Source organism: Lithobates pipiens, unplaced genomic scaffold, assembly GCF_037356315.1.
Source record: "Lithobates pipiens isolate NorthernLeopardFrog02 unplaced genomic scaffold, aLitPip1_a1.2 Scaffold_23, whole genome shotgun sequence".
NCBI classification, from domain to species: domain Eukaryota; kingdom Metazoa; phylum Chordata; class Amphibia; order Anura; family Ranidae; genus Lithobates; species Lithobates pipiens.
The window spans coordinates 167,653,363-167,941,720 of NW_027507785.1; the positions used below are offsets into that span (position 1 = coordinate 167,653,363).

The 288,358-nt window shown below is 45.8% G+C and overlaps 1 protein-coding gene across 2 annotated transcripts; it reads right to left on the reverse strand.

Annotated features, from left to right (window-relative positions):
- Window positions 1-112,287: 112,287 nt before the first annotated feature.
- Window positions 112,288-231,735, reverse strand: UCHL5 (ubiquitin C-terminal hydrolase L5). Of its 2 annotated transcripts, XM_077452571.1 has the most exons (12): window positions 231,542-231,735; window positions 229,761-229,824; window positions 193,210-193,315; window positions 180,343-180,468; window positions 177,289-177,350; window positions 174,391-174,521; window positions 171,887-171,950; window positions 167,856-167,958; window positions 149,392-149,502; window positions 134,489-134,587; window positions 125,500-125,565; window positions 112,288-113,073 (listed from the first exon to the last, which is right to left on the reverse strand). In XM_077452571.1, the coding sequence occupies exons 1-11, from the start codon at window positions 231,615-231,617 to the stop codon at window positions 125,533-125,535; spliced, it is 975 nt and encodes a 324-aa protein (XP_077308697.1). In that variant the 5' UTR covers window positions 231,618-231,735; the 3' UTR covers window positions 112,288-113,073; window positions 125,500-125,532. The 2 variants fall into 2 exon arrangements, with proteins under 2 accessions (XP_077308697.1, XP_077308696.1); XM_077452570.1 differs by lacking the exon at window positions 125,500-125,565 and having other exon boundaries at window positions 231,542-231,734.
- Between the last annotated feature and the right edge of the window lie 56,623 nt (window positions 231,736-288,358).

Here is a 288,358-nt window from a genome sequence, read left to right on the forward strand (position 1 = left end):
AAAGAGTTAAGTGTGTTCCCTGGGAGTGTAGGGGATAGACTAACAGGAAGAACACAAAGATCTGTGTTCCTGCTTACAAGTAACAGAAGATCTCTGTGTATCTCGCTGTCAGAACGTGGATCTGCCTTGTTTACATAGGCAGATCCTCGCTCTGCCTCTCTGTGGAGCGATCGCAGGTGGTCCACCAGATCCGCTGATTGGCTCCCTCTCTGTGCAGCGGGGCGCATGCGCACCCACAGTATCTATTGCACAAATTAGGTATAGGTACGTTGTTTCGCACAATAGAGTAACCCTGCCACATTATATGTGCAGTAGGTGGTCTTTAAGTGTTCAAAGTGTTCAAAGAGCACACCACCCATACACACGCACCATAAAACTGCCAATAATTTGTAAATGGGAGAATAAACAAGTATTCTTAAGTCCATGTGATTTTGTTCTTAATTATTTTTAGGCTTCACGTACACTAGTTTAAAAAAAACACTCCTAGCAGCAGCTTTTGAGCAATATTTTAGTCTAGAAGCATTTTTGAAGCTTCAGCTTATAGGAACAGAAAAATAACACTTTTTTTGCATTTTTTGGAACAAGCTTCTAAACGAGACTAACTGCTGCTAAGCACCGGTTTCCAGCGTTATTTTTTCTTTTCTTAGCGGGCAGCTGCCGGTGTCTTTAACAGCCAGTGAAAAACTGGTTATTAAGGAGTGGGCTGGCAAGCCAGCCGCCGTGTCCCTAACAACAGATGACTTATTAGTAGTCAGGGGTATCCCCCCCAACATCTGAATGTAAACAAAAATATTGCCAGCAATGAAAGCTTGAGAAAAGAAATAGCTTGGGGGTCTCCCCAAATCCATACCAGGCTCTTCAGGTCTGGTATGGATATTAAGGGAAACCCCACACCAAAAAAAAAAAAAAAAGACAGTATGGGATGCCTTTAACAAGGAAGGCCCCCAGATCCTGCCCCCTCCCATGTAAATGAGAATAGGGTACATAGCACCCCTACTTATTCACCAAAAAAGTGTAAATAAAGACAGGAGCAAAAATAATTTTTTTTTAAAATTGTCCCCTGGTATAGATTCAGTGTCAATTACAATGAACACTGGTCGCCGACCCGAAGAAAAAAATAAAAGGTCTGCACGCAACGCTGGCTTCTGCTGAATGAAAGCTTTGCCACCTCCCGACGCTAAATAAACTAAGGGGCGGTGGTCCGCCCCACATTAAATGATCAGCCCAGCATGCCTCGGTCAATGACGTTACAAGGAGTGGGGTCACCCAGTGACGTCATCGGGGGGCCCCACCAATTAGTTTATTTAGCGGTGGGAGGCAGCAGAGCTGTCATTCAACAGGAGCCAGCGCTGGGTGCAGACGCCCTTTTTTTTTCAGGTTGGTGGCCATTTATCGTGATTGACATTGACACTGGGGGATCATTTTTATTTATTTTTTTAATAATTGAATTGTCAAAAACTGGCTCCTGTCTTTATTTACACTACTCTCTTTTTTTTTTTGTGAATGAGTAAACATACTATGTAGACCCTACTCATTCACCTAGGGGGAGTGTGGTAGGGTTTTTAGGGGGGACCCCACACTGTTTTTTTAATTATTATTTTGGTGTGGGGTTACACTTAAAATCCGTACCAGACCCGAAGGGCTTGGTATAGATTTGCAGTTTAAAACATTTTTAAAACAGTTTAAAACATTTTTTTTTTAATGCCGGTGTCTTGTAAAATAGTGTCCCCCATCAGAAGCTGTCCCCTGCGTACTGCGCATGCGCAGTACACAGGAACACAGATTCCGAAAATTGCCGAGGACGAACGGCGCCTGCGCCGTGAGTCCAGGTTCTATCCCCACTATCCAAGTGGACATAGAGTTAGAATAAAAAAGAGCCGAGCGGAGCGAGGCCGAGCCCGAAGCGTGGCGAGCGAAGCTTGCCCGCGAGGGGCCCTCTAAAATTCTTAACCCTATGTCCGCTTGGATAGTGGGGCTACCTCCTCCACTCACGGCGCAGGCGCCGTTCAACTTCGGAGTTTTTCCGAACCTTCGGCTGCTCCGTACTGCGCATGCGCAGTACGGAGTGGACAGCATATGATGGGCGGACTGTATTAGGCAGAACACCGGCATTCTTTTTTACAATCAACTGTCAGCAGGGAATTTTTCCTGAACCATGGCCACTGTCCCATTTAAAATCTACTCTCACAAAATGTATGGCTTCAACTTACCCCTCTCATATGGTCCAAAGTTTTCATCACCTTAAATTCCAGTTTTTGTCTTCAGAAGACCAGGTTTGCTAAGTTTCTTTCTACACCAAAACAAGTTCTGATCACCTTTCAGTGTAATCTCCCGTTTACCTGTGCCCTGGAAATTGTTGAACCCATTGGTAGAAACCTGCGTCTGCAGGGCACCATTTGGGATCAAGAGGTTACCTTTGTCACTTACTACACCTCCAATAGGTTTCAACATCATTTTTCTTCCTCACCTCTGTACAGTGTTCTCGCAACATCAAAAGGCCTCCTTCTTTTTATGGGAGACAGACGATACGCATAAGGTGTGACCCTTGCTCATGATTCCTTGCAAGAAACCCTCACGTGCTCCTGGAGGAAACTCCAGTTTTTGTAAAATCGATCATGTATGCATGCACTTTCATCATCTCCCTCTGGTGGAGAAAATAACCATCCCTGCCCTCCCCCCCGGTTTGATCATAACCCCTTGGACCTACTGGTCTCCCTCACTGGTGCATTAATACATCCTTGCCAACTACTCAGGCCACGTACCAACACAGTCAATCCTCAATCCAAACTTATTTTGTAGATAATGTTGGCTCTGTCTCTTTGGCGGTATCCTTGTGGGAGGCCCATAAAGCCACTGCATGTGGCCAAATCATTCAGCTGGCCTCCCTGCGGAAGTGGGCTCGGGAGCATCACCTTTCAGAGCTATGTTTCCTCTTAGCCAACACTGAGGCGCGCTGGAAAGCAAACCCCACTACAGCCCACAAGAAGGCTCGTGAGGCCCTGGCCATGGAACTGGACTTGCTTTCCACTTCAGTGGCCAAAAAGGCCTTGCACTGGACCAAACACAAATACTATACCTGCACAGACAAACCTGGCCTGATGCTAGCTAGGAAGCTTAATTTGGTTAGGAAACCATATAGGCAGGTTCAGCTATGGTTGCCTGTAGGAGGCTACACCTCCAACTCCCAGCAGATCACGTCAACCTTTGTGGACTTTTTATTGAAGCTTTATGCTAAGCCCAACCCATTCCCCTTTGACCAAGCAAAAGCATTTTTCCTTGATCGGAGCCTCCTTGCATTATCTGACGTAGTGCATGACACCCTTAATGCCAGCATCACTGAGGCCGAGATTCTCCGGGTTATCAAGCACGTTCAGACATGTCAGATGACGTGTTTCAAAGCTTCAGCTTCTTCCCCAGATCTAATTGGTGATTCGAGATGTCCATCTTTTATGTAAGCAACAGGTGACGTTGTCCGTGATTGTAATCAAGTTTAAGGGGCCAGAAGCATAACAAATACCAGGAGATACCAGAAAGTTAATATACAGCAATAAAGATACACCATTAAATGAATAACACTAGATAAAATAAAAAGTGTGTGTGTGTGTGTATATATATATATATATATATATATATATATATATATATATATATATATATATATGAACAGAATGAAGAATCAATAAAATATGTAGTTAATATATTAAAAAAAATATATATAATAGTCATAAAAGCTAAGGAGAAACACTTATGTTACCCATTATTATATATTGTTATATAGACAAGTAAGGAGGTGTTTTTTTCAAAAATTAAAATAATTGAAGATAATTAATTTTAAAAAATCTATCATCAAAAAAATAAAAATAATAGTACAGATAATTAAGCCAAAAATGAGAGTTAATTTGTGATTAAATAAAAATTAATAAAGAAAAATTAATTGTTAATTTACCATATGTAAAGAATGGAATAAAAATGTTTATTATTAATAAATGTCCTCATTTTCAAAAATACATATGTACATTATATATATATATATATATATATATATATATATATATATATATATATATATATATATATATATATAGTCCCATATGTTGCTAGCATCCCACTTTAGACAAAATTATACCCCCCAAGGAAATACTGAGGAACTTTGTGGGCAACTAATAGACAAATAGGTAGAAAAAAAATGTATTCAAATTTATTAATATAAAATATGTGATGCATAAAACACCAACAATAGTATGCATATAGAAAATGAACAAAATCACATGACAAGTATATAAAACAATGCAAATCCTTCAATATTGAGCCCAATGCGTTTCTAGACCTGTGTACAGTCCTTTCTTCAGGGGCATTTCATATGAGGTAGTGCAGCTGTATTGACATTCTGTAATGAAACAAAGTCATACATCAGAATCAGAATTACAATCAGAATCACCCTGAATGTGATTCTGATGTATGACTTTGTTTCATTATAGAATGTCAATATAGCTGGACTACCTTGTATGAAATGCCCCTGTAGAAAGGACTCTACACGGGTCCAGAAATGTATTGGGCTCAATATTGAAGCATTTGCATTGTTTTACAAACTTGCCATGTGATTTTGTTCATTTTCTATATGCATACTATTGGTGGTCTCTAATGAAACATTCTGTTCATATATATAGCGTGCAATAGCATGAACCCAGCCTAAAACAAAATTAAAATGTCTCAACACACAGGAGCATCCTTTATATAACAGTGTTATACAGTTAGGTTAAAAAAAAAAGACACAACTCCATCTAGTTCAAACAAAAATAAATAAATAAATAGGATAAATACATAGAAAACCTTCACATACAGAATCCTTTATCGACAGTTGATCTAGAGAGGAAGGCAAAAAACCTTAGCATATTCCAGCTTGCTCCAGCAGGGGTAAACAACATTTTTCCTGATCCTCCAAAAGGCAATTCTCTGGATCAACAATCTCTGATGTTATTATCTATAAGCAGGGGTTAGAGCCAATAGCATTTATGCAGGCCCACCGGTGGTAAGCAATTTCTTGTGGGCGATGGCTGGTGTTGGCACTTCAATCATCATGGCACCATGGTTGATATGGTGTCAGGGTGATTGAAGCTTGAAGCGCATTGCTTCTGTTGTTACATTCTAATATATAGTGAAGTGGTTCAACTCACCATAATGCAGAATCAGTGGGATCCTGGGTGTGTCACTTGACACATTTCCTGCCACCACATGCAGTGTGTCACTTGCTAGCATCGCCTGTCACCAGATGCAGCATGTTACTTGTCACCGTCACCTGCCACTAGATGTGGATTGTCACTTGTCATGTTGCCTGCCACCAGATGTGGATTGTCACCTGCCACCATTTGCAGATTGCCACGTCACCTGCCACTATTTGCAGATTGCCACGTCACCTGCCACTATTTGCAGATTGCCACGTCACCTGCCACTATTTGCAGATTGTCACTTGCCACGTCTCCTGCCACCATTTGCAGATTGTCACTTGCCACATCACCTGCCACCAGATGTGGATTGACACTTGCCATGCCAGCGCCAGCAAATGTGCATTGTCGCTGCAATGGTGGAACCTGGCAGCACTGGTCATTTCGCTGCTCCCCACCGCACCTTCCGACATTGAAGCAAGAGAGTCTGGCCAAAGAGTGGATCTCCACCGATGACAGGAAGCACGTGACCTCCACTCTACCACGCTGTGAGGGTGGAAGAGCACTGATGTGTGACGGGCAGTGAGAGATGATGTTATCTCTCTGCTCCCAGCTGCACCTCACTCCCACATTGAAGAGGCCCGGCTGTGAAGAGCACTGGTGTGGAGCGAGCAGAGAGAGAGGATGTCATCTCTGCTTGTACGCCCGCTCACTTCTCTTTTCTTCTCCGCCTCTCTCATGCAGCCAGCCCGCCTGCTGTGGCCACCTGGTTGGGCTAGGACCCTGCAGCAAGAGACTCAAGACTATGTAGGGTAGGAAGCCCCTAAGGTATATTAGAGGAGCAAAGAAATATATAAATCGTTATTGTGTTTTTTTATATATCCACTGTATTCCATGGTTAATACCATGGTGCAGGGGTATATACAGTGCCTTGCGAAAGTATTCGGCCCCCTTGAACTTTTCAACCTTTTGTCACATTTCAGGCTTCAAACATAAAGATATAACATTTTTATTTTTTGTGAAGAATCACCAACAAGTGGGACACAATTGTGAAGTGGAACGAAATCTATTGGATTTTTGAAACTTTTTTTAACTAATAAAAAAATGAAAAGTGGGGCGTGCAAAATTATTTGGCCCCCTTGCGTTAATACTTTGTAGAGCCACCTTTTGCTGCGATTACAGCTGCAAGTCGCTTGGGGTATGTCTCTATCAGTTTTGCACATCGAGAGACTGAAATTCTTGCCCATTCTTCCTTGCAAAACAGCTCGAGCTCAGTGAGGTTGGATGGAGAGCGTTTGTGAACAGCAGTTTTCAGCTCTTTCCACAGATTCTCGATTGGATTCAGGTCTGGACTTTGACTTGGCCATTCTAACACCTGGATACGTTTATTTGTGAACCATTCCTTTGTAGATTTTGCTGTATGTTTGGGATCATTGTCTTGTTGGAAGATAAATCTCCGTCCCAGTTTCAGGTCTTTTGCAGACTCCAACAGGCTTTCATCCAGAATGGTCCTGTATTTGGCTGCATCCATCTTCCCCTCAATTTTAACCATCTTCCCTGTCCCTGCTGAAGAAAAGCAGGCCCAAACCATGATGCAGCCACCACCATGTTTGACAGTGGGGATGGTGTGTTGAGGGTGAGGAGCTGTGTTGCTTTTACACCAAACATATCATTTTGCATTGTGGGCAAAAAGTTCGATTTTGGTTTCATATGACCAGAGCACCTTCTTCCACATGTTTGGTGTGTCTCCCAGGTGGCTTGTGGCAAACTTTAGACAAGACTTTTTATGGATATCTTTGAGAAATGGCTTTCTTCTTGCCACTCTTCCATAAAGGCCAGATTTGTGCAGTGTACGACTGATTGTTGTCCTATGGACAGACTCTCCCACCTTAGCTGTAGTTCTCTGCAGTTCATCCAGAGTGATCATGGGCCTCTTGGCTGCATCTCTGATCGGTCTTCTCCTTGTCTGTGCTGAAAGTTTAGAGGGACGGCCAGGTCTTGGTAGATTTGCAGTGGTCTGATACTCCTTTCATTTCAAAATGATCGCTTGTACAGTGCTCCTTGGGATGTTTAAAGCTTGGGAAATCTATTTGTATCCAAATCCAGCTTTAAACTTCTCCACAACAGTATTATGGACCTGCCTGGTGTGTTCCTTGGTCTTCATGATGCTCTCTGCGCTTTCAACAGAACCCTGAGACTATCACAGAGCAGGTACATTTATACAGAGACTTGATTACACACAGGTGGATTCTATTTATCACCATCAGTCATTTAGGATAACATTGGATCATTCAGAGATCCTCGCTGAACTTCTGGAGTGAGTTTGCTGCACTGAAAGTAAAGGGGCCGAATAATTTTGCACGCACCACTTTTCAGTTTTTTATTTGCTAGAAAAGTTTAAAATATCCAATAGATTTCGTTCCACTTCACAATTGTGTCCCACTTGTTGGTGATTCTTCACAAAAAACTAAAATTTTATATCTTTATGTTTGAAGCCTGAAATGTGGCAAAAGGTTGAAAAGTTCAAGGGGGCCAAATACTTTCGCAAGGCACTGTAAGAGACCCGAGGATTTAGAGATGTAATTTGTATTGCAAGCATCTTACCTGTAAGGGCTAGTAATGTGGCTATCCTTGCCGGCTCAAAAAAAAGGAGCCATGGCGGCTTCCTTATATGTGGCTGGAAGGCGCCACATAGCAAACAAGGGGCAGGGAATCACAGCATTAGTGACATCAGGGTGTCACATCCACGTGATCCTGCTCAGCCCGACATTCTCGCATGCCCAGATGTGCGCAAGGAGAGGAAAGAATCCACAGACATTGGCAGCATAACGGCAGGCAGAGGAACGTTCTATAAGTGACGTGATACCATCACATGGATATAAACTCCTGCATCACGTCTCCCACGCATGCCCAGACCTAATAAACGGAAACATCAACAGACATCACCCCAGACTGTACATTGAAAGTTCAGTGGAGAGAGAGAGAGGAAGCTCTTGGAGGGGATGATAAGCGACTATATATAGTAATGAAAACGGTATCATTAGCAGTTATCAGCATGGATTCATGAAGAATCGTTCTTGCCAAACCAACCTATTAACCTTCTATGAAGAGGTAAGCTGCCATCTAGATAAAGGAAGGCCTGTAGACGTGGTGTATCTGGATTTTTCAAAGGCATTTTATACAGTTCCCCATAAACATTTACTGTACAAACTAAGGTCTGTCGGCATGGACCAAAGGGTGAGTACATGGATTGAAAACTGGCTACAGGGGGAGTTCAGAGGGTAGTGATAAATGGGGAGTATTCAGAATGGTGCGGTGTGGAAAGCGAGGTCCCCCAGGGTTCTGTCCTGGGACCAATCCTATTTAATTTATTCATAAACGACCTGAATGAAGAGATAAACAGCTCAATCTCAATATTTGCGGATGATACTAAGCAGGACAATAATTTCTCTGCAGGATGTGGAAACTAGGGATGAGCCGAACACCCCCCGGTTCGGTTCGCACCAGAACTTTCGAACGGACCCCAAATTCGTACGAACTTTAGAACCCCATTGAAGTCTATGGGACTCGAACGTTCGAAATTAAAAATGCTAATTTTACCGGCTAATATGCAAGATACTGTCCTACAAAGGGTTTGGGGACCTGGCTCCTGCCCCAGGGGACATGGGTCAATGCCTAAAATGTTTTTAAAAATGTCCGTTTTGGCGGGAGCACTGATTTTAATGACGATTAAAGTGAAAAAAAAAGTGAAATATTCCTTTAAATATGGTACCTGGGGGGTGTCTGTAGTATGCCTGTGAAGTGCCACGTGTTTCCCGTGTTTAGAACAGTCCCTGCACAAAATGACATTAAACGGAAATAACATCATTTAAAACTGCTTGCGGTTTTAATGTTATATCTGGTTCCAGCAATATGGTTGAAAATCATTGAGAAAAATGGCATGGGTAGCCCTCCCTGCCCATTACCAGCCCCTTTGGGTCTTGTATGCATATTAAGGGGAACCCAGTACCCATATTAAAAAAAAGAAATGCGTGTGGCCCCCAGGCCTTATATACTCAGAACAGCAGTATACAGGCGGTGCAAACAAGACAGGGACTGTGTAGGTTTGTTGTGTTAAGTTGAATCTGTTTGTAATTTTCAACTGGTACATTTTTAAAGTGTAGCTCCAGTCAAAAAAACTATTTTTAAGCTTTTTGGAAAACATAGGGAAGGGTTATCACCCCTGTATAATTTGTTTTGTCGTACATCTTTTTTCATCTCACTTGCTGTTGTCTCCTTCCGTTTGCAAGTAGGAGATGTTTGTAAGTTGGATGTTTGAAAGTAGGGGCCTGCCCTATATGCTCTGCAGAAATGGCGGAACAAGATGTTGGTTTTGCCACAACATTGTAAGCCCTCAAAGTGACTCTTGGTGGGCGCTGGAGCGCCCTGCTGTGAACGATTATATCAAGAATTGTAATTACATGCCATTGTTGAACAGTGGTAGAAAAATTGACCTTTGGTGGTTGTGGTGCTGGTGCCACAACACTATAAGTCCTCACAGTTACTCTGGGTGGGCACAGGAACGGGCCCTCCTGTGAAATATTATATCAAGAATTGTAATCACATGTCCCTGTTAAACAGGGGCATTAAAATTGGGCCTTAGGCACTGGTGCTGGTGTCACGACACTGCAACCTCTCCCATATACTCTAGTTGTAGTGCAGGAATGAGCCCTGCTGCAAAGCATTGCATCAAAAATTGTAATTAAACGCCCCTGTTAAACAGGGGCAGAAAAATTGGGCCTTAGGCACTGGTGCTGGTGTCACGACACTGCAACCTCTCCCATATACTCTATTTTTATTGCAGGAATTAGCCCTGCTGCAAAGCATTGCATCAAAAATTGTACTTAAATGCCCCTGTTAAACAGGGGCAGAAAAATTGGGCTGATGGCACTGGTGCTGGTGCCACCACACTGCAACCTCTCCCATATACTCTATTTTTATTGCAGGAATTAGCCCTGCTGCAAAGCATTGCATCAAAAAATGTAATTAAACGCCCCTGTTAAACAGGGGCAGAAAAATTGGGCTGATGGCACTGGTGCTGGTGCCAGGACACTGCAACCTCTCCCATATACTCTAGTTTTATTGCAGGAATTAGCCCTGCTGCAAAGCATTGCATCAAAAATTGTACTTAAACGCCCCTGTTAAACAGGGGCAGAAAAATTGGGCTGATGGCACTGGTGCTGGTGCCACGACACTGCAACCTCTCCCATATACTCTAGTTTTATTGCAGGAATTAGCCCTGCTGCAAAGCATTGCATCAAAAATTGTACTTACACGCCCCTGTTAAACAGGGGCAGAAAAATTGGGCTGATGGCATCACCCAGAACCAGAAATGCTCTTCCAACATATCAGTGGAGGAGGAAGAGGATAGACAATCAACATAACAGGACAGTCACTCAGCATCAGCATAGACAGTCTTGAAGGGATGTGATATTTCAAAAAAAATTATTCGGTTACATCAGCTTCAAGTGCTTGGTAGCTGTGGGTGATCCAAGACTGATTCATCTTGATGAAGGTCAGTCGATCAACTGATTCGGTGGACAGGCGCACCCTGTGATCGGTAACAAAGACAGCAGCACTGAAGGTGCGTTCCGAAAGAACGCTGGATGCAGGACAGGCCAGTAGCTCAATTATGCAATTATACTGTGCAAGCTCTGGCCAGTGATCCATCCTCAAGACCCAGTAAGCCAGAGGATTTTCGGTGGGAAAGGTGTCCAAGTCTGACCTTGCCCCTAGGTATTCCTGCACCATGTAAATCCGACGCTGGCGATGGTTGCTGGAACCGATCATACCTTGGGGCTGTGGACTAAAAAATTGTCTGAAAGCATTGGTCAGACAGCCACCTTCTCCACTGCTCCTTCTGACCGATGCCTCAGCAACACGTTGTCCAGGACCAGGAGTTTGTAACCTCCCAGTCTCTGGGAACGCGTTCCACAGACCTTTCTGCAAGGCCTCCTGGAGATGTCTCATCCTCTGCTCCCTCTGCGATGGCAAGATAAGGTCGGCAACCTTACCCTTGTACCGTGGATCAAGGAGAGTGGCCAGCCGGTAATGGTCCCTCTCCTTGATCCGAAGAATACGAGGATCCTTCCGCAGGCTTTGCAGGATCAGGGAGGCCATGCAGCGTAGGTTAGCTGAGGCATTCGGTCGGGAGTCCTCTGGGTCACTAAGGACAACATGATCCGCAGCTACCTCCTCCCAGCCACGTACAAGTCCACGTGTTTCTTGGGACTGTAAATCATCCCTACAAGACTGCTGCTGCTGAGTGCCAGCCTCCACCTCCATGCTGACACAATCATCCTCCTTCTCCTCTTCCTCCTCCTCATCCTCTTCCTGTGTGATGGGTGGCACAGCAGGAACACTGTCTGGATAAAGGGGGCCTTGAGAGGCAAGGAAGTCCTCCTCTTCCTGCCTCTGTTCTGCCTCAAGTGCCCTGTCCATTATTCCACGCAGCGTATGCTCCAAGAGGTGGACAAGAGGTACAATGTCACTGATGCATGCACTGTCACTGCTCACAATCCTTGTGGCCTCCTCAAACGGTGACAGGACAGTGCATGCATCCCTGATCATGCCCCACTGGCGTGGTGAGAAAAAACCGAGCTCCCCTGACCCTGTCCTGGTGCCATAGTCGCACAGGTACTCATTGATGGCCCTCTGCTGTGTGTGCAGCCGCTGCAGCATGGCCAACGTTGAGTTCCACCTGGTGGGGATGTCACAAATAAGGCAGTTCTTGGGCAGGTTCAACTCCTTTTGGAGCTCAGCCAGCCGAGCACAGGCATTAAATGATCGGCGAAAATGCACACAGACTTTCCTGGCCTGCTTCAGGACATCCTGTAAGCCGGGGTACCTGCCCAAGAACCACTGCACCACCAGGTTAAGGACGTGAGCTACACAGGGCACATGGGTCAGTTGTCCCTGTCGGAGGGCGGAGAGGAGGTTGGTGCCATTGTCGCAAACCACCATTCCTGGCTTAAGCTGGCGTGGCGTCAACCACCTCTCGGCCTGCCCCTGCAGAGCTGACAAAACATCTGCTCCAGTGTGGCTCCTGTCCCCCAAACAAACCAACGCAAGCACGGCATGGCATCACTTTGCCTGCGTACTTGTGTAGCCCCTGGGACGCCTACGGAGCACCGCTGGTTCTGAGGACAGAGCACTGGAAGAGGCCATGAAGGAAGAAGAAGAGGAGGGGGTGGAGGAGAGAGGTGTGTCACAACCAATAGTAGCATTTTGGAGGCATGGTGGCGGAACAACCTCCAACACTACTGCACCTTGTCCTGCATCCTTCCCAGCTGCCAGAAGAGTGACCCAATGGGCCGTGAAAGACAGGTAACGTCCCTGTCCATGCCTGCTGGACCATGAGTCAGCGGTAATATGCACCTTACCGCTGACCGCCCTGTCCAGCGAGGCAAGGACATTGCCTTCCACATGCCGGTAGAGAGCCGGAATCGCCTTCCGTGAGAAAAAGTGGCGTTTGGGGACCTGCCACTGAGGAACCGCACATTGTACAAACTCACGGAAGGGGGCCGAGTCTACCAACTGAAAAGGCCGCAGTTGAAGTGCTAGCAATTTAGCCAAGCTAGCATTCAACCGCTGGGCATGTGGATGGCTGGGAGTGAACTTCTTTCGCCGGTCCAGCAGCTGGGGCAGGGACATTTTCCTGCTATAATCGGACGTGGGTGTACTGCTAGCAGAGTGCCCGGAAGCACTTGGCTGTGACACACCTAATTCTACACCTTCATTCCTCTCAGAGCAGGTTTCGGAGAGGACTGAAGGTCTAGTGGGGTTGGAGATGCCAGCTGATGAGGAGCAAGGAGAGGTCCGCTTTGTTCTTTGGTGTGGGTCTTTGAGGTACGCTTGCCAACGAGCTGCATGGCAGGTCAACATATGTCTGGTCAAGCATGTGGTGCCCAAGCAGCTGATGTTTTGGCCACGCGAGATACGCTTGAGACATATGTTGCAAATAGCAGCGGTGCGATCTGATGCACTCGTCTCAAAAAAGGCCCACATCAAAGAACTTTTAGAATAACGCGCAGAGGCAGCGCCCTGCACAGGCGGAGCTCTGCGGTGTGATTCAGTCGGTGTGCTGCCCCTAAGTTGGCCCCCGGAGGGCATCCTGCCTCGTTGGACATGTGCCTCCTCCTCCTCCTCCTCCTCCTCTCTCCTACCAGGCACCCACGTGGAGTCAGGGCCCTCATCATCCCCTCCCTCTTCATCGCTGTAGCAAACCTGGCAATATGCTGCAGCTTGTGGAACATGACTGCCAGATTGCTGTCCTTCTTGAGCATCCCCTCTCTCTGCATTCACGCTACTGCCTTCCTCTAGCTGAGTGTCATCATCAGAGCCTACAAAACACTGGGCATCCTCCTGGAGCATGTACCCAACACTGTGCTCAAAGAGTTCAGGAGACTCCTCAGGAGGACGTGGTGGGTCTAGGGAAGGAGTCACTGATGATGACATTGAGACGAGGGAAGACGATGCGTTGGCAGCTGCTTTGCTAGTACCCTGAGACTGGGTGAGAGAGGATGAGGAAGATGAAGAGGGCTTGGTCATCCACTCTACCAAGTCGTTGGCATGTTGCGGTTCAACATGTCCAGCTGCCGAAAAGAAGGACAAGCGTGTCCCATGGCCACGTGCTGATGACAATGCACCGCGTCCACGACCAGCACTGTTGTCTCTAGACACAGAGCCTGCTTGCCCTCTTTTATCGGCTCGCGATCTGTCTGCCTCTCCTTGCTGGCCTTCCAGACATGGTAATGGCCTGAAGGGAGTTGGGTAAAACAGCAGTTGGGTAGTGTATATTGTGCTGGAGGCACACAACACCCACTAACTCCTGCAGATGCCTTTATTATAGAACACCAGAGATAAAGGGGTATACTGTAATGGAGTCACACAACACCCACTAAGCCCTGCAGGTGGCTCTATTAGAGAACAGCAATAAAGGCTAGATACAGGTGTATATTGTGCTGGAGGCACAAAACACCCACTAACTCCTGCAGATGCCTTTATTATAGAACACCAGAGATAAAGGGGTATATACAGATGTATACTGTGCTGTGCTGGAGGCACACACAACTTCCAATAACTCCTGCAGATGGCAGATGGCTCAAATAGAGAAGAGCTATGTAGGTGGTGTGACAGAGCGAGGCTCTGTCCCTATGAAATTGGAGGAAAACGAGACGCAGACACAGAGTTTGCATATCTCCAGCCCTGTGTCTGGGTCTTGATGTTAACGAGCAGGGTGTGTGCCCAGCTGCATATAAGCCATATAAATGAAGGGCTGTTGGTGTAGGTGTGGTGGAGTGTGAGCAGCTTGATGCTGGCTGAAGAGTGGTTTGCCCTGTGGGAGACTGTAGTCCGTGTAAGGGACTGGGAAAGGCTGACAACCTTGAGAGTCAGGAAGACTAAAGAAGTCGGTGAGTCCAGGGGGCTGGAAAGAGTTGACAAATCTGTTGGGAGCAAGCAGAGGAACTGTTGACAATTGAGAGCCAGGTGGCTTGGTATGTTCATTTGTGTGCTGAATGAATTTAAACCCCTGCGTGGGATTACTGGATGAACTAAATATTTTGTTTTCTTATAATAAACGTGGGCTACCAGGCCCTTAACCATAAAACGCCTGCCTGATGTAGACTGAAACGCGCATCTACCAATTGAGCTTAATCACCCCAATATTACAAGTGGTGTTCGAATGCGGGCATGTAGACGGTGGAATCCGGGTCCTTGCTCCATGGTGAGTCGCATCAGGAACTACTGCTAGCTGTGTGTGGCAGCCAGGCGAACAGCATTGCGTATACGTTTATTTGATGGACTGTGTTGCATGCAGGTTGTGTACCTGTGAAGGAAGAATTAAACATCAGATTTTTTTTTTTCCTTTCTCTGCTGAGAACTGTTACAAGCTGCTGTGTGCATGTGATTGCAAGGATGGGACGGTCAAAGCAAAAAAAGGAAGCAATCCTTGCTAAAGCCAGGGAGCGGCTATTGTGGCTAGAGGGTATTTCACCACATGCCCCAGCCACACCAGAGAATTTGTCTGAGTCTGACATCGCTGTGATCTGGGGTAAATTGATCATGTCACCCCGAGTTAAAGGAGAAGTGAAAGAGGATGTTGTTCCTGGCAGCCTGAGCCCAAAGGTGCCACAGCATGACGCAAGGAGGCCTCTGCGCTGCATTAGTTGTAGTGAGTGGGGGCATGCTGTTGCCCATTGCCCCTTGTCACAGGAATGTTTGTGGAATAACCAAGCTGGATGGGAGGTTGATGAATTCTGGAGCTCATCTACTAATGATTGTGATCAGCTGTGTCCTCAGAAGTGGTATCCAATGGCAACGAGTGAGAGCCAGTCATGGAGGAGATGCCAAGAAGTGAGCTCAGCATGGTCTGAGAAGATGTCTCCACCTTGTAGGACCAGTAAAAAAGGGCCAGTGACATGTGAGACAGCGAATGAATGGTTCAAGCGGAATCGCAAAGAGTCGGGTGCACGGCAAGGGGCTGAGATCTTGGCCTCTGACTATGTGCAACCCATGCTACCTACAGAGGAGGTGGGAGACTTCCTTGTAAGATTTGAAAAAGTTGCTGTAAAGAGAAAATGGCCTAGGGACCGGTGGCCAAAACTGCTGCAAACCTTATTGCGGATAGAGTTCCGGTCGGTTTACCATTTGATGGATGGGGACCAGGATGACTATCGCAAGTTTAAAGAGGAAATCCTTCTTAGAGGAGAGTTCCATCGTATCATGGGCCGCCAGCAATGCTCCAGGATGGGAGAAGTGTCGCCGGAAGTCCTAGGAATTGGAAATCCAGAGAAACGTAAGGTTTTCTGTCATGGCCGCTTAGGCAAAGGGGTCAGTCCCGAAAGGAGAGTACATCAGCCTGAATCCTGCATGAGGTATAGCCAACCAACTTTGGAGTGCAAGTCTGCAGTTACCCCTAGCAACAAGGATCTTGTGTTACCTACAGGGGGCGTCAGTGGGTCCAGAAAGGCTGCAGTTTTGCTCCCTGGCCACATGGGGGAGTCAGCCTGTGGAGACACCACACCAGTGAGACAACGCACTCAAGTGAAGGCTATGACATCAGCTGCAGGAACTGGTAAGACTGTTTCAGTTTATGATGCTGAATCCAGTGAAGTGGGAGTATGTCCAGTGGGGAGATCCGCAGTACAAATGGACATAGACTTTCTGCATTGTGCTACCCAGAGCAGTGGGGAGGCGCAGTGTAAAGCCCAACTAGACGCAGGGCTAAAGACTGAAAAGGACATGGGGACTCTGCATATGCCTGCTATGATCCAGCAGATGGCTGGGAAAATTGAGCTAGGCGTGACCAAAACAGTGCTGGTACCATGTTCCCTAGTGACAGCTGCTGCAGGGTTGCCCAGGGAAACTTCCAAGGAGCTTGCAGTGTTAGAGCAGAGAGTTTCCCAGGTCAGCTATGGAGCTGCCCAAATAGGCAAAAGTGCCCCTTTACAGAGAGCGGGTGCTGTGAAGAGTCGCTCAGAGGTTATGGTGGCTCATAAACAAACCACAAAAACAGCAGTTGTGTCTACATGTAATGAGAATGCTAATGATCGTACTAACAAAAGTGATACTATTGCTAAACGTGATGAGTGTAATGACATTGAAACATGTATTTCTTGTAATGTCATATCTGAGAGTGAGGTTGGTAATGTGTTCACTACCAGTGATGAGAGTAGGAGATCTCCCATGATAGGCAGAGGCACAGGATTGTCCATGGAAGTCTCATGGGGTCTCCATGTGTTGGAGTCAGAGGCTGCCCAGGATGGCTCTGGTGCTATGCTGGTGGAACAAGGGGGGACTAATTCACACAGTGAGAGCGTGTGGGCGCAGCCCCACAACCCTACATATAGCCCAGTGGGCAAGGGGTTAATTCAGCCTGCAAAAGTTGAGTGTACAAAGCTGAATGTGTCTGTAATGCCACCAGGAAAAGGTGTTCAAAATGGTGTGCTGCACCAAGCTTTAGGTGATGAAGCATCACCCCAATGCAACGTTGATAAAAGTGTGGTGTTACAAAATGATGTATATAGAAGTGAGGAATGTGCAGTTAAAGCTAATGAATCCCAGGTTTCTGTGCGGCTTTCTACAGCAGGTGATGCAACGCTGTGGAACACCCATGGTGGAACCACAATGGACTGGGACAGCTGGGCCAAACAATTGTTAGCCATGCTGGATAAGGCTAGCTTAAGTAACCAGGGTGTGGACACAACTGCTATGCCAGACAGGGGGATCGCAGAGCCGCTGGTGGTTGAGGGCGTCCTGGTCCCTGCAAAGGTTGCTGCCCTCCCCTCTGAAGAAACAGTTCAGGGCACTGGCATCGCAGATGTGTTGTCCACAGCCCCACAGCTAAATGATATTGAGTATCAAAGTGATAGTGTGACTTATAATGACCTGCAGAGGCTCACCAACACTGGTGCAGAAGGGATAAGTGTGAGACATGTGTCTGACAGCTCTCCAGGGGAGAAACAAGCTGTGATGATGAGTACCTCCAAGGAGGATGAGGTCTCTTCAAATGTCTCACACTCTCAACCTGCAGTCGCTGAGCCCCTCCATGTCTTGGACAGGGTAAAGGACCCTAGAAAGTTCTGGTGTTTAGACATGGGATGTTTAGAGATGACAGAAACTTTACTAGAAATGCTAGAGTTGGTAAAGATGAACTTACTGTATACTTGGGTATCTCCGCCGCAGTTGGACCAGGTGGTGCTGCGTAGCACCAATGGGTGGAGCCAGGTGGTACAGGCAGTGCTGGGAAACCATGACAAACAGTGGAATTGGTGGGACCAATGGTTAACCATTTGGCACAGGATCTCCAGATTCTCTGTGAGCGTACTTCTAGTTATTGATTGGTATGGAAGGCACGCGAGAGAACTGCTTGAGATATCAGAGGTCTCTCCGTCTGATGCGATGACTAGAAACATCTCTGCTGGTGTGGTCCGAGGTGCGGCGGAGCAGTTGTCAGTAGAGGGCGCAGATACTGCCTTACCCGCTAGGCCTCATGAGAAGGAACGGCCCAGAATGGACTCAGCAGTAGCAGAGATGCTTTCTGTCACTGGCCCAGAGGTACAAGTTAAGGTGCCCGGAGACACTATGGGAGAAAGTGTTAATATTGGTTGCCATAACAATGTAATGTGTTCACATGGAAAAAATGGTTTATGCTTGGGTCAGGGTAGGTTGTTAGAACAAGTACCCATGGAGTGTTGGACAACGGGTGAGGTGGAGCTGTGCTATGGTCCCGTCGGATGTAGTCCCTCCTCGGGTCTTCTTCTAACAAGCACTGATGATACGGAAAGCTGTGATCTGTTAAGAGTTCGTTCTGCAAACAATGATTTGGTTGCCATGGGTAACAAGAGAAACTGTTTTGAACCTGAAATACAGATGGTGAAGGGTAAAATGGGTATTTGTAAGTTGAAAGGAGGGCTCAAGGAAGGCAGAGTTCCCCCAAGAAAAGTGAATAAGCCCAGGGACCCCAAAAGAAGAGGAAGGCTGAGTATAGGACAATATAGGAACCTGTTAAGATCCAGGGGGGAATGTTCCTGGAAGCGCACCCGGAAAAAGGGTTGGGCCTACGTGGCTGACAGCCAGCACAGAGGTGTCCCAACCATCGTGATGGGTGCTGGTGTTCCTCCCTCCGGATCGAAACAAAGGGGGGGGATATGTGACAGAGCGAGGCTCTGTCCCTATGAAATTGGAGGAAAACGAGACGCAGACACAGAGTTTGCATATCTCCAGCCCTGTGTCTGGGTCTTGATGTTAACGAGCAGGGTGTGTGCCCAGCTGCATATAAGCCATATAAATGAAGGGCTGTTGGTGTAGGTGTGGTGGAGTGTGAGCAGCTTGATGCTGGCTGAAGAGTGGTTTGCCCTGTGGGAGACTGTAGTCCGTGTAAGGGACTGGGAAAGGCTGACAACCTTGAGAGTCAGGAAGACTAAAGAAGTCGGTGAGTCCAGGGGGCTGGAAAGAGTTGACAAATCTGTTGGGAGCAAGCAGAGGAACTGTTGACAATTGAGAGCCAGGTGGCTTGGTATGTTCATTTGTGTGCTGAATGAATTTAAACCCCTGCGTGGGATTACTGGATGAACTAAATATTTTGTTTTCTTATAATAAACGTGGGCTACCAGGCCCTTAACCATAAAACGCCTGCCTGATGTAGACTAAAACGCGCATCTACCAATTGAGCTTAATCACCCCAATATTACAGTGGATATAGCGGTGTGTACTGGGTACAGAGCACGCAGACAGCACGCACAAGCTCCTAACACTACTGACTGCAAGCTCTATTATAAAAGATAGATCACTAGCTATATAGGTGAGTTGAATATAGCGGTGTATACTGCGGTCAGGGCATGCAGACAACAACCACTACAGAAGAGCAAGATCGAAAATTGGCCGATAACGATCGGTGTATACTGTGTTGAAGGTACACAGAACACCCACTAACTGCTTCAGACGCCAACACACTACACAAGGCCGCCGCGCTGGCAGCCTTATATAGTGTGGGGCATGTACTACACAGCCTGAGCTATGATTGGCCACAGGCATCCTGCCTGTGGCCAATCATGGCTCTCCTCGCTGCTGGCGCTGTGATTGGCCAAGCATGCCGGGTCACAGTGCATGCTTGGCCAATCATGAGCCAGCAATGCACTGCAATGGCGCAGTGCATTGTGGGCCATGAGTGCCACACGAATTTGGCGCGAACGGCCATAACGTTCGGAATTCGCCGAACGGGCGAACAGCCGATGTTCGAGTCGAACGTATGTTCGACTCGAACACGAAGCTCATCCCTAGTGGAAACCTTGCAAGAAGAGCTGAACAAATGAATGTGGTGGGCAATTACATGGGGGAGAACCTTTGGGGGAATCTAGGATGGAAAAGAACCTGGGGGTCTTAGTAGATGACAGGCTCAGCAATGTCATGCAATGCCAAGCTGCTGCAAGCAAAGTCAACAGAATATTGGCATGCATTAAACGATAATTCTCCCACTCTACAAGACTCTGGTCCGGGCGCAAACGGAGTATGCTCTCCAGTTCTGTTTTCAATTATTTTTATTAACCACTTAAGGACCGCCTCACGCCGATATATGTCGGCAGAATGGTGGGCCACGCACCGCTGCCGACACACTCGCGTTCCGGTCCTGAGCTCCGTGACCATGGCCGCGGGACCCGCAGACCCGATCGCCGCCGGTGTCCCACGATCGGGTCACAGAGCTGAAGAACAGGGAGAGGTAAGTGTAAACAAACCTCTCCCCGTGCTTCCTAGTGACCTTGTCACTGATCGTCTGTTCCCTGTCATAGGGAAAGACGAATAGTGATGTCACACGCCAAGCCACGCCCCCTACAGTAAGAAACACAAATTAGGTCATACTTAACCCCTACACTGCCCCCTAGTGTTAACCCCTTCACTAGCAGTGACATTTTTACAGTAATCAGTGCATTTTTAATCTCACTGATCGCTGTATTAATGCCAATGGTCCCAAAAATGTGTCAAAATTGTCCGACGTGTCCGCCATAATGTCACAGTCACAATAAAAATTGCTGATTGCCGCCATTACTAGTAAAAAAAAATAGTAATAAAAATGCCAAAAAACGATCCACTTTTTTGTAGACGTTATAACTTTTTCGCAAACCAATCAATAAACGCTTATTGTGATTTTTTTTACCAAAAAATATGTAGAAGAATACATATCGGCCTAAACTGAGGAAAAAAAATGTTTTTTTATATATTTTTTGGGGATATTTATTATAACAAAAAGTAAAAAATATAGCATTTTTTTCAAAAATGGCGCTCTATTTTTGTTTATAGCGCAAAAAAATAAAAAAAACGCAGAGGTAATCAAATACCACCAAAAGAAAGCTCTATTTGTGAGGAAAAAAAGGATGGCAATTTTGTTTGGGAGCCACATCGCATGACCGCGCAATTGTCAGTTAAAGTGGCGCAGTATCGAATCGCAAAAAGGGGCCTGGTCCTTTAGCTGCAAAATGGTCCAGGGCTTAAGTGGTTAAGATATTTTTCACATAAAAACATTCCATAACATTTTGTTTCAAAACCTTATATATAAACATGCTTATCATACAAGGATCAAAACATTTTTTTTCCTTTCTCTTACTCTTAAATATCTTCCACTGTCTCCCCCCTCTCCCCTAAAAAATAAATAAATAAATAAATATATCATATATATATATATATATATATATATATATATAAATAATCTAAACTCAATAGAGAAGCGTATCCCTTTACCCTTTCCCTTTACTTTAGTAACCCCCCCCCCTCTTTTATTACTTATTCCCGATCGCATTTAGCTTTTATAAGCCTAATATTCTTTACAGACCTATTATGTTTATTTTGAAGAGGAGAGAGTCGCAAGTCTCTACCAACATTATATTATACCTTGGTGAAAAAAAAACAAGAAAGTAATTAAAAAGTTAATGTGACAACCTAACAAACTTTATAATGTAATCTAACCCATATCCTTTCCCTAAATTGTTGTGATCCTCTTTTCCAAACTACTTATTCCCAATCATAAAATATCCTTCATCCCATGTTTGTATCCTTAATTTATATATATATATATATATATATATATATATATATATATATATATATATATATATATATATGGTGCTATATCTTTCCCAAACCTATTATGTTTATTTAAAAAAGGAAAATGTCCAAAAAAAAAAAACAGGGAAAGGGGGAATGAGAAAAAAAACACCACATCTCTACAGTTCTGGGCACCAATCCTCAGGAAGGATATGCTGGAACTGGAGAGGGTCCAGAGAAGGGCAACAAAGCTAATAAAGGGACTGGAGGACCTTAGTTATGAGGACAGATTACGATCGCTGTACTTATTCTCTCTGGAGAAGAGCCACTTGAGAGCAGATATGATTTCAATGTACAAATACCGTACTGGTGACCCCGCAGTAGGGATAAAACGTATCTGCAAAAGGGAATTTAAAAAGACATGCGGCCGAGTCTAGATGCCGCGAAGGCGTTTGACTCCGTTGAATGGAGTTATTTATGGGAATGCCTGACTAACTTTGGCTTTGGCCCTAACTTTATTAAGTGGATTCAGCTTTTATATAGCGCTCCCACTGCCCGGATCCAGGTTAATGGCAGGATCTCGGATCCCTTTCCTCTGTCTAGGGGTACTCGCCAGAGTTGCCCGTTATCCCCCCTCCTGTATGCCCTCGCGGTTGAGCCGCTGGCCATTGCCATTCGTGCTCACCCGCAAATTAAGGGCCTGCGTTCGGGCCTTTTGACGGAAACCCTCAGCTTATACGCTGACGATATGTTATTATACCTCGAAGACTCGGGTCCCTCTTTGCAAGCGGCCCTGCGACTGATAGAGCAGTTTGGGGAATACTCTGGACTACGTATTAACTGGTCCAAGTCCCAGATCCTCCCTCTAGACTTGGGTGCCCCGTCCGCTGATCAGGCGGCAATGCCCTTGGTCAGGGCGAGTCAGTTGAAATATTTGGGAGTGCAATGTTCACGAATGCTGACTGACTACACCCTTTTAAATGTGGAACCCTTATTCACCCTGCTCAAGCAAAAAACCCAGACTTGGTCCCGTCTCCCCCTTGGGGTGATGGGCCGTGTAAACTTGGTCAAAATGATCCTCCTCCCCAAGCTGCTCTATGTGTTTTGGCACGCTCCCCTACGCATCCCTCTCAGAACCTTCAAATCCTTGGAGGCCATCTTAAACACGTTTGTTTGGGGTTCGTCTCGACACAAGCTCTCATGGAGTGTTCTGAAATGCCCTACCCACCTGGGCGGCACCGCCGTACCAGACCTGTACTATTATTATCTGGCCTCTCAACTGTCCCATTTCTACTATTTGAATCAGATTGACAAAGATCGCTATGCCTCACTGGTATGCTCCCCACACTACACTCTGGTCGTACACCCACTCCGTCTCCTTATGCGTGGCTCCGGGGGACCCTCCGTCCCGACGAGAGACATGCTGTCCCACCATTGTTTGATTTGGCAGCAGGCCGCGTCCATTACTGGGGCCCCTAGGTTTCACTCCCACACCCCCCTTTGGGACAATCCCCTACTTCCCGAGCTCTCTACGATCCCCGACCGCTCTGTGTGGCTGGCCGGGGGCGTTATCTTTCTGTCCCAGGTTATTGCCAATGGCACAGTCAGACCCTTCCAGGCCCTCAAAGCTGACTTCAACCTCCCTAATAGAATGTTTTTTAGGTATCTTCAACTCCGCCATGCCCTTAGCTCTCAGTTTGGCTCCCATATCCCCAGGCTCGAAACACTTCCGATAGCAACAGCCGTGCTAGGTGACGACCCAAAGAAACTGATTTCTTTTTTTTACATCAACCTGCTCACGCCTGGGGCGACCGCCCGCGCCTACCGACTTAAGGCTAGATGGGAGGCCGACGTGGGGGTTATCGAGGACGCGGACTGGGAAACTGCACTTGACGCCCCTAAGCTGGTCTCCCCTAAACTCTCTGACAGACTTACACACCTGTACATGCTACATAGGTCGTACCTGACCCCTGGGCGGCTGTCCAAGTTTAGACCTGGCTATGATCCAACATGTCCTAAATGTGGCGATCCCCAGGCCACGTTCTACCATCTCCTTTGGTCCTGTCCTGAGTTGCAGGTTTACTGGAAGCAAATTGTTGACTTCCTCCACAACCAAATGGGCTCCCCTCTGACGCTATGCCCCCGCCAATGTTTGCTGGGGATTCTCCTCGTATCCGAGGAGGCAAGGATTCCGACTGTTTTCCTACAGGAGACCTTATACCTAGCCAGACTGCAGATAGCCCGCACCTGGTTGCGCTCAGCGCCCCCCACCGCCCGACAATGGAAGTCGGCTGTCAATGCCACTCTCCCCTATAAAAAACTGCTGTATATGCATAGAGGCTGCCCGGGTAAGTTTGCCAAGATATGGGATAAATGGATGGGGGATTCAGATACATGTACCGACTAGTGTAGTTTGTGGTCTGTACGCCTCTTTACACCTACTCGGGTTCGGCCCGGCGAGTCTAGCTGTCTCCGTGGTTGTAGGTGGGCTCTTCGCCCTCATAATAAGGGCTTCCTGCTTCTCCCTGCGAATTACTTTGCGTAGGATGTACTATGGCTCGGCATATGACTCCCAACCTCTGAGATCCTCTTTCCCCCCCATTTCTGAACACACCGCAATGCCCCTTGCTTTTTATGTAATGTGCAACCTGTAAACAAAGAACCCCCCCCCGCCTCGTTTTTTTCAGCCTGTGGTATTGTTAGCAGCTGTTTTCTATCCGTATATTTGGTGCATGTTGCACCCCATATGTGTTACTGCTATCCTATGTATTTTGTATGCTCAATAAACGTTCCTTTTTCAAAAAAAAAAAAAAGACATGCGGCCATTCACTAAAATTAGAAGAGAAGCGGTTTAACATTAAACTGTGTAGAGGGTTCTTTACTGTAAGAGCAGTAAGGATATGGAATTCTCTTCAACAGACAGACGGACAGGGAGCATCAAAAATTAAAAAAACTATTAGGTAGGCACCTGAATGACCACAACATACAGGGATATACAATGTAATACTGACATAAAGCACACACACAGTTTGGACTTGTGCCTTTTTTCAACCTTGCAAACTATATAACCATGTAACACATATAGAGAAGTTTATTAACAATATATGGATCAGTTTACCATAAGGGGGTACCCCATCTCTCTCTCCTTTGTATCCCCAGACATTCATATTTGAACCTTTGTGGTTCTCTAACTACTCTATGCACTGAGTTCTAATTTACCTACAATATTTCAATGTGACTAGGTAAGAGGCTACACCATATACAAGCTAAGCTATACATTTATAGATTATTAAACCTACTTATAGAACAATGTTTATTCCATTATAGAACTACCATCCTGTCTTTGCCACCTTGAAGGGTGGATATTTGCCGGTCTAGGTGTCCCAAATGGGATTAAAACACCGTCAATTGGTGTATTTCACTTTCTGGAAGGATTGAATTGGATCTCCATTTGTTTTTATATTTTGTGTTGTGTGTGTGTTTTGCTCCAAGATACATATACACAGTTGAGAAAAAAAAACTTGCTTCTTATGGCACAAGGAAGTTTTCAATAAATATGCAGAAAACCAAGTTTTACCTTGAAGTTACGCATTTAAATATTCCCTAACATCAAGAGGGTAGAACCTAATGTGAAAAAAGCATGGTAATCTAACTCTATCTCTCAAAACGATGTAGATTCTTTGTGACCAATATGACTCAGATATTAATGAGCTGGACAAAGGAATATTGGGATGTCAGGAAGACCATGGTAACATGGCTTCTTATACAGGGTATATGGATAAGGATAAAAAAATTTAAGGAACACCTCACTAAATATGCTACTAATCTTATTAAAACAAAAGATAATAAATTTGCTAGGGACAAAAAAGCCTATGTTAATGAACAAGTGTATAAGTGGACCCAACAAGGGACATTCCGTCTCAGGGGTTTCTATAACTCGGTACCCTCTGCAACCTATCTTGATTTAATTTAATCTGACACTTCCTCTCTTTCTTCAGCGTCATATGTTCCAATAGGCATGGGACTTGCAATGCATCCAAGAGAAAAAAAATGAGGCTGAAACTGGATCACATGGGCACCCCAGAGCAGCACATGCTTCAAACAAAGATAAATGGTCATGCTCACACTTTGATGTCACTCACTTCACCTACAGTAAGTATCAACTCCATGTCACTGCCAGTTGGGCCTTTGTCCCAGCAGGCCAGTGAATATTTAATTCCAACACTTCCACTGAATTTAAGAAAGTACCACCACTTGCACCTATGTGTATATCCAATCAGCCCCCAAATTAGGTTGTCCTGATTCCACATTAATTGGGATCGGGAAACGTATGATATTATCAATAGTGATGGCCGAACGGTTCGCCCGGCGGTCGTTTCGCGGCGAATTTCCGACTTTCGCCGTCCGCGGGTTCGAACGCCTTTTTCCGTCGTTCGCCCCGGCGGACTTACGTGTTTAATGTATACAAGAACTTTAACCTTTCGTGACACGTTTATCATGTGTTACAGGACAACCAATTGAGACATGACAGCTCATGGACACTTGGACATTCCCCCTAACCTATAAATACACCCGATCCGGTGGCCATTTTACATTCTTTCTTCTGTCACTGTAGGGAAAGGATCCTGTGTGGAGTAGGGACAGAGAAAACGCTAGCTATTTGGTACACAAAAGTTCTTTTCAGGACTGGTATAGGTGTTAGGTCAGCAGCCTGAGTTTCTTTTGTCAGTTTAGATAAAGGGACAGAGCGCTGTATGCTGCTATTTTAGGGACAGCTCAGCCAGATTAGTCTTTCTTCATCATCATCATCATCATCATCATTAGCTGTTACTATCAGGTCCACAAAAGAGCTGTTCCAGCTAATCGTTCCAGCCTACTCTTTTTTGCCAATTTGTATAGGGACAGGCAGGAAGCAGTGTGTCAGGCAGTGAGGATAATTTTAAAGACTTGCTGTTACTATTAGTTCCACAAAGGTTCTTTTCAGGACTGGTATCAGTGGTACGGTAATAGGCTTGTACACGTATAATATTCTTTCTTCCAAATATAGAAAGAATATTATACTTGACTGCTGCCCTTCTGCTGCAGTCTGCTAATCATTCACAACTCACTTGTTCCACAAAGCTCTTTATCAGGACTGGTAACTTGGTCTGTCTAGGGTGCTACGGTACATAGGCTTGGGTGCGGTACAGTCTGCTGTTCTGTAAGGACCGCTATCGGTCCACAATACATAGGGTTGCCGTGCACTACTGCTGACCGCTGCCCTATACTGCAGCAGTCCTTCATTGGTATAGGGACTGACGTACAGTCTGCTAATCACTAACACACAACCTGCTTGGTCCACAAAAGTTCTTATAAGGACTGGTAACTTGGTATAGGGTGCTACGGTACATAGGCCTGAGTGCGTTACAGTCTGCTGTTCTGTAAGGACCGCTATCGGTCCACAATACATAGGGTTGCCGTGCACTACTGCTGACCGCTGCCCTATACTGCAGCAGTCCTTCAGCGGTATAGGGACTGACGCACAGTCTGCTAAACACTAACACACAACCTGCTTGGTCCACAAAAGTTTTTATAAGGACTGGTAACTTGGTATAGGGTGCTACGGTACATAGGCCTGAGTGCAGTACAGTCTGCTGTTCTGTAAGGACCGCTATCGGTCCACAATACATAGGGTTGCCGTGCACTACTGCTGACCGCTGCCCTATACTGCAGCAGTCCTTCATTGGTATAGGGACTGACGTACAGTCTGCTAATCACTAACACACAACCTGCTTGGTCCACAAAAGTTCTTATAAGGACTGGTAACTTGGTATAGGGTGCTACGGTACATAGGCCTGAGTGCGTTACAGTCTGCTGTTCTGTAAGGACCGCTATCGGTCCACAATACATAGGGTTGACGTGCACCACTGCTGACCGCTGCCCTATACTGCAGCAGTCCTTCAGCGGTATAGGGACTGACGTACAGTCTGCTAAACACTAATACACAACCTGCTTGGTCCACAAAAGTTCTTATAAGGACTGGTAACTTGGTATAGGGTGCTACGGTACATAGGCTTGAGTGCGGTACAGTCTGCTGTTCTGTAAGGACCGCTATCGGTCCACAATAGATAGGGTTGACGTGCACCACTGCTGACCGCTGCCCTATACTGCAGCAGTCCTTCAGCGGTATAGGGACTGACGCACAGTCTGCTAAACACTAACACACAACCTGCTTGGTCCACAAAAGTTTTTATAAGGACTGGTAACTTGGTATAGGGTGCTACGGTACATAGGCCTGAGTGCGTTACAGTCTGCTGTTCTGTAAGGACCGCTATCGGTCCACAATACATAGGGTTGCCGTGCACTACTGCTGACCGCTGCCCTATACTGCAGCAGTCCTTCATTGGTATAGGGACTGACGTACAGTCTGCTAATCACTAACACACAACCTGCTTGGTCCACAAAAGTTCTTATAAGGACTGGTAACTTGGTATAGGGTGCTACGGTACATAGGCCTGAGTGCGTTACAGTCTGCTGTTCTGTAAGGACCGCTATCGGTCCACAATACATAGGGTTGACGTGCACCACTGCTGACCGCTGCCCTATACTGCAGCAGTCCTTCAGCGGTATAGGGACTGACGTACAGTCTGCTAAACACTAATACACAACCTGCTTGGTCCACAAAAGTTCTTATAAGGACTGGTAACTTGGTATAGGGTGCTACGGTACATAGGCTTGAGTGCGGTACAGTCTGCTGTTCTGTAAGGACCGCTATCGGTCCACAATACATAGGGTTGCCGTGCACTACTGCTGACCGCTGCCCTATACTGCAGCAGTCCTTCATTGGTATAGGGACTGACGTACAGTCTGCTAATCACTAACACACAACCTGCTTGTTCCACAAAAGTTCTTATAAGGACTGGTAACTTGGTATAGGGTGCTACGGTACATAGGCTTGAGTGCGGTACAGTCTGCTGTTCTGTAAGGACCGCTATCGGTCCACAATAGATAGGGTTGACGTGCACCACTGCTGACCGCTGCCCTATACTGCAGCAGTCCTTCAGCGGTATAGGGACTGACGTACAGTCTGCTAAACACTAATACACAACCTGCTTGGTCCACAAAAGTTCTTATAAGGACTGGTAACTTGGTATAGGGTGCTACGGTACATAGGCTTGAGTGCGGTACAGTCTGCTGTTCTGTAAGGACCGCTATCGGTCCACAATAGATAGGGTTGACGTGCACCACTGCTGACCGCTGCCCTATACTGCAGCAGTCCTTCAGCGGTATAGGGACTGACGTACAGTCTGCTAAACACTAATACACAACCTGCTTGGTCCACAAAAGTTCTTATAAGGACTGGTAACTTGGTATAGGGTGCTACGGTACATAGGCTTGAGTGCGGTACAGTCTGCTGTTCTGTAAGGACCGCTATCGGTCCACAATACATAGGGTTGCCGTGCACTACTGCTGACCGCTGCCCTATACTGCAGCAGTCCTTCATTGGTATAGGGACTGACGTACAGTCTGCTAATCACTAACACACAACCTGCTTGTTCCACAAAAGTTCTTATAAGGACTGGTAACTTGGTATAGGGTGCTACGGTACATAGGCTTGAGTGCGGTACAGTCTGCTGTTCTGTAAGGACCGCTATCGGTCCACAATAGATAGGGTTGACGTGCACCACTGCTGACCGCTGCCCTATACTGCAGCAGTCCTTCAGCGGTATAGGGACTGACGTACAGTCTGCTAAACACTAATACACAACCTGCTTGGTCCACAAAAGTTCTTATAAGGACTGGTAACTTGGTATAGGGTGCTACGGTACATAGGCTTGAGTGCGGTACAGTCTGCTGTTCTGTAAGGACCGCTATCGGTCCACAATAGATAGGGTTGACGTGCACCACTGCTGACCGCTGCCCTATACTGCAGCAGTCCTTCAGCGGTATAGGGACTGACGTACAGTCTGCTAAACACTAATACACAACCTGCTTGGTCCACAAAAGTTCTTATAAGGACTGGTAACTTGGTATAGGGTGCTACGGTACATAGGCTTGAGTGCGGTACAGTCTGCTGTTCTGTAAGGACCGCTATAGGTCCACAATAGATAGGGTTGACGTGCACCACTGCTGACCGCTCACCTATACTGCAGCAGTCCTTCAGCGGTATAGGGACTAAGAGTTTTGTCACAGGGTCATTTAAAAAATGACATGCAGAGGAAGAGGCAGGCCCTTCCGCAGGGGTGGTAGGGGTAGGGCAGGAGCAACAGGCTTGAGCCAAAGTGGGAAGTTGCAGAAGGTGCGTTCAATTACTTTAAAGGATGCACCAGACTTGGTTGAGTGGCTCGCTCAGCCTTACTCTTCTGCACCCTCCTCATCCTCTCGATCTGCACCCTCTTCTTCACTCTCTGCTATGTGCACCCCCAAAGACACTACCACCAACAACACGACCACCACCACCACCACCACATACCTTCCGCTTGAGTCACTGGAATTATTTTCCGATCCATATCAAGAGGACATTTCTGATGCGCAGCCACTCTTGGTATTGGATCAGGAAGAGGAGGTAGCAACAAGCGCTACTCAGCAGTCTGACGCCAGTACCCAGATCAGCCCAAGGAGGAGGTTGGTCCCCGGTGTTGCTGCCTACTCTACTTATAGCGGTGGGGAAGGTGACGTTGATGATGACGTGTCTAGTGATGTCACGTGGGTGCCCACAAGAGAGGAAGAGGAGGGGAGTTCAGAGGGAGATATGGACCAGCAGATAGGGAGGAGAAGCAGCAATGACTTACATTGCACAGCAGGGACAAAGCAGACTGCAAATGTATCAGGAGCGAGTCATCGACCATGTACGGTCACATCTGGCGCTCCCAGGACACCGGCACATGGCTCCGCAGTGTGGGCTTTTTTTAACGTGTCCGCTGCTGACAATAGCGTTGCCATCTGCAATCTTTGCAGTCAACGCGTTAGTCGCGGTAAGCCCAATACTCACCTAGGGACGACCGCCTTAAGAAGGCACATGAGCAGCCATCACCGAGCCCAGTGGGAGCAACGGAACACACAAAGCCACACTGCAGGCTCTCACCGTCCAGCCTCGTCTTCTACTTCTCCTTCTCCTCTCTCCTCACAATTGTCCTCCACTCCACCTTCCATCACGCCAAGCTCACATTTTTCTGCAAAAAGGCAGGCTTCCGTGGGCCTAATGTTTGAGCGTAAAAAAATGATGACGCCGGATAACCCTCTTGCCCAACGGTTGGCGGCTGGCTTGTCAGAACTCATAGCCCGCCAACTACTGCCATATAAACTGGTGGACTCGGAGGCCTTTCGCAAATTTGTGGCCATTGGAACACCACAATGGAAGGTCCCAGGAAGGAAGTATTTCTCAGAGAAGGGCATCCCAGAGCTATATGGCCATGTTCAGCGGCAAGTGAATGTATCTCTGGCACACAGTGTCGGTGCCAAGATACATCTGACCACAGACACGTGGTCTAGCAAACACGGGCAGGGAAGGTATATCAGTTTTACTGCCCACTGGGTGAACCTTCTGACGGCCGTCAAGCATGTAACCCGTGGCACCCGTGTAGATTTGGTTTTACCGCCACGGATTGCATGCAGGCCTGACTCTTCTTCTCCTCCTCCTACTCCATCCTCCTCCCTCTCCTCCTCAGCTGCCTCCTCCTTTTCCGCTGCTAGCGTCTCTTCCACTGCACCGCCCAAGCTCCCCAGAACCTATTCCACATGCCAGGTGAGACGTTGCCATGCCGTGCTGCGTCTGTTGTGCCTGGAAGCAAAGAGCCACACTGGCCCGGCACTCCTTTCAGCTTTGCGTTCACAGGCAGATGAGTGGCTAACACCGCTCAATTTGACAGTTGGTAAAGTGGTGTGTGACAACGGTGCCAATCTGCTTAGCGCATTGAAACAGGGCAAAATCACGCACGTGCCGTGCATGGCACACGTCTTAAACTTGGTCGTGCAGCGATTCCTTGTCAAATACCCTGGGGTCCAGGACATCTTGCGGCAGGCAAGGAAAATCTCGGCCCATTTCAGAAGATCTTACACGGCCATGGCTCGCCTTGCTGACATTCAGCGGCGACACCATCTGCCGGTCAGACGTCTTATTTGCGATTGCCCGACGCGATGGAACTCAACCTTCTATATGCTTGATAGGCTGCTCCAGCAGAAACGTGCAGTTAACGTCTACCTGTATGAACTCTGCGAAAGAAACGGTTCTGGGGAGCTGGGTTTTTTTTCACCGCGCCAGTGGCTGCTCATGCGCGACACATGCAGACTTCTGCGGCCATTTGAGGAGATCACCAAACTGGTCAGTCGCAGCCATGGCGCCATCAGTGACATGGTACCTTATGCCTTCTTTCTGGAGCGTGCATTGCGTCGTGTCATTGATCAGGCTGTGGAGGAGCAGGAGCGGGAAGATGAGGAAGTCGCAATGCTGGATGAATTCCCAGGGGGGGCTACTCTATCTGAGACAAGTCAACAACAGGAGTCTGATGAGGAGTCAGAGGAGGATGGTGCCGGGGCGGATGAGCAGGAGCAAGAAGAGCATGCTTTAAACCTTTCTGGGATCCCTGTTGTGCGAGGATGGGGAGAGGAGAATGAAGAGGACGACATTATCCTGGATGATGAGCAGGAGCCAGGCCACCACACCGCTTCCACTTTAGTGCAAATGGGGGCCTTCATGCTCCAGTGTTTTAATAGGGACCCCCGTATAAAAAGCATGAGGGTCAAGGACCAGTACTGGGTGGCAACGTACTTAGACCCCCGGTACAAACACAAAATGGCGGAAATGTTACCGCCGTCGCAGAGGGCTGTCAGAATGCAGCACTTCCAGGCCTTGCTTCGAGAAATGCTGCATTCTGCTTTTGCGTGCGCTGGCAGAGGAGCAATTCCCACTCCCAGAGAAGGATTTGCGGGTACCAATCCAACAGCGCCTGCAAGAAGAGGCCGGTTTGAAGATGTGTTGGTGACTTCGGATATGAGGTCATTCTTTCAGCCGACCCATCGACAGGTGTCATCCGGATCCAGCATCAGGGAACGCCTAGACCGTCAGGTGTCCGACTACATTGGGTTAACGGCCGATGTGGACGCTCTGAGGAGTGATGAACCCCTAGACTACTGGGTGGGCAGGCTTGACCTCTGGCCAGAGCTTGCCCAATTTGCAATCGAACTGTTGGCTTGCCCCTCATCCAGTGTCCTGTCCGAAAGGACGTTCAGCGCAGCAGGGGGGATTGTGACCGATAAGCGTACTCGCCTAGCTCACCACAGTGTTAACTACCTCACATTTCTAAAAATGAATGAGGCATGGATCTCGGAGGAATTCAACACATGTGATCAGTAGACCATGTATATGTCTATAAACAATTTTTGGAATCAAGCACACAGACCTTCTTAATTCATTTGGCTCACTTCCCTGACCCAAAAAAGCACACCGTACTATATGCCCCTACCCTCCTCTTTGAAGAGGTTGAGCGGTGTCATATTTCTACTGGGGCTGCTTATTATGAGGGGTTCCCACCATCCCTGTGCTGTGCTGACTTCCTCCTGGGTGTTCTTATTATGAGGGGCTCCCACCATCCCTGTGCTGTGCTGACTTCCTCCTGGGGGTTCTTATTATGAGGGGATCACACCATCCCTGTGCTGTGCTGACTTCCTCCTGGGGCTGCTTACGGTGCTGCTGTCAGCGCTGTATGTCACGGAGCTGCTGTCAGCGCTGTATGTCACGGAGCTGCTGTCAGCGCTGTATGTCACGGAGCTGCTGTCAGCGCTGTATGTCACGGAGCTGCTGTCAGCGCTGTATGTCACGGAGCTGCTGTCAGCGCTGTATGTCACGGAGCTGCTGTCAGCGCTGTATGTCACGGAGCTGCTGTCAGCGCTGTATGTCACGGAGCTGCTGTCAGCGCTGTATGTCACGGAGCTGCTGTCAGCGCTGTATGTCACGGAGCTGCTGTCAGCGCTGTATGTCACGGAGCTGCTGTCAGCGCTGTATGTCACGGAGCTGCTGTCAGCGCTGTATGTCACGGTGCTGCTGTCAGCGCTGTATGTCACGGAGCTGCTGTCAGCGCTGTATGTCACGGAGCTGCTGTCAGTGCTGTATGTCACGGAGCTGCTGTCAGCGCTGTATGTCACGGAGCTGCTGTCAGCGCTGTATGTCACGGAGCTGCTGTCAGCGCTGTATGTCACGGTGCTGCTGTCAGCGCTGTATGTCACGGAGCTGCTGTCAGCGCTGTATGTCACGGAGCTGCTGTCAGCGCTGTATGTCACGGAGCTGCTGTCAGCGCTGTATGTCACGGAGCTGCTGTCAGCGCTGTATGTCACGGAGCTGCTGTCAGCGCTGTATGTCACGGTGCTGCTGTCAGCGCTGTATGTCACGGAGCTGCTGTCAGCGCTGTATGTCACGGAGCTGCTGTCAGTGCTGTATGTCACGGAGCTGCTGTCAGCGCTGTATGTCACGGAGCTGCTGTCAGCGCTGTATGTCACGGAGCTGCTGTCAGCGCTGTATGTCACGGTGCTGCTGTCAGCGCTGTATGTCACGGAGCTGCTGTCAGCGCTGTATGTCACGGAGCTGCTGTCAGCGCTGTATGTCACGGAGCTGCTGTCAGCGCTGTATGTCACGGAGCTGCTGTCAGCGCTGTATGTCACGGAGCTGCTGTCAGCGCTGTATGTCACGGTGCTGATGTCAGTGCTCTGTATTACGGTGCTGCTGTCAGTGCTCTGTATCTCCTGCACCCTCTTGTTTGCCTACCCTGGTCCCTGACCTTCCCTCTCCTCCATTGCCTTCATTAGCTCCATAGTCCTGAATTGTCAGAACAATTTCCCAAATAAAAAAAAAATGCTTGTAGTTATCGATCCCAAATTCACCTCATACATGTATTATGCTATTGTCCAGGTGGTGGGACTACGTGCTACCCCCTAATAATTACCCCGTGGCCGCAAATTCGACCTAAAGGTTTGCGAAATTCGCCTCCCATTGAAGTCAATGGAGCCCGCGGCGAACGGTCGTTTTCGCGAACGTTTGTGTCCGTTCGCGTTTCGCGTTCGCGAAACGTCCCGTCGGAAGTTCGTCCATCACTAATTATCAATCTGTCCTCCTATCCCTTATCAGAAGAAGAGTCCAAAGTATTGCGACTTAGCCTCACCTTCTGCCCGGATGAGGAGGCAGATCAATTTAAGCTAATAAAAGGATTTACATTTTTTTCGCTAGGCAACTGATATTTAAAGTTCTCTATGATAAAGATCATAAAGATACCCAAATCCCTGTCCAGGATAACTCAGTATTGCAAAATGTAACCATTGAAGATCTCAAGGCCCTTCAAGACTTGATGGAACTTTGGTATGAGAGTAAACCAGAGGAGGAGGATTGGACGTTCAATACACCTGGAATGGGTTGCAGTGCATCCTCCCAGTCCTCCCATATATCAGTATTTGACTTACCTAAATCAAAATCTTTCCCATCCTACAAGGTAATCCCAATATATGAATCTTTGTCATCCAGGTCACTAAAGAGATAGAGATTACATACTGGAGATCGGGACCTCGGGCTTTGAAATCCATTAAGACCAACAAAAATATCATAGTCTAACCTTCATATAAGTGGAGGAAACTTGTTATCATGGATACAGAGAGCTATGAGAGGATGTGCTATGATATCATCTGCAATACCAAATGGTACAGACCAGTACCTATGTCCCATATTGAACATTACATCAAACAATATAGGGACATTTTGATTAGGGCACAATACAAAGGAACCATTAACTCAAATACATTGAAATTTTTGGACAATAAGAACCCTACAGCTCCAACATTTTACGCACTGCCCAAAGTGCACAAAAGTCTACTTTCCACACCTGGGTGGCCAATTATATCAGGTTGTGGTTCACTTACCAAAAATGCCAGTCAGCTTTTAGATGAGTATCTATATCCACGTTAAGGGTCTTTTCTCTCATGTTAAGGATACAATTAAGCTACTTAAAATCATAGATGGATTACAGGTCCGGAATGAAGCTTGGTTGGTTGCCATAGACATTGAGGCCCTATACAATTCCATTGCACACACACGAGGTGTCCAGGTGGTATGAGAATTTCTTGACGAGCGTGATTTGGATTCTTGGAAATAAGGCCTTCCTTGTGGAAATGTTGACTTTCACCCTTACACATAATATTTTTGTCTTTAAAGGTTCCCACTACCTCCAGGTACAGGGAGTTGCTATGGGGCAAGATGTGCTCCCTCATATGCTAACCTTTACCTGGGGGGATGAAAACGAGACCTTTTTGCGGAAGTATCCAGAGCTATAGAAATTAGTAAAATGTTATCCTGGCACTGCTATATTGACGATGTCTTTATGGTATGGGCAGGATCAAAGGATTAACTAATCTTTATCAATGAGACACGAGTCCTTTGTTCTACATTGTATTGGATACCTTCAGCTGGAAATAGTATGTTGCATGCGAGTAGTTCGCATCCAGAACAACTTATTAAAAGTATATATAGTCAATTTCTTAGATTGAAACGAAATTGTACATTGTACGAGGACTTCCAGAGGGAAGTCAATATATTGTGAGAACTTCTGACAGAGGATGTCATACACAGACATCCAATACAGGTGATCAGATCGTTGGGCTGTACCAAGGAATTAGGAACCGACAAGTAAGTGAAAAAAAGTAAGTCTATTTAAGATAAAGACACATATGCAAACCAAACAGTAAACCATAAACAAGTAATAAGTGCAAGACACAGCAAACCCCAAAACACTTAACTAACTAATAATTATATATTCATAAGCACAGGAAACAAACATAAATAACCCAGGCAGGGACAAAAGCTAAGGGGAACAGAAGCCAAGTATGGGGAAACAGACCGTAATGGGATCAGGGAGCAGGCACAGGTCTTGAGGACAGGGTACATGGAACGTAATCCAGGACAAAGGCAGGAACAAAAAGGGTTTGAAATATATCAAACCCTATCCTGAAATCACATATAAGAGATCAAGATCCCTTTGGGTCACCCTGGTGACCAGTCACCATAAAACTGGGGACTCAGGAAGAAATAAAATCCTAGGTACATACCCTTGTGCAAAATGGAACTATTGTTCCTTTATTCTGAGAGGTACAAGTGTCACTCTTCCCAACAACACCACATGGACCCCTAGATACAAAACCACCTGCCAATCAATTCATGCTGTAAATATAATGGAATGTTGTTGGACATTCTACATATGTAAGACAAAGCAAACAGTCTTTTGAAGAATTAGGGACCATGTTTCCCTGATTTCCAAACGTAAAATGGAAACGCCAATTAGCAGGCATGTAGCATTGTATCCTAACTTCAATCTCAATTCCATTGGCTTTTTTACTCTTGAACATATCCCTCCTCATGAAGGAGGTGGTGATATTGACAAACAACTTTTACAACTTAAACTAGATGGATCTACTTGCTACACATGACTAGACACCCAGGTTTGAACAAGAGAATCAGTTACAAACCATACCTGTAATCACTCGTTCATCCAACACATGATCTCTATCATACTGGACTCTGACAGGAGTCCTGTAAGTGCCCCCTATACACCATTCCTCTCCCCCTGTTTGGTTGCATTTTTGGAGTGTGTTTGTCAATTTCCAGTCTGTGTAACTGCTACCGTGTTCTCTTCCTGTGTTATTACTTTTTGATCAGAGGGAATTATAAATGCTTTATATAACATTTGTTATGTTATATATTTCCACGTTATAGTACTTTGGGGTATTGTTTAAGGATGTGTAACTGTTCTTGGCTGCACTTATGCACTTGGCGAGGCCTTGGCAGCACAGTGGTGTAGTGGTTAGCACTTTCACCGAGCAGCAATATGGTTGCTGGTTCAAATCCCGACCACGACACTATCTGCCTGGAGTTTGCATGTTCTCCCTGTGCCTGCGTGGGTTTCCTCCGGGTACTCTGGTTTCCTCCCACACTCCAAAGACATGCAGGTAGGTTAATTAGACCCCGTCCAAAAGAATTGGCCATAATATGTGTACGTGTATGTCAATGTTGTAAGTGCGTCGGGACTCTACAGGTTAAAGGACTGCATAAATAGCTGAAGATGGACACCAGTGGCAAGAAAAGCGCCCTGAGGCGATTCAGTTCGTATAGGTAGCGCTATATAAGTCATTCATTCATTCATTCATTCATTCATTATTCAATTTCATAAATCAGTTTTTGACTGCATATACTGACTTTTAGTGTTTAGACATATTTTTTTAGCTTTTTTTTTTACTTCTTTCTTCATATAGAGTGACACCTGTGGAGCTCCGCCCCATTTGGCCCCATTTGGCCCCTTTGCTCATCCACCTTGTGGGTCCCCGTCCATGGTGCCACCCCACAATGTGATGATAGGTGCACAGGCCTCCCAAACTTTGGGGGATCCGGCTTCCTGCCATTTTGTGCTCTGTGCTGACTTGACCATTGGGCATGAGGGTATTGTTCTGTGGATCCCACCCCTAGGGGTGTGGCCATGATTGACTCCCTCTTTGACAGTGCTTGCCGTGGTCCGTGGCACTGCTTGGGATCTTATCATCCTCGTCACGCGGCCCCTCCCCTTTACGTCCGTGTTTTGCATCATCACGGCGCAACGTTCAGTGTCGCTCCTGAGGCAATGGGGAGTGGTATATAAGGACCCACGTGGAGGGAGCCATGTTGTTGGGATCCCTGGGAGCTACACACCATCAGGACAGGGCATCAGGTATATTGGCTTATATCAGTGACTCTGGAAACCACATAGCCATCACAGTAAATACAATCTCGGTAAATCTTTTGCTCTAACTCTTGTAGGCAGCTTGTTTTAAACCTGTTAACGGTTGAAAGGGCCTCTTTCCCTTCCTTTGAAGTCATTTTGACCCATGGATGGGTTTTATTTTAAAATGGAGGCAAGTGTATTTAGTATGAAATTTCAGCAAAATTATAGTATTGTGCTCCACTATGAATGGAAAATGATAGGGCTTTTTGTATGTATTTTTAGAACTGTGAAGAAGCAGTCTCCTATATAGTTAGATCACTGATGTCGTCTGATGGATTTTAAGGCGCAAAGTTTTTCTAAATATAAGGAAAGCTCAGATTGAGTAAGTTTAATCAGTGAAGATGATTTCATCATTTCTCCATTCTTTCTTCTTTGTATCAACCATCAATGTTGGGATGAGTTAAAGAGAGTTCATAAGGATATCTTATGTTAGGATTGACAAGTTATATTCTGAGCTGTACTCAACTCTATCCACCCATACCCCTTCCTACGGGAGACCCGGCATATTTGGGTGACTGTGGCTGATCGGATGCATAGCATCGCTGGATCTAACTCCTTATTAATTTTTTAAATTTCAATCAGGCTCCCACGCTCAGTCAATGAGGTAGGAACCAACATTTGGGGATGCTCCCCATGTGTCTGACTGCTTGTATATATATATATATATATATATATATATATATATATATATATTATTTTTTTTTTTGTTCTCTTTTTCATGATAAAGTTGATTGATGTGTTAGTAGATGAAACTCCATATGGCGAAAAAATTTAACATTTTGAACGTGGATACAGTGAATCAATATTACCAACAAGGTTTTCATACACCTATGGATATGGTTGTATTGTATGCATTGGTTTTATAATATTATTAAAATAAAACATTATATATTTTTAGAATTACTGTCTATGTATTCATACTTTAGTGCATCTATAAAGTCCCATATCTCCCAATTTTTTGTTTCTTGTATAACATATAAGGGATGTTGGTGCCATATTTAATGAAATCAAACAATATATGGATCAGTTTACCATAAGGGGGTACTCCCCTCTCTCTCCTTTGTATCCAAAGACATTCATATTTGAACCTTTGTGGTTTTCTACCTACTCTATTTTAATTTACCTACAATATTTCACTGTGAGTGGGGAAGAGGATACACAGTATACAGCTACAGCTAAGCTATACATTTATAGATTATTAAACCTACTTATAGAACTATGTCTATTCCATTATAGAACTACCATCCTGTCTTGGTGTATTTCACTTCCTGGAAGGATTGAATTGCTCTCCGTTTGTTTTTATTTTTTTGGGGTTACTCAATACTTGATGTTCAAGGCCAATCAGGCAAGCATACATGTTGCCCTTGTGATGTTTGTTTGTGATGTGTTGTTTCCTTTTTTTGTTTGTGAGGCTGTTTGTGTTGTGTTGTGTGTTTTGTTCCAAGATACATATACACTGTTATATTTGTTGAATACTCATGTATATATAATTCTAACAGTATTGTTATTTAGGTATATTTTTGTTTGTAAAATTGTTTAATATCAGCACCTACCCATCTTTGTCCTGAGGAAGCAATTATATGTGAAACACGTTGACAGACAAACATGGAGGAGTTTATGGACCCAACCTTTTGATATACAGTGGGGGAAATAATTATTTGATCCCCTGCCGATTTTGTAAGTTTGCCCACTTACAAAAAAATGAAGGGGCTATAATATTTATCATAGGTATATTTTCAATGATGGAGACAGAATATCAACCAAAAATCCAGAAAAAAACTAATTAAACTAATGCTATAAGTTTAGTTTCAGTTCAGTGAGTAAAATAAGTATTTGATCCCCAAGCAAAACATTACATAGTACTTGGTGGAGAAACACTTATTGACAAGCACAGAGGTAAGAGGTTTCTTGTAGTTGGTTACCAGGTTTGCACACATCTCAGGAGGGATTTTGGTCCACTCTTCTTTACAGATCTTCTCTAAATCCTTAAGGCTAGGTTCACATTGCTGCGATGCGGGAACGCCGCGAATCCGCGGCGTTTTCCCGCATCGCATACCTCCCGCCGGCAGTTCACACTGCCCTATGCGGACGGCTGGGGGTGTCAATGTTATGTTAATGACACCCCCAGATCCGTCGGCATATCACAGTGCGATCTGCCGACTCGCACAGGAATCGGATCGCATGGTGTGAACCCCCATGCGATCCGATTCCGTTGCGGACCCAAAAAAGGGTCCCGTGCGAGTTTGCTGCGGGACCGCTGCGAGTTCAGCCATACTATCTGTATGGCTGAACTCGCAGCGCTACGGAGATCGGATGTGATTTGCTGTGCGAATCACATCCGGTTCTCCCCCCGCAGCGGTGTGAACCCAGCCTAAAGGTTTCTTGGCGGTCTCTTGGCAACTCAAAGTTTCAGCCCCTTCCATACATTTTCTGTAGGATTAAGATCTGGAGACTGACTAGGCCACTCCATGACCTTAATGTGCTTCTTTTTGAGTCACTCCTTTATTGCCTTGGCAGCATGTTTTGAGTCATTGTCATGCTGGAAAACCCATCCATGACCCATCTTCAGTGTTCTGGGGAAGAAGGTTCTCCTCCAAGATTTTACAATACATGGCCCCATTTATTGGCTCCTCAATGCTGCAAAGTCGGCTTGTACCTATAGCAGAGAAACATGTTTACAACTCTGTGCTCAACTACTGTCAGGATGGTGTTATTAGAGTCAGCATTTTTATTTCTCCAAACAGCGCGCGTCCCCCTCCTCAAGAAGGCACATGTACAGTCATGCCAATAAACAACTAAATGATTCAGAGAAAGATTGAGAGATTGGAAGAAACTGCTGTGGTCAGATGAGACCAATATTACCCTCCTTTTTCAGTAACACGACTCGCCTTGTTTGAAATACTAACTATGACCCTAACACATCCCTACAGACACAGAGGTGGAAACATGATGATTTGGGGCTGTTTTCCTGCTAAAGGTATAGGTTGACTTTGCCTCATTGAGGGACCAATAGACGGGGACATGTATTGTAAAATCTTAGATGAGAACCTTCTTCCCTCAGCCATAACACTGAAGATGGGTCGTGAATGGGCCTTTCAGCATGACAATGACCCAAAAACATACCACCAAGGCAATAAAGGAGTGGCTCAAGAAGAAACACATTATGGTCATGGAGTGGCCTAGCCAGTCTCCATACCTTAATCCTATAGAAAATGTATGGAGGGAGCTGAAACTTTGAGTTTCCAAGAGATAGCCAAGAAACCTTAAGGGTTTAGAGAAGATCTGTAAAGAAGAGTGGACCAAAATCGCTCCTGAGATGTGTACAAACCTGGCCGTCAACCAAAAGAAACATCTCACCTCTGTGCTTGCCAACAAGGGTTTCTCCACCAAGCACGAAGTCATGTTTTGCTTGGGGATTAAATACTTATTTTGCTCAATGAACGGCAACTCAATTTATAACATTTGTTTTATGTGTTTTTTTCAGAATTTTTGGTTAATATTCTGTCTCTATCATTTAAAATACACCCATGATAAAAATTATAGACCCTTCATTTCTTTGTAAGTGGGCAAACTTACAAAATCAGCAGGGGATCTGTGTATTTTTTATATTTTGTAAGTATTACTCTTTCAATTTTTTTTTCTATAATTATTGGATGTTGGCATAGTGGGGGTCTTCCCTTATAATGATTTAATACAGGAGCAAAATTATCTCCCTCTCTCTGCAGTCCATACCTCTTTTAATACAAGAAAGAATTTTGCTAGCTTTAGAAACTACAGTTTGGCATCACATGCTATTAATAAATCTATGATCTACCAGAATACCTCGATTCTTCTAGACTATTAACTCCTGCAGACAGAATGGGGATCTGTCATAGTAAACAAGGCACATCTCCGTTCTGACGGGATGACACACAGATCCTGTCTTTCTGCTATGCAGGAAGAAAGATCTGTGGGGGTTATTTACGAAAGGCAAATCCACTTTGCACTGAAAGTGCACTTGGAAGTGCAGCCACTCTTAATCTAAGGGGTAAATCTGAAATGAGTGGAAGCTCTGCTGATTTTATCATCCAAGCTAAAATGCTGTTTTTTATTTTCCTTGCATGCCCCCCTAGGATCTATAGGGACTTTACTTCCAAGTGCACTTGCAGTGCAAAGTGGATTTTCCTTTAGTAAGTAAACCCCTGTGTGTTGTTACAGGCAGCCCATCCCCAATACAGTTAGAAAACACAGTGAATATTTTTAGCACTGATCACTGTAATAATGTCATTGGTTCCCAAAAAAGTGTCAAAAATGTCAGTTAGGTGTCCAATCTGTCTGCCGCAATGTCGCAGTCCCACTAAAAATTACAGATCACTGCCATTACTAGTAAAAAAAAATAATAATAATAAAAATGCCATAAATCTATCCCCTATATTGTAGACACTATAACTTTTGTACAAACCAATCAACATATGCTTATTGGCTTTTGTTTTTTTACCAAAAATATGTAGCAGAATACATATTAGCCTAAATTGATGAAGAAATTAGATTTTTTTTTTTTTATTGAATATGTTTTATAGCAGAAAAAAAAAGTTTTTTTTTTTTTTTTAAATTGTTGGCCTTTGTTTCGTTTATAGCGCAAAAAAACACAGAGGTGATCAAATATCACCAAAAGAAAGCTCTATTTGTGGGAAAGATAGGACATCAATTTTGCTTGGGTACAGCGTTGCACAACCGCGTAAGTGTCAGTTAAAGCAACGCAGCGCCATATCGCAAAAAATGGCCTGTTCAGGAAGTTGGTAAATCCTTCCCAGGCTGAAGAGGTTAAAAAATGCATTGAAGTGTGCTTGAAAATTGGGGATACCCTTTAAGGACATTAATTATTCCATTATTTCGCATAGTGTCATCTGCAAAGACTGAAATGGTACTTTTAATCCCAGACCTTATATCATGTATAAATATGTTAAAAAGTAAGGGTCCCAACACTGAACCTTTGGGTACACCACTAATAATCTTAGACCATTCAGAGTATGAATCATTAACCACTACTCCTGAATATGGTCTTTTAGCCAGTTTTTGATCCATTCACAAACTGAATTTTCTAAGCCTGTCGACTTTAACCCTTTCGCTGCCAGGTCTGTACAACGTACAGACCTACAGCACTGATTTCAGCTGGCCAGGTTTGTTGACTGTAGGTACCTGAATTTCTCCTTCTGCTATAAACTCGAACCTGACTGTTTTACATACAACAGTGGTGCAAAAGTGGGTTCAACTTTGCACAGGGACAACAAGTCACATCCAAGTTACACCCATCCAAAGTTGTGTCAAAACTGCATCAAGGTTGCACCAAAGTTGCACTGTAAAGTTATGTGACTTTGGAGTTGTACAAATGTGAATGGAGCCTGAGCCAGTGTTTCTCAACCAATGTGCCATCTGGGCTCCACAAGCAGGGGACACAGTTTGCCCTGGATCAGCATCATGAGTTCACATGATGGGGCAGGCCAGCCACCAGCACCATAACAACGAAAAATGTTTGGGAGTCAGGATGTACAGCATTATTTGTTGCTATAAAGATGGTAGCTGGCTAGCCTGCACCATGGCAATGCATGACTGATCTAAGGCAGGCCACCCCCATTGAAATCCACCTCCTGCAGACTTCCTTGACCTCCCACCCTCTGCTGCACTATTGGAGCCAAAAGGTAGGGCTATGATGTGAAGAAAATGTATAGTTAGACTTACCAGTGACGGTATTTCTAAGAGCCTTTCAGGACAACCTTGGAGAGAGCGCAGCTCCGCCCATTTTCCAGGAAACACATGCAGCCTTTAAATCCCTCCTCTTCCATTGTGGCTTCAGTTATTGTGGTCTCCGATATACTGGAAAACAAAGAACAGAAAACCACAAACAACCATGATAAACACTTAAACCACTTCTAAGATACAAAGGGAGGGAAATAGCGGTTGTCCTGAAAAGCTCTTAGAAATACCGTCACTGCTAACTATGCCTTTCTCAAATCACTTTTCAGGACAACCTTGGAGAGGATAACCGAGAAACTTACTCTAGGGTGGGACTACTGCCTGCAGTACTTTCCTGGCTTGATCTGCAGCGGACAGTAATTCCAACCTATAATGTCAGAGAAATGTTGAGTAGTTAGACGAAGTAGCAGCCTTGCAAATTTGATCAGGCGTAGCACCAACCCTCTCGGCCCAGGAAACTGCTGTTGATCTGTTGACCTAAGAGAGAAATTTCTCCTTTAGCTTCATAGGCCTCTGCAATTGCCCATCTAAGCCATCTGCCCAGTGTGCTTTTGGAAGCTTTCTCCCCTTTACAAGCACCTGAGAAAATCACAAAGAGGGCATGTGATTTTCTAAATTCCTTAGTGATTGATAAAAAATGAAGCAGGCATCTTCTTACGTCTAAAGTATGAAAAGCTTCTTCTCCTGTATTGGCAGGAGTCGAGGAGAAAGTGGGCAACACTATTTCCTGAGAACAATGAAAGTTTGAAGAAACTTTGGGCAGGAAAACTGGGTCTGTCTGAAGAACCACAGGGTCTGGGAAAACTTTAAGAAAAGGTTCTGTGACTGCCAGGGCCTGAAGCTCACTGACTCTTCTTGCCGAGGTAATGGCAAATTAAGAAACATTTTTCAGAACTAAACTTTCTTGATCATACATCACGGGACACAGGAGCTTCATTACATAGTGGGTTATATAGGCACCTCTGGTGATTGGACACGGGTTGACCCTAATTAAAGAGAATTCCTCCCCTATATAACCCCTCCCATCCGGGAGGCACCTCAGTTTTTTCGCCAGTGTCTGGTTGATGGTCACGTAAAACTTAGCTCTATGCAGGTCCCTGCGAGGGCCGAAGGGCTACAACAAACCGGATCCATACCTCGGGCCGATATTTGACTCCCATGATGGTATGGTACCCGGGCCTCGTCTGCCGAAGAAACGAGGTTTTGCCTGTAAGTCCTCTCCATTGGAAGACTGGGCTCTGGGAAAACCAGACTTGGGGTACTGTTTACTCAGAGCGCCCGTAAGTTTCTGGCAGAGCTTTCTACATGGCCCAGGTGGGGGGATCTTTTCGTAAGAGCCCCAGATATACCTGAAGGTTGGCTAACAATACCCGCCGTGATGGGTGAAGGCTGGAATTGGTCTGATATCAGCAATTCCTGCGGCGGGGACTAGTGATGGCCGAACGGTTCGCCCGGCGGTCGTTTCGCGGCGAATTTCCGACTTTCGCCGTCCGCGGGTTCGAACGCCTTTTTCCGTCGTTCGCCCCGGCGGACTTACGTGTTTAATGTATACAAGAACTTTAACCTTTCGTGACACGTTTATCATGTGTTACAGGACAACCAATTGAGACATGACAGCTCATGGACACTTGGACATTCCCCCTAACCTATAAATACACCCGATCCGGTGGCCATTTTACATTCTTTCTTCTGTCACTGTAGGGAAAGGATCCTGTGTGGAGTAGGGACAGAGAAAACGCTAGCTATTTGGTACACAAAAGTTCTTTTCAGGACTGGTATAGGTGTTAGGTCAGCAGCCTGAGTTTCTTTTGTCAGTTTAGATAAAGGGACAGAGCGCTGTATGCTGCTATTTTAGGGACAGCTCAGCCAGATTAGTCTTTCTTCATCATCATCATCATCATCATCATTAGCTGTTACTATCAGGTCCACAAAAGAGCTGTTCCAGCTAATCGTTCCAGCCTACTCTTTTTTGCCAATTTGTATAGGGACAGGCAGGAAGCAGTGTGTCAGGCAGTGAGGATAATTTTAAAGACTTGCTGTTACTATTAGTTCCACAAAGGTTCTTTTCAGGACTGGTATCAGTGGTACGGTAATAGGCTTGTACACGTATAATATTCTTTCTTCCAAATATAGAAAGAATATTATACTTGACTGCTGCCCTTCTGCTGCAGTCTGCTAATCATTCACAACTCACTTGTTCCACAAAGCTCTTTATCAGGACTGGTAACTTGGTCTGTCTAGGGTGCTACGGTACATAGGCTTGGGTGCGGTACAGTCTGCTGTTCTGTAAGGACCGCTATCGGTCCACAATAGATAGGGTTGCCGTGCACTACTGCTGACCGCTGCCCTATACTGCAGCAGTCCTTCAGCGGTATAGGGACTGACGCACAGTCTGCTAAACACTAATACACAACCTGCTTGGTCCACAAAAGTTCTTATAAGGACTGGTAACTTGGTATAGGGTGCTACGGTACATAGGCCTGAGTGCGTTACAGTCTGCTGTTCTGTAAGGACCGCTATCGGTCCACAATACATAGGGTTGACGTGCACTACTGCTGACCGCTGCCCTATACTGCAGCAGTCCTTCAGCGGTATAGGGACTGACGCACAGTCTGCTAAACACTAACACACAACCTGCTTGGTCCACAAAAGTTCTTATAAGGACTGGTAACTTGGTATAGGGTGCTACGGTACATAGGCCTGAGTGCAGTACAGTCTGCTGTTCTGTAAGGACTGCTATCGGTCCACAATACATAGGGTTGCCGTGCACTACTGCTGACCGCTGCCCTATACTGCAGCAGTCCTTCATTGGTATAGGGACTGACGTACAGTCTGCTAATCACTAACACACAACCTGCTTGGTCCACAAAAGTTCTTATAAGGACTGGTAACTTGGTATAGGGTGCTACGGTACATAGGCCTGAGTGCGTTACAGTCTGCTGTTCTGTAAGGACCGCTATCGGTCCACAATACATAGGGTTGCCGTGCACTACTGCTGACCGCTGCCCTATACTGCAGCAGTCCTTCAGCGGTATAGGGACTGACGCACAGTCTGCTAAACACTAACACACAACCTGCTTGGTCCACAAAAGTTCTTATAAGGACTGGTAACTTGGTATAGGGTGCTACGGTACATAGGCCTGAGTGCGTTACAGTCTGCTGTTCTGTAAGGACCGCTATCGGTCCACAATACATAGGGTTGCCGTGCACTACTGCTGACCGCTGCCCTATACTGCAGCAGTCCTTCATTGGTATAGGGACTGACGTACAGTCTGCTAATCACTAACACACAACCTGCTTGGTCCACAAAAGTTCTTATAAGGACTGGTAACTTGGTATAGGGTGCTACGGTACATAGGCCTGAGTGCGTTACAGTCTGCTGTTCTGTAAGGACCGCTATCGGTCCACAATACATAGGGTTGCCGTGCACTACTGCTGACCGCTGCCCTATACTGCAGCAGTCCTTCATTGGTATAGGGACTGACGTACAGTCTGCTAATCACTAACACACAACCTGCTTGGTCCACAAAAGTTCTTATAAGGACTGGTAACTTGGTATAGGGTGCTACGGTACATAGGCCTGAGTGCGTTACAGTCTGCTGTTCTGTAAGGACCGCTATCGGTCCACAATACATAGGGTTGCCGTGCACTACTGCTGACCGCTGCCCTATACTGCAGCAGTCCTTCAGCGGTATAGGGACTGACGTACAGTCTGCTAATCACTAACACACAACCTGCTTGGTCCACAAAAGTTCTTATAAGGACTGGTAACTTGGTATAGGGTGCTACGGTACATAGGCCTGAGTGCGTTACAGTCTGCTGTTCTGTAAGGACCGCTATCGGTCCACAATACATAGGGTTGCCGTGCACTACTGCTGACCGCTGCCCTATACTGCAGCAGTCCTTCAGCGGTATAGGGACTGACGCACAGTCTGCTAAACACTAACACACAACCTGCTTGGTCCACAAAAGTTCTTATAAGGACTGGTAACTTGGTATAGGGTGCTACGGTACATAGGCCTGAGTGCGTTACAGTCTGCTGTTCTGTAAGGACCGCTATCGGTCCACAATACATAGGGTTGCCGTGCACTACTGCTGACCGCTGCCCTATACTGCAGCAGTCCTTCATTGGTATAGGGACTGACGTGCAGTCTGCTAATCACTAACACACAACCTGCTTGGTCCACAAAAGTTCTTATAAGGACTGGTAACTTGGTATAGGGTGCTACGGTACATAGGCCTGAGTGCGTTACAGTCTGCTGTTCTGTAAGGACCGCTATCGGTCCACAATACATAGGGTTGCCGTGCACTACTGCTGACCGCTGCCCTATACTGCAGCAGTCCTTCAGCGGTATAGGGACTGACGCACAGTCTGCTAAACACTAACACACAACCTGCTTGGTCCACAAAAGTTCTTATAAGGACTGGTAACTTGGTATAGGGTGCTACGGTACATAGGCCTGAGTGCGTTACAGTCTGCTGTTCTGTAAGGACCGCTATCGGTCCACAATACATAGGGTTGCCGTGCACTACTGCTGACCGCTGCCCTATACTGCAGCAGTCCTTCATTGGTATAGGGACTGACGTGCAGTCTGCTAATCACTAACACACAACCTGCTTGGTCCACAAAAGTTCTTATAAGGACTGGTAACTTGGTATAGGGTGCTACGGTACATAGGCCTGAGTGCGTTACAGTCTGCTGTTCTGTAAGGACCGCTATCGGTCCACAATACATAGGGTTGACGTGCACTACTGCTGACCGCTGCCCTATACTGCAGCAGTCCTTCAGCGGTATAGGGACTGACGCACAGTCTGCTAAACACTAACACACAACCTGCTTGGTCCACAAAAGTTCTTATAAGGACTGGTAACTTGGTATAGGGTGCTACGGTACATAGGCCTGAGTGCAGTACAGTCTGCTGTTCTGTAAGGACTGCTATCGGTCCACAATACATAGGGTTGCCGTGCACTACTGCTGACCGCTGCCCTATACTGCAGCAGTCCTTCATTGGTATAGGGACTGACGTACAGTCTGCTAATCACTAACACACAACCTGCTTGGTCCACAAAAGTTCTTATAAGGACTGGTAACTTGGTATAGGGTGCTACGGTACATAGGCCTGAGTGCAGTACAGTCTGCTGTTCTGTAAGGACCGCTATCGGTCCACAATACATAGGGTTGCCGTGCACTACTGCTGACCGCTGCCCTATACTGCAGCAGTCCTTCATTGGTATAGGGACTGACGTACAGTCTGCTAATCACTAACACACAACCTGCTTGGTCCACAAAAGTTCTTATAAGGACTGGTAACTTGGTATAGGGTGCTACGGTACATAGGCCTGAGTGCGTTACAGTCTGCTGTTCTGTAAGGACCGCTATCGGTCCACAATACATAGGGTTGCCGTGCACTACTGCTGACCGCTGCCCTATACTGCAGCAGTCCTTCAGCGGTATAGGGACTGACGCACAGTCTGCTAAACACTAACACACAACCTGCTTGGTCCACAAAAGTTTTTATAAGGACTGGTAACTTGGTATAGGGTGCTACGGTACATAGGCCTGAGTGCAGTACAGTCTGCTGTTCTGTAAGGACCGCTATCGGTCCACAATACATAGGGTTGCCGTGCACTACTGCTGACCGCTGCCCTATACTGCAGCAGTCCTTCATTGGTATAGGGACTGACGTACAGTCTGCTAATCACTAACACACAACCTGCTTGGTCCACAAAAGTTCTTATAAGGACTGGTAACTTGGTATAGGGTGCTACGGTACATAGGCCTGAGTGCGTTACAGTCTGCTGTTCTGTAAGGACCGCTATCGGTCCACAATACATAGGGTTGCCGTGCACTACTGCTGACCGCTGCCCTATACTGCAGCAGTCCTTCATTGGTATAGGGACTGACGTACAGTCTGCTAATCACTAACACACAACCTGCTTGGTCCACAAAAGTTCTTATAAGGACTGGTAACTTGGTATAGGGTGCTACGGTACATAGGCCTGAGTGCGTTACAGTCTGCTGTTCTGTAAGGACCGCTATCGGTCCACAATACATAGGGTTGCCGTGCACTACTGCTGACCGCTGCCCTATACTGCAGCAGTCCTTCATTGGTATAGGGACTGACGTACAGTCTGCTAATCACTAACACACAACCTGCTTGGTCCACAAAAGTTCTTATAAGGACTGGTAACTTGGTATAGGGTGCTACGGTACATAGGCCTGAGTGCGTTACAGTCTGCTGTTCTGTAAGGACCGCTATCGGTCCACAATACATAGGGTTGCCGTGCACTACTGCTGACCGCTGCCCTATACTGCAGCAGTCCTTCAGCGGTATAGGGACTGACGCACAGTCTGCTAAACACTAACACACAACCTGCTTGGTCCACAAAAGTTTTTATAAGGACTGGTAACTTGGTATAGGGTGCTACGGTACATAGGCCTGAGTGCAGTACAGTCTGCTGTTCTGTAAGGACCGCTATCGGTCCACAATACATAGGGTTGCCGTGCACTACTGCTGACCGCTGCCCTATACTGCAGCAGTCCTTCATTGGTATAGGGACTGACGTACAGTCTGCTAATCACTAACACACAACCTGCTTGGTCCACAAAAGTTCTTATAAGGACTGGTAACTTGGTATAGGGTGCTACGGTACATAGGCCTGAGTGCGTTACAGTCTGCTGTTCTGTAAGGACCGCTATCGGTCCACAATACATAGGGTTGCCGTGCACTACTGCTGACCGCTGCCCTATACTGCAGCAGTCCTTCATTGGTATAGGGACTGACGTACAGTCTGCTAATCACTAACACACAACCTGCTTGTTCCACAAAAGTTCTTATAAGGACTGGTAACTTGGTATAGGGTGCTACGGTACATAGGCTTGAGTGCGGTACAGTCTGCTGTTCTGTAAGGACCGCTATCGGTCCACAATAGATAGGGTTGACGTGCACCACTGCTGACCGCTGCCCTATACTGCAGCAGTCCTTCAGCGGTATAGGGACTGACGTACAGTCTGCTAAACACTAATACACAACCTGCTTGGTCCACAAAAGTTCTTATAAGGACTGGTAACTTGGTATAGGGTGCTACGGTACATAGGCTTGAGTGCGGTACAGTCTGCTGTTCTGTAAGGACCGCTATCGGTCCACAATAGATAGGGTTGACGTGCACCACTGCTGACCGCTGCCCTATACTGCAGCAGTCCTTCAGCGGTATAGGGACTGACGTACAGTCTGCTAAACACTAATACACAACCTGCTTGGTCCACAAAAGTTCTTATAAGGACTGGTAACTTGGTATAGGGTGCTACGGTACATAGGCTTGAGTGCGGTACAGTCTGCTGTTCTGTAAGGACCGCTATCGGTCCACAATAGATAGGGTTGACGTGCACCACTGCTGACCGCTGCCCTATACTGCAGCAGTCCTTCAGCGGTATAGGGACTGACGTACAGTCTGCTAAACACTAATACACAACCTGCTTGGTCCACAAAAGTTCTTATAAGGACTGGTAACTTGGTATAGGGTGCTACGGTACATAGGCTTGAGTGCGGTACAGTCTGCTGTTCTGTAAGGACCGCTATCGGTCCACAATAGATAGGGTTGACGTGCACCACTGCTGACCGCTCACCTATACTGCAGCAGTCCTTCAGCGGTATAGGGACTGACGTACAGTCTGCTAATCACTAACACACAACCTGCTTGTTCCACAAAAGTTCTTATAAGGACTGGTAACTTGGTATAGGGTGCTACGGTACATAGGCTTGAGTGCGGTACAGTCTGCTGTTCTGTAAGGACCGCTATCGGTCCACAATAGATAGGGTTGACGTGCACCACTGCTGACCGCTGCCCTATACTGCAGCAGTCCTTCAGCGGTATAGGGACTGACGTACAGTCTGCTAAACACTAATACACAACCTGCTTGGTCCACAAAAGTTCTTATAAGGACTGGTAACTTGGTATAGGGTGCTACGGTACATAGGCTTGAGTGCGGTACAGTCTGCTGTTCTGTAAGGACCGCTATCGGTCCACAATAGATAGGGTTGACGTGCACCACTGCTGACCGCTGCCCTATACTGCAGCAGTCCTTCAGCGGTATAGGGACTGACGTACAGTCTGCTAAACACTAATACACAACCTGCTTGGTCCACAAAAGTTCTTATAAGGACTGGTAACTTGGTATAGGGTGCTACGGTACATAGGCTTGAGTGCGGTACAGTCTGCTGTTCTGTAAGGACCGCTATAGGTCCACAATAGATAGGGTTGACGTGCACCACTGCTGACCGCTCACCTATACTGCAGCAGTCCTTCAGCGGTATAGGGACTGACGTACAGTCTGCTAATCACTAACACACAACCTGCTTGTTCCACAAAAGTTCTTATAAGGACTGGTAACTTGGTATAGGGTGCTACGGTACATAGGCTTGAGTGCGGTACAGTCTGCTGTTCTGTAAGGACCGCTATCGGTCCACAATAGATAGGGTTGACGTGCACCACTGCTGACCGCTGCCCTATACTGCAGCAGTCCTTCATCGGTATAGGGACTAAGAGTTTTGTCACAGGGTCATTTAAAAAATGACAGGCAGAGGAAGAGGCAGGCCCTTCCGCAGGGGTGGTAGGGGTAGGGCAGGAGCAACAGGCTTGAGCCAAAGTGGGAAGTTGCAGAAGGTGCGTTCAATTACTTTAAAGGATGCACCAGACTTGGTTGAGTGGCTCGCTCAGCCTTACTCTTCTGCACCCTCCTCATCCTCTCGATCTGCACCCTCTTCTTCACTCTCTGCTATGTGCACCCCCAAAGACACTACCACCAACAACACGACCACCACCACCACCACCACATACCTTCCGCTTGAGTCACTGGAATTATTTTCCGATCCATATCAAGAGGACATTTCTGATGCGCAGCCACTCTTGGTATTGGATCAGGAAGAGGAGGTAGCAACAAGCGCTACTCAGCAGTCTGACGCCAGTACCCAGATCAGCCCAAGGAGGAGGTTGGTCCCCGGTGTTGCTGCCTACTCTACTTATAGCGGTGGGGAAGGTGACGTTGATGATGACGTGTCTAGTGATGTCACGTGGGTGCCCACAAGAGAGGAAGAGGAGGGGAGTTCAGAGGGAGATATGGACCAGCAGATAGGGAGGAGAAGCAGCAATGACTTACATTGCACAGCAGGGACAAAGCAGACTGCAAATGTATCAGGAGCGAGTCATCGACCATGTACGGTCACATCTGGCGCTCCCAGGACACCGGCACATGGCTCCGCAGTGTGGGCTTTTTTTAACGTGTCCGCTGCTGACAATAGCGTTGCCATCTGCAATCTTTGCAGTCAACGCGTTAGTCGCGGTAAGCCCAATACTCACCTAGGGACGACCGCCTTAAGAAGGCACATGAGCAGCCATCACCGAGCCCAGTGGGAGCAACGGAACACACAAAGCCACACTGCAGGCTCTCACCGTCCAGCCTCGTCTTCTACTTCTCCTTCTCCTCTCTCCTCACAATTGTCCTCCACTCCACCTTCCATCACGCCAAGCTCACATTTTTCTGCAAAAAGGCAGGCTTCCGTGGGCCTAATGTTTGAGCGTAAAAAAATGATGACGCCGGATAACCCTCTTGCCCAACGGTTGGCGGCTGGCTTGTCAGAACTCATAGCCCGCCAACTACTGCCATATAAACTGGTGGACTCGGAGGCCTTTCGCAAATTTGTGGCCATTGGAACACCACAATGGAAGGTCCCAGGAAGGAAGTATTTCTCAGAGAAGGGCATCCCAGAGCTATATGGCCATGTTCAGCGGCAAGTGAATGTATCTCTGGCACACAGTGTCGGTGCCAAGATACATCTGACCACAGACACGTGGTCTAGCAAACACGGGCAGGGAAGGTATATCAGTTTTACTGCCCACTGGGTGAACCTTCTGACGGCCGTCAAGCATGTAACCCGTGGCACCCGTGTAGATTTGGTTTTACCGCCACGGATTGCATGCAGGCCTGACTCTTCTTCTCCTCCTCCTACTCCATCCTCCTCCCTCTCCTCCTCAGCTGCCTCCTCCTTTTCCGCTGCTAGCGTCTCTTCCACTGCACCGCCCAAGCTCCCCAGAACCTATTCCACATGCCAGGTGAGACGTTGCCATGCCGTGCTGCGTCTGTTGTGCCTGGAAGCAAAGAGCCACACTGGCCCGGCACTCCTTTCAGCTTTGCGTTCACAGGCAGATGAGTGGCTAACACCGCTCAATTTGACAGTTGGTAAAGTGGTGTGTGACAACGGTGCCAATCTGCTTAGCGCATTGAAACAGGGCAAAATCACGCACGTGCCGTGCATGGCACACGTCTTAAACTTGGTCGTGCAGCGATTCCTTGTCAAATACCCTGGGGTCCAGGACATCTTGCGGCAGGCAAGGAAAATCTCGGCCCATTTCAGAAGATCTTACACGGCCATGGCTCGCCTTGCTGACATTCAGCGGCGACACCATCTGCCGGTCAGACGTCTTATTTGCGATTGCCCGACGCGATGGAACTCAACCTTCTATATGCTTGATAGGCTGCTCCAGCAGAAACGTGCAGTTAACGTCTACCTGTATGAACTCTGCGAAAGAAACGGTTCTGGGGAGCTGGGTTTTTTTTCACCGCGCCAGTGGCTGCTCATGCGCGACACATGCAGACTTCTGCGGCCATTTGAGGAGATCACCAAACTGGTCAGTCGCAGCCATGGCGCCATCAGTGACATGGTACCTTATGCCTTCTTTCTGGAGCGTGCATTGCGTCGTGTCATTGATCAGGCTGTGGAGGAGCAGGAGCGGGAAGATGAGGAAGTCGCAATGCTGGATGAATTCCCAGGGGGGGCTACTCTATCTGAGACAAGTCAACAACAGGAGTCTGATGAGGAGTCAGAGGAGGATGGTGCCGGGGCGGATGAGCAGGAGCAAGAAGAGCATGCTTTAAACCTTTCTGGGATCCCTGTTGTGCGAGGATGGGGAGAGGAGAATGAAGAGGACGACATTATCCTGGATGATGAGCAGGAGCCAGGCCACCACACCGCTTCCACTTTAGTGCAAATGGGGGCCTTCATGCTCCAGTGTTTTAATAGGGACCCCCGTATAAAAAGCATGAGGGTCAAGGACCAGTACTGGGTGGCAACGTACTTAGACCCCCGGTACAAACACAAAATGGCGGAAATGTTACCGCCGTCGCAGAGGGCTGTCAGAATGCAGCACTTCCAGGCCTTGCTTCGAGAAATGCTGCATTCTGCTTTTGCGTGCGCTGGCAGAGGAGCAATTCCCACTCCCAGAGAAGGATTTGCGGGTACCAATCCAACAGCGCCTGCAAGAAGAGGCCGGTTTGAAGATGTGTTGGTGACTTCGGATATGAGGTCATTCTTTCAGCCGACCCATCGACAGGTGTCATCCGGATCCAGCATCAGGGAACGCCTAGACCGTCAGGTGTCCGACTACATTGGGTTAACGGCCGATGTGGACGCTCTGAGGAGTGATGAACCCCTAGACTACTGGGTGGGCAGGCTTGACCTCTGGCCAGAGCTTGCCCAATTTGCAATCGAACTGTTGGCTTGCCCCTCATCCAGTGTCCTGTCCGAAAGGACGTTCAGCGCAGCAGGGGGGATTGTGACCGATAAGCGTACTCGCCTAGCTCACCACAGTGTTAACTACCTCACATTTCTAAAAATGAATGAGGCATGGATCTCGGAGGAATTCAACACATGTGATCAGTAGACCATGTATATGTCTATAAACAATTTTTGGAATCAAGCACACAGACCTTCTTAATTCATTTGGCTCACTTCCCTGACCCAAAAAAGCACACCGTACTATATGCCCCTACCCTCCTCTTTGAAGAGGTTGAGCGGTGTCATATTTCTACTGGGGCTGCTTATTATGAGGGGTTCCCACCATCCCTGTGCTGTGCTGACTTCCTCCTGGGTGTTCTTATTATGAGGGGCTCCCACCATCCCTGTGCTGTGCTGACTTCCTCCTGGGGGTTCTTATTATGAGGGGATCACACCATCCCTGTGCTGTGCTGACTTCCTCCTGGGGCTGCTTACGGTGCTGCTGTCAGCGCTGTATGTCACGGAGCTGCTGTCAGCGCTGTATGTCACGGAGCTGCTGTCAGCGCTGTATGTCACGGAGCTGCTGTCAGCGCTGTATGTCACGGAGCTGCTGTCAGCGCTGTATGTCACGGAGCTGCTGTCAGCGCTGTATGTCACGGAGCTGCTGTCAGCGCTGTATGTCACGGAGCTGCTGTCAGCGCTGTATGTCACGGAGCTGCTGTCAGCGCTGTATGTCACGGAGCTGCTGTCAGCGCTGTATGTCACGGAGCTGCTGTCAGCGCTGTATGTCACGGTGCTGCTGTCAGCGCTGTATGTCACGGAGCTGCTGTCAGCGCTGTATGTCACGGAGCTGCTGTCAGCGCTGTATGTCACGGAGCTGCTGTCAGCGCTGTATGTCACGGAGCTGCTGTCAGCGCTGTATGTCACGGAGCTGCTGTCAGCGCTGTATGTCACGGTGCTGCTGTCAGCGCTGTATGTCACGGAGCTGCTGTCAGCGCTGTATGTCACGGAGCTGCTGTCAGCGCTGTATGTCACGGAGCTGCTGTCAGCGCTGTATGTCACGGAGCTGCTGTCAGCGCTGTATGTCACGGAGCTGCTGTCAGCGCTGTATGTCACGGTGCTGATGTCAGTGCTCTGTAAAACGGTGCTGCTGTCAGTGCTCTGTATCTCCTGCACCCTCTTGTTTGCCTACCCTGGTCCCTGACCTTCCCTCTCCTCCATTGCCTTCATTAGCTCCATAGTCCTGAATTGTCAGAACAATTTCCCAAATAAAAAAAAAATGCTTGTAGTTATCGATCCCAAATTCACCTCATACATGTATTATGCTATTGTCCAGGTGGTGGGACTACGTGCTACCCCCTAATAATTACCCCGTGGCCGCAAATTCGACCTAAAGGTTTGCGAAATTCGCCTCCCATTGAAGTCAATGGAGCCCGCGGCGAACGGTCGTTTTCGCGAACGTTTGTGCCCGTTCGCGTTTCGCGTTCGCGAAACGTCCCGTCGGAAGTTCGTCCATCACTAGCGGGGACAGGTAAGGGAAGTCATCCTATATATTTAAATATATGAATGGATTTCTTCATTGTGAGTAGTTGTATGTCTTACCTGGTTTCCACCACTAGAGGGAGTAAGAGCAGCCTGATGCATACTTACATGCCTTTCAATACAAACACGCTCAGTGAAAGCCTGGTTCTCCAGCTACTCACGTCTCCTTACAGTTCCTGCCACAGTTAAAGGTAAAAAGGGGTCCCACGCAGGTCAGGGGTCCCACGTTGCTCCCTTTGGGTTCTCCTTCCCCCCCCGGATTCCGCGGTCCTCGTGCACGCGCGCGGGCACGCTCCCGGCCTAATGGAGGAGGGGGGGTGGTTGCGAGCCGTGCACGTTAGTGTGCACGGCGCTGTACTGCGCAGGCGCCAGGCGGCAGTTTTAAAAAGCCCAGAGCGTCAGGGGACTGTAACTGGAGACACAGGAGCTGTGGGCTGTAAGCATCCATGGGGATTGGATCCAGGCAAACTTTAAGACACCTACTCAGCATCAGGTTGTGCAGTTTAAGCATATATTGATTTATTGTGAGACTTTAAGCGCAACAGTGATCGCATTTGTACTAGTACCTCTGCTTTGTAGCTTAGTACTATGTCTCCTCGTAAGAGGGTCTCAGGGGGAGGTAATTAGAGCACTGGCAAGTCACCGCCTAGGTCCAGGGGTTACAAGAGTGCCTGTAAATTACCATCCCCCTCTGCAAGACTGGAGCCAGCCTCTCATAACGAGTCAGTGCACCTGTCAGGTTTTGCAGCCTCTCCTAATGTCGCAGCCCCGGTTTATGTCACTGAGGACTCCCTTAGGGCTACATTGGAGGGTTTTGAAGGGAGGATCATGAATTTTATTTCTGCTTCCCTAAAAGATAGCAGGAAAAGGGGTAGATCCCCTCCCTCTGCTGAAATCCCTCTCTCAGATAGTTGTTCTGAAAATGAGGAGGGATCCCTATCTTTGGATAGGGATCATGAGCAGTCGGATGAGTCAGAGGAAGAGGAGATAGTCCCCTCCTCCCAGGCACTCAGAAAGCAGGTGCAGTATTATTCTGAATTGGTGCGTACCACATTCAGAATGCCGGCTGCTGAAGTCGCTACATCCTCTGTCTCTTCCCTGGGAGTCAGGAAAGCCCCACAGACTGCTTGTTCCTTCCCAATTCATCCTTTAATGGATAAATTGATGTATGAGGATTGGGGACATCCCGATAAACTGTTTACTCCTCCCAAAAGGTTTTCTATGCATTATCCTGTGGAGGAAAGTTTCACCAAGGAATGGGGGGTCCCATCTGTCGATGCGGCTGTTTCTTGTGTGAATAAAAACCTAACTTGTCCTTTGGATAATGCGCAGGTATTTAAGGATCCAGCTGACAAAAGGCTGGAAACCTTATTAAAAGCCTCCTTTTCCATGGCTGGCGCTGTGGTGCAACCTACAGTCGCAGCCGTGGGGTTGTGTCAGTTCCTCAAGGAACAGGTTAAACAGATGTTTGGACTCCTTCCCAGTGAGGAAGTAGAGAATTATGCAGAATTGCCTCACATCTTGTGTTTCATAATTGATGCGATTTTGGATTCTGTCCAACAAGCATCGCGTTTGTCCCTCATGTTGGTTCACATGCGAAGGACCCTATGGCTAAAAAAAAATAAAAAAAAAATTGGGCTGCTGAGATGTCATGCAAAAAGCATTTGACTGGGTTCCCGTTTAAAGGGGAGCGTTTGTTTGGGGAAGAATTAGATAAATTCGTCCAAAATATTTCAGGAGGTAAGTCTACTCTCCTTCCAGTCAAAAAGAGCAAACGTCCTTCATTCAGGCGTACTCTCTCTCCCGAAGCATCAAGCTCTAAACAGTGGCGACGGCCTTCCCAGCCCTCCTCTGCTAGAAAGCCTCAGGGCCGAGCCCAGGGACAGAAAAAGACTTGGGGGCGAAAGCCTGCCAAGCAGACCCCAAGACCTCCTTGTGAAGGGGCGCCCCCGCTCGGCAGAGTGGGGGGAAGGCTCCTGCAGTTTGCAGGCGCCTGGCGGGAAGAGATTCAGGACAAGTGGGTGATCTCTTCGGTATCTCTGGGCTACAGGCTAGAGTTTCAGGAGATTCCACCTTATCGTTTCCTAAGGTCAAGGATCCCCAAGGATCCAGTAAAGCAGAAGCCGCTATTCCTGGCCTTAGATCAGTTACTATCCCAGGGTGTGATAGTAGAAGTGAGCCCGAAAGAGCAGGGTTCAGGTTTTTATTCAAATCTCTTCACCGTTCCAAAGCCAAACGGAAGTGTCAGATCTATCCTGGATCTGAGAGACCTAAACCGGTTTTTACATATCCAGACCTTCCGGGTGCAGTCAATGCGCACTGTGGTCTCCTCCCTGCAAGGGGGAGAATTCATGGCATCAATAGATATCAAAGACGCATATCTCCATGTGCCAATATTTCCCGCACTCCAGAAGTTTCTAAGGTTCGCGGTAGAGCGGCGCCATTTTCAATTTGTGGCCTTGCCGTTCGGGCTGGCTACGGCCCCTCGAGTCTTCACGAAGATTCTGGACCCTCTCTTAGCAATCTTAAGAGTTCAGGGCATAGCCGTCAGGGCTTACCTAGACGACTTGCTTCTCGTAGAGAGAACTACAGCGTGCCTAAGTCGCAGCGTCACCAAGACGCTAGAACATCTAGAGCGCCTAGGTTGGATTATAAACCTAGAAAAGTCATCCTTGCAACCGACCACCAGGTTGGATTACCTGGGTTTGATTATCGACACCGCTCAGGGCAGGGTGTTTCTTCCAAGGCCAAAGGCCTTGGCCATTGGAGATCTGGTGCGCCTGATTCTGGGCAGAAGATCTTCCTCCATTCGGTTATGTATGAGACTATTGGGAAGGATGGTCGCCTCATTCGAGGCCGTCCCGTTCGCCCAGTTCCACTCAAGGCCTCTGCAAAGATGCATCCTTGCGGTTTGGAACAGGAAGCCCCAATCCCTGGATCTTCCTATGCGTTTATCCCTCGGGACAAAAGTCTTGTCTGGTGGTTACAAACCAGGAATTTGCTGAAAGGCAAAACTTTTCTTCCCCTCTCATGGAAGATTGTCACAACGGATGCCAGCCTGACAGGCTGGGGAGCCGTATTAGAGGGAACGTGCTCGCAGGGGAAATGGTCTGCGACCGAAAGTCTGCTGCCCATAAATATCTTGGAGATTCGGGCAGTTTACATGGCACTCATAGAGTGGTCTTACAGACTGCGAGGTTTCCCAGTTCGGATTCAGTCCGACAATGCCACCGCAGTGGCTTACATCAATCACCAGGGCGGTACCAGAAGTCTGGTGGCCCAAAAGGAGGTGAATCGCATACTTGTCTGGGCAGAAGAGCATGTTCCGTGCCTTTCTGCAGTCTTCATCCCAGGAGTGGAGAATTGGCAGGCGGATTTTCTCAGCCGCCAGCAGTTATGCCCAGGAGAATGGGCTCTGCACCCCGACGTGTTTCAGAACATATGTCACAAGTGGGGCACTCCAGACGTGGATCTGTTTGCGTCCAGATTCAACAGGAAACTGGACAGGTTTGTGTCAAGGACAAGAGATGCGCTTTCCCAGGGGTCAGATGCTCTGACGGTTCCCTGGGATCAGTACAATCTGATCTATGCCTTCCCCCCGAGCCCGCTGCTATCGCGGTTCCTGGGAAGGGTCAAGAGGGAGTCGAAGTCGGTCCTTTTGGTGGCCTCAGCTTGGCCCAGGCGACCATGGTTTGCAGAAATCATGAAGTTGGCAGTGGGCAGGCCATGGACCCTCCCTCTCCGGCCAGATCTGCTCTCACAGGGTCCAATCTACCATCCTGCTTTACGCAGTCTGAATTTGACGGTCTGGCTGCTGAGACCCACATTCTGAGAGACCGTGGCCTTTCGGGGGCCAGTCCTTTCTACTCTGGTCAATGCCAGAAAGCCGGCCTCCAGGCGTATCTATTACAAGATCTGGAGGACATATGTTTCCTGGTGTGAACTCAGGAGATGGCATCCTAGAAAGTATGTCATTAACAGAATCTTGGCCTTTCTCCAGTCAGGCCTAGAAATGAATTTGGCCATAAGCACCATCAAGGTGCAGATTTCGGCCCTGTCGGTATTTTTTTTTTCAAAAACCTCTTGCATCACACTCCCTAGTACGGGCTTTTATCCAGGGGGCTATGCGGATAAAACCGCCAGTTAAACCTCCGGTATGCCCATGGGATCTGAATTTGGTTCTCTCGGCTTTACAGGGCCAACCATTTGAACCTTTGCATCTGGCTTCTTTAGCCCTCTTGACTAAAAAGCTGGTCTTCTTAGTAGCCATATCCACGGCTAGAAGAGTATCAGAATTGGCAGCTCTTTCCAGTAAAGAGCCGTATTTAATTATCCACAAGGACCGGGTGGTTATGCGTCCCAGCGGGTCCTTTCTACCTAAGGTGGTTTCGGGTTTCCATCTGAATCAGGATATAATCCTACCATCCTTTTTTCCGAATCCTCAGTCCATAGAGGAAGAATCTTTACACACTTTAGATGTGGTTAGAGCAATCAGTCTTTATCTTCAAGCAACTGCTCAGATAAGGAAAACTGACTGTTTATTTATTCTGCCGGAAGGCCCTAGAAGGGGTCAGGCAGCGTCAAAGTCCACTCTCTCAAGGTGGATCAGACAAGTTATTTCTCAGGCCTATAGCTAAAAGGGGAAGATTCCTCCTTTTCAGGTGAAAGCGCACTCTACTAGGGCTGTCAGTGCCTCTTGGGCAGTGCATCACCAGGCCTCCCTGGCTCAGATCTGTAAGGCTGCGACTTGGTCATCAGTCCACACATTCACCAGATTCTATCAGGTGGATGTCATAGGGCAAGAGGATATCGCCTTCGGGCGCAGTGTACTGCAGGCTGCAGTTTGGGTCCTCAGGTCCCTGGCGGTCTATTTTTATGATCTGTGTCTCCCTCCCCTCAACCTGAGCATTGCTATGGGACATCCCACTATGTAATGAAGCTCCTGTGTCCCGTGATGTATGATCAAGAAAATGGGATTTTTATATACAGCTTACCTGTAAAATCCTTTTCTTGAGAGTACATCACGGGACACAGGGCTTCCGCCCCTCTTGGGTTTTACGTGGTTTCTTATTGCTTTGCTACAAAACTGAGGTGCCTCCCGGATGGGAGGGGTTATATAGGGGAGGAATTCTCTTTAATTAGGGTCAACCAGTGTCCAATCACCAGAGGTGCCTATATAACCCACTATGTAATGAAGCTCCTGTGTCCCGTGATGTACTCTCAAGAAAAGGATTTTACAGGTAAGCTGTATATAAAAATCCCATTTTTTAAGGAAGCTTCATGTAAGGGTTCGAACGGAGCCCCTATGAAACCAACTGGGAAAATTTTTGAGGGCCACTGGCCTATTTTGTGCTAGTGCCCTAAAGAATCTTGAAATAAAAACTTCTCTGGATAGAGTTTTTTCAAAATAAACTGAAAGAGTCGCCACCTGTGTTTTTAGGGTGCTGTCTCCTAAACCTTTTTCCATTCCATCATGGAGAAATTCAAGGACTGAAACAACGCTTTTTACCTGAAGGCCTTTAGCAGTACAACAGGAATTAAACTTCTTCCAGACCTTCAGGTATATGGCCTGAGTTACCTCCTTTCTGCTGGAAAGTAGGGTCGTTACTAGTTTATCGGATAAACCCTTGGATTTTAGGAGATCTTCCTCAGAAGCCAAGCAGTTAGATGTAACCGGTCTACTTCCGGATGAGTCACAGAGCCCTGTGTTAGAAGGTCCTCCCTGAGCAGCAGCCTCCAAGGAGGTTCTGTGGCCAAGTTTAGCAGTGTTGTGAACCACAGTCTTTTTGGCCAAAAGGGGTGACCAGGATCAGATTGGTCCTTTTGTCTCTGAATTTCCTTAAGACCACCGGTATCAGAGGGAAGGGGGGAAAGGCATAGCACAGCTGGTAATGCCATGGATGTGCGAGAGCATCTATGCCTACGGCTTGGTCTTCTTGGTGAAGAGAAAATAAGTTCTGAACTTTTGAGTTCTGTTGGCTGGCAAACAGGTCTACTTGAGGTTGCCCCCATGATCTGCAGATCACCAAGAAGACTTCTTGATTTAAGCTCCACTCTGCTTCCAGTACCCTCCTTCTGCTGAGTAGGTCTGCTAGCAGATTCTGAGAACCCTTTGGGTGAATCACTGACAGAGAGGCCACATTCTGTTCTGCCCAAGCAAGTAGTTGACTGGCTAGTTCCATAAGTCCTCTGCTCCTGGTTCCTCCCTGCTTGAGCACATATGCTGCAGCGGTCATATCATCCGAAACCTGAACATGATGTCCCTTCACTGTTTGTTGAAATGCAAGGAGACTGAGAAAGATGGCTTTTAGTTTCCCCCAGTTTGTCAATCTTCGGGCTTCTGTCTTGGACCAAGTCCCCTGAAACGTTTGACCGTCCAGGTGGGCTCCCCAACCCCAGGAACTTGTGTCTGTTGTTAGACGCTTGTCTAGTGGAAAGACCCAGAAGAGACCTTTCGTCAGGTTGGTTGAGTCCCTCCACCACCAGAGTGCCCGTCTTACCTTTGAGGTAAGTCTGATCTGCTTTTCCAGTGAAACCTGATGCGACCATGTCTGTAGGATGTTCAACTGGAGTGATCTAGAATGAAATTTGGCCCACTGCACGGCTGGGATCAATGCCGTTAAAAGTCCTAGAACTGCCATGCGATCGGACTGAGACTGAGGTATTCGTTTGAATTTGTTTTACTGCAGAAAGGATTTTCTCCAACTTCGCCTGTGGTAAGAAACAACATTTCTTCACTTGTTTCTAGATTTGACTTCTCCAGGTTGAGGAGCCACCCTAGGTCCCTGAGGTGTATCTGTGATATCTGAAGATTTGTCACCACCTGTTCCCTGGAGTTCACAAAGAATAACAGGTCGTCCAGATATGGAATAACTGATATTCCTCTCAACATCAGAGGCTCCAGGGCTTCCACCATTATCTTTGTAAAAATTCTGGGGGAAGCTGAGAGACCAAAGGTAGCGCTTTGAACTGAAGATGCCAAATCGATGACCGTAGGTTGATGGCCAATTGGAGGAAACATTGGGAAGCCTGAGCATTGGGGACATGAAGGTAAGCATCCCTCAAATCTAGGAATGCCATGAAGCAGCCTGGAGTCAGCAGTTTTGTTATTGAATGGATTGTGTCCATGCGGAAATATTTGTAACAAATTGACCTGTTTAGGATTTTCAGGTTCAGGATCAATCGAAACTTCCCTGAAGGCTTTTTCACCAGAAAGATGTGGGAATAAAAGCCTTGGCCCTCCTGATGTTTTGGGACCTGGACAATTACTTCATGTTGGATCAGATCCTGCAATAGGTTCATCATTTCTGAAGCTTTATCTTGATCCCTTGGAAGGGCTGTAACATAAAACCTGCTTGGGGGAGGTTCCAAAAACTCCAGACTGTATCCCTGTGCGATAACACTCTTTACGAATGGGCTTGAAGATGTTCTGTTCCATTGTAGGAGGAAGGCAGACAATCTTCCCCCCTACTGGAACAATGCTGTCACTTGTTTTTGGGTGGTTGATCTGAGGGAGATCTAAAGAGAACTCCTCCTCTACAATTACCCTTTTGGGAGGTTCAGCGGTTCTTGTTGTCTTCCCTACCTTTACGGGGCTGTTGAACAGCACGAAAATTATTTTTAACTGTTTGTTTCTTTTTGACAGGGAAAGCCTTTTTCTTCTCAGCTGTCCTGTCCAAGATTTTTTCCAGGTCTGGACCAAAAAGAAGATCCCCAGAGAAGGGAATGCCACACAATTTAATCTTTGAGGCCTTGTTGCCTGATCAGGTTTTTAACCAGACAGCACCTCTGGCTGAATTCACCAGGGCCGATGACCTTGCTGCCATCTTAATTGACTCGGCCGATGCGTCGGCCATGTACTTCCCAGCTTTCATAATTAGCGGAACGGATTCCAAAAGATCTTTACGTGGTGTCCCCGCTTCCACATGACTCTTCAGCCTTCTCCACCCAGCATTCTAGGTTTCTTGCCACTACTGTGGAAGCCATAGCCGGTTTGAGACTGGCCGACGCAGAATCTCACACCTTTTTCAAGAGGGAGTCTGCCCTTTTATCCATCGCATCCTTGAGTACCCCCATGTCCTCAAAAGCCAGGTCTGTGCGATGGGACACTTGCGAAAAAGTAGCATCTACCTGCGTTTTTTTATTCCACACCTCAGACTCTTTGTCTTCAAAGGAAAACCATCTCTTAAGGGTTTGGAAAGAAAAGGGCCTCTTTCAGAGTCCTTCCAATCCATCTTGATTGTATCAGATAGAACTCTATGGACTGAAAACACCCTGTGCTTGGTGTCACCCAAACCTTGGTACATTCTATCGTGAACCGATAATTGTACTTTCTCCTCCTGAATGTCGAGGGTCATGTAAATCGCCTTCAAAAGGTCATCCACTTCCTCTAGGGACAATTTGTACCTAGACCCCCCGGCTATCATCTTCCTTTTCTTCCTCATCGTCTGAATCCCTGAGGGAGGGAAGAGTACTTGCCCCTTTGTCCTCTGAGTCTACAACCTCTACAGGTCTAGAGAAAGATGCCCTAGGACTAGATGGTAGTTGCTGAGTTTCAACTTGGCCTTCTGGACTCTGGAACAGCAATGATTTGACTCAGTGAAGTTGTGAGTTCATGTACTGAGGAAAACAAGTCTCTATATTGCTGGGATGTCTCCTCTTTGACAAGATCCTTAATGCAGGATCTTGCCAGAGTCTCTGAGAGGATTCTTGCATGAAGGCCGTTTTCTTTGACTTGGTGGGTTCAAATGTTTTGTTTTTACTAAGACTTTTTCCTGATACGAGAGCAATAGCTTCTCAAAACCCAAAACTGAACACTTTCCCGTTCTTTAAGTGCTTCAAAGTAAGCACAGACCACCACCAGTAAGCGATAGAGAGAAAAAAAACCTCTGTGTTGAAACCAGCATATAGCCAAAGACATCCACCATCAAACTGCAGGGTCTGAGAGATATAAACTCTGACCCTGCAGAGGGTACCATAATGCGTAAATCGCCGACGACCAATGGCGGCGAAACCGCCCAGCCACCTGAGCCATCCCCGGATTCCGGGCACCCGACACTGCACCTCCTGCTGGCCGTTGCTCCCCTGAGCTTGGAGAGGCTCGGGACTCCAGAACACACCCCGCACGTACCGGGAGGGTGCTGGGATGGTCTTTGCACTCCAAGCAGCCCAAACACTGCAGGCCCTTCACCCTGGAGAGAGCGCAGCCCCTGGTTCCAGCATGCACTTCCACCATAGTAGAGGAAACACAATAACTGAGGCCATGGTGGAAGAGGAGGGATTTAAAGGCTGCATGTGTTTCCTGGAAAATGGGCAGAGCTGTGCTCCCTCCAAGGTTGTCCAGAAAGGCGATTTGAGAAAGACTGTATAATTGGGGGGCTCTGTGATGGGGGGGCTGTATATAAGGTGGTTGTGTGCATTGTCCCAGGCTCAGTTTTCCCATTGTCATGCACCTGTGCCCCCTTGCAGTGTCTGCAGCAATCTCTTTGGAACTTGTCAGGTCTTTCACAGGGCACACGGTCTTCCCAGAGCTTGCAACTTTCCACAATGATCATTGCCAGCAATCCCTCTGTGCCTGCTAGCTCCATCAAGGCTCATATCCAGCATTTGCACCTTTCCCTCCTGATATCTGTCACTGCTCCCTTTCAAGCCTGTCAGCTACAATCCATAGATACACAAGGAACACAGGCACATAGACCAGGAGATGTGAGCAAGGAACTTGATTCCTTTTGGATTTACCAAATCCTTTACTGGTCTTATTCTAAGCACCAGTTGTTTTTCATTATAACTATAAGTAACATTTATAGTTTTTTATATTTTAGACTGAGTGCTATAAGCTTTTGTATACTTTTATAGGGTGTTGTGATTAAAAAATATTGAGAAATGCTGTCTTAAGTACTGTATATAAGGTCAAATGCACTTGTTTCCATCAAAGGGTTAATGCTCTTCCTTAAACTGTTTACAGAACCTTTATTAGGCCCCATTTACACTTCAGAATCAGAGGAAGAGCCCGACCATGGGTACAATGCTTTGCAGGCTCCTGCGGAAAAAAAAATAGTAAATGCACATACAGTATACATACATGTAGCACTGACCCCCAAAGGAGCTGCTGATTTAAATTGGGCCTGCACTCTACTGAGAAACCCCCCTTCTGAATGACTCTGTCCCCTTAGCACAGCTGTGGTGCAATAATAATACAATACAGTGTAAACAATATAATGTACCTCTGTCTATCCCTCAGGATCCTCTGGCTCCACCTGGTGGGGAAAGAGAGTAAACCACATACTTGTACTCTTAAACAGGAATACCTTTACTGAAAATATAGTGAATAGGTGGATACAGAGTTTGCACTGTCGTTCCAACGTAGAACGTCAGCACAGCATAAATCAACAGTCAAATACAATAACAGCATGCAGGTATGTTACTATCTAGACCTGGGAGCTCCCCTTATTTAAAGTCTAACGTGGAGCCTCACTTAATGTATTTTATCCTTTATCTTCTTTCTTCGCTAGCTTAAATAGTTTCTCAAATAATTGTAATCCAAAGGGGTAAGTAGAGAAAGTCAACTTAGAACACTCCAGGTATAACTCTAGAAACTTGTAGTCACATTTAGGTACTAAAGTGAAACAGGCCTTGGGCCTACTAAGTGTCAGTTGCTCAGTTGCACTTCCGTGGAACAACAGGTTCCAGCAAGGCCCATTAGTAAGTCTAACTACATGTAATAGATTAAACGGTGGGCCGCAACCCGCTCACCAATCGGATCAGAGTTCTGAGTGATGGCTTGGGTCCTACAGCTGCAGCTTGCTTCCGCTGACTAGGCCAGATGCTCCGTGTCACTCCACCGACTGGATCCGTCTCTCCGCTGCGCCAACAAGTGTCTCCGATCCCCGTCGGTCTGATTACCAGCTCTTGACTCTGTCCAGTCACCCAGCAAACAATCCGGTTTGCACTCCGCGGTGACTATCTACCAATGCGTCTGAGAAAATCACAAGCAGTTCTGCACAGGCAGGCAACGTGGTTCCAAGAGACCTAAAATGGCCGATGCAGTCCCTTTTATTTTTTTTTTTTTTAACTTTATCTCTTTATAAATTTTTTTTTTTTTTTCCAATTTAAACATAACATACAACCTTATCATATAAAACCAGAATATCATACAGATTACATATAACCGTTTTACATCCTACCATTCCCCGCATTCATCTCGTTTCCCCATTCAGTCAAACCCGCTCCTTACACTATTTCTTAACTACCAACTCCCCCACTCACTCAAGCACACTTCTCCCACTATTCCTTAACAAGCAACTCTTCCTCTTTTTAAATATAAGCCCCTCCATTCATTTTCTCATACCACATCTTCCAAATCCTATCAAATTTTTTGATACCACCCTGTCTTATATAGGCAACCCTTTCCTTAAGAATAACCCTGTTCATATTCTGTACCCACTCTCCACTAGTAGGGGGTGTTGGAGACTGCCACTTCTGAGCTATCAATTTCCTAGCTTGAAAAAGGGAACTTATTTTCACCAGTTTACTATCTTTGGGATCACCACCCCCATCAGTCCACCCCAGCACACACCCCATTGGTTCCATTTCTACTTCTATCTCAAACACTTGATTAATTATCGTCACTACCTCTCTCCAATAGCGGTATAGCTTGGGGCATCTCCAAAACATGTGTATCATATCTGCCTCGTTCCTTCCACACCTAGGGCAAACGGCATCACGTCTTCTACCAAACAGAAAGAGCCTCTTGGGGGTGTAATATGCTCTATACAACAGAAATAGATGAGACAGCTTTTGAGGGGGCGAAATGGATACCCAGGGTACCAGCTCAAGAATCCTCTCCCATTGGTCTTCCGAGATGCTTCCCACATCTTCCTCCCATTTTCCCCTATTCGTTTGCTCCTGCCCTCTTACCTGGGTCTTCCTACACAAGTTTACATAGGCTTTAGATATTAACCCTTTCCCTGATTTTGCTCGTAGTATGTCTTTAATTACTGGTATCTCACACCATTTTATTGCCTCTTCCCCAAACTGTTTTCCCAATGCATGTCTAATCTGTAAATATCTAAAAAAAGACTTCCTCGGAATAGCGAACTGGTCTCTTAACTCTTGAAATTGTTTCAGATTACCATTCTGGTAAATCTGATGAATACATTTTATACCGTTCCTTTCCCATTCCCTTATTTGTCCTATTTTCTGTATTTCATCTAAGTTATTGTTATCCCAAAGGGGGAATACTCCGTAAATCCCTTATATTCCAATACTTTTTTAGTTACCTCCCATACCTTTGTCATAAGGCCCAGGGTAGGAACATCTCGCAGATGAGTCCCTGCCTCTAGTGTCGCTATCAATGATCTGCCTAGGCATTGTTCAAGAGGAGTTTTCTTTTTCCATCCTCCCTCCTCTAGGTCCTCTCCCACCAGATGTTGTAGCTGGGCCGCTAAAAAATAATTAAATGGATGTGGGAGAGCAACTCCCCCTCCATCACTGGGAAGTTGCAACGTTTTTAAACCAATGCGTGCTTGACCCCCTTTCCAAATCAATTCTCTAAATATGGAATCCACCTTATAAAACCATTTTTTCTAGATCCATATTGGAGAGTTGTGTAGAACATATAGGAGTTGTGGTAGAACTATCATTTTAATTAGGTTACATCGGCCTGCCGCTGATAGAGGTAATCTCTTCCAGATATTGATTTTATGTTGAAGTTTAGATAGCAAAGGGGCCAGATTGTCCACTATATATTGTTTGGAGTCTTTAGTAATATATATACCTAGATATTTCATTTGTGTCACTATCTGGATATGTGCAGCTTCACAAGGTAAAAGACTATTTAGGGGGTCAATAGGCAATATACAGGATTTCTCCCAATTTATCTTTAATCCTGCAAGATGTCCAAAATCTTTAATTCTACACATTACCTCCCCAATAGAATGCTGGACATCTCCAAGAAGCAGGAGAAGGTCGTCTGCAAATAGCACTATTTTTTCTTCCTTATCCCCTCTCCTAAATCCCTTTATCCCCATATTTGATCTAAGGGAGATGGGGACAGGGGACACCCCTGTCTCATTCCTCTCTTCAACTGGATCCCTGCCGAACTGCCATTGTTTATTCTTATCCGTGCTTTCGGGGACGCATATAGCATTTTCACCCACTTTATAAATACAGGGCCCACCTGAAATTCCCTCCACAAATAGCTCCACTCTATGGTATCAAAGGCCTTGGCAGAATCTAGAGATAGGACAGCTCTCTGGCCCTCGCCATCCACTGGTATTTGAAGATTTAAGAAAACCCTCCTTATATTTATGCTTGTAGATCTACCAGGAATAAAACCTGATTGGTCAGGATGGATAAGGTTTTCTATCACTTTATTTAATCTAGCTGCCAAGACCTTTGCTAAAATCTTTACGTCCAAGTTCAATAAGGAGATGGGTCTATATGACGAGGGGTTGAGGGGATCTTTATTTTCTTTCGGTATCACTATTATGGTTGATTCCATCATTGAAGTCGGGAGCTCTCCTGTTTTTAGTGCCCATTTTAAAAACTTTTAACAATTCAGGCAGTAACACCTCGCCAAGGTGGCGATAGACCTCTGCCGGGAGGCCATCTGGGCCTGGGGCTTTTTGACCTGCCATTTCCTGCACGATGCGCCGGATCTCTTCTATCGTTATCGGGTCGTCAAGTGTATCCCTGTCTTCCTTAGAGAGGTGAGGTATTGTCAGCCCACTAAAAAATTTATCCATTTCTTCCCCCTTCTCATCCTGGTTCGAGTGGTATAAATCCTCATAATAGGTTCTAAATCTCTCCAATATTTCTAGCCTATTTGTAGATATCCCACCCTCTACCAATCTGATTCTTGTTACCATGGAAGGTGACGAGTTCGTTTTTACTAGTTGCGCTAGCATCCGACCAACCCTTTCACCTTCTCCAAATACTTGTTGTTTTTGAAATATGTATTTATTTTTGGCTTTCTCCAATATTATATGACGGTATTCCTGCTGGGCTCTCAACCATTGTCTCTGATTCTCAATTGTTGGCGCATTTATATACTGGATTTCTAACTTCGCCACTCTCCTTGAGGCCCCTTCCTCCCTTTCCCCTGACTGTTTTTTAATTTTAGAGATCTGCTGTATCAGGAGACCTCGAAGATAGGCTTTTAATGTATCCCACACCATCCCCTGCGAAGCCGTATCTGTGTTCCAATCGACATATTCCTTTAATGAATCAAGTAAGTCTTTTGGTTCTCCCATAAGCTCCAACCATAGGGGGCTAAATCTCCACCCTCGTTGCTGATTTCCCCTCTCCATCTCCAGGGAGGCCATCATTGCCGAATGATCAGAAAGGCTCCTTGGCATATATTTTATTTTACTTACTAATCTCACTGCCTCATCGTTCCCTAGGATCATATCTATCCTTGACAGGGTTGAGTGTGAAGCGGAAAGACATGAAAATGACCGGGCTAGTGTGTTCTGGATTCTCCAGAGGTCTTTCAATCCCATTTCTCCCATAAACTGTAAGAAACGACTTTCTAATGTCCTTCCTTGTTGTATCCTCCCCTGGGGGAATCTGTCTATTGCTTTATCAATAACCATATTAAAATCCCCTACTATCATCAGTGGGACCCCCGGTTTATCCAACACAAACTCGACCAGTGCATATAGAATATCCATGGAAGAGGGCGGCGGTATATAAATATTAGCCAAAATCAAAGCCTTTTCCCCTATCTTACCATATAAGAAAACATACCTCCCCTGTTCATCAACCTTAACCTGAAAACAATTAAAAGGTGTCCCTACTTTAATCAGAGTGCTAACCCCCCTAGAAAAAGAGGTATGTATCGAGTGGTATTGATTCGGGTATTCACCCCAATTTAACTGTGAGCTAGAAACATTTGTGAAGTGTGTCTCCTGTAAACAAAGAAATGTTACCCCTTGTGACCTTGCTATTGACCTGACCGTCATCCTCTTCCCTGGATCTCCCATACCTCTTACATTCCAAGAATACACAATAAAACTTTCCCCCTTTAACACTGTGGGTTCACTCATTACAAATTCTAATGATCATCCTTATTACAAAATACATATACCCCATCTTTGACACTCAATTTTGTGTGGTTATCTCTTACACCTTGTTTCCTTATAGTTAAATATTCATTATACAGTGCTCTTAAAGTGTGCTTCCCCCACCCTTTTCTACATCCTATATACCTTACCTCCCTTATACCCTTCCCCCCCGCCTCTCTCCCATCACACCCACCATTCAATACACACACTTCTCCCATTGCCTCTCTAGGCACCCCCTGGGGCCTTCTAATGTGACCTTCCCATACAATAGCTTCCCTCACCATTCTGCCATGAAATCCCTCCTTCCTTCGCCCCCTCCCCTCTACCTCCCCCCAAACTCTCCAAACAAAAAATATACCCCATACAACACATGTATGGGGAGAGCAACCCACTAGCCCCCCCATATAAAGGAGCAAAATACTTGCCGCTCCTCCTCTTCTCTATCTCGCCCTCCCATTCCCCCCCCATCATTAGTAATAGAAATACCTTCTTTAACAATCACCTCCCCCCTCCCTCCACCCCCCCCCCACAGCCGAGAACGACCCAACATTCTCCCCCCTCTCCCCCCCCCCCCCCCCCGAAACAGGGGGAGGCAAGGGAGAGGGGGAAGAATCAAGAAAGAGGCCAGCAGTCCACCAGCATTATAACCCCTGAGGGTGGGATTCCAGCCATTCCTCAACCCCTCCAGGGCTTTCAAATATCATAGTCCCTCCAGGTGCATTTAGTCGCAATCTTGCTGGATATAGCAAGGCGTAAGTCACATTCCTTTGTCTGAGTTTATGTTTTACTTCCCCAAATTTAGCTCTCCTCCTTTGCAAATCTGGCGAGAAGTCTGGAAAAATTGATACTCGGGAGCCATTGTATACGATCATGCCCATCTCTCTGGCTTTACGTGCAATAGTTTCTTTGTCTTTATAAGACAGTAGTTTAGCCAGAATTGGCCTTGGGGGGGCACCAGAGTGTGGGGGCCTTGCAGGGACTCTATGCACCCTTTCAATAGCAAACAATGGTGAAAATGTCTCTTGACCAAACACATCTCCAAACCATTTCACTAAAAAAGCTATAGGGTCTGGTCCCTCACAGTATTCTGGCAAGCCTACTATCCGAATATTTTTCCTCCTCATCCTGTTTTCCATTTCATCCAATTTGCTTTCCTGTCTGGTTAGCTGTTCTTGCATAGTCTTGACTACCCGTATCAAAGGCTCTAGATCGTCTTCAACCTGGCCAATCCGGCCCTCTAAAGCTGTAGTCCTTTCCTGAATTTTTTGAATATCTTGTCTAGCATAAGATAGTTCCTCCTGAATGGAAATAAGTTGAGCACCCAGTGACTCTCTACATGAGTTAACTGCCATCAGGACTTCTTTTAACGTTGGTTCAGATTCAGATTCGGCCCCTCCCCGAGCCCCTTCCTCAACCGGAGCAGGCACACCCCCCAAGACTGCAACACTAGCCTGGCCTTGGGTATTTTCCGTGTCTTCGCCTCCCTCCAATACCATCCCAGGATAATTTAGCCCATGGCTTTTCCTAGTGCCCTTGGCACCTGACAGTCTATTAGTTTGGTTTTGCTGTCCTTGTTGGATACCTTTCGGCGGGGTCTGGCCCGGACCCTGACCAGGGTTGTGAGCATATTTTTCAAGTTTCGCAGCCGCTGCCGCTTGGCTTGCTTTAGTCGCACAATGCGATGGCATGATATCTTTGGTTTTATACCGAGTCAGTAAAATAATATAAATGGAAACGGTTTTTCTACCGTAGGTTAATAGCTCCTCCAGTGAATACAGTAGAGTACTTTATATTGCTCTTAAAAAGGAGACCTTAGTTGTCAGGGCTGAGGTGGGGGAGAAAACACCAAGCAAACAAGTGTGTAAAGCAGTGTTTTAAAGAGCTGGCAGTCTTTAAGCTACTAGATCACATCCACAGCTATTATGCTACCCCAGCATCATTCAGAGCCTTGAAGAAGGGCAGTGACCCATCAAATCCAAGGGAATCCAACCGCAACAGCTCCGCTCAGGCTTTTTATGTCCCGACAAATTCTTGGGGATTAAAATAGAATAACAGCTCCTCCAGAAAACCAGAAGACAAAACTCCACTTCTTTGAGTTATTTCTTAAGCATGCTGTTTAATTTTCCGGGCTAAGACAGGGGGAGAAGAGAGAAAAAGAAGCAGGTATGCAGGGTGGGAGTTACAGAAACTATTCAACGTCCTTCCAGAGCATATACAGAATTATTCACTATCCGCATTGCAAAATTCATTGAACAGTATTCACTCACCACCCCGTTATGCAGAAAGCATTTTTCTCCGCTCAGCTGTTTCTCACCCCTTCTTCAATATCATCTGCACGTTGGTCCGGTCTTATCTTTTTTATTGGCGGTGGATGTACAGTGAACCTGATGTCACCTTGAGTACCTTTCAGCCTCTCTGCTCACAGTCCTCCGGTCCCGGGATAATTTCAGGTACAGCTACTCCACGGGGGGGGCGGAAAGGAAGTTGTCCCTTCTCCAGCTTTGCGCCGACTACCCGGATTACAAGTTCCGCCGCACAGCGGAACAACCAACGAAGGAGGGGGAAGGTGTCCGCTCGGCGTGGGATCCGTGAATCAGACCGCCATCCAACCGCGGGCGGGTAGGGCCAGCGGGGGGAGACGCCGCTCAGTGTAAAGGCATGGGGAGGAGAGCGAGACGCCGCTCACTCACACGCGCACAACCTCCTCCCTCAGCATCCGTCTCTTTTATACCCTACCCAGCATGCACTGCATATCAAAGTGTTCATACAACAAGTAAAAAAGGTGCATTGTGACAATACCTCAGTATATAGTTCCTAATAGTGCAAGGGGTTAGGGATGAATATCTGTGTAATTTATACACATACAAGGGTCTGTGAGGGCTGCCACCAGCGGGACCAGAAGCAAGGTCCAAAAAAAGCTGAGAAGAAAAACAAGGAGAGGGGCGCCTCTGAGTATGTATCAAATAAACATTTATTATAAAACAAATATCCACTCACATGTAAAACTGCAACAGAGCATTCAGGTCTGTCTGTGGATAGGAAGGAAGGAGGACTACAGGTCACAGCAGGTCTGTATACTGTAAGCAGCAAATCTCGTCCAGTAGAGAATGGAGATGGTGAGGTGCAGCAACAAATCCTTCTTGGAGTTAAGTACACCAAATTTCTCAACAGCGGGATCAACAGAGGGTTTCTACGACCAGATGTGGGTTCCAGGAGGGGGGCTGATGCTCACCTTTGTTGCCAGTAGTCGTGGTGTGCGTTCAGTACCCCCGAAGGGCTCCATTAGGTTGTAAAACACGGCCGTGTATGGGAGTCCAAAACGAGGCATGGAACACACAGTGAAGCGTGTGATGAGATCATAAAAATACGACGCGTTTCCGAGTATTCGCGATATTGATGGCAAATAGCGGCACTCCTTTTTCAAGCATGGGGGATGTAAGCAAAAGGCCATGAATATATAGTCTGTAAAGGGGGGGGGGGGGCCCTGATAAAAAGGCATATATTTAAAAGTGCAAGTGCTGGGTAGATCACACAGACTCCTGGGTAAATGAGGGCAGATAACAAAGTAAACATAGTCACTTCCTGTTATCTTTCAACACCATAGAAAAGAAAATAGCTAAGGTCCAGTTCCAGTTTTTGGTCACTAGATGGCATCCAATACTAGTGAATACATTGTCCATAGATTTACATCGTATTTCTCATTTATTGCATTAATACACCATTATATCCCCGCTACATACATAAATAAAAGCATTTATTATTTTTGTATTAAAGGTGGACTTAGGCTGGGTTCACGCCGCAGCACAGAGCGGCACACAGCAAGAGTCCGGTGCGTCTCCATTCACTGTTTCAGATCCAATTTCAGCACGATTTTTGGCTGAATTCAGACCAGAAGATGTGCGGGACAATTTGCACAGGAGCCGCTCCAGAGATGTGTGAACCGGCTTCATATAGAGCCGGTCACAATCTCCTGACATGTGAATTAGGTGCGGTAAAACCTATATAACAGCTGTCAAAGCAAAGAGACAGCAGTCGCTGGGAAGCCTCCCATCGAGGGGGAGCTTTTTCCAGTTTTCTCATTTCCGGTCTGTCGGGCGGCAATTGATCCTGGATTTACATCGCAGTACTTTTTCTTTTCTTTTTTTAAATAAAGGATTTGTCAAAAACTCTCTCTTTTTTGGTGAATGGGTAGGGGTATAATGTGCCCGATACCCATATACCGGGGGGGCGGGATCTGAGGCTTCCAGATTTTGATAAGCCCCCACCCGCAGACCATGACAAACACTGGTCAGAGTTGTCAGGAAGAGGCCCTTGTTCCCAAAAGTGCTTTTGGGGTGCCTCATGTTGGGGGCAAGTGGCCCGATATGGTTCAGGGGGGTTCGCTCTTCCCCCCCTTTCCTGGTCTGCCCAGCTGCTTTCCCAGATAAGGATCTTGTACAGCTTTTAGGGGGGACCTCACGACAATTTTTATTTTTTTATATTTGCAGTGGAGTTTCCCTTGAAATAGACCCGAAGGTCCTGGTATGGATATTGATCATAGCGCTGATGATTGCCCAAAGCATACCAGTCAGGTGCATGCTCTGGCCAATCAGCAGCGATCTCACAGTGCATTATGGGGCGCATTGTGGCGGGTGAACTTCCCACGAGCGCACCATATGTTCGTTCTACAAACAAAGGAACACCTGATGTTCGAATTGAACATCAGGATCATCCCTAATGCTCACCCTCCTAAACCTCAAAGGTCTTTTCTAAACATTGCGGACAATTTCGGTGATATCTTTGATGCATTAAGGCAATGAAGCAACATTGGGTGTTCCACTTTGCATGAATAGGACCAGGCATGGGACAATGACAGGTTCACAGTCAGTTACATGGATTTGTAATAATTGATAGGTGTATGTGTACATGTGTATGTTAATGATGTACAGTACTGTACAAAAGTTTTAGGGAGGTGTGAAATTTTTTTTGTACTCACCGTAAAATCCTTTTCTCTGAAGTTCACTGACACGACTTCTTTATTCTGGACCATAGGGTTTTTACGCCACCTTCAGGAGAGGACTAGGCAGAACATGTTAACATGTACAAAAATAGAACTTTCTAGTTCCGCCCAAGGGGCAGTCCTTTCAGTAACAACTCCCCAGCCTGCTTCCTGCAGCCTCAGTATGTCAACAAGCAGTATAATGTAATCAATAGGAGGGGAGGGTGCTGTTTCAGTCAGTGAACTTCAGAGAAAAGGATTTTACGGTGAGGACAAAAATACGCCACCTTTAGGAGAGGACTAGGCATGACATGTTAACATGTAATATCTAGTTCCGCCCAAGGGGTGGTCCCTTAGGTAACAAAACCTCAGCTTCAGTACGTCAACAAGCAGTATAACAGAGAAAAATAGGAGGGGAGGATGCTGTGTCAGCCGGTGAATTATAGAGAAAGGGATTTTATGGTGAGTACAAAAAATCCTATTTTCGCTTATATTCACTGACTGACACAGCTCCACACTTTAGACCATTGGGACGTCCCCAAGCAGTGCCAAAACAAGGGGTGGGAAAACAGCATAAAACTTCACCCACCATGGTATGTGGGAACTAGTATAAACTTTACCCAAAAAAACGACAGTGTGTGGGAATAACTAAACTTTTTTACCCACAAAAAAAACAGGGTACTCCTCAACAGAGAGGCACTACCTTCAAACCGCTCCAGAACTGCGGTAACAAATGCAACAGTGCATTTTACTTAAAGTACTGCGTTTTTACCAGAAAAACTGGAAAAAATGTGTATGTGCAATTGCAATTATACAGCCGCCTGCAAAACTCTGCGGCCAAAACAGGCATCAGCCGATGCACTGACATCTACCTTGTAGAATTTTGTAAAAGTGTGAACAGACGACCAAGTTGCTGCTTTACACACTTGAGCCACATCAAGCATGTTGGAAGGCCCAAGATATTTCTTGTGGAGTGGGCCGTGACCGGAAAGGGGAGCACCTGCCCCTTCAAGGCGTAGGCCTGTACTACAATCTGTCTGATCCATCTGGAAATGGTGGCCGACGAGACCGCCATGCCTTTTTTCGGACCAGCCACCGAAACAAACAAGTAGTCTGACTTCCGAAAGGGAACCGTGACAGACAAGTACATGCTTAGAGCCCGAACCACGTCCTGGGAGTGAAGGGCCACCTCCTGAGGATGTGTTGGCTTCAGACACAGAGATGGTAACACAATGACTTCATTGATGTGGAACGCCGAAACCACCTTCAGCAGAAAAGAAGGTTGCGGACGCAACACCGCCTTTTTCTTGTGGATAACCAGATAGGGCGACTTGCAAGACAAGGCCGCCAGTTCCGAAACCCTCCTGGCCAAAGTAATGGCCACTAGAAAGACCACTTTCTGGGAAAGAGTCAACAGAAGGATCTCTCTGATATTTTCAAATGGCGGTTTTTGAAGCGCCGATAACACCAGGTTCAGAACCCACAGGGGTAACGGTGGATGCACCGGAGGAATTACATGTCGGACCCCTTGAACAAAAGTGCTCACTAGAGAGTGAGACGCCAGGGGTCACTGAAAAAAGACAGCCAAAGCTGATATTTGTCCTTTAATGGTACTTAAAGCCAATTTCTGGTCTACTCCTTGCTGTAGAAACAGCAGTATCCAGGATATAGAATAGGAGTGCGGATGCCATCTTTTCTCCTCACACATGGAGATGTAGGCCTTCCAGGTACGATGATATATCTTCTGGGAAGAAGATTTCCGTGCTCTCAGCATAATTGGGATCACCGAGTCCGAAAGACCCCGGTACCTCAACACCTGGCTCTCAATAGCCATGCCGTTAAAACCAGCGATGGTAAAGCAGGATGGAGAATTGGACCTTGAGACAGAAGGTCTTCTCGTGACAGCAGTCGTCAAGGGGCATCTGCCAACAGGCCCAATAGGTCTGTGTACCAGGGAAGCTGGGGCAAATCTGGGGCAATAAGTAATACTGGAATCCTCTCGGCCTCCACTCTGTGAAGCAGACGTGGTAACAGTTTCAGCGGAGGAAAGGCATAGGCCAGCTGATACTGATCCCACAGAGCCACCAGCGCGTCTGACGCGTTTGCCCAAGGATCTCTTGTCCTGGACACAAATCTCGGCACCTTCCGATTGAGACGGGAGGCCAGAAGATCCATGTCTGGTGTGCCCCATCGCAGGCACAGTAGCCTGAACACCTCCGGATGCAACGCCCATTCTCCTGGGTCCAGCATCTGGCGACTCAGATAGTCCGCCTGCCAGTTATCCACTCCGGGGATGTAAATGGCCGACAGGGCCGGTACATGTCGCTCTGCCCACTGAAGGATGTGAGTGACCTCCCATGTGGCGGCCAAGCTTCTTGTTCCTACTTGGTGATTGACATATGCCACGGCTGTGGCGTTGTCTGACTGGATCCTGATCGGATGCCCTCGAAGTCTTATCGACCATGTGGAGAGGCATAGCCTGAACGCTCTTAGCTCGAGCATTTTGATCGGCAACTTGGATTTCTCCACCGACCAGAGGCCTGGGTCGACTGAGCTCCCACTACTCCACCCAGCCGGTTCGGCTGGCGTCCATTGTGATCACTGTCCATTTCAGAGGTAGGAACAACTTCCCAGACCGAAGTGCCGGGGACCTCAGCCACCAAAGCAGGGAATCCCTGACTAACTGGTTCACCTAAATCTGCCGATCCAGGGACAACGGAGATTTGTCCCATTTTGTCAAAATCTCCTACTGCAGTACTCTGATGTGAAACTGGGCATACGGTACTGCCTCAAAGGAGGCCACCATGAGTCCCAGAACTCGCATGCACAAGCGTAGCAACGACCACCTGCGGTTCATCAACAGTTTTACCGGGGCTCTGAGAGTCTGCAGCTTCTCTGAAGGGAGAAACACTCTTGCTTCTATGGAGTCCAGCAGTAAGCCTAGGTACTCTAAGGCCGCGTACACACGGGCGGACTGTTGGCTCAACTTTGTCCGCTGAACAGTGTTTCAGCGGACAGTCCGCTCGTGTGTGGGGCTTCAGCGGACAGTTTCAGCGGACAGTTTGACGAACAAAGTTTTTCGGAAATTCCGAAAAACTGTCCGCTGAAACTTGGTTTGAGCGAACAGTCCGCCCGTGTGTAGGCTACTTTCGAAATGAGCAAACTGTTCCCACTCGGAGGGAAGTCTGCTCATTTCGAGCGCGTGTGCAGGTAGGCGGGGCCCGCGACGGAGACGCCTGGAATGGACTTAAAGGGGAACCCCAACGCCGAAAAAAATCGGCGTGGGGGTCCCCCCAAAGTCCACAACAGACCCTTGTCCGAGCACGCTACCCGGCCGGCCAGGAAAGGGGGGCGAGCGAGCGCGCCCCCCCTCCTGAGCCGTACCAGGCCGCGTGCCCTCAACATGGGGGGTGCCTTGGGGAAGGGGGGGCCGCGCGGCCCCCCCACCCCAAAGCACCTTGTCCCCATGTTGATGAGGACAAGGGCCTCTTCCCGACAACCCTGGCCGTTGGTTGTCGGGGTCTGCGGGCGGGGGGCTTATCGGAATCCGGGAGCCCCCTTTAATAAGGGGGCCCCCGGATAACGGCCCCCCACCCTATGTGAATGAGTATGGGGTACAATGTACCCCTACCCATTCACCTGTAAAATAAAAGTAGCCAAAAAAAAACACAACACATGAGATAAAATATTTTATTGCACAGCTCCGGGGGTCTTCCGTCTTCGGGGGTCTTCTCGCCGGACTCCTCCGCTATCTTCTTGTAGCTCTTTTGCTAGCGGAGGAGTCCGGCTTTCTTCCTCCCCGCCGTCACATGACCAACCCATGTGACATATACCATGTGACACCGCCCCATTGTCACTATATAAGTGGCCGCTCAGCGCGGCTCTGGCATTCCGGCCGGAGAGAGCGACGTGTCAACATCTCCTGGAGAAGAACAAGAAGAACAAGAAGAAGAACAAGAACGGAAGGCGGCGGCGACAGCGGCGACAGAAGACCGGGCCACCGCCTCTAAAAGAGCTATAAGAAGGCGCGGTGGCCCGGCAGAAGAACGGAAGGCGGCGACAGAAGAACGGAAGGCGGCGACAGAAGACCGGGCCACCACCTGCAAAAGAGCTATAAGAAGGCGCGGTGGCCCGGCAGAAGAACCGAAGAGGGGGACAAGACCCCCGAAGACGGAAGACCCCCGGAGCTGTGCAATAAAATATTTTATCTCGTGTGTTGTGTTTTTTTTTTGGGTACTTTTATTTTACAGGTGAATGGGTAGGGGTACATCGTACCCCATACTCATTCACATAGGGTGGGGGGCCGTTATCCGGGGGCCCCCTTATTAAAGGGGGCTCCCGGATTCCGATAAGCCCCCCGCCCGCAGACCCCGACAACCAACGGCCAGGGTTGTCGGGAAGAGGCCCTTGTCCTCATCAACATGGGGACAAGGTGCTTTGGGGTGGGGGGGGCGCGCGGCCCCCCCTTCCCCAAGGCACCCCCCATGTTGAGGGCACACGGCCTGGTACGGCTCAGGAGGGGGGGCGCGCTCGCTCGCCCCCCTTTCCTGGCCGGCCGGGTAGCGTGCTCGGACAAGGGTCTGTTGTGGACTTTGGGGGGACCCCCGCGCCGATTTTTTTCGGCGTTGGGGTTCCCCTTTAAGTCCATTCCAGGCGGCGGAGCCCGCGACGTCTCTGTCGCGGGCCCCGCCTACCTTGACACGCGCTCGAAATGAGCGGACTGTTGCCTCGTGTGTGGGCGAGTCCGCTCATTTCAAAAGTTGCGCGGACTTAGTACGACGAACAAAGTTTGCCGTATTTGTCCGCTCAAAAAGTGCCGTGTGTGGGCGTGTTCGTTCATTCAAAAGTTTGAGCGGACTGTTTGACGAACTTAGTTTCGGCAGACAGTCCCCGCGTGTGTACGCCACCTAAAGGGTGAATCAGGACGATCACTGACTTCTTTAGGTTCAACAGCCACGCAAATTCCTGCAGGGTCTGCATGAGGATTGCCACATCCTCCTCTAACTCTGAGGCGGAAAATGCTCTCAGGAGGAGATCGTCTAGGTATCCCACGATCGCGATCCCGCATTGCCGCAACAACGCCAAAACAGGAGCCAATACCCTGGTAAAGACTCGGGGGGCTGATGCCAAACCAAAAGGGAGAGCCACAAACTGGTAGTGGGCTTCCCCGACTGCAAACCACAGAAACCTCTGATGCCGAAGGCATATAGGTATGTGCAGGTATGCATCCTGGATGTCCAAGGACGGCAGGAAGTCCCCTTAATGGAGTGCAGTGACTACTGAGCGAACTGATTTCATTCTGAACCTCTGTACTTTCACAAAGTAATTGAGGGCTTTCAGGTCCAAGATTGGACATACCCCTTCCTTTTTGGGGACTACAAACAGGTTTGAGTAGAACCCCTGGAAACGTTCTGATTCCGGAACAGGTACTATCACCCCGCGACTCAACAGGTCCCTCACCACCCCCAATAGGACCTGCCGGCGAGCCGGGAGTATGGGTATGCTGGAGGGAAAGAATCTGTTTTGCGGCCAAGAGAGGAACTCTATGCCCTTGTACACACGGTTGGAAATTCCGACCACAAAATCCGTCTGATTTTTTCCGACGGATTTTGTCCGAAACTGGTGTTGCATACACACGGTCGGACAAAGTTGTCGGAAAATCCTATAGTTCGGAATGTGATGACGTTCGTTCGTTATGAAGGGAGTACGTTCAGCCTAGTAGCCAATAGCTTTGCTCTCGTACTTTGATCTGAGCATGCGTGGCACTTTGTCCGATCGGAATTCTCTACAAATGATCAGAAAAAGTCAGATCTGATTTTGTTGTCGGAAAAATTTGAGATCCTGCTCTCAAATTTTTTCCGTCTGAATTTCTGACGGAAAAAGTCAGATAGAGCCCACACACGATCGGATTTTCCGACAATATAATCTGATCGGACCGTTTTTGTCAGAATTTCCAACCGTGTGTACAAGGGCTATCTTGTAGCCTGATGAAATCAGATCACAGACCTATTGGTCGGACAGCCGAGAGGCCCACAGGGCTGCAAACTCCCAAAGGCAACCCCCCCCACTCGAGTTGCGGGCAGGGGCAAACCTTTATGCGGTAGCACTTTTGCACGCAGGCTTGTTAGGCTTGCGGTTCCAGGGATGCTTTGGTCCTTCAGATGTCATCCTGACGGGCTGGGGATGCTTGGTCGGAGCCCCAGGAGGACGAAAAAGCCGTTTGTGAGCGGAGAAAGAGGGCCCTTGCTTACGGCGTGGCTCCTTAGCTTTCCTGGCCTGTGGGAGTAGAGTACTCTTACCACCTGTGTCATTTTTAATATTGTCATCCAATGAGGCTCCAAAGAGCCGGTCGCCAAGGAAGGGAAGATCCGTCAGGGCTTTTTTAGATGCCTGGTCAGCAGACCAGCATTTTAGCCAAATCAGTCACCTCAGCACCACTGCTGACACTGAAGCCCTGGATAAAAGTGGGAGGGTATTCAGGGCCTCGTCACAAACGTACTTAAGGCCTTGCACTAATTGGTTTGCTAGTTCCACGCAGACAGGAGAAGCCTGTTGCTCTCCCAATTCACTGTGCAAAAGTTTTGCCCACTCAGTGAGTGTCTGCGACACTGTTTTGGATCCGAACTGGGAAAGCTCGGGATTGTTTCTGAACCCCTGGCAAAATTAATCCTCAATATAAGTGTGCACACTTGAAGTCAAACACTGACACACACGCAGTTCAGTATTCAGATACTTCTGCTTTTTTTATTTCCTGAGCTTCGACTAATTATGTTTATAGCCGGATATTATACTATCAAATCAAAAACTAGATAAAAAACAGCGTGTACAAACCACAAACCATACATATTCATTATTGTGATGAAGTATAAGCTTTTTAGCTGGGTTATGTCCATAATAGGGGAAGAGCAAGCTTCGGTAGCTAAATTAGTCTTGTTCCCAGCCCCCCGTTTCTCCTTGGGTGTACTATCACGGTGGCCGAGAACAGGCGCGATTCTTCTCTTTGACGTTGCTCTCTTTCTTTTAACTCTTGCAGTTTTCACATATAGGGAGAAGCTGGCAGACATCTTAATTGTGATTATATGTGCATGATTAAAGTGGAAGTAAACTCCCCTATCGTTTTCAGCCAAGGAAGCTGCCATCTTTGCCTCTGTTTAATCTTTAACTGCTACGGTTATGACACCAGCCATTGGATGGTTTGATAGTTTGGCTGAGAGCACAACCAATGTGCAGTTAGCATTCCCGGCATGCCTTTTTTTTTTTAACGGTTTAAATTGATGGGTTTACTTCCACTTTAAGGTTGATAACTGAAAATGAAAGATAAGCACTTATACCTATAAGAGTACCAGAAATAGGCATTTCACTTATAACACTCATGATCACATCCATTACAGTTCCCTCCTTGAAATGCTTATTTCACTAAACTGTCCCTCATACTAAAAAGACCACCTGAAACCACCGGCTTATCATTCCCCTCTGCAACTCTTTTAGGCTGTACATAGGGAAAGGGCAGTGACTAGCTCACCACCCCCCCCGATACAGCTGGTGAAATGTAGCCAGGTGCTGTCTATCCCTATGGCCCTACAGTGTTGCATCTCGGGGGAGGGTGACTGTAACGGAGCGTAACACATAACTGTCATCATAGGCATCGGCAAGTCTAAGGCCGCGTACACACGGGCGGACTGTCCGCCCAACTAGGTTCGTCAAACAGTTTGACAAACAGTCCGTTCAAAATTAGCATGAACGGACTTGACCACACACGATGAACGAACAGTCCGCTGAAAACTTGCGCGATGACGTGAACGGCACGTACGACGGGACGAGAAATTCGGCGTCCGATACACTGCAATGCAACCTTCGCCGTGTAAATTCTTTCTGAGCATGCGCGAGACTTAGTTTGCCGAACAAGCCTACACACGAGCGGACTGTCCGCTCAAACCAAGTTTCAGCGGACAGTCTTACGGAAATTCCGAAAAACTTTGTTCGTCAGACTGTCCGCTGAAACTGTCCGCTGAAGCCCACACACGAGTGGACTGTCCGCTGAAACACTGTTCAGCGGACAAAGTTGGACGAACAGTCCGCCCGTGTGTACGCAGCCTAACAGTCATTGTCTGGGGTTTCTTGGTTCACCAATGTAGGGGTAGCTTGATTAACTGCCTTTTCCACACATTTCCTGATGCAGAGGAGAATGCAGCAAATTATAGCCGCCATTACCAGGATAGCTATTCCTATCTGGGTCAACAATCCCTGCCATCCCCCCTTTATCCAGGTGAAATACTGATCCCAGGGATTCTGTATTAGCTCTCTGGACAAGTCCTCAAGTTTCTGGATGGCTAAGGTCTTAGAATCCGGTTTCTGCAGCCATAGTATCCTCAAAAGGTAGGCTATGGCTACCATGTCCCCTATTGTTCGCATAAGGGGCCTCAGGGGGTTAGAGTTAGGTGCAAACTGGGAACCTGTCCACTCTGGATTGTTGAACATGTCTTTTAGTTGGAAAGGTTTCCTATCGCTGTATTACCCACTTCCCCACCATATACCGAAAACATAGGTCCTGCTGTCTCCTGGGCTGGGGTTTTCAATGGTCAGTCTAAACTCCTTTTCAGCATACCGTCCTTGTTGTTTGTTAATTGTCATTCTGTCTAGAAGTGATTTCCCATTCTTGTCTTTCCTATTTTTGGCGGTTTCGGGGTCGTATCCCATTTTGTATCTCCAGTGTTCCAACCCACTGCTCCCCAATAATCACAGTTGTCACCCCAGTAAGTGTCGGTGACACACACATACAAGGTTCCCGAATCCAGTCCTATGTCTCTGACTGAATAGTCTGTGCCCAGTATCCTACCATAAGGGGATATGAATGTCGCAACACGTGTGTTAGATGAGTTATAAAAGAATTGAGTCATACCATCTTTTTGTTTTGTGGCCACCTCTTGGGCCTGAGCATAAATCACAATAAAAAGGATAAACAGGATCATGGCTTGGTCCCCTCAGCCTCTCCTTCTTCGGGCACAGGAACTTTCTTGCCATGGGAGGTGTGTATCCACAAGTTCTTTCCGGTCACTTTTACTGATGTGGAGGTTGTCAGAAGGACTTGGAAAGGACCATCGTATCTGGGTTCAAGGGTGTGTTTCCTCACAAACTTCTTCACTAATACCCATTCTCCGGGGTTTAACCTGTGCAATCCCGTCTCTAATTCAGGATCTGGGATAGAGGAAGACACTTGCGCATGGATACGGGTTAATTCTCGAGATAAAGCAGTCACATAATCAGTTAATACATCAGATTGTAGTTGCAACTGTTGTGGAAATAACAACCCAGTCTGGGGCCTGAACCAAACAATATCTCATAGGGTGACAAAGCATGACTTCCCCTTGGGGTGTACCTGACACTGAACAGGGCAATGGGTCTGGCCAACTCATTCCTGTTTCCTGAGACATTTTCAGCATCCTGGACTTTATTGTGCCATTTAGTCTCTCCACCTTCCCACTACTCTGAGGGTGGTATGGGGTGTGAAAGGCTAATGTGACCCCTAAGGCTGTCCTTATCTCTTTGGTTAATGAGGCCGTGAAAGCCGGCCCCTGATCACTCTATAACCTCTGGGACGCCATATCTGCACACTATTTCAGACAAGAGTCTTTTCGCGGTAGTCTTCGCGGTCATGTTGGCCACAGGATAGGCTTCCGGTCATCCGGAAAACATGCAAATGACCATTAAAGCGTAGTCATATCGCCCGCTTCTTGGCATCTGGACGTGGTCGATCTGTATCCGCTGAAAGGGGTATTGGGCCTTCGCCAAGTGTTTCAAGGGTACCTTTTCTGTTCTTCCAGGGTTGTATTTGGCACAGATAGCACATGATCTGCAGAAGTTGTTGGTAAGCGGGGTGATGCCTGGGGCTAGGTAGTATTGGTTGATTAAGGCATTCATCAGAGTTTTCAACAGGTGAGAGGCACCATGGGCCCATTGTACCACTGCAGGGAACATTGTCCGCGGTAGGCACGGTCTCTTGTTTAACGCCATGATTCCTTCAACTTCTGTGGCTCCTTTTTTGATCCACACATCCTTTTCTTTTTTGTCAGCTGCCTTCTGTTGTTCCTTGAGGTAAGTTCTGCTCACAGGAGGGTTTTGCAGAGTCATAACCGTTTGCGCTGTCTCTTCGAGATCATCTATTGGATCGTCTAGGATGGGTGCTGCATTCACTCTGCTGACCACTTCTCGCGTCCCATCTGCTGCTTGCTTTGCGGCAGTATCTGCCAGGTGATTGCCTCGTGCTTCTCGGGAAACCATTTTGCCGTGCGCTTTTACTTTAAGTATGGCTACTTGTGTTGGGAGAAGTAAGGCATCCATCAAGTTCTTGATAGCTGTGCTGTGTTTCACAGGTGTTCCTGCAGCCGCCAGGAACCCTCTGATTTTCCAGATGATCCTAAAATCGCAGGCCACTCCCAGAGCATACCTCGAGTCTGTGTAAATGTTGGCTCGCTTGCCATTTGGCCAATTTGCATGTCATAGTTAGAGCTTGCAGTTCTGCTTCCTGAGCAGACATAGAGGGGGGTAACGTCGAGGCCTGGAGAACTGTGTCTTCAGTAGTGACTGCATATCCTGTGTGGTACCTTCCAGCCTCATCTGCATATCTGGAACTATCCACAAAAATCGTCAGGTCAGGGTTCTCAAGGGCTGTTTCACTAACTGTCGGTAGGTGTGATGTCTCCATCTTCATCACTTCAAAGCAGTCATGAGCATTTTGGTGAGGATCAGCTTCCAAAAAGGTTCCCCCCTCGAGAATGGGAAGCAGAGTGGATGGGTTGAGAGTATTACATCGAAGGATGGTAATGTTGTCGGGGAGAAGCAAGGCACACTGAAGTCTGAGGTGCCTCTGTGAAGACAGGTGTTTGGGCTGGGTCTGGTTTAGTATGGCAGTGATATCATGCGGGGCGAGGAGGGTTAAGGGATGGCCCAGAACAAGGTCTGCAGTCTTGTCTAGGAGAACTTGGGCCGCAAAAACAGCTCTGAGGCAGGAGGGTCACCCCTCGCCACTGAGTCCAATTGGCCAGAGTAGTATCCAATGGGTCTGAGTCTACTGCCATGGTTTTGGGTTAGAACTCCTGTGGCATGTCCTTGTCTCTCTGAGACATGTTGATGAGGACAAGGGCCTCTTCCCGACAACCCTGGCCGTTGGTTGTCGGGGTCTGCGGGCGGGGGGCTTATCGGAATCCGGGAGCCCCCTTTAATAAGGGGGCCCCCGGATAACGGCCCCCCACCCTATGTGAATGAGTATGGGGTACAATGTACCCCTACCCATTCACCTGTAAAATAAAAGTAGCCAAAAAAAAACACAACACATGAGATAAAATATTTTATTGCACAGCTCCGGGGGTCTTCCGTCTTCGGGGGTCTTCTCGCCGGACTCCTCCGCTATCTTCTTGTAGCTCTTTTGCTAGCGGAGGAGTCCGGCTTTCTTCCTCCCCGCCGTCACATGACCAACCCATGTGACATATACCATGTGACACCGCCCCATTGTCACTATATAAGTGGCCGCTCAGCGCGGCTCTGGCATTCCGGCCGGAGAGAGCGACGTGTCAACATCTCCTGGAGAAGAACAAGAAGAACAAGAAGAAGAACAAGAACGGAAGGCGGCGGCGACAGCGGCGACAGAAGACCGGGCCACCGCCTCTAAAAGAGCTATAAGAAGGCGCGGTGGCCCGGCAGAAGAACGGAAGGCGGCGACAGAAGAACGGAAGGCGGCGACAGAAGACCGGGCCACCACCTGCAAAAGAGCTATAAGAAGGCGCGGTGGCCCGGCAGAAGAACCGAAGAGGGGGACAAGACCCCCGAAGACGGAAGACCCCCGGAGCTGTGCAATAAAATATTTTATCTCGTGTGTTGTGTTTTTTTTTTGGGTACTTTTATTTTACAGGTGAATGGGTAGGGGTACATCGTACCCCATACTCATTCACATAGGGTGGGGGGCCGTTATCCGGGGGCCCCCTTATTAAAGGGGGCTCCCGGATTCCGATAAGCCCCCCGCCCGCAGACCCCGACAACCAACGGCCAGGGTTGTCGGGAAGAGGCCCTTGTCCTCATCAACATGGGGACAAGGTGCTTTGGGGTGGGGGGGGCGCGCGGCCCCCCCTTCCCCAAGGCACCCCCCATGTTGAGGGCACACGGCCTGGTACGGCTCAGGAGGGGGGGCGCGCTCGCTCGCCCCCCTTTCCTGGCCGGCCGGGTAGCGTGCTCGGACAAGGGTCTGTTGTGGACTTTGGGGGGACCCCCGCGCCGATTTTTTTCGGCGTTGGGGTTCCCCTTTAAGTCCATTCCAGGCGGCGGAGCCCGCGACGTCTCTGTCGCGGGCCCCGCCTACCTTGACACGCGCTCGAAATGAGCGGACTGTTGCCTCGTGTGTGGGCGAGTCCGCTCATTTCAAAAGTTGCGCGGACTTAGTACGACGAACAAAGTTTGCCGTATTTGTCCGCTCAAAAAGTGCCGTGTGTGGGCGTGTTCGTTCATTCAAAAGTTTGAGCGGACTGTTTGACGAACTTAGTTTCGGCAGACAGTCCCCGCGTGTGTACGCCACCTAAAGGGTGAATCAGGACGATCACTGACTTCTTTAGGTTCAACAGCCACGCAAATTCCTGCAGGGTCTGCATGAGGATTGCCACATCCTCCTCTAACTCTGAGGCGGAAAATGCTCTCAGGAGGAGATCGTCTAGGTATCCCACGATCGCGATCCCGCATTGCCGCAACAACGCCAAAACAGGAGCCAATACCCTGGTAAAGACTCGGGGGGCTGATGCCAAACCAAAAGGGAGAGCCACAAACTGGTAGTGGGCTTCCCCGACTGCAAACCACAGAAACCTCTGATGCCGAAGGCATATAGGTATGTGCAGGTATGCATCCTGGATGTCCAAGGACGGCAGGAAGTCCCCTTAATGGAGTGCAGTGACTACTGAGCGAACTGATTTCATTCTGAACCTCTGTACTTTCACAAAGTAATTGAGGGCTTTCAGGTCCAAGATTGGACATACCCCTTCCTTTTTGGGGACTACAAACAGGTTTGAGTAGAACCCCTGGAAACGTTCTGATTCCGGAACAGGTACTATCACCCCGCGACTCAACAGGTCCCTCACCACCCCCAATAGGACCTGCCGGCGAGCCGGGAGTATGGGTATGCTGGAGGGAAAGAATCTGTTTTGCGGCCAAGAGAGGAACTCTATGCCCTTGTACACACGGTTGGAAATTCCGACCACAAAATCCGTCTGATTTTTTCCGACGGATTTTGTCCGAAACTGGTGTTGCATACACACGGTCGGACAAAGTTGTCGGAAAATCCTATAGTTCGGAATGTGATGACGTTCGTTCGTTATGAAGGGAGTACGTTCAGCCTAGTAGCCAATAGCTTTGCTCTCGTACTTTGATCTGAGCATGCGTGGCACTTTGTCCGATCGGAATTCTCTACAAATGATCAGAAAAAGTCAGATCTGATTTTGTTGTCGGAAAAATTTGAGATCCTGCTCTCAAATTTTTTCCGTCTGAATTTCTGACGGAAAAAGTCAGATAGAGCCCACACACGATCGGATTTTCCGACAATATAATCTGATCGGACCGTTTTTGTCAGAATTTCCAACCGTGTGTACAAGGGCTATCTTGTAGCCTGATGAAATCAGATCACAGACCTATTGGTCGGACAGCCGAGAGGCCCACAGGGCTGCAAACTCCCAAAGGCAACCCCCCCCACTCGAGTTGCGGGCAGGGGCAAACCTTTATGCGGTAGCACTTTTGCACGCAGGCTTGTTAGGCTTGCGGTTCCAGGGATGCTTTGGTCCTTCAGATGTCATCCTGACGGGCTGGGGATGCTTGGTCGGAGCCCCAGGAGGACGAAAAAGCCGTTTGTGAGCGGAGAAAGAGGGCCCTTGCTTACGGCGTGGCTCCTTAGCTTTCCTGGCCTGTGGGAGTAGAGTACTCTTACCACCTGTGTCATTTTTAATATTGTCATCCAATGAGGCTCCAAAGAGCCGGTCGCCAAGGAAGGGAAGATCCGTCAGGGCTTTTTTAGATGCCTGGTCAGCAGACCAGCATTTTAGCCAAATCAGTCACCTCAGCACCACTGCTGACACTGAAGCCCTGGATAAAAGTGGGAGGGTATTCAGGGCCTCGTCACAAACGTACTTAAGGCCTTGCACTAATTGGTTTGCTAGTTCCACGCAGACAGGAGAAGCCTGTTGCTCTCCCAATTCACTGTGCAAAAGTTTTGCCCACTCAGTGAGTGTCTGCGACACTGTTTTGGATCCGAACTGGGAAAGCTCGGGATTGTTTCTGAACCCCTGGCAAAATTAATCCTCAATATAAGTGTGCACACTTGAAGTCAAACACTGACACACACGCAGTTCAGTATTCAGATACTTCTGCTTTTTTTATTTCCTGAGCTTCGACTAATTATGTTTATAGCCGGATATTATACTATCAAATCAAAAACTAGATAAAAAACAGCGTGTACAAACCACAAACCATACATATTCATTATTGTGATGAAGTATAAGCTTTTTAGCTGGGTTATGTCCATAATAGGGGAAGAGCAAGCTTCGGTAGCTAAATTAGTCTTGTTCCCAGCCCCCCGTTTCTCCTTGGGTGTACTATCACGGTGGCCGAGAACAGGCGCGATTCTTCTCTTTGACGTTGCTCTCTTTCTTTTAACTCTTGCAGTTTTCACATATAGGGAGAAGCTGGCAGACATCTTAATTGTGATTATATGTGCATGATTAAAGTGGAAGTAAACTCCCCTATCGTTTTCAGCCAAGGAAGCTGCCATCTTTGCCTCTGTTTAATCTTTAACTGCTACGGTTATGACACCAGCCATTGGATGGTTTGATAGTTTGGCTGAGAGCACAACCAATGTGCAGTTAGCATTCCCGGCATGCCTTTTTTTTTTTAACGGTTTAAATTGATGGGTTTACTTCCACTTTAAGGTTGATAACTGAAAATGAAAGATAAGCACTTATACCTATAAGAGTACCAGAAATAGGCATTTCACTTATAACACTCATGATCACATCCATTACAGTTCCCTCCTTGAAATGCTTATTTCACTAAACTGTCCCTCATACTAAAAAGACCACCTGAAACCACCGGCTTATCATTCCCCTCTGCAACTCTTTTAGGCTGTACATAGGGAAAGGGCAGTGACTAGCTCACCACCCCCCCCGATACAGCTGGTGAAATGTAGCCAGGTGCTGTCTATCCCTATGGCCCTACAGTGTTGCATCTCGGGGGAGGGTGACTGTAACGGAGCGTAACACATAACTGTCATCATAGGCATCGGCAAGTCTAAGGCCGCGTACACACGGGCGGACTGTCCGCCCAACTAGGTTCGTCAAACAGTTTGACAAACAGTCCGTTCAAAATTAGCATGAACGGACTTGACCACACACGATGAACGAACAGTCCGCTGAAAACTTGCGCGATGACGTGAACGGCACGTACGACGGGACGAGAAATTCGGCGTCCGATACACTGCAATGCAACCTTCGCCGTGTAAATTCTTTCTGAGCATGCGCGAGACTTAGTTTGCCGAACAAGCCTACACACGAGCGGACTGTCCGCTCAAACCAAGTTTCAGCGGACAGTCTTACGGAAATTCCGAAAAACTTTGTTCGTCAGACTGTCCGCTGAAACTGTCCGCTGAAGCCCACACACGAGTGGACTGTCCGCTGAAACACTGTTCAGCGGACAAAGTTGGACGAACAGTCCGCCCGTGTGTACGCAGCCTAACAGTCATTGTCTGGGGTTTCTTGGTTCACCAATGTAGGGGTAGCTTGATTAACTGCCTTTTCCACACATTTCCTGATGCAGAGGAGAATGCAGCAAATTATAGCCGCCATTACCAGGATAGCTATTCCTATCTGGGTCAACAATCCCTGCCATCCCCCCTTTATCCAGGTGAAATACTGATCCCAGGGATTCTGTATTAGCTCTCTGGACAAGTCCTCAAGTTTCTGGATGGCTAAGGTCTTAGAATCCGGTTTCTGCAGCCATAGTATCCTCAAAAGGTAGGCTATGGCTACCATGTCCCCTATTGTTCGCATAAGGGGCCTCAGGGGGTTAGAGTTAGGTGCAAACTGGGAACCTGTCCACTCTGGATTGTTGAACATGTCTTTTAGTTGGAAAGGTTTCCTATCGCTGTATTACCCACTTCCCCACCATATACCGAAAACATAGGTCCTGCTGTCTCCTGGGCTGGGGTTTTCAATGGTCAGTCTAAACTCCTTTTCAGCATACCGTCCTTGTTGTTTGTTAATTGTCATTCTGTCTAGAAGTGATTTCCCATTCTTGTCTTTCCTATTTTTGGCGGTTTCGGGGTCGTATCCCATTTTGTATCTCCAGTGTTCCAACCCACTGCTCCCCAATAATCACAGTTGTCACCCCAGTAAGTGTCGGTGACACACACATACAAGGTTCCCGAATCCAGTCCTATGTCTCTGACTGAATAGTCTGTGCCCAGTATCCTACCATAAGGGGATATGAATGTCGCAACACGTGTGTTAGATGAGTTATAAAAGAATTGAGTCATACCATCTTTTTGTTTTGTGGCCACCTCTTGGGCCTGAGCATAAATCACAATAAAAAGGATAAACAGGATCATGGCTTGGTCCCCTCAGCCTCTCCTTCTTCGGGCACAGGAACTTTCTTGCCATGGGAGGTGTGTATCCACAAGTTCTTTCCGGTCACTTTTACTGATGTGGAGGTTGTCAGAAGGACTTGGAAAGGACCATCGTATCTGGGTTCAAGGGTGTGTTTCCTCACAAACTTCTTCACTAATACCCATTCTCCGGGGTTTAACCTGTGCAATCCCGTCTCTAATTCAGGATCTGGGATAGAGGAAGACACTTGCGCATGGATACGGGTTAATTCTCGAGATAAAGCAGTCACATAATCAGTTAATACATCAGATTGTAGTTGCAACTGTTGTGGAAATAACAACCCAGTCTGGGGCCTGAACCAAACAATATCTCATAGGGTGACAAAGCATGACTTCCCCTTGGGGTGTACCTGACACTGAACAGGGCAATGGGTCTGGCCAACTCATTCCTGTTTCCTGAGACATTTTCAGCATCCTGGACTTTATTGTGCCATTTAGTCTCTCCACCTTCCCACTACTCTGAGGGTGGTATGGGGTGTGAAAGGCTAATGTGACCCCTAAGGCTGTCCTTATCTCTTTGGTTAATGAGGCCGTGAAAGCCGGCCCCTGATCACTCTATAACCTCTGGGACGCCATATCTGCACACTATTTCAGACAAGAGTCTTTTCGCGGTAGTCTTCGCGGTCATGTTGGCCACAGGATAGGCTTCCGGTCATCCGGAAAACATGCAAATGACCATTAAAGCGTAGTCATATCGCCCGCTTCTTGGCATCTGGACGTGGTCGATCTGTATCCGCTGAAAGGGGTATTGGGCCTTCGCCAAGTGTTTCAAGGGTACCTTTTCTGTTCTTCCAGGGTTGTATTTGGCACAGATAGCACATGATCTGCAGAAGTTGTTGGTAAGCGGGGTGATGCCTGGGGCTAGGTAGTATTGGTTGATTAAGGCATTCATCAGAGTTTTCAACAGGTGAGAGGCACCATGGGCCCATTGTACCACTGCAGGGAACATTGTCCGCGGTAGGCACGGTCTCTTGTTTAACGCCATGATTCCTTCAACTTCTGTGGCTCCTTTTTTGATCCACACATCCTTTTCTTTTTTGTCAGCTGCCTTCTGTTGTTCCTTGAGGTAAGTTCTGCTCACAGGAGGGTTTTGCAGAGTCATAACCGTTTGCGCTGTCTCTTCGAGATCATCTATTGGATCGTCTAGGATGGGTGCTGCATTCACTCTGCTGACCACTTCTCGCGTCCCATCTGCTGCTTGCTTTGCGGCAGTATCTGCCAGGTGATTGCCTCGTGCTTCTCGGGAAACCATTTTGCCGTGCGCTTTTACTTTAAGTATGGCTACTTGTGTTGGGAGAAGTAAGGCATCCATCAAGTTCTTGATAGCTGTGCTGTGTTTCACAGGTGTTCCTGCAGCCGCCAGGAACCCTCTGATTTTCCAGATGATCCTAAAATCGCAGGCCACTCCCAGAGCATACCTCGAGTCTGTGTAAATGTTGGCTCGCTTGCCATTTGGCCAATTTGCATGTCATAGTTAGAGCTTGCAGTTCTGCTTCCTGAGCAGACATAGAGGGGGGTAACGTCGAGGCCTGGAGAACTGTGTCTTCAGTAGTGACTGCATATCCTGTGTGGTACCTTCCAGCCTCATCTGCATATCTGGAACTATCCACAAAAATCGTCAGGTCAGGGTTCTCAAGGGCTGTTTCACTAACTGTCGGTAGGTGTGATGTCTCCATCTTCATCACTTCAAAGCAGTCATGAGCATTTTGGTGAGGATCAGCTTCCAAAAAGGTTCCCCCCTCGAGAATGGGAAGCAGAGTGGATGGGTTGAGAGTATTACATCGAAGGATGGTAATGTTGTCGGGGAGAAGCAAGGCACACTGAAGTCTGAGGTGCCTCTGTGAAGACAGGTGTTTGGGCTGGGTCTGGTTTAGTATGGCAGTGATATCATGCGGGGCGAGGAGGGTTAAGGGATGGCCCAGAACAAGGTCTGCAGTCTTGTCTAGGAGAACTTGGGCCGCAAAAACAGCTCTGAGGCAGGAGGGTCACCCCTCGCCACTGAGTCCAATTGGCCAGAGTAGTATCCAATGGGTCTGAGTCTACTGCCATGGTTTTGGGTTAGAACTCCTGTGGCATGTCCTTGTCTCTCTGAGACAAACAGTTTGAAAGTCTTTCCATAGTCAGGTAGGCCCAAAGCGGGGGCTGTCGAAAGGATTTTCTTCAGAATTTCAAAGTTGTTCACAGCTTCTGGTGAAAGCAGGAAGGGGTCAGATTTCAGAGCTTCGTAGAGCGGTTGCATCAAAAGGGAGGCTTCTGGGATTCAAGCACGGCAGTAGGAGATTAGTCCTAGGAAAGCATGGAGCGGCTTCTGTCCTTGAGGCAGGGGATGGCCTTGATTGTAGCAACCCTTTCTTCAGTGAGGTGTCGGGTGCCTTGGGAGATGCAATGTCCTAGGAAAATCACGTTTTGTGCACCCTGGGGCATAACAGTCCAGGTGTAACAGAGGCGTGGCATTGGTCTTGGTGGGCGGTCCAAATATGGTGTACCAGAGGCCATCATGAGAGGAGTAATTCTTTTACTACCCTATGCTGATTTTAAACCCTTTGCCACCAACAACTTATCACTCTCCATTATCTTGTACTCTGGTCGTGCTAGAAGCAGACCCTTTCGGATTGGTTCCCTAAGACCTGAGACAAAGGCAGCAGTCAGCATCTGCACGTGTGCTTTGATCTGCTTGCTGAACCCCAGGTCATTGAACACTTGTGTAATTCTGGTATGAAATTTCTCAACTGTTCCCCCCTTATCTTGTGTCATATCCTGTATACCGGTCGCTTGATCTGCCAAGCGATCCTGAGCCCATGTTTTTAATTGGGCCACGAATTCGACCCCCGAATTCCAAGTATCGAGGTCATACCATATATTCTCATTAAAGCATTTTCCCATTACTGGCCAGTAGGCGTCCCCTGCTTTTATTTCACACAAACTTTTCAAATCCCGCCATGCACAACTATATGATTTCTGGATCTGCTCAATCCTTCTATAGAAAGCCATGGGCTGTTTTTACGGGTCCGGCAGGCCAGCAACCATGCTGGCAGCATTCTTGGGAGTGAAAGTTACATACATTAGGGGGGCCCCCCGTGCCGCACTCGGGGGGGCCCCCGGGGGTGGTCCATTGTGTGCGGGTGGTTGGCCAATGGGGGGTCGTGTTAGACCCCTTCCCCAGGTACAGGCGGCCAGTGTGAATCAAGTCCTTGAAGCCAGTGTTGGGAAGGGTAAGGAGGTTGGGAAGGATACTGTAGTGACACATATGAGTCGTTGAACAGGGAATCTATTTTAGTCTTGGAATGTGGGTCATATTGTGGGAATGTAACGTTATGTCTTGGCGGGACTGTATTCAGGGGGGGCCAGTGGGACCGTGGTTGCACTGGTGTCTATGTTAGTTATACCCCCCGACACCACAATGTTCTGTGCATGGGGATTTGCCTGGTCAGGACTACAGTGGGAAGGACCGGCATGAACTACGGATGTATCCGGGCTGTGGTGAGTGGGACTGGCATGAACTGGCGATGCTGCCCGATCCATCCCATCAATGTGGTTTGGCCCTGGCATCTCCTCGAAGGAGGCCACCATGAGCCCCAGCCACCCAAAATCCTGCAGGGTTTGCATGGTGATCGCCACATCCTCCTTTAATTCTGAGGTGGAAGATGCTCTCAGGAGGAGATCGTCTAGGTAACCTACGATCGCGATCCCGCGTTGTCGTAACAACGCCAAAACTGGAGCCAATACCTTGGTAAAGACTCAGGGGGTCTGACCACTAACTGGTCTGCTAGTTTCACTCAGACAGGAGAAGCCTGTTGCTCCCCCAATTCGCGGTGCAAGTTTTGCCCACTCAGTAAGTGTCTGTGACACAAGTGCAGAGGCCAGTACTGGTCGCATTGCTGACCCCACAACCATAAACAAGGAACGGGCCACTGCCGCGGCCTTCCTGTCTGTGGAGTCCTTAAACACAGGAGTCCCCTCTACCGGGATTGTGGTTACTTTATTTAACATGGATACTGGGGGGTCCATGACCGAAGGCTCTCCTCAAAGGGATAGCACACGCCATACTTTTTGGGACTGAAAAGGTCAGTTGCGGTCTACCCCATTCCTTGTATATGAACTTATAGAAATAAGTCAGATACGGAAACACCTTTAGGTGCACGGGCTGGCTTACTGGACCCAAAAGGGACCACTATATCAGCTGAGGAATCTGCTGTATCCTGAATCTTCAGGGTATCACGCACAGCTGTGATAAATGCTCCAACTAGCGCTTTGTAGCGAGCGGACCCAGACGGGGACTCATCCTCACTGTCCGGTCCTGGTCAGCATCATCTGAAACGACAGAGCAGGGGCCACCAGTCTTAGCGGGCCCGAGTCTGCGTCAGAGCTCTCCTGAGGACGGGGGGGGGGGGGGGCAGGGGCCACTTTTTACCACTTTTGCGCCCACGCATCGCCTCCATCCTAGCAACGAACGTGTCAAGAACTCCCAACAAAGCTTCCAGAGGCACTGCACTGTTTGCAGATGAGCCGGTTGCAATTGCCGGGAGTTCGGGGGAAGAAACACCAGTTTCTGAAGCCATGCTGACCCACCCTGTCTGCCACCTGTTGGGGACATAAGACAGGTGTATAGTCCCACCCTCCTAGCTGCTGCAGGCTGAGGGGCCCCCACTGCAGGACTCACCACCTTGACTGAGTTCTGCGCCGTTCAGCTAGTAGTGCCTGTGTCAGCTCCCAGGTGTCTGAGTGAAGAAACCACGCTGTTCTGAGCCTCAGGGACCAGCGCTGGGCAAAAAAACGTGCTGGGCTACAACAAAATGGCCACCGTGCATCCAGTATAAGGGACATAATCACAGGGAAAATGGCAGCCGAACTACAGTAAAATGGTTCCTGACCATGCTTCTCCCGAGTCACACCAAACATGGCCACCAAACAACTATACACAGAGAGGGACAGTGAAAAAAGACAGATAAAATGGCGGCAGAACAGCGCTATGGTGATCAGCATGTGCAGACCTCCAGACACCCAGCGCAGCCCCCCACCCAAGGTGAGAGCCCCCCAGGGGACCCATATCTATATGGAATACACACCGCTCAGCAGCCCATGCAGCATCCCCCACAGGGGGAGGGGAGATAGGGACAGGGAGAGAAGAGAGGGACCCCCGAATCGACCTCCCAGGGAATGCTCAGCCCCACCGAGGCAGGGAGAGCTGTACTTACAATTCAGATGAGCTGGGGATAATCCATCACAGACCCACTCCCAAAGAGTATGGGGTAGCTGCTGGCCACCGCACACTGTGACTCAGACATCAGTAGCCCGATCATGTGAGTGCCCCGGAGCATTGCACTCATCAGCCGCCCTTGGAGCCTGAGGGGCATGTTGTGGAAGTCCCAGCGCTTAGCTATGGTCTGCACGCGCTCAATGGCCAGGCTGGGGAGACTACAAGGATAAGGGTATCCAGCCTGTCACCCAGCCGGCTGTTGATAGTAGATCACAGGATCTAATCTTGCACAAAAGGCAAAAAAATGCCAGGACCGGTGGTCCTGCAGGCTGCCTTGGTCCATCTCCTTCCCTAGGCAGAAAAAAACTGAGGCTGCAGGAAGCAGGCTGGGGAGGGGGGTTGTTACTGAAGGGACTGCCCCTTGGGCGGAACTAGAAAGTTCTGTTTTTGTACACGTTAACATGTTCTGCCTAGTCCTCTCCTGAAGGTAGCGTAACAATCCGATGGTCAAGAATAAAGGAGCTGTGTCAGTCAGTGAACGAAAGAGAAAATGCTGTAACGAATGATTTCAAAAACATATACTTAAATTTTTAGCAATTTCCAAAATGCAAAGTGAGCAAAAGAAAAATCTAAATCAAATAAATATTTTATATGACTACCCTTTGGCTTCAGGTAAGCATCAATGTTTACACTTGCACATTTTGTACAATTACAAAATGTTGGATATGTAGTAGGATTAGAGTCAGGTGTATGATTAACTAATTATACCAAGCAGGTTCTAATGATCATCAATTTCATATGTAGGTTCAAATTCAGTCATTAACGCAAACAGCTGTGTAGAAGGCATAAACCTGGGTGAAGAACAGCCAGACTATGCTACTAAGGTGAGGTTGTGAAAGACGGTTTCATTTCACATGACACAAGATTGTCACTTCCGAGAGTAATATGCAGGTTGATGTCACTTCCGGCTCGGCTCCAACATGTTTCACCATCTTGGCGTTTTAACGAGGCCTTGTGGCGTGATAGAAGTACACCCGCAAGTCAGGTCTGAACAGGGAGCTGCTCGTATAGGCTTGACTATGGAGCCCTCCCGCAAGTGATAATCCATTTTTTACCTTTGTGAAGGGAAAAGCACTTATTAATGTGAGTGGACACCATTACTCATGTTTTTAATGGCCAAGTTTTAAATAAAAAATAAAGGTTTTACACCATAGAGGCCTTTCTTTTTTTCACTATGAAAACATGCAGTGCCTTGAAAACGTATTAATACCCCTTGAAATCTTTCACATTTTGTCATTTTACAACCAAAAACTTAAAAGTGGCACATAATTGTTAAGTGGAAGGAAAATGATAAATGCTTTTCAATATTGTTTACAAATAAATAGCTGAAAAGCGTGGCATGCATTTGTATTCAGCCCCCTTTATGCTGATACCCCTAATTAAAATCTTGTGGAACCAATTGCCTTCAGAAGTCACCTAATTAGTAAATATAGTCCACCTGTATGTAATCTAATCTCAGTATAAATACAGCTGTTCTGTGAAGCCTTAAGAGGTTTGTTATAGAACCTTGTATCATGAAGGCCAAGAAACACACCAGACAGGTCAGGGAAAAGTGGTAGGGAAGTTTAAAGCAGGGTTAAGTCATAAAAAAAATTATCCCAAGCTTTAAACATCTCACAGAAATAGTATGCCACAACTGCAAAACCTACCAAGACATGGCCGTCCACCTAAACTGACATGACGGGCATGGAGAGCATTAATCAGAGAAGCAGCCAAGAGGCCCATGGCAACAATGGAGGAGCTGTAGCGATCCACAGCTCAGGTGGGAGAATATGTCCACAGGACAACTATTAGTGCACTCCACAAATCTGGCCTTTATGGAACAGTGGCAACAAAAAAAAGCCATTGTTGAAAGAAAGCCATATGAAGTACCATTTGCAGTTTGCGAGATGCCATGTGGGGAAACATGTAAACACAGCAAACATGTGGAAGAAGGTGTTTTGGTCAGATGAGACCAAAATTTAACTTTTTGGCCTAAAAGCCAAACACTATGTGTGGCAGAAAACATACACTGCACATCACCCTGAGCACACCATCCCCACTGTGAAATATGGTGGTGGTAGCATTGTGTTGTGGGTATGCTTCTCTTCAGCAGGGACAGGAAAGCTGGTCAGTGTTGATAGGAAGATGGATGGAGTCAAGTGCAGGGCAATCTTAGAAGAAAACCTGAGTCTGCAAAAGACTTGAGACTGGAGCAGAGGTTCACCTTCCAGCAGGACATCAACCCTAACATTGCAGCCAGGGCTACAATGGAATGGTATATATTAGGGATATGCAATTAGCAGACTTCCAGCTGTTGCAGTACTACAAGTCCCATGAGGCATAGCAAGACTCTGACAGCCACAAGCATGACACCCAGAGCCAGAAGCATGATGGGACTTGTAGTTTTGCAACAGCTGGAAGTGCGCTAATTGCATATCCCTGGTATAGATCAAAGCATATTCATGTGTTAGAATAGCCCAAAGTCAAGATATAAATCCAATTGAGAATGTGTTGCAAGACTTGATAATTGCTGTTCACAGAAGCTCTCCATCCAATCTGACAGAGCTTGAGCTATTTTGCAAAGAAGAATGGGCAAAAATGACACATTATAAATGTGCAAAGCTGGTAGACACATCCCCAAAAAGATGTGCAGCTGTAAATGCAGTGAAAGGTGGTTCTACAAAGTATTGACTCAGGGGGGCTGAATACAAATGCACCCCACACTTTTCACATATTTGGAAAAAAACATTGAAAACTAACATATTTCTTCCACTTCACAATTAGGTGCCCCATTGTTTTTGTCTATCACAAACAATCCCAATAAAACACATTTATGCTTTTGGTTGTAACATTACAAAATGTGGAAAATGTCAAGGGGTATGAATACTTTTTCAAGGCACTGTATGTGTATGAAGACAGATTAGTGAAGAGTGGAGAAGGTCCTGGCTTGAGAGTGGCCCTAGAAGGTGTAATCTCCTAAGGGAACATAAGCATTTAATAACTTACTGTATCACAGGTAGTCACATTGATTTGGCAAGTTCTCTGGTGTGGAGGATCACATGAGGTAAATGCCATATCTTTGGAGGAATTTTGCAATAGTGGACATGTTTTGAATACCTTTGCACAGACACTTTAATATGTTTTGTTGTATGATATTATGATGCACATGTCAAGGGCTCTATATATGGTTACCAACATTGTTTGCCGCTTCAATTTGAGTGCTTTAATAAAGCAGCTAATGTAAGTGCAATGGATCCTAGTGCTGGTGAACTGAGGCTATAGTAATCTCTGGAAAAGGATGACTATGCTAGAGACCTGAAACTTTTAGGTACCAAGGGTGAGCTGCACAGAGATCCACCTAAAACCTTTAATCTTACACTACCCAAACTATGCATTTGAAGTCCAGTAGTGCAACTAATGGGAAATTAACTTGTGCACCTTCAGCATTGTTGGCATAACAGATTCCATAATGCTCCTGTCCCACAGAAATTAGACTTAATAACCATGCCATTAAAGCAATAAATAGGCAATATTAAGTTCCACCCAAAAGAAACACAAGTGCTTTGATGCATTTCACTACAAACTATAGAAGATGCATTTACTAGATACATCAACAAAAAATGCAGCAAGAAAGATTTTTCAAAGGGGAATCACACTAAAACATGTAGATGTGAAATGTGACTTGAATATCCTCATCACTAGCTGCTCTGATGGAAAGACCGGGAAAAACAGAAAAAGCACCCATTCTGGGTCATTACTGCATAATAAGATCAAGCAGCTATATCCGTGCACCTTTATAATACACAAAGCAGAAAAGAGAAAAAGAGTGATATTTGTAGACTTCCATACTTAAATAATGGATTACAAAACTAAGATCAGGTGGCACTGACCTTCTTGCAGTGTTCTGGAATAAGTGCTCACTCCCCAGCTATTGGCCAATAGGCTTTATCTACCATCAAGTGAGAGCATCCTACAGTCATGTACTGTTTCTATATTACTTGTTTGGTAATTGGTTCAATGGAAACTGATGCCAGAGGGAGAGCTATTGCTTTCCACATCCCAGTTCTAAGCCTCTCAACTTCTCCAGTTTCTGACATGAATCTGACATACTGGTATCAAAAAGTAGGCTGTACAATAAATTGAATGTTAACTACTTCCCGATGGGTGGACATCCATGACTTTCGGTTGTTATAGCGGGATAATGCTTGCAGCTAGAGGCATCATCCCAGTATTTTTTTTCAGCGAGAAATTACCATTTTTGTCAAATCCATCCTAATTAGCCGCTGGATTAATTTTACAGGCGGCAGGAGGGGACGTCCCTCCCTGCCCGATCGCACGGAAGAGCCTGGGATCCGATCCAGTGGTGCCACCGGGTCATCCTAGAGCTGATCATGGACCAGTTTGTGGCCATCTCTGTGGTTCTAGGAGGCTGGAGGACATCATGAAGTCACTTTTGGTTCTGGCAGATATAAACACCGTTATTCTTTGTTCTAGAAAGCAAAAGGTCATTTTTTGTTTTGTTTTGTGATCTCGTGCTTTCCAGGGTAGACGACAGATCTGGGTTCTTCTAGACCCTAGATGTCGTCATAAAGAGGATCTGTCATGCCTTATTATATAATGAAAAGGGACAGTGTAAAAAATAAAAATATTAAAAGAATGTTTTTAAAGTGTCCCCGTCCAAAAGTGAACATATATAAGGTCATGCACACATATGTAAACAGTGTTCACACTACATGTGAGGTATCGCAGCAAACGTTATAGCAAAAACAATTCTAGAGCTAGACCTCCTGGGTAACTCTAAACTGGTAACCTATAAAAATTGTTTAAGTAGGGAGATGGCCGCTTGACTCCCTCGCTCCCCGCCGTCGGATCGTTAACACCAGCCTAATCCGACATAGACGCAGTCTCTCCATACCATACTCACCCCCGCCAGCTCCGGAACATCCCGCGGGGGCTCCGGTGATGCATCGATCGGCGAGGAAGCCGCCGAGGAGCCAGCAGCACCACAAGTCCGCACAGGCCTCAGCCAGAGGTACAGTAAAGATGGCGCCGGAGCCTCCGGACCCGGACGATGAGACTCAGCTCTCCGTGGCGGGTCCATTGTCCCCCACAGACAGCCTGCACCTATTACCCATGGATGGGGGAAGTCCCCCCCGGCTGATACGGAAGACCTGCTGGCGCGGTTCCGCAGCATTGTACGGGACAAAATTACAGCGGCATCCCGTAAGCTTTCTTCTGAATTCGTGCGGGGCCTTAAAGAGATAGGCCACCGCACCAACCAGTTGGAGCACCGCATGGACTTAGCTACCGCTGTCCTTGAGGGCCATGAAGAGGAGGTTGATAAGCTGTCCTCAGAGCTGGTGGCCTTACGGGACAAGTTAGAGGACGCAGAAAATAGGGCCCGGAGGGACAACCTTCGCATTAGGGGTATCCCCGAGTCGCTCACGGATCTTCAAGGTACCGCCACGGCTTTTTTTCAGGAATTGGCTCTGGAGATCCCCCTGGAGAGGCTAGAGTTTGACCGCATCCACAGGTCTTTGGCCCCTAAACCCACCGAGGGCCCCCCGAGGGACGTTATCATTTAGCACTTCGGGACTTGCAAGCCCAAAGATTCCAGCCGTCAGGTAAAGGATGAAGAGGTCTGCCTCCCATTTTTTTGTTGCCATATTTCATTTGTTGACCACCAGCTCCCGTGGTGTGGGGACGATACTTTATAATTTTGGTAGTTTTTTTTTTCTCCCCTTGTTGCTCTCAACGTGGAGTTCTGGTGAAACACCCGAGGCCCCCCCCCCCATCAGACTGTTATTTGATGCTGGACTGTTGCTTTAGCTTGTGGGGGAATGCCCTGGGGCAGGCCGTCCTGTTGTTAAACTGGCGGCCGGGGGCGACACTGACACTGCCACCTGGACGCCCACCAGCTTTTTTTTTTTCTTGTTGTTTTTTTCTTTTTTATGTGTTCCTTGGTGGATCTATCCGGGTGGGACTCTGGGGGGGGGGTTGCTGGCTGGGGAGAGGGGTGGGGGGGATGGGAGGCTTCTCCCCCATTGATGGCCCACGGAGATGCTGATTTTGCAGTGTTCTAGACCCCTCTCCCTTCCATTTGGGTGGGGGGGCGGGGGGGATATTGTGGCCTGGCTGTGGGGGTGCGCCCGGCCTCCTGGGGGACGGTGGCTTGGCTGCCCTCTCTGAGGGCTTGGGTGGGCCCTTACGTCCGCTCCTTTGTGGAAGAGGTTCACCCATATTTACTACTGTGTTTTGGTTACACTCAATTTGGTTTATGTTTCCATGTTTTTGTTAGCTCTATTCTATGTTCATTTAACAATACTGTTTCCATGTGTTTAATTTAGGCCAGTTGTGCTCCCCCAGATGTGTGTACACTTGGCTGAGATGGGTTTCTCGGCCTTGGTCACACTCCTGATTGGGCCGTTCAGCCCACGTTCTTGTACATCTTTGAGCTCGCCTTATATGTCCTATCGAGCTTGTTCTCCTTTCTATGCTTTTCGTATCTCTTTTCTTTTCTCTCTCTTTTTTCTTTCTTGTCCTTCCCCTTCTTCCCCTCTCCCCCCGCTCCCTCCCCTCTACCCTTCGCTCCCTGGGGTGTGGGAACAGAAGACATGCTGCTGCATGCAACCGCCAAGATGGCGCTTCATTGGCTTTCCCTGAATGTTCAGGGTATGAACTCCCCCCAGAAACGGATTAAAATATTTAAATACCTCCAGCATCTTAAAATCGGCATTGCATGTCTACAGGAAACAAATTTTTCTTCTTCTTCCTCCCCCAAATATTTTTCTGCACATTATCCCCAAGTTTACCTAGCAAACGGCCCCACCAAGCAGAAGGGGGTCCTTATCGCCATTCATAAATCGCTCCCGTTTATTTGCAGTAAACAGCTAGCTGACCCCGACGGCAGGTATCTCCTGCTGCAGGGCACCATCCAGGATAATGAGATTACTATTATGAGTTACTATGCCCCGAATATTAATCCGGGCCCCTTTCTGACCCATGTCTGTTCCCTGCTGAAGATCTACCAGAGAGGTGTTCTCTTCTTGGCAGGCGACTTCAATGTGACACTTAATCCCTCTATGGATAATTACCCGCCGGCCCATAAATCCCCTTCCCCATCAGCTAAAAAATTCTTGCAGGCCCTACAAAACCATGATCTCATCGATGTCTGGCGGGAGCACCACGAGGCCTCTGAGGATTACTTTAAAACGAATGTGGGCTCAGTATCCTCCCCAGTGATGCTCTTGGAGGCCTATAAAGCCGTCCTTCGGGGACAGGTCATTCGTATAGCATCCCAGAGGAAGAGAGAGAGGGTCCAGACCCGCCGTAAGCTTGAGGAAAGGTTGGAGGCTCTCTCCACAACTTTTAAACACTCCCCCTCTACAGCAAACCGCAGGCTATTGGACAAAGCTCGTTTGGACCTGAACCTATGCCTCACGGATGATGCAGAACGCACCCTCCGTTGGGCTCATCAGAGGTGGTACGCCAGGGCAAACAAACCCAATGCTATGTTGGCCAGGAGGTTGCGGACCTTCATTCCGAAATTTCAGCCCATCACTCTACGCACCCGGCATCATACTCTGACGGGTAACCCCCGAGTAGTATTGGAGGAATTTCGCTACCGCCTGGCCAAACTTTATTCCGCCCCGACTCACACCTCCACTCTGGACCTGGGTGCTTTCCTAAAGGAGTTATCCTTGCCTTCTTTATCTGATGTCCAGATGTCGCTTATGGACCGGGACATACAGGTCTCGGAGGTCCTGCAGTGCATTAAAGAATTGAAGGTGGGGAAGCGCCCAGGCCCTGATGGTTTCACCGCTTTGTATTACCGCAAGCTGGCTGCGGTGCTGGCCCCCCACCTGGCGGCTGTGTACAATGCGGTGAAGGGTGGTCACTCCTTCTCACCGTTAATGTTGATGGCAAATGTGGTGATGATCCCCAAGCCGGATAGGGACCTCTCTTCTTGGGCCAACTTCCGACCAATTTCCCTGATCAATATTGACGTGAAAATCTTGACAAAAATCCTGGCTACTCGCCTGAATTCCTTCCTCCCCCGACTGATCAAAAAAGATCAAGTAGGTTTTGTCCCCCGGAGGCAGGCTGGTGACGCCATTAGACGGCTCGTGCAAGTCCAACATCTGGCGCATACTAGGTCTCTGGAGACAATGTTTCTTTCCTTAGACGTGACCAAAGCCTTTGATACCCTGTCCTGGTCATACCTGATGCGGGTACTTACTAGCTATGGCTTTGGCACTTCCTTTATGGGCTGGATTTCGGCTATCTATGACTCTCCACAGGCCAAGGTGCGCTACTATGGTTACGACTCGCCGGTCTTCCCCATACGTAGGGGAACCCGCCAGGGGTGCCCACTTTCCCCACTACTATTTATTCTAGCATTGGAACCCCTGGCGGAAGCGATTCGGTCACATGTGGACATTTCAGGAGTGGACGTTGCGGGCACTATGCATAAATTGTCACTGTTCGCAGATTACATTCTGCTGATACTTACGAACCCCAGGCTTTCCCTTCCCAATTTGTTCTCTCTTTTGGATACCTTCGCTGCGCTATCGGGCCTGGCAGTTAACCCAGCGAAATCTAGGGCAATGTCTATCAACCTACAACATGCGGAAATGGATTCTTTGCAAGCCGCATTTGCTTTTCAGTGGACAACCACTTTACCGTACTTGGGTATTAGACTTTCACCCAAGTACTCAGAGCTTTACCAGGCGAATTACCCCCCTTTATTTTGGAAGCTGACGGGTTTGCTTGACTCATGGTCAACTCTCCCAATCTCGTGGCTTGGCAGGATAGCGGCGGTGCGTATGACTTATCTTCCAAAACTGTTATATTATTTTCGGGTGTTGCCGGTTCCCGTACCCCTCCATGTACTTAGAATCCACCAACGCAAAATTATGCGCTTTATCTGGGGCTCTTCGAGGTCTCGGATCAAAAAGCAGGTTCTTTATGCCCGTAAGGCTAACAGCGGTTTCTCAGTGCCTAATTTGCATGCATATTACACGGCAGCAGGAATCGCCCCCCCTGTCCCGCCTACATGAACGCCATCAAATGCCCCTCTGGGCAATTCTTGATATGGTGGACTCCCATCCGATTCCGTTAGCGTCCCTTCCCTGGCTCCTGAAAGTACAACGCCCACCGAACATAGGCCCATTCTCTCTGCCTCTGGGATTCGGTGAAATACTCCGCAGGTCTCCAATCTCCCCATCTCCCGCTGCTTCGTTTTCTACACTGCCCCCTATTCCCGCCAGGCTGTGATAACCCCGGTCAGTTAGCGTGGTGGACGGATCATGGTTTTGTAGATGTCCATTCCTTGCTCACCCCGACTAAACTTATCCCTTTTGCAGCCCTTCGGTCATCCCAGGATATTCCCCTCAGGGAATTTTATACCTACTTCCAACTTAAGCACATCCTTCACCAATTGATTGGGCCCCAGTCTGCTCCCTACACACTGTCTCCTTTTGAGAGCCTTTGTAGATCTCGGCCCCATGCCTCAGGGTTGATCTCCCTCATTTATACAGCTATTTTATCATCTACGAAACCGCTGCTCCGGCCCTATCACCTTCAATTGGAAGCTGAACTGGGCAAACAGCTTGACCCGGAGGACTGGCAGGCTATGACCAAGGCACTGCCTACATGCTCCAGAAACGTTCTCTTTCTGGATAATGCGTATAAGGTGTTCCATAGGTGGTATTACACCCCGGCGAGGCTGGCGACATTTATCCCGTCTTGCTCCCCCCTATGTTTTCGCAGATGCTCGCAGGAGGGCCCCATGGCTCACATCTGGTGGACCTGCCCCAGGGTGACTAGATTATGGGGCAGAATATATGCTCTACTTCGTATACTCTTTCATGTGGATATTAGGAGAGACCCTTTTGAGGCCCTCCTGTGGAAACCGATTGCAGAGCTCCTGCGTCCGGAACGTCAGCTAGCTGCATATTTATTTACTGCAACCAAAATCACCATAGCAAGGGCCTGGAAGACTCCGGTTCTTAGCTATGAGGCAGTTAAGAACTGTATGAATGATATTATGGTGAACGAAAAACTGACGGCGATAGCATCAGATACCCATGCTAAATTTCTTCGGGTCTGGCAGCCCTGGGTGGCTTATACCCGCCCATCCAGATTTGATCCGGTACTCCTCTCCCTTTGATCGTTGGATGTCCCCCCGCTCCAGGGACCCCCCCCCCCCCCCTTCTTCCTCTCCCCCCCTTACCCCATTTCTTTTCTTTTTCTCCCACTTTTCTCTCTTTTCTATACTTCTATCGCTATCTCTTTTCTCCTTTTTTTTGCATCTGTCTCACAGCGTACTCAAGCTGCCGAGTGGCATCTCTGACCAGTAGCGGGGTTTTTTTATTCCCCTTTTGAAAGCAGCCCAAATTCATCTGCTCGCTATGTAAGAGTTTTGTTTGACTTTCTATCTGTTATGTGGTTATCCGACATTGAACAAATGAACTCTGTCCGCCCCTACGCCCCATTAGCTTTGCTCTATGATGTCCGGCTGCATGTTGCGGCCAGCCTTGGATGCTTCTACATGTCTATTATGGCCTGGACACGAGTCCAACATTGTTATGTCTATATGTAACTCTTCACAGGTCTTTGATATGTTTTTGGCAGATCTATGTTATCTCTGTATTGTCTCACTGATGTGAATTTTTCAATAAACCTTTTGTAAAAGAAAAAATTGTTTAAGTATCAGAGTTTGTTGTCATTCCACAAGCATGCACAATTTTAAAGTGTGACGTTTGGTATCTATTTATTTGCTATATCATCATCTATTATTTTTTTTTGTAAATAAGTTTTTTTTTTTTTTTATGAAAAAAATAAATAAATATATAAGTGTACTTTTTTTCCCCCAAAAACATTGCATGTTGCTGTGCATATAGTGTGACATAAAAAAATTGCAACACCCACCATCTAGGGCCTCTGCTTTGAATAAATGTCCAGCAAAAAAAAATATTGCTTTTTACATGAAGACATATCTGTATTGGCCTGGGCTGAAAGTAAAGTATCTATAGTCCAAATGTAAAATTATTTATATTGTTTCACAGTAAAGGCTTTATTCAAAAAGCAAAGAAAAAAATTCCTTGAGTGGCATGCTGTCACTGCTGAAGAATGGCTGAGTCGTGATGACTTTACTCCCGCGCATGCCACAGAGCTCTCAAGGAACGGCATGGGTGTGCCACCGGGTGCAGCACCCTAGAATATCTCTTAAATGGTGCGCTTTTAGGTGGTAATTAATTTACCATACAGATTAGTGTTATTATAAGTTTACCTGTAGGTAAAAAATAAAAATACTGCCTTTACTACTGCTCTAATCTTGAAATCTTTAAACATTTACTTCCTTGAATCCTGGGACATGCTATGCCCGGTTAATTGGTTCATTGTCACAAAGCCTAACTCCTGAATTACAGAGGTGCTGGGGGGAGAAATTTCAGGAGGCAGTCAGTACAGCAATCACAGCTTGCAGGTAGCAAGGTACCATGGGAGATGTAGTTCTTAGAAACTGAAAAATATGCAGGGAGTCCATGAAAAGAGGAAAAAGTGAAAGATGGCCTGCAGACATGAAAGGACATTTTTAATGTGAGCTTATATTGGATTGTCAAAAATATCATTTGTTTTTCTATTACAATGCTGATGTTAAAAAATGAAACCATATACTGTGACTAGAGATCTGTAAGGAAAAAAAACTACCTACAGTTCGTTTGATCATCAGAAATTACATTAATGGACTAATACACAATGTCTCCTGAAAGGGAACCTGTCACCTGCATTATGCTATCATATATGGATTTTATCAGTGGTCTGCTCACACCCAGAAAATTAAAAGCAAGCGTCTACAAATACTGCAGCTGCTGACTTTTAAAATATGGACACTTACTTGTTCATGGAGCTAGAGGTGTTTGATCTTCAGATCGACTGTCGGGTGCAGCCACCGCCATGGGAACCCGGCAGTAAAGCCTTTCTGCTTCACAGCTAGTTCCCTACTGTGCATGCGCAAAGTGCGCTTTCCAATTGGTCCGGTGAATATTCAAGAGATGGCGCTGTGGCCCTGTCTCCCAAAAGTGGGGAACAAGCAGAAGTTGCACTTTCGGGTCAAACTCTGCTTTAATAAAATACATTTAAGAACATCTAATTGTGACACACATATTAGGCTTTGCCATGCATGCTGTAGTGAGAGCGATGACCACTAATGCACCGCCAAGAACCAATGGAAGCGATAACCGTCCCATTCTGCCCGTAAACTGGATGGACCTGGGCAGGCATGCATATCCTCCCCTGTACTGTTGGTGTTTACTTAGCGGCCCCTGTATTGGCACCTCACCTGCCCACCAGAGCTCCCCAGATGGATCTGGCAGCCTCAGCAGGAAAAAGGTGGGGCGAAGAAGAAACAAAGGTCACAATCAGGGAGGATGTAGCAAAAGCGACCCGACTCTTGGCACAGGACCACCTCACCTGTTGATGCCAGAGAGGTCTGGTAAGGCATTCCCAGGCACCTCCTAGGTGAAAGGTGAAAAGGTAATCATAAAACAACAAACGGTAGTTGCTGTGCATGTGCCTACAGGAGTTCAGTAAGCACAAGAACTGAAGGGCAGTAGTGGGTGGGGAGCTATCAATTTCTCTGTGTGCTTAGGTTTCCTGTAGGAGGAGCCTATTTTTCATGTGACCGTCCTGGAGGATGACTTGGGAAAATAGAAGGTTTGGTTTCCATTTCATTTGCAAACACCAAAGGCCTCTTGATCATCCTCCTCCATGTCATTATTAAATTAAAATGAACATTTTATTTTGTAAGAGAATTAAAACGTTGGACAAAAATCCCCAGTATAACTAATAGGAAAGCATACTTGTAAGCAAGCTGTCAATTACACCATATAAAAAAACAAAACAAAAGTAGTAATGGTAAAGGAGGAACCTACAACAGCTCAGCACACAAAACTATTTTTTTTTTTTAAAACAGAACAATGCTACATAGGGATGAGTTTGAGATGGTGTATAATTGTAATGGTTATCCAAATGTAAAGGAATGTCAATAAGGGTAAAGTACAAAATAATCATTAAAAATAAAAACCCACAAGGATGAAAAAAGAAGTTTGTTTTGTTTACTTTTTATATTCCTGGAACTAAGGCTCCAGTCACAGCTGATCGTGGGCGGGACAGCCGCAAATCCGCAATTTCAAATCGCTGCAAAACACGGGCGGGTTTCCAATGCCATTACTTCTAATAACACCCCGATTTTGCCACGTGCCAAATTGCGACGCTGTCTCCCAAAAGAAGCTTATGCTCCTTTTTGACATTCGTGGCGTGACTGGGTTGCCATTAGAAGTAATGACAGTGCAGACGCATCCCACGTTTTACAGAGATTTGAAATCGCAGGCAGAATTGTGGTGATTACGCCAGTGCTCAGATGAGAATGGAGCCTAATAAAATAGTTTTAGGTATTTATGTTAATAATTGGCAAGTCCATACATCATCTTCCACTATATTTGTAAACACATTTTAATAGTAACACAATCTGTACAGGGCTTTCTGTAATAACTGTAAATGTGTGCCAGCGGTAGGAATTCAAATAGTGATAAATATATGTATAAAAGAACTGGAATATTTGCAATACATGTGAATAACATAAAAAGTCTTTGATTGCTGATTTCCTCCAGAACTATGCAAAAGAAGCTAGACTTGTTTCTTTTTTTGCCTTCGGCAAGATTTTTTTTTTTCTTATTTATTTTGCTTCCTGCGCTCTTTTTGTCTGCTTTTCTTTAGCCTAGAAAGGATGGGGAAAAAAAAAAGGCCCAGTAAGTAAAGTTCTGCAAACGTAAACAAATTTGTGCATATATACGTAAAGTATTACATACATTGTATGGTGTAATCGTTTATAAATTACTTGGTAAACCAATTGTCCCCCTTAATACCAGCTGATCATCATTTAAATTCCACAGCAGAAGTGTGTATTGCCATGAAACACATTTATGGGTACTAAATAGGGAACTGCGTTCAATCTCACAAACTGGAGATGACCGGTAACTATTGCTTTGCACCTTGACCTCTTGCTGACCACTAATGCATATGTACGGCAGCAGGGAGGTGAGCCTTAACGCCCACACACTGCACATGTGTGTCCATGGCAGCCGAGTCCCAGACAGCTTGTGGACAACCCTGACAGCCAATCAGTGATTGGGTCCTGGCCCAAAAACCCATTGAAGGACCACCAAATAGGAATAGGATGTGGCTGATAAGTGCTATTTCTTGCAGTCTGTGGATAAAATGTCAAATGTACAGGAATTTTTCAAATTGGCAAAAACAAGCATTTTTGGTTTACTGGACTTTAGACATTAGTGAAAATAATATTGCATGGGTGACTGACTCTTCTGCAAACCAGCACATAGAATAATCAGTCAGAAGACTACAATGATTTAAAGTGCACCTAACCCAAACACATAAACCAAATGTCATTACACATGTTCCTGTAATGTCAAGAAGTTTCATTTATATTTTCTACTTTAATTTAAAGTGGTTGTAAAAATTTACATATACCCAGCGGAGTGACTAGCCTCAGGTGCTACACAGAGGTGAAACAAATCCTCCTACATAAGTTGTACCCAATTATCTGCAGCCCTCTCCTCTATAGCCATTCAAAGTGCAGTTTACACAACCTTTATGAGCTTCAGGGGGCAGGAATCTGATGCCACACAAAGCACAGCACAGAAAGGAGAGTTTAGTGTAATTGAGATTTGAGTGCCCCCTCTACACCATCTCACAGGAAACATGGACAGCAGAGGCTGTCAATCACCCGCTGTATGATGGAGATCAGAAGTGAGTCATGCAGATAGAGGGGACAGAAAGGCTAGAATATTTAATATTTCATAGGTTTACAACCACTTTAAAGTGTATCTCAATTTTTAAAACAAAGGTGTAATATTTAGCAGCTCCTATCCTTTAATATGGTAGCAACATGATTTTTTTTTTTTTTTTTTGTTGAAGGTTCCCCCCACCTGGTGCTCTGGCCAGCAAGTCTGTTTTTATGCTTCCATTAACAGACCAAGCTGCCCAGCAAATATGGCAGTATAAGAGAGAGAGAAACAAACACTGACAGAGGTGCTTACAACGGTCAGCTTTTTTTCATTTTTGTGAAACCTTTACCCCCAAATCTATTCCAGTAACTGAATAAAAAGTGTTTGCTGGAGTTAATTTGTTAGTCAAGTCCTATCCAAATTTGCTAGTGCATCTAACACTACATTCTTTCTACAGGTCGACAATGCTGCTGTCAAAGGATGGCTCTGAATGTGGTCTTAGAGTGGAGCCACTCTAGGACCCCATACACATAGATTTTTTTTTTGCATATTTTTGTCTCCAGATTTACCAAAACCATATAATATGAGTTCAAACCTTACGAGTTTCAATTTGAATGCAATCAGGCAGGCCCTTGCAATACATGATTTTTGGTAAATCTGAAGACAAAAATATGCAGTAAATCAGACACACTGTCAGAAAATCTGAAGATAAATTTCGTCCGATGAACGTTAGTATGCTGCTTTTGACAGCCGATTACGAATTTTCAGCAGACAAAAACTAGATGTGCAGGCTTGAAATTTTTTTGTCTGATGTGACAATGTCCAATTTTCTTTTCATTAGTACAGTTCTCTGACAAAAAAAAAAAAAAAAATCTGAAGAGCAAGACTAGGCATGCTCAGAAACAAAAGAACATATACAAAACAATTCAACTCATTACGTCACTTCTGATGTCAGATTCTGCCGTCAGAAAATTTTCTGATGGCGAGTACCCTCTTCGTTTTAGATTTGAGACCAGCATCAAGCAAAAAACGGATGAAAATTCATCCAATAATCTGACTGTGTGTACAGAGCTTTAGACAGGAGGTGATCTGGCTGAATCACCAGGTGAAAGAATAAAAGGAAAAAAGTTCAGCTATCACCTTTAAGGATTTGTAAGCCACAATCGCTTGTTTTTTGTACTAGGTATTACTCAATGCATTCCTGCTTATCATACCAGCAAAGTGTACACTGAAATACATCTTTTCCTAGGGTGACCAAACTAAATTCAGCTGCAGCATTACCACACTTCCCTATATGCTCCTACATGCAATGAATGCACATTGCGCTGACATTCTGCACTTTAGTCACCCGGGGTGCATGCAAGTCCACAGAAAGTTTGCTTAGTGAAAAAAAAAAGAAGAGAAAACATGAATAAAAGTAGGGGAAAACTGTTTCTCACCTCAGTACATTACCGAACACCCCCCCCCCCCCTCTGTGTTATTGAGATGAGGAGAGGTGAAGTTGTTCTCCAGCCTTAACACACCACCTGTCCTGCAACACTGTCAACTGATGGATGTCTAAACCAGCGTTTCTCAACTCCACTCCATAAGGCGAACTAACAGGATATGTTTTCATGCTTCCCATTATTTTGCACAGGCGATTTGATCAGTTTCACTGCCTTAGTAATTACCATAGCGGTTTCATCTAATGGAAATCCTGAAAACATGACCTGTTGGGGTGCCTTGAGGACTGGAGTTGAGAAACACTGGTCTAAACACTGAGATTGCTTTGAATGCATGGGGAGGGGGAAGACCATGATTATTACTAGCAGCTGAAGCAGCTGCTTGCGATATTTGGAAGCAGATCCGGCAGGCTGGTTGTCAACTAATCAATCAACTAACTTGGTACATTCAGCCAGCTCATTAACGGTTCGAATTTCAGCCGATTTCTGCTGAACTGGCTGAGATTCAAGCTGTGTATGGCTGGCCTTATCAAGTAGCTCTAAACCACACCTTTAAATTAAATTTCATTATTTGGACTTCAGGTGTGCAGAGTACCATCTCCAATTTGCTTTTATTAATGTAATTAGTGTGAGTTCACTTTTTTCCCTCCAGCATTGTGCAGCAGGGTACGTTCAGGAAAGAAACATGTTATACTTACCTGCTCTTTGCAGTGGATTTCCACAGAGCAGCTTGGATCCTTCTCTTTTCGGGTCCCTCTTCTGTGCTCCTGGCTCCTCCCTACTGTTGGAGTGCCCCCACAGCAAACGGCTTGCTATGGGGGCACATGAGTTGAGCCACAGCTCCCGGTGTCAATTCAGACATGGAGCCAAGCCCTTTCTCTCCCTATTGGTTGACTGATCGACAGCAGCGTGAGCCAATGGCGCTGCGCTTCTGTCTTAGCCAATGAGGAGGGGAGTCCTGGGCAGTCGAGACACTCCTACAACATCGCTGGCTCTAGATGGGGCTCAGGTATTAGGGGGGCTGGTGCATGCAGAAGGCTTTTTATCTTAATGCATAAAAAAAACCTTCTGACTTTACAACCAATCTAAGCACATTCCCTGGGATTCACATAGAATTGCACAGACAGATTTTGCAAAAGTGTCTCTCGCGCATTCTAAAAGTGGTGAAGAATGCCCCAAATTCACGTACTGGTCTGTAGCTTGTACTCTGCATTTAGTTCATGCTGTGCCACTTTTAGAATGCACTTGAGACACTTTCGCAAAACCTGTACGCCAAAAGAAAGTTGGTCCCGATTACCTCTATTTATACAGTTGGCGTGTTCAATGAGAAACAATGTAAAAGTGGAGCATTTTAGAACTACCTGAATTTGGTGCACTAGTCGCTGTCAGAATCAGAAGTGTTGCAAATGCTTTGTGAATTTGGCGCAATACAGACACAAGAGGGATTAACGGCAAATGTGGAGCAGCAGCTTTATTGGATTCCCCCTATTGTGTTTGTTGCATCTTACAGTAGATGAAGAAAAGATCACATTTTATAACAAATTGCTGCAGAAAAACAATAAATTCCAAGGGGTTCATATGCTTTTTATTGCCACTGCACAATTAAGAGCTTTCCATTGGAATGGACAGGGCAAGGGGGCTCAAAATAGATGTGTCATTAACTTATTTTTACTAGGATCTATGGTTATGATGTTGTTCATTTTTTTGTAGAGCCTATTTCGATATCTCTCAGTTCTGGTGACATATTGTAGGAATAAACCTATGTGAGAGAAATGAAAATCCAAACAAGAATGTTTATACAACACCACAAAATCATTGCCAGGAAGGTAAATGGTAATATATGATATTAAATTTTGAAGTCCTAAAATTGTATAATAGACGATGTGAAGTAATAGCTTGTACGCCTTACATGTACATCAATCGCAGCATCAAACTAGTTATCACAAATGGCCTTTCCCTCCCTTGCATCCTGCATGTGAGTATATAGGGAATGGAAGTCATATCTTTAGTCATGGGCAGATTGGTTAAAGAGAACACATTAAAGTAGAACTATAGGCAAAACTTTTGTTTTACATTTTAGATAGAGAGTAAGGGAGACATATAACCCATCAATTTTTTTTTTGGTCATCTGTGTCCCATTACAGAGATTTCCCTTCACTTCCAATTTCATAACCAAAACAAAGTGAGAGGAAATCCCTGCAAATTAGGGCAATTCCTTTGGGGACCCCCAGGTCACCAGAACTAGTGTCCCCATTGGAAGATTGGGGTGTCGATCACAGTCATTCCGGTAGTTTGTTGCCATTATGATTTAAAAAGACAGTTGATTAATAATAAATGGCTTAAGCCAAACGCTAACCATGTGTGAAAGAAAAGTGTTTGTGTTATTCATATTCTCTGAAAAAATGGCCAAGAAATCTAATTCTGTAAACTTATGAGCACAACTGTATTTTTAAATACTGAAGTTTGGTGCCATTTCACAAGCATGTGCAATTTTAAAGCGCGACACGTTTAGTATCCATTTACCCGACGCAACACCATATTTTATCCCTTACATGCATTGAAATTCATTAACCACTTCCCGACCAGCGCACGACGATGTACGTCGACAGAATGGCACGGGCAGGCATATTGGCATACAGGTAGGTCCAATATTCAATGCCGCCCTGCCATCGGGAGCGCTGGTCGGGACCCCCGTGAGTCCGGACGCGGGACCCGCGGCCGAATGGAGGAAATGCCGGGTAAACAGCATTTCTCCATTCTGCCTAGCAACTAGTGACGCTGATCTCTGCTCCATGTGATTGGAGCAGAGATCAGTGTTCACTAAATGAAAGCCCAACCCCCCCACAGTTAGTAACACACCCCTAGGAACACTTAACCCCTACACTGCCACCCACTGGTTAACCCCTTCACTGCCAGTGTCATTTACACAGGAATCACTGCATTTATATAGCAGTGATTACTGTATAAATGACAATGGTCCCAAAAATATGTCAAAAATGTCCGATGGGTCCCCCACAATGTCGCAGTCACAATAAAAATCGCTGATCGCCGCCATTACTAGTAAAAAATAAATAAAAATTAATAAAAATGCTATAAAACTATCCCTATTTTGTAAACGCTATAACTTTTGCGCAAACCAATCAATAATCGATTATTGCGATTTTTTTTACCAAAAATATGTAGAAGAATACGTATCGGCCTAAACTGAGGAAAAAAAATTTTTTTTTATATATTTTTGGGGGATATTTATTATAACAAAAAGTAAAAAATAATGCGTTTGTTTCAAAATTGTCGCTCTATTTTTGTTTATAGCGCAAAAAATAACAACCGCAGGGGTGATCAAATACCACCAAAAGAAAGCTCTATTTGTGGGGAAAAAATGACGTCAATTTTGTTTGGGAGCCACGTCGCACGACCGCGCAATTGTCAGTTAAAGCTACGCAGTGCCGAATCGCAAACAGTGGTCTGGTCTTTGACCAGCAAATTGGTCCGGTCTGAAAGTGGTTAAAGTGTGTTTATATGTTCGTGTGTAAAATTGCATTTACCATGTGACATAAAAATTAGCAAAACTCTTTGATAAAAATCATTTTATGGTCTATGGTCTCTGCTACAAAAATATATATTTGGGGGATCTAGGTAATTTTTTTAACAAAAAAAAAAAAAAGTGTCAGCAGAAGGTCTGGTCTTAAAGTGGATAATGCCTGAAGGTGCTCCTTGGATATTGCGCTTCTTTTTGTGGCCAGGCTGTGAAAACGTCTCACACATGTATCATTGCGATACTCAGGAGCAGCAGAATTTGTTTTGGGGTGTAGTTGCAAGTATGCCTATGCAGTGTGTGAGAAATCACATAATATACATTTTTTTTTATTGTTTTTTTTAATAAAAAAAAATTTTTCAAATATTTTATTTCAACCACAAAAGGCGGGCCCAGGTTCTCACAACAACCATGTGTACCCATTACAGATGCATTAAGGTGATTAAACAGTTGTCTGAATAGTAAGTCAAGTCATACATATCATATTCAATGCACATTTGGTGATGATATAATTCCAGTATTATAGCAACCAAAGGATAAACTTCAATGACAATGTCCTGAGTCGCCTTAACCATTTTCTAAATTGAGAAAGAGGTAGCAGCAGAGAGGAGATGGCCAAGATTAAGCGTAGAGATGAGAGAAGAGTGAGGGGGAATTGGAAAAAAAAAAAAGGGGGGGTGGGCGGGGGTTAATTGGCGAAGGGAACCCGGGTAAGCAATGGATAAATAGACGTCTAATGTCTGGTTGTAATGTTTATGCTCAGCCATCAGAATTGAGAAGGGTCGAACTCTCATCAGAGAATATAAAAATATTCCACAATCTCCATAACACAGATTATGGCCCATGTTTGTTATGTGCTGACATTGTGAGATCTTCCACTTTATGGAGCCAGACAGTGGGTGGTATTGCGTTTTTCTACTTAAGAGGGATACATGTTTTAGCCGCATTAACTAGGTGTCGTAAGATGGATTTATTATATCTTTTAGCTGGAATGGACGCAACGTGTAGTAAGAAAAAGGCTGGACTGTACTTCCTTCCAGTATGGTGTTATCTTTGGACAGGGCCAGAAAATGTGTAGCATTGTACCTCTCTCCTCCTGGCATCCCCAGCAGTGGTCTGGCATATCGGGATAGAATTCTTTAACAGCTGTGGGCTATGGTACCATCATGTCAGTATCTTTAAATTAGTCTCCTGAATCTTAGTGCATATAGATGACTTCAGTGAGAATCTAATCAGATTTTGTCTTTGACTAACCGTGACCTTACAGTTCATCTCCCTCTCCCATTTCTCTATCCAGAGTAAGTGTGGCATTTCCGGAGGGGTACTTAGTAAACTGTACATCTTCAAGAGCACTTGGGGCAGCAGCCCATCATCAGAGCAATGCTCTTCAAATGTGGACAGCTGTCTGCAGAACCTCTCTGGGGGCTTTAAAAGTGAAGAAAGTTGTGTAGCTGCAAGGCACTCCAAAACAGCAGGTGAAAAAGGGACCCATGGGCTCCATTAATGCAGAACTGGATGGCCAGCCATCTGGTCGCAAGAAGTGCAATGCTCGAAAGCAGTTGGTCTTCAGGGCAGAGAAACAATTGTCTCTCAGGCCTGGGGAAAATCCTGGGTTACCAAGTATGGGCATCAAGGGAGAGTCCATAGATGAAACGGGTTTTGTCAAAACACCCTTGAGCAGATATGTACTGTAGGGCCTATCAGTGGGTGTCTCTTTCGGTATGATGGGAGATCATAGCACCATGGTGCTCCTTTCAGTGAGACGTCTGTTTGGGCTTGTTCAACCTGTACCCAGAGTTTGTCAGACAAATGGTGGCACCAGTCCAAGTCGCTCCAGGTGTACAGCCTGGTAGTAGTTGAATACGTCAGGAAGTGCAATACCTCCACTATGTTTGGGTAGGTAGAGTTGGGATTGAGCAGTGCATGGTCTCTTGTGTGTCCATATAAATTTGATAACTAGAAATTGAACGTGTTTAAAGTACTGAGACAGTATGTTGATCGGTAAAGTTTGAATAAGATATTAGGTATTTAGGCAGGATGTACATCTTTAAAATATATATGCTCCCAGATATTTCAGTGCTGTAACCGTCCATTTAAACTTAAAGTTGGATTGGGAAGTTTGAAGCAACGCAGTAGAAACGTCCACCCCCCCATAGCTTCCGATTTGCTGAAGGTTAGACAGTCTGTTGTATTTTTCAAATTCATGTATGAGACTGGGAATGGAAACTGCTGGGTTAATGAGGGAGAAGAGCAAGTCGTCTGCATATGCAGAAACTTTATGTTACTCATCCCTTATCTTAACTCCAGCAATGTCTGGGTTCAAGCAGATCATACAGAGAAAAGGTTCTAGGGATAGAGCAAAAAGTAACGGGGACGCCTGAGCCCCAGGCCTGGACTAAAATTAACATAAAAACAATATCAAAGATCGTTTCCAATCAATCCCGGGTTCCGTTTTCCAAACTGAACTCTGACTTTAATGTGCAGCGGTCCTATTTTTACAGATATCACCAACTCGCCCATGCCTTCAGTGGTCAATTCTCCAGCTCCCCCCTCAGCTGCTCCAGTCTCCACTAGAGGTCCTCCTTCGGTCAGACTGTGCAACAAAACCCAACTCAATTGTATTCACACCTGATTATCGCCCCTCTCCCGGCGCTGGAAACGCTTATAAATAAATGGTCCCGTGACATTCCTGAGCTTGACGACGATTGGGACGACATTTGGGACTCCCCCTTTAAATCTTTGGTCTCCCTGAGAGATTGCCAGATCCAGTTCAAGATCATCCACTGAGCATACTTTATCCCCTACAGGTTGCATAAAATGAACCCCGACTCCCCTCCTGGGTACTGGCGATGTGGTGGGATTCTTGTGGATTTCACCCATATCTTCTGGACCTGCCCAGCAATGGCCTGTTACTGGTAGGAGATTCTAGACTTTATTGGACAGGTTACCTCAGTACCATTACAACCGACCATGGCAACTAGCATATTAGGTCCGATTGAGCAACTAATTCCTACAGCAGCGGGTCGCATGCTTGTGGGACTCCTGCTGTTCTACGCCTGCAAAGCAATCACCCTCAGCTGGCGCAAACCGACCCCTGCTCCTCTCTCTCTGTGTGTGTGGAAACAACTAATCAATAATAGCCTGCCTCTCTACAAAGACCCTTACGCCAATAGAGGCTGTCCCAACAAATATGGCAAAATTTGGTCTAAATGGTTGGCAGATCCCTCCTCAGCTTCGGGGGGTCCCTTAGGTGCCCCAGACTCAAATTGCTCATGCACGAGAACCAACTGAGCACATTATGTTAAGATGTCAGAATGGCAATGTACATAAAGGTTACTGATAGTACCCGGCGACCCAAGACCCAGTGGTGCTATACAACAATCATACTGTTAGTTATATGCCTGATATTGGTGTAGGACATAGCCATATGGAGTCCCCTCTGGGTTTCCAACGCTACTATGTAAGACCAAGGTTTGTTTGATTGCCTGTGTCTTCGTTTAACCCCTTGCTGCCAAGCGTACGCAGCACCTGCACCTGCAGGCATCATCCCGGTACAGTTTTTTAAGCGGGCGATTGGCTTTCCAGGCATAACAACCAATGCGGCTAAAAGCCGCCCGGCTGTTATGCCGGAGGAGCCGGAGGAGCGGGAGGGGACGTACCCCCCCTCCCGCCGCCCTTACAGGTGCTCCCGTTCAATTGGGAGCACCAATCACACATCCACTGCTTCCAGCGGCTAGGGAGGGACTGGAATGAAGCCGTAAGCGGCTTCATTCCAGTCTCCTAATTGTAAACACGGAAGCGAGGTCATGATGTCACTTCCCGTTTACTCGGCTGCCATTGGTGCCGGATTTAAAAAGATATACACTACTCAGAATCGCCGAAAACGGCGATCTGAATAATTTGAAGTGTAAAGGAGGGATCGGGGGTATTTTAGACCCCCGATCCCTCCATAAAGAGTACCTGTCACCACCTATTGCTATCACAAGGGATGTTTACATTTCTTGTGACAGCAATAAAAGTGATCACTTTTTTTTTTTTTTACACAATTTTAAAATAAATAGGATTTTTTTTTTTTTTAAAGCGACTGCGACATTATGTCGGACACATCGGACATTTTTAAAAAAAATTTGGGACCATTGTCATTTATTTATACAGCAATCACTGCTATATAAATGCAGTGATTCCTGTGTAAATGACACTGGTAGTGAAGGGGTTAACCAGTGGGTGGCAGTGTAGGGGTTAAGTGTTCCTAGGGGTGTGTTACTAACTATGGGGGGCTATTTTCATATGGGTACAGTGTTGCATGATTGAGTAAATATTCAAACATAACAGCACTGAAAGCTGACAATTAGCCTGCGCAGGAAGGGGTTGAAAGTGTCCAGTACCTAGGTGGTCAAACTGACAGTGGGTGCGGGGAGAAAATCCCCAGCCCAATGTCACAATGGTAAAGCAAACCTGTAATGAAATTGAACTGCCACAGTAGACCTTACTGTAAAAATGCTAGCTGCCTGCCTATAACTTCAATACTCACTGGTTCAAAACAAGCATACGATTTTCATATTGATGATGTATCAGTGACTTAGGAAAAGACTGAAATCAGTGGCTCATCACGAGAGCTAACCAATTAGCCTTTTTTTTTTTTTTTTTTTTTTTTTTTTTTTAAAGAATGGCAGGCTACATATTTCTCCCAGTACAGATTCTCTTTAAAAGGCCAAGTTCACCTTTTGGAAAACGAACAAACATTTCTGCAGATCACGGGCACAATGTCAGGCTGCTAGAGCCTCTCAGTATAGCCACCTGCCTGTACCGGCAGTTTCTGAAGACTGGGAAAATCAATTCACTATGAGAGCCCTCACCAGCACCCTTACAGTTGGCTGAGAACTACAACCATCTGCTGTGGCTGAAGATGGTACTTGTAGTCAATTCATAAACAGATCGCTGTGAATGAATAATGTGGCTGTGTGGGAAGAGCCATGCACTGCTGCACTATTTTTAAATTCCGTCAGCACGTGTGGGGAGAAGATCCCCTGCCCACTGTCACAGAGGGAGGATTGGGGGATGCGGGGGGGACTGCTGGAGCATGTTACAACCTGAATATGGGTGTAGCTGGTAACATACTTCCCAAAGGTGAGTGAACTTATCCTTTAATGTGTTTACATGTGTGATCAATTAGCATATACCTTTTCTAAAACATTATATATGACCAAAAAAAAAAAAGCGTTCTTTGCAGAAACAAAGTCATGAACCAAGCAACAGGATTGCTACCCATAGGTGCTTTAGTTGTAAGTGCAATACTTTATCTTTTACAGTAATGAGAGATTTAAACAGAGAAGACTAGAGTTGGTGTGCCCTTTGTCTCTACATGCATATTGGTTATATCGGAGACCCATCCATCCACCTGGGTAGGAGGCAGGGAGGATTCAAAAGTAGCAACTGCTCTCGCTATCCCCTTAAAGCAGCGGTCACCAACCCTGTCCTCAGGGCCCACTAACAGGCCAGGTTTTATGTATTACTTTACTGAGCAGCAAATTATATCACCTGTCATGTATTTCAGATACCTTGCAAACCTGGCCTGTAAGTGGGCCCTGAGGACAGGGTTGATGACCACTGCCTTAGAGGGAAAAGTGAGTACCGTATTTTTCGGACTATAAGGCGCACCGGATTATAAGGCGCACTAGCAACGACCGGCTGATAAAATGGATATTTCCATATATAAGGCGCATCGGACTATAAGGCGCACCGGATTATAAGGCGCACTAGCAACGACCGGCTGATAAAATGGATATTTCCATATATATAAAGCGCATCGGACTATAAGGCGCACGGTCGATTTTGGGAGAAAATTTAGGCTTTTACGTGCGCCTTATAGTCCGAAGGTTTACGTCAAGATGACAGATACTGTTAACAAAGAACTCCAGCGATGTCAACAGGTCATATATAAGGCGCACCGGACTATAAGGCGCACGGTCGTTTTTGGGAGAAAATTTAGGCTTTTACGTGCGCCTTATAGTCCGAAAAATACGGTATGTGACCTACTGATAAAGCAGGGCTCATGATAGTGTGGAGAGAGGCATGGGTGGTGGAGTCAGTTTGAGCACAGCTGCGATTTTCTTTGATTGGAAGTTGGATTGTGAATATTGATTTATATTTTTTATTCTTTATATTTTTTGGACATTTGTTAGACTGCATTCATCATTATTAAATATATTGAAATATGCATGAATTGAAATTTGTATGAATTTTAATAATATGTATTTATTTTCTGCACAATTAAAATAGAGTGATAGATAACATATTGCACTTTGTTTCTGCATTTAAGGTTGCTGGTTTGTAGCACTTGTGATAAAAATTTAGTGCAAATGTTTTATTAATTTTATGAAGAGTTGCGCTACACAAATTTGGGTATATAGCCAGTAAACTACCATTTGCGAAATGACAAGTAGTAAGGACAGCCTTCATGTCTTTCTCTTGAAAGAGGGCATCCTGTTCTAGAAAAAAAAAAAATACATAGAAAAAAATAAATAAAAAATTCATATACAGTGCCTTGAAAAAGTATCCATACCCCTTGAAATTTTCCACATTTTATCATGTTACAACTAAAAGAATACATATTTTATTGGGATTTTATGGAATAGACCAACACAAAGTGGCACATAATTGTGAAGTGGAAGGGAAATGATAAATGGTTTTCAATATTGTTTACAAATAAATATCTCAAAAGTGTGGCCAACATTTGTATTCAGCCCCATTTACTCTTATACCCCTAAAATCTAGTGGAACCAATTGCCTTCAGAAGTCATCTACTTGGTAAATAAAGTCCACCTGGGTTTAATTTAATCTCAATATAAATACTGTGTTCTGTGAAGACCTGATAAGTTTGTTAGAGAATCTTAGTGAACAAACAGCATCATGAAGGTCAAGCAACACACCAGACCGGTCAGAGATAAAGTTGTCAAGAAGTTTAAAGCAGTGCTAGGTCATAAAAAAATATCCCAAGCTTTGAAAATCTCACCTAGCAATTCAATCCATCATCTGAAAATGGAAAGAGTATGGCACAACTGCAAACCCTCCAAGACATGGCTGTCCACCTCAACTGATGGGCCAGGCAAGGAGAGCATTAATCAGAGAAGCAGCCAAGAGGCCCATGGTAACAATGGAGGCGCTGCAGAGATCCACAGCTCAGGTGGGAGAATCTGTCCACAGGACAACTATTTGTGCACTCCACAAATCTGGCCTTTATGGAAAAGCACCAAGAAGAAAGCGATTGTTGAAAGAAAGCCATAAGAAGTCCCATATGTAGTTTGCGAGATGCCATATGGAGGACACAGCAAACACGTGGAAAAGGTGATCTTGGTCAGATGAGACCAAAATGTAACTTTTTGGCCTAAAAGCAAAATGCTATTTGTGGCAGAAAAACAGTGTACATCACCCTGAACACACTTTTCTTCACCAGGGACAAGGAAGCAGGTCAGAGTTGATGGGCAGATGGATGGTGCCAAATACAGGGCAATCTTATATTTTATAATATAATCTTATAAGAAAGCCTGTTAAGAGTCTGCAAAAGATTTGAGACTGGGGCAGAGTTTCAGCAGGACAACAACCCTAAACACACAGCCAGAGCTACAATGGAATGGTTTAGATCAAAGCATATTCATGTGTTAGAATGGCCCAGTCAAAATCCAGACCTAAATCCAATTGAGAATCTGTGGCATTGACTTAAATTACTGTTCACAGATGCTATCCATCTAATCTGACAGAGCTTGAGCTATTTTGCAAAGAAGAATGGGCAAAAATGTCACTCGATGTGCAAAGCTGGTAGAGACATCCACAAAAAGACTTGCAGCTGTAATTGCAGCAAAAGGTAGTTCTACAAAGCATCGACTCTGGGGGGCTGAATACAAATACACGCCACACTTTTTGAATTTTTCTGTAAATCATTTTGAAAATCATTTATCATGTTGCTTCCACTTCACAATTATGTAGGGCTGAAACAACTGATTAATTTCATAATCGATTAGTCAACAATTAATCGATTACTATTTTCATAATCGATTAATCGGCCAGTTACATAAAGGGGTTAAAAAAAAAAAGCAGTCAAGGACTTTTTTTTTTTTGTTTAAACGCAAAACAATGCTTTTTTGGTTAAATATACTTCAATGGAGAAGCTGCAGAAAAGCATGTAATGGGTTTTGCAGCAATTTGTGTTTTTTAATATGTCCAACAAGAAATTGGCCAAAAAAATTGCAAAAACACAAATCACAGCAAAATCACATGCTCAAAAATCAAAACGAACAGCAAAAAGCACTGCAGAGACAGATCAAAAGCAAACTGCATACTGAGCCTTATATACATATATAACGAGGGTTGCGCTAACGTTACTTTCTATTATATTAACATATTTTCAAAGACACATTCGATAGAGTCCAAGCCCTGTGATTCAAATTATGAACCTGTGAATAGGTTAATACCACTAACAAAAACACACCGCTTTTACAAACTATAAACCCAAAAAATTTGATGGTACCACTGCAGGTTATGCCTGTCAACCAGGTCACCAACCTCTGCACTGGTATCAAATATTTAAAAGAATATATATATAAAATTTATCCTACTCAGACCACGAATAAATAAAATACCCAAAATTATACAGGGTTGCTGTGAATCAAAGTAATCCACAAAAAACAACTCCAACAATGTGCAAAAATACTTTTTGTAAACCACATACAATATAAACCACACTATAGCATAATATACTATTAATGTCACAAAGTGCATTAATTCCTCCTGTAAAAAAAGTGCATGGTGCATAGATATATATAGTGCATGAATATAAACAGTCCCTTCAGTGCCTACAAATTTCTCAAATGGTGCTTCTGTCTCAACCCAAAGTGCTTTAATACAAACACCGACCGAGTGCTTCTACCACCACCAAATAGAATGACCACTCACCAGACCTAGTCTGTACTTTCGCCTTTGGTTCATTTAAGGATAACCATTCCTTCACTGATCACATCATTAGTTTCTCCTCACGAAAAGTAAAACCTCTGGTACTAGTTGACTCAAAGAGATATACAAAGGACCATCATAGTGTAGCAAATAAATGCAAATTTATTAAAAATTTGTTTAAAATCAGATGTGCACTCACATAGACCAGTGCCCCGGCCGGCACCAAGCTAGTCCAGCAATGTACGTGGAAGCAAATCTAACTCTCCCTCCGCTCACAGCCTTCAATGGTGACACGTGGTTTTCCAGGAATATGTCCCAGCCTCTCTTCCAAATTATATGGGGTTTAGACGGCCGCTACAAGCTTCGCAAATTGGTATTGCGTCATCAGGTGGCTGTCATTATGTTCCGTTCCCCCTCTTTTATTGTGACCTAGTATTTCCAGCCACGAGGCTCCATCGGAAACACGTCATCGGAAGTCACAAGTCGGCCATCTTTACTCCTGCAAGCACAACGTGCACCTATGCTGGTGCCGCCAATGCTTCAGGTTCCGCCCCCACAAATTTTAATAGATGGTAAATAGACCAACCACCAAGTACATGGCTGGGCAGCTTTTACATTATTAGGCAATCTATTTTAATCTTCCACCAGCTGATTTGCAATAAAGATCAAAAACTTTTCTTAAAAATAAAATATAAAACACTATTGCAGGTCATAATTTCAGATATGGTGATACATCAGGGTTTGTGCCTATGTATATATATTGGTCTCTCAAATATATCCATTTACACTTCATTACACTACACTCTCTACCATCTCTCCATCTCTAAAAAAAATAAAAAATGATCGTAAAAAATATATATATAAAAATAAAAAAAATGTGCAAATGAAATAAAAAAAAAAAATATATAAAATGTAAATATAAAACTGAAATGAAAATAAAAAGGGGTAGTAAACATTGAATCAGTAATCTTCTAGAAAACAATATCTAATTCCACATTCATTCCCAAAGGTCTCATTAAATTTAATTTGAAAATCCAGTAGGTTTCATTCCGTGAAATTTCCCTACGCATGGTAATGTTTCTCCAGTTCTGTTCAATTTTATCTATTGCATAAATTTTGAGATGGCGGGGGTCCCTATTATGTGCATCCCTAAAGTGTTTGGATACACTGTGATATTTATCTCCCTTTTTGATATTCCCAATATGTTCACCAATACGTTTTTCGACAGGGTCCTAGTTGTTCTACCCATGTACTGGAGCCCACAACTGCACTCCAGCAGCGTAGTTAACATGCGTGCTGCTGCATGTAATAAACTTATTAATTTTAAATTGTTGTTTAGTGACCTGGGAATGGAATTCTGTGATTTTTCTTCCCCCCTTGGTCAACCTACAAGGCTTACACTTACCACATCTAAAAAAAGCCCTTATAATCAAACAGGGTTGGCCTTTTAGGGGGTTCAGGTACATTCTTGACAACCACATCTCTTAGCCCTTGTACACACGGTCGGAGATTCCTTCTGAATGTGTCCGATCGGAGCGTTTTGTCGGATATTCCGACTGTGTGGTCTGCATCGGACTGTTTCCGTCGGAATATCCATCAGACCAACTTTTCCAACTTGCCGGAAATATTTTCCGACAAAATGCTCCAATCGGACATACTCCGATCATGTGTAGAGAATTCCGATCGGACAAAGTGCCACGCATGCTCAGATCAAAGTTCCTACACCAAAGCTATTGTCTACTAGCGTGAACATAGTTCCGTCGTAACGAAATAACGTCATCACGTCGGATTTTCCGACAACTTTGTCCGACCGTGTGTATACAACAGTTTCGGACAAAATCCGATGGATTTGGTTGTCGGAATCTCCGACCGTGTGTACAAGGGCTTTCGCTCTTTGCTCTCCTATATACAAATGTTGGTTTTCTAGGTAGTATTGTCCCTAAATGTTGGTCATTGCAGATTATAGGCCAGTGCTTCAATGTAATCCTTTCTAATTCCTTGTACTGGCTATTAAAGCCTGTAATAAAATAAATTTTATTCTCCTTGGGGGGTGCTTTTCTACTCATCAATAATTGTTCCCTATCTAGTATTCCTACTTTGTCCCTAAGGCCGCGTACACACGCGCGGACTGTTCGCCCAACTTTGTCCGTCCAACAGTTTCGGCAAACAGTCCGCTCAAAATTAGCATGGACGGACATGCCCACACACGACGAACGAACAGTTTGCTGAAACCGTGCGCGATGACGTGAACGGCACGTACGACGGGACGAAAAATACGACGTCCTATACACTGCATTATAGCTTTCGGCGTGAAAATCCTTTCTGAGCATGCGCGCAACTTTGTTTGACGAACAAGCCTACACACGGGCGGACTGTTCGCTCAAACAAGGTTTCAGCGGACAGTTTTTCGGAATTTCCGAAAAACCTTGTCCGTCCAACTGTCCGCTGAAACTGTCCGCTGAAAGCCCACACACGAGCGGACTGTCCGCCCAAACACTGTTCAGCGGACAAAGTTGGGCGAACAGTCCGCGCGTGTGTACGCGGCCTAATGTGTTCCAACTCACTCCTTAGGTAGCCCTTCTCTGTAAACCTCTCAATTAATACTTCTGTCTGTTTATAATAATCTGTGATTAAATTACAATTTATTTTTATAAATTGTCCCTTCGGAATTGCTCTTTTCCATTCAGGGTGGTGGCAACTATTGTATGGAATATATCCGTTCCTATCCATTTCTTTGAAGTATGTTCTAGTATTTAGTCTGTTACCATTTTTAAATATTTCAAGGTCCAAAAAATTGACCGCCTCACAGTGTATAGTAGTTGTGAATTTGATCCCGTACTGGTTCTCACCTATACATTGGACAAATTCATCCAATTCTTCCCGGCTACCCTTCCATACCATCAAAACGTCATCTATAAATCTTCTGTACACAATAATGTGTGGCCAACATTTCCCAAAGATCTCCTCTTCCTTCCATTTAATCATGAAAATGTTGGCCACACTTGGAGCATACTTGTTCCCCATTCCCACTCCTCTAATTTGTTTGTAATACTTATGGTAGTGCCAGAAGAAATTACCTCCCATTGCCATCCGCAATCCCTCCAGCATGAACTTTCTCTGTTTTAGTTTCATGTCAGAAGAATGCTTCAATGCCCATGCCACCGCGGCCAGGGCTGTCTGTCTAATATTAGTATATAATGACTCCACATCAATGGTAACCAGCAACGTGGAGTCATCAACCTCTACCGTTTTCAAAAGTTGGATCACATCCTTGCTATCCTTCAAAAAAGCTTGTCCCTTCCCTTCTAATGGTTGCAGGAATACATCCAAGTATTCCCCCAATCTCTAATAGACTGACCCTATGCCACTGATTACCTGGTGGCCTTGTTTTATTTTTATGGACTTTCGGTACCTGATAACCGGAACCATCGGTGTATCCGGAAACAGGTAGCACCCCTCTTTCTTGTTTAATATTTTATCTGCAATGCCTTTATTTAAGAATTCTTTTAACTTAGATCTAAACTCTTTATTGGGATTTCTCTTCAGCTCCTGATAGGTTGTCTCGTCTATTACTAATTTATTGAGCTCCATCCCATAGTCCTCCTTAGTTAACACCACCAATCCTCCCCCTTTATCCGCAGGTCATATTACTATGTTCTTACGTTTTTCCAACTTCTTTATTCCTTGCCATACCCTGTCATTCCTTTTTGGTTTTTCTGGTACTATATTTTTTATCTCCTTTTCCACCATTTTTTTGAAAACCTCGATGTGCTGACTAGAACTGGATAATAGGATTGAACGTGGACTTATTTTTTAAACCACTATGCATATAAACTGAATTCAATGATTGCTTTTTACTTTCCCCTTTTTCTAAAAAATGTTTCTTTAAATGCAACTTTCTGATACATTTCTGTAAATCAATAAACGCCTCAAACTGATTGAAAGGTTTATTGGGGGCATATTTAATTTCCTTTGTCAAATACTAGTAGTTCTTCTTGGGAGAACACTATATCTGTTAAATTAAATATTCCATGACCTAACTCTCTCTTTTTCTTTTTGCCTCCACCTCTACACCCTCTCCTTCTCGCTGGTTTTCTCTTCTCATTCCCTCCTGTGGAGTTCTGTCCCACCCTCCTCTGCTGGTTTGGAAGACTGGCATTGGGGGTCTGTAGGGCTCCCTCCATTCCCCCTGCCAGTGTGGGGGTCCATAATTGGGGTTGAAATAGCCTCCTCCCCTTCCTCTATATCCACCCCTCCAGGGTCTAGTAAACTGATTGCCCGCTGGGGGGGTTGGGGGTTTTGATGTATTATTCCCCTTCTGGTTCTTCACTAAATGAGGTATTAGTAGATTTAGGTGTGGGAGTTGTTTTTTGTGGATTACTCTGATTCACAACAATATCATTTTGGGTATTTTAGTTATTTGTGGTCTGAGTAGGATAAATTATATATATATTCTTTTAAATATTTGATACCAGTGCAGAGGTTGGTGACCTAGTTGACAGGCATACCCTGCAGTGCTACCATCACATTTTTTGGGTTTATAGTTTGTAAAAGCGGTGTGCTTTTGGTAGTGGTATTAACCTATTCACAGGTTCATAATTTGAATCACAGGGCTTAGACTCTATCGAATGTGTCTTTGGAAATAGGTTAATATAATAGAAAATGAAGTTAGCGCAACCCTCGTTATATATGTATGTAAATTAGATTGACTCACATAGTGATATTTCTATACAAGGTTGCAGCAAACAGATAAACTTTTTTATTTTATATTGTGCATTCCTAGTGCGCCGGTAGTCCAATTTTTCTTTTATACCGAGCCTTATGCTGGCCACACGGATCAATTTTCAGACGAAAAATCTTTGTGCATTCGCTGAATGAAAGAATGTGGTTTTGAAATTTTTACTTGTTTTTAATATTCTGTTTTTAAAATGAATGTAATTTCTGAACGAAAACCACATACACTGTCTGAAAATTCCTTTCACCAAGCAGTTTTCGATTTCTAAATTTTCCCGTCACTGTGGTTGAAAATGAACATCAATTTGACCCCCACAAACTAAACTAAAAAGAACAAAAGAAAATCTCAGAGTGGATTAGAGATTTTGCTCTCTAACCATATAGTTGGTTATTTATATTTACCACTGCATAGAGATATTTAAGAATAAATTGCTTTTTTTTTAATGTTGCATATTAACTAAATTATAAACCACACTTTGTTTAAGTTTATTAACCGATCGAATAATCGGCCAACTAATCGATTATGAAAATAATCGTTAGTTGCAGCCCTACAATTATGTGCCACTTTGTGCTGATCACATAAATCCCCATAAAATACATTTACGATTTTGGTTGTAACATGACAAAATGTGGAAAATTTCAAGGGGTATGAATACATTAAGGCACTGTAAAAACATTCCAATTATAAATTCTACCAACCTGATATTTTAACCTCTGCCACAAGGCTTTTTTTTCTAGCATTGAAACTGATTACAAAAGATGTCTCTCTCCCAATTCCCCTACATTTAAACTCTGGAAATCTCATGTTAATTGATCTTGTCCAGAGAAAAAAAAATAACCTTTCAAGAAAGCAAAAAGGTGGAAATGTAAATCCACCCCTCTGTGCCATTGTTCGAGAGTTGTGAAGCATTAGATTGACTCAAATGAGTACAGCCATTAATGCATTGAAAAGTAGCTGGTCCCTGCTGAACTGGTCAAATTTAAATCCATCTATGGCCTGCCTTAATCAGAGTTCCCATCAAAAATTGAAGTTCCACTTTAAGGACTCCTCGCCAGCTTACATGCCAGATTTGGCATGTAATTTTTTGGGGTGGGGGGAGTGGGTTCCTAGTTTTGACAGGTACCCCAGCTCACACTTCTGCCTGGGTCACCTAGGCAACTTGAGCTGGAGTTCTCCTCTCCCCGTGCCGTTCTGCAACCTTCTGGGACACGCCACTGGTGCAAGATTTCCTGGCCAACTTATGCATGTGCACAAAGCTGTGAAGCTGCAAGCAGTCATAGCCGGGTGCCCACACTTGTGATGCCAGGGAGATGCAAAGGGGAGAACCAAGGGTTCAGGCGGCCGCATTGCTGGATCACGGGACAGGTGAGTGTGGGTTTATTAAAAGTCAGCAGCTACATTTTTTGTAGCTACTTACTTTTAATAAACACAAAAACGACTGGAACTCCGTTTTAAGTATTATCTGTTTCAATGGAAATTGCCTACTGCTTTTCATGGAGAGGGAGGGTCATCTGTCAAGATCTTTGTTCATCTTCTTCTGACAGCACAGAAAAAAACAAAAACAAAAAAAAAAAAATAACACGTTTCTAATTATTTTTTTTTATTATTTGATTAAAAAAGAAAAAAAAACACATCATAATCTACAACTGAATTATACATGGTTTTTGTGGTTTATAGTTTACAGTTTAGTTCTACGTTTGCGGTAGAAAAACCTTTCAGTTCCTGCTTACCTTTTCTACTAGCGGTATTAATTGTTGGTGTTCTGCCAAAGTTTTTAATAACTCCATAATGAATGGTAGATAGTTGTGTTTTCGTCTGATATTTTCAATCTGGAAATAGAAAATGACAAAAAAAAAAAAAAATTATTTTAAAGCACTAACATGAAAAAAATTGATTTTTTTTTTGTTACTCATCCTAAAATACCTTTCTCCAAGTTCACTGACGGACACAGATTCTCTCTTCTTTATATTCAAGACTGATAGAATTTTATAGCACTAGCTACCAGGAGGACACTAGGCAGAAAAGAACAGGCACCTCCTGTGGGCAGTTTTTTACTGAATAAAATCCCCTCTCTGCATAGGCAAGCCAGTTCATACTAAAGTAGTGTCAGAAGTAATTCTCCAACAGAGGGGTGGGCGCTGTGAACTCAAAAAATGGGATTTTAAGGTGGGTAGCAAAAAATCCAGTTTTCTCTTTTGTTCATTGACAGACACAGCTTAGCTTCTCTCTTCTTCATATTCAAGACCGATATGAATGTCCCAAAGCAGAGCCACAATGAGGGGTGGGCCAACAAATAAAAGTAACTAACTAGGCAACCACCAGAGCTACAACTAAAAAGAGTGCCCACGGGAACCTTAAACAGCATTATAATTTATCATTTTTTCCTTTAGCTACAATTCTATATTGCATATACATAAACTATATTATCAAAAGTATTGGGATGCCTGCCTTTACACACGTGAAGTTTAATGGCAACCTTAGTCCTTATGGTTCAATATTGAGTTGGCCCACCCTTTGCCGCTAGAACAGCTATAACTCGTTTGGGAAGGCTGTCCACAAGGTTTAGGAGTGCATCTATGGAAATGTTTAACCATTCTCTGCTCAAATTCATCCCAAAGGTATTCTATCGGTTTGAAGTCAGGAATCCGTGCAGGCCAGTCAAGCTCCTCCATCCCAAACTCACTGATTCAAATCTTTATGGCCCTTGCTTGGGGAACTGGTCCAAATCAATTGGTGGAGGGGGGGATTATGATACAGGGTTGTTTTTCAGGGGTTGGGCTTGGCCCCTTTGTGGGAAAAGTTTGGGGATGGCCCCTCCCTGTTCCAACATGACTGCGCACCAGTGCACAAAGCAGGGTCCATAAAGACATGGAAGAATGAGTTTGGGGTGGAGGAGCTTGACTGGCCTGCACAGAGTCCTGACCTCAATCTGATGGAAAACCTTAGGGATGAATTGGAGTGGAGACTGCGGGCCAGGCATTCTCGTTCAGAGAAGTGCCTGAGCTCACAAATGCGCTTCTGGAAGATTGGTCAAACATTCTCATAGACACACTCCTAAACCTTGTAGCCAGCCTTTCCAGAAGAGTTGAAGCCGTTATAGCTGCAAAGGGTAGGCCAACGCAATATTGAATCCTACAGACTAAGACAAAGATGCCATGTAAAGGCAGGTGTCCCAATACTTTTGGTAATATAGTGTATATAGCCACATATTGCTATGTGTACATAACTACTAATGAAAAGGAGGAATTCTCTTCTTTAAACCATAAGCCTGAATAATGACTTGACAAATCCATTTGGAAATAGTAGCTTTTGATGCTGCCTGTCCCCTTTTTGGACCTTCTGGCAGTACAAATAAAACATCTGTTTTGCGAATCTGAGTGGGCGCCTTTAAATACACACTGACCGCTCTTACTGCATCAAGGGAATGTAGTGCCTTCTCTTCCTTATATTGAGGCTCTGGGGAGGAGGAAGAATATCTTGGTTTAAGTGAAAACCTGTCACCACTTTTGGTAGGAAATCAGGATGAGGACGTAACACCACCTTATCCTCATGCATGATCAAATATGGCTCTTTACAAGACAGAGCTGCTAATTCTGATACTCTTCTAGCAGAAGAAATGGCAACCAGAAAGATTATCTTTATAGTCAAAAGAACCAAGGGAATTTCACGTAAAGGCTCAAAAGGCTGATTCTGCAAAGCCGATAAGACTAAGTTTAAATCCCAAGGATTTAGAGGTGCCTTGATAGGGGGATTAATTAGTGTTACCCCCTGAAGAAAGGTATGCACCAGAGAGTGAGAAGCCAGAGGCCTTTGAAAAAATACTGACAAGGCTGATATCTGGCCCTTAAAAGTACTCAAGGCCAGCTTCATCTATAATCCCACTTGCAGGAAATCAAGTATCCTACCTATGACATATTTCCTGGGGTGCCAACCCCTGGATCCACACCAAGAAACATATGCCTTCCAGACTCTATAGTAAATGATTCTGGAAGCCGGCTTCCTGGCATTAATCAACGTAGACACTCCCGAAGGAGACAACCCACGATCCTTTAGAATGTGGGTCTCAATAGCCAAACCATTAAATTTAGCATCTGTAAGGTAGGATGGAATACTGGACCTTGTGTGAGAAGGTCTGGCCATAATGGCATACTGCCATCTTTATGATCTTAGCAACCCAAGATCTTCTGGGCCACGCTGGGGCTACCAAAATCACCTTTCGCTCCTGCGAAGCAGACGTGGAAGTAGAACTGGAGGAAACGCACAGATCAGTGAAAACTGATCCCATGGGAAGACTAATGCGTCTGTTGCACAAGCTAGCGGATCCCTTGTTGTAGATAACACAAAGTTGTCGACCTTGTTGTTGAATCTGGACGCGAACAGGTCCACGTCTGGAGTACCCCACCTCTGACATATTGCTAGGAAGATGTCAGGGGGAAGAGACCATTCCCACGGAAATAATTGTTGGCGACTTGTAGTCCGCCTGCCAATTTTATATTCCCAGAATAATATTGCTGATAGGCAAGGAATGTTGTGTTCTGCCCAAGCTAGAACATGATTCACCTCTTTTTAGGCTGCACGACTTCTCATGACCCCCTGGTGATTGATGTAAGCCACAGCCGTGGCATTGTCGGACTGAATCCTGACCGGACAAAGACTTTAGAGCCAGACGAACTGCCCAAATCTCTAAAATGTTGATAGGCAAGGTCCTCTCCAACTTGGACCATCTCCCCTGGATGGAATTTTCTTCCAGGACCGCTCCCCAGCCTAGAAGGCTGGCATCTGTTGTCACCACTTTCCAGGAGACTGGTAGAAATGATTTTCCCTTTTGGAGGTTGCTGGATACCAACCACCAATATAGGCTCTGACACACATCGGGAGCCAGGTCTATTGGAAAATCCAAAGCTTGAACTTTTTTGTTCCAGGCTGCCAGGATTGTGTTTTGTAGCAGTCTTGAATGAAACTGCGCGTAAGGGACGGCCTCGGAAGCCACCATTTTCCCCAACAATCTCATGCCCACCCGAATGGAAGGATTTTTCTTTGCTTGGATCTAGCTACTAGCTACTGAGCTTACCAAAGACATATGGCTTTTAAAAAGAAGCTCCAATTTTTTTATCTGTTGGATCCTTTAACATTAGCGCATTATCCACTGGACATGTGAGATTCTTGTTCACTGAGGCAATTGCAGCATCAATAGCTGGAACCCCCCAATTTATTTTTATTTTTTTAAATCTTTAAGGAATGCGGATAATACAGAAATGCAAAGGATCAAACTTGGCAATCAACTTGGTCTGCAATTAAGCTTAATACAATGACACATCAAATAAGTCGGTGTACATTACTGAGGCATCTTTCGAGGTTAACTCAAAACTTTATAGTTCAACGTACTGGCTGTATACAAGAGACTTTATATTAGGTGTACTTTGCCATTCAAAAGGGCCGAAACAAGAGACTTTCTAGCCTGTATAAAGCCAAAATTTTAGAGGACCGTTTCGTAAGATCTCTAGTGAGGGGAAGTAAAGCGAGCTTATCCCCCTTGGTCAAATACCCAGCTATTATTGCTTAGTGGGCTGATCCAGAACATCATGTTACTGAGTTGAGGCACTCCACCCTAGTTTCCCAGGAGTGGTGCCCGTATGTTCCCGCAATCCAATGTTTTTTTTTTTTCAATGAAAATAAAATGAGTGACACCCGCAAAAGGATTTTGTCCGAAACCGGTGTTGCATACACACGGTTGGACAAAGTTGTCATGATGACGTTATTTTGGTACGACGGGACTACGTTCAGGCTAGTAGCCAATAGCTTTGGTCTAGGAATTTGATCTGAGCATGTGTGGCACTTTGTCCAATCGGAATTCTCTACACACAATCGGACAAAGTCTGATCGGATCATGTTGTCGGAAAGTTTTATAGCCCAGCGCCAAAACTTTGTCCGTCGGATATTCCGATGGAAACAGTCCAATGGAGCCCACACACAGTCGGATTATCCGACAACACGGTGTTTACAAGGGCTAACAGTCATGCCTCAATTTTGTGAGCAACAAGTACATAGGGCCAATAAACAGAGAAGCAGAACCGAAGGGAATGGATTACCTTGGAGGAAAATATTAGTAAGGCGTAATATAACTACACAAACTGAGAGTGCAAATCAACAAGGTCAACAACAGATCCTTAAGAGAAAACTGGACAATAGGGTAGGACCAGCCAGTCTAAGGATGACAAAAGACCCAAACCCTAAAAACTTGTGCTACTTGTAAAGTGTAGGGACATCTAGGGCAGTCATCCAATCATGTATGATATAATTAAGATGGAGCACAATACACTAAAGGGATGGTAAAGGACCCAAGGAGCTGAAAACATCCTCAATGGAACCCCCTTAAGTCAGAGACTGACAAACAAAAGGAGAAAAAGGGTACAAGAGGAACCCCCTCTCAAAACAGACAGGAGTGGAAAGACAACCATACCTATACTAGTGAAGCAACACCAGAAAACAATAGGAAAGGGGGCGCATGCGCGCGAGCGACGGAGATGGCAGTTTGACTCCCTCACTCCGCGCCGTCGGATCGTAATACCCGGCCTTATCCAACATAGACATAGTCTTTCAGTGACATACTCACCCCCACCAGCTCCGGAACATCCCGCGAGGGCTCAGGTGATGCACAGATCGGCGAAGAAGCATCCGAGGAGCCAGCAGCACCGCAAGACTTCACAGGCCTCTGCCAGAGGTAAAGTTAAGATGGCGCCGGAGTCTCCGGACCCGGACGAGGAGACTCAGCTTTCGGCGGCGGGTCCGTTGTCCCCCGCAGACAGCCTGCACCTATTCCCCATGGATGGGGGAAGTCCCCCCCCCGGCTGACACGGAAGACCTCCTGGTGTGGTTCCGCAGCATTGTACGGGACGAAATTACGGCGGCATCCCGTAAGCTTTCCTCTGAATTCGTGCGGGGCCTTAAAGAGATAGGCCACCGCACTAACCAGCTGGAGCACCGCATTGACCTAGCTACCACTGTCCTTGAGGGCCATGAAGAGGAGGTCGATAAGCTGTCCTCAGAGCTGGTGGCCTTGCGGGACAAGTTAGAGGACGCAGAAAATAGGGCCCAGAGGGACAACCTTTGCCATAGGGGTATCCCCGAGTCACTCACGGATCTCCAAGGCACCGCCACAGCTTTCTTTCAGGAACTGGCTCCGGAGATCCCCCTGGAGAGGCTTGAGTTTGACCGCACCCACAGGTCTTTGGCCCTTAAACCCTCCGAGGGCCCCTGAGAGACGTTATCAAATTTCACTATTATCATACCAAAGAGAGACTTCTGCAGGCAGCGAGGGAGCAGCAGACCCTCTCCTTTCAAGATAACCCTCTCCAGTTGTTTGCGGACCTCGCTCCGGCCACCATTGCTAGACGCCGAGGCCTCAAGCCATACCTCCAGGTCCTCCAGTCACAGGGCATCAAGTAGCGCTGGGGGTTCCCATTCAAGCTCACCTTTTCCCATCAAGGTCGGCAATTCCAGGCTTCATCGCCCTCGGATTTGAAACGTCATTTTCTGGACCTTCAGCTAGAGATCCCCTTTTCCCCCCCTGAGGCTCCGCTCGTGCCCTCCAGATCTGGTCCCCCTCGACCACCCCGCCAGTCGTCGCAGACCTCCCAGCGATCACAATCTGGATCCCAGGCACTTCGGGACTTGCAAGGCCAAAGATTCCAGCCGCCAGGTAAAGGATGAAGAGGTCTACCCCTCCTTTTTGTTGGCCTATTTCATTTGCTGACCACCTGCTCCCGTGTTGTGGGGACGTTACTTTATAATTTCTCCCCTTGGTACAGTTTTTCCCCTTGCTGCTCTCAACGCGGAGTACTGGTGAAACGCCCCGGGGCTCCCCCCCCCCATCAGACTGTTATTTGCTACTGGACTGTTGCTTTAGCCTACGGGGGAATGCCCCGGGGCAGGCTGCCCTGTTGCTATACTGGCGGCCGGGGGTGACACTGACGCTGCCACCTGGACACCCACTAGCTGGACCCTTTTTCCCTTTTTTTTTTTTCCATGTGTTCCTTGGTGGCTCTATCCGGGTGGGACTCTGGGAGGGGGGGAGGTGGGGGGGGTTACTGGCTGGGGAGGGGGGTGGGTGGGCGATGGGAGGCTTCTCCCCCACTGTTAGCCTGCTGGGATGCTGGTTCCGCCTAGTTCTGGACCCCTCTCCCTCCCATTCGGGTAGGGGGAGGGGGACGGATATTGTGGCACGGCTGTGGGGGTGCGCCCGACCTCCTGGAAGATGGTGGCTTGGCTGCCCTCTCTGGGGGCTTGGGCGGGCCCTTACGTCCGCTCCATTGCAGAAGTGGTTTACCCATAATTGTTACTGTGTTTTTGTTACACTGAACTTGGTTTATGTTTCCATGTTTATGTTAGTTCTGTTCTATGTTCACTCAATTATACTGTTTCAATGTGTTTAATTCAGGCCGATGGTTCCGACGGACCACTGCTCCCCCAGATGTGTGTACACTTGGCTGAGACGGTTTCTCAGTCTTGGTCACACTCCTGAGTGGGCTATCCAGCCCACGTTGTTGTACATCTTTGAGCTCGAGTTATGTACCTTGTCGAGCTTGTTTTTCTTTCTATGCTTTTCGTATCTCTCTTTTCTCTCTCCTTTTTCCTTCCCCTACTTCCCTTCTCCCCCCTTTCCCTCCCCTCTTCCCTTCGCTCCCTGGGGTGTGGGAACAGGAGACACGCTGTGATGACGCTTCATTGGCTTTCCCTGAATGTTCAGGGTATGAACTCCCCCCAGAAACAGGTTAAAATAAATATTCAAATACCTCCAGCATCTTAAAATTGGCATTGCATGTCTACAGGAAACTCACTTTTCTTCCTCTTCCTCCCCCAAATATTTCTCTGCGCATTATCCCAAAGTTTACCTAGCAAACGGCCCCACCAAGCAGAAGGGGGTCCTTATTGCCATTCATAAATCACTCCCGTTTATTTGCAGTAAACAGCTAGCTGACCCCGACGGCAGGTACCTCCTGCTTCAGGGCACCATCCAGGATAATGAGATTACTATTATGAGTTACTATGCCCCGAATAATAATCCGGGCCCCTTTCTGACCCATGTCTGCTCCCTGCTGAGGGCCCACCAGAGAGGTGTCCTCTTCTTGGCGGGCAACTCCAATGTGACATTTAATCCCTTTATGGATAATTACCCGCCGGCCCATAAATCCCCTTCTCCATCAGCTAAAAAATTCTTGCAGGCTCTACAAAACCATGATCTCATAGATGTCTGGCGGGAACACCACCCTATCGGAAGGGATTATACTCACTATTCCCACCCTCATCATTCCCATTCCAGGATCGATCATATGTTTTTGCTACGTAAACTTCTTCCTCGGGTAGCCTCCGTTTCCATCTTGACGGTCCCCTGGTCTGACCATGACCCAGTGTTAACTATATGTCACTCCCTCTGCGACAAGCCGCAGGGCGCCCCTTGAGTCATGAATTACTCTTCTTTCTCTGGAACCGAAACTTAAGAGCCTCCACGAGGCCTCTGAGGATTATTTTAAAACTAATGCTGGATCGTATCCTCCCCAGTGACGCTTTGGGAGGCCTATAAAGCCATCCTTCGGGGGCAGGTCATTCGTATAGCGTCCCAGAGGAAAAGGGAGAGGGTCCAGACCCGCCATAAGCTTGAGGAAAGGTTGGAGGCTCTCTCCACAGCTTTTAAACACTCCCCCTCTGTAGCAAACCGTAGGCTATTAAACAAGGCTCGTTTGGACCTGGACCTATGCCTAATGGATGATGCAGAACGCACCCTCTGTTGGGCTCGTCAGAGGTGGTATGCTAGGGCAAACAAACCCAATGCTATGTTGGCCAGGAGGTTGCAGACCTTCACTCCGAAATTTCAACCTATCACTTTGCACACCCGCCATAATACTCTGATGGGTAACCCCCGATTAGTATTGGAGGAATTTCGCTATCGCCTGGCCAAACTTTATTCCGCCCCGACTCAAACGTCGACTCTGGACCTGGGCATTTTCCTAAAGGACTTATCCTTGCCTTGCCTTGATGTCCAGATGTCACTTATGGACCGTGACATACAGGTCTCGGAGGTCCTGCAGTGCATTAAGGAATTGAAGGTGGGGAAGCGTCCAGGCCCAGATGGCTTCACCGTCTTGTATTACCGCAAGCTGGCTACTGTGCTGGCCCCTCACCTGGCGGCTGTGTACAATGCGGTGAAGGGAGGTCACTCCTTTTCACCGTTAATGTTGACGGCTAATGTGGTGATGATCCCCAAGCCGGATAAGGACCTCTCTTCTTGGGCCAACTTCCGACCAATTTCCCTGATCAACATTGATGTGAAAATCTTGACAAAAATCCTGGCCACTCGCTTGAATTCCTTCCTCCCCCGGCTGATTAAAAAAGATCAAGTAGGTTTTGTCCCCCGGAGGCAAGCTGGCGATGCCATTAGACGGCTCGTGCAAGTCCAACACCTGGCGCATACTAGGTCTCTGGAGACAATGTTTCTTTCTCTAGACGTTACCAAAGCCTTTGATACCCTGTCCTGGTCATACCTGAAGCGGGTACTTACCAGCTATGGCTTTGGCACCTCCTTTATGGGCTGGATTTCAGCTATCTATGACTCTCCACAGGCCAAGGTGTGCTACTATGGCTACAACTCGCCGGCCTACCCCATACGTAGGGGAACCCGTCAGGGGTGCCCACTCTCCCCACTACTATTTATCCTAGCTTTGGAACCCTTAGCGGAAGCGATTCGGTCACATGTGGACATCTCTGGAGTGGAAGTTGCGGGTACTATGCATAAATTGTCACTGTTCGCAGATGACATTCTGTTGACACTTACAAACCCCAGGCTTTCCCTTCCTAACTTGTTCTCTCTTTTGGATACATTCGCTGCGCTATCGGGCCTGGCAGTTAACCCAGCGAAATCTAGGGCGATGTCCATCAACCTGCGGAAATGGAATCCTTACAAGCCGCATTTCCTTCCAGTGGACAACAACATTACCGTATTTGGGGATCAGACTTTCACCCAAGTACTTTACCAGGCGAATTACCCCCCTTTATTTCGGAAGCTGACGGGCTTGCTTGGCTCATGGTCAACTCTCCAAAATCTCATGGTTTGGCAGGATAGCGGTGGTGCGTATGACTTATCTCCCAAAACTGTTGTATTATTTTCGAGTTTTGCCGGTTCCTGTACCCCTCCATGTACTTAGAATCCACCAACGCAAAATTATGCGGTTTATCTGGGGCTCCTCAAAGCCTCGGATCAAAAAGCAGGTTCTTTATGTCCATAAAGCTAACGGCGGTATTTCAGTCCCTAATTTACATGTATATTACACGGCAGCGGGTATCGCCCCCCTGTCCCACCTACATGAACGCCATCAAATGCCGCTCTGGGCAATTCTCAATATGGTGGACTCTCATCCAATTCCACTAGCATCCCTTCCCTGGCTCCCGAAAATACAACGCCCACCAAACATAGGCCCCGGCCTGGCCCATTCCCTTCGTCTCTGGGATACAGTGAAATACTCTGCAGGTCTCCAATCTCCCCATCTCCTGCTTCTTCGTTTTCTACACTGTCCCCTATTCCCGCCGGGCTGTGATAACCCCAGTCAGTTAGCGTGGTGGACGGATCATGGTTTTGTAGATGTCCATTCCTTGCCCACCCCGACTAAAACTATCCCTTTTGCAGCCCTTCGGTCATCCCATGATATTCCCCTCAGGGAATTTTATACTTACCTCCAACTTAAGCACTTCCTTCACCAATTGATTGGGCCCCAGTCTGCTCCCTACACTGTCCCCTTTCGAGAGCCTTTGTAGATCTCGGCCCCATGCTTCAGGGATGATTTCTCTCATTTATACAGCTATTTTATCATCTACGAAACCGCCGCTCCGGCCCTATCATCTTCAATGGGAGGCTGAATTGGGTAAACAGCTTGACCCGGAGGACTGGCAAGCTATGACCAAGGCACTGCCTACATGCTCCAGAAACGTCCTCTTCCTGGAGAATGCGTACAAGGTGTTCTATAGATGGTATTACACCCCGGCGAGGCTGGCAACATTTATCCCGTCTCACTCCCCCCTATGCTTTCGCGGATGCTCGCAGGAGGGCACCATGGCTCACATCTGGTGGACCTGCCCTAGGGTGACCAGATTATGGGTCAGAATATATGCTCTACTTCGTATACTCTTTCATGCGGATATCAGGAGAGACCCCTTTGAGGCCCTCCTGTGGAAACCGATTGCAGAGCTCCTGCGTCCACAGCGTCAGCTAGCTGCACATATATTTACTGCAACCAAAATCACAATAGCAAGGGCCTGGAAGACTCCGGTTCTTAGCTATGAGGCAGTCAAGAACTGTGTGAATGATATTATGGTGAACGAAAAACTGACAGCGATGGCATCAGATACCCATGCTAAATTTCGTCGGGTCTGGCAGCCCTGGGTGGCTTATACCCGCCCATCCAGATTTGATCCGGTACTCCTCTCCCTTTAACCGTTGGATGTCCCCCCCACTCCAGGGACCCCCCCGCCCCCCCTTCTTTCCCCCTTTTCCCTTCCCCCCCTCCCCATTTCTTCTCTTTTCTTTCTCTCTTTCTTTTCTATACTTCTATTACTACCTCTTTCTCTTACTTGCTGTTCTTTTGAATCTGTCTCACAGCACACTCAGGCTGCCCAGTGGCAATCTCTGACCAGTAGTGGGTCTTTTATTTCCCTTTTGAAAGCAGCCCAGACTCATCTGATCGCTGTGTAAGAGTCTTGTTTGACTTTCTATCTGCTATGTGGTTATCCGACATAGGTGCCCCATCGAACAAACTCTGTCCACCCCTACGCCCCTTTAGTTCTGCTCTATGGAGTGCGGCTGTGTGTTGCCGCCAGCCTCGGATACTCCTAAATGATTATTATGGGTCGGACACGAGCCCAACATTGTTAAGTCTATATGTAACGCTTCACATGTTATATGTTTTTGACAGATCTTTGTCATCCCAGTATTGTCTCACTGATGTGAATTTTTCAATAAACCTTTTGTAAAAGAAAACAATAGGGAAAGCAAACCTGTCTACAAGGATGCCCAGCAGAGTAAGAGGAAAATCCCCTGCAGGCCCGTCCTACGTGTTCCAGGGACATAGGAGCACAAAGTCCTCTGACCTTATCAATCCAGTAGAGTGTTCACAGTCGTAGAGCGAGGCAGAGGAACCTCAGCCACACAGCTTAGAATGACCACCTAATTAAAGAGGTAGTAAACCACAGATAAAAAACCTTGTGTGTGCGGCAGGCCCCCTAGAACCCCCCTAATTACCTGCCTGAGCTGCTTCTCTCTCCAGCGATGTCCACGATCCCCTCAGTCAACCAGGACATTCCCGATTGGCTGAGACAGAGCAGCGGTAACACTGGCTACCAAGGCTGTCAAAGTTAGTCAGCCAATCATGGGAGAAAGGGGGCGGGGCCAGGTTGGGGCTCTGTGTCTGAATGGATACACGCAGCTCTGACTCAGCTTGGGTGCCCCCTGTAGCAAGCTGCTGGCTGAGGGGCACTTAAAAGGAAGGAGGGGCTAGGAGCAGCAAAGGAGGACAGAAGAAGAGGAGGATCCAGGCTGTTCTATGTAAAACCAACTGCACAGAGGAGGCAATTTTTTTTTTAAATAACAAAAGAGCCTTTATAATCAAAAAAAATAAATTCTCAGCAAGGCAATGTCATAATGTGCAAGTATGCATCACATACTAGCAAATTATGCGAGACTTGTCTTAAAACGAAGCCCTAAAGCAACGCCCTGTCACCGCTGAGAGGATTTCCATCTTCACCCGGTCTTGCTTCTGGGTTTGCAGCATCCTGCTACATGAGTGGCAGACGGCGCACGGTTTACAGCACAGGCTCTGAAGGTCTGGCATACCATGACATCACTGGCTGCATGCACTCTGAATATCGCCTATACCATGCAAGTTTAGGAAATATTCACAGTACCTACAGGTAAGCCCTACCTGTAGGTAAAAGTGTTAAAACTGAGTTTACTACCACTATAAAAACGAACAGGGAACTTTGACATCCTTTAGGGAAAGTTTCCAAAACATGTCAATCAGCCACAGTAGGAGAGCCTGAACCAAATAATCCAAAACCAACAGGGAGCCCTAGATGCATGCCATCTCCAATGGGCAGTGTCTGCAGCAAGTTTGCAGGATGCAAGGTTTGCCGACAAACATCCAGCCCTCCAGCGATGGCTTCATTCTGCCACACATTAGACATAGCACACCCAAGTGTACAAATCGCTGTCCCCAGAAGGCAAGAACAGTGCTTCTAAAAGGGAACTATGCGGTTGAGAGTGACATTCTCAACATCAGCATAGGAACGAAGTCACTTGCCCTGTCAAAAGAGAGAATTCCCAAGCCTTCTCGTAGGTAAAAGTTTTACAGTATTAAAGCAATGTCCAACTGTCTAGGTCAAAAGGACCTATTCACAGCAGAAGAATCAGGTGCCAACTGCTCCAGGGAACCAGGCTTGATTTCCAGACATAAATACAGCCCAGACAGGAATCCTCCCACAATAGGGGCAGGGAACTTTGACATGTTTTGAGAATTTTTCCTAAAGGATGTCAATCAGCCACAGTAGGAGAACCTGACTCCAAATAATCCAAAACCAACAGGGACCCCTAGCTTCATGCTATCTCCAATGGACAGTGTCTGCAGAAAGGTTGCAGGATGCAAGGTTTGCTGAAAATCAAACATCCAGCCCTCCAGCGATAGTTTCATTCTGCCGCACATTAGACAGATATAGGGGTCATATAAACAGCTGTTAGACCCACAGGGATCGCCTGCATGTCTCATCTCAAGTTCAGACTTTCAGATATCAAGAAGTTTAAGGAAGAGCAAAAGGAGAAGAGGTAATGTAAAAACAGTAAGCTCTGGTACCATACTATCCCCAAATTAGGAAGGAGGGGGGAGTAGTATGACTAGGAAGATTCCACTTCCAGAAGGTGCAGTGTGCTTCAGAAAGGATCTGAGCTGGTCAGCCTTACTCGGTATCAGACAATGAAGCATGGTGGTGGCAGCATCATGCTGTAGAGATGTTTTTCGGAGAAGAAACTGGGAGACTAGTCAGGATCGAGTAAAAGAGAATTTCAGCAATGTACAGAGAAATTCTTGATAAAAAACCTACTCCAGAGTCCCATGGAACTCAGACTGGGGTGAAGTTTCAGCTTCCAACAGGGCAATGACCCTAAAAACACACAGCATACATAAGGAGTGACTACAGGACAACTCTGTGAATGTCCTTGAGTGGCCCAGCCTTGAACACAGTTGAACATCTCTGTAGAGATTTAAAAGTGACACTGCACCAACGCTCTCCATCCAACCTGATGGCGCTTAAGATGTCCTGCAAAGAAGAATGGGAGAAACTGCCCAAAAATAGGTGTGCCAAGCTTGTAGCATCATACTCAAAAAGACCTGAGGCTGTAATTGGTGCCAAAGGTGCTTCAACAAAATATTGAGAGCAAAGGCTGTGAGTACTTATGTACATGTGATTGTTTCTTTTTTTTATTTTTAATAGATTTGCAAAGATTTCAAACAAGCTTCTTTTACATTGTCATTATGGGGTATTGTTTGTCGAATTTGGAGGAAAATGATGAATCAGGTGGGATGGAGAACGTCGGTGCAGTGTCACTTTTTGATGTTGGAATAAGGCTAGAACATAACAAAATGAGGAAAAAGTGAAGCGCTGTGAATACTTTCCAAATATTATTATATATACATACATATATATATATATATATATATATATATATATATATACATATATATATATACACACATATATATATATATATATATATACACACACATACATACATACACACACACACACACACACATACATATACACACACACTTTTATTCTCACCTTAATGCTATTTTACTATATGAATACATTATATGTGGCTTTCTTAGATGACTTGTTTGCTTGCTGCAGCCATTTGGGCAATGCAGGGTTAACTTGCAGATGGAGTGGAAAACATATAAAGACAGCAGTGTCCTGTGACCAGCCTTCCTTGAAAAAGATCAGCGGTATGCAGTTGAAACATGTCTGTATCGGCATGGGGTTATGTCGCCATTACATGTGCATTGTTGTATTGTGTGCACTGTCTTTAGCGTTTTTTACTATTGCATACATACTGGGTGTAAGCAGCCGGGGCCCAGCCATTGGTGTTAAGCTGATTAGTGCTCTGCTTCTATTGAGCCTGTCATTAGGCACAATGACACTGCAGTAGCAAAATTGAAGCAATATGCAGCTGGCAATAAAGAGTGAGGGTCTTGTTTTACATGTCATTTAGTCCTTTTGCATTAAGGATTTGTGTGTGAGCGCTGCAGGAATTGTTTATAGTACAAAACTGCGAATTTTACAGAATCTTGCTTGGTGTCCATATTAAAATGTAGTATTGCTTTTAAAACTGGAAGCTTTGGTTATTTGGTCTTGAACTAGCTATAGTATAAATGTTTCTATAACCTCATTCTTACCCCCATCTTATTTAACACCAGTTGTTCTGCCTTTTGCCATGAAGTTAAATCAAGCATTCTGTCAACAAAAAAATTTAATTACACTACTTTCATAACCTACGGGTAGCCAAATCAAAAAGGCAACAAAGCAAAATAAAACTAACCTTATATCGCTTAGTCTTTTGGTTTTCTTCTTCAAGAAGGAGTTCATATTTAGCAATCTCAGATTTAATCGAGCTTACAAAACTACAGTGATCCATTTCCATTGGCTGTACCTGTCAATAAGCAGAAAAACACATCATTAGTTTTATTGTTTTTACATATAAAAACATAGATGTAATTATGTGGGAGCTTATCTGAAAAAGCTTTCCAGACAAGTTATTGTTTAATCACTAGTCAAAATATAAAGTTGTTAGTCAAGGAGATAAAGTGCAAGTCCAGTCAAATTTTTTTTGTTTTTTTAGAATTCTGGACAATGTGGAGAAGAATTAGAAGCCATGTTTCTACTGCTATCTGGGGCTGTTTCAGAGATTTGCCTTTACTGTCATCACAACCATAACTTCAGCAGACAGAAGTGAGAGAAACTTGAACAGGGATATGGACAATTAAAAACATTGCAGGACTTCTAGCCTTCCCCTAAAGCACTCATTTTTATCTGCACTTCTGTGTTAAAAAACAGAACAAAAAAACCCCCAAGAGCTCAACGACCACCACCAGCCTGCAGCATTTAGCATGCAGGCTGGTTAAGGCCTTGTTTATACTTGTGGCTTGGGGGTGGTAAAAACTCTGCTCAACTTCACATTTTCTATAATAATAATGCATGTCCAGGGGAAGACCGTCATGCCGTGGAAACAGCAAAGGTGCTGGATGCCATAGCCGCTCTCCAAGGTACCCTCACGGCCAAAATAGAGGCGACAAAGATCGATATTTCACTCCTGAGACAAGACCACTCTAAAGTGAAAGATAGGGTTACTGAAGCGGAAACCCGTATTAGCAACGCTGAGGATATTTTACATCCATTACAGAATTCCACTGAGGACATGCAAAGGCAGATCCAACAACTTTACTCCCATCAAGACGACATGGAGAATAGAATTCGCCACTGTAACCTCAGATTTATTGGATTGCCTGGACAGACTGAAGGTAAAGACCCGGCAGAGTTTCTGGAGAATCTCCTCATTACCACATATGGCAGGCAGGCCTTCTCAGTCATGTTTGCGGTGGAGAGAGCGCAATGAATACCAACTAAGCCCCCACCTGCAGGAGCGCCCCCCCCAACCTTTATTGCCAAGTTTCTGAATTTCAGGGACCGGGACAAGAACATGCGGCTTACTAGAGAGAAGGGAAATATACCAGTGGGTAATGGTCATGTAGCGGTGTTCCCAGACTTTTCTAATGAAGTACACAGGGAGAGGTCTCAGTAGCAGGATGTGAAAGGTCGCCTTAGGGTGCTACATCTTAAGTATGCCATGCTCTTTCCAGCCAGACTTGGAGTGGAGGATGACGACTGGGTACAATTTTTTGAGACCCCCGCTGTGGCCTGGCTGGATTGACACAGGAGACTGGAATAACTAATGAATCAGATGGTCTCTACTGTGAGTACTTTTTATCAAACGCCACCCCCCCCAGCCCACGATGCATACTTTTTCTCTGTTGACATATGAATCCTGGGGTTCAATTCAGCTCTGGATTTGTGGGAGGGGGGAAGAAATACAGGCAGGGCCCTGTTTATACTGTGTTCCATGATGAGGTGCCCGGTGGACCTATATCACCTGGCTGGAATCCCTTGCCTGGATTGATGGACTTCCTAGTACTGTTTGCACACATATGACTTCCCACACTTTGCTTCCTTCTCCCAAATCCAGCCATCCTACAGGGCTATTTAATGTGACCAGCATGTTGGAGGGCAGGAGGAGCACAGTACAGGAATACCAGGGAGTACTGCTCTTGCCCCACTGCTTCACAGCACATTGTTCAGTGACTAATCGACCCCCTAGGAATGACATTTACTGTTGCATCATATCAAATATTGGAACTAAGCCACGCACCTCCAGCTATATTTTAGTGCTGGACGACTATTGCTCTGTTCACTTTTGGGTGTCTGATGCTCTCACCAGGTTGGGGAGGTGAAGAGGAAGGAGGGATGTTGCCCAATTAGAGGTCGTAAGTTATGGATTTAGTTGTTTAAATGTCTGTTTATGTTGGTTTTGAGATGCATATTTACCTACTTACAAGAAGAGATATATATATATATATATATATATATATATATATATATATATATATATATATATATATATATATATATATATATATATATATATATATATATATATATATATATATATATATATGTTAGAAGGCTGGCTGTAGGCCAGCCTGTATTTGTGGGAGGAGTCGGAGACTATATAACCCTCCTCCTCTGTCAGGGCCAGGGTTGGGGTTTTCTAGGTGGGAGCTTGTCTTTGCAGAGCGGCGGTCGGCCGCCTCTCTCCCTCATCTCTGGGTCCACTGGCTTGTGGTGGCCGCCCTGCTGTCCCCCTCCTTTTGGTTCCAGCAGGGAGGGGGGTTGCTTCTCCCGGCATCAGGCTGTGTGAGCATGACACCCTGTGTACATCCCTATCACCTACTGCTAACAAACTTATGACCTACTGGGTTTCGGGTATGGGGGAGGACGGGACGGTTCATCCATCCGTCCTACTTCCTCCCTTTACCACCCACAGCTCTGGCTGACGTGCCGCCCGCCTCCTTCTCCATGTGCTCATGCCGGGGGTGAGGGGGGGCGTCCTTCTGTCATCTTCCGCCTCTCGTTGGGGGGATGTTCACCTGCTCCACGAGGGAGCCACCCGCCAGCCCCGCCGTTTCTCCTCGTGGGGGGGGGGGGGGAGATAATCTGCCGCGCCGCCTCCCCCTCCCTCACATATGCTCTGTTCTGATGATTCTCCTGGTGGGGGGGAGGGGAGGTGGTCGGCCGCCCCCCCCCCCCCCCCCCCATACACACATATGTTGTACACCCGCCGATTTGGTTGTCCTTCACTCTCCCCTCCCTCAGCTCTCCGGCAGTCGGCTCGGTGTTCCTGCGGGGGGGGGGGGAGGAGCTGGGGCGGCCGATCGTCGATCGCCCCCCCCCCCCCCCTCGCCCCACACTGGAAGCAACATCCGCCTGCTATCATATCCCCATAGCTCCGTGGGGCTGGCATGCGGCCCGCCTGCTCTTCCCGGCGCTCAGGCCGGGGGAGCGGGGGGGCGTTCGGCCATCCTTCCACCTTGCCATGTCCCCAGTCAGTTCCCAGCTCCACCTGGGCGCGCTCATGCCGGAGGCAGCGGGATGCGTCCTTCCTTCCTGGTGCATGGCTGCACTCTCCCTGCCCGCCCACTCCCCATGCGTCCAGCCATCGGCTCTCTCCCCCCTCACAAAAAAATGATGATGATGATGATCGGCCGATTCTCGGGGGGGGGGGGGGGGGGTATTCGGCCCCTCACATATGCCGGGGGGAGGGGGGGTTGATCGGCCGTCCTTCGCCCACATTCTCCCCTCCCTCAGTTCTCCTGCGTGCAGTCCGCCCTTCCCACCGGTTTTTCCCGTGGGGGGGGGGGGGGAGGTAATTGTAGCTTCCATCAGCAATTTTCTGCCAGCGTTTTCCGTCATAGCGTTCTGCCAGCGTTTTCCGTCATAGCGTTCTGCCAGCGTTTTCCGTCATAGCGTTCTGCCAGCGTTTTCCGTCATAGCGTTCTGCCAGCGTTTTCCGTCATAGCGTTCTGCCAGCGTTTTCCGTCATAGCGTTCTGCCAGCGTTTTCCGTCATAGCGTTCTGCCAGCGTTTTCCGTCATAGCGTTCTGCCAGCGTTTTCCGTCATAGCGTTCTGCCAGCGTTTTCCGTCATAGCGTTCTGCCAGCGTTTTCCGTCATAGCGTTCTGCCAGCGTTTTCCGTCATAGCGTTCTGCCAGCGTTTTCCGTCATAGCGTTCTGCCAGCGTTTTCCGTCATAGCGTTCTGCCAGCGTTTTCCGTCATAGCGTTCTGCCAGCGTTTTCCGTCATAGCGTTCTGCCAGCGTTTTCCGTCATAGCGTTCTGCCAGCGTTTTCCGTCATAGCGTTCTGCCAGCGTTTCCCGTCATAGCGTTCTGCCAGCGTTTCCCGTCATAGCGTTCTGCCAGCGTTTCCCGTCATAGCGTTCTGCCAGCGTTTCCCGTCATAGCGTTCTGCCAGCGTTTCCCGTCATAGCGTTCTGCCAGCGTTTCCCGTCATAGCGTTCTGCCAGCGTTTCCCGTCATAGCGTTCTGCCAGCGTTTCCCGTCATAGCGTTCTGCCAGCGTTTCCCGTCATAGCGTTCTGCCAGCGTTTCCCGTCATAGCGTTCTGCCAGCGTTTCCCGTCATAGCGTTCTGCCAGCGTTTCCCGTCATAGCGTTCTGCCAGCGTTTCCCGTCATAGCGTTCTGCCAGCGTTTCCCGTCATAGCGTTCTGCCAGCGTTTCCCGTCATAGCGTTCTGCCAGCGTTTCCCGTCATAGCGTTCTGCCAGCGTTTCCCGTCATAGCGTTCTGCCAGCGTTTCCCGTCATAGCGTTCTGCCAGCGTTTCCCGTCATAGCGTTCTGCCAGCGTTTCCCGTCATAGCGTTCTGCCAGCGTTTCCCGTCATAGCGTTCTGCCAGCGTTTCCCGTCATAGCGTTCTGCCAGCGTTTCCCGTCATAGCGTTCTGCCAGCGTTTCCCGTCATAGCGTTCTGCCAGCGTTTCCCGTCATAGCGTTCTGCCAGCGTTTCCCGTCATAGCGTTCTGCCAGCGTTTCCCGTCATAGCGTTCTGCCAGCGTTTCCCGTCATAGCGTTCTGCCAGCGTTTCCCGTCATAGCGTTCTGCCAGCGTTTCCCGTCATAGCGTTCTGCCAGCGTTTCCCGTCATAGCGTTCTGCCAGCGTTTCCCGTCATAGCGTTCTGCCAGCGTTTTCCGTCATAGCGTTCTGCCAGCGTTTTCCGTCATAGCGTTCTGCCAGCGTTTTCCGTCATAGCGTTCTGCCAGCGTTTTCCGTCATAGCGTTCTGCCAGCGTTTTCCGTCATAGCGTTCTGCCAGCGTTTTCCGTCATAGCGTTCTGCCAGCGTTTTCCGTCATAGCGTTCTGCCAGCGTTTTCCGTCATAGCGTTCTGCCAGCGTTTTCCGTCATAGCGTTCTGCCAGCGTTTTCCGTCATAGCGTTCTGCCAGCGTTTTCCGTCATAGCGTTCTGCCAGCGTTTTCCGTCATAGCGTTCTGCCAGCGTTTTCCGTCATAGCGTTCTGCCAGCGTTTTCCGTCATAGCGTTCTGCCAGCGTTTTCCGTCATAGCGTTCTGCCAGCGTTTTCCGTCATAGCGTTCTGCCAGCGTTTTCCGTCATAGCGTTCTGCCAGCGTTTTCCGTCATAGCGTTCTGCCAGCGTTTTCCGTCATAGCGTTCTGCCAGCGTTTTCCGTCATAGCGTTCTGCCAGCGTTTTCCGTCATAGCGTTCTGCCAGCGTTTTCCGTCATAGCGTTCTGCCAGCGTTTTCCGTCATAGCGTTCTGCCAGCGTTTTCCGTCATAGCGTTCTGCCAGCGTTTTCCGTCATAGCGTTCTGCCAGCGTTTTCCGTCATAGCGTTCTGCCAGCGTTTTCCGTCATAGCGTTCTGCCAGCGTTTTCCGTCATAGCGTTCTGCCAGCGTTTTCCGTCATAGCGTTCTGCCAGCGTTTTCCGTCATAGCGTTCTGCCAGCGTTTTCCGTCATAGCGTTCTGCCAGCGTTTTCCGTCATAGCGTTCTGCCAGCGTTTTCCGTCATAGCGTTCTGCCAGCGTTTTCCGTCATAGCGTTCTGCCAGCGTTTTCCGTCATAGCGTTCTGCCAGCGTTTTCCGTCATAGCGTTCTGCCAGCGTTTTCCGTCATAGCGTTCTGCCAGCGTTTTCCGTCATAGCGTTCTGCCAGCGTTTTCCGTCATAGCGTTCTGCCAGCGTTTTCCGTCATAGCGTTCTGCCAGCGTTTTCCGTCATAGCGTTCTGCCAGCGTTTTCCGTCATAGCGTTCTGCCAGCGTTTTCCGTCATAGCGTTCTGCCAGCGTTTTCCGTCATAGCGTTCTGCCAGCGTTTTCCGTCATAGCGTTCTGCCAGCGTTTTCCGTCATAGCGTTCTGCCAGCGTTTTCCGTCATAGCGTTCTGCCAGCGTTTTCCGTCATAGCGTTCTGCCAGCGTTTTCCGTCATAGCGTTCTGCCAGCGTTTTCCGTCATAGCGTTCTGCCAGCGTTTTCCGTCATAGCGTTCTGCCAGCGTTTTCCGTCATAGCGTTCTGCCAGCGTTTTCCGTCATAGCGTTCTGCCAGCGTTTTCCGTCATAGCGTTCTGCCAGCGTTTTCCGTCATAGCGTTCTGCCAGCGTTTTCCGTCATAGCGTTCTGCCAGCGTTTTCCGTCATAGCGTTCTGCCAGCGTTTTCCGTCATAGCGTTCTGCCAGCGTTTTCCGTCATAGCGTTCTGCCAGCGTTTTCCGTCATAGCGTTCTGCCAGCGTTTTCCGTCATAGCGTTCTGCCAGCGTTTTCCGTCATAGCGTTCTGCCAGCGTTTTCCGTCATAGCGTTCTGCCAGCGTTTTCCGTCATAGCGTTCTGCCAGCGTTTTCCGTCATAGCGTTCTGCCAGCGTTTTCCGTCATAGCGTTCTGCCTGCGATTTTCTGTCACAGCGTTCTGCCTGCGATTTTCTGTCACAGCGTTCTGCCTGCGATTTTCTGTCACAGCGTTCTGCCTGCGATTTTCTGTCACAGCGTTCTGCCTGCGATTTTCTGTCACAGCGTTCTGCCTGCGATTTTCTGTCACAGCGTTCTGCCTGCGATTTTCTGTCACAGCGTTCTGCCTGCGATTTTCTGTCACAGCGTTCTGCCTGCGATTTTCTGTCACAGCGTTCTGCCTGCGATTTTCTGTCACAGCGTTCTGCCTGCGATTTTCTGTCACAGCGGGCTATCCAGCATTTCTGTCACAGCGTTCTGCCCAGCATTTTCTGTCACAGCGTTCTGCCCAGCATTTTCTGTCACAGCGTTCTGCCCAGCATTTTCTGTCACAGCGTTCTGCCCAGCATTTTCTGTCATAACGTTCGGCCCAGCTTTCCTGTCACAGCGTTCTGTCCAGGTTTCGGTCATAGCATTCAGTCCAGTTTTTGTCACAGCGTTCTGTTCAGCATTTTCTGTCATAGCGTTCGGCCCAGCATTTCTGTCATAAGCGTTCCATCTAGCTTTCCTGTCACAGCGTTCTGTCCAGGTTTCGGTCAGCATTCAGTCCAGTTTTTCTGTCACAGCGTTCTGTTCAGCATTTTCTGTCATAGTGTTCGGTCCAGCATTTCTGTCACAGCGTTCGGTCCAGCATTTCTGTCACAGCGTTCGGTCCAGCATTTCTGTCACAGCGTTCGGTCCAGCATTTCTGTCACAGCGTTCGGTCCAGCATTTCTGTCACAGCGTTCGGTCCAGCATTTCTGTCACAGCGTTCGGTCCAGCATTTCTGTCACAGCGTTCAGTCCAGCATTTCTGTCACAGCGTTCGGTCCAGCATTTCTGTCACAGCGTTCGTGCCACAGCGTTCGGTCCAGCATTTCTGTCACAGCGTTCGGTCCAGCATTTCTGTCACAGCATTCGATCTAGCTTTCCTGTCATAGCGTTCTGTCCAGGTTTTGGTTATAGCATTAGTCCAGTTTTCTGTCACAGCGTTCGGCTCAGCATTTTCTGTCATTACGTTCGGCCCAGCATTTTCTGTCATTACGTTCTGCCCAGCATTTTCTGTCATTACGTTCGGCCCAGCATTTTCTGTCATTACGTTCGGCCCAGCATTTTCTGTCATACGTTCGGCCCAGCATTTTCTGTCATACGTTCGGCCCAGCATTTTCTGTCATACGTTCGGCCCAGCATTTTCTGTCATACGTTCGGCCCAGCATTTTCTGTCATACGTTCGGCCCAGCATTTTCTGTCATACGTTCGGCCCAGCATTTTCTGTCATACGTTCGGCCCAGCATTTTCTGTCATACGTTCGGCCCAGCATTTTCTGTCATACGTTCGGCCCAGCATTTTCTGTCATACGTTCGGCCCAGCATTTTCTGTCATACGTTCGGCCCAGCATTTTCTGTCATACGTTCGGCCCAGCATTTTCTGTCATAATGTTCGGCCCAGCAATTCTGTCATAGCGATTGGTCCAGCATTCTCGGTCATAGCATTCTTTCTAGCTTTCCTGTCATAGCGTTCTGTCCAGGTTCGGTCACAGCATTTAGTCCAGTATTTCCGTCATAGCGTTCGGTCCAGTATTTTCGTCATAGCGTTCGGTCCAGTATTTCCGTCATAGCGTTCGGTCCAGTATTTCCGTCATAGCGTTCGGTCCAGTATTTCCGTCATAGCGTTCGGTCCAGTATTTCCGTCATAGCGTTCGGTCCAGTATTTCCGTCATAGCGCTCTGTCCAGCATGGCGGTCATAGTGGTTTGCCCCTGGGTTCCTGTCATATCATTCTGCCCGGCATGTCTGTCATAGTGTTCCGCCCCAGGTTATCTGTCAGTGTTCTGCCCCTGGAGTTCTGTCATAGCGTCCTGCCCCAGGATTTCAGTCATTGTTCTACCTAGGTTAACTTTTAGCATTTCTGTCATGGCATTGTCGAGACATTTTTCTGTCAGTATTTCTGTCAGAGTGTTTCTGTTCAGTGGTTCTGTCATGGTGTTTTAACCTCTGTGTTTGGCTTCAGAGTTCGCAGAAGGGCGTTCACTTATGACATATTCTGGTTAGGTTTGTCTGCATTCATTGTCATGTCTTATCGTATCTGTGTTCATGTTTGTACCGGGGTCAGTTAGCTAGGGCTCTCACATCGGGATCTGTCACGTCTACAGATCCATACGGGCTGAGGTTTCGTTATTAATGATTGTTGACCACAATCTTCTCGCCTGTATACCATACGTCATACGATGCATGTTCATTCACCACACCTGTACGTCTACCCACCACGGTCTGTGGGTACTCTAGGCCTGAGTTTCTGTCAATTACCTGTCTCTGCGCTGCAGGTTACTCGGGTTAACTCACTATTTCTCAACTCACACACGGGGGGGTTCATCATTAGGTTCATTCATGCGCTGTGGTCTTGACTTTTCTGCCATGTTCTCATTCTTAGGTAGGCAGAGGGGCGTTGTTGTTGTTCTCATGTCTGGTTGTCTGTCTTTCCTTCTAGTTATGTTTTCAGGTTGGGCCGTCTTGGCATCCATACCAATATCAACCATGCCTGCACTCACGTACAGATGTCTTTTCGCCACTGGGCGCACCCTCAGGTTGGAAGCAGACAACAATTTTCTTTAGTGGACATCCTGTTGCATAGAGGCCCTGGTTACCGCCCTGGGATTCATACTCTCAGGGTGTGTCCAAGCCATGGTCCTTAGGTGGTAGGTTGGGCGACGTCGTCACCATTCTGGATTCCACTCTCAGCTCCGATCTCTTGTCTAGGAGGTTGCCTGGAGTACTGCTCAGGGACGTCGGTCCAGTCATCTTTGCTCCTCCCCGGTTTGTTCCAGGTGGGGAGGGGGGTGCTTTAGTCACTTTGGGCATGGCTGGTTCATGCTATGGGACTTATTCCCCTGGGTTGGAGTCTGTTTCTCCTTCCTCGGTTCAGGATTCAGTCTCGGTTGGGAGGTCTCGGGCAGTAGCATGACCTGCTCACATCCGGTGGGACCAGTTTGTCTTGGTGTCGCCATGTTGATGATGCTTGCCATGGCATCTACTCCATCACATTCATCAGGCAGCCAGGTTTCCTCTCCTATCACTGGTATTTTTGCCACTCACCCTCTCACATCCTCTTACCAGGTATGGGAAGGGGTGTTTTCACGGTGCTTCTTCTGGTGTGTGTTGTAGGGGTTCTTCGGGTCAGCCCTTGCTCTCTTTTCCCTACGTATCCTCATTCATAGCAGTTCATTCTCATGTCCGGGTCACCTTGGGCATTAGGCTCATCCTATCCTTCACGGGACGTTCAATTGGGTTTGCGTAGCTTGCAGGCTCTAAGGAGGTTCCTTCTCATCTCCAGGTCTGGAGTCGATGGGTTCTACTCTCACAGCGGATACTTACCGGTTACTTACGGTTGGCGTTTGGGCATACGTCATTTTAGGGATGGGATCTCTACCTTCCCTCTCCCACCTAAACTGGTGTCTTTTTGCCCTCTTTTCAGGCATACTGACCATCCAGGCCATGGCACACCTCAGGCCTTGTTTCTTAAGTAATATTGCATTTCCCACTTGAAGACTCCGATTACAAGTTAGAAGGCTGGCTGTAGGCCAGCCTGTATTTGTGGGAGGAGTCGGAGACTATATAACCCTCCTCCTCTGTCAGGGCCAGGGTTGGGGTTTTCTAGGTGCCCACCCACCCGTTTCCCCCAGGTTATTCACTCATACTCATAGTATTTTTCTTATTCTTACATTCAGGGTATGCCCTCTTTTCAGGCATACTGACCATCCAGGCCATGGCACACCTCAGGCCTTGTTTCTTAAGTAATATTGCATTTCCCACTTGAAGACTCCGATTACAAATATATATATATTGCAGGACATGGTATACAAATAATGCTATTCATGCTCTTATGTACCGTGGCCCAGTTGGTCACTCCATTACATCCCACCTTTTGTTTAAATGTCCACGATTGCATTTTTGACATAGAATGTGCGGGGAGTGAGAGACAAAATTAAGTGTACTGCAGCCCTTGCATATCTAAAATTGCAGAAAGCGAATGTGATTGCAGTAACTGAAACACATGTTACAGGCCATTTACAGTCTGCTTTGGATAGGCGTATCCCTGGATTGGATAGGCGTATCATAGTCTGCATACCAACTTTTCTAGAGGGGTTTCATTACTGGTAACTAAAGCTACCCCATTTGAGCTCATGTCTATGGAGTCGGACCAACAGGGCAGATACTTGTTTTTACATGCCTCTATTGGAGGTCTGCCTATACTGTTGATTGCATGCTATATTCCCCCCCCCCATACAGCTCAGAGGTTGTCACGGCGGTTCCGTCATTTATAACCCAGCATCTGGCGGTCGCTGCTATGTTTATGGGGGGGTTTCAATACGACTATGAAACCTTTTTTGGACCGCTCTGTACAGCCTACTGTGATGGTTAAAGTGGAGGGCCTCCCTAACATAAAAAAATTACATTAATATTTTCAAAATATATATATATTTTTTTTCAACTTACCTGAAACCGCTGTTGCTAGGCAGTCTTCCTAATCTGCCTCTTCCTATTCCGTGGTGTTCCCTCCTCTTCGGTGAGCAGCCCCGTTGCCTTCTGGGACATGTGTGTTCCAGAAAACAACGGGGCCGTTCACAAGGCGTCGCGTGACTCACGCATGTACAGTAAGAAACAGCAAGTGAACCTGCAAGGCTCCACTTCCTGTTTCCCTTCATAAAGATGGAGGCGCCGGCAGCCGATCTGATGGACGGATCGGCCTCGGGCGGCCGACATTGCGGGCTTGCTGGACAGGTAAGTGTAAATAAAGTGTAAGTGACGTATAAAAAAATAAAAATAAATTGCGGCCAGAACACCACTTTAATGAGACTAGACAGATCAGACTGAGTCGCATATTCCAAGTATATTACACTACCAGGAAATATACTTGCCACTCCACTAGTCATGCCACGATGTCTAGAATAGATTACATATTAGTCTCTAAAATGCTGCTTCCCAGGGTAGCTGTGGTGGGATTTGCACCTAGGGCCCATTCAGACCACTCCCCATGCTGGCTACAGTTGTTCCTTTTGGGAACGGTCCCCAACCATGTGTGGAGGCTCAACCCATACTGGTTATCAGCGTTGTCAGACCATAGCACTACAGAAAGAGAAAGCACACTTTTAAATTACATGCGAGACAGGTGTTGGATAATAGGATTACTAGACTTAAAAAACATCTAGAGTGATAGTGCATATGTCAGAAAATACACTATGGGGCTTGGAGGAGCCCTATAATACCTTTCCCTCTCCTGACAACTTAAATAAATAGAGTCAAACTACAGGCTCGGGTTGTATCACAGTTGTATCACAGTTACATTTGGAAAAGGCCAAACAGCGATTGTTCTTCTGTAAAACGCAGATATATGAACATGGGGCGAAAGCGGAGAAGCTGCTAGCTTATCTCGCACATCTAGATGACAATCTGTCTGTGGTGGTCTCCTTGACTGAGCCACATGGATCGGTTGTTACGGACCCCCTGCTGGTGGCTAATAGGTTTCTGAGATTCTATGGGGAATCATATATCGTATACACACCCCAAGAAATTCAAACATACTTGCACACATTACAGTTCCCATGTCTGAGCTCAGAGCAAGTCCAGCTACTGGAAGCTCCTATATTGCCACAGCACTCTCCCAATTAGCTAAATCCAAGGCCCTGGGGTAAGATGGTCTACCCTTGGAATTCTACACCACATATTCAGAAACACTTACCCCCAAGTTGGAGACCTTATTTCACTCCATATTTGAGTTGGGTATTCTATGCAGGAGGCCCAGATAATAGTTATTCCCAAAGATCCTCATTATCCAAAATCATACTGACCCATATCCCTGCTGCCAGTGGATAATAAAATACTAGCCAAAATTGTATCCTTTCAGTTAAACACAGTCATACTCTCCTTAATCCACCCTGACCAAACTGGGTTTATGCCGGGGGAATAACAGGGCAATGAATATTCGGAGGTTGTTTATGAATATCCAAGTCCAACATGACAATGTGGGAACTAGGGTGGTGGTGGTCCTAGACACGGCCAAGGCATTTGATTCTGTCGAATGGGTCCATTTGTGGGAGTGCCTGCACAGTTACGGGTTTGGCCCAAATTTCATTAAATGGGTACAGCTTCTTTATCAGATCCCTAAGGCGTGGGTGTTTGTAAATGGGTGGCCATCTGACCAGAACTCTCTGGAGAGGGGCACGATGCAGGGCTGCCCTCCATTACCTCTACTGTATGCCCTTACAGCAGAACCCTTGGCTATAGCCATTAGAAGGAGCCCGGATGCAATAGGCCTCAGGCAGGGAGATTCTTGGGAAAAGATAGGCCTTTACGCAGATGATACAGTACTCTATTTGGCTGATCAGGGACCCTAGTTACAAGCAGCATTGGCCATTATAGAGACAATGGGTAAATACTCTGGCCTGCAAATTAACTGGGACCAATCTCAAATTCTCCCTCTGGACCATCTTCGTCCACCGGTTGTATTTCCAGAACTTCCCTTACAGAATGTGGCGGAGATTAAATATCTGGGGATTAAGGTCACCAGAAATGTTAGAGATCATGTCTCTCTTAATGTGGAACCCCTGTTTGCAGTTCTTAAAAATTCAAAACCCAGACCTGGTCTAGATTACCATTAGGGGTAATGGGTAGAATTAACTTAGTAAAAGTGATTGTTGCCCAAAATGTTATATATGATCTGGTACGCTCCTCTGTATACACCGCTTAAAGTTTTTGAACAGATGGAAGCCATTCTAAATTCCTTTGTCTGGGGCAAAGGAAGGCATAAACTGGCATGGAATGTTCTTAAAAACCCCGCCTTTGAAGGAGGGTGCTCCCTCTCTGATATCCAAGACTATGTGGCCTCACAACTCTCACACCTGTATTATTTTAATACTTCTGAATCCCAGCAATATAGGTCTTTAGTGTGTAACATACCAGAGAGCCCTCTACACACCCCTTTTCAGACAATTCTTAGAATGGGGCATTAGGGCTGCAATTCTCTCCGCTTCAATACAGGGATGCTGTCACACCACCAGAGAATATGGGATCTAGCACTCAAGAAGCAAAACAGTCACATATACATTTACACACCCCAATTATGGTTCAATGGCCACCTGCCTGAGTCGAGTACCATGCCTGATCCACAGCTTTGGGTGGCGTATGGTATACTTTACCTGTCTCAAGTTCTGACGGAGCCAGGACCTAAAAATTTTCAATCACTTAATGAGGAATTTTTGCTTCTCAATCACCTATTTCGGTATCTGCAGCTCAGGCACGCGGTTGGAGTGCAGATTGCTTCCACCACTATTGCTCTTGAAACACCACTGATCCTTGACATCATATTTGGAGCGGACTCGACCAAGTTCTTTTCCTGCGGCCTGCCAGGTTGCCTGACCTCGCCCCCCCCCTCTGATGTAACGCAGGTTTCTGTTACGTCAGAGGGGGGCGGGTCACCTATATGTCATTGGGGAAGCCCGGCTTCCCCACTTGCGTCAGAGGGGGGCGGGGTCAGGTGACGGGTGGCCCCACCCTCCTCATATGAGAAACGTCAGGCCGCCGGGAACCCCGAAGTGTCTCCGACAGTGGAGACAGACTGCATGGATGGACTGCGCTGGACTGAGAGATCACCCGTCGCTGGATCAGATATCGCTGGGCCTCGGAGAGATGATCATCAGTCGCTGGATAGCAAGAGTGGATTACCACCACTGGAATCTTTTTTCTATTTTTTTTTATTTTTAATAAAAGGAATTTTTCAAAAGTGTGTTTGTCTTATTTAACTATTTTTTACACTTTCTTTGTGAAATGGTAGGGGTACTTTTGTGCCCCCTTACCATTTCAAACAAGGGGGGGGGGTGCAGGATCTGGGGGTCCCCTTGTTAAAGCTGGCTTCCAGATTCTGATAAGCCCCCCGCCCGCAGACCCCCACAACCACTGGCCAGGGTTGTGGGGATGAGGCCCTTGTCCCCATCAACCTGGGGACATGGCGCTTTGGGGGGGGGGCCCAAAGCATCCTCCCAATGTTGAAGGCATGTGGACTGGTACGGTTCAGGGGGGGCGCTCTCTTGTCCCCCCCCCTTTTTTTTCCTGCGGCCTGCCAGGTTGCGTGCTCGGATAAAGGGTCTGGTATGGATTTTTAGGGGGACCCCCACGGCAATTTTTTAAAAAAAATTGACGCGGGGTTCCCCTTAATATCCATACCAGACCTGAAGGGCGTGGTAATTGAATTTGGGGGAACCCCACGCTTTTTTTTTTTGCATCAATGAGTGTTTTCTGTATTACGGGAGCCGACAATTCAGTATAGCCGTAAGTGATTTTAAATGACTTTTTCCTGCAGAAATGACACTTTGTGCAGGGGCAGTTCTAAGCACGGGAAACATGCGCCCCTTCACAGGCATACTATAGACACCCCCCAGGTATGAAATTGAAAGGAATATTACACTTTTATTGTTTCACTTTAATCACTAAAAAAAATCACTGCTCCCGAAAAAACGTCCGTTTTTAAAACTTTTTTGTATTGATACATGTCCCCTGGGGCAGGACTCAGGTCCCCAAACACTTTTTAGGACAGCAACTTGCATATTAGCCCTTTAGATGTTGAACGTTCAAGTCCCATAGACTTTAATAGGGTTCTAAAGTTCACACGAAGTATAGATCTGTTCGAAGTTTCTGGTGCGAACTGAACCGGGGGGTGTTTGGCTCATCCTTAGTCTGAAACACACACCACAATACACAGCAGGGAGTGGAGCACACGTCACACAGCAGGGAGCATCAGGGTACATGTCACACAGCAGAGAATGGAGCACACGTCAGGGTACATGTCACACAGCAGGGAATGGAGCACACGTCAGGGTACATGTCACACAGCAGGGAATGGAGCACACGTCAGGGTACATGTCACACAGCAGGGAATGGAGCACACGTCAGGGTACAGGTCACACAGCAGGGAATGGAGCACACGTCAGGGTACATGTCACATAGGGAATTCAGCACACATCGTGGTACAGGAGTTTTTTCAAATGCAGAGTAGCGCGCAAAGCGGCTGTAATAAGAGCTCTTATAGGTCGATTCTTCTGGCCGCCCCTTCCTTTCCTCCCATCCACCCTAGCTGCTTGTATATGACATCATCAGGGGTGGATGGGAGGGGGCGGCTGGAAGAGCTCTTATTACAGCTGTTTCCTGCACAACTCTTCATTTGAAAAAACTCCTGTACCCTGATGTGTGCTGGATTCCCTATGTGAGAGAGCTCTTACAGTGCTACTCTGCATGCTGGCCTCGATCTATCAGGCAGCTGTCTGTGATTGACAGGTAGATCGCCACGGAACCCCTGGGGACTTCTCCCCAGTTAAGAAACACTGCCTTAAAGTGCTACTAAAGTCATAACAGTAAAATCAGTCTGTATATACAGTTAGGCATGCTCCTTATACTCACTGTGGAACCTAAGGGGTTAATCCTCTGCATTGTGTAAAAAGACTGTTTGATCCTGTCTTCTCTGATCCACCCTTCTTCCACTGTCCCCAATCTATCTCCTGATAGTACTAAGCCTCTGGGACACTCTGGGACACTATGCACATGCTCAGTTTGGTGTGTATTGCTAGAGTTTTATTTTTTTTTCTTGTGAGGGTGCATATTATCAGCACAGGGCCAATCAGCACTGTCCAGACAGAGGGTCAGGGATCCTGCAGCCTCATAGGACAGTCAGAGTAGAATGAAAGCTCTTCCTACAAGCTTTAACCAAACACTGATAGAAGTCACAAGACTGCTATATAATGCTGATGAGAAAAGGTGTTTAGCAGTTTATATTTACTTAAATTGCATTTCCATGTTTTGTATACTGTGGGAAACCAGATATAGTGAATGCATGGTCCTGGGTTTAGTAACACTTTACAGTGGAATTGAACTCCAAAAACTAGAAATCCCTGAGAAGTAGGGTCATTATAAACATAAGAGACCCTATTGGTCTGCTCTGCATACTAGCACGTTTCGGCATAAAGCTACTGGGGGGGCCCAGTGACTAAACCTTAAAACATTTTTTATCTTAATCCATTGTTTTCATTATTGTAAAAAAACATTTTCAGTTCCCTTGTTCCCCCCTTCCGCTGTATGAAGAGCGAGAAGGGGGAGAGGCGAGCGAGAAGGGGGAGAGGCGAGCGAGAGAGGGGATCAGGAGAATAGATCAGCACTGTGCACGACTGCACAGTGTTAATTTTGACATCAAATTTTGATTTTGTTTTAGTTATGGGTCTTTTCACTAACATGCCATTTTAGTTTTAGCCATATTTTAGTAGACAAAAATCGAATGTGTTTAGGTAAATTTTAATGCATTATTTCTTTAGAACTTTTGGTCCCTTAAAAAGTGGGAGGCACATATACAAACTATTGTAATGCCTACACCGTTCACTAGATTTGGATGTAAATACCCTCAAATTAAAGCTGAAAGTCTGCAGTTAAAGCACATCTTATTTGTTTCATTTCAAATCCATTGTGGTGGTGTATGAAGCCAAGAAGATTAGAATTGTGTTCATGTCCCAATATTTATAGACCTGACTGTATACGGCTGAAGTAAAAATTGAATAACATGTTTAATAATTTAAGGTATTAACCACTTAAGGACCGCCTCCTGCACACATACGTCGGCAGAATGGCACGGCTGGGCACCATCATGTACCTTTACGTGGCTCTTTAAGTGCCCAGCCGTGGGTCGTGAGTGAACCGCCGGCGGCGCGCTACCCGACCCAGTCCTGAGCTCCGTGACTGTGGCCGCGGGACCAGCGGACACAATCGCTGCTGGTGTCCCGCGATCAGGTCACAGAGCTGAAGAATGCGGAGAGGTCTGTGTAAACAAACCTCTCCCCGTGCTTCCCTCTGAGCCTGTCACTGATCGTCTGTTCCCTGTTATAGGGAAAGACGATCAGTGACGTCAGATGCCAAGCCACGCCCCCCTACAGTTAAAAAAAAAAAAAAAAAACACACACACACACACTTAACCCCTCTCCGCCCCCTAGTGGTTAACTCCTTCACTGCCAGTGTCATTTACACAGGAATCAGTGCATTTAAATAGCACAGATTGCTGTATAAATGACAATGGTCCCAAAAATGTGTCAAAAATGTCCGATGTGTCCGCCATAATGTCGCAGTCACAATAAAAATTGCTGATCGCCGCCATTACTAGTAAAAAAAAAAATATATATTAATAAAAATGCTATAAAACTATCCCCTATTTGTGGGGGAAAAAAAAAGGACGCCAATTTTGTTTGGGAGCCACGTCGCACGGCCATGCAGTTGTCAGATAAAGCGACGCAGTGCTGAATCGCAAAAAGGGGCCTGGTCCTTTGGCTGCAAATTGGTCCAGGGGTTAAGTGGTTAAGGTTTGCACTACAGACACAGATTTAGCTGTGGTGTTATAAATCCAATTTAGTTTTGGTCAAGAGTCTAGGAGGATGCGATAAATTTTCACATACCTTTACCATACACCCAGGCAATTTTGTTTTTCAGGTACATATCAGACAAGGGAAAAAGGGAGTATGACATATCACATCCACCAGGCATTCAGACTGGGCAAAGCTTTAGCATTTTCTCATAGTGCTGAAGCTTGCTCATCTCCTCCCTAGCAGTCCATCATAGTGACAGACCAAGACAGAAAGCTGGGACAGGGCTTAGGTGCGCATTACCTGCAAGTTTTTGCCAAAACCAGAACTAGCATTCAAGTGAAGCAAAGGATACGGAAAGCTGATACCGTTCTAGTTGCCTGCACTTGATACCCGACAACAGCTTTCCATATTCTTACAGTACTCTTACAGTAACAGTCACTTGTCATGCAGCACTATACCCAATTTGAATTTATTTTTTTCCACAAAGCAAATGTTTCAAACTGGTTAGAAAAATGAATCTTTGATCTACATACAAGAACAAACATTTTTACTGACCTCTGCAAGCTGTTTTTGTAAATCACAGATTTTCTTTTCATAAATTTTCTTTCTGTCTGAAACAATTGCCATCAGATTGAAACGTATCTCACCTTCACAGTATCTGAAAAAGGTAAACAACATTTTTGATCCACACCATTATAAGGAAAAAAACAGCTTATGGTAGTAATAATGGATGAGCAGATCAACATTTTTCTTGCTGCCTATGTAATTATGCTGGTAGCAATGTTAGCATGCGCGCAAACCTTTACTGTTACTCCCGACTGCCAGCAGATTTGGGGAGCCGTAAAGCTGCCTAATCACTTCTATGCATGAGTAATGAAACCACTGCCCTGTGCTCTCATTAGCTTCAAGTGCAGAGATATTTGAGAAAAAAAATAAAATAAAATTTAATAAAACACTTAAAAAAAAAAAAAGCGAAAAGTGTGCAGTCTTTTAAAGAATTGTCTTGCACTTTGTGAAAAGAATAAAAAGGCTTTTTGTGAATAAAGTAGGGGATAGGGCTGGCAGAGTGAATGTCATGATCCTTGCACTGCACAATAGTCAGATAGCTCTGCCTGTAGCATCCAGGATAAAATAAAAAAAATCCTGGAGCTCCATTTTAAACAAAAATAAAAAAACATATTAGTTATACTTACCTACTCTGTGCAATGGTTTTTCACAGAGCGACCCAAACCTCCTCTCCTGGGGTCCCCTGCCGGCTCTCCTGGCTCCTCCTCTTCTCGGTGTGCCACCATAGGAAGGCTGCTTCCTAATGTGGCACACCTGCGGACTCCATCCAGAGCAGTGCTGCCTGTGTCTATAGACACAGACAAGGCTAGGCCTTGTCCCCCACTCCCTAGTCACAGGATTTGACTGAGAGCAGCAAGAGCCAATGGCTGTCTGCTCTCTGCAAAGCCTGTGAAAGCAGGGAGAATGGGAGAGACAGGCATAGCATTGAATCGAGATCAGGCTCAGGTAAAGAGGGGTGTGAGGGGGCAATACACATTATCAATGCATCGAGATAAAAAATGTTAAGGCTTTACAACCACCAAGTTTTAACCTCTACGATATAAAAATTGATAAAGATGGATTTTTTTTCTATTTACTGCAAATTGTCTTTACTTGAGTGCGTTTTGGCAGCAGTCTGTATACCACCCCACCTTTATGGGGAAAGTTCTGTGTTCACCTCTGGCGTATCCACTGGGAAATTTTAAACATGCCCCTCATGGTAGGTGACTTTAAATACTTAGCCCATAACTAAGATACCCATAATTTGCTGCCTTGTTTAGAACAATGTATTAATCCAAAGAGAGTACATACTGGTAGTGGAAAGGGCATATAGTAACAGCATCAATGCATACAACAAACTAGAACCAAATATGCCAAATATGTTGTTTGCCAACTCTAGTACAAGAGCATTTTGATGACCAAAGATAAAGAAATGCAACACCTAATGGAGAGATGCAGTGCCTGCTGACAGAAATAGTTTAAACACAAGCCTAATTTCCTTGGTCTACCTGGTAATTTCATTACCTTAGGGGAGTTCTCACACGCGGTGTGGTGACGGGATACAGCTGGATTTTAACCCCATATTAACTTTGGTTAATGGATTTATGACACATGTATCATAATGTGGATACAAATTATTACAGCCTTTTGCTGATTGTTTAGCGCCGCTAATGTTACAGTTTCACGGTGACATTTTGAGATGATTTGTTTATTTTTAGAACTTATGTTGCTCAAATTAATGTCATTGTTATTTCATGAGCGCTGGGGGGGAGGTACCATTCATTTATGTTTGACTATCTCTCATTGATAATAAGTCGATTTTACGTCACTTGATTTGTATTCGCCGTTTTTCACGGAAGATCTCTAGAATCTATTGTGGACCAAAGCAATTTGTATGCTTGTCAATTCTTTGTCGCTAATCCCCAGCTGACCCTTGCCAGAGATTGGAGACCCATTATGGTCTCCAAATTTAAGACTTTCCTGGGCCTAACTAAAAAAAGTAAGCTGCGGTCATACTGGTCCACTGACTCAATTCATCATATGCCCTTGTTCTTTGCCTCCATGACCAAGACACGATACGAGTAGATCTTGCGAGTCATGCATTTCAATCACAATGAACTCTGTCGTCCTCAGGGTGACCTTGAATACGGTCGGCTCTACAAAATTTGGCCCCTTGTAAACCGCTTCAACCAGCAGTTTGCATCCTTGTTTAGTCCCGATCAAGTTGTCTGCTTTGAGTCCCTGATTACATTTTCTGCCCTCTTGTCTATCAAGCAGTAACTTCCCAGCAAGTGTGCCAAATATGCTCTGTGACAGCGCAACAGGCTATACATATAGTTTTATGGTTTACAAGGGAAGAGATAGTTACGTAGAGCCGGAGAACAGCCCAGACTACATAGGGAGTGCTAGTAAGATTATGTGGGACTTCGTGTCACCCTTATTCGAAAACGGGCATCACTTGCATGTGGGCAATTATTACACAAGTGTACCACTTCTTAGTCACTTGTTTGATCATGGAATCGGCGCATGTGGCATTGTGCAATCTAATCGCTGGGGCTTTCCCCAGCGGCTTGTAGATTAGTCTTAGGCTGGGGGAGAGAGCCTGCTTTAGATGTAATAATTTGCTTGCTGTGAAGTGGAGGTATAATAAGAATGTTTTCATTCTGTGCTCCCTTCACACAGACCCGACGGTCCAAATTCAAATGGCGACTAGTGTTGTGGAGAAACCCCTCTGTGTCCACGAATACAACCTTGGCATGGGAGGGGTGGACCTTAACATCCAGCTGTTAACTGCCCATAAGACCAGACGCTTGTATAAAAAAAGTAAGTGTATATTTATTCTAATTGGCTCTGCTGAATGCTTATGTGCTATACAAAGCTTCAGGATGAACTGGATCTTTCCTTAAATTCCAGGAAGAGATCATTACAGCCCTTCTGTTTCCAGACGGTGCTGTGGCCCAACTTCGTGTTATACGCCGATAAATACGGTAACCATGGCACGTGTAAGCAATATATAATTTAGTGAAAAATTTGTGTAATTATTTTTTTGTAGTTTTTTTTTCGCTTTTCTGTGATTGACAGAGGCTCCTTTTAAAGATATGTCCAGTATGTGCTGTCAAATACGTCCAGTATGTGCTGTCAAAGCCTCTATCAATCCGTGAAAAGCGGAAAAAAAATTACAAAAAATAATAATAATAAATTACACAAAGTTGTCACTAAATGATACATTGCTCACATAGTACCAGTTCTTGAAGGTAAGCAGCCCTTAGATTCAGGCTCTTATAAGCCTATACCCTTATTAACCAGCAATATTACAATTTTGGGAAAAGTACTGGCAAACCACCTGATGTCCATCAATACATGGTGACCAGTCAGGATTGTTACCAAACAAACCCACCTCTATGAACCTTGGTAAGCTGTATAAAAACAAAACAAAAAAAAAAACCCCACAAACTCCTCCTAAAAATCCGGGTGAACAGGCCTTGCTGTCACTGGATGCAGAACAAGCCTTTGACAACACATACTGGACGTATCTTTAAAAAGGAGCCGAGATGCCTCGGTGAATCTTTTATTGCTTGGGTGCAGCTGCTCTACTTTCATCTGCAAGCCATCATTAGAAAGGAAGGCTCACGTTCTGAAAATTTGTTTTTTCATACAGGCACCAGACAGGGGTACACCTCTTGTTTGCACTAGCCAGTGAGCCGCTTGCTACTCCGATAAAGGAAAATGAGAATATTGAGGGTCTTAAAAACTATAGTTCAATACTTTTTTTTTGGGGGGGGGGGGGGGGGGGGGCGGCAACACCCAGAATTTGCTACAGGCTTTAAAGGACACTGAAATAACTTGGTCCCTGCTCTGGATTAACTATAAATTGGACTAAAATCAGCTTTGTTACTACTGAAAGATAACCTAACAACTCTGCAACTCACATGTAGGAATCTGGCAGTGGAAACTTAGTCTGTCCCCGTTTAGCATTATTTTAAATCCCAATGCATGTAGTCACACCAGACTGAGGGAAAGTAGTAAAAATTTGAAATTACTTTTGCATTCGCTTTTCAATAACCGGCCGCACAACACTGATCCAGTCATCTTGGTTGCATGTCCCTGCAATAAAAGCAGACAGGAAAATAACTTTTAAATGCGTTTTCAAATTTTTTTTCATGGCTGCGTTTGTGCCAATTTTCCAAATGTTACTTTTTTGACTGTTGAATGTGATATTTTAAGTTGAAAGTGTACCAACCAGAGAACTAAAATATCAGCATCTGAATCTCTGCATTCAATGAACACCCTGTCCTCTAACATATTCCTAACAATTAAAACATAACTATTGCCCCTAACAAATTTTGCCCTTACAAAAAGAAAAAAAGGCCCATCCTGTTTGAAATGCATCAGCTGAGATTAAAAAGGCAATAAAGATGGGAAGGCCTGGAGAAAAAAAAAAAAAAGGAGAAACTGGGGAGGGCTGAAAAAATAAATAAATTGTGGAATATGTTTTTTACAATGGTAAATAGAGCTATAAACATGCAGATCATAATGAGAGATTTCTAAGACTTTATGTAAACGCTTTCAGATTTCTGCCACAAGGGGGCACTGCAGGGGAAAGACTCCAGTTTAGTTTCCTTGTGTGCTCCATCTTGTACCTCCTAGAGTTGGGTGCGTGTTGGGATAGTAGATGATAGTTTCTGTCCTATCAGGCCTTAATTGACAGATAAGATGGTAAATTTGCCAGAGAAATTGGTTTATCTTTATTTAATCTTTAAGGCCCCTTTCACACTTGTTCGACCTGAAAGTCGCGTGATTTTGCCATGATTTTTGACTGCGACTTTGACAAAGCTTGAAGCAAGGACAGGATATGTCGCACAAGTGTTAAAGGGGACTAAATAATTCCAAATAATGTTCTCCACCATTGCAGCATAATGTTTACCTATAGACTGGACTGTAAATTGGTTTTCCTTTCCCTCCTTTTAGTAAAATGCTGAGATCAACTAGAGCAGGGATAAGCAATTAGCGCGCCTCCATCTGTTCCATCTGTTGCAGAACTACAAGTCCCATGATGCATAGCAAGGCTGACAGCCATAGGCATGATAGGATTTGTACTTTTGCAACAGCTGGAGTTCCGCTAATTGCATATCCCCGATCTAGAGTTTGGAAACATTTTCCCATTGCAATTGGGGTTGTGGTGTTAGCTGTGGTGTTACCTGTGGTGTTTAATGCATCTTATGCATTAAAAGGTGAAAAAACTTCTGTAACTGACCGGCCTCCCCGTTTTACTCACCCGAGTCCTGTATTCCCCCACTCTACCCATCACCCCATTGTCTCGGCTCTTGACTGGATAGATTGATAGCAGCGCAGCCATTGGCTCCCCCTGCTGTCAATCAAATCCAGGCACGGGGGGGCGAGGCCGATGGACGCTGAATGCTGTACTCGGGAGCGCGCCCGCAAGGTAACCCCCTGGGAGAATGCTTCTCCTAGGGGGTTATACGATGCAGAGAGGAGCTACCAGCACCATCGGGGGACCCCAGAAGTAGAAGATAGGGGCCACTCTGTGCAAAACAAACTGCATAGTGGAGGTAAATAGGACATTTTTGTAATTTAAAAAATAAAATAACAAAACAAAGCCTTACACTTTTTAACATAGTTCTATTAGTCGATTTGTAATAAAAAATGTAATTTTAAAAAGCAAGTGTAGTTTATTTACTGAACTACTTCTTTTTCAAGCATAATACTTTTATATACGTTGCATTTCACCTTCCCATTGTAACAAAATGACTTTCCATTTGTAAAACTCCACACTGAATTTGTTTTCCCCAATTTCTCTAGGCGAAAAAAAAAAAAAAAAAAAAAACAGGATTGTTTTTGGGGTCATGGCTTAAAAACTTCTGGAAATTTTACATCTCTAAGGCTCCATTGCACACTGGGCTTAAAAAAAAAAAAAAAAACTTCAGTTCCCTTGGCAGAAAAAAATAATAAAAAATAAAAACTCATATAGGAGCATTTTTTATACAGAGTTTAGCCTTTTTTTTGCCTGAAATCTCCAATCTTTTTTTTTTGGCCTCTAAACATTGAGCTCAAAATATGCCTGTAATAATCCTAATGTGCAACATTAGGATAACATTGAGCTGCTTCTACAGGCAAAATGTATAACTCCTGTAGAAGCAACAATTTTTAAGTCAATGTGCATGGAGCTTAAAAGGTGAGATTTATACCGGCCTGCAAGGTCGAAGCTGGTGACCTAACTTTTCCCAAATGCAGTTAGGCAATACAGCTTTGGTCACTTCCTGCAGTGAAGTAGAAGCTGGCTGATGGAACCATGGTGAAAAGTGGAGAACCAGGCATACCTTTTATATATAAATTTGTATTTTTTCACAATAGAGTCGTTTTGAATATATTAGAAGTTACATGTAAATACAGGATTCCACTGTCATATATTGGCATATTAGCATGTCTAATTGGTTATGGAGTTATTGTTACATCAAACACCCAATAAATAGAAAATACTTTGAAGTCTAACTAAATATATACTTTGAACATAGAAAATACTTACCTAGGTCAATAGGTCCATCTTTCAAGCCATCCAGCTCATAAAGTCTCCCATTGACTGGAACATAACTTACGAAATGAAAAGCATCGTCGTCTTTTGCCGAAGACTTTGCATCAAACTCAAACATCTGCTGTCTAAAATTAAAGTAAAACAAAAATATTTAGGCAATTGATATACCTTATTTCCCCATTTAATACTTTGTATATCAAAATGTTAGGACATTGAAAAATAGAAATTACATTATTAAAAAAAATGCTTCTAACAAACTAGGGTGAGTCACAATATGGTATCCCACTATGTCAAACCACTGAAGACATTCCTGGTGAGTGTCATAACTCTTCCATGTGCAACAACATCTCACATGTCAGAATATAGCAAGTTAAATGGCAATTTTTTTTTTAAATGACACGTTATATACTTGCCTGCACTGTGCAGTGGTTTTGCACAGAGCAGCCTCAATCCTCCTCTTCTCAGATCCCCTGCCAGCGCTCCTGGCCCCTGCCTCCAGAGCAAACAGCTTGCTATGGGGACACCCAAGCAGGCTTGCTCCCGAGCCGCTGCTTTGTGTGCCCATTCAGACAAAGATGCAGCTTGGCCCTGCCCCCTCCTTTCTCTTCTCATTGGCTCACTGGCTGTGATTGACAGCAGTGGAAGCCAATGGCTCCTACTGTGGTCTCAGCCAATGAGGAGGGAGAGTCTGAGGCTCTCGTGCACACAGCTGGATCATGACCACAATCATTCCTAGTGGGGTTCACATAGAAGAGAGCAGGATTGCCCTCTAATTTTTTTCTAATAAGGAGATTGGGTCCAAGTGGTGGGTGAAAAGGTTTAAAAAGTTTTAAACCTTCCGAATACATTTTTAAATGTCAGCATGCCCTTTGTTTTTCTATATAAAAGGTCACATATACACAAAGTACCTTTTGATTCCGCCAGTCAGTCATAATTTATTGTCATTGGTGCCAATGATCTGCTGGTCCATAGAGCCTCTGCAGCATTGCCATCACACAGCTCATGCACCCCCTTCCATTCAATATTGAGTAAACTACCACATCAACCTATCCGCCCATCCAGCACTAGCTTGTCTCCTTGTTGGAAGCCCTCCCCCAGAAGTGTTCCACGCCGGCCCCAGCATCTTCCTGATGGCCACAGGAAGTACTCTCTGCCGTTAATCATCCATCTGCAGCCCCACATCTCTGCAGCGTCACCCGGAATGGGAATGGAGGAAATCTCCATGGACCACTGAATAACAGATGAGCCTTTTTATCTTTGTCGTCTTTTAAGTGTAATCATACGTTGAGTCATTAAAACATACATTTTAATATGAAAAAAAAAAAAAAAAAAAAAGAAGAGCGCAACAGGGGAGAAAATGGGATTATTGCGGTGCAAAAAAAAAACACAAAAAGAAATAGAAAAAACCCAAAATTCTATTATCAAATTTTTAATAAACATCACACAAGGTATTTTAAAAGAATGACAATACAAAGGATACTACGAATCAAACATAGACATTGATATAGTTACATACAACGTATATATTCTATCCAGTTATCAGACAGCCAAAAGAGTATAGAGCGTGTTAGGCCCGAATGGTATTGGCCTTTAGATTCTGTCTGGTCAGTCTTTCCCTACATGTTTCGCCATACAAATGGCTTCCCTCAGGGGTAAATAGAATATAGTTCCAAAGAGGGTAACAACAATTCTGCAAAAACAGAAAATAAAAAAACAAGACCTAAAAACATATACTGATTAAAACAGTATATGTTTTTATGTCTTGTTTTTTTATTTTCTGTTTTTGCAGAATTGTTGTTAACCTCTTTGGAACTATATTCTATTTACCCCTGAGAGAAGCCATTTGTATGGCGAAACATGTAGGGAAAGACTGACCAGACAGAATCTAAAGGCCAATACCATTCGGGCCTAACACGCTCTATACTCTTTTGGCTGTCTGATAACTGGATAGAATATATACGTTGTATGTTCTAGTATGTAACTATATCAATGTCTATGTTTGATTAGTAGTATCCTTTGTATTGTCATTCTTTTAAAATACCTTGTGTGATATTTATTAAAAATTTGATAATAGAATTTTGGGTTTTTTCCATTTCTTTTTGCACCGCAATAATCCCATTTTCTCCCCTGTTGCACTCCTTTTTTTTCATACAATTGGGGATGAGGTGCAGTATTTGTTAATTGACTCCTTGCCACGCAATACCTTACAAATGATACATTTTTAAATTGGGCACTCAGGTGGCGCTTCCCTTTTTACCCTTCTATTGAAACAGGAATATAGGTGAGGATTAAACTGTGAAGAAGCTGGGTACTCTGTATGGGATTAAACCAGTTGATGAAAGTGCTGAAAAAAACTGAGGGTTTATGATCACATTAGGTATGCATAATCCAACCAATTGAGAATTCACTTTTCCAACTTTATAGCAATCAACCTGCCTCGGGATTTAAATTTTGCATCTTGCCTTGGCTGTGAGGAACATGGGGGAAAATTTCAAAAGCAAATTATGCTTTAGTGCTTTTTGGCCCTCAATACAATTACAAAACTACAACACAAACACCATAGTGGAGGTTTACCACAACAGACTGGGGTGAGCATCATCCAGTCTAACTCATCTGTTATTGCCCATGGCTCCACTGGACATTATATAATACAATGTAAAGAGCATCTGCAATTGTGGTAAATAGGCAGCTGAGGAATGAGCAGGTAGTACAGTTTAATTTGTGGCGGGGAGTGTGTGAGTTGACAAGAGTTTTTGTTAAAAATACACCTGCCCTTTAACTGTTGACTTGGAATTCCATTCGAACGCCAAGCATTTTAATAAATGTAAACAATATTTAAAGAAAATGCCCATCTAAAAAGGTACACATTAAAAATATAAACAAAGGAAGTACCTTGCAAAACTATTATGCACTTGTCGGATCACTTCGGAGTTGCTCAATGCCAATCCTTTCATCTGAAAGACAATAAAAGAGTAACTCAGGTCACTTGTGCTAGAGAGTCTCTGAACCCCCTTGAATGTTGCTCACACATTTGAAGAAAGCTTTTAATGTTTCAAATAAGCTTAGAACACTAAACCCTGTTAAAAGGACATGCTTATAAAAAATATGGAAGCTGCCGATACTGCAGCATGCCATGTGGTAGTAGTAGTAGTAGTAGTAGTAGTAGTAGTAGTAATGGGCTTGCCTTAACCCACATGCATTAGACTCAACCCATGGTATGGAATAAGCTCTAAAGAAAAACTAAAACTTTCAGAAAGTACAGCTATCCTTTTGTCCCACACCTCCTGACCTTAAACCTACATTTGCACCCCATGATGTATACTTACCTAAGCGGGACAACCAGAGCCCATAGTAAATCTTCAGTACCAGCAGCCAAAATCATCTCGGTTGTACTGCCACTGTAGAACCCCACAGACTTCCACAGGCCTGTCTCCCAAAACAGGCGTTTCTTGGGAGACAGCCCCTAAATTAAATTATATAGAAAATCTAAAGATAAGCTATAAATGAGGTATTCAACCTATCTGAAAGAACAGACAACTCTAAAATGACATAAATCAGCTCCTATCTAGTTTCATACTTTTGCTTATGGTCTTCGCACTAGTGAACTAAGTGGGTAGTGCCAATGAACTTAAAAAGTCAGTTTATATATCATGACTCTGAGAATCCAGTGTGTAAGGTAATCAGAGTTGTGACTGCCAGACCTTTTGACCAAAAATATCAAAACTTCAGATGCTTTCAAATGCGTAAATGAAATGGAAAAAAATAAAAAATACAATGTCTGGATACTTCCCAAATGAGGTGTCCCTGTAGCTAAAACAGTACAAATAATCATCTGACTTTATCCACATGGGCTTAAACTAAGCATATACAATTAGGTATATATATATATATATATATATATATATATATATATATATATATATATATATATATATATATATATATATATATATATATATATATATATATATTATATATTTGGACACAGGCACAAATTTTCACACTTTTGGCTTTGTATGCCATCAGTAAAAAAATAAAAATAATAATAAAACAATTAATTTGAAACAAAGACTTTCAGCTTTAAGTCAATGGGTTGAACATATATATCATCAAGTACAAATTTTAGGAACTGCAACCATTTTTATACAGAGTCCCCCCATTTTCAGGGGCTCAAATGTAATTGGACAAATGAATAGAATTATAAATACAATTTTCATTTTTAATATTTTGTTGAGAATCCTTTACTGGCAATGACTGCCTGAAGTCTGGAACCCAAGACTGGGTTTCCTCCTTTCTGATGCTTTGCCAGGCTCTAACTGCACCTGTCTTCAATTCTTTGTTATTGGGTCTTTTTTCCTTTCGTTTTGCCTTCAGCAAGTAAATTGCATGCGCAATTGGGTTGAGATCAGGTGACGGACTTGGCCACTGCAGAATATTGCACTTTTCCTTCAAAAGCTCCTAGATTGCTTTTGCAGTGTATTTTAGATCATTGTCCATATGCATTGTGAAGCGCTGTCCAATCATCTTTGCTGCATTTGGCTGAATCTGGGCTGACAGTATCTCTAAACACTGCAGAATTCTTCCGGATGCTTCTGTCACATCATCAATAAACACAAAATGACCCAGTGTCACCGGAAGCAATCAATGCATGCCCATGCCATCACACTGCCTCCACCATGTTTTTCAGATGACCTTGTATGCTTTGGATCATGAGCTGTTCCACACTTTTTTCTTCCTGTCATTCTGGTATAGAAAAATCTTAGTTTCCTCCATCCAAAGAATGCTTCTCAGAAATGGTCTGGCTTTTTTGATGTTTTTTGGCAAAATCTAATCTGGCTTTTCTATTCTTCATTTTTTGCTTTTCTTCCTCTTTATTTGCTCTTGTGAAGTCTTCTCTTGATTGTAGACTTTGGCAATGATATGCCCACCTCCTGGAGTGTGTCCTTCACTTGTCTGGGTGTTGTGGATGGGTTTTTCTTTGACAGAGAGGATCCTGCAAGCATCCACCACTGTTGTGTTCTGTGAACGTCTAGGTCTTTTTATGTTGCTAAGCTCACCAGTGCGTTGTTCTTTCCTCAGAATGTACCAAACTGTTGATTTTGCCACTCCTAATGTTGCTGCTTTCTCTCTGATGAATTGGTTTCCTTTTTGAAACCTTACAATTGCCTGTTTCACTTGCATGGACTGCTCCTTTGAATGCATGACGTAGGTTCACAGCAATAGATTCCAAATGCAAATATCTCACTTAGAATCAACTCCAGGCCTTTTACCTGCTTAACTGATGAAGAAATAACAAAGGAGTAGCCCACAACTGGCCGTGAAACTGCGCTTGATTCAACTGTGCAATTACGAGCTGTAATTCCTAAACCCTTCCTCTGAATTTGTATGTACATACCTTCAAATTAAATCTAACCAGTGTGCACTTTCAGCCCATATCCATTATATAACCATAGCTTGAATATGTTTTCGTAAATACCTGAAAATATTTTTTTAATTGTGTCTGTGTCAAAATATATAATGGAGCCAATGGTATTTTTATTTGAGCTAGCCATGCATATAAGAGACAGTTCAGTCTCCATAAATTTTACCAGTAACTAGGTAAAGGCAATAGCCTACCTGCCTGGATAGAAGATGACTGGATTCTTTAAGTAGGCCCTCTTGATATATAATTTGTAGATCTTAAAAAAGGAGTCTGCAGAGATTGTATAGTCACATTAAAATTGGTATAGCGAGCTTGAGATCTATCAAAGAAAAACTAATATCTTATCATACAAATCTGTCTGAAGTTTTAGAGATAGACAGCTTGCTAAAGCTGTGCACTCTCTTTAGATGAGCCACAGTAATATGGTAATATCGTTTTTGTTATGTACAGTATACATGCACATTGATGAAGCAGACCTAAAATGTTTTTTTTTTTTTTTTTAAACAAGATAATCAGGTACTTACCGCAGCATCAAAACTTTGGGTAAACTCTTTAAATTCTGTGAGTGTTTCTCCTAAGTGTACATCAAGATGGTTTGTATTCAACAAAATGCTGACAATTGCTTGAGTAGCACATGCATTGTTTATTACCTAGGGAAAATAAAAATAAAAATGTATGTTTGTTGCAACTTATATAGACTCAATGATTAACAAATGATTAACAAATATGCAACAGACACTACCACCATAGCGACCCACGTGGCCGCTATGGGGTCCGCAGCTGAGTGGGGCCCGTGGAGAGGATGAGGAATGCATACTGCGGGGGGCCTGCACGGTCCACCAGCCAGGGGAAGAGGAGAGGAAGTGGCAAGCTGTCTACAAGCAGAGAGCGAGATGGTCTGCTGTAGTAGCTTTTATTAGAATTTCCTGTGTTCCCAGGGCTCAACATCACATAGCCCCACCTCTTGGCCCGGCAACTTTGATAGACAGAACACCGGTCCAATGCGTGACATGTGATGTCATCAAAGGCACCGGGCCAAGAGGTGGGGCTATGCGACGGTGAACCACGGGAATACAGGAAATTCAAAGCTATTAAAGCTCTCTCTCGTATAGCCAGCTTGCCTCTTCCTCTCCTCACTTCCCCTGGACCATGTGGGTGGTGCTCGCCCCCCTCCCCCCCACTCTCCACGCTCGCCAACAGCCATTTGAGGGCTGCAGCATGCATTCCTCATCCTCCCAGGTAGTTCCGCCACTGGCTCACCTCTTATTGGGCCCAGTTGAGGCAGCATTGGGCACAGGTGAGGCCACGCTGCATTGGGCACAGGTGATGATTGAAGCGCTAACACTAGGTCTCTCGGTCTCTCTCTCCCTCTCTCTCTCTCTCTCCCCTTCCCTTCTTCCCCTCCTTTCTCTTCTTCTTCTTTGAATGAATGAATGAATGAAATACTTGTATAGCGCACAATGCGAACTGAATCGCCTTTCTCTTTCTCTCCTTTCCCTTCCTTCTCTCATTCATCTCAGACTCGAACCACGCCCACCACGCCCTTTAAGCCATGCCCAGTATTTAATTTAAGCCCCATTTTTTTTGGGGGGGGGGGGGGGGGGAATACAAAATTTTGCTATGAGGCCCTGTGATTTCTAGTTACGCCCCTGGCCATAGAATTTCAAACATTTTTACATTTTTATACAGCGTGTGAAATATATAATATAGTCAATCCCAGCAACCATGATTTTTGGATTTGTTATATACAGTATATATTATTTTAGAAAAGAACAAGGATTTAAAAAAATTAAATTGGGTCACATGAATCATAATAAAATGTGCCTTAGTATAAAACCTGTTGTGATATACAATGCTGTATAGCGACACTGCTGTTTGTTAAGAGAAATCCATTCACTGTACTTTATCACAGGAAGTAAGCTCCATTTCAGAAAAGAGCAAAACATTTTGTATCTTAGCAGGTAGGTGCTTAAAAGGGTATCTAGAGGGAGTACATCCCCCCCCCCCCCCACCCGCTGTCCTGAACAATTAGTGGATTGAGAAAATAGGATCTTCCGATTCTTAAAACAAACGTTAATCAGCATGACCCACTTTAAAGGAGCTATACGGTCACAAAATATACGTCTGTATTATATTAACAATACAAACAATAATTTTGAAAATCCAATAAAAACATACTTAAATCTCCTTCCATGCTGTGATTGCTCTGTCTGCTGGCCATTTATTTCAACAATTTCATGGGCTGCCTGTATGCTTTAGAGGTTCTCCTCTGCTCATCCCATTGGTTTACTTTCTAATGAGTACATGTCCTTTGATACCTTGCTACCTGCAAGCAGCAATTCCTGTCCTGACTCCACAGGACATAACTACATGTCACACAATTCAAGAGACAAAGTGTAGAGATCTTTACTAGGTTTGCTTGTAAACGTCAAAATTGTTCAGAATAATAGGAGTAGGCAAGAAATAACAAATTCAAGGTATTGACATATGCACATATTCCGCCAACCTATTATAGGTGCTCAAACACAGGACTGGTCTTTTTCTTACCACTCTGTTACTCAGCACAGGTGCCATTCAGAGAACACTTTGCATTTTCCCAACGAATGCAAAGTACTCACTCCCAACTCCCAAAAAAGCTACAACTGAGTTAGAGGTCGGGAGGCGTTTAGAAAATGAGTGTTACTTCATAGTTTGGGAGAGGTTCTACTTAATTTTAGAATTCCAAATATTTTCCATTTCCGTATCATTCTAACAATCTACATTCATCCCATAATTCTGCTAAAAGCTAAAGACAGATCACCATTTCATCAGAAAATATGTCCTGGATTTAAAGAATATTAAGTAGCCAGTGACGTAAACTATTGCTCATGGCAATCAAAGGACTGAAACAAGAAGCTTATTACAATTATAAGCTCTCTGCTAAGGGTATTAGCAATCTGTGTTGGGGTAAATCTGCTTATTAATTCTACCAATTAAAACAAAGACAACCCGAGTTAAAGTGGAGTTCCACCCAGAAATGGAACTTCCTCAGATCTGATGACCCCGCTGATCGGAGTATTTCGACAGGTGGCCATCCCCGTGTCAGAACAGTTGAGGAGAAAAAGCTGCAACTGCCTCTAAACTCTACTTCTCCTATGCTCTGGTAAAAAAGACTGAGTGCATGGACACATAGGCTTTTAATTGAGTTATGTTCAGGGGCTTTGGCAAAAATAAAAAAAAATAAAGTCAAAAGCTCTTAAAAAAAAAAAAAAGTGAGCTTAGGAGCATCAATGTGAAGGAGGCCTTAGGCCAGCATTCCAACAACTACCTAGTAACTTCAGGATGGTGAGCAGGGAGAGACTGGGTTCAGATCCAGAGCATAGATTGGCAAATACAGTGCCTTGCGAAAGTATTCGGCCCCCTTGAACTTTTCAACCTTTTGCCACATTTCAGGCTTCAAACATAGATATAAAATTTTAATTTTTTGTGAAGAATCACCAACAAGTGGGACACAATTGTGAAGTGGAATGAAATCTATTGGATTTTTGAAACTTTTTTTTTTAACTAATAAAAAAATGAAAAGTGGGGCGTGCAAAATTATTCGGCCCCCTTGCGTTAATACTTTGTAGAGCGACCTTTTGCTGCGATTACAGCTGCAAGTCGCTTGGGGTATGTCTCTATCAGATTTGCACATCGAGAGACTGAAATTCTTGCCCATTCTTCCTTGCAAAACAGCTCGAGCTAGGTGAGGTTGGATAGAGAGCGTTTGTGAACAGCAGTTTTCAGCTCTTTCCACAGATTCTCGATTGGATTCAGGTCTGGACTTTGACTTGGCCATTCTAATACCTGGATACGTTTATTTGTGAACCATTCCTTTGTAGATTTTGCTGTATGTTTGGGATCATTGTCTTGTTGGAAGATAAATCTCCATCCCAGTTTCAGATCCTTTGCAGACTCCAACAGGTTTTCATCCAGAATGGTCCTGTATTTGGCTGCATCCATCTTCCCCTCAATTTTAACCATCTTCCCTGTCCCTGCTGAAGAAAAGCAGGCCCAAACCATGATGCTGCCACCACCATGTTTGACAGTGGGGATGGGGTGTTGAGGGTGATGAGCTGTGTTGCTTTTACGCCAAACATATCGTTTTGCATTGTGGACAAAAAGTTCGATTTTGGTTTCATCTGACCAGAGCACCTTCTTCCACATGTTTGGTGTGTCTCCCAGGTGGCTTGTGGCAAACTTTAGACGAGACTTTTTATGGATATCTTTGAGAAATGGCTTTCTTCTTGCCACTCTTCCATAAAGGCCAGATTTGTGCAGTGTACGACTGATTGTTGTCCTATGGACAGACTCTCCCACCTCAGCTGTAGTTCTCTGCAGTTCATCCAGAGTGATCATGGGCCTCTTGGCTGCATCTCTGATCAGTCTTCTCCTTGTCTGAGCTGAAAGTTTAGAGGGACGGCCAGGTCTTGGTAGATTTGCAGTGGTCTGATACTCCTTTTATTTCAAAATGATCGCTTGCACAGTGCTCCTTGGGATGTTTAAAGCTTGGGAAATCTTTTTGTATCCAAATCCGGCTTTAAACTTCTCCACAACAGTATTACGGACCTGCCTGGTGTGTTCCTTGGTCTTCATGATGCTCTCTGCGCTTTCAACAGAACCCTGAGACTATCACAGAGCAGGTGCATTTATACAGAGACTTGATTACACACAGGTGGATTCTATTTATCACCATCAGTCATTTAGGACAACATTGGATCATTCAGAGATCCTCGCTGAACTTCTGGAGTGAGTTTGCTGCACTGAAAGTAAAGGGGCCGAATAATTTTGCACGCACCACTTTTCAGTTTTTTATTTTTAAAAAAAAAGTTTAAAATATCCAATAGATTTCGTTCCACTTCACAATTGTGTCCCACTTGTTGGCGATTCTTCACAAAAAAATTAAATTTTATATCTTTATGTTTGAAGCCTGAAATGTGGCAAAAGGTTGAAAAGTTCAAGGGGGCCGAATACTTTCGCAAGGCACTGTACTATGTGTACACGAAACTCAATTATTTCAACATGTAAATAGTGACATATATAAAGTGATCACCCAAGTAAACCCCCCAGAGTGTACAACAAAATCACTACTCTCAATAGTGATATAAACCACAAAATTAGTGTAAGGGTCCTTTCACACGGGGCGGATCAGTTCTGATCCGCCCCGTGGATGTCCGTTTGCTCAGCGGGGATCACTCCGCCGATCCCCGCTGAGCAGGGAGATGACAGCTCCGTCTCTGCACACTGCGCAGGGACGGATCTGTCACAGCGCCGCTCTCCCCTATGGGAGATCGGATGACGACGGACCGCAGTGCCCGTCGTCACCCGATCCGATGACGGATGGAAAAATAGCTTTTTCCTCCGTTACACTTTTTCGGATCGGAGCGGGTCGGATGTCAGCGGACATGTCACCGCTGACATCTGACGCTCCATAGAGCTCTATGGAGCACCCGTTCAGGTCCGCCTGAAAAACTGACAGGCGGGCCTGAACGGGACGTCGGTGTGAAAGAGGCCTAAGTATATATCTCATTAAATCAGAGTCCTTTATATGCAATGGTTCTTTAGACCGGATCAGGCTGTTTCAACTCAAATCTGATTCATCTTCTAATAAATATTCCACATGTGTCACGAAAAGAAACCAAATCGTGCCACCACCACCTTATAGAATGGCCACTCACCAGACTTCACCATATAATAAGCATTCGGTTCATTCAATGGATAACCACTCCTCAATCCATCCTCCCGTAAGTAATTCCTCAATACCCGTATACTCATACAAAGGTAAATAAAACCAACATAGTGTAAAACAGTTTCACCTTTAATTATGAAAATCTTTTTAAAACATATTGCACTCACATTTCAGTGTGTCTAATAGCCGACACCAAGCTTATCCAGCCATAAGAAAACATGGAATCGGGCAAGCCAATGATGTTCCGCAGGTGGTTCTCTCCTCCCTCCAGTCAGCCAACCTGTTCCTGGCTCTTCGTTGAAAAAAAAAGGTGCATCTCCCACAGCTTCAACATGTTTCGCAATTCTTGCGTCGTCAGGAAGCTCGACGCAAGAATTGCGAAACACGTTGAAGCTGTGGGAGATGCACCTTTTTTTCAAGGTGTGATCAATTTTCAGATATTGGCACCTTAGCTTGTGGATTCTATAACTTTCACAAAGATCAAATAATATACACCAATTTGTACTTATTTTTACCAAAGATATGTAGCAGTATAAATTTTGGCCAAAATTTACAAAAGAAAAATTACTAATTTGCTAAATTTTATAACAGAAACAAAGAATTTTTTTACAGAATTTTCTGTCTTTTTTCTTCTTTTATAGCGCAAAAATAAAAAATAAAAATAAAAAAATAACAAACAACGGTGATTAAATACCACCAAAAGAAAGCTATAATTGTGTGGAAAAAAAGGACAAAAAGTTCATATGGGTACAGTGCTGTATGACTGCGTAATTGTCATTCAAAATGTGAGAGCACCGAAAGCTGAAAATTGGTCTTGTTAGGAAGGGGGTTTAAGTGCCCAGTGGTTAAAAGGATGGCCACTAAATGAAAGTTGAACTCCAAGCAGATAACAAAAAAAAAAAAAAAAAAAAAAGCGCAAATGCAAGATCTGCATTCATTTAGACCCCTTTCACACCACACCGCCCTTTGCGTCGGCGGTAAAACGCCGCCATTTTTAGCGGCGTTTTACCGCTGATTTGCGGCGCATTTCGGCTGCTAGTGGGGCGCTTTTACCCCCCGCTAGCGGCCGCGAAAGGGTTAAAACCGCCGGCAATACACCAAAATAGCGGCGTTTTGCCGGCGGCATTACAGCGCTGCCCCCATTGATTTCAATGGGGAGCAGCGGTGGAGGAGCGGTAAACACACCGCTTCTTCACCGCTCCAAAGAAGCTGCTGGCAGGACTTTTTTCTGACGTCCTGCCAGCGCACCGCTGTAGTTTGAAAGCCCTCGGGGCTTTCACACTACACACAATGGTGCAGCTTCTTTAGGGCGGATTGCAGGCGCTATTTCTAACGCTATAGCGCCTGCAAAACGCCCTGGTGTGAAAGGGGTGTTCTCATATGCCTACTGGACACTTTTAACCCCTTTCTGCCTAGACAAATTTTCAGCTATCTGCGTGGTTGCACTTTGAATGACAATTGCCTGGTCATGCAACACTGTACACTGCACTGGTGGGCACTGACAGGTGACACTGATGAGGAGGCACCAATTGGCAGAACTGGTGGAACTACACCGATAATCAAAATGCTGATAATCAGTGCCCTGATTATCAGTGTACATGCCCCTTTTACACAAACCTGTTATTGGCTCTCTTCTCCTCACGATGTCAGCCCCAGAGGAAAATAGTGCTAATAACCAGCTTCTGTTGACCTCCGATCAGCTGTTATTGGACAGCTGATCGCATGGTAAAGAGCTGCTGATTGGTTCTTTACCACAATCTGTAATCAGCATGTCTGGAGGACAATGTGAACACAGAGTGCGCAATGAAGGGATGCCGTAATATATGACAGCGTAAGAGAACTGGACGACCGTGCTGTAGCCGTCTTTCCGTCATTCGGCTATAGCACAGTTGGCAAGTCGTTAAAGTACAAGTACACAGGAGTGCAGTTCGGACCAGAAAATGCTGACCGACAGTCACCAGCTCTCTGCTCAGAGCACTGAGAACTGTGGTGTTTGATCACTTAGTTCTCAGTCTTAGAAGGGGCAGGGGACCGATGCGGCATCCACCTAGGTAAATATGATTTCTTTATAAAAAATAAAAAAAATCCAAACTTCTCTTAAAACATCATTAAATGTAAGAAGTGCAAGTACCTGACTTCAGCCTAGTATCAGCCTCTTGCACTTTACTGTACAGCAGAGCTCACCAGGAAGAAAAGAGCAGCATATCTCCAATATGTTAATAGATACCTTGAAGTTCTCATACATCTACCAACCCTGTACTGACAGGAAGCCAAGAGCTCCTCCCTAAACAAGGAGGCGCACATCAACCGTGAGCATCTCCCACTAAAGGGCTAGAACCTGACACGCCATCAGCAACTAGAGCTACCAGAGGAAAGATGATTAGGTTTAAAAAAAAGAAGACCTATTCCTGCACAGGGAGTGGGGAGGCCTCTGGAGAGAATGTGCCTCTGGAGTGTGGCATGGAATTAAGTAAAAATGTTCCCTATGAAGGAAGGAGGAATCTAACATCCTGGGCCACTTTCACTTTTGTGAAAAGAAAAAAAAAAAAAAAAAAAAAAAAAAAAAACACACCATGCTGCACTGCGTCCCAGTAATCCTACCCTGCAATCTTAACAGTCAAGTTATCTGGGGGGAGGTGGGAAGACCTATGCCACCCTTGTATCCAGGAAACAGACCAAGTTTTCCAGTTATTGCAGTGAAATTACAGAGAACTTCTAGTCATTTACCAGCCACCTCAAGGTCTGCAGAGAATTTGATTGCATTGCCATTCTCAGAATGATGGGGCATTGATACTAAGATAATCGATGGAGGCAATTACCAAGATGCCCCTAGTTCTCAGCACCACTGGCATTGGAGGAAGAACCTTGGTAAATACCCTGAGAGCTGTACCCTAACCAAAGAGAAATACATTTTTGGAGGGGTGGGGGAATCTTGAAAAGAGCCTTCCAATCCAAGAAGCAGTAGACTAAAATGTCTCATTTGAGTACTATGAAGAGATTTCAAAAACCTGAGACAGCACAGGAGCTAATATTTCCTGAAAAATAGGCCTCTTCACTGAGGAAAGGGGAGGCCTCCAAAAAAAAAAAATAAAAAAAAAAAAAATAAAAAAAAAAAAAAGGTGAATGGAACATATTGGAAGGGGGAGAAAGATTTCTTCCTTACCTGTAAAATCCTTTTCGTAGAGTACATTTCTAAAGAAAGGAAAAAGCGATTCACGTGCTCTAAAACGGCAGCAAGAAGGCAAGTACAGCACAGCTGGCAGCTAAGTGTAAAATTACCAGTTACACTTAGGGGGCGACACGACTTGCCGCGCCGCGACCTGCCGCGACCTCAGCGGCGACTTGCAAATGACTTCTGTATAGAAGTCAATGCAAGTCGCGCGAGGTCGCCCAAAAGTAGTACTGGGAACCTTTTTTCTAAGTCGGAGCGACTCGAGTCGCTCCTCTTAGAACGGTTCCGTAGTACAGAACGGGGGCGACTTGTCGGGTCGCGGCACGGCAAGTCGTGTCGCCCCCTGTGTGAACCGAGCCTTACTGGTAACGGTTTCTAGGTAATCTTCCAGGACAGCACACCTGAGATGACTGGTCTCACCTGACAGGACACACAATCAACAACAGAGTTTAAAAGGCCCCACCCTTCCCTCTGTCCCTCAGTTATGACAAAGTATTAGCCCACACCAGTGCAAGAAGGTACATTCTGTGAAAATTAAACATCACCAACAAATAAGGGTTGTAGGCCTGCCATCCTGGAAGATTTCCTAGAAACACCTTTACCGGCAAGTGTAACTGGTAATTTTCTCCAGTCATCTTCCAGGACGGCACACCTGAGACAATGAACAAGAAGCTCAGGCCTACCTTAGGGTGGGACCACGGCCTGTAGTACTTTTCTGCCAAATGCCAGGTCCTGAGGGGACAACAGCTCCACCCTGTAGAGCCTCAGAAAGGTGTTTTGGCTCGTCCATGTGGCAGCCCTGCAGATCTGGTCAATAGATGCGCCTGCCCTCTCTGCCCAGAAGGTCGACAGTGATCTAGTCGAGTGAGCTTTAAGGTGAGTTGGGAGTGGCTTACCTGAGTATTCATAGAGCCCGTTTTATCCCCCTTTCTATAGTTGGCTTGGAGGCCTGCAAACCCTTTCTCTGGCCACAGAAGCTAACTAGTAGATGGTTGGATCTTCTAAAGGCTTTAACTTTCTCCAGATAGACAAGTAGACATCATCTGATGTCTAGCAAATTAAATTCTCTCTCATTCTTGGGGTTCTGACAAAAGGAGGTCACTTTAATCTGAGGTCACTTTAGGCAGGTACAGAGGATTCTGTCTGAGGATTACCCTATCCTCTAAGAGGAACAAAAATGGCTCTTTAATTGTCAGAGCCTGTAAGTCACCAACCCTCTTGGCTGTTATAATTGCCAGAAGGAAGGCCATTTTAAAGGGAAGGGAATTTAACTGAAATCTGAACCACCAGCTCAAAATGCCCTTTAGTTAGGGCATCCAGTACCAGGGACAAGTCCCACGGTGGAAACCTATTTGTCTTTACCGGAGTTACTCTTTCCCTGGCTAAAAAAAAAAATAAAAAATTTAATGAGAGGGTTCAGAGTGGGTCTACTATCCAAAAACAGTGATAGGGCCGTGACCTGAACCATAAAAGTATTGACTGCCAAGCCCCGGTCAACCTCTTCCTTAAGGAAGTCCAGGACTGCCGGGATAGTTTGGAGTGTGCCTTCTCTAGCTTAAGCCAACGAGAGAAGACCTACCAAACCTTAGCATAAATCTGCCTGGTGACTGGCTTCCTACTTAGTAGGAGGGCATCAATCACCTTCTCCGAACCGCCCTTACTTGAGGAACTCCCTCTCAAGCACCAGCCCATCATGGAAAGAAATCCTGGGTCGGGATGAAGAACTGGTCCCTGACAGAGGAGATTGGGTCTGGACGGGAGATGCAATGGAGGAGCGATCGACCACCTCACCAAGGTGGGGAACCATGCCCTCCTTGGCCACCAAGGTGCGATTAGAATGAGACAACAGTCTGTGCGAGACAACTTGTGTAACAACCGGGGAATGAGTACCAGGGGAGGGAACGCGTATGCCAGGCCGAACTTCCAGCTCTGGGCTAAGGCGTCCACCCCCTGGGCACTCTGTTCCCTAGTGGGAGAGAAGAACTTCTGGACCTTCCTGTTCTTTCTGCAAGCAAACAGATCAATCTTCGGTCTGCCAAAATAATTGCTCAATAGGGAAAACACCTCACTGTTCAGCTACAATTCTCCCTGATGAATGGGCTGCCTGCTGAGGAAATCCGCCTGTATATTGAGGGTCCCTCTTATATGGACCACTGAAATTCTCTCTGCCTGCCCCAGGATCTCCTGGCTTAAACGCATTAGCCTCCGGGACCTTGTTCCTCCCTGGCAGTTTAAGTAGGACACTTCCACGGCATTGTGCGAGAAGACCTGTACTTCCCTCCCCCGGATCAGGTCCCTGAAAACCTGGAAGAGGGCCTGCTCTGACTTTGGTCCCAAGGACCCTGGGCGCAGAGATCTCCTAAGTGAGCTCTCCATCCCCAAGCACACACGTCAATTGTCATGCTCAATGGATTCTGTTGGGCCCAGGCATGCTCATTTGGGTGTATGAGGTCAACCACAGCTAGACATTAGCATTTGTGCAATGGCAGCCCCTGTACTGCTCTCATGACAGTCAATTTCCAACCTGCTAATAAAGCCTTCTGGGCAAAAGCCAGGTCTAGATGTAAAATTTCTAACTTTCAAGTTTAGTGTACATACATAAGTAAAAAATGGTGTTGCGCTCCTAAATAAAACTCGGCAGCTACTAAATACTCAATCTGTATCTTAAAAAAAAGGAGTATCAAAAATATAATAGCATAAATAATGGTGTAAAAAAACTAAAAAAAACAAAGTGCAGACGTGCTTAATGTATCTAAAATAATGATGTCAGAAAAAAGTAAAACAAAGTGCGTCTGTGCATAGCATATCAAAATATTAGAATTAGACTTGAAGGTAATATACAAGCAATTCAAATATCAACGGCAATAGTGCTGTGGTAAAACATAATATAGAGTGATAAAGTGCGTATAGCAAAAAAAAACTTCAAAACCGATTGGGTTTAATCAAGGTGACCCATAGATAGTCCAATCGTGAATAATATGGTGAAAATCACAACCAAGTAAAATAGTGCAGTTGTGTGTTCACAGTGCCAAGCCAACTCTCTCCGTTTAGGTGATTTTCACGTGTTAGTGCTGGCCACACCAGGTAATTACCTTACTGCTGTAAGGTATACAGCGAAATAGCCTTTAGGCTGGGTTCACACCGCTGCGATGCGGGAACGCCGCAAATCCGCGGCGTTTTCCCGCATCGCATTACTCCCGACGGCAGTTCACACTGCCCTATGCGGACGGCTGGGAGTGTCAATGATATGTTAATGACACCCCCAGATCCGTCCGCATATCGCAGTGCGATCTGCCGACTCGCACAGGAATCGGATCGCATGGTGTGAACCCCCATGCGATCCGATTCTGTTGCGGACCAAAAAAAGGGTCCCGTGCGAGTTTGCTGCGGGAGCGATGTGAATTCAGCCATACTATCTGTATGGCTGTACTCGCATCGCTACGGAGATCGTATGTGATTTGCGGTGCGAATCACATCCGGATCTCCCCCCGCAGCAGTGTGAACCCAGCCTTAATGGGGAACACTTGAATTCAGGAGATAGACAGGGGGGGCTTCACACTTCTCTAGCGTCACCGTCATCTATCAAATTCCTCCGTGGATACTATCAGCATATACACTCAAGGAATAGATAGAGTCCACCATAGTGTAGTAGATTAAAATATTATCAAGTTTATTAAAACAATATCAAACTACTCACAAAGATTGGGGAGGACAGAGCGCATAGCAAACAGACCAGCGAGCGTATTGCTCGGGTGTAGGCGTCACTTCCGGTTTCCTACGTGTTACGTCACTTCCCGTGACTTCAACTTTTATTTAGGAGCGCAACACCATTTTTTACTTATTCATATCTAAATGAGAGCCAACTCAAAGTTTTGCTGCACCTATTGGGATAGAACTTTGCTTCCCATTTTCTATATACAGCACAGGAGCCCTCATATATACAGTGTACATACATAGTTCCTCCCTGACAGAGGGCTTTAGTCCACACAACAGAGAGTGAATGAGTAGCAACTGTTTCTGCATGAGAGCAGATGGTCCTAAGGAGTACTGTGGCAATGGTCATGGTGAAAGAGTAACAAACCACACACACACACACACACACACACACACACACACACACACACACACACACACACACACACACACACACACACACACACACACACACACACACACACACACACACACAAAGCTGCACTTCACTTTCTGTGTTTTGAGTGATAGTTGCTGCATTTACAGTAGACTAATTTACATATCGCTGGAATAGATGTTGTGGTATTGGATACCATAGTTCTGAATTTGCTGTTCTATCAAAAACTAGCCGATATAAAAACTACACATGGTTGGATTTGAGGTTTAGAGTGCTGCATGCATCATGGTAATATGCATAGTGCTTTGCATTTTATGCACTCCACATACCCGCTGCTGATAACTAGCACACTAGCCTGGACGGCACAAAATCAATAATTCTGCTAACATCCAATACTAATTTTATTTTTATTTTTTAAATACCTGTTTTGCAAAAAATATTGTATCCAAACGGGAATCTTGTACTACAGATCCAGATGGCTCTTCTCCAGGCTGCCACTTAAAAAGGAAGATCAAACCTTGCACTGGTCTGCAACACATAATGAAACAGTATAAACTACAGATAAACAGCACTGAAACATTAACAACCTTAAATATAACAGTATATCCTGAAAGACGCATATAAAACAAGAGTAGTAACAACAATGAAATAATTTCCAGGCATTTATAACAGAAAATGTTTTACAAGTATACAATCACTTGGAAGTTTTCAACTTTGTTGGTAGTTTTAAGTAAATCACTGTGGATTATTTTATTTATTTTAACACTAATCCACAGAAACAGACTTTAAAGTAATGTTCCACACGAAAAAAAAAAAAAAAAAAAAAAAAAAAGATTAAAATTCCTAAAAAAAAAAAAAGTCCATCTCCTTCAGTGCCTGGGCTGGTGACATCACTTCCCTTCGGCACAGGAAGGGCTCAGCTCTGCCCCCCTTCCTCCTGTCAGCCATCTGGGACCCATGACAGGTCCCAGATAAATGCGTGGCCACTCACGGCGCATGACGCCGCACGCGCACAGTTGCAATGCCAGTGCCGACGAGCGCGGGGGGGGGGGGGGCAAGCAGGGCTTCGTTCCACCGCATCGCTGGACCCTGGGACAGGTAAGTGCCTGATTATTAAAAGTCAGCAGCTGCAGTATTTGTAGCTGCTGACTTTTAATTATTTTTATTTTTTTAAACGGGAACTCCTCTTTAAGACTCCATACAACAGACTATACAACTTTTGCTGTCCGATTTCCTATAGATTTACCAAAACCATGTAGTGCAAGGGCCTGCCTGATTGCATACAAATTGAAACTCTTAAGATCTGACCTCAGCATTTTGAGGTCATCACCGTGTTTCACAGGAGAGATTGAGTGCTAATGATGACAGGCAACTTTGACTTCACTTATGTCAAAAAGGGTGTTTGGAGAACGAACTTTAAGACAACAGAATCTTATTTTAGCTAAATCTCTTGCCCACATGCAAATTTTGGTTAATAGTGCTCATTGATTTATTGTAAGCCTCCCTCACTAGTATCTTTCAGTCACTCACTTTTTAGTGGATGACCTCTTCATTACACGGTTACATCCAGGTCATACTTTACATTTGTGCAAGAACAGATTTGTTTTAAAATGTATGTGAACCCTAATAACGTAACCTAATATTTTTTACTTGGTTTGTTAAATATGCTATTAAAATGTGTTCGATAAGTGCAAAACAGTACCTGTCTGCCAAAGTTACATTGTCAGCATGTAACTTCCCACAATGCCTCAGCTGCACTGAAAACCTCAGGAGTCTTAAATTACATAACACATCTCTCATGTTAAAGACCTTAGAACAAGGGGGCGTGGCCTAGTGCAGGATGTGAGCGGACGTGTTCCTGTGTAGCTCCAGTCTCTCCTTCTACAATCCTGCTCTATCCTGATCGACCATAGCCAGAAAACGTCTTTTTGCCCACATCAACCCAGGGTGTCTCGTGTACCTTAGAGAGGCGTTTTGGTGGATGGGAAATCGGTGAGGGAAGAAGCAACCCCGCCAAAAGATGAGCATCACCACTAGCTCCTGCCAAGATGGCCCCTGCAACACCAGCCATGGGCCCCCCGCATCCCCAGCCTCCACTCCGGCTCTCTTTGCAGACAGCCAGGATGCCTTCCCACCACCCTTCCCTGAGATCCCAGACCCTCCAGCTGTGCATCCGCAGACAACCCCGGAACCGGCGGTTGCGGATAGCAGCAGGGAACCCACGCTGTCAGAGGTCCTCGCATTATTAAGGAAAACCATGCAGACCACATGGGGAAGGTGGATGGGCTGGAGATTAACTTCACAATCATGCGGCAGGACATGCAGATATTACGCGGCCGGGTTACTGAAACAGAGCAGTGCATTAGTGATCTAGGATGACACTATTAACCCCATTCTGCCCAAACTTAATACACATGGGGGGGTGAGATCGCCACCATGGAGGACAAGGTTGAGGACCTGAGAATCATATCCGCAGGAATAACCTGCGTCTGGTTGGTCTCCAGGAATGGGTGGAGGGTCCTGACCCTGTAGCCTTCCTTGAAAGCTGGCTTGAGCAAGAATAGGGCCGCACTCAGCTATATCCAGTTTTGTGAAGGAGAGCGTCCACCGAGTCCCTGGGCGCCCCTTCCCTGAAGGACACTTTCAACGTACTGTGGCGATTCGCCTCCTCAATTGCAGGGACCGGGACTTTATTCTTAATGCTGCTAGGAAGAAGGGCAGTCTCTGCATCAATAATGCTGTGGTGGCCCATAACTAACACTCTACTTTATTCTAACTATGCCCATGGGGTTGTAATTTTAATCCATAAGGGGTTACCTTTCATGTGTCACCAAGTCATCCTGGACCCTAAAGGACATATATTATACAGCCATACATGGAACCCCACCCCCTCCCCTTATTTTGGTCTAGGTCCATCTCCCCCCTCCGGTCATGGCTGCAGTATTTTCTGCAGATCTCAGTGTGCATTTTGCCTCCTTACCTAGCTGTCCCATGCTCATCCTTGGGGATTTGTGTTGTAGCCGGCCTCGGATAGGTTGAAACTTTTACAGTCCAAGTCTAAATTATTTTGTGTGTGATGCAGTGCCTATGGATATGTTGACATAGCGCTGGAAATATCCTAATGTCTCGGTGTTCTGCAACTCTCCACGGAATAGACTATGCCCTGGCCAATGGGAACTTTTTACCCCATGTCCAGTCCATAGCATACGTATCCCAAACGGTCTCTGACCACTCTATAATACAGGTGGGTTTGACTGTGGGCCGCAGACCATTGTTCTAGACCTGGAGACTCAGTCCCCTCTGGATCTCCACGGCGGAAATCTCTGAATCCATTCCGCCCACATGTCCAATTACTGGTCCTTTAACACGCACTCTGCAGCCAGGGGCCCTGTCTGGGATGCCTTTAATGCAGGGCTCGACAAACCCCGGGCGCCAGATCGCATTGGCGACTAGAATTTGTGATCTGGCGCCTGGGGCAGCACAGCGGGGGTATCCTGTCTCCTTCCACCCCCCCCCCTGGCGTGATCGTGTCGGGCCGCGCCGCCGCCGGCCGGTAATTGAGGCCGCGGCTTTGAGGCCTTCTGTGGTCCTATGTTTAGTTCTGTAATCTGGCGCCATCTAGTGGTGGCTGTTGGTATGACAGCCAGCGATGCTAATGAAGCTTTCACTGCCCACCCATCTCACCTTTACTTAGAATAATAAAAAAAAAAAAAAAATGTGTGTGTGTGTGTGTGTGTATGTGTATATTATATATATATATATATATATATATATATATATATATATATGTGTTTAGGAGTTCTAACAACCTAGAGAATAAAATGGTGGTCGTTGCAATACTGTCTGTCACACCGTATTTGTGCAGCGGACTTACAAGCGCATTTTCGGGGAAAAAGTCTTATTTTTTTTAATTAAATATAACAGTAAAGTTGGCCCAATTTTTTTATATTGTGAAAAATAATGTTACACCGAATAAATTGATACCCAACATGTCACGCTTCAAAATTGCGTCCGCTCATGGAATGGCGACAAACTTTTAGCCTTTAAAATCTCCATAGGCGACGTTTAAAAAATTCTACAGGTTGCACGTTTTGGGTTACAGAGGAGGTCTAGGGCTAGAATTATTGCTCTCGCTCTACCGAACGCAGCGATACCTCATGTGTGGTTTGAACACCGCTTTCCTATGCGGGCGCTACTCACGTATGCGTTCGCTTCTGCACGCAAGCTTGGCAGGACAGGGCGCATTTAAAACATTTTTTTTTTCTTATTTTAACTTTTTATTTTTTCACGGTGCTTTTAAAAAAAAAAAATTGTCACTTTTATTCCTATTACAAGGAATGTAAAAATCCCTTGTAATTGAAAAAAACAGGACAGGTCCTCTTAAATATATGAGATCTGGGGTCAGAGAGACCTCAGATCTCAAATTTACACTAAAATGCAATAAAAAAAAAAAAAAAAAAAAATTGTCATTTGAAAAAAAATAAAATAAAAAAATAAAAATGTCCCTCTAAGAGCTATGGGCAATGACATGGAGACAGGTGGGGGGGCCGCGCTATCCTCCCCTCACTCGTCTCCATGTCAGGCCAGGGACAGGTCTGGATTGCCGTTACCGACCTGGCTCCTAACTTTTTTTAGCTGGCTCCTAGATTCCAAGCAAATTTGTCAAGCCCTGCTTTAATGCGGTAGTCAGGGGCTCATACATTTCACACATTAAAACGATATAGATCCGCTGGGCAGGCCACGCAGGAAGCTCTCCAAAAGTTGTTAGAGGAGGTACACACCAGTCATTCGGGTAACACCCTCCTCTGCGACAAGAGATCTGCTCATCGGGCACTCCAGCTTCACATGGTGGATTTGACCAGGAAGCAACAACTATACCTCTCTGCTCACATTTGTGATTTGACCAGGAAGCTTATCTTGCCCATACGGACCTTCAGGATAGTTCAATTGCTGAAATTCAACTTCCAGATGGGTCAACTACTGCCGATGCTCTATTAACCATACCTTTGCAGCCTTTTACAGTAAATTATACAATACATCCATCCCTTCAGAACAGGTCTGCCTAGGGTTTTTTTTTAATCATTTGACTTCAACACTTTGAACCCGCCCAGCAGCTTTCCTTGGATAAACCTATTACACTGGAGGAGGTAACCACAGTCATGTGTGTTACTGACTAATAAAACTCCAGGCCTCGACAGACTCCGCTCAGAGTGGTACAAGACACATATAGAAGAACTGGCTCCTAAACTCCTTAAGACGTTCCAAGACTCGTACACTGGGGAAACTTCAGGACTCTATGAACGAAGCACTTATAATGGTTATTAGACATGTGCAGAGTAAAATATTTCGTTTCGGAATTTCGTTTTCGTCCGAAAACTTAATTTATTTAGTTACTCCCGAAATTCGCTTTTATTTATTTTGTTTTTCGTTCAAAAATTGCATTCGTCCGAAAATCCACATGAATTACGGTCGAATCTGTCTTTGAAGGCTTATGGTGTCTGTCGAATGTATAAAGAAGATTCGACGGAGCTAGTATATAGCATACTTTAGAGCCCTATTAAAGTCTATGGGACTCCAACGTTCAAAATCTAAAGTGCTAATTTTAAAGGCTAATTTGCAAGTTACTGTGCTAAAAAGTGTTTGGGGACCCGGGTCCTGCCCCAGGGGACATGTATCAATGCAAAAAAAAGTTTTAAAAAAGGCCGTTTTTTCGGGAGCAGTGATTTTAATAACGATTAAAGTGAAACAATAAAAGTGTAATATTCCTTTAAATTTCGTAGGGGGGGGTTGTCTATAGTATGCCTGTGAAGGGGCGCATGTTTCTGGTGCTTAGAACTGTCCCTGCACAAAGTGTCATTTATGCAGGAAAAAAAGTCCTTTAAAATCACTCGCAGCTATTATGAATTGTCGGCTCCCGTAATACAGAGAACACTCATTGAAAGTCATTGATAAAAAAAAAATAAAAATAAAGCGTGGGGGTCCCCCAAATTCAATTACCAGGCCCTTCAGGTCTGGTATGGATATTAAGGGGAACCCCGCGTCAAATTAAAAAAAAAAAAAATTGACGTGGGGTTCCCCTAAAAATCCATACCAGACCCTTTATCCAAGCACGCAACCTGGCAGGCCGCAGGAAAAGAGGGGGGGACGAGAGAGCGGCCCCCCCTCCCTCCTGAACCGTACCAGGCCACATGCCCTCAACATTGGGAGGATGCTTTGGGGGTCTGTGACCCCTCAAAGCACCTTGTCCCCATGTTGATGAGGACAAGGGCCTCATCCCCACAACCCTGGCCGGTGGTTGTGGAGGTCTGCGGGGGGCTTATCAGAATCTGGAAGCCCCCTTTAACAAGGGGACCCCCAGATCCCAGCCCCCCCCTGTTTGCAATGGTAAGGGGGTACAAAAGTACCCCTACCATTTCACAAAGAAAGTGTAAAAAATGGTTAAATAAAAAACACACACACTTTTGAAAAATTCCTTTATTAAAAAAAAATAAAAAATAAAAAAAAAGAAGGATTCCAGCAGCGGTAATCCACTCTTGCTATCCAGCGGCGGATGGTCATGTCCCCTGGGGCAGGACCCGGGTCTCCAAACACTTTTTAGGACAGTAACTTGCAGAATCTTTTCTCTGTCAAATCTTTTTTCTCTGTCGAATATTTTCTCTAATCTTGGACTAATAGAGGCAAGGTTAGGCACATTCGACCACAGGTTCTATAGACACAGATTGTTGTCAGAGTCATGTCGAATCTCCTATTCTATATCGAACTGTTGTAACAATGAAAACGAAAATAAAGCATTTATTTATGTCGGATCTTTCGTTTTTCGGATTTTGTGCTTTCGTTATCGTTTGTCAAAACGAAAACGAAAATAGCTGAAATTCGGACGAAAACGAATGCACATGTCTAATGGTTATACCCAAACCTGGCAAAGACCATCTGCAGTGTGGGTCCTACAGTCTCATATCCCGTTTAAATAATGGTGCCAAAATTCTAGCCAAGATCCTTGCTCTTAGAATTCAGACAGTCATTCTGTCCCTCATACCCTCAATCCGGTTTTATGCCTGGCAGAAGCACTTTTGACAATATTCGTAGATTGCATTTGCATCATATCCATAGTGCAGCAAGCATCAAACACAGGGGATTGGTCCTATCCCTGGATGTGTTAAAAGCCTTTGACACTGAGCTGCCCCTTTCTTTGGGAAGCTATGGCACGAGTGGGTATTGGTCCCCATTTTATTCAATGGGCCCGTTTATTATTACGCAGATCCAAAGGCTAGGGTCCACACAAACAGGGACATATCTGAATCATTTTTCCTTGGAGAGGTACCAGGCAAGGGTGCCCTCCCTCTCTCTCCACTCCTGTTCGCACTGGCCATTGAGCCGTTGGTCCTGGCAGTGCGACAGACGTCAGAGATAGGGGGCATCCGCTCTGGTCCACTGGAGAAGATCGCCCTTTACGTGGATGATGCCCTTATATATTTGGACGGTAGAGAGCTCATTTCATAAATTGATGTGTGTCGTGGAGGAGTTTAGTGCAGCTTCGGGACTACAGGTGGGATGTGAAAAAAATCCCAGGCCTTCCTTATAGGCCCCCCTTTTCTATTATCTGCAAAGGTCCCATATTGAATTGACATCCTCCTTTAAATACCTAGGTATTCAAATACATCCTGACATTTCTAAATATGAAGAAACTCAATATGAATATTCAAAATGGATTTTTTCTACCAAAACTTCTCTATTGTTTTGGAGCTGCTCCAGTCTTTTTCACTAAAAAGTTTTTTGCAAAAATTGACTCTTTCCTCCTTTGTTTGGAATGGTCACCAGCCTTGTATAGCCCGAGCCTCCTTACAGGCGGCAAAGATGTGGGCGGCCTGGCTTGCCCAAACTTAAATGATTTCCTTGCCTTCCAACTTGCCCATGTCCATGCTTGGTTACATTCTGACCCAATGACTCCTGCCACGGCACTTTTATTGAACATATTTGAACCTCCTACCTCTCTATGGGATGAAGTCCATAGAGCAAAAAAATGGGGGTGGTTCTAGATTCACCCCGTGTCGAAGTTAGTTTTATGGCCTGGAGGGAAAGGGGGGGGGGGGGGACCGACACAGCCTTCTATGGATATTTCGCCACAGACTACTGTGGCGGAACCCCAACCTCCCTGAGCTCTTTGGTCACCCGGACTCGACATGGTGAAGTTGATTTGGTATTACACATTTAACCCACATAATCAAAGAGCATACTTTACTATCCTTTGATTCACGCAGGCTTAAAAATGATCTGGACAATACATTCTTCTTCAAATATCTCTTACTCAGACATGCCATCCGGGCACAATATGGATCTATGACCATTGAGCTCACGGAATAGTCTACTGAAGATCTCCTGTTATTTCCGGAAATTGCCAAACTGGGGACGGCCTTTTATGGTCGCCTCTAGCTGGTAGGAGCAGACCTTTTTCAGAACTCTCATCGCAAATGTCTATTGTCTATGCGTGAGCTTTCTGAAGAGGACTGGGAAGAAGCAACTAAGGTATGTTTTCAGGACATAATTAGCACTGCTGAACTACTGATACAATTTAAGTTTATACACCACCTGCATTATACTCAAGCTAGGCTGGTCCAGGTGGGTCTAGGACAAGATATTCCAGACAAGATGGGTGAACTAAAAATACTGTTGTATGAGGATTTGGATTTTGTGGGAATGTAAGAGACCTGGTTCAACAGCTCTCATGATTGATCCTGGGAGGGGGAGGAGACTGGTAATGGAGCGGGTCCATACCTATCAGGTGCACATCGTGTCTCCCGCCAAGGCTGAGAAGCTGCCTCCCGTACCTCTCTGCCCCTGGCGCTAGCAGCGGTTTACATGCTGTAGGCGCCCACCGCTCCCCCTTACTCCCGCTCTCCCCCCTCTTCTCTCCCGTTTGTTTGACTTACCACAAAGTAGCAGACCCGGTGAACGGGCGCTCCGTGGGTGGATGCGGGTACCCTCCTCCGTGACAGAGTGCGGCGAGCCTCGTGGGGGGACGCCGCTTTTGACGCCGGCTCTCAGTGTCCCCAGGATCCCCAGAGGGGGCCGGCATTCCGAGCGAGGTCGGAGATCCTCGGATAACCGACAGCGCCAGACGCCCCCTGCCGGTGGAAGAGCCGAGGTGCACCCCGTGAAACACCTAATTTCAGCAAAGGTAAAAAAGGACGCTAAAGGTCCAGGAGACGTCGGTGTACCAGCGGTATCAGCCTGAGGCGCCCGGAGAGAGCGAGCATCAAAGGGTATGTGGATTTACATATTGAGATAGTAAAATGTATTGAAAAAACTGTAGTGTGAAAGTCCTTCTCAGTGAGGTGAAGACCTACTAGTTGAGGACGTTACTATAAATAACTATATTGGGATAAACTGGAGACCCATGGAAAATAAAAGTAAAAAGCCTTATTAATTAAATACTATTTGAAAGGGAGAAAAAACAAAGGGAGAGCTGATAGTTTGTGTGATTTTTTATGGTCGCCTATTATTAGCACTGGATAGCAATACTACCCTACATAACCCTTTGGCGGTCACAAACACTACTTAGTGGTGATTAAAACTGGCCGGGAGGTAATAGTAGAGTCTGTTTTAAGCCGGTACCAGCGGACTGAAACTATGGAACTGTAAACAAATGATAAAGAAAAAGGAGACCCCCTGAGTTTGATCTCCTCTTTTTTTTTTTTTTTTTTTTATAATTATTGAATATCCCGAGGCTTACTTCTGTAGCTACCCTTGCGGTTTCGTTTGAAAGGCTGGACATAGCCAGGAAAAGAGACACCTTAAATAGGCATCATATATTGCTGTTTCCCCCTTTTTTTTTCTTCATATTATTCATTTTTACAAGTCATTTGGAGTGCGTGGCTGCATTTAGAGAAATGAAAGGAAAAACAACGAAGGCAGGAGCCACCCCAAAATCGCCTCGGCGGAGTTTGGTAACTAGTCCTGGCGCAATGAATAAATATGTTACGCAAACAGGAGTAACGGAGAAACAAGCTGAAAGTAAAGATAAAAGGGAAAAGGAAAGGGATAAGAAGGATAAAGAAAAAAGGAAGCACCAACAGCAGCAAAATAATTCTTTACAGGAGCAAGATATACCGCCGGAAGAGGGAATGGACCAAATATTAGAACTAGAGCGTGAAACAGAAAGTTCACAGACGCACTTGATCCAACAGGAAGACCTCCAAGTATTGCCCACAAAAAAATGAAATAATTTCCATGTTTGCTGCCCTAGAAAACACCATGAAATTGGAAATGGAAAGATTACATAAAAATCTAGGACATATACTGGTGCGGGTAGAAGACATGGAAAAAAAAAAAAAAAGGTGGAAAAAGATGCAAACAAAATACAGAATTTAGAAGCAGAAATAGTACACTTAAAAAAAGTACAAAAAGAACAAGCATATAAAAGCTGAAGACCAAGAAAATAGAGAAAGAAGAAAAAACTTAATACGTGGGGTCCCAGAAACATCACAAAGAGAAGACCTCACTGATATAATAAAGAAGATCTGTAATCCCCTGTTGAACAAAGAAATAACTAACCCAATAAATATTGAAAGGGCACACCGACTAAGGAAACCTAAGGAACTGTCACGAGATACGCCTAATAGTTAGATTCCAAATTGAAGAAGACAAATATATATGGAGAAATATAAGAAATAATTCACCATTAGAATATGAAGGAAAGGACATTCAGATATTCCAAGATCTAGCACAAGAAACCCTAAAGAGAAGAAGGGCCCTAAAACCTTTATTAACAGTGTTGATTGAGAATGGGGTTCAATATAACTGGGGTTTCCCCGCGTGCCTAATGGCCAGCAAAAATGGTCGAACGGGCAGGCTGAGACATCTTGATGAAATAACAGACTTTTGAAAAATTTCGATATCCCAGTACTGGGGGCATAGAGGAGGGATAGGGGAAAAGCGAGAGAGGAGGACGACGCAGGGAACTCTTTTTAAAGAGGGGAGGTGGAGGGGAGAGAATAAAAGAGAAGATTGATAAAGACAGGGGTGTGGACCCCATTCTTCTGTGCTTGATATTTCCCTGCGTCGTCCTCCCCCCTTCCCTTCGGTGTATCCTCCCTTAGCCCCCCCCCCTTTTTTTTTCCCCTGGGAGGAGGAGGGAATGGGATGGAGGGCGGAGAGGGAGGAGGAGGTATGGTGGGGGACGCGTTGTGTCCGGCATGTTGGCTAGCCGCCTCACAAATATTAGGTGGGATGGTTTACGACACTGCCGAACAGAACTCCACCCCTGGATTAAGTGACAAAAGGAACATGGGGGTTCCTGATAAAACGTCCGGGACCAGTGGGTCATATTTACATCAAAAGAGGGAGGGGAGAGATGGGAGGGTAAATCTGTTGGCTCGAATCCACAAAACAAAATAAGAAAGAACTTAGACCTGTTTAAATGTCAGAGATTAAGATAATAACATATAATGTCAGAGGAATGAATTCTCCTAAAAAAAGGTTTAACATTCTTAAAGAGTTAGAGGGCTATTCCGGGGATATTGTCTTTTTACAGGAATCTCACTTATCATTAGATGCTAACATTAGGTTAAATACACCAAAATTCCCAACTTGGTATTACGCAGACTCCCCGAGTAAGGGATCTAGAGGAGTAGCTATAGGGCTCTCTAAAAATATTAAATGGAAGATAGAAGGAATTAAAGTGGACCCTGAGGGAAGGTTCTTATTTTTAATAGGTAGCAAGGAAAAGATATACATTTGCTAATATTTACTGCCATAATAAGGGCCCAAAAAAATACCTAAATGGAATTTTAAACATACTAGAGAAATATAAACAGGGCCAAGTGATCTTGGCCATGGATTTAAATTTCGCCATGGACCCCGGTATAGATAGTACGTCTCAGGGTTTCCCACAGGAAATTAAACAGAATAGAATTTTAAAAGAGAAAATTCACGCGCAACAGCTAGTGGACACTTGGAGAATATGTAACCTGGAAAAAAAAAAAAAAAAAAAGACTACACGTACTATTCCTCGGTCCATGGCATGTACGCAAGACTGGATTACATATTTCTCGAACATGATCTATTGGAAAACGTGATAGACGCTAAAATAGGAAACATCACTCAGTCGGACCACGCACCAGTGATAGTTAAAATAAGAGAACAAGAAATAGAGCACAGAAAAGGGACCTGGAGACTCAATGAGACTCTGTTAGAAAATGCGGAAACAGAGATTATAAAAACAGAGATTGAACAATATTTCAACATCAACGATACAGTAGAAATGTTACAGGGAAAAAAAAAGAAAGTGAAACGAAACTCATTAATTTAAAAAAAAAGAACTGCACGAGTTAGAACAAAAACACAAGAGACAATTAGACAAAAAAATATATAAAGAGATCATCCAAAAACGTACACAATTAAGTGATATGATGGAACAAGAAGCTAGTAAAGTATATAAAAATGTGGCCAAAGAAAGATATAAGTGGGGAAACAAGACGGGGAAACACCTAGCAAGACTAGCACGGGAAAAAAAAAGCTTTAAAATTACATAGAAAAGATTAAAAATGAGCACGGGGACATGAAATTTAGAACAGCGGAGATAGCAAATGCATTTAAGTCATACTATAGCGCCTTATATTTAATTAGGAAAACAGAGACAGAAAAACAGAAGGGGATTAGGAAAACTAAAATCCAAGAATACTTAAATGATATAATCTTACCCAAAATAACGGACGAAACGGCTAAGAGGCTAGAGAAGCCGATTACGCCAGACGAAATTTACAAAGCAATTAAGGAAACGCCGAATGGGAAAAGCCCGGGACCAGACGGTTTCACCATCAGGTATTATAAGAAATTTAAGCACCAACTGGTCCCGGAACTATGTAAATTTTGGAATAAATTAGGAGAGGAGGAGATGAGGAAAGAATCACTACTGGCGAATATAACAGTTATCCCAAAACCCGGTAAAGACTTATCCATCTGTTCGAACTACCGCCCTATAGCATTACTGAACACGGACACTAAATTGTATGCAAAAGTACTAGCAACAAGAATAAAAAACCTAATGCCAGAATTAATTAACGGGGATCAAGTAGGATTCGTGCCCGGTAGGGAAGGCCGAGATAATAGCCTTAGGACTCTGTTACTTATGGGTAGAGAAAAGGAAAATAATCCCCCAATGATACTAATTTCGATCGATGCCGAAAAGGCATTTGATCGAGTAGACTGGAGTTTTTTTAATGGAAACTCTTCAGAAGGCAGGCCTTGGACCAAAAATGCTGAAATGGATAAACAATTTGTATACTTGTCCTTCAGCTAGAGTGGGGGTAAATGGGAGTATGTCGTCCTCATTTGATATGTTAAATGGGACAAGGCAAGGATGCCCCCTCTCGCCCCTTCTATACGTGATCGCTTTGGAGCCACTATTGACAAAAATTTGTAATAATGTTAATATAGCAGGGGGTTAGAATGGGGGGAGAAGTACACAAGGTGGTGGCATATGCGGACGACATACTCCTATATATGACTAATCCTCGAACGTCCTTACCTAACTTAATAAAAGAAATTAAAGAATATGGCGCACTCACTAATTTTAAAATAAACCCAATAAAAACAGTTATTTTGAACTTAGGCCTAGATAATGGGGAAGAGAAAAAATTGCAACAAGAATTCCCCTTTACATGGGAAAAAAAAAAAAGAAATAACATACCTAGGAATAAAAATAACAAAGACGTCTCATGAGCTATATCAAGCTAATTATATTCCTTTGGTAAATGAAATTAAGACATTGTTAAGGAACATAAAAAACGGCCCAATAACATGGACGGGTAGAATATGTTGAAGATTGTGGTGTTACCAAAAATTACTTATAAGTTCCAAATGCTCCCGCTCAATATTCCAAAGAGCTTTTTTATAATAATAATAAAAACACTGTTCTTAAAATTCATATGGCAAAATAAAAAACCCAGGATAAACTATAATATATTAATTAGAAAAAAAAACAAAGGGGGAATGGCATTACCAGACACTTACAGATATTATACAGCAATCACTTTGGCGAGATTGGTGGAATGGACAAATGTAGGCACAAAAAAGAAATGGGTAAAATTGGAGGAGTCACGTAGCGATTCACAATTACAAAAAAATATATGGATTCCACCTAAATTTAGAGTAATTAATAATAGGTCTCACAAAATCACTTTAACGACACTTAAAATATGGGATGTAGTTCACCGGAGAAACAAATGGGTATATAATTCACCGCTGATCCCACTTGAGGGCACGAGTTTTTTTATCCCAGGAAATGACACGCACTTAGGGAAACAAATGAAAAATCTACAAATAAAAGACATCACGAGGGGTGGTAAGTTATTGTCAAAACAAGACCTATAAGGAAGCATAGTTGGCAAACTTTAAATGATTGGGAATATCTACAGATTCAACATTTTATTAACTGTATTCCAAAACCGATAAGAGATGAAAATACGTTAATGCCAATGGAAACACTTTGTAATATCAAAACAATAGTAAAACATAGTGTGTCACGGTACATGATATTCTGTCAGAAATAGAGGGCCAAGGGACTATACCAGCGATAGCCAAATGGGAGCAAGACATGGGTATTAAAGTAGATGAAACCCAGATGATCGACGCAGTGCATAAATATACATCGGACACTACATCAGTTGGGGTCAACTATAAATGTCTGATGAGATGGCATCTAACACCAGACAAACTACACAGAATAGATCCTTCCAAATCCAATCAATGTTGGAGAGAATGCAGATTACCCGGAACAACATTTCATATATGGTGGCAATGCCCAGAGGTAACCCAATATTGGCGCAACATAATAGCCTATATAGAAATAATAACTGGTGAAAAAATATTATGTGACCCGGGGGAGTGTTCGTTTCTGGGGGCAGAAGAAAAAAACGGTAATCAATTTAGGAAAAAAAAAATAAAAAATACTCTGATTCCGTTTTTGCTTAATGCGGCAAAAGCCTTGATACCTAAAAATTGGTTGCAGGCCAAAAAAAAACCTCCATTAGAGAGTGGATACAGAGAGTAGAATATATAAATAATATGGAATATCTCAGTAAAATAAAATGAAGATATTGGGTAATCTGGGAAAAGTGGAGAGCATTCAAAAAGACGGAACATTTTATTCAGGCACTATCGGAATAATAGGAAAATGGATTCAAGGAGGGCCAACAGACCATGGGGAGGCGGGGAGGGGATATAAGGAAAATAGAAAAGAAACGCAAAATAAGATTAACAGTGAAAATATGTATGTATTTGCACGGCATGAGATGTTATTCTCTTTCCTTTTTTTTTTTGAATATAATAAAAATAAAATGTAAATTATATATAAAAAAAATAAAATAAAAAAAAAAACACTATGATGTGATACCGAGAAGGAAACTTAATGAATGTAAAGTTGAAAAAGTCTCGACAGTTTTCACTGAAGTGGGGAAAAAAAAAACAGCTCTCATGATTGGCTAGTAACCATTCAATGGTATACCCTTTATCGCAATGATAAAGAGGGTAAAAAGTGGGGGGGGGGTATGCCTATATATCTGAGAACAACGTACAAGTGAATGTGAGAGATGACACCATTAAAAGGGAGCTAGGGAGGAGGTGGATTCCTTATTGGTAGAGCTCCATAGGGATGAAGCTAAGGGGAAAATAATACTGAGAGTATACTATAGGTCCCCTAACCTGAGGGAGGAAGGGGGGACTGATCTATCACAATTTGGATTAGCAACAAGGATGGGAAGTTATCAAAATGGGGGATATTAATTATCCAGACAGACTGGGTGGAGGGAACCACAAATTCATCTAAGGTTCACCATTTCCTAAATTCTTGCAAGACAATTTTATGGGTCAGATGGTAGAGGCACCAACTAGAAATAAAAAGTGTTACTGGATCTACTGATTACCAACAGCACAGACCTGATCATAGGTGTGGAAATACGGCGAAGTTTAGGAAACAGCGATCACATGTCAATTATACACATATAGGAAACATAAGGGGAATACAAAGACACTGAATTTCAAAAGAGCCAACTTCACTAAACTACAAACCTTCCTAGAAGGCATAAATTGGGATAAAATCTTAGGAACAAATAACACGGAGGAGAGATGGGTTTGCTTCCAGAGCATATTAAATGAGGGCATTAGCCAATGCATCCCATTGGGTAATAAATTTAAAAGAGCGAACAAAAGTCCTGGGTGGTTTAACTCCAATGTAAAACATGCATATAAAAGAAAAGGAGAAGGTCTTCAAAAAAAAAAAATACGAGGTTGAGGGATCATCATCAGCATTCAGACTTTATAAAGAATGCAGCAAGAAATGTAAGGGTGCAATAAGGACGGCTAAGATAGAACATGAAAGACACAGAGGAGAGCAAAAAAATAAAAAAAAAGGAGGACAGACCATATTGGCCCCATAAAGAATGAGGAAGAACATCTGGTTACAAAGGATGCAGAGATGGCAAAGGTACTGAATTTAATCTCATCAGTCTTCACGAGGGAATCGAGGGGCTTCGGTAACCAAAACTGCAGTGTTTATCCTCATGACACATCACAGGAAGCACCTCCATGGTTAACAGAGGACAGAATTAAAATTAGACTTGGGAAACTTAACATTAATAAATCACCAGGACCAGATGGCTTGAACCCGAGGGTACTTCGGGAACTCAGTCAAGCAATTGCCAGACCATGGTTCCTAATTTTTACTGACAGTCCACTGACTGGATTGGTACCAGCGGATTGGAGAAAAGCCAACATAGCACCAATATTTAAAAAAGGGCCCAAAATACATCCCTGGGAATTACAGACCAGTTAGCCTAACATCAAAAGTATGTAAACTCTTAGAGGGGATAAGGGACTATATACACGTTTTTAGTAATGAGAATGGTATCATTGGCAGTAATCAGCATGGATTCATGAAGAATCACCCTTACCAAACCAATCTATTAACTTTCTATGAGGAGGCGAGTTGCCGTCTAGATAAAGGAAGGCCCACAGATGTGGTGTATTTGGATTTTGCAAAAGCATTTGAAACAGTTCCCTATAAACGTTTACTGTGCAAAAATAGGATTTTTGTACTCAACGTAAAACCCTTTTCTCTGAAGTTCATTGACTGACACAGCATCTCCATCTTGGCCTTAGGGTTATAGGAGAGGACTAGGCAGAACCTGTAAAAACAGAAAAACTGCCCAGGTTGCAACTCAACGGAGGAGTTGCAACCTTAAAAACAGCTGCATGCAAAACCTTGCAGCCGAAGCAAGCATCCGAAAATGCTCTCACATCAACCTTGTAAACTTTAGTGGAAGTGTGAGCAAAACGTCCAGGTTGCCGCCTTACACATCTGGGAAACAGACACTTGATGTCGGAAACCCAGGAGGCACCAATTGCCCTGGTCGAATGCGCCGTGACAGGAAATGGGGGCGCTCGCCCCCCTAAGGCATAAGCCTGAACCACGATTTGTCTGATCCACCAAGAAATGGTGGCCGACGAGACCACCTGGTCCATCTTCAGACCAGCCACCAATACAAACAGCGAGTCCGACCTCCGAAAAAGAGCCGTAGCAGACAGATACACTTGCAGAGCCTGGACCATGTCCAAGGAAAGCAGAGTAACCTCTTTAAGGTGTGACGGCTGAGGACATAATGACGGAAGCACAATGTCCTCATTTAGATGAAAGGCCGAAACCACCTTTGGAAATAACAAAAGCTGCGGGCGCAGCATCACCTTATCCTTGTGGAGGACCAAGTAGGGAGACTTGCATGACAAGGCCGACAACTCAGAAACCCTCCTGGCAGATGTAATCGCCACTAGAAAGACTACTTTCTGAGAGAGTGTCAATAAGAGGATCTCCCTGTTTTCAAATGGTGGTTTCTGAAGCAGAGAGCACCAGATACAAATCCCACAAAGGCAGCGGTGGTCGAACTGGAGGGGCCACATGTCGCACCCCCTGAACAAACATACTCACCAATGAATGAGTCTCCAAAAGGTCACTTAAAAAAAAAAAAAAAAAAAAAGAAGGACAGCCAAAGCCGATACCTGCCCCTTAATAGTGCTTAACCACTTAAGGACCGCCGCATGTAAATGTACGTCGGCACAATGGCACCGACAGGCAAAAGCACGTACATGTACGTGCTTGCCTTCCAGCGGATGGGGGTCCAATCGGCCCCCCTCCCGCTGGCTGCGGCAGTCCGTTTCGCTTCAGGAGCGATCCGGGATGAGGGGATGGCCGTTGGTTTCTGGCCATCCCCTCTCGATCGCTCCTGGCGAATGAGAAGCTTCCCCCGCCTGTGTAGTGTAAACACAGGGAGGAAGTGATGTCATTCTCCTCGGGCGGTCTTTTTGACCGTACTGCGAGGAGAACACATAGTAAGTGCACCAATCACTACACTGACATGTAGGTACACATAGGCACACAAATCGCCCCCCGCCCCCCAGTCACAGTGTCACTGATTGCAGTGATCATTTATTTACTGATCACTGCATTTAGTGTCAGTTGTGACAGTAAAAAGTGTCAGGGCAGTTAGTGTTAGGTCCAGGGTAGCCCCCTACCCCCCTAATAAAGGTTTAACCCCCTGATTGCCCCTAGAGTTAACCCTTTCACCCCCTTTTGCCAGTGTCACTAAGCGATCGTTTTTCTGATCGCTGCATTAGCGTCACTGGTGCCGCTAGGTAGCTAGTTATTTTTTTTATGTTCACCGCCAGGTTTTTATAGCGTTAGATACCCCCATTTACTACCTAATAAAGATTTTAACCCCCTGATTGCCCCTAGAGTTAACCCTTTCACCAGCGATCACCATATAAGTCACTGGTGACGCTGGTTAGCCAGTTAGTTATTTAGGTTCCCCGTCAGGTTTTTATATAGCGTCAGGGACCCCCATATACTACCTAATAAAAAGATTTTAACCCCCTGATTGCCCCTAGTTGACCCCTTTCACCAGTGATCACCGTATAAGTGTTACGGGTGACTCTGGTTAGTTAGTTTGCTTTTCATAGCATCAGGGCACCCACCATTTATTACCCAATAAAGGTTTAACCCCCTGATCACCCGGTGGGTGATATCAATTAGGTTTTAGGGTCAGGGTCCGCGTCGCCCCAGGCAGCGTTAGGTTAGTGCCAGTACCGCTAACACCCACGCGCAAAGCATACACCTCCCGTAGTGGTATAGTATCTGAACAGATCAATATCTGATCTGATCAGATCTATACTAGCGTCCCCAGCAGTTTAGGGTTCCAAAAAAACACATTGTTAGCGCGATCAGCCCAGATACCTGCTAGCACCTGCTTTTTGCCCCTCCGCCCAGCCCACCCAAGTCTAGTATCGATCGAAACACAACTGCAGCGTTCGCAGAGTCAGGCCTGATCCCTGCGATCGCTAACAGTTTTTTTTGGTAGCGTTTTATATTTAAATCCTGAAGGCAGTGCTTACTTTTCAGGGTCCTGTACGCGGCTAGGCTCCCAAAAAGTCCCCCACATGTGGTATCCCCGTACTCGGGAGAAGCAGCAGAATTTATTTTGGGATGTAATTTCACTTATGCCCATAGCATGTGTGAGCAATATATCATTTAGTGACAACTTTGTGCGGAAAAAAAAAAATATATATATTGTAATATTCCTGCAACTTGTGGCAAAATATAAAATATTCCATGGACTCAACATGCCTCTCAGTAAATAGCTTGTGGTGTCTACTTTCCAAAATGGGGTCATTGGGGGGGGGGGGTTTGTGCTATTTTGGCATTTTATGGCCTTCAAAACTGTGATAGGTAGTGGAGGAGTGAAATCAAAAATTTGCACCCTTAGAAATCCTGAAGGCAGTGATTGGTTTTCGGGGTGCCGTACGCAGCTAGGCTCCCAAAAAGTCCCACATGTGGTATTCCCATACTCAGGAAAAGCAGCAGAACATATTTTGGGGTGCAATTCCACATATAACTATGGCACGTGTGAGCAATATATCATTTAGTGACAACTTTTTGTAAACTTTTTTTTTTTTGTGTGTGTGTGTGTGTGTGTCATTATTCAATCACTTGGGACAAAAAAATAAAAATAATAATATTCAATGGGCTCAACATGGCCCTCAGCAATTTTCTTGGGGTGTCTACTTTCCAAAATGGGGTCATTTGGGGGGGGGGGGGGGGTTTGTACTGCCCTGCCATTTTAGAAAGAAATGAGATAGGCAGTCATCAATTAAAAGCTGTGTAAATTCCAGAAAATGTACTCTAGTTTGTAGACGCTTTAACTTTTGCGCATCCAATAAATATACGCTTGACATTTTTTTTTTTTTACTAAAGACATGTGGCTGAATACATTTTGGCCTAAATGTATGACTAAAATTTAGTTCATTCGATTTTTCTTATAACAAAAAGTAGAAAATATATTTTTTTAAATTTTCCTTTTATATCGTTAAATATAAATATCGCAGAGGCAATCAAATACCCTCAAAAGAAAGCTCTATTTGTGGGAAGAAAAGGGACACAAATTTCGTTTGGGTACAACATTGCATGATCGCGCAATTACCAGTTAAAGCAGTGCAGTGCGAAATTGTAAAAAGACCTCTGGTCCTTAGGCTGACAATTGGTCCGGGGCTTAAGTGGTTAAGGCAAGTTTCTGATCCACTCCTCGCTGCAAAAACAGTAGGATCCTGGAAACTGAATATGTACGTGGACGCCACCCCATCTCTAAACACAGAGATGTAGACCTTCCACATACGATGATAAATCTGAGAAGATGACTTCCGTGCCCTCAGCATAGTGGAGATTGCCAAATCCAACAGACCTCGGTCCCTTAGCACCTGGCTTTCAACAGCCATGCCTTTAAAGCCAGCGACTATAAAGCAGGATGAAGTATTGGACCTTGCAACAGAAGGTCCTTTCGCATCGGCAGCCGCCAAGGTAAATTCGCCACCATTCGTACTATGTCGGCGTACCAAGGACACAGAGGCCAATCTGGCTCACTGGAATCCCCTCGGCCTCCAAGGTGTTCTGTGTAAAATTTACGCTGTTCCAGAAAGAAACAGTCGCCCAGTGCTATAGACAAAATAAGCCGAGGCTACAAGAAAATGGCCGCCTCAGCAAAAAATGTGGCACCGGGAAAATAGCCGCCGGACTTCCAAAAAACTGGCTGCGGCTACAGAAAAATGTCCACGGTCCGCACTGCGTCCTCTCCCCATGGCGTACACACTAAAACACCCCTCCATATTCCCAGTCACACAGTGGCCCATAGCATGGGGAGGAGGGACAGAGGGGAAGGAAAGGGAGAGTGAGAGACCCCCTAGTTGACCTACCAGGGAATGCCCAGCTGTTCCCTCCTGCAATGACTGCTGGACGCCTTCCATGGACAGACCCATCACCCGAGCAGTACGGGGTGGCTGTTGGCCACTGCACACTGACACAGACAGCAGTAGCCCAGTCATATGTGTGCCCCAGAGCATATAGCTCACTAGGGATCAGGCGGGGCATGTCGTGGCTGACCTATCGCGTAGCCAACGTCTGCTCACGCTCGATGGCCAGGCTGGGCAGACTACCAGGATCTATATTATCCAGCCTGTCACCCAGCCTTGCCTGTTGACTGTAGATCACAGGAATCAAAAATGCAGAAAAAAGAAAAAAAAAAAAAAAATCACAGGACCAAATGGTCACCTCCGGGAGCCAGGTCCTTCTACACTAGGCAGGAAAAAAACTGAGCTGCTGCATGCAGTGTGAGGGGTTATAGTGAGGGCGGTACTGTGCAGTTTTTACATTTATGTTCTGCCTAGTCCTCTCCTGAAGGTGGCAATATAACCCTAAGGTCAAGATGAAGATGCTGTGTCTGTCAACGAAGGAAAGAAATAAAGGTCCGTTGGCATGGACCATACGGTGGGTACTTGGATTGGAAGCTGGCTACAAGGGACAGTTCAGAGGGTGGTGATAAATGAGGAGTACTCAGAATGGTCAGGTGTGGTTAGTGGGGTCCCCCAGGGTTCTGTGCTAGGACCATTCCTAGTTAATTTGTTCATAAATGACCTGGAGGATGGGGTAAACAGTTCAACCTCTATTTGCAGACAATACTAAGCTAAGCAGGGCAATAACTTCTCTGCAGGATGTGGAAACCTTGCAAAAAGATCTGAATTAATGGGGTGGGCAACTACATGGCAAATGAGGTTCAATGTAGAAAAATGTAAAAATGCATTTGGGTGACAAAAATATGAATGCAATCTAAACACTGGGGTGAGAACCTCTGGGAATCTTCTGCTCTACAACACTCTGGTCTGGCCGCACCTAGGAGTATGCTGTCCAGTTCTTGTCACCAGTCCTCAGGAAGGATGTACTGGAAATGGAGCGAGTACAAAGAAGGGCAACAAAGCTGCAATCAGGCTTCCGCCCGGGTCATGGAACAGAAACGGCTCTCCTCAAGATTTGGGATGACGCCCTCGAAGCAGCAGATGACGGAGAGCCGTGTCTCCTCGTACTGCTAGACCTAAGTGCAGCGTTTGATACAGTAGATCACAATACTCTACTCGTCCGCCTCACAGAAGTAGCCGGAGTCCAAGACATAGATCTCCATTGGTTCGCGTCCTTCCTAGGAAATCGGTCACAGACAGTGAAACTAGGAAAATTCCTCTCCGAAACTCGGGAAGTCACCTGCGGAGTCCCTCAAGGCTCTCCGTTGTCACCCGTTCTCTTCAACATTTACATTCGCCCACTCCTTCAAATCATCAGATGCTCAGATCTCTGCTTCCACTCTTACGCTGACGACACGCAACTTTATTTCCGGATCAATGGAAAAAAAGATCACCAACAACTTGAAAACTGCCTCAAATCAATAGAGGACTGGATGACCACCAACTCCCTCCAGCTGAACCAATCAAAGACAGAGCTTCTAATCTTACACCCAAATCATAAGCCCGCAACCAAAACCTCCTGGTCTGCACCAACCGTCTTTGGGCAGACTATCTCCCCAAAGACCAAAGCGAAGAGTCTCGGGGTTATTTTAGACGCACAAATGTCAATGGATGCGCAAATAGGATCTGTAGTCAGTCGATCTCACCATCTGCTGCGCATGCTTCGCAGACTCATCCCTTTTATCCCAAAGAATGACAAAGCAGTGGTAGTTGGAATAATCATTAATTCACGACTGGACTACGCAAACTCGCTTTACATAGGATTACCACAATATCAACTTGCGCGATTACAACTGATCCAAAACACGGCGGCAAGGCTGATAACAGGAAAAAAACCCTGGGAATCCATTTCTCCTTCACTGAGGAGCTTACATTGGCTAACCGTAAAAAATCGGATCATGTTCAAGACCCTTTGCCTCACCCACAAATGCGTGCATAGAGAAGCTCCGCAATACCTAATGGAGAAAATAAATCATTACACACCAAACCGCAGTCTTCGATCAGCCAACAAAAACCTCCTCCTCGTGCCCAAAGCCCGGTATAAATCCAAGGGTGATCGGAGATTCGCTGTCCAAGGGCCTCGGCTATGGAATGCTCTACCAATCAACATCCGCCTGGAAGAAAATCACCTGGCTTTTAGGAAAAAACTCAAGACCTTCCTCTTTTAGCAGATGATCAAAGCTCGCCACAGCACCTAGAGGCGATTCAGTTCGCATTGTGCGCTATATAAGTATTTCATTCATTCATTCATTCAAAGCTAATAAAGGGTCTGGAGGATATTAGATATGAGGAAAGGTTGCGAGCACTGAACTTATTCTCTCTGGAGAAGAGACGCTTAAGAGGGGATATGATATCAATATACAAATACCATATTGGTGACCACACAATAGGGATAAAACTTTTTTGGAGAAGGGAGTTTAACAAGACTCGTGGCCACTCATTAAAAGAAGAAGAAAAGAGGTTTAACCTTAAATTACGTAGAGGGTTCTTTACTGTAAGAGCAGCAAGGAAGTGGATTTCCCTTCCACAGGCGGTAGCCTCAGTGGGGGGCATTGATAGTTTCAAGTAACTATTAGACAAGCACCTGTACAAACGCAACATACAGGGATATACAATGTAATACAGACATATCACACACATAGGTTGGACTTGATAGACTTGTGTCTTATTTTGACCTCATCTGCATTGTGCTAGATGTTCTATGATTGCTGGTGACTTTTTCCCCACATGTTCTGGACCTGTCCCGGACCTTCAACCTTCTGGAAGGAATTGTTTGCTTTCTTCGACCACAAACTATATATATCTACCGATACCTCACATCCCGGAGTTGGGACTTTTGGGAATACTCAACCACCATGTCCACCGTACTCATGTCAGGACATTAATATGTACACTATTATTTTATGCACGTAAACCCATCCTACTGCACTGGAAAGATGTGGGCCCTCTTTCAGCCCATGCCTTCTTCCACATTGTTTATGGGGTCCTTCCCAAATTCAAATTGATAAATTGATATACAAGAGTAGGGCATGCCCTAAGAAGTTCACTAAAAGCTGTCAACCATGACTTGAGGTTTCAAAGGATTTCTGGGGGGGGGGGGGGGGTCCTTTCTTCACAACTTTCTCAGTAGGCCCACCACTTATGTACTCAAATTATTATGTACTCAACTTATTTTTCAGCAAGATGCTAAAGTTGATAATCACATATTGCCTTATATGAAACATCTAATGCACGGGAGGACTCTGGACCATTGCTGTCCTTATGGGGTCGCATGTGTTGCAGATTCAAATGGGTGCAAGTATGAAGGTACAAATGTGTGTTGCTGGGGTATTTCTGTTTTTTCATGTACTTGTAAACTTGTTCCATTCTCTTTACTATTGTGAGGGGTTAGCTCGGCAGCGGGTGTGTGTGACCCCCTGGATGGGTTCACAACACAAAATCAGGCACAGCAGACAGCGTTGTAGGTGCAAAAAAACAAAAGATGCGATTTATGCTACATGCAGTGATACATATAACAGCCAAACAAAAATAAAACATGAAAATAAATCCTGGTCAGCTTGACCTCTAACTACACACTTAGATTCCCTGTCTAACAACTGAGAGCAGCCTTGTGCTGCCCCAGTCCCTGTCCCTGTTGTAGAGGTTTGCCACACAGGCGTTAACTCACCGCACAGAACAGGTGTCACACTCCCCAGTCTATACAACACAAAAACTGGTTCCAGGATGGAGCATCTCCCTAAGCATGCTGGGGTTTTTTGTAGAGGTCTTAATGAGCCCACTTACTTCAGCTGGGCTCATTAACTCTTCCCCTCCAATTGTAAAGGTCTGCATAAAGCCTGAATCTAGGGCACACATATTTCTCATCCTGGATACAACCAGGTGACTTTACCTGCGTGCTGCCACACTATATAAAAGGTTCTTTTAAGTGCACTTTACACAATTGTAATTAAAGTACTTTTGTTGTGTTTGTATGTTACAAAATCAAAATAAACACCTTTATAAAAAATAAAAAAAATAAAATAAAAATAAAATAAAAAGTCTTTAGGACAGGGCGAAGGTGTTCTGTAGTCCAAATAAGTCTAAGGTGCCAACCTATTCCTTGAAACTGACAACAGTGAGTTAAGGCCTCGTGTACACTGCTGCTGGTAAACGGATGTTCAGAGGCATTTGGCTGCTTTTTTCAGCTGCCCCTGAACTGATCCAATGTTATCTTATGTGTACATGTACACAGGTTTGTTTAATGTAGTTTTTAGGCAGTTGCCTTTAGAAGCATTTCTTTGAAGGCAAAAAAATTAGTTCAGACACCAAAGTTTCCGACACCAAACATGTTGCATTTAGCCGCATTTCGTTTATAGGCATATTTCGTTTTTGGATATTTTGAAAAAGAATTAAAATAAAAAACATTTTTTTTTTTTTGCAAACGCTTTTAAAACACAAAACGCGGCAAAATGCCAATAAACGCGGCATTTAAACGCAGCAAAACAGCCGTTTTAAACGTGGATTTTTATCAGTTAAATCGTTGAGGAGAGGTTGTAAAAATGGCCCGTTTACATTAAGCTTGTTACTGGCAAAATTACCAGGTGAAACTAAAGAAAATGATTGAAAAAAATAAAATAAAAATAAAACCACACTATAAAATGTTTGTACTTATGTTTAAACTACACTAACTGCAGTATAAACCAAGTGATATTCAGTGACTTGGAATTTCTTTTTTCCTATTCATCCTCTAACTTTTCAATCACTTTATTTTTTTCTCAAGTGTTCTTTTTGGGGACACATCAAAGACATTAGTCATGTGCAATGGTGTGTATCCCTATACAGTAAAACCTGTGTTTGAGAGCATTTTGCAAGACGAGAAACATTTTTAAATACATTTTTATGTGATATACAAGCAATGTCTTAATATACAAGTAGAGTCATGTCAAAATTGACTATTAAACAGAACAGAGGCACCTCTAAGTGTAGCAATATGGTTAACATTTAACCACTTCAGCCCCGGGAAAATTTTACCCCCTTCCTGACCAAAGTACTTTTTGCGATTCGGCACTGCATCGTTTTAACTGACAATTGCGCGGCCCTGCAACATTGTACCCGAACAAAATTGACGTCTGTTTTTCCCCCACAAATAGAGCTTTCTTTTGGTGGTATTTAATCATCTATGCAGTTTTTATTTTTTGCACTATAAACAAATAAAGGAGCGACAATTTTGATCCTTCGGTGCCGTGGACACCGAAAGATCACTAGTGCTTTGAATTACTTTGTCACCTGGTTGTTGTGATCACCGTTTGCTATTTTGAAGCACTTTGTTTGCACTCTGCACTTTGGACTGTGATTAATGGTTCACTTTTGTTTGTTCGGACGTTACATATATTTTTTAATATTGTTTTATTTAATATATGTAATATTTGTTTTGTAAAGAATTTGGGATTAGTAGCATTTTGATTCTCTGAGGATTGGTACACAATCACGTGTTTATATGCGAGTTTATTGGGTCACATATGTTTTGCATGTGGCATTTGTATAGCACTAATTGATTTAATATTTATTTGCACACTGGCAATTTATTTAATATTTATTTGCACTTTAAATCTGATTAGCACATTGTAGCATACTTTGATTTAGGTTATAACCTGAACACATTATTTTGCACGTGATTTATCATTATATTTCACATAATAGGAGCGCAGCCCCAATATTTTTTCAAATTTGTAAAAAAATAAAAAATCCGCAATTAGCGTATATTGATTGGTTTGTGTAAAAGTTATAGCGTCTACAAAATAGGGGGATAGATTTATAGCATTTTTTTTTTATTTTTTTTTAATAGTAATGGTGGCGATCTGCGATTTTTTTATCAGGACTGACATTATGGCAGACACATCGGACAATTTTGACAAATTTTTGGGACCATGGGCATTAATACAGCGATCAATGCTATAAAAATGCATTAATTACTGTAAAAATGTCACTGGCAGTAAAGGGGGGGGGGGGGGGGGGCAGCTGCAGGCACGTGTGCGCCCCTAGTGGCCGCCGTAAGGAGAGGCATAACATGACGCCGATTCTCCTGCCCGTGCTATTCTGCCACAGTATAACTGCGGCGGATGGTCGGCAAACGGTTAAGGAAGGTACAACATTTAGCAAATCACATGGTTGATTATTTAACCACTCTAGCCCCGGAAGATTTGGCTGCTCAATGACCAGGCCATGTTTTGCAATACGGCACTGCATCGCTTTAACTGAAAATTGCGCAGTTGTGCGACACTGTACCCAAACAAAACTGACGTCCTTTTCTGCCCCACAAATAGAGATTTCTTTAGGCATTTGAGCTCTGGGATTATTATAAACAAAAAAAAAAAAATCGCAATAAGCGTATATTGATTGGTTTGCGCAAAAGTTATAGTATCTACAAAACAGGGTAATGATTTATGGCATTTTTATTATTTTTTGGCGATGATTAATGGTGATGATCAGCGATTTTTCATTGGGACTGCTACATTATGGTGGACAGATGGGACTCTTGACACATTTTTGGGACCATTGTCATTTATACAGTAATCACTGCTATATAAATGCAGTGATTCCTGTGTAAATGACACTGGCAGTGAAGGGGTTAACCAGTGAGTGGCAGTGTAGGGGTTAAGTGTTTCTAGGGGTGTGTTGCTAACTGTGGGGGGGTTGGGCTTTCATTTAGTGAACACTGATCTCTGCTCCAATCACATGGAGCAGAGATCAGCGTCACTAGTTGCTAGGCAGAATGGAGAAATGCTGTTTACACGGCATTTCCTCCATTCAGCCGTCCTGTGCGACAATCGCGGGGATGCCCACGGCAATCGAGTCCGCGGGTCCTGCGACCGGACTCACGGGGGTCCCGACCAGCACGGGAGTGCGCCGCCGGCGGCGCGCTCCCGATGGCAGAGCGGCATTAAATATTGGACGTACCTGTACGCCAATATGCCTGTCCGTGCCATTCTGTCGACGTACATCGTCGTGCGCTGGTCGGGAACCAGTTAAAGATGGAAAAAGTTCTGAAATTATTAATCTTGGTCTAATTTTTTTTACATCACAGAAACCTGACATTTTAACAGGGGTGTGTAGACTTTTTCTATCCATGGTACATGATATTTTGTTGATCATTAGCACCCGTTTGGTATAACTATTGAGGCCGGGTTCACACTGGTACGACAAACGCTCCGACACTGGGAGCTCATGTCGCATGACGTGTGAAAAAAAAAAAAAAAAAAAAAAATCTGTTTCCCTATGGGAGCCGTCTTAACCGGATCGACACAAATCGGTCCGACTTTGAAAATGCTCCCTGCAGTACTTTGGTCCGACTTTAATCCTACTTCAACCCACTGAATATCACTGAAGTCGGATCGCTGTCTTGACTGATCTGACTTTTGCATACAACTTGTGCTCTGATGATCTTAAAGGGGAACCCCACGCAAAAAAAAAAAAAACACAGCATGGGTTCCCCCCCCAAAAGCATACCAGGCCCTTCAGTCTGGTATGGGTTTTAAGGGGAACCCCCACGCTGAAAAAACGAAAGTCCAGACCCTTATCCGAGAAAACAGCCTGGAAGGTCAGGAAAGGGGGTGGGGACGAGCGAGCATTCCCCCTTCGTGAAAACGTACCAGGCCGCATGTCCTCAACATGGGGGGGGGGGGGGGTCATGTTGATGAAGACAAGGACCTCTTCCCGACAACCCTGGCCATTGATTGTTGGGGTCTGCGGGTGGGGGGGGGGGCTTGTCGGAATCTGGAAGCCCCCCTTTAACATCTCGGAGAGAGAACAGTGAAAATCCAGAGGGAAGAAGAACCAACAGAGGCAGACGATGCAGAAGAGCCGGAGACGGGAGAAGAAGTCGGAAGAGACGCTGGAGCTACTTAATGAAATTACTTTAAAAACATGTGCAATGAGTTTTATTTTTGACACTTCTTTTGTTAAGTGGAATGGGTAGCGGTACAATGTACCCCCTATTCATTCACATAGGGTGGGGGGCCGGGATCTGGGGGCCCCCTTTGTTAAAGGGGGCTTCCAGATTCCGATAAGCCCCCCGCCCTCAGACCCCGACAACCAACGGCCAGGGCTGTCTGGAAGAGGCCCTTGTCCTCATCAACATAGGGACAATGTGCTTTGGGGTGAGGAGCACAGAGCCCCCCCTGCCCCAAAGCACCTACCCCCCCATGTTGAGGGTATGCAGCCTGGCATGGTTCGGGGGGAGGGGGGGGGAGTGGCATGATGTGTACAAGAGCAGCTGCTCTCCTGGCTCTCCCCCTCCTCATTGGCTCAGACACAGCAGCAGGAACCAATGACTGCAGCTGCTGCCAATCACAGCCAGTGTGGAGGGGGTGGGGCTGAGCCCCAGTCTGTGTGCCCACAGAGAAAGCTTGCACAAATGCCACCAGAGCAAATGGCTTGCTATGGGAGCACTCGGGATAGGGGAAGGAGCCCAGAGTGCTGACTGGGAACCCAAGAAGAGGAAGCTCATTCTGATTTGTGTTGTCAGTGAAAAATTATCTGCAATGTAACACGTTTCACAGAGTAGCAAAGGGTGCTGCTGACAATCATTTAGGAGACAAACTAGGCTTTTTCAATGGGAATATGGCACCACATCTACGAGCCTACAATTTGGTTTGCACTTGCAACAAGGCACCAATCGCTTCAATAAGTTGCATAGGCAGTGGTACGGCCAGCCAAATTCAACAGGAGGGCTAATTTTTTCTACGCCACAAAGTAGCTTGCGTATAGCCTGTACAGCTGCCTATGCAGCTTTGGGGGGGGGGATTTGGCCAGCCATAAAAACTTACCCTATTTTTACCAGCCCCAAGTGCAAGTTTACGTAAGAGAAAACCGGAGTTAGACTTACCGGTAACTCTTTTTCTAGGAGTCTTCCAGGACAGCCTTTGAGATATAGGGCTCCTCCCTCCGGGACAGGAAACACGTCAAGCCAATTAAATAAAAGGTGTGGTCCTCCAGGCCCTCCTCAGTTTTACTCCAAGAACCGCCGGGAGGCTCTGAAAGACATAACACACTAACAATCACGTTAATACACATCCTCACCACTTAGTCCAATTTAAACAACTTTGGGTGGGAAGCCAGGCTGTCCTGGAAGACTCCTAGAAAAAGAGTTACCGGTAAGTCTAACTCCGGTTTTCTCATATCGTCTTCCAGGACAGCCTTTGAGATGATAAGCAAGGAGCTCACCTTGTCAGGGCGGGACCACTGCCTGGAGGACCTTACGTCCAAAAGTCTGCTCTTTATCAGACCATAAATCCAGACGGTAATGTCTTGCGAACGTTGAGTAGCTGGACCACGTTGCTGCTTTGCAGATCTCCTCCGGAGAGGCTCCAGCCCTCTCTGCCCATGATGCGGAAACCGCCCTTGTAGAGTGTGCCTTAACTAAGGGTGCCTGCTTCCCCTCTAACTCATAGGCTTTAACTATCGCCATTCGTATCCACCTGGCGATAGACGCTTTGGACGCCTTGCAGCCCTTGCGGGCGCCCGAAAAATTAACAAAAAGTGAGTCTGACTTCCTGAAGACCTTAGTGGCTTCTAAAAAAATTAATAGACTTCTCCTGACGTCTAACAAACTTAAAGATCTCGCCTCATCCTTGTCTGAGGTTGAGAAAAAAGTTGGCAAAATAATATCCTGTGTCCTATGAAAAGTGGACACCACTTTAGGAAGAAAACTAGGGTCAGTCTTAAGTACTACCCTGTCCTCTAAGATTAACAGAAATGGCTCTCTGACCGAGAGCGCTTGTAGATCACTGACCCTTCTAGCTGACGTGATCGCTATCAAAAATACAGTCTTTAGTACAATCCACTTAAGTGAAGCTCCCTCTAATGGTTCAAATGGATCTTGGGTCAGAGCCCTAAGAACCAAGGCCAAATCCCAAGTAGGACAGGACTTCATTCTCACAGGCCTAGATCTAGATAGAGCCTTGAAGAAGTTCCTGACAAATGGATTCTGCTGAAGGGAGGACTGAAGGAAAACACTTAAGGCCGCCACCTGTACCTTTAGAGTGCTGATAGATAGGCCCAGTTCTACCCCTGCTTGTAGAAAATCTAGGACTGCCGGGACCCCGGGACTTGCAATCCCCTGTTCTCGCAACCAGGAATTAAACCTCTTTCCTACCTTGGCGTAAATTGCCCTAGTAACTGGTTTACGGCATTCTAACAAGGTCTTAATCACTCTTTCTGAGAAACCCTGTGACCTTAAGATTTGTTCCTCAGATACCAGGCCGCAAGCTTGAGCCTCTCTATCTGAGGGCACAGGATCGGCCCCTGGGAAAGTAAGTCCTCCCTGACTGGTAGAAACAGCGGAGGATGTACGGCCAATCTCTTTATGCTGGCAAACCAGGGTCTCCTTGGCCAAAAAGGAGCTACTAAAATGAGGTCCGTAGTTTCCGAACGGAACTTCTGCAGAACCTCCGCCACCATCCTTACGGGAGGAAAGGCGTAACACAGGCCAAACAGCCATGGATTGGCAAGGGCGTCTATCCCCCTGGCCCGATCCTGTGGGTGAACCGAAAAAAATTGTGTCACCTTCCTGTTGCCTTCTGTTGCAAATAGGTCTATTTCTGGCCTTCCCCAGCATGACACGATCTCCTCGAACACTTCCTTGTTGAGGGACCACTCGTCCTGACCTATCTTCTGGCGACTGAGAAAGTCGGCCAGGAAATTCTGAGTTCCCTTTAGGTGAATGGCTGATATTGAGGACAAATTCTTCTCTGCCCAGCAGAAGATTTTGTCCGCAATTACCTGTAGTGCAGGGCTTCTGGTTCCCCCTTGCTTGTTCAGGTAGGCTACTGCTGTCACATTGTCTGAGCGAACTTGCAGATCCCTGCCATGTAACTGGGACTGGAAGGTTTCTATAGCTTTCCAGACTGCCAGAAGTTCCTTCTGGTTTGAGGAACGACCTGTCTCTAGGTTCGACCAGGAACCCTGGGCTAAGGTTCCCTCTAGGTGGGCACCTCAACCCAGCGCACTGGCATCGGTCGTGACCACCACCGTAGCTTGTGGGGACCAGGGAAGACCCCTGTCTAGGTTGACCTGGGCCCGCCACCACCAAAGAGACCTCCTGACTGCCGAGGATAGGGGCATAACCTGATCCAGGCTCTCCTGCCTGCCATCCCAATAACGGAGCATGAGTCTTTGTAAAGGACGCTGATGATGTCTTGCCCAGGCCACCGCTGGAAAGCATGATGTCATCAACCCTAGGACTCTCATCACCTCCCTGATCTGGGCTTCCCGACCAGATTGAAGCTGGGCTACCGCCTGTTCTAGCTTGCCGATCTTCTCCTCCGGAAGAAATACCCTCATTTCCACTGAAGAAATCCTGTATCCTAAATACAGGACCTCCTGTGAGGGGGTCAGCTGGGATTTTTCCTGGTTTATCAGCCACCCCAGTGAGCGCAGAAAAACCAAAGCCTCCTGTATGTCCCTCTGCAGCTGTTGGGCCGACTGGGCTATGAACAGTAGATCGTCCAGATATGGGATCACTGTTATAGCCTTGAGCCTTAATGGGGCCAGTGCCTCTGCCAGAACTTTTGTAAAGACTCTTGGTGAGGCTGAAAGCCCGAAGGGGAGAGCTCGAAACTGGAGGTGTAACACACCCGTGTTCAACCTCACCGCCAACCTGAGAAATCTCTGAGATTCCGGATGAATCGGGATATGCAAATATGCATCCCTGAGATCCACTGTGGCCATGTGACAGCCCTGAAACAGGAATTTGGTTACCGAGAAGATTGACTCCATCCGGAACAGCTTGTATTTTATAAATCTGTTCAGGGGACGGAGATTCAGTATTAACCTGAACTTCCCCGAAGGTTTCTTTACCACGAATACGTGGGAGTAAACCCCCAAGCCTCGCTCCTCCTGAGGTACCTGCACCATTACTTCTTGGTCCACCAGATCCCCCAGAAGAAGAGCCAAAGCCTCTGCTTTCTCTTGGTCCCTTGGTAACCTTGTTACTTGAAAGTTTGGGAGGGGAACTGAACCAAACTCCAACCTGTAGCCGTTCCTTACAAGATCTCGAATGAACGGACTTTCGGTTGAAGCTTCCCACTGTGGGAGGAACTTCCCCAGTCTTCCTCCCACCGGGACGCAGGAGTCACTGGGTTTTAGGGGAGGGCTGAGGAGGATTGAATAAGATACCTCCTCTGCCTCTTCCCTTGTGACCCGCCCAATGCTTTTTGGGGCGAACCTCCCTTTCCTGCAGGTTTTGCTGCCTGGGGCTTCGAAAAAGGCGTTTCCCTTCAGGTCTCTTTTTCCTTTCTGGGAAAGCTTTCTTCCTATCCTGCGTGCGCTCTAACGCCTCTTGCAGGCCGGGCCCAAACAAATGGTCCCCTGAAAAGGGTAATCCACACAACTTTAGCTTTGAAGCTGTGTCTCCTGACCAGGTTTTAAGCCAAACGGCCCTTCTGGCAGCGTTCCCTAGTGCTGCTGATCTAGCAGCCAGTTTGACTGATTCTGCAGAGGCATCCGCTAAAAAGCCCACAGCCTTAAACAGTAGCGGAAAGGACTTCAACAGCTGTTGCCTAGAAGTACCTGCAGAAATATGTGATTGTAACTGTGTAAGCCAACACTCCAAGTTTCTGGCCACACAGGTAGCTGCTAGGGCCGGTTTAAGCCCAATGGAAGAGGCATCCCAGGCTCTCTTGAGCAGCAGATCTCCCCTCTTATCCATAGGGTCCCTGAGTGAACCCATATCATCAAAGGCCAAATCTGTCTTCTTAGAGACCTTAGCCAAGGGAGCGTCTAATTTGGGAACCTTGTTCCAGGGATGCACCGCATCCGATTCAAAAGGGAACCTCCTTCTAAGGCTACCTGAAAAAAAATGGCCTTTTTTCCGGTTGTTCCCACTCCAGCAGAATCGCCTCCACTAGCGACTTATGGACGGGGAATACCCTGTCTTTCATTACACTCGACCCTTGATACATCATGTCGTGTTTTGAAAGCTGGACCTGTTCTTCTCTGATCTCCAAGGTGTCATATATAGCCTTGAGGAGGTCACCCACATCATCCAAAGACAGCTTGTATCTGGCTGATCTAATGGCCTCTTCCTCCCCCTCAGATTCTGAAGTAGACTCTGTCCTAGAGGAGGCTAATGACCTGGGTAACCTCTCCCTATCCACCTCCTCCTCCTGACTTGGTTCGGATAAGGAAGGCATACTCACGGCTCTGGGTAAAGAGACAGAGGGACCCTGCATCCTATCCATCATGTTTTTAAAAGATTGGAAGGTGGATGCAATCTCATCCTTTACGGATGTTAAAACATTGTGACAAGCTGCCACGAGTCCTCTTTTACCAGGCTACTGACACAATCTGGGCAAAGCGGCTTCTCCCAACCGGTGCCTAACTTAGCCCCACACACGGCACATTTCCTTCTGGGTAAAGGTATCTGGGCTCTGTCCTGTTTAACCTAAAAACAAAGAAAAACAGGGTCCCATTAAAATACCACCCCTGACCACACCACTATGCTTCTAGGGTCTGTTTAGGAAGTGCCCCCCTTCACCAGCAGGTTCTCCACCCCGGGAAGGTACTACGGGTCAGAGTGACCCCCCACCCCCCAGTGTAAGTCCTGGTCTGCCCTCACCAAGCTTACCTGAGAGGTACTGGAGCCTGTTGAACCGGAGTCCACCTGCACAACTGCACTCTCCATGGTTCCTGTGTATCACTCAGTCTCTCTGAGCCTTCACACTGCTCCAGGCAACCCTGTAGTCACACCGCCGCGCCCAAAGGACTGGAACGGGTCCTGCGGCGCCCCCTGATGACGCGAATCCAGCGGAAGTGCATCTCTCCCACTTCCGTACGCCAGAGCGCAAAAACTCCGCCCCGACGCCGTGCGTTCCTTACGAACGCACCGCTCACAGTACCCGGACGCCGGTCGGTAGAACGAACGTCTCCCGCCATCTCCGACCGACAGGTACGAGCGGTTAGCGCTCCGAGGGGGAGATTGCCGCGTATCAGGGTCCCGTTCTCCCAGAACGTTTAAAATGGCAGCGGGGACTGAAAGCTACCCTCTACTCCCTTCGTTCGGACCGAGGGGTGCTAAGGGCCAGGTCCATCAAGGCGCTCTCCCCAGGCAAAACCCCTGAGAAGGAGCTCCCCTTACCAGTTCCAAACGTGCTCCTTCCCGTCCGGCAGGAAACTGAGGAGGGCCTGGAGGACCACACCTTTTATTTAATTGGCTTGACGTGTTTCCTGTCCCGGAGGGAGGAGCCCTATATCTCAAAGGCTGTCCTGGAAGACGATATGAGAAACAATTGTTTTAGGGCTCATTAACACTAGCCCTCAGAAGAGCGTTTAGAGGCTGCCTCTTTTAACCTCCTATATACTTAAATGCAACAGGGTGTTTAATTCTTACCACACAGTATCGCAGCATGTCGTCTGCTGCTTTTGTCTCTTGAGGGGACAGTGGATGGGGGGGGGGGGTTACAGTAAAACCATGGCTCAACCACATTTTCACTGTCCAAAAGAGCAGGGAGAAATGAGCCCCTAAAGCGAGAGGGTGGACACATCAGAGTTGATTTTTTCAATTATGCGCGCGCGCACACACACACACACACACACACACACACACACACACACAAACAATTCACTTAAAGCGGAGTTCCACCCAAAAGTGGAACTTCCGCTCATTTGTGTCCTCCTCCCCTCCGGTGCAGGTGGAGCAGATACCTGGAAGGTATCCTGACCCCACTTTCGGGTCACATTACATCAGCAGCTCAGCTCCCTCCTTCTCCCCCCACCACTAGGCCAGGAGGGGAGGGCAGCGATGCCTCGCACATGCGCAGTAGGGACCCGACATGAAGCCGTAATGCTTCACTACTGGGTTCCCTTATTTTTGCAGGCGTTAGTGGAACTGCGCTTTAAGCATAATAGAAAAAAATAAATAAATAAATATATATATACACACACATACATATATATCTCTCTCTCTCTCTTTCTCAGTTTTGTTTTTTTATCATCAAGCAAAGCTGAGCACTAGCTAAAAACCATATCTCTTAAAACTAAATATTGCAAAAGGATGCATCTGTGACAATAACCATTTTTGACATCAAATGAAACTGCCATGGGGTTTAACACCATTGGCGTTAAGTGCTGGCCATAGATTATTGCTGCCAATAATTATTATTATACAGGAATTATAGCGCATAACAGTTTGCACAGCTACATAGTTACATCGTTAGCAAGTTTGAATAAAGACACCAGTCCATCCAGTTCAACCTGGAGGCCACAATCCAAGGTCCCCATTCATATACTAGGGCCAATTTTGGACAGAAGACAATTAACCTACCAGCATGTCTTTGGCGTGTGGGAGGAAACCGGAGTACCCGAAGGAAACCCACGCAGGCACAGGGAGAACATACTCCAGGCAGGTAGTGTCATGGTTGGGATTAAAACTAGTGACCCTTTTTACTGCTAGGTGAGAGTGCTACCCACTACACCACTGTGCTGTGCTTTACAATAGTTCACATTATAACCCCTAAGAATTGTAAACAATACACAAAGGTGATTACCATGTAGTTGAATATGTGTGACTACAGGTAAATAAATCTTTTAGGTGACAAGTAAACCCAACACTTACTGCAGATCTTCAAAGTGTTCTTGTTCTAAACTCCAAATTTCTTCCACTTGAACTCCTTGACAACCTATGCAAGAAACACACAAATTATCACTTAAAAACGCAATTTAACCTGGGTACACACACAGCTCTCCCACTAAGACATTATATTCTGACAAGGGGGACAACCCAACCCCCCAGCAGTATACGTAAACAGCGCTCACAGCCATTGACTGCAAGCACAGATTGAATGCTGGCTTCTGATGAACAGACAGCTGTACATACAGGCTGAACTTCAGGCGATTACTGATTTTTGACCTGTGTGAACCAGACTTTACATTTAGCTTAAAAAGAAAAAAAAGAAAAGAAAAAAAATAATACAACTTAATGCACTTATCCTTTTTATCTGCCCTTCCCTACACTAAACTACTCCACTGCCCAAGATACTTGCCTAAATCTGGTGGCCTTTTTTGATGTTTACATTCTAACCCAAACATCTTCTGTACGCTAGCCACAACTGTGCAGTAGTTTCCCATAGACTTACATGGCCAGTCTCTACCGTTTTCATAGTATGAGACAATCATGCTTTGATAATACCTCTGGACAAGTTTAGGCAACTAAGGAGCTGTTTACAAAGTCATTAGAAACAAGTGTTTGGAGCAAATTTTTTGCAAATTGCCTAGCAAAGCATACAATGGATAATAATATGGACAGAGCTGTTCACATTTGAAAAAAATATATAGCATTTGTGTCCCTTTGCGTTGCGGTATGCCAAAAACTAAGCTACATTTGAACACCCCACCCCAGTCCCCCTGATGTACTTACCTCTGGAGATGCTCAGCTTTCAATGCCCATGAAGCCGGTCTAGCAGGCTGAGGATTTGAAATCCCCGCTCTACTCCAAGCATTGCTTGCAGAATGTGCCAGATCTATTCCGATAGGCCAGCGGCATCACAGTGGATCAATCTCATCCATTGTGCAAGTACTAAGCGGAGATTTGGAATCCCCAGAAGAAGGGGCTGGCTGCACAGATGCCAATAGCTCAGCATCTCCAGAGGTAAGTAAAGTGGGGATGATGGGCAGTGTTTGTTTTTTCTGTAAAAGGTGAACACTTTAAAGATGTAATTTGATGCATTATTAACGAGTCCTTAATAGGCTGAATCTTACATGAGATTTCAGTGACTAAATTTAGATCCATTTTAAAAGTGTGTCCGTTTAATATAGACAAGATCATAATCAAACGCCTAGTAGTAAAAACATTACACTTTCTTTGCTACTAATAAAATTAAAAACTAAAGGCTAATGATTTATAAAGGTTTCATTCCAAGGGACACTGACACCCGTTTGGCGTGCATGCCGCATACTGCGCCTACATCCCCCTGAGCTGCACGGACAGCCTATAGGAGGTGAATGCAGCAGCTGCACGGACACAAGCGGACTGTAAACGTTTGCCAGATTGCATGCACGGATCGTCATACACATGGATCTGTGTGAATGTCACCTTAAGAAAAAGCTGCAATACATATGATTTATATTTTGGGGTATAAATCCACCCATGCATTTAACCCTTGCAGTGCCCTGTGCTCCATCACTCTACAACACACACGGCTTTACGTAAACAAAGCTGTCTGAACACAGCACTGCACCAAGGGCAAGAAATATACACAGTAGCTGTCATTTATTGTGTGATCAGCACATACACGTAACGCTATCGAATGCAGTACTAATAACATCACATCTGTTTTCAACAAAAACAACACCGTTGCATGTTGGATGTAAGGCATTCTTATCTACAACAGCACGTACCAAAGCCTTTAATAAGCTCGGTGAACACACCGGGGTCACTCTCCATCAGACACCATTCTCCAGCACTGCCCGCCATGACAACCCTGCCTGCTTCACCGCATGCACAACGGAATTACCATGTGTACGGCTGAGTCATTGAAACATTCAATCCGCATTCACTAGAGCTCCAACAACAACGTCACTTCCGCTCTCTACTGGTGTGACCCCGTATCCGCCAATCAGCGCTCACCACAGCACTGGGCGCGACGTCACTCCCTGTCTGCACTGGCGGAATCATTTCACTGCTGTATGGGTTCATATCCTATGGCATTATGCTGCAGTGACATGAAGTGTTTGGCACCAGAGGGAGACGGGATATGACTGTCATTTCAGCATTTATGTGTACTGCTTATGAAATAAAAAATATTGCTAACAGATGAAGTCTTTTGATTAAAAACTATTTTCATCATATCTCCCAACTGTCCCTGACTTGGAGGGACTGTTCCTGATTTGGAGCAATGTCCCTGATTTGGAGCAATGTCCCTGATTTGGAGGGACTGTCCCTGATTTGGAGCAATGTCCCTCTTTCCTCCTCATTTGTCCCTCATTTTGGTCTGATTTATACAGTTGTATATAAAATGCACTATTTATCGTTCAAATAAGTGTTTCCCAGAGCTAAACCTTTCATCCAATTTCTAAATTGCTGCATTTGTACATTTTAAAAGGCAATATAAAGCAATAATAGCAGTAGAAAAAAGCCCTTGTGGATTTAATTAACCTTTTTTGGGGGGCTAGTTCTCCTTTAAGGGTTGTGGCAGGGGGCGTGTCCTATGCCTACATACGTTTGATAGTAGGTGTCCCTCATTCCTAGCTCAAAATGTTAGGAGATATGTTTTCATGACTGCTCCCCAAAAAAATATATATATATTTTTTTTCCAATCATGTGCTGGGCAGTGTATGCCACCATCCAACTCTGACAAAGGTCCTAGGTTAACTTTAACCACTTCAGCCCCAGAAGATTTTACCCCCTTGATGACCAGGCCATTTTTTGCGATATGGCACTGCGTTATTTTACCAGATAATTGCGCAGTCGTGCGATGCTGTACCCAAATAAAATGTATGTCCTTTTTTTCCCCCACAAATGGAGCTTTCTTTTGGTGGTATTTGATCACAGTAGGTGAGGTCGAAAAAAGACACAAGTCCATCAAGTCCAATCTATGTGCATGATTATATGTCAGTATTACATTGTATATTCCGTTGTGGTCGTTGAGGTGCTTATCTAATAGTTTCTTGAAACTATCGATGCCCCCCGCTGAGATCCCGCCTGTGGAAGGGAATTCCACTTCCTTGCCGCTCTTACAGTAAAGAATCCTCTATATCAGTGATGGCGAACCTTGGCACTCCAGATGTTTTGGAACTACATTTCCCATGATGCTCATGCACTCTGCAGTGTAGTCGAGCATCATGGGAAATGTAGTTCCAAAACATCTGAGGTGCCAAGGTTCGCCATCACTGCTCTATATAGTTTAAAGAGGAGGGCCGTTTAAAAAAAAAAAATTGAAAGTCAGCAGCTGCAAACACTGTAGCTGCTAACTTAATAAGCTCACTTACCTGTCCAGGGTGCCCGCGATGTCGGCCGCCCGAGGCTGACCCGTCCCTCGGCTCTCGGGTCCTGGTGTCGCCATTTTGGCTAAGGGAAACAGGCAGTGGAGCCTTGCGGCTTCACTGCCCGTTTCCTACTGCGCATGCGCGAGTCGCGCAGCGCTTTGTGAATGGGGCGCGCTGTATTCTGGGACACACAGTTCCCAGAACACAGCGCAACCCAGTACCCAGAAGACGCCGCACGGAGGAGAGAAGATAGAAGATCTCCGCGAAGGAGGAAGAGGCAGATTAGAATGATGTGCCTAGCAACAGGCATTTCTGGTAAGTTAAAAAAAAAAAAAAAATTTCATTTTTTTTTCAGATTTTTTTCAAATTTTTTATGTATTTTTTTTTTCAGGATGGCCCTCCACTTTAAGGTTAAACTTATTTCCTTCTAATTTTAATGAGTGGCCACAAGTCTTGTTAAACTTCCTTCCGCAAAAAAGTTTTCCTGACAGACTCCATGGCAGCCTACGTATGAGTTAACCCCGCCTCTCCTACCTCATAGGACCCCACTCCCATAAATCTTTGCTTCTAGTCAGAGACCACGTTCCTTTTTTGTCCTCCTCCTATGACCAAGGTTTTACATTATGAAGTTGGATCCAGGCCGGCTGGTTTGTGCACGAATTTCAGGATGGCGGTTCTTTCTGGAGCCCAATTTCCCAGCTATTAGCAGGGTGGGCACGGGCGATTTGATGCAATGCCATGAAGAGCTTACTAACCAGCCATTGGCTGGCAAGCGGCAATTTGGCCAAACGTCCTTGCTATTAGCGGGAGGCCCCCCCATTTATGATGCCCCGGGTGCACTATGAGTATTTCAAGCTCCCAGTACCAGGTCGGATCAGGTGTTGTGCGGGACTGGTAATGTATACACATTTTATCTATGGCAACAGTTTTTGTGTGTTTGTACCGTTTTTCTGTCTGTGGTCTTCCTGGTTATGGCGCTGGGACGCTCCTGTGTTCCATCTCGCTGCTTCCTGCTTCGATCTGCGCAGCTGCCGAGTCTCGATTGAGATCGAGGCTTGGTTTGCGCAGGCGCGGTCGGGGCAAGATGGTGGCGGCCGCGCAGGCGCGCGGGCGTTGTACGGCGGCATCAGTCTCAGCGCAAGTACGCTGTGGGCGCGATGACGTCATCACTCGGCGGCAGATTCAACAGCTATTTCGACAGCTATTTGATTGGGATGCTTTTGAGCTCAGGCTGTGATCCCAGTGTCTGCTCTCTGTTTTTCTCAAGGTATGTCTCCCTTTTTTCTCATGGTCAGTTGGGTCTACCCTGTTATTATACTCTGCAAGCACTGTATTTGTTTTTTACTACCTAGCTGTTTGAGTCTGCTGCTATGGACGTATCGCCGCCCCCCAGTGGCCAACCCTTATGCCGCAGGTATGAATGAATCTTTTCTTTTCATTCTGCCTGTATTGCTTGGGTTGGGATCAGGATGACTTTGTTTTGCATGTTTTTTCTTTCCAGCCCTTCCAGGTCTGAACCTCAGTTATCAGCACATAAAGATTCACAACATCACCATTCCACGTCAAGTTCTAGACATATTAGGTCACCATCCAGACACCGTAAAGAAAGGTCTAAGTCTGAGTCTGGTCGCCATTCTCACCGCCATGCCAGCCGCTCAGAGAGAAGAGCCTGCTGGGGATGTAATGCTCAGGTCCCAGAGGGTAAATCCCTCTGCGAGCTATGTTATGGAAGAGCCATGAAGGAAAGAGGAGCTGGGGACCAGCAAGTGGAAGCTCTGGTCAGGAGAGTAGTTCAGGAATCACTGAATAAAGCAGATTCTGACCAACCGTTTATCCCTCCCTCCGGTACGGCTCTAGCCACTGATATTTCGGATACAGAGGTTCCTGGTCCCTCTCGTCATAGTCCCTCATTTTCCGGTTCTTCCGACAGTGAGACTGAAAGTTTGGAACCTGGTGGTTTTGACTTTTCCTTAGTTCCGCAGTTGGTCAGGGCGGTTAAGGAGACATTGAGATGGGAATATCCTGTAGAAGCTCCCTCTAAACAGAGGAAATACTTTAAACATCTCAAAAAGGAGCGCCTAAACTTCCCCTTCTTGGGTGAACTTGGCGAAATTATCATGGACGAATGGAGTAAAGTTGAGAGGAAAAACTCCTTGATTTCAAAAATTTCAAAAATGTACCCATTTAAGAGCAATGAGGTGAAACATCTAGAGTCGGCCCCTCTCATTGATGCAGCCTTGATGAGGCTAGTGAGACATGTTACACTTCCTCTGGAAGATACTGTGTCCTTCAGGGATGGCCTAGAAAGAAAGATTGATACAGACTTGAAACGTATTTATATAACAGCAGGTATGGCTTGTAAACCAGCCTTAGCCCTGGCAGCGTTATCAAAAGCTATGGAGGCCTGGACGGATGAGATTGGTGCAACCCTGGGCAGTATGTCCGAAGAGTTGGTCAGGAGATCACCAATACATGAGCTGAGACTCGCTTCGGTTTTCCTGGGGGAGGCGTCCCTTGATATTATTCGCCTTGTAGCACGTGTTATGCTTTCCTCTGTTACGGCAAAACGTGCCCTGTGGCTTCGCCCCTGGGTTGCTGATCCTGCCTCCAAACAGGCATGGTGCAGAATTCCCTTGGAGGGATCTTCCCTTTTTGGGAACAAATTGGATTCTGCCATTACACGCGCTACAGGTGGTAAGTCGGGGTTCTTACCCCAGGATCGCCGTCTCCTGGGTCAGAGGAGATCTCAATATAGGTCAGATCCAGAACGCGCTAGAGATGCCCGTCGCTACAGGCCTGGTCGTGAATTTAGAAAAAATTGGAGGAGAAATCAGCCCTCTGGCCAGAAGCCCTCAAAGTCAGCTACATCTGGGGGACGGGAGCCTTCCAAGTCTTTTTGATATAGAGCCTGTCCAGGCGGAGCGGGTTGGGGCCCGGTTACTTCTTTTCCAGCACGTCTGGGCAGCCTCAGTCAAAGACTATTGGACAATCAAAACAGTGTCAGCGGGCCATTCCTGGGTCTTCAGCAGCCCGCCCATACACCGGTTTGTTCCGACAGTTCTGCCACACTCAGAAGAAGAGACAAATTCTCCTGTCTTATACAGAATCCCTGTTGGCCCAAGGAGCCGCCATTCGGGTTCCAACCGAGGAAAGGTTCAAAGGGATTTACTCCCCCCTTTTCATGGTCCTCAAACATGGAGGCCGGTCATCGATCTGACACACCTGAACACATTTATAAAGATAGAAAGGTTCAAGATGGAGACATTGCTAACAATACGCCAGTCCAACCAGGCGATTGGCTTATTTCCATAGACCTGAAAGATGCTTACTTTCATGTTCCTATCGCAAGGGAGTTTCAGAAGTATCTCCGCTTTGCAGTGGGTCAAACACACCTTCAGTTTACATGTCTCCCATTCGGGCTTACAACATCGCCTCGAGTGTTTTCCAAGCTCTTACTGGCTATCGTGGCTCTAATCCGGGTCAAAGGGATTCGATTGCACCATTACTTGGACGATCTGCTCTTACTCTCTCAAAACAGAGACCATCTCTTGTCACATCGAGATCAGGTCATTTCTACCCTGACGGAATTCAGGTGGCTATTCAACAGGGAGAAAAGTCATCTAATCCCAACTCAGTCCTTAACGTTTCTTGGAGCCCGATTCAACACAGTAAAGAGTACAATCTCCTTACCTCTAGAGAAGATTCCGGTGATTCGCGACAGAATCTATCTTGCAATATCATCTCCCCTTCTCAAGGCCTCACAGTGTCTAATGATAATAGGTACCATGGTGGTCACAGCTCCAATGGTGAAATGGGCGCAATGGAAAATGCGACCCTTTCAGAAGGGCTTTCTCCAACAGTGGGATCCGAACTCCCGAGATCATCTGGTTCGGATAACCCCTTCAATGAGGGAGAGTCTTCCTTGGTGGTTACAGCAGAAGAACCTTCTGAATTGCCATTCAATAGCCCCGGTCTCCTGGGTAACGGTGACAACGGACGCCAGCAACAGAGGTTGGGGTGCTCTATGCTTGTCGGAAGTAGCCCAAGGCATGTGGGACTTCCCATCCCAGAAGGTAGTCTCAAATGTGCTGGAACTCCAGGCCGCCTTCCATGCTTTACAGGCTTTTCTCCACCTGACATCAGGATCCTCAGTCCTTCTAAGGATGGACAATACGACGGCTGTTTCTTACATCAAAAGACAAGGGGGCACCCGCAGTCTTTCCTTGCTGAGGGAAGTAAGGCCAATCATGGCTTGGGCACAGTCAAATCTGTTGAATCTAACGGCAGTCTATCTTCCGGGAATTCAAAATGTCCAGGCGGACTTTCTATCAAGGTTTTCCCTGGACAACAACGAGTGGTCTCTCCACATCGAGGTGTTCAACTGGGTTCTGTCTCTGGGAGTTCTACCAGAGGTGGACCTGTTTGCCTCCCCGTGCAACTTCAAGCTGGAGAAGTATTACACGAGGTGTCGTTGACCTCAGGCCTTCGGAGTGGATGCACTGACGGACCAGTGGAGGTTCCACAAGGCTTATGCCTTTCCCCCGGTTCCAGTCATTCTCCGATTTCTGTCCAGGCTCAGATGGGAAGAAGTCGAAGTAGTAGCGGTTGTTCCATACTGGCCCAACAGACCATGGTTCCCTCTCTTACTACAACTCAGCTACCAGGATCCAGTTCCGCTCCCTCTCAGGCCGGACCTCTTGTCACATGGAACAACCTATCACCCTTGCCCATCTCAGCTCCATCTGATGGCTTGGTTTTTGAAAGGGAAAGGCTGGAGGCATTAGGCTGTCTTGACACAGCCATTTCTACTCTACTAAATGCCAGAAGACCAGGTACCAACAAAATTTATCAGAGGATTTGGGCAAAATTTGCGGACTATGTGTCTACATCCAACGGCTCATGTAGAGATCCAAAGATACGGGATGTTATTGGTTTTCTACAAAAGGGTCTAGACTTGTCCCTATCTGTAAGTTCCTTGCGGGTTCAGGTCTCTGCGATCTCTGCATTTTCAGGTATCTCATGGGCCAAGCATCCTCTCACTAGGCAGTTCTTCAAAGGGGCAAGAAGACTCAGACTTCAGAGAAAGCCAAGGCTTCCAAAATGGGATCTTCCTTTTGTTTTGGATTTTTTCTCAGAAATGCATATGGGACAAGCATCTATTAAGGATCTCTCTCTTAAGACTGCTTTTCTTGTGGCCATAACATCGGCTAAAAGGGTCTCTGAGATTAGTTCCCTAGGCTGCAAGGAGCCATTTCTCACTTTTTTCCCAGATTGGGCAGTCCTGATTCCTATGTTAGGTTCAAATCCGAAAGTAACAACCGTTTTTCACGAAAATCAGGAAATTGTCCTTCCAATTTTCCAGGCAGATGAAGACTCCAATATTCATCCTCTAGATGTTGGAGAAATCTTAAAGCAATACCTAGAAGCCACAGCTCCTTTCCGGAATTCTGACCACTTATTCATCTACTTTTATGGGAAAAATAGAGGTTTACGTGCTTCTTCAAGAACTATAGCATCTTGGATTGTCCAAGCCATCCAAAGGTCGTATAAGGCTAAGGGTCTGGCTCCCCCAGAAGCGGTTACTGCTCATTCTACCAGGAGCATTTCTACATTGTGGGCAGCTTCCCGTCATGTTTCCCCGGAAGTGATCTGTAAAGCGGCCTCATGGTCGTCGATTAATACTTTTATGACACACTATTGTGTAGAACCGGCTTCCTTGTCTTCGGTAAATTTTGGTTTGAATGTCTTATCTGTTGACGGTGCCAATTAAACCTTCTTTTCTTTAACCAGCAATTGCCCACCCGGGTGTGTATGGCTAGTCAGTTCCCATACGTAGGCTGCCATGGAGTCTATCAGGAAAACTGAAAATTTATATCAAATACTTACCGTAATTTTCCTTTCCTGATGGTCTCCATGGCAGCAGGAGTTCCCTCCCATTTGCTGGAGTAGGCTAAGTTACGGGACGTGGTCTCTGACTAGAAGCAAAGATTTATGGGAGTGGGGTCCTATGAGGTAGGAGAGGCGGGGTTAACCCATACGTAGGCTGCCATGGAGTCCATCAGAAAAGGAAAATTACGGTAAGTATTTGATATAAATTTTCCGTTTTATCTCTCATGTGGGGTCACCAGTATGGTATTTGTAAATTTAAATCATATCCCCTCTCAAGTGTCTCTTCTCCAGAGAGAATAAGTTCAGTGCTCACAACCTTTCCTCATAATTAATATCCTCCAGACCCTTTATTAGTTTTGTTGCCCTTTGTACTCGCTCCATTTCCAGCACATCCTTCCTGAGGACTGGTGCCCAGAACTGGACAGCATACTCTAGGTGCGGCCGGACCAGAGTCTTGTAGAGCGGGAGAATTATCACCTCTGCAATTTTTTTTTTTTTTTGCGCTATAAACAAAAAAAGACCGTAATTTTGGAAAAAAAAAACAATATTTCCTGACGCCTTCATGGCAGCACACACTGGGTTGTGACTCCGCCCCCACAACCTGACAGGATTGGATTAACTATAAATTTGAAGGGGAGACACCCTGCTGCATTCTCTTTTTTTATCCTCACCTGACAGGATGGGCGGACAAAGTTTTCCTGTTACAGATGAATAAGCCTCTACCGCATTCGCCCCAGCAGGTTCAAGCCTCTCCTGTTTGGAAGTCCCTCCTGTACAGTCTCTAAAGGAGCTTCTATGGAGGGAACCCCCGCTCTGGTGGTCTCAAGGGGCTACTGGATTTCTGGCATTACCAAAGCTTTAAAGAAGCTTTTTTACCTTTGCAGTGGACTCCCCTTCTTCCTTTGCCTATTAATTCCTCTTATTTAAATAATATCCATCTTTTATTCCTATAGTAAGTGGTGGTTTATATTCCCTTTTTTTCTCTACCTTTGGGATTGCTGTCTCTTGTAGTCCCCTGTCATGGCCGCCGTTTGTTTCTCCTTCAGTGGTGTTTTCTCTATGCTGTAATTCCAGCCTAGATGGCGCCGTTCGGCCACTCTGAGCACGTGCAGTGCTAGTGTTTTTTTTTTTCCCCTATGTTTTCAATGTGTGTTCCCTTATCCAAAATGGCGCCGGAACACTCGGGACGCTTCTGTGCATGCGCAGAGCGTCAATTAGCTGCCACAATGGCGCTATTTTCAAATACAGAGCTGTATTTCTCTGTGATTCTGCTGTGCAATCTGCAAAACTTAAGGAAGGTTGCTGCCTCTGCATGTAGATCACTCTGCAGTCTCCAGGTAAGTCCCTGTGGGACTCCTATATATTATTATTATTATTATTATTATATTGTTTCTTGCAGATAAACTTTGTTAATAAATAATATATATATTTATATTTATAAGTGAATTGTGTGTGTGTATGTGTATGTATATATGTGTGTGTGTATATATATGTATATATGTACACATTATTTCTCTCTATATCTCAGACTGTCCTTCACCCCTTTTTTTCTATGGAGTCCACTGCCCACGCAGACCACCATCAGCAAGTTAGGTAAGAGGCTTTACCGGGCAAGGTAAGTATTGAAGGGGAGAAAAAAAGAGTGCCAGACGTTAAATGCTGCATTTTTTTGGCAGCCCGTCTAGATCAAGAGGCGCAAGTTCCAGCCATGGGAGAAGGTCTAGTCATACGTCTAGCAGGATGTCCCGCAGGAGCCACTCAAGATCTCCTTCATGGCACTGAAGACACAGCCACTCACAACATAGCTACTCACGCCACAGTCGATCAAGTCGCAGGAGATCTCCTTCCTCACAATGTCAAAGCCGCCACACCCAACCTGCAGCAAAACCTTGCTGGGTATGCGGCGCTCCGGCACTGCCAGATAACTTGCCTGTCGCAGACGCAAGAATTGCTACAGACCTCATAAGAGAATCAGTGCGGGAGTCTATACTGGAAACAACACCAGCATTAGATAGAGCTGCTCCCAGTACATCTTCAGCAGACCCCCATCTCACTCAGGCATCACAATCTTCCTCTGAAGATGAGGGTCAGGAGATGTCAGTGGGCTTTGATTTTTCCCTGGTGGAACCCTTTGCAAAGGGCGTTAAAGAGGCATTCGGCTGGCAAGATGATGCGGCGGAACCTCAGAAAATACGGAAATATTTTCCAAACCTAAAAAGAGATCCGTTATCCTTCCCATTTTATAGTGGAGCTGGAGTATCTCATTAAAGACGAGTGGGAGAGGTCTGACAAAAGATCTAGTCTTACAAACAGATTAGCCAAGATGTACCCTTTAAAAGAGTCAAAAGTGAAGCCTTTAATGCTCCCATCATCGATTCCTCATTAATGTGCCTCACCCGCCACGTCACACTACCAATCGAGGATGCTGTTTCCTTTCGGGATGTGCTCGACCGAAAGATGGACCTAGAATTGAAGAAGGCATATTCCATGGCTGGGGGAGCCTGTAGACCAGCAATTACCACAGCAGCAGTGGCCACAGCCATCTCAGGATGGGCATCTAAAATAGAAAAAGACCTACAGGATGGCATTGAAATGGGAAAGATTATTTCCTCTCTGCAAGAAGTCAAGCTAGCAGAGGCATCAGTAGATATTATAAGATCTTCAGCCAAGGCTATGCTGGCCTCCGTAACAGCGAGAAGAGCGCTATGGCTCAAACCGTGGATGGCCGATACAGCATCAAAAATAAATTGGTGCAGAATTCCATATGATGGCGCAAATCTGTTCGGTCCAAGTTAGACTCTGCCATATCCAAGGTAACAGGAGGGAAGTCAGGCCTGATCCCCTCCGACAGGAGACCCAAGACACAGAAGGGACCTGTTTACAGACGTAATCTTCCGGACAAATATAGAGAGTCCAGGTCCTACTCTCCTGGTAGGGAATTTAGAAGGGACTGGAAAAACACAAAACCTTCTTTTCTAAGGATACAGAAATCTAAGGCCACCCCGGCAGGGGAACAGAAGGAACTTCACCAAGATCTGGTCAGACCATATAAAGGATTTATGGACATTGTCCACAATCCGATTCGGACACTGGTGGAAATTCAAAAACAGACTCCCACCAAATCATTTCCAGGCAACCAGAGTACCATCCTCAGTACCCCAAAGGATTCTGCTAGTAAAGTACGTAGCAGAATTGAAACAAAAGGGAGCGATCCTGGAGGTCCCATCATGCCAAAAGGGAAGAGGGTTCTACTCTTCCTTGTTTCTGCTAAAAGACAGGGGATTTGCGTCCTGTATTAGACCTCAAGATGCTCAACAAGGATATCAAAGTGGAGGCTTTCAAAATGGAAAACCTTCAATCCATACTTCTAGCAATAAATCTGGGCGATTGGATGCTTTCAATAGATTTATCGGACGCTTATCTGCATATACCAATTCATCCGGCCTTTCAAAAGTTTCTCCGGTTAGCCATAAACCAACATCATTTCCAATTCCAGTGCCTCCCATTCGGCATCTCTTCGGCACCCAGGACATTTACAAAAGTATTGTTACCGTTGGTGGCTTTCCTCAGAGAAAAGGGATTACGTGTCCACCATTATCTGGACGACATCCTACTTTTAGCAAAGGATCAAGAGAAGTTGATTCATCACCGAGAGATCCTCCTTACAACCCTCCAGAAGTGGGTGGATAATCAATTGGGAAAAGAGCTGTCTGCGACCCACACAATATATGATATTTTTAGGGGCAGATCTAAACACCAAAACAAACAAGATACAGCTCCCACAAGAGAAGATCCGGCCTCTGATACAGAAAATGCAGAAGCTGCTATCAAGGAATCACTTACCAGCCAGAGCCTGTCTGAGTGTACTAGGGTCCATGTCCACAACCATACCCATGGTGCGATGGGCACAGTGACCCATAAGAACCTTACAGAACTCATTCTTCAGGCAGTGGGATGGAGTCTCAATGCGTCAGCCCATCTTCATCTCCAGATCGGTGAAGCAATCGATATGGTGGTTGACGCGCCCGAGCAATCTCAGGAAATACAAACCGATAGTCCCTCCAGACCCGGAAGTAGTCACTTCGGATGCCTGCCAGAGCGGTTGGGGGGCCCACTATCAAGACCAGGCAGCCCGGGGCCAGTGGCATATTCAGGCTCAAGGTTTGGTCTCGAACATTTTAGAGCTCAGGTAAGCCGTTTATGCCTTAAGGGCATTTGCACCATTTCTGACGGACAAGAATGTGCTCATTCGAATGGACAACCAAGTAGCAGTGTCTTATGTTCAGAAGCAAGGGGGTACCAGGAGTGCCACCTTGATGGAAGAAGTTCGGCCCATCTTGGAATGGACTCAGATACATCTAACAAGTTTAAAAGCAGTGTATGTCCCAGCGGCACAGAACATACTACCCGACTGCCTGAGTCAAGAAACGCTATCCAACAACGAGTGGTGGTTGAACCCTCGGACTTTCTCCCTCCTTACGGAAATCTGGGGAACGCCGGAAGTAGATTTAGCAGCCACTCCGACGAATACCAAGTGCCACAGATTTCTGTCAAGAGGTTCATTCCCATCGGTGGAGGGAGTGGACTGTCTAGTTCACCCATGGAACTTCAAGTTGGGGTATATATTCCCTCCAACTCCGTTAATTGTGAGGTTCCTATCCAGGCTTAGGAGATCCTCGGTGACGGTATTTACGATTATTCCACTGTGGCCGAGGAGGCCGTGGTTCACGACTCTTACAGCTCAGCCTTCAACCTCCAGTTCCTCTCCCAATAACTCCGGATCTTCTGTCTCAAGGTCAATTTTTACATCCTGCATTAGAGAAATTGCACCTGATGGCCTGGAGATTGAGAGGGCTAGACTAAGAGCGCAAGGCTGTTCTCATGAAGTCAACCCTGATGCAAGCCAGGAAAGCCACTACCAATACCATCTATTCAAAGGTTTGGGGAAGATTCTGCTTCATGGCACAACAGAAAGGATGGAATTCCCTTTCTCCGCAACCCTCTCAGGTCCTGGAATTCCTCCAGTCGGGGGTCAACAAGGGTCTAAGCTTAAGAACCCTAAAGGTTCAGGTATCAGCTCTGTCAGCTAAAACAGATACTAAGTGGGCATTCCACCCATTGGTAATCCAATTTACAGAGCCTATCTAAACATTAAACCCCCCAGGAGGCCAGTCTTTCCATTATGGGATCTTTCAATAGTTCTCCATGCTCTCGCTTCTCCTCCGTTTGTTCCATTTGAAACTATCTCTTTATGGAACTTGACTTTAGAACTGTCTTTTCTCATTGTGATTACTTCAGCTAGGAGAGTGTCGGAGATCCAAGCATTAAGTTAGTTCTCTTTCCTGACAAAGTAGTCCTCAGACCTTCCGAACACTTCATACCCAAAGTGGCAACTTCCTTCCATTACAACCATCATCCTTCCATCCTTCACGGACGATCAGGGTAATCCTCATTTACTAGATGTCAAAACAACCATCATGAACTACTTAACTGCTACCACCTCTTTTAGGAAAACGAACTCTCTTTTGATCATTCCCCATGGAACCAGGCGTGGGCAAGCCGCCTCCTCATGCACTATTGCATCCTGGTTAGTCAGAACCATTAAAAAAGCTTACTCCACCCAGCATACGGCGATTCTTGAAGACATCAGGGCTCATTCAACTAGGGCAGTGGCTACCTCTTGGGCAGCGTATTGCAGGGTCTCACCAGAGACAATATGCAGGGCAGCAACGTGGTCCTCCAGGAATCCCTTTATTTCCCACTACAAGGTGGATTCTGCTCATTTATCCATGGCCGACTTCGGCAGATCCGTCATTAGAGCCAATTCTTCAGCATTATAAGGAATAAATATTATTTTACTTGCACCCACCCAACTGGCGAGTTATTTCCCAGTGTGTGCTGCCATGAAGGCGTCAGGAAAATGGAAAATTGTATACTCACCTTTCCGTAATTTTCCTTTCCTGACGCATCTTCATGGCAGCACACAGTTGCCCTCCCTGTTTCTTTTGTGATGATATTTACAGAGAATGCAGCAGGGTGTCTCCCCTTCAAATTTATAGTTAATCCAATCCTGTCAGGTTGTGGGGGCGGAGTCACAACCCAGTGTGTGCTGCCATGAAGATGTGTCAGGAAAGGAAAATTACGGAAAGGTGAGTATACAATTTTCCATTTTTTTACCTTCTGTTATAAAACACAGCCAATAAAAAAAAAATGTAAAAAATCAAATTTCTTCATGAATTTAGGCTAATATGTATTCTGCAACATATTTTTATTTTATTTAATTATGTGTTACAATATTTTTTATTAATAATAAATTAGAATACATAAGCAAGTATATATAGATATGTTGTATAAAATAACATCAATGAATATACAATTAAATGTATTGGGAATAATCAACAACAACAAAAAAAAATGAAAATGCTACATATTTTCGGTAAAAAAATCCTAGTACCGTAAGTGTATATTGATTGGTTTGCACAAAAGTTATTGTGTCTACAAACTGGGATATTTTTATGGCATTTTGTTTATAAGCAATTTTTAGCGGGACTGCAACATTGTGGAGGACAAATCGGACACCTGACACTTTTGACACTTTTTTAAGAACCAGCGACATTATTACAGTGATCAGTGCTAAAACTATGCACTAGTACTGTACTAATAACACTGGCAGGTAAGGGGTTTTAACTGTGTGCCTAGGTGGTGCTTGCTAACTGTGTGGGAGTTAGGCCCCTTTCACACTGCTGCGACCTAAAAGTCACACGATTTTAGCAAGATTTTGCGATTTTAATGCGATTTGAGGGAATGCCTGTGTATACTTGAGATCTATGAACCTCAACTCGCATGAAAGTCAGACCAAAGTAGTATAGGGACTACTTTGAATTTGGCACGACTTGAAGTCGCACATATATGAATGGTTATCATTGGAAATCATGGGAACGACTTGTCATGCGACTTTGCAGGCCCAAGTAGCAGGACAAGTCACACAAGTGTGAAAGAGGCCTAAGCAAGAATACAAGATCTCTATCTTCTCCCGTCAGAATGACTATCTGCCTTGTTTACATAGGCAGACTGCAGTTCTGCCTCTCTTAGGAACGATTGCGGGTGGCTGGCGGATATCAGGTCTACTGGACCCGCTAATTGCCTCCCCCTCTGCTCAATCAGTGCACAATCGCACCTCCGGCAGGGCTCGTGCCCCCAGTAGCTTTTGCACGAAATGACATACAGGTACATCATTTCACGCAATAGAGCCGACCTGCTGCAGTACAAGTATGGTAGGCAGTTGATTGAGGTGGTAGAGGAAGGTTTTGCTTTAAATATCCTAGATGGTAAAGAGAAAGAGTACTTGGTCCCTCTAGCGCCACATATTCCAATAATTTATTATCTCCCCAAAGTCCATAAGGATCCTGCCAGTCCTCCAGGTCGCCCTATAGTGAGTGGTATTGATTCGGTGACCTCGAGGATTGGCAGGTACATTGACTTCTACCTTCAACCCCTTGTTCAGCTCATCCCTTCTTATTTGAAAGATACCCGGGATGTGATTAGGCTCCTGGAATCAGTTGAATATCGAGCCGGTTTCATTTTAGCCACAGCGGATGTCTCTGTTCTGTACACTTGCATATCCCATCTATTAGGCCTTGCAGCTGTTGAACTTTTTTTTTGTCTGAATTCGCCACTTTCTCTGATCCAAAGAAACTTCATTATAGATTTATTGAAGTTTGCTACAGAGCACAATTATTTTTGGTTTCAGGGTATTTTTTTACTCCCAAATCAAGGGGGTTGCTATGGGGGCTAAATATGCCCCCAGCCTGGCCAATTTATTCATGGCCCAATGGGAGGAGGATGTCGTCTATGCCTTGAATCGACCGGAATTGGTCCTTTGGGCTCAGTACATAGATGACGTCCTCCTCCTGTGGAACGGGGACAGACCTTCGTTGGATCATTTCATGTCCATTCTCAATAATAATGATCGTGGTATAGTCCTGAACTATGAGGCCAGCCATATTAATATCCACTTTTTAGATTTAGAAATTACGGCTACTCCGGAGGCCTTGAGTTCGGGATCCATTTTAAACAGAAAAAACAAACAAAAATATCGCGCTGGGGCAAAACCTAAAAGCTGCAACTAAAAACCATCAAATATCATTATGGATCAAGTCTAAAAAATTGTGTGTAAAGTTGCGCTAAATGTACGTGAAATCCATAATGTAAAAGGATAATAAAGCCCAATATAGGTCATATATGAAGCATGAGTCTAAAATACACCATGTAGAAAATCCTAATTTACATATTCAATCTCAAAGTCCTCATATGTAAAAAAAATTATGGTTGTGATTTAAGTCCCCAAATTTTTTTTAGAGAACAAGGAAATCAGTCCTTCTCAGAAGCTTGATGAAACCTTCCAAAATTTTGCCAGTATCACTTCCTGACCCGAAAAAAGTTGGACTCTTGCCGCAATGGGTGGACTCCAGATCAACGGAGTCGTTAGCGCTGGCAGACAAACCCTCTGCAGGGATCGTAGGTGCATACTCCGCTCTCACATGCCGCTGGGGGCGTGAGCACGTGTGGACCCTCCGAAGATTTCCAATGCGGGCCAAAAGTTTCCAGAACCAGCCAAACATCCTCCTTCCCTCTCAATTGACGCTGAGCAGATGGACAGGGTGACCGTCCAGTCACTGTTAATTTCCGGAGTTTTGGAGAACTCTCCGATAGGTTGTCATACACAAAGGTTCCTCAATTGACACAGTCCATCAGAGTACCCGAATACCAGTCACCAGCCCATCAGAGTACCCGAGGACCTGTCTTTTGCTCTTTACAGACCAAGGTTGTCTGTGTTTCCCAGGCAGAGAGCAAGTCAGGAAGTGACTTTGGGATCTATTTTAAGCCTACTGACAGGAATAAATATATTCGTGTCGATAGTTGCCAACATGACCAATGGCTGAAATCATTCCTGCATGGGCAGTTTCTCCATCTCAGGAGAAACTGCACCAGTGATAGGGTTTTCCAACAGCAGTGTCAGACATTTCTCGAGAAGGGATATAGGTCTTCAACGTTAGATACCGACATTGAGGCTGTGTCAAGGGTCGAAAGGAGTTCTCTCCTAATGGATCGCCCCAAACCATTGAGAGAAAATAAATTCAAGTGGTCGTTCTTCACTTCCTTTTCCACTCAGCACAAAGAAGTTAAGAAAATTTTAGCCAGACACTGGAAGGTGTTGCAGAGTGATCGGGTCTTGGGACCTTCTCTCCCTGAGCGGGCGGGTGTTATATTTCGTGGCGCCGGCTCCATTCAGGGCGACATTGCTCCCAATACCATTCCCCCAAAACAGTGTCTTTCTTTCATCAATATAAGGGCTACTTTCCGTGCAGGAAGTGTAATGTCTGCCTACATAATACTTTGGGCAGACGCATGACCAATACGTTGACATCTACAGTCACTTCACGCAGCCACGAAATAAAACTTTTCATGACTTGCGCTACCAAATGCATAGTATACCTCATCACGTGCCTGTACAAATTACAGTATGTGTGGTGTACTATTAGAACCTTTGTAATTAGGGTGAATGAACACCTAGCCAAAATCAAGAAGGGATGTACCAAACAGTGTTTCTCGTCATTACTTAGAACACCATAATAAGGACCCTACTGCTACCCAGTTCCAGGTCATAGATAAATTTGTACCGCATTGGCGTGTAGACTCTTGCTTACGTGGAGTCTCAAGACTTGAAACTTATTGGATATATGAATTGAAGTGCTACTCGCCCCACGGTATGAATGTTGAGTGGGACATCAACAGTTTCATTACCGGGCATGAGTGGCATCTTCTCCCCTTCTCTCTCTTTTTTTTTTTTTTTTTTTTGGGCAGACGCATGATCGATGTGTTTTTTTTGTGTCAGATTTGGAGTTATTGAACTGTATTTTGCACATTTAGTTGATATTCATATTTATTATTTTTATTGATTTATTTGCTTTTTATCTTGCTGCGTATCCCCATTTCAAGTCTGGTTTTGCAATTGAGCCATGGGGCTATTTGGTTGGATTTAGTACTCCACATTGCTATTCAGCTTTGAATGTCTGTCTCAGCTTGAGTTAGACATACCTTGCTGACACTCCTTTCTCACAGCCTTTTTTCCCTTTATGTGATTGGTTCCCGGAGGTCATGTGCTTTATGACTTTGGATTACTGTTGCACTATGGCCGAGATACTGTGTTTTACGATGCCAGGATACTGTTGCAACATAGCCGGGATGATTGAATGACTCTGGGAGGCTGTCGCTTCACTGACCTGTTTACGTAATGACGCTATGACACGAACGCTGCCACCGGAAGTGACGTGGGGTGTGTCGTGCACCCTCTATTGGTGGAATGCATACACGCACAGTGGGGCTGTCCAGTAAGGCTTGGGTGCTGTTTCGCTCCCTGTCAGTGGAGATTGGATATGCACCATAGGCTTGTGATATGCCCTTTTGAGCGTCGGCCTCTCCCGGTGGCCATCTTGGTCAAGTTTGTCGGCACACCCGCATGGCTTACACATTCCGGCCACCATTTTGAGTCATTGTGTGTTCCTCTGGGCGCCATTTTGAGTTTTTGTTGATTACTTTTACTTTAATTAGGTGGGCGTTTTAGTGATTTTGCACATGTATACCTCCATTGTGGTTTGCCCTTGATTGGATGGTTGACATCTGCCTTCGGGAACTTTATTATGATTAACAGCGGGTATTTATATGTATGAATTTATGAACATATTTATTAATGTGTTTATTTATTTATGTTGTACAATTATTGTTGAATATATTGAGAATTATATTTATTATCCCATTGAAGGATTTAAACAATGATGCTGGCTCCACCTTAGGTCACGCCCTGGTAGGTGTGGCCGCCAAGGGGCGGTTTTATGATTTTGTTTATATATATTCTGGCAATGTGGGGGGGGTCTGAAATATGCCCCAGTCAATGACCTATTGTGTCAAAACGCATGGGCTATGCTTATCTTACGCTTTCCACATTGCTTTTAATCTTTTTATGTGATCACATTTTATTTCACATCTGTTTTACCTGTGAATAAAGTTTTAGATAATTTTTGACCAGCACTATTGGCGTTCTTTTCCTTTTTGTTTTTTACACCATGGGATTGTTCTGAGTCACTTTGGAACCTTTGCTGAGACATTTTCATCTCAAGACGTTTGGTGTGGATAGGCACTACCCTCCATGATGGCTGCCTTGTAGCCTGGATTGTCTGGCTCCGTCCTCCCTGTGTGCTAGTGGTTCTAGCACTTCAAGCCTGTATGATACATTGCCCTATGGTACTTGTATCCAACTTATCTGGTAAGAGTGTTTTATCTCTCTATCTGATTTCCACCTGTGAAGCTACCGAGATTGATTCAAGACTTACTCTGACTACAATTTTGGGCGATTGAGTTAATGATCACTTGATTGGACTATTCATTGTGTGCAATTTTCTGTTATATCACCACAACTTTGGGCAATTGAATCACAGATCACTTGATTGGACTATTCACTGTGTGGGACTTTTTATTTTAACATCGTCGTGGGTTATCCCCTATACAGTTTATGCATGTATATTTGTTTATATACACTGATTTCTGGTCTGAAATAAGCATTTCATATACTGCTGCTATTTACACATTGTCACTGTCTGAGCACATTGACACTTCATTATTAATTTTCTTTGCAGTATTCACCATTTTATCATATTATCACTGTTTGAGTACTTTGAAATATTGTTTGCAGTAATTAGCGCTACACTTTTTTTTTTTGCTCTTGAATTTTTGAACTTTGTTTGAGTGTGTGCTGCTTTTTTCTGATATATTTCTTTGGGTTTAGCGCATTTTTTTCTATTTTAGTATATGGTAGGCAATCGACAAGTCATTAAAGAAGAGGTAGGGACAAAGCTCTTTTTGCCCTACTCCTCTGGGTGCAGGAGCCTGCTTGCGGAATGATGAACTACTCGCAGTGAAGTGGAAAGGCAAATAAGATCTATTCATCCTGTCTGCCATTTATGCAGAAACGTCAGTCCAAATTAACACGACATCTGGTGTAGTTAAAAACCTGTCTGTGTCCATGTCAACAATTTTTACATGGGAGGCGTAGACTTTATCGACCAAATATTGAAGCCGTATTTCATTTTCCGCAGAGCTAGACACTGGAACACATAAAAAGTGTGCATACAGTGCATACAGTGCATCCGGAAAGACATCACAGTGCTTCACTTTTTCCACATTATATTATGTTACAGCCTTATTCCAAAATGGATTAAATTCATTACTTTCCTCAATACTTCATAATGGCAATGAGAAAGAAGTTTGTTTGAAATCTTTGAAAATGTATTAAAAAAAATAAAAATAAAAAAAAATGGTCACATGTACATAAGTATTCACAGCCTTTGCGCACTACTTTCTTGAAGCAACTTTGGTACTAGTTACAACCCCAAGTCTTTTTGAGTATGATGCTACAAGCTTGGTACACCTATTTTTGGTCAGTTTCTCCCTTTCTTCTTTGTAGGACCTCTCAAGCTCCACCAGGTTGGATGGGGAGCATATGTGCCCAGCCATTTTCTGTTTCAATATGTTTATTGAAAATTTGAATAAACAGGAATAAACAAGAAACTACAATCTGCTCCTTGAGCGGCCTCACAGGGGCTACAAAGCATGAATATGAAACCAAAGGGCAAACCATCACATTATACTTATAACAAACACAAGAAAAGGAAGGAAAATGAGTAGGGGATGGTATCGAGACTGGCTCCAGTACCAAACAACTTGTTCCCTTGTTGTTTCCGGAGGGTAAGTCCTTCTCCCACTACCCCCTTCCATGGGGGGTAGCAGTATTTGTTAGCAATGGGAGAGATTATAAAGAAGAGTCAAAAGAGATAGGGAACCAAAGAAGGAAGGGTAAAGAGAAGAGAGGGGGAAGAAAGGAGGGGGAAAGCTCGGGCGTAGATGCCTCACCCAGAGGAGTTCGACCAAGCCCAGGCATGCAGCTTGGAGCGCGGGAAACTCATAGAGATCCACGGCTCCCAGATTTTTAGAAATTTAGCATAAGAATCATGGACAATACTGGACATACGTTCCTGAAGTAACATAGCAGTTTTAACCCCATTGAAAATCTACCCGTTGGGACTTTCAGGCTTGGGCAATGGTCCGCTTGGCCGCTAAAAATAGATGGGTAGCCAGCTTCTGTTGAGGGCCTTGCAAACCAGGTACCAGGCAATGTAGGAGAGCTAGCTTGGTGTCCCTTTGGATCGTTAGGTGAAAGCGTGTCTGCAGCAAACCAAAAACCAAAAACCCTAGACCAGAACCCCACCAGCCTTGGGCAAGCCCACCGTGTGTGCATAACATCACCTCGCTGTCCACAGTTGCGGAAGCATCTGTCAGTACTCCCAGGGAAAGCCCGAGCTGTGCGGGCAGGTACCCAAAACCATCCGAACATTACTTTATATGCGGCCTCCAGGGTATTTGTGTTGAACGAGCATTTGGCGACCGTTTTCCAGGCCCTGCTCCAGTCCTCTGGGTCTACTGGGGCCTGAAGGTCCTTTTCCCATTGAGTCATAAGAGAGGGGTGCTGATGGCGGGCGACCATTCAAGGAGGCATAAATTGCTGAAATAAGGCCTGGGGTCCCTGGGGCGTGTTGGCATGCATGCTCAAAAAAAGTTTTTTGGAAGGGGTAGGTGGACATGCGGCGCAATGTTGCAATCCAGTGCTTTAATTGGATAAAGTGATAATGCTCGTTAGCCGGCGCCCCTTGTGTTTCCCGGATACTCTCCCAGGAGGGGAATAAGTGTGAGGAAAGAAAATTTTGGACTCGTGGGTAGCCATGTGGGGGCCACCAGGAGAATGTCTGGGGCTCCTCCAGACCCCGGGGGGAAAAGAGGGTTATGGGTGATTGGGAGTAGGGGTAGAAAGGGGGACATCAGATTGCTGGAAAAGCGAACCGAGTCCCACACCTGCAGACCATGTAGCAGCATGGGGCTCAGGGAGGGAGGGCACAGATTCCTGGGAAGCCAGAGCAGTGCCTGAAGTGCACAAGGGTCATAGCCAGGCACCTCCAGGAGCACCCACAGAGGAACATCCGTGGTTGCATGAGATTTGGGCCGCTGTGTAGTATTTAGAGATATTGGGGACCCCCAAGCCTCCCCGGAGCTTATGGGTATAAAGGGTCGCTCTAGGTAACCTGGGGCGTTTGCGTGCCCATATAAATTGGAGAATCCTATTCTGCAGGAGTCGAAGGAAAAAAGGGGGTACCCGGACAGGCAAAGTACGAAAATAATAGGACTTTAGGAAGGATCGTCATCTTCGCCGCCGAGATCCTGCCTACCCATGAGAGTGTGGGGAATTGCCAGGCTTTCATAAGGGTGGACACCGTTCGCAACAGGATATAATAGTTGGCCGAGAAAAGGGAAGAGTAAGATATCAATCAAATCGAGTGGGATGCCCAACGGTAAGGAAAATGGTCCTGGAGGCGCTGCACCAGTTCCAGAGGGAGGTTAACATTCAGCGCTGTGGTCTTGGAGGGGTTAATTTGAAGACCCGAGAAGGCTAAAAATCGGTCTAATACTAGTTGCAGGTTGGGCAGGGAGATGAGCGGGTTTGATAGAGTCAAAAGGGCGTCGTCCGCAAAGAGGTTCACTTTGTATTGAGGGCCCGCGTAAGGGATTCCCGAGATATCACTATTGGCCCTGATCGCCGCCGCCAGCGGCTCCAATCCCAGGATAAACAGTGCTGGGGACAGTGGGCATCTCTGTCTAGTCCCCGGAGTATTGGAAAAGGGTCAGAAAGGAAGCCCGCATATTTTACAGACGCCGACGGTACGGAATGGAGGGCCTGGATCCATTGCAGAAAATGTGGTCCAAATCCCCATTTGGTTAGAACAAAATAAAGGTAGTCCCAGGAGAGCGAGTCAAAGGCTTTATAGATATCTAGGGAAAGCAAAATTCCTGGTATTTTACGCTGACAAAGTATATGGAGGAGATGGACAACCTTGCGGACATTGTCCCCCGCCTGGCGACCGGGCACAAAGCCCACCTGATCCCTGTGAATGAGGGCCTGAAGATATCTGTTTACTTGTGTGCTCAGAATCTTTCCCAGAACCTTCAGATCAACATTCAACAGGGAAATGGGATGAAAGGACTGCCTGTCCGTGGCTTCCTTGGGTGACTTAGAGATCATAGAGATATGGGCTTTCAGCGAGTCTGGCGAGGGCCTCGCACCTTCCCACCAGGTGTTGAAATAAGACGTTAGATGAGGCGTGATCAGAGATGCAAATGTCTTATAGTATAGACCAGTAAAGCCGTCCAGACCTGGGGCCTTGGATGGCTTAAGGGACTTTAGGGCTTGGGCGACCTCCATTTCAGTTATAGGAGCATTCAAATTATCCTGTGCCGCCAAGGATAATAGAGGAAGACTAATCGATTGGAAGAATCTCTCGGCCTTGTCTCGGTCGAAGGCAGCCAGTCCATTATATAGGGATGAGAGGAAGGAGGCAAAGCCAGCCGCTACCTTAGATGGATTTGACGTGAATCCCCCTCCTTTCACCTGTAGTCAAACAGGCCTGCCCGGACGTCCCACTGAATTAAGTTTCCTAGCCAACATAGGACCAGGTTTGTTCGAGCAACTGTAAAATTTATACTTGGACCAGCGCAGGGCTTTCTCCGCCTGAGCAGAGGCGAGCAGGTCCAACTCAGTGGCCAAGTTGTCACGTGTCCGCCTATGGGCTACCGTAGGATGCGCCTTCCATGTCGTATCTGCTGCTTCTAACAAGGAGGTCAATTCCCGTATCCGCTGCTCCCTGGCCCACTTTGTATGGGAAGCGGTCTGGATCAGATGTCCCCTGACCGCAACTGGAGAATCGACTGAGCCTACATTTTCTGTGAAATAAGTTTGGATATGTGTTTCTATTTGGGAGGATGTAGCTTGCGTACTCAGGAGGGATTAATTAATCCGCCAGAGATAGGCTGGGCGGGAGAATCCCACCAAGGAGATTCCGAGGATCAGGGGATCATGATCAGACCATGGAGAGGTGGCAATAGTGATCTTATGTACCAACGGCAGGGAGCTAAGTTGCAGAAACACGTGATCTATTCTACAGAAACTCTGGTGGGGGTTCAAGAAAAAAGGTAAATTCCTGAGACAATGGATGTTGCTCGCGCCAGACGTCCACCACGCCATATGATTGGAAGAGATCACGCAATACTTGTTCTTGGGAGGCATCACGGGACGGAGGCACTTCCCTGAGACTACGCCTGTCCAGATAGGAGTTAAAAACAGAGTCGGATTCTCCCATCATAATCAGAAGGCCTTTTTGGTGCCTAGTGAACAAATGGGAAAAAAACCTCTGCTGAAATGAATTAGGAACATAGTATCCAACCAAAGTGACCTCCTGGTCCCACAGGGTGCCTTGCAAGATCAAATATCTACCCGTAGGGTCCGCTATTTCCTTAGAACAGGTAAATTGGAGGTTAAGCCTAAAGGCCATCAGCACCCCTCTTTGGTTCTCAGAAGCGGAGGCCATAAAAAACACTGGATAATGGGAGGACAAGTATTTGGGAGATGAGGATAGGGAGAACCTGGTTTCCTGCAGACACACTACATCAATAGATTTTAAGTGACAGAAGACCTTCGACCTCTTAATGGGGGAATTGAACCCATGGATGCTCTGCGAGAATATTTTCAACACATTCTGAGCCATCTGGGGGGTAAAGGAAGGTTCATATAATTATAGAGTGGCCAACAAGGTACGTACTTACCCTGATCCCATGGCGAGGCAATCCGAGCCCGAGTAGGGGAGTGGGAGGGAGGAGAACACAAAGGAGAAGAGAAAGAGAGAGAGAGAGAGAGAGAGAAAAGGAAACCGAGTAGACAAGTAAAACACATAAACACCACAATTGGTGGGCATTGCATCCTGCTACAGGACACTAAAGGAGGTGGCTCTACCACCAACCACAAGGCTAGCAAATAGTAAAACATAACAGCATTAACAGCAATATTACTACAATATTACTACATTATTACCTTATTACCGCCCCTGCACAGGGCTATTAGAACTAGAACAATAACAGGCGAGACGAGCTAAGCCCATCTCGTAGTACCGCTACCGGGTAGCAGTGAATAGAACTGACAATGGAATTAAAGGTTCTCCCCAGCCGGCGCCGCCCCACAGGGAGCGCCCGAGGAGAGAACACAACCTTGGTCCCCGAACGTGACCCCCGCGCTGGAGCGCCGCCAGGCCCCCGGAGGTCCAACAAAAAGAAAGGGGACCCCGTAAGGCCACAGTCCAGCGGGGAGCCACCAGCGTGGATCATGACCCGCCCCCTTAAGGGGGGGGGTAGACCCAAAATAAACCATAGCTTGACCCGAGCAAGGAAGGGAGGATAGGAAGGAAGTGGAGGGATTGGGAAAAAAAATAATAATAAAAAATATAAGAGGGAGGGAGAGGCCAGGGAAGGGGAGGGAGTTAAGAGGAGAGGAGTGGGGAGGGGGGAGTAAGAGGGGAAGCAGGGGGGAGAAGTGAGGGGCAGGAAGGGGGGAAGAGAGAAGCAGGGTGTGGGGAGCGGGGGAATGGAAGGGAAACGGGGAGGGGACATGGGTGAGGAGAGGAGGGAGTGGGGATGAGGAGGGAAGGAAGGGTAAAAAGTGGAAAGATTAGAGCCCTTTATAGTTCTCAGGGTCCAGAAACCAACCAGCGTACACAGAAAATTAGACATTATACACAGTAATCCCTGGTACCGGCCCCCCAGACTGCCCCTATCCCACCAGGGGTATGGTCCCACTTTAAAAAAAAAGAAAAATTGTCCCGAGATAAGGCCCCCAGGTTAGCTGGGGGGCTCGGGCAAAACTAGGCAGTCTTAGTAGGGCTGGATCACCGACAGAAGCCTAAAGTCTAAGATGAAGGCACATAAGGCCTTTAGATTAAGTAAAAACAAAAAGTAAAAGTAACTATAAATTTATAAAAACAAGGAAGGGGGGGGGGGGTATGGGCAAAGAGAGCATGGTCACATGCTCTCTGGTATAAGACAAAATCCAGCACCAGGAAGAGACAAAAAGTACTTCAAAGGCCTGGGGAAGGCAACCGAGCAAAAAGCAAAGGATCATGGACGGGCTCACCCGTGCGGTCGTCATCCCGGATCTGAATAGGGGGATCGTGCATGCGGCTGGGTATCGGGGGGGGGGGCGTTTCCGGTTGCTGACTGGTTCCCACACACGGCCCAAGTGCCTAGAAGAGGGCCTAGGACCTGAAGCCCTCTCCCGGAGGCTGGGGTCACCCGGAGGGGGGAGCAAACGTAGTGCTTCAAAAGTCGCCTGGGCTTCCTTCGCGGTGCGCAGTGTAGCCCCGGCCTTGGTAGGTGAAAGCGAGGCGAAAAGGAAAGCCCCATGTGCATTTGATGTGGCGTTCCACCAGAGCTGAAGTGTATGGTTTTAGTTGTCGCCTCTTTTGCACTGTGCTGGGGGCCAGATCAGTAAAGAGCTGGTACTTGTGACCTTGGAAACGGAGATCAGGCTTGTCCCGTGCTGCTTTAAGGAGCGTTTCCTTAGTGCAGTAGTACGTGAACTTGATGATAATGTCCCGAGGGGACCCCCCCCTCCTTCCTCTGCCCCAGGGCCCGATGGATCCGGTCAAACTCTATGCGATCAATGGGGATGCCCGGGACCAATTCCTGGAATAGGGCCGTGGCAGTGGAGGTTAAGTCCTCAATCGTTTTCGGGAGTCCCCTAAGCCGGAGGTTCCCACGTCTAGACCTGTTCTCATAGTCCTCTAATTTTAGGAGGGCTGCATCCAGCTCCCTGCGGAGGTCCTGCAAGTCCTGCCCATGGTGATCAATGGCCGTTGCTGCAGCCTCCATTCTATCTTCCAGCGCATTCGTACGGTTGCCCAGCTCACGGATTTCCTTCGTGAGATGCGTGGCCAGTTTGGAGGTGGCCGCTGACAGTTCCCCCTGCAGCATGGTTTTAAAGCGAGACAATAGGTCGGCATCCCGCAATGTAGGTGCTATATAGGGTTGCTGGACTCCTGGTATGCTTTCTGCATCTGAGCAGGCTTCGGGCTCACCAGTAAGCAACGGAGGGGTGAAGTCCATGTCCGAGGCCTGCGAGTCCAGCGGGCCGTCCGGTGCAAAGGCCACAAGGCTCGCACACACAGCCTGTCTCCTCGTGGTGCTCCGCGATGTGCCTGATTTGCGCCCCATACTGTGAGCCTCGATGTCGGGATATAGCGAGCCCAGATTAATGTGCAGGGGCGGCGATATCACAGCTGGTGTGGTCGGTGGTGGAGAAGCGCCATTAGCTTACGGCCATCCTGGTTCTTAGCTCACGTGCGCCCCCGGTATGTAGTGATTTCAGATAATGTCAATTAATTACATTCCCCCCTCACACCAGCAGGCTGTGGTACGAAGAGCTTTTTAGGATGCTGGGTGTAGCAAGATGGCCGCCGTCATCCAGGGTAGGCCGGAGCCAGGGCCTTTGCTGAGAAAAAGGGCTGCAGCAGGCTAGAATTTGGCTTAAGTTCAGGAGGAGTTATCAGGGCCTTCTCTAGCTTTGGCCTCCTCACAGCCCAGGGAGACAGCACCCACCCGGTGGGGAGACAGTAGCTGGGGAGTCTAAGTGTAACCCCTCAGGGGACTCACCAGGGCGAAGGAAGTCCGTTTTGGTGACCGGGAGGCGGCTCCCGTTTCGGAGGCTCAGCGACTAGAGGGATCCTCTCCTGATGGCCATCCTCCGCTAATGTGATGGTTCCCGGCAGGCGAGCGCGGCGATCCCGGAGGCCGAGTAGGCCGCAAGATGGCGGCCTGACGATGGGATCTGCGGCGGGCTGGATTGTGCAGTCCGTGGGCTATGGAGAGTGGCCAAAGTCGTCCCGGGCCATAGGGGAGAGCCCAGCAGATATCAGAGGGAGCAGAAGCAATCCACAGCGGAGGACGGCTGTGGATTGTAATCCGGCCGGCGGAGCACAGCCACAGTGCGTCCTTCCTCGTTTCCGTCCGGCCACGCCCCCCCGTGCCCAGCCATTTTAAGATCTCTCCAGAGATGTTCAATCAGGTTCAAGTCTGGTCTCTGGCTGGGCCAATCAAGGACATTTATAGAGTGGTTTCGTAGTCACTCCTTTGTTATCTTGGCTGTGTGCTTAGGGTCGTTGTCCTGTTGGAAGATGAACCTTCCACCCAGTCTGAGGGCCAGAACGCTCTGGAACAGGTTTTTTTATCAAGGATATCTCTGTACATTGCTGCATTCATCTTTCCCTCGATCCTGACTAGTCTCCCAGTTCCTGCCGCTGAAAAATATGCACACAGCATGATGCTACCATCACCATGCTTCATTGTAGGAATGGTATTGGTTAGCTGATGAGCAATGTCTGGTTTCCTCCAGACATGACGCTTGCCATTCAGGGCAAAGAGTTCAACCTTTGTTTCCTCAGACCAGAGAATGTTGTTTCTCATGGTCTGGGAGTCCTTAAGGTGACTTTTGGAAAACTCCAGGCAGACTGTACTTTGTCTTTTACTGAGGAGTGGCTTCTGTTTGGTTACTCTACCACACAGCCCTAGTTGGTGGAGTGCTGCACAGATGATTGTTCTTCAGGAAGGTTCTCCTTTCTCCACAGGGAAGAGCTGGAGCTCTGCCCTTCTCCCCTGATCACTCAGTTTGGCCGAGCGGCCTGCTCTATGAAGAGTCCTGGTGGTTCAAAACTTCCATTCATAGATGATGGAGACCACTGTGCTCATTGGGACCGTCAATTCTGCAGAAATTTTTCTGTACCCTTCCCCAGATCTGTACCTCAATACAATTCTGTCTCAGAGGTCTATAGACAATTCCTTGGGCTTCATGGCTTTGTTTGTGCTCTGACATGCACTGTAAACTATGGGACCATATATAGACAGGTGTGTGCCTTTCAAAATCATGTCAATCAACTGAATTTACCACAGGTGGACTCCAATCAAGTTCTATAAACATCTCAAGGATGATCAGTGGAAACAGGGTGTACCTGAGCTCAATTTTGAGTGTCATGGCAAAGGCTGTGAATACTTATGTATTTATTTTTATTTTTTTATAATTTTGCAAAGATTCATATAGGGTTGTCCCGATACCACATTTTTAAGACCGAGTACAAGTACAGATACTTTTTTTCAAGTACTTGCAACTACCAAATACTAATAATTTTTCATGTGACAGTTTTCAAAGCACAATACAATGCAATGCAGCACTGATAGGTGGCACTGAGTGATGGCTGGCACTGGTAGATGGCACTGACTGATGGGCACTGATAGGTGGCACTTATGGACACTGATGGGCAGGCACTGAAATGCAGCAATGACATGAGAGTAAAGGAAGGATTTATTTTGCAATGCTATGCTGTGACGCCCATCTTGGTACACCCTTCACTCGGCCGAACTATATGGGCTGGATGTAACAAGATGTTTGCTGCTGGCTTACTGCGGCCGAGTGCAGGGTGTACCAAGATGGGCATCAGGATGTTCAACTGCTGACAGTGACACGGAACATCACTTCCATTGCTGAATATGATGGCTCCGGTCACCGATCCTGATGGAAAATGCAGCTGCACCCTGCACCCCTGCCAGCTTTCCTAGTTCCACCACTGTTGAGAACTCACCCTCCACTCTGCCCTCTCCGCCTGCTGAATCCACCTGCTGACTTCTGGTTGCGCACAGCAATGCCGCCTCTCCCAGGTATCTAAATAGGCACCGAGACCTTTTGTGCGAGTACAAGTACTCGTGCAAATGCTCGGTATTGGTACTGATACCGATACTAGTATCGGTATTGGGGAAACCCTATTTTTAAACAAACTCCTTTCATGTTGTCATTATGGGGTATTGTTTGTAGAATTTTGAGAAAAACAATGAATTTAATCCATTGTGGAATAAGGCTGTAACATCACAAAATGTGGAAAAAGTGAAGCCCTGTGAATTCCTTATGGATGCACTGTATATTTATTTCAATTGGCTCTATTTAACGCTTTTGTAATTTACAAAGCAACTGGAAGAACTGGGCCCTTCCTAAAATTTCAGGAAGTGATTATCACAGCCCTTTTGTATCCAGAAGCACTGTGGCCCAAATCCAGATCCAGATGTAGTTAGCCGGCTGTATGAGAGGTGTTTTCCAGATGTCTTTTAAGGTACCCCTTCACAAAAGTCACCCCAAAAAAGATAGTGTCTGTAGTCAGTGGTGTAACTAGAACCTTCAGGGCCCCGATGCAAGAAACCATGAAGGGCCCCCCTGAACCCAAGCCAGGGCCCTTCCCTCTGAGTCTGTAGTTCCACCACTGGCATCAGTAGTTTTTTTTATTATTTTTTATTTTATTTTTAGGTGCCCCATTGGGGGACTGTCCCTAGGCAGGATGGGGTCCCCGTCCCCAGAAGAGATGAGGTCCTTTTTTTCCAGGGCAGATGAAGTTACTGCCCCCAGGTGAGAAGGGGTCCCTGTCCCCAGGGGAGATGGGGTCCCTGTCCCCATGTGAGAAGGGGCCCCTGTCCCCAGGGGGAGATGGAGGGGGTATGTAATGGTGTGTGGGGGATGGGGTCCTCTCACTCACTATGACCAAGCTGCAGGCCACGCACTCATCCATGTTGGCCTGGGCTCCATCCAGTGTTCTGGACGGGTGATCAGCATATCTCCCAGAAAGACCTTTCATCATCTGTGTATGACGGGGGAGGAGGGGGGCTGGCAGACAAGCCTGCAGTGTCCTCCAGGGGGCTCTCATAGGGCTGCACTGCATCTGGGTGCTTAAAGTATGTTTACCCGGGAGAAGTATGCAGTGCAGTGTGGACCGGACTGGGGGGGGGGCGGGACTCTGGCTGGGGAGAACAGACATCGAAATGAGCGGCAATGCATGGAGCAGGAGAGGGGTACTCTGAGGAGTTGGCCGAGGACACAGGTCATGCGGGGAATGCACAACTAAAGAGCAGCCAGTGCGATAGTCGAGCATGGAGCTCTGCTAGTCACCCTCCACCCACCCGTGTGCATGGTGCACTGGTACCCCTAGCTGCCTATGCTGCTGCCGGCCATATGTAGAGGGGGCTGCATGGGCCCCCTGCAGCACAGGACCCAGTTGCGGTCGCAACTGCTGCACCCCCTATAGTTACGCCCCTGTCTGTAGTAAACACAGAATGAGACGTGACACCTGTTTTTTGTCCCTCCTGTCCTGGCCAACCTGGTCTCTGCATCAAGGACTGCTTCTTTCGCTACCACACACTTGTGGAGTATTAAGCCGCATACACACAGGCCAAATATCATCCAAAATTAGCCAGTACAGTAGATATCTGCCAACATTCAGCCCATGTGTGCAGGTCCTTGTTTGACAAAAGCTAATCTCATGAATGTCTTCTGCCAAACGAGCATGCTGGAAACAAATTCTGCACAAGAAAAGTCTTGAAAGAGGTTAGGTAGTCGGTAAACTATCACATTTTGAGAAAACCTAAAATCAAAGGCTGGGAATGTTTTGGTTCTAAAAAGTTAAAGTTGTTGTAAACCCTCACATATACTCAGTGAAGTAAACAGCCTTAGATGATGCACAGAGATGAAACAAATCCTCCTACATAGGTTTTATTAGTTTATCTGCAGTCTTCCCCTCTCTAGACCCTTTCAAAAGTGCAGATTGTGTTAAAAATCTTTATTCGTCTGTCAGCAGCACAGTGAAGAGGGCCGAGAGACTGCAGTTACACTGGGTAAGAGCTGATTGGAGGAAAGGCACATAACCACTTTCCACACAGCAGAAGAACTGTGTTCTGAATATGTAAGCTCTGTTCTGAGCTCTTCCTCCCCCTCCCTCCCAACACAAATTTTAATCTCATATGTCAGGAAAACTTCTCCGAAGTGTCTCCTGCTCATAACAGAGGAACGAAGCACCAGAGAGAAACTACACTAAGACCCCTTTCACACTGGGGCATTTTTCAGGCGCTTTAGCGTTAAAAAAAGCGCCTGTAAATCGCTTGAAAGAAGCCGCAACTGCAATCCCAATGTAAAAGCCCGAGTGCTTTCACACTGAGATCCCTTTCACACTGGGGCGTTTTTCAGACGCTTTAGAGTTAAAAAAAGCGCCTGAAAGAAGCAGCAACTGCAATTCCAATGTAAAAGCCCGAGTGCTTTCACAGTGGCAGGGCGTCCAAAAAAGTCCTGCAAGCAGCTTCTTTGCAGCGCTTTTGGAGCGCTGAATACACCGCTCCTAAAGTGACCCTTCCCATTGAAATCAATGGGAAGCACCTAAAAAACGCCTGAAAAACGCTTTTGGCAGCAGCGTTTTGTGGGCACTTTCAATCCTTTATTTGGCCACTAGCAGAGGTTAAAAGCGCCCCGCTAGCGCTCGAAAAAACGCTGGTAAAGCGATGCTAGTTTAAGCGGCGATTTACAAGCGCTTTTCGAGCGCTGACATTGTGAAAGGGCTCTTAAAGCACTTGGGTTTTCACATTGGGATTGCTGATGAGGCTTCTTTCAAGTGCTTCACAGGCACTTTTTTTTACGCTAAAGCGCTTTAAAAACACCTGAAAACGCCCCAATGTGAAAGGGGTCTTAGAGCTTTGGAGACAGATAGAGTGCCTTGAAAAAGTATTCACACCCCTTGAAATTTTCCACATTTTGTCATGTTACAACCAAAAATGTAAATGTATTTTATTTGGATTTTATGTGATAGATCAACACAAAGTGGCACATAAATGTGAAGTGGAAGGAAAATGATAAACGGCTTTCAGTTTTTTTTACAAATAAATATCTGAAAAGTGTGCCATGCATTTGTATTCAGCCCCTTAACTCTGATACCCCTAATTAAAATCAAGTGGAACCAATTGCCTCCAGAAGTCACCGAATCAGTAAATAAAGTCCACCTGTGTATAATTTAATTTCTATATAAATATAAGGTTTGTAATGCCGTGTACACACGATCAAACAATCGGGTGGAAAAGTCCGGCAAACTCAAGTCCGCCAGACAATCCCACCGTGTGTAGCCTCCGGCATACTTTTTTGACCCGAAAGTACTTAGAAAGTAGTTTTGCACTCCAATCTTCCCGCCGGACTCACATTTCGGCGGACAATCCGGCCATGTGTATGCCAGTCCGCCGTACTTTTGAAATGAACGGACTTTTCCTGCCCGGAGAAAGGTAGGCGGGGCCCGCAAAGGAGACGTCGCTGGCCCCGCAACCTGGTATGGACTTAAAGGGGAACCCCAACGCCGAAGAAAAAATCAGCGTGGGGGTCCCCCCAGGTCCACATCAAACTTTTGTCCGAGCACGCTACCCGGCCGGCCAGGAAAGGGGGGGACGAGCGAGCACCCCCCCTCCGAGCCATACCAGGCCGCGTGCCCTCAACATGGGGGGTGCCTTGGGGAAGGGGGGGCCGCGCGCCCCCCCACCCCAAAGCACCTTGTCCCCATGTTGATGAGGACAAGGGCCTCTTCCCGACAACCCTGGCCGTTGGTTGTCGGGGTCTGCGGGCGAGGGGCTTATCGGAATCCGGGAGCCCCCTTTAATAAGGGGGCCCCCAGATACCGGCCCCCCACCCTATGTAAATGAGTATGGGGTACAATGTACCCCTACCCATTCACCTGTAAAATAAAGTACAAAAAAAAATAAAAACACAACACACAAGATAAAATCGTTTATTGCACAGCTTCGGGGGTCTTCTCGCCGGACTCCTCCGCTATCTTCTTCTAGCTCTTTTGACAGTCCCAGCATCCTCCGGGACTGCGACATTGTAAGGGGGCGGGGTCACCATGCAACATCAACCAATGACCCCGCCCCTTGTCCCTATATAAGTCGCCGTGCAGCGCGTCCCTGGCATTGCGGCCGGAGAGAGCGTCGAGTCAACATCTCCATGAGAAGGAGAAGAAAAAGAAGAAGAAGAAGGAAGGCAGCGGCGACAGAAGACCGGGCCACCACCTGTAAAAGAGCTATAAGAAGGCGCGGTGGCCCGGCAGAAGAACCGAAGAGGGGGACAACACCCCCGAAGTCGGTAGAAGAGGCCGCGGCGAGGAAGAAAGCCGGGCTCCTCCGCTAGCAAAAGAGCTAGAAGACCCCCAAAGGAACACCTCCGGAACTGTGCAATAAACTATTTTATCTTGTGTGTTGTGTTTTTTTTTTGTACTTTATTTTACAGGTGAATGGGTAGGGGTACATTGTACCCCATACTCATTCACATAGGGTGGGGGGCCGGTATCCGGGGGCCCCCTTATTAAAGGGGGCTCCCGGATTCCAATAAGCACCCCGCCCGCAGACCCCGACAACCAACGGCCAGGGTTGTCGGGAAGAGGCCCTTGTCCTCATCAACATGGGGACAAGGTGCTTTGGGGTGGGGGGCCGCGCGGCCCCCCTTCCCCAAGGCACCCCCCATGTTGAGGGCACGCGGCCTGGTATGGCTCGGAGGGGGGGGCGCTCGCTCGTCCCCCCCTTTCCTGGCCGGCCAGGTAGCGTGCTCGGACAAGGGTCTGATGTGGACCTGGGGGAGACCCCCACGCCGATTTTTTTTTTTGGCGTTGGGGTTCCCCTTTAAGTCCATACCAGGTGGCGGGGCCAGCGACGTCTCCTTCATGGGCCCTGCCTACCTGGAGACGCACTCGAAATGAGCGGACTTTCCTCCGCGTGTGTGGGCGAGTCCGTTCATTTCAAAAGTAGGACGGATAGTACGGCGGACTTAGTACGCCGTATTAGTCTGCTGAAAAAGTGCCGTGTGTGGGCAAGTAGCTCGTTCGGAAAGTCAGACGGACAGTCAGGCGGGAAGTGTGTATATGCGGCATTAGAGAACCTTAGTGAACATACATCATTGTGAAAGTCAAGAAACACACCAGACAGGTCAGGAATAAAGTTGTTGTGAAGCTTAAAGCGGGGTTAGGTGATAAAAAAAATATCCCAAGCTTTGAACATCACATGGAGCACTGTTCAATCATCATCAGAAAATGGAAAGAGTATAGCACAAATGCAAACCTACCAAGACATGGCCTTCCACTTAAACTGTCAGGCCGGGCAAGGAGAGCATTAAATCAGAGAAGCAGCCAAGAGGCCCATGGTAACTCTGGAGGAGCCGCAGAGATCCACCGCTTAGGTGGGAGAATCTGTCCACAGGACGACTAATAGTCGTGCACTACACAATTCTGCCCTTTATGGAAGAGTGGTAAGAAGAAAGCCATTGTTGAAAGAAAGCCATGAGAAGTCCGGTTTGCAGTTTGAGAGAAGCCATGTGGGGGACACAGCAAAGATGTGGAAGAAGGTGCTCTGGTCATACGAGACCAAAATTTTACTTTTTGGTCTAAAAGCAAAACACTATGGAAGTGCTTTGCTGTAGAGGGGAAGATCTGAAATGAGGGGAAGCTCTGCTGATTTTATCATTCAATCATGTGCAAGCTAAAATGCTGTTTTTTATTTTCCTTGCATGCCCCCCTCAGATCTACAGTGACTGCATTTTCAGCGCACTTTCAAGTGCACTTGTAGTGCAAAGTGGATTTGCCTTTAGTAAATAACCCCCATGGCAACATCATGTTGTGGGGATGCTTTTCTTCAGCAGGGAGAGGGAAGCTGGTTAGAGTTGATGGGAAGATGGATGGAGCCAAATACAAGGCAATCTTAGCCCTTGTACACACGGTCGGGGAATCCGTCGGAATGTGTCCTATCGGACCGTTTTGTCGGATAATCCGACTGTTTGTGGTATGCATCGGACTAATTCCGTCGGACCCAATTTTCCAACATGTTGGAAATATTTCCCGACCAACTGGGCCGGTCGGACATACTCCGATCATGTGTAGCCTACTCCGACGGATAAGGTGCCACGCATGCTCACATTCAAATTCCGACACGGAAGCGCTCGTTCAGGTAAAACTACTGCTCGTAAGCAATATAGCACATTCGTCACGCTGCAATGTTAAAAATCCATTCATCAAGCGCATTCTCTTGTTCTTTACAATGCTGCAAGAACGAACTTCTTTTGATGCTCATAGTCACACACACTTCTCCCGAACGTATTTCATTACTCTTTTTTAACCATTTCAGCAATACAATTTTAGTTTGCGTCACATCTACACAATTTTAGATTAGGTTTTTTCTTTTTTGGCTTTTATTTGGGGGGATTCCCTAAAAATCTCCTTTAAAGACAGTTTTCTCATTTCTCCATTTTTTTTAATTTTTTGTGTGTAAACTTACAAGAACAACATTATTCAATTTTTTATATTTTGTTTTTCTTTTTTAATCTACAGGAGGTTGTTTAGTATTGTTACCCCTTGTTATTTATTTCATTTTTATTTTTGTATTTTTGAAATGTATCTGCCTGCTCACAAATAAACTGGCCTTTTGGAAGGAAAACACATACGCAAGTATTTCTTCAAAACAAGAAATACCTTTATTTCGGTGTCAGTAACAGATAAAGAGGGAGGCAGCAATGTCGAAACTGGGGAGATTTGTGAAGCCTTGGGCCCCCAGGGCACACATCAGCTATTTAAACGCAAAAATTGGTGGCCTGAGGAGTACATATCTGAGGGAGAGAAGTCTGGTCCTGAAGTCCATGAAACCCAGAACAGCAGCAGATGACATCTATGTTCCCAGGCTGTGGTACTACAAGAGGCTGCATCTTCTGTCAGACCAGACTGAACCCAGGTCATCACTCTCTGGTCTTCCTTCGACGCTTCCTTCCAGGCTGTGGCGCTGGAGGTGTGGCAGAAGGAGGAGGAGCAGGGGCATGGGCCAAACGACACAATAGGGTTGCCACCTTTTCTTCAAATCAAACCAGAACACTTTAGCGGCGCACAGCAATTTTTTTAATAGTATAAACGATACATATATTTTGCTATTGAATCATAATCAAATGACGTTAATAACAAGAGTCCCCTTTACATCAGGGTCCACAGAGTTCCCCTTTACATTTGAACTTGCAGAGTTCCCTTTCACTGTAAGGGGGTTACTGCAGACTCTGATGTAAGGGAGAACTCTGGGGCCTCTAACATCAGGGATGCCCTGGGAACCCTGATTTACGGGGGAACACTGAGAACTCTGATGTACGGAGAGGACTTTGATGTAGGGGAACACTGTGGCCTCTGGTGTAAAGGGGAACTCTGATGTTAGGGGTGCTCTGAGAACTCTGATTTACCTTAGTGTACTCACTTAGAGGCAGGAGGCAGAAGGAGGGAGACTTCAGTTACAGACATGGATGGATGGTGAGCTCACTCACCCCTTGGCAGTCAGCTCTTCTCATCCAGATGTATTTGAGGCTGCTGGACTTTCCGGGCCCCAACTTTCCTTTTCTGAAGCACAGCGCCAGGGATTGGAGTGTGGGCAGACACAGATGGGTGGGGGTGGGGGAAAGAGGTGCAGATCTAGCCCTCTCTCCTCTCCCTTCTGTGTGTGTGTTTGGGGGGGGAGGGGTGGTTAGGGCTGGCTATGGGCATAGTGAAAATGTGTAACAGACACTCTCAGCTTAGACAACTGCAGCCAGCAACCCTGCTGGGAGGCCATAGTCCAGTCTAAATAATGTGTCCGGATTCAGGCTGTCTGAAACCCGGACACATGATTCCAAACCCGAACTGTCCAGGTGAATCCTGGACAGGTGGCAACCCTACGACACAAGTGTGTTTCTGGTGTCATTTGGCCCAACAGACCCGTGTTGAGGGTGTGGAGAATAACCTCCTCACACAAGATCTGTTGCCCCTGCTCCATTTTATCAAGCTTGCACGCAACCATGGCAGCAAAGGCCTCTTGGTAGGTGGGTTTGGCTTGGAGTGCCGCAGAAGCCTCACCAATCAGCCTCAGGGCCGACTCCTCAACATTCCCCCCCCTTTCTCACCCTTCTGCGTGGAAGGTGGAGGGGAGGGACCTGGCATTCAGTGAAGCTCCTTTGGCTGCCCACCACCTGGCTGCTGCTTACCCCGCCTCCTCCTGGCTGACACTTTCCACAGCCATTTCCTGGCTGCTGCATTCCACACCCTCCTGGTCCTGGCTGAGTTCTTCCTGTGTATGAAAAAGGGACATAGTTTCAGTTTTTGGTTCATCAAACACACAAATTTCACATCAACACTGTTGCAAATTGTTAACCAATAGAAAAGACTATGATTCTGAGCCCAGCATTTTTCTTTCTTGTCCCAAAGGTTTTGGCCACTACTGTCTATTGATATGTGAAACATTTTATAAACTCAGCAATTAGGGAGCAAAAATCAAGTTAACATCATTCATTTTGACTACACAAATACTATACCTGGCTCAAGCTGGGCTCCTCCAGTTCTTCCTGAGTGGAAGGCCCAGGTTGGGCGTCGGAAGACTCAGCGGGTGTGGAATGGAGCATAGGATGCGTGGAAGGAAGAGTAGAGTGATTCTCTGGCCTCAGCCTGGTCTGCCAGAAAATGCATCCTGTCATGATACCACAGGCTGGGGACATAAACATCTGCTGAAGCTCCAGATTTCACGGACTTCAGCACCTTCTTCCTCTCCCTCAGATATGTACCCCTGAGGCTACCAATTTTCTTTAAATATTTGACGTCTGCCCTGGGGACCACCGGCTTCACAAACTCAACCAGTTCCAACATTGCTGCCTGCCTCTTTTGTCTGTTACTATACAGAGGGTGTGTTGATTGCCACAGGATGGGCATGTCTCTGTATTTATCGATGAACAGAGTGAGGAAGCTATGGTCATTAAACCCGTCCATAATGTCTGCAAGACACAAGACAAACCCTAATGTCAGGCTAAATTCCACTAATGCAGGCCTCAATCTAGAAGCAGTGTAGCCTAGTGATGTACCAAGTTCAAAATTTTACCTTCGTTTGCGCGTTCGTCGCCTCAGCTTCTCCCTCTGTTCACAGATCGTACGGACGACACACGCGTGTTGCGTTTTATATACAGTGCGCATGCGTCAAACTCCAGCCGCCTCTGACGTTCTTTCCAGACTATTCCCCACCCCTTCGCTTCTGGCGCAGTGGGGAGAGCACACAGGTGCGCACTAATAATTCCACTAACGAGGAGGAGGGTGAGGAAAGCCCGGAGCCTGAAACGTCCCGATCCAGGAAGAGAAGATTTAAGGCCTCAAATATGTCTTTTGGAGAGATGTTGGAGATGGTGGACATATTGAACAGGACCGACTATGAAGGGAAGTATGGACCTTACCCAAACTCAAATATCAGAAAGGCCAAGATCATGACTAAAGTTGTGAAGAGTCTTCTGCATAATTTTGGGGTACACCGATCCATGGATCAACTGAGAAAACGCTGGTCAGACCTGAAACTGAGGGAGCACGAGCAGTACATAAGGATCAAGCGTGTTCTTGACAAAAGTAAGTAGTTGTCGTGTGTTCATATGATTATTATTGCTTGCATACTGCTCCATGTGCTTAGAGTTCATGTTGTGCATTTTAAAATGGCCACTTTCAAGTTCATGGTTTAATTTGTTCGTAGGAAACATCGTTCTTCCGGTAAGTATTCCAGCTGAACGCAGTGTCCCCAATAATGTTATGACCTTGAAGCTCGGCCAAAATAAACAATTGAACAACACTTCAAAAACAATGTTTCATATTGTTAATTCTGCCCTCTGTGTGCTAATTCTTTATTTTTTTCCAATCTCATAGGGGAGAGAAGACTCGGTAAGTATGGGGACACCAGGGACCCCACCCCTCACAAAGAAGGACAACTTCCAAAAGCAGAAACAGAGGAGGAGGAGGAAGGAAAGATCGTGGAGGTTGGGCAAATTGTCACCACAACAGGTGAGTGTGGGAGAACACAGCTTCCGGTAAGCTCATCAATGTATGTCACCATATTTATATTACATGGTGTTTTTTTTTGTTTTCTAGGTGATGTGGAAGAAGATTCCCGTTTTACCAGTGAAAGTGCCCAGATCGGGGAGATAATGGGGTGCAATCGGGATTGGGAACATATCCTGCAAATCATCAATGATGTAAATCAAAAATTGAAGAACATCATTGATGTTTTGGGGAGAGTGTGAAACACCCAAAACTAGATAGGGTCTCATTTTTTAAATTTTCCAAACAAAATGTTGTATTTCTCAAAATTCTATATTTGGAAGATGCAGAGTGTGTAAACAGGCATTATCTCCCATCACGGGGGATCAATGTACGTGTTTTGTGGAAAGTGGCTGAGATGAAGGGGTGGCAGCCCCAACACATGTACATTGATCCCCCATGATGGGAGATAGCACATGTTGACACACTGTGCATCTTCCAAATTTGGATTTTTCAGGGGTGACACCCCATGTGATGAAGGCAATATCAGCCCAGTTTGTACATACTCATGTCTGATATTGTCTTCACTTTTCAAAGTGGAACTTTGTAAGTTCCTGTGTTCTGTATTTTACAGTTAGATACATGCCTGTTTACCCAAAAACACCAAGTAATCAAAATTTTTATTAAACTCTGTTTTTGAAACACACAATTTCTTGATTGGTTGTATAAACCTTTTCAAAACGCACATGTGAATGTGCTTTGATTAAAAAGTTAAATTATCAACAATGTGTAGCTTCCTTTTTCATGGCAACAAAAATTTATTTGGAGTACAATTTGAGTTTGTGCTGAGAAGGAGTGTGATTTACTAAAGTCAACTCCACTTTGCACTCCAAGTGCAGTTTCAGGTGTACTTTTGCAGTGCACTTGGAGGACATAGTGGATGTGCCTTTAATAAAAAAAACACCCACAGTGATGTGTAAATTTTGACAATCATGCCATTTTCCTGCCATGGTGCTGAAAATGAGCACAATTTTGGTCAGTAATGCACTACATACATTAGTTACCAAAAAAGAAGGTGTGTGTGTAGCAGACCCACAACATAATAACATTATCTGAAGAAGAGACTGTCCCCTCATCTCGCTCTGAACTTTGGTTTGCACTGTTGGTGAAAAAAGGCACAACTTGAAAAAACCTAATTATACCTAGGAGACACCTAAAACCAAGCCAAGCAGTAAATGATGGAGTTTCAGATCAAAATTTATTTTTAAAATCCCGCTCAGACATTGTCTGGCATATCAATGGCCCTCCTACCCACAAAGTAGTCCATGTATTGTGTTCTAACCTCACGGGCGCTTTGGGGGGGCAAGCCAGGATGAGCATGTTGAAGTCCCATGAGGTTATCTGCATTTTCCATCAAGTCTGCTTCTTGTTGGCCAACTGAGACCGCATAGTTCACAGAAACTTTTTTCAAATAATTGTGAAGAACACAGCACGCCAGCACTATGTGATTCAGTTTGTATTCCGCCATGTGAATATGTGTAAGAAAAAGGCGGAACCGGCTGGCCAGTATACCAAAAGTGTTCTCCACCACTCTTCACTCTTCGGGCTCTAGACAGGCGGAAATTAAAAATCCTCTGCTCTGGGGTGAGGGTCCTGCATCAGATGGTTCGCCAGGGCAAACGCCTCATCCGCGACGAAGACGAACGGGAGTCCTTCCTGATTCTCCTCTGGGGGTGGCAAGCCCAGACTGCCACTCTGCAGACGCCAGTAGAACTCCGTCCATGTGAAGACTCCACCATCCGTCCATTTTCCCCCACATCCACATACAAAAGCTCATATGTCGCAGACACCACCGCCAACATCACGATACTATGAAACCTCTTGTAGTTATAATAGTACGACCCTGAGTTGGGTGGTGGGACGATGCGGACGTGCTTCCCATCTATTGCTCCTCCACAATTGGGAAAGTCCCAACGACTGGCAAAGTGGGAGGCCACAGTCTGCCATTCCTGTGGCGTTGAAGGACACTGGAGTGAAACAAGAACAGAAATTTGTAATTTGACCAATCAACATTACAAGCAGATTAGACACAAACATTTTGTGACAAAATTAGTATAACATTTTGGGAACTGAGTATTTAAAGCCTAAAGTCTAATGTCCACTTATGAGAGTCATCACCACCCCATTCCCCCACATATGATGGGCCCTTGCTAAAAATTGAGGGGGGGTGTTTAGGACAGGTAACCCTCTCCACTTGATTGAGAGCTGAATGGCTAAAAAAATTGTGTGCTACTTTGGGAAGCCCCTCCTTAGTTACACTATTGGCAGCCCACCGGACAGGTAAGAAGTGTCATAATAACATTCATGACATTCTGCTATTACATATCCAGATAATTAATAGGTTAAAAAAAAAAAAGCTTTTTAAAGTATTGAGGCAGGCCCTTGCACTACATGCTTAGGTGAATTCATCCATAAATGTGAGCATCAAAAAGGTAGATATAGTGTGTATTGTGTTTGGTAAAGTCATCAGATAGAGGATTGCTATCAGCTGAGCTAGCAGTTGGGGGGAGGGGGGTTCCTAATTAGTTTGGCACCCCCCCCCCCCCCCCCCCCAAAAAAAAAAAAGAAAAAAAAAATGTCACTCTGCATGAATTGAAGCACACACATCACATTTGTAGACATTTTAGGGGGTGTTTAGGGAAAAGCAATACTATGGAGCTGACAAAAGACATTGGTAAGTGACTAAACTATAGTTTTATGGGCCAAGAAGAGCATGGTGGGGAAGTTAGTGAGGCAAATATGCCTGAGGACAAAAGGGAAGAGTATATGAATTAGAGCATATTGCAATGATGGTAATTAGGGAATGAGGAAAGGAATGCAAGACATTAGCAATCATAAAATACATAGAATGTGATGTTAAAGGATAAAACTTACCTTCATATAGTCCTTCTGCAGGACCTGAATGATGGCAGAACAGGTCTCTGGAATAATGATCCCCAGAGCCTGGGGGGAGATGCCTGTAGAGAACTTGAGGTCCTGAAGGCTTCTCCCTGTCGCCAAGTAGCGCAATGTGGCGATGAGCCTCTGCTCCGGAGTGATGGCTTGCCGCATGCAGGTATCCTGCCTGCTGATATAAGGGGTCAGCAAAGCCAGCAGACGGTGAAAAACGGGGTCCGTCATCCGGAGATAATTCCTGAAATCATCAGGATTATTCTCCTGGATCTCACGGAGCAAAGGCATGTGCGAGAACTGGTCACGCTGGCACAACCAATTCTTGGTCCACAAACGCCTCCCCTCCCTGTTCATGGACCGGGCTTGTGTCAAAGTAACAACCCCAACACAGCATAAACTCTATGACGAGTACGTAGAGGAAACATGGTTTGAAAGCGGTCAGCTGGTCAGAACGGACACCAGAAAGCACCGATAAACAGCAAGGCCTGAAAGAACGACCTGAATAGCAGAAGCAAGCAGACAATAAAAAATGCCTTTCAAAGCATACTATACCAAGATATAGTCCACAATGATCAACAAATACTTACTGACTGCACGCACTGATTATCAGATACGCACCGACAAGCACAAACTGAAGAGCGGTAGCGATCCGAATCACAAATCTGAAAAGCGAGAATCGTCTCTCACCAAACTTCTACTAACACGAGATCAGCAGAAGGAGCCCAAAGGGTGCCGGACGTGGAGTTGAACTTCCCTTTTCTAGTCCCACCGTACACGGCTTATGTCACCGCATTCTTGGCAACTGCTAAATCAGACAACTTGGTCCGACCGTGTGTATACCACAGTTTCGGACACAATCCGTGGAACAAAATCCGACGGATTTGGTTGGCAGAAGGTCCGACCGTGTGTACAGGGGCTTAGAAGAAAACCTGTTAGAGTCTGCAAAAGACTTGAGACTGGAGGGGATTCACCTTCTAGCAGGACAAAAACCCTAAACATAAAGCCAGAGTTACAAAAGAATAGTTTAGATTCATGTGTTAGAATGGCCCAGTCAAAGTCCAGACCTAAATACAATTGAGAATCTGTGGCAAGAAAATTGCTGTTCACAGACGCTCTCCATCCAACATGACAGAGCTTGAGCTATTTTGCAAAGAAGAATGGGCAAAGATTTTACTCTCTAGATGTGCAAAGCTAATAGAGACGTCCCCAAAAAGACTTGCAGCTGTAATTGCAGCAAAAGGTGGTTCTACAAAGTATTGACTCAGGGGGGCTGAATATAAATGCACACCACACTTTTCACATTTATTTGTAAAAAATATTCACAATTATGTGCCACTTTTGTGTTTGTCTATCACATAAAATCCCAATAAAATACATTTACGTTTTTGGTTGTAACATGGCAAAATATGTAAAATTTCAAGGGGTATGAATAAGTTTTCAAGGTACTGTAAGTAAACACTACAGATATACTATATGTGCTTTGCACAGATTCCACGACTCAGGTTTACAACTTCTTTAAGTTCCAAAAAAAAAAAAAAAAAAAAACTTGTTTGATTGAGTTAACATTATTTCTTTACTGTGTGTTGTCAAATGTTGTTTGCTCCCAAAACGTCACACATTAGGTAGTATCCTCACACCCAGGAGAAGCAGTAAAATGTGTTTTGGGGTGTAATTCCACATATACCCGTGGCATGTGTGAGAAATCTCATTAACCACTTTAAGACCACCCATCGCACATATACTGCGGCAGGGCGGCTCTATTGCTCAAAACGGCGTACCTGTTGGATATATATTATAGCAAAAAAGTAAAAAAGTTTTTTTTTTGTTTATAGCGAAAAAATTGCAGAGGTGATCAAATACCATCAAAAGAAAGCTCTATTTGTGGTAAAAAAAAAAAAAGGACATCAATTTCATTAGTGAACTCATCTGATAATGTGCTAAAATAGAAAATAGTGTGAATTGATTTGACACAATCACTCCCATAACTTGTGCTCAAACAATAAATCTAAATAATGTATATACCCTAATCATAAATTCACCACTGGTGATGCAAAAAATGGTCACAATAAATAATGCATTATTCAAAAGATTTTCAGTGTGCCAAAGAAATATTATATTGAATCCAGAAACTCAATGGGGGAGATCCATCAAGATACCACATATTAGCGGTGTGGGAGTTTTAAAAGGTGAGAGATCCTTTGTGGTCAAACACAGCCAATATATATGTTTCCATGTGCAATTGTGTGCTACAGCACCAGACTATTATAAACTTATATATATATATATATATATATATATATATATATATATATATATATTGTTTGCATATAGACCTCGTCGGTGTCATACAACCATCTACTAGACAATTGTTCAGTGTATGGTCAACCCGAGCTCCTGAACCCATTTTGATTTTTCTGCTTACTTATTAGTGGGAGGTAGGTTTTGATCAGTATCAGAACCCTGTCTTGATCTTTTTCCTACTTCCCTCTACGTTTGACTACGTTTTTTCTTTCTCTTATGATTCAGTGTTTTTACAGGCGATGCATTTCTGTGACATTGAAGCAAGGGTGCAGTAAACTTACCCCTCTCTGCGGGCTATCTGGCACTTTATGGACCATTTCTCTGGTGTATGTGCAAAACAGGATTTTTTCTTTGGGAACTATTTCTGCATTCGATCTGATCCCTATGCCCCCCTATTTTGGAGGTAGAGGCAACATGTAATATGTCGTGCATTGTAACATATACTTTCAGAAATTTTGTTGGGGATATGGGGTTCTGAAGCAGCGCATCTGCAAAAATTGTGTATGTTAACATATGTTCAAATATTTGGATGTACTCATTTTTGTGTTCTATTCTAGTTATATACATATTGAGGATTTACTCTTTTATACCCAGATAAAGCACTTTATGTCCTTTTCCTGAGCAAGCCCTACGGGCGAAAAATGGGAACAGAATGATTTAGCTATTTGAATATTGTAGTCTGTCATGTTTGTAATGGGCTATGTGTATAGGCCTATGATAACAGATATGATCTCAGGCATTACATATGTTTTTTTTTAATTTGTCTCAATAAATATCTCATTGTTATTTTATTTATTCTTTGCATTATGTGCTCTTTCTACTTTGGTATCCTTAAAGTCCCGTATCTCCAATTTTCATTCACCTTTTAAAACAAGTCCACACAATTGATGCAAAATGTATATGAAAAATGATTTTGTAAATATAATATTCCACTCCATGTCCACCAGTGTCCAAAGAAAATGAAAAAGTGCTCTGTCCACAAGAAAAGAGGATGGCCTCTTACCAGATCCGATGGATCCCTATTGCAGAGATCAAAAGGAGCTTGTGCAGGAATGATCACAGGCGTGGAAGTTTCAAACATCATGTCTTGCAGGGATAAACTCCATATATAGAAAAGGGAAAAGCCTCATAGTTTAAATCAGCCAACTTTTTTTAATTAAAATATAAGCGTTACACTTATAGCTGATACAGACCTAAAAGCCGTGGGCAGGTGTGCTTTAAAAAAAAATTGAAACTAAAGCCCTGACATTGTACATTTTTACCACATTGGGTTGTGTAACCACTTCCCGACCGGCGCACGCCGATATACGTCGGCAGAATGGCACGGGCAGGCATATTGGCATACAGGTACGTCCAATCTTAAATGCCGTCCTGCCATCGAGGGCGTGTCGCTGGCGGCGTGCTCGCGTGCCGTTCGGGACCCCGCGATAGTCTCACAGGGCAGCTGAACTGGGAGATGCCATTGTAAACAGCATCTCCCCGTTCTGCCTAGCAACAAGTGAAGCTGATCTCTGCTCCATGTGATTGAAGCAGAGATCAGTGTTCACTAAAAGAAAGCCCAGACCCCCCACAGTTAGTAACACACCCCTAGGAACACTTAACCCCTACACTGCCACCCACTGGTTAACCCCTTCATTGCCAGTGTCATTTGCACAGGAATCACTGCATTTGTATAGCAGTGATTGCTGTATAAATGACAATTGTCCAAAAATGTCTGATGTGTCCGCCATAATGTCGCAGTCACAATAAAAATAGCTGATCGCCGGGATTACTAGTAAAAAAAAAAAATATATATTAATAAAAATTTCATAAAACTATCCCCTATTTTGTAAATGCTATAACTTTTGCACAAACCAATCAATCGCTTATTGCGGGTTTTTTTTAACCAAAAATATGTAGAAGAATACGTATCGGCCTAAATTAAGGGAAAAAAATTTATATATTTTTTTTATTATATATTTTTTTTTTGGGGGGGATATTTATTATAACAAAAAGTAAAAAATAATGTGTTTTTTCGAAATTGTCGCTCTGTTTATAGCGCAAAAAATAAGGGGTGATCAAATACCACCAAAATAAAGCTCTATTTGTGGGAAAAAAAAGGACGTCAATTTTGTTTGGGAGCCACGTCGCATGACCGCGCAATTGTCAGTTAAAACCTCGCAGTGCGGAATCGCAAAAAGTGGTCTGGTCTTTGGCCAGCAAAATGGTCCGGGGCTGAAGTGGTTAAAAAGTTTACTGAAATGTCAAGAGAATGTGTACTAAAAAACTTCATACCACTGCCCCGAGTATAGAGCACTAATTGTAATATAATTCATTTTAGCTGCATAGAGAAGAGAAGAATAGGTTTAATATGAACCAAACATGTCTGATTTTAATCTTTTTTCTCTATATGGAACCCCAGAGTAGAATAAAAAGTAAAATAGAGAATAGAAATAGTTAAAATATTAATTTAATAATTAAACACTAGAACAATAACTTTGGTTCCGCCAGTAGTGCCTTTGGGAACCAATCTTATGTTGCTTTAATACGTAGATAATTTAAGTTATGAAACTCTTATTGAATGATGAGGTGAAGGAACTTAGCATGGCAAAACATATCTGTTAGTCAGTCTCCTTCCCACATACACGGTTAAAAAAAAATAAAAAAATAAGTCATTTACTTAAGCGTTGGTCCGCTGATGAGTGTTCCACAGATTGCTCTTCGGGGGGTTTGGTAGGCGGTGAGGAGACATGTCGTTTCCTCACCACCTATTTTAAACCCTAAAAACCTGCAGCACCACACAGCAACTGTGTGCATAGCACGCAGTTGCAGGCCAGCATCAGCACATCAATAGGTATAATTTTTGCCATGTTGTGATGCAAGCTCCACCGTTTGTAGCTTAAAGCAGTTCTGCACACATATTAATAACATTTTCCCATTCTGTTCCCTCTAGACCGTACATTTGATAATGCCACAGTTTAATTTTTTTTGATTAACCTACCTTATGTAATTAGTAATATTTGATTTTCATCCCCTGCGGCGATGGGCGGTCTCTTGCGGGGATCAGCATCACTTCCTGCTGAACCCCGCACTGTCTCCTGGGATCTCGTCCAAGTAATCCCAGGAGACATTGCGGCTAATACAGCCGAAATCTCGCGAGATTTTGAGGACGTGACGTCATCACGCGGGCCACGTTTGGAGGGCGATTTGAATTTCGCCATTGTTCTCCAGGGCAAACAGGTAAACATGACACAGCTCTGCTCTGTAGCTACAGAGCATGTGCGAGAACCGGCAAAGCATGCTGGTTAGAAACCCAGGAAATAAGGAGGAAGTTTTGCTTGTGGGCTTCACTTGCCCACAACAAAAATGACAACGCAGCGAACATTGTGAATATAAAATGAACATTTTGCACAAAAACGGACATGCAGCAGTCAGAAAACTAAGACAAGTAAGCCTTTTTATATAAAAACATCAATGTTAAAGCATAAAAAAAAAAAAAATTCTCAGCAGTGCAGAACCGCTTTAAGGGGAAGCAGGAAAAAATGCACAAAAAAAAAAAAAAAGAAAATGTATTCATCTTTACAAATGAATATTTAAATGTACAAATTGGTGTAATGCTGACACCTAGTGGTCCTATAGTGTACTGTTGAACTATTTGAATTATTTCCACAGAAGACCATATCATTGGCAGGACAAGGTCCTCTGACCCCAAGCTGCAAAAAGTGCAACCCACCTACTGTAAGGTGACCAGATTTTTAAAATCAAATCCAGGGACATACTTTTTTTTAACTAGTAATGGCAGCAATCAGCAACTCATAGCGGGACTGCGATTTTGTGGTGGACAAATCAAACACTAAAGCCGGGTACACACGACCGGAGTGCTGAAGGAGTTCCACTGAAACTGTCTTGCCTACACAAGATAACACCAAAGTTCGACCGTCTAGAACGCAGTGATGTACAACACGTACGACGGGACTAGAAAAAGGAAGTTCAATAGCCAGTAGCCAATAGCTTTCGTCTCGTACTTGCTTCAGAGCATGTGTCGTTTTTGGTCCGTTGGAACAGCATACAGACAGTGGTTTTCCCAATAGGAAATGGTTCAGTCGAAAATATTTAGAACATGTTCTATTTCTAGGTCCATCAGAATTTTCCCAAAAAAAAAGTCAGGTGAGGCCCACACACAATGGGAAAACATCTGATGAAAAAATTCTGTCTGACTTTTTCTATCTGACATTCCGCTCGTGTGTATGCGGCATTAGTAACACTTTTGACACTTTGTGGGAGCCAGTGACACTAATACAGTGATCAGTGCTAAAAATATGTACTATCACTTTTCTAATGACACTGGCTGGGAAGGGGATAACATCTAGGGCAATCAGTGGGTTAAATGTGTGCCTAACAAGTTCTCACTGTGGGGGGGGGGGGGGGGGGCCCTTTTACTAGGAGAAGACATGGATCCCTGTACCTACTTTGCAGGAACACAGGATCAATGTCTTCCATACTGACAGAATGGTGAACTTCCTTGTTTACATAGGCAGACCACTAGGTGAGTCCGCCGATTGGCTCTGATACCCAGAAATGCAGGATCACGTATATATGTGATCCTGCGCAGCGCGACCGCCCTGTAGCGGAAAATCTGCTATCAGGCAATTGGCATCTGGTTAAGTTAACAGCATTCTGATAACTCACAGGCAGCGGGCACTCTATCATGGCTCTGGCTGACTCTGTCACAGTGTGTCACATAACCTGACTGCAGGGTGCTGATTTTGTCAACTTTTGACCAATAAGTGCCTGCTGCCTGTGAGTTCTGATACCATCCATTATGCCAGAGAGACAGACACAGTGCAATGTAGTCTATTCACAGACACTCCCAAAGCACAACTGTGTTGAAGCCTTGAACGCACTGACAGGCCCAACGATTGGATCTGCTTCCTCTATTCCTGCTGCTAGACATCGTCAGCTGAGCTCAGCTGCCTCTCTGCCCGGTGCCACCTCCACCGGCCTCACAGCCTCTCAGGTCTCACTCTCTGGGCCCCAGCTACTGGGTGGGGAGCGGAGGCAAATGACTCTGCTAGGGAAGGCAAGGAGATAAGCAGGCAGACGGCTGGCCGGGATTTGAGCCAAAGCAGAAGAACATGTGAGCGGAGCTGAATGGCCATGTGCCGGAAACGGAAGAAATAGTCCATCCCCTCTGACCAGCACATCATCATCAGAAAGGTACACAGATAATGGAAAAAATACACCCCCCTAAGCTAGTAGGAGCGGGGGAGGGGGTGTGTAATTCAGATTTTTTTTTTATTCTGCACTGTCTTTGAAAATTGCCCCAGCTCCTGTTGAAGTCAAATCCGGGGACAAAACCAGGGACAGAATTGGTCAGGGGACAGTGTCCTCAATCTGGGGACTGTCCCTTGAAACCTCGGACATCTGGTCACCCTAACATACTGAGCTGAAAAAAAGTCATTCCATAATGCTTGTACATCATGCAGAAATGACAGATAATGTCTACTGACCCTAAGATTTCCATTTTTTATCCATGGAAAGCTGAATGGGATAGTTGGGGAGTGTTTCCTAATGGTAAACCACTGATTTATTCAGAATGAGCATTGCACTCCAGATTTTCATTACAGCTGGCACAAAAACACAAAGTCCACTTTACTGATAGCCTTCCACACCTTAAATACAAAATGACTAGTCAAAGCTGGAAATCTCTGATTAAGTCACTGTGACTACTTTCTCATGGGGTTTCAATACCCAAGCTTTCCTGAGAGGCAGCAGTAAGACACAATTACAACACCAACTTCTACAGGAATTGGGTGGAAACTGGGTAAAGATAATGATTTGTTTGATTTATTATTTTTGGAAAGTTTTAAATCCTAAATCATCAATGATGGGGCTGTCACATACCTTAAGGCAGAGCCCGGAATGCAGGGAGCGGCCTCTCGTAGACCTCTGACTCGGGAACCCCTGTTAGAGATGCCAGGGGCTCTAGAGCACAAAGGAGCACAAGTGCCTGACTGGATGGCTGGTGTAGAGAGCAGGAAACCGTAGATAGCAGGGTGTGTGTCCTGTAGTCCAGCAGCAGGATGTGGATTGCAGGCAGTACAGGCAGGATACAACGGATTGCAGGGAGGTGTCTTGTAGGCTGTCAGCTGGGTACAGACAGCAAGCAGGATGCAACTGGTGACAAGGAGATGTCCTGTAGTCCAGCAGCAGGGTACAGCAGGCATCAGAGGCAGGATACAATGGATTTCAGGGGGGTGTCTTGTAGCCCAGTAGCTGGGTGCAGACAGGCAGGATACAACGGGCAACAAGGAGGGGTCCTGTAGGCCAGCAGCAGGATGCAGGTATCTGGCAGGTTACAGAGTAGGTAAGACAGTCCGGGTCAAACACAGGCGGGCAGATCAGGTAACAAGGCGTAATCCAAAGAATAGTCAAGTCCAAAGCCGGGATCGGGGCAGGCAGCAAGCAGAGGTGTCAGTAAACAAGCCAAGTCAGATAATAAGTAACAGGATGCTGTCAGGAAAGGTTCCACCCACTGATGATACTGTCTGACATTTGGCGTGCAGTACTGTGGTCCACCAGCAGGTGTCTCCTGGCAGTCTGGAACTGACTGGGGAGCATTCCCCTGTTAATAGTATTATATGATCCTTGGGCCGCCGTACTGGCGTCCACCAACGGGTGGTTCCTGGCAGTGTGGGGCCGACATCTCCTGCAATTAGGTGTCACCTGAGTAATTGCAGGAGGTGTGTATAAGTACCCGGCAGACACACTGATGCCTTGCCTTGGTATCTTCCTTACACCCTGAACCTGTTACTGTTACTGTCTCCTGAACCCTGGACCCTGAGCCTTGTACCTGATTCGTTCCTCCTGTGACCCATCCATCCTCCTTGTCCAGTTTGTCTTCCTTCCCCAGCTGCTGACCTGCCCCCCCCCCCCCCCCCCCCCCCCCCCCCCCGTTGTTGACCCTTGCCTGGCCCTGTTTATGATTCTGGTATTCCCCTTTACTTGTATATATTTGTCTGTTACTATTTGTGGGTTTCTGTTGGTGGTTGTTTGGTTGCACATTATAGTATATTGGAGGCGGTTGTATTTATTCACTTATCTTAATAAATGATATATTTTCACCTTATCTGCGTTTGTTCCTCTGTTGCTGTCCATACAGCTCTGGTCACACCAGATACGTGACAGTATACGAAGGCCATTCCTGACCAGAAGTGGCTGCACAGAGGAACCATTTCGGTTCTGCTTCACGTTGCTGGGATAAATTCAGATATAATTGTTTATTATGCTCTGCTGGCAACAGAGAGTTCTGAATATCTCAGCCAGACATTGAAGGGGTGGTCCAGTGATCAGCTGCTGGAGATTATTTGTTTAGCTCACTCTGTGGTTGATCAGGGCAGTGCAAAGTTTGAGGATGTTCAGCCTTTGATTGGAATATGTACAGAGCTGGCTCTGCCCTGTATCCCAAAAGGGCCATGATGACTGTTCTCCCCCCTTTAGCATTAACCAGGTTGCTTCCTTAGTATGGCTGTTGGATGCTGAATCTGCATCCTTTTTGGAGCACTATTCAGTTTGTCCCAAACAGTTGTTGAAAGATTGTATAGATGAAGTGCAGTCCCTGGCCAGACAGAGGGTATGTGAGCCCACTTTTGTGCTACCTGTACTTCAGGCATGGTCAGGCCTGTTACGCCCAGCTTATGTCAGCTCTCCACAACCCAGACCTGCTACTAAACACCTGCCTGCTCAGATGTCCTTTCTCCCATCAGCCGTGGCAACCTCAGCTACAGTCCAATATACCCTGCTCCCCACAAAGTATCAATACCCTGTTTCTACTTCCTGCACCTATCCTGCCTTTAACCCACTCTTCTCTACTACATGCAACTTCCCCACAAAAATTCCTCTGGCTGCTGTTCCCCCTTCCTTGCCATATCCCAGCGCTTCGTTTCAGTATGCCTCACCTCCTACCTACAGTCCTACAGCCACCTACAGATCTCCAGCAGTTAAGCCAAAGAAGAAAAAGATCTTCCCCACTCACACAATCCTGCCAGTAACCCAACTTGCTTCCACACCAACCAACCTGCTCTAGTCTCCTTGCATGCCAGCTGAACCTGATAACCCAGCTGGTTCTGCCAAACCTCTGTCTGCTGCCCTGCTTGATGTGCCCCTGTCTGCTGCCCAGCTTGATGTGCCCATGCCTGCTGCCCAGCTTGATGTGGCTGCTGCCCAGCTTGATGTGCCAGTGCCTGCTGCCCAGGTTGATGTGCCCATGTCTGCTGCCCAGGTGCCCAACTTGATGTGCCTGTGCCTGCTGCCCAGCCTGATGACCCGGAGCCTGCCGCCCAGTCCGATGACCGTCTGCTGCCCAGCCTGACGTGTTCCCGTCTGCTGCCCAGCCTGACGTGTTCCCATCTGCTGCCCAGCCTGACGTGTTCCCGTCTGCTGCCCAGCCTGACGTGTTCCCGCCTGCTGCCCAGCCTGACGTGTTCCCGCCTGCTGCCCAGCCTGACGTGTTCCCGCCTGCTGCCCAGCCTGACGTGTTACCGCCTGCTGCCCAGCCTGACGTGTTACCGCCTGCTGCCCAGCCTGACGTGTTACCGCCTGCTGCCCAGCCTGACGTGTTACCACCTGCTGCCCAGCCTGACATGCCACTGCCTGCTGCCCATCTTGATGTACCCGTGCCTGTTGCCCAGCTCGATGACCCAGAGCCTGCTTCCCAGCTCCAGGACCTGGAGTCTGCTATCTGCCTTGATGTGCCCACTGCCCGGTTTGATGTACCTCCATCCGTTGTCCGGCTTGATATCATGGACTTTTCTCAGCAACGGCTAGTTGGAGCATCCGGAGGCTGCTCCTTTGAGAAGGGGGTACTGTCAGGAAAGTATCCACCGCTGATGATACTGTTTGACATTTGGTGTGCAATACTTTGGTCCATCAGCAGGTGTCTCCTGGCAGTCTGAAACTGCCTGGGGAGCCTTCCCCTGTTAATAGTATTATATGATCCTTGGGTTGCAGTACTGGCGTCCACCAGCGGGTGGTTCCTGGCAGTGTGGGGCCGACATCATCTCCTGCAATTAGGCGTCACCTGAGTAATTGTAGGAGGTGTGTATAAGTACCCGGCAGACACACTGATGCCTTGCCTTGGTATCTTCCTTGCGCCCTGAACCTGTTCCTGTCTGTTTCCTGAGCCTTGTACCTGATCCGTCTCTCCTGTGACCCATCCAGCCTCTCCTTGTCCCGTTGGTCTTCCTTCCCCAGCTGCTGACCCCCGTTGTCGACTCTGGCCTGGTCCTGTTTATGATTCTGGTAATCCCCTTTACTTGTATATATTTGTCTGTTACTATTTGTGGGTTTCTGTTGGTGGTTGTTTGGTTGCACAGTATAGTATATCGGAGGTGGTTGTATTTATTCACTTATCTTAATAAATAATATATTTTCACCTTATCTGCGTTTGTTCCTCTGTTGCTTTCCACAGAGCTCTGGTCACACCAGATACGCGACAGATGCACAGGAAACGCTGTTGATTGGGCAGCAAGACATGGGTCCCCTTTAAATAGCGCACCTTGGTGCCAAATGCCATCATGACAGATGCGCGCGCCCGCCTGTGTGCCCACGTGCCGCCAATTGCGCATGTGCGTCCGCAAAACGGCTTTCTTGCGCACAGGCATTCTTCTGGCCCTCAGACCACTTTGACGTTTGCTGGAAAGGCTTTCCTGACAGGGGCATTGTTTACTCCCACTGACACTGGGGCATTTTCTACTCCCACTGGCCACAGTCTGGCCCCCCTAAAGTCTGATCAACAGTAATTTGGCCCTCAGTTTAGAACCCTTGGTGTAATTAGGGTTGCCATCTGTCCAGGATTCACCCAGACAGTCCGGATTTAGGATCATGTGTCCAGGTTTTAGTCCACCTGAAACCCAGACACATTTATACAGGAATGATACCCACAGGAGGGCGAGGGGGCACTATGTGTGGCGCATTACTATTCTTTTTGGAGTGCCCAAAGGTGTCCCAGGTCTGTTACAATCCTATATTGTATATATTTTTTTAAATTGCTAAAGTGTTCAGGTTTGGCTTGAAGAAAAAAGTGGTAACCCTAGGTGTAATCCATCAGATATTTTGGAACTGGGGTCAGTCAGTATCATAGTTTTCAAATTGGCTGCAGTATCACGATGTCTGACTGGTTACAAATTACAATGGGTGAGTGTATTCTCTAAACTGTGGGACTACAGAGCTATTCCACTGACTGTGGCTGTTTTCTGAGCTATCTGAAGCACTACTGCAAATCTTGACTCCAGTCTAGCTGTTAATCCTATCCCCCACCACATCCAGGATAACTACACTGCTACAATTGGGGTGGAAGACTTGAGGTGGTTGCCTCTTCTGCCTCTGGGTTGGCCCAGCCTTGGTCCATATTACAAAGAACTTCTTATAAATATATGCATTTTATGATCAAAACATCTTAATTAACACCAGCATTTGCTTGATGTTTTGCATTAGTATACAGGTATATATTAGGAGTCCATTAGCTACTGTTGGGATATTGAGAATTTGAAGCTGAAATTTGGGGCTCAAAAATTGTCATTTAAATACATTTCACAATCTCTACTTTGTGTTCACCAAGTGCCTTTCCGAGCCCAGATAGTGTTTGGTAAAAGTAGGCACTGTGCTGGCACAGAGCTGTGAGTGACACAGCGGGTCCACCCAAGGCTCTAAACAGGCATATCCACTGTTTAGAGAAAACTACAGGAGGGTTCATAGAAGACCTCCCCTCTTGCACAAGGTGAAAGAGCAGCAGTGACCAGTTTTTTTTTTTTTTTTTTTTTTTTGCAGGAAACCCTGCACACAACCAAAGTCAGAGAGATGTTCCATTAGTGTTAGTTTTAGACCAAATTTCATGAATTCGGGTGTCCCAAGCTAAGTATTTTAGTTAAACTTTCTGACAGTGGTGCAGTCTAAAAAAGGTACAGCATGTCTGCTACCATTTGATATTGAGGTGTTCTGTAGCGAGTAGCTGTTAAAGTGGTTGTAACCCTAAAAAAGGGAAAAAAAAAGTTCCTGTTCCTTTAAGGCATGATCTATAGTAGACATGTGCAGAGTAAAATATTTTGTTTCGGAAATTTGTTTTCGTCCGAAAAATTTATTAATTTAGTTACTCCCGAAATTCGTTTTTATTTACTTAGTTTTTCGTTCAAAAATTGCATTCGTCCGAAAATCCACATGAATTACGGTCGAATCTGTCTTTGAAGGCTTATGGTGTCGGTCGAATGTATAAAGAAGATTCGACGGAGCTAGTATATAGTATACTTCATGTGAACTTTAGAACCCTATTAAAGTCTATGGGACTCCAACGTTCAAAATCTAAAGTGCTAATTTTAAAAGCTAATATGCAAGTTACTGTCCTAAAAAGTGTTTGGGGACCCGGGTCCTGCCCCAGGGAATATGTATCAATGCAAAAGAAAAAAAGTTTGAAAAACTGACGTTTTTTCGGGAGCAGTGATTTTAATAATGATTAAAGTGAAACAATAAAAGTGTAATATTCCTTTAAATTTCGTACGGGGGGGGGGGGGGGATGTCTATAGTATGCCTGTGAAGGGGCGCATGTTTCTGGTGCTTAGAACTGTCCCTGCACAAAGTGTCATTTATGCAGGAAAAAAAGTCCTTTAAAATCACTCACAGCTATTATGAATTGTCGGCTCCGTAATACAGAGAACACTCATTGAAAGTAATTGATAAAAAAAAAAAAAAGCGTGGGGGTCCCCCAAATTCAATTACCAGGCCCTTCAGGTCTGGTATGGATATTAAGGGGAACCCTGCGTCAAATAAAAAAAAAAATAGACGTGGGGGGTCCCCCTAAAAATCCATACCAGACCCTTTATCCGAGCACTCAACCTGGCAGGCCGCAGGAAAAGAGGGGGGGACGAGAGAGCGGCCCCCCCTCCCTCCCTCCTGAACCATACCAGGCCACATGCCCTCAACATTGGGAGGATGCTTTGGGGGTCTGTGACCCCTCAAAGCACCTTGTCCCCATGTTGATGTGGAGAAGGGCCTCATCCCCACAACCCTGGCCGGTGGTTGTGGGGGTCTGCGGGCGGGGGGGGCTTATCGGAATCTGGAAGCCCCCTTTAACAAGGGGACCCCCAGATCCCGGCCCCCCCGTTTGAAATAGTAAGGGGGTACAAAAGTACCCCTACCATTTCATAAAGAAAGTGTAAAAAAATAGTTAAATAAGACAATGTTTTTTTTTTTTTTAACCACCTCAATACAGTGCAGTTACACCCCCTTCCTGACCAGACCAATTTTCAGCTTTCAGCGCTCTCACAGTTTGAATGACAATTACTCAGTCATCCTACACTGTATCCATATGAAACTTGCGTCCTTTTTTCCACACAAATAGAGCTTTCTTTTAGTGGTATTTAATCACTAGTGGGTTTTTTAATTTTTGTGCTATAAATAAAATAAAACG

What these genes read in the sequence shown, in the direction of transcription:
- UCHL5 (XM_077452570.1), bottom strand. Translation starts at nt 231,617, where the DNA reads ATGGCGGGCAGTGCTGGAGAATGGTGTCTGATGGAGAGTGACCCCGGT. An exon ending in AGATGGACCTATTGACCTAG is followed by an intron (nt 171,951 to 174,390) that starts GTAAGTATTTTC and finishes CTTTTATTGCAG; the next exon opens with GGACATGCAACCAAGATGAC. An exon ending in AAAAGACTAAGCGATATAAG is followed by an intron (nt 134,588 to 149,391) that starts GTTAGTTTTATT and finishes TTCTATTTCCAG; the next exon opens with ATTGAAAATATCAGACGAAA.